This window comes from Dasypus novemcinctus, chromosome 4 (genome assembly GCF_030445035.2).
Source record: "Dasypus novemcinctus isolate mDasNov1 chromosome 4, mDasNov1.1.hap2, whole genome shotgun sequence".
Taxonomy (NCBI): domain Eukaryota; kingdom Metazoa; phylum Chordata; class Mammalia; order Cingulata; family Dasypodidae; genus Dasypus; species Dasypus novemcinctus.
The window spans coordinates 166,209,740-166,487,820 of record NC_080676.1 but is presented as its reverse complement, the minus strand read 5'-3'; the positions used below and the strand labels follow the sequence as shown (position 1 = coordinate 166,487,820).

Below are 278,081 nucleotides of genomic sequence, written 5' to 3'. Positions count from 1 at the left end.
TGGCTGGTGTTCCTGAACCTGTGGCTTTGTGTATTGTACCAGTTTTGGAAAGTTCCCAGCCGTCACCTGTTCAGATTGCTTCCCCCGCTCTCTCTCCCCTGAGGCGAGGCCTGCTAGCATTCCCGCCGTCTCCCCTGTCCTCGTGTTTTTCATCCTCTCCACTTTCCTTGCTCTTTCTGGGTATGTGCTCTGCTCTTTTCTATTATATTTTCTACTTTAGTAAGTCTCTTTTCAGTGCTGGTCTCCACCTGCTGTTGAGCTCATCCACTAAGGTCTTAATTTTGGTGGCTGCGGTGGCAGAAGGCCTGCCCTCGGGGGCGTCCGTGTGCCCGCCCCGACACCAGCGGATCCGCGGCCCTACAGGGCGAAAGAGGCGGCTAGATGCAAGGGAAGATTCTGGCTGGGAGGTGGCCTCAGGTCTGGGCCCGTGTCTCCACGCGGGGAGGAGGGCAGGAGGGTCGGGTCAGAGAAGGGCTAGGCGGAGGGAGCAGGGCGAGCGGCGCTGCCACAGGCGGGGAGCAGAGCCGAGGGGGCTTCTCCAGAACGGAGAGACGAGGCACGTCCTCTCAAGCCACAAAGTGGTCGTCCAGCAGCGATGGGACACAGACACAGTCCCTGCACCTTCCTTAGTTGTGAAATTTCTACTTGGGCGTTTCAAACATGCAAACGTCACTTTTTAGACTTTGCAGTTTCCTGCCGAGACGGTCAGGCTCGTCCTTTGATCCTGGCGTTTATAGTTCCACCCCCTGGAGCCCGCGCGTGCCTGGCTGCTGCACGTGCAGGCGCTGCTTGTGGAAGTTACTAGAGACCTAGGATGGGGTCTTCCTCCAAGAGGGTTTTTAAAAAATTTCCCTAGGCGCTAGTGTTTGCGGGATCATCATCACCTAATTCTCAGGCTGTGCCAGGGCTGGCCTGTCTCCTGCTCACTCCACGTGAGCCCACCCTGGCCTGGCCCCGACTCCTTTGCTTCTGGCCCTCGGCCACCCCCTCCAGATGGACAAACGCTCTGCGGGAACGAGGTCCCCGCTCTGGGCCCTCCCTGCCCTCTGTCCTCCCCAGGCCCTGGCCAGCCACGCACACGGCATTCTCCCACCCACGGCGCCGAGAGTCGCCTTCATGTTTCTCTGCTCCGCATGCTGCCTGCAGCGAGAGCAGGTGCAGGTGGCCTGGCGACCTGACGGCGTCCTTGTCCTCTCACGCCTGCTCCGCCGCCCCCGGTGCGGCTCCCTCCAAAGTGAACAGACCCTGAGAAGCAGCCCTGGGTGTGAGTGGACTGCGCAGCAGGAGCCCACCGGGGGCCACCCGGGGCGCCGCAGCCACCTGGGCTGTGCCTGGTCGACCCCAGATCTGCCCCTGAGAGCTCCAGGCGTGGGAAAGTCCCGTTGCCCATTGACACGGAGCTGGCCCATCGCGGTGCCCTCGTTACCATCGCCGTCACTGCCGCTGTTACGCTGTGGGCGCCACCACGCAGCCGGGAGCCCCCGGGTGGGGCTTTGCACAGCTCCTGGGGAGTGCCTTCCAGCTGTGTCTGCCCGCTGGACCGCCCCGGGACCGAGGCCAGCCATCTGCACCAGAGCCGGCCCGGTGCCACGACGTGCGCGCGCGCTTCCCCACGGGCGCTTAGCAGCCCAAACCAGCCCCCCTCACCTGCCCGCCCGCCTGACACCTGTGCGTGGCGCCGGGGGCGCGGCTTCCCCACCTTCAGCACCTGGAGGCGCCACCGCCAGCTTCACCTGCCCAGGTTCCACCTCCCCTCAGCCCGGGGCCTCGAATTGCTCATGGGACAGGATCACGTGCCTCGGGGGCTGGGGCGCGTCGCCCTGGTAACACACGTGCACACACTCCTACACACCACTCGCACGCCCTCCTAAACACATATTCACCCACAGCCCCGTGCACGCATGCACACTTACGCAGGCCTGCACGCCCTCGCCACAACTGCACACATCCACCTGTGCCCCCCATTTGTGCTCACACACGCCCGCCCATGCATTCTGCACGCACTCGCCCTGTGCGGCAAGAGCTGCCTGCCTCCTGGGCGAATCCTCCCCTTTCACGCCTCGTGCAGGAAGGGGCCGCAGGTGGCCCCGAGACGAGCAGACGCCTCGTGCGCTCGGAGGGGGATCCCCCAGCAGGACCACCTGACCTCCCCAACACCGCCTGAACCCCCAACACTGCTTGACCCCCCCGACACTGCCTGACACCCAGACATGGCCTGACGCCGACACTGCCTGACCCCCTGACACTGCCTAACCCCGTGACATGGCCTGACCCTGGCACCACCTGATCCTGACACTGCCTGACCCCCAGACATGGCCTGACCCGGACACCTCCTGACCCCTTGACACTGCCTGACCTCCAGATATGGCCTGACCCCCCACACCGCCTGACGCCCCCCCTGACTCCGCCTGACCCCCCAACAACCACCTGACCCCCCTACACTGCCTGCTCTCTGGATATGGCCTGACCCCTCCCCCCCGCCTGACTCTGCCTAAAAGATTTAAAACAGTTGGGGGCTGTTCTGGAGGTGACTCTCGGCAGGTCTCAGCAGATGCCACGAACGCCAGGGTGTGCGACGCCTCAGGTGGCAGTCCGTGGCGTGGATGCCAGCGATCAGCTCCAGATAAAGGGAGCAGTTGCTACCTGCCTACCTGCCTGCCTTGAAGGGCGTGTGGAAAGCCCCAGCACCCCGATTGTAATTCCTTACGAACCGCTCAGGGAATCTCCTTTTTCTTTAAAAATCTTTGCTTGGAAGCCCCAAGGCAGGAGACAGTTTGGGTTGCTACCAAATCTGTGCTCCCCGAATTGCAACTCTAAGACCCCAAATAAACACCTTAGTTGCTGGCAGCTCGGCCAGTGGTTCCTCAGTCAACAGAAACGAGCAGTTCAAGTGGACGAAGCAGTGGTATTTACTGGGTTCTCCATCCTGTGCAGCTGTCAGCTCCATCCCGAGAGCAGACCCCAACCCACCGCCAGCTCCTGGCAACCACTGGTGGGCCCCTCTCCCTGCAGAGCTGCCTCTTGAGGACATGTCAGGGGACAGAAACCCATGGCATTTGTCCTGTGCCCAGCTGCTCTTGCCAAGCGTCGTGTGTCCAAGGTCCCTCCACACTGCACTGACCAAACCCGGCGTGGGGGGCCGCGGGGTGGCGCGGGGCCCGCCTCTGCCCTGCCTCCTTTCTGAGCCTGTTCTTCCGTTGCCCCCGTTCCGTTACGTCTCAGGGGCTCCGCTGTCTCGGGCAGTGGGTCCACGTGCCCCCTGGCCCCGCCTCTCCGGCTGGCTGGGGGGTCACCATCACTCTCCAGGCTGCCGAGGGGGCTGCGCAGCTTCCTGCCCAGTTACCCTGACTTCTGTTTTTCCTTCAAGCCCCTGCCCGCCAAGGCCACGCTTCCCTCCTGCTTCCTGGAAACGGAAGCATCTCTTCAGCGGCAGCCCTGAGATTTCCCCCAAAGCCCTGTCAGGTTGCGTCCTGGGCTGCGTGTCCCAGCACAGCCTGCCCCACCCTCACAGCCTCACATTCGCAGGTCTGGGGTGGGGCCTGAGAATTTGCATTTCTAATGCGCTCCCAGGTGCTGGCCCTGGGGCCAGTTCCAGAACAGACTTGGAGAAGCACTGGGGCGGCCTGCTTCAGAGGGAGCAGGTCCCTGGAAGCTCTCCCCAGAGAGCGGTGCCCTCCCAGGGGCGGACAGCGGTGCCCTCCCAGGGGCGGACAGGTGTGCCCGGGGCAGGTGGCAAAGCCCCAGGTGGTTTAACCCCGAGCCCGGGCGCTCAGAGGACGAGGAGAGCCTGCAGCCAGCAGGCCAGGCAGAGACCTCTAAGCCTGCCTCTTCTCACGGTCAGAGAACGAAGGACATCGGAGCCCAGAGACTAAGGTGGGACAAAATCAGCTGGGTGGAGCCGCCAGGACCGAGATGGCGGCCCGAGGTGCTCCAGGCTCCCGCCCCCAGAAGCTTTGAACCACATGCGAGAACTGGCGAAACTTCTTTCTCAAAGCTCCAGATAAGAGTTAAAGGACTGCAGTAACAGGACGAAACCCAAATCAAGAAAAGGGCTCTTAAAAGTGGTGGGCTCTCCTAGCCCCCCGGCTGGCCCCCTCTTCCCCCTCACCGATGGGGGAATCACCCGTGCTCCCGGTGCCGATTCTTGGTCCCGGTTCTGGAGGGAGCGAGTGGCCTCGTGCACACGCTGCAGCACGTGTGCTTGGCCCAGGGTGTCGGGTGGTGGCCGGCGGGACTCGCCGTGCAGAGCCGGCCCTGCGTGTGGACGGCGGCTCTCCAGCTCCCCTACGGAGCTCCACGGGGCATGGCCAGGGGCTGCCCGGGCAGGGGACTGCTGGTGGCGGGCGCACAGTGCAGTGTGGGGACCCTGAGGAAACTGTTTCCTAGGAAGAGGGGACAGCTGTATCCGTGTAAATGGGGGATGGATTCCTAGGGCTACATGTGCGTGTCCAAGACAACATACGTGGACAGAAAGGGCCACGGAGGCCCCGACTCTGGCCCGGAGCAGTTCTCTAAACTCACTGTATGGACAAACTCTAAGGCGAGCCCTGCAGGTCCATCTGCAGAGACTGGGAAGGGGTTTCCTTCTCCCCCATCCCCTCCTTTCCCCCTCCCCCTGGAAGGTGTGAGGACACCACGACTGGGTGGATGTGATTGCGCCACTGAATGGCGTGCTTGGGAGGGGTGGTTGTATCTATGTCCCCAAAATTGAAAAAAAAGAAAAAGCAACTAAAGAGACAGTGACAATGGAATGCAATACATGACCTGTGGCATTGGATTAGTGGTTGTGTGTGGCAGGGGAGGGATAGCAGGACTGAGAGGTGACTGCTAAGGGGTAGGGGGTTTTCTTTTTAGAGTATTGAAAACGCTCTAATATTGATTTCAGAGGTGAATGCACAACTCTGTGATTATACCAAAAGCCATGGAATGTGCACTTTAGATAGACTGTATGGTCTGTGAGTATGTTTCAATAAAATTGCTTTAAAAAATGATCCTGGATGTGGTTTAACAAGGGAGGAGAGAAGGCACAAAAGGACATTACTGGGACATATGAAAAAATTGGAATATACACAAGTTTCGTGTCAATGTTAAATTTCTGCACCTTGGGAGGCGGTTGTGTCAACTGTGTCAGCTGATCGCGCGTCCGCCTACCGTACGGAGGGGCCAGGGTTCTGCACCCAGGGCCTCCTGACCCGTGTGGTGAGCTGGTCCACGCACAGTGCTGATGCATCCAAGGAGTGCCGTGCCATGCAGGGGTGTCCCCCGCATAGGGAGCCCCATGTGCAAGGAGTGCACCCCATTGAAAAAAGCACAGCCCGCCCAGGAGTGGCACCGCACTCACAGAGAGCTGACGCAGCAAGGGGACGCAACAAAAGAAAAGACACAGTTTCCTGGTCCTGCATGACAAGAATGCAAGTGGACACAGAAGAACACACAGCGAATGGAAACAAAGAACAGACAATGGGGGGGGGGGAGGGTGGCGCGGGGAAGGGGAGAGAAATAAATCTTAAAAAAATTTTTTTTCTTTAACTTGATAGCTGTACCTAAGGTGGCTACGTAAGTGACTATCCTTGATTTTAGGAAATGTCTGAGGAGTATTAAGTGTCCAAAGAGCGTGATAACTGACCTCCACTCAAGTTCAGAAAACGGATCGATTAACAGATGATGGATTAGATCGATGACAGATGAGCAGGTAGACAGGCTGATATGGCAAATGCAAAACGCTAAAATCGTGGCTCTGGGTGTCTTGGGTGGGGGGGTAGGAGTATTTTGGAGTGTTCCATATGTGATTTCTATTCTTCTTGTATTTTTGTAACTACCTGTAAGTTGGAAAGTATTTCAAAATAGAAAGTTACAAGAAAGAGGCAGCGTGCTTTCCACGGAGGTTTTGTTAATTGCAATCCTCACAGAGTTTACCCTACGTCAACTTCACACCATCTTTCATTAGTGCGGTACTTTTGTTACAACTGGTGAACACATGCTGAAGCGTCGCTGCTAAGCATGGTCTATAGTTCACATTGTAGTTCATACTTCACCCCACACCATTTCATAGGTTATGACAAAATATATAGTGGCCTGTGTCCATCAATGCAATATCACGAGAACAATTCCAGTGTCCCCAAATGCCCCACGTTACACCTCTTCTTCCCTCTCCCTCCCCGAGGGAGGCCGCTGCCTCTTTATCAAAGATACAAGTTCTTCCACGGCTAGAATAGTCCTAAGGCTGCTCTAGTCCCTAACTGCATTGCCCCCTTAGGTGTGTTCGTTCCTCAGTCTTGAGGATTTGGGATGGCGATGCCCGCTCTGCTTCTGATGCAGACGGGGCGTGGATCTCACGGGGCAGGTGGACAGAACTGACTCGCTTGTGGCTGTGGCTACTCTGCTTTTTGGGGTGGGCGTTGTCCATCCTCCTTTGTGGTCGTCCTGGGCGAGTCCGATGAACTGGAGCAGAGGTGTCGCTGCAGCTCTGCTGAGAGCCAGGGCTCAGCTGGCACAGGAGCAGGAAGGCTTAGGTCTCTGGACGTGTGTTTACGGGGAGAGTGCTGCTTACAGGTTCAAATAACGGGCGGAAGTACCATGTGTGGAGGGTTGTAAAGGGGTCTCACTCTGAAACAACGGGGCAGGTGAGCATGTGTTCCCAGGTAAGGCCCCCTGTGGGCTGCCAGTTCCTGGGGTTGTTGCCCTGCCTACAGGGTCCAGGTGGCTCCAGAGCCCTCGGGAGCACCCCCTTTGTAACCCCACAATTTCCACTTTGCAGTTCGGGAGAGAGCCCACTCCCCGGGCCCTGGAAAGCCCCCGTGCCCCCGGGAGCCCCCGGGGGTAGCCTCAGAGGTGCCGTCTGCTCTCCCCAACGGTGGGGTCTGGGTTGCCGTCATCTCCCCCCTCCCCCCCCACGGACCCGCCCCTCTCTCTCCAGGCCACCACCACTGCCACCTCCTGGCGCCACATGCCTTTCCCAGGAGCAGCCGCCTGGTGCCTTGGGGCCCTCGTCGGGGGGCTCAGCCAGGGCATCTGGGGTGACAGCCAGCCCTGAGGAGGGGCCCCGGCGGCACCTGCCCTGAGGTCTCTGCAGGCACCAGAGAGCCCAGCAGGTGGCGGCAGCTGCCCCGTGCCTGCTTGCCTCGCTGACCAGTGCAGCTCTGTGGCGCCCTGCGGCTGGGCCATGCACGGCGGAGCTGCAGGTGAACCCACCTCTGCCTGGGGACGGCGAGGGGGTAGCTGCCATCCCCAACTAGTGGCCCAGGGGACGCAGGGGTGCGGCCAGGACGTTTCGGGCGCAGTGCCAGGCAGGCCTCTGGGAAGCCCTGGGCCTCTGCCTCGGCTTCCCCAGTGGAGCCAGGCAGGCGGGTGCCCCGAGCCTCCAAGCGCACCTGTGCACCTGGCCGTCCCAGCTCCTCCACCTGGACCGTGAGGGCACCGCTTCGGCCTGCCCTGGAGGGAGCAACCCGGTGACCTGTGAGACTGGAGACCCCGAGGCCCCGCCCTCCGTCCTCACAGTGAAGGGCCCCAACCTGGCGTGTCTTCGGGGATGGGCAGGAAGGGAGCCCCCTCCAGGCCCCCTGGGGTCAGAGCCTGAACCACTGGCGTCCCTGCCCCAGCGCAGGGCCTCCTGGGCCTCCAGCCAGGGGGCTCGGGGAAGTGGGTGGCGGGTGGCGGGGGGTTGGGGCGGCCATTGATGCCTCCCACTGCACCCAGCGTTGCCCTGTGCCGGCCGGTCCTGGGCGCCTGTTCCATGACCTGTCTGTGGAGCACTAACGCCACAGAGAGGGCAGAGAGCCACGGGCTCTGGGGGCCTGGGGCCTGCGTGGGGACAGGGCAGGGACAGGGCATAGGCCAGCTGACCAGCTCAGTCCGATGCGTCCTCTGCCCCGAGCGGCCCCGGAGCCCTTCAGGCTGGAGGTGCCGGCCCCGCGGGTCCCAGGCAGTGCCCGGAGCACGGCACGGTGCGTCGCTGGGCTTCAGCTGCCATGGACAGGCGGCAGCCACGTGTCGTGGGCCGGAGGAGGCCGGCGGTCAGCAGGCGCCCAGCTTTCGTGGGCGACGGAAGGCAGAGGGGTGCTCCGGGGATGCACTGAGGATGGGGGAGGGAGCTGGGTGTGCGGGTGTGTGGGATGTGGGGATGCCGGGTGGGGGTGGCCAGTGTCGGCGCGGCCCTGCGGGTCTGCAGGGGAGGGTGGCAGCGACTCAAGCTGTGGCCCAGCTCTCCTCCTACCTGGAAGCTCGTGGGAGTGCGGGGCTGGGTGTAGCTGTCCCGAGGTCCTCGAGTCCCTCCTGAATCACCACCGACTCTGACTGCAGGCGGCAGGTGGCCACTGTCTCCCGCTGGCAGAGGGAGGACCAGAGCGGGATGCTTTGGAGGGGCTGGGTCCCGGGCGCCCATTCCTCCGCGGTGGCCAAGGCCTTCCCATGCTGCTCGGGCCACCAGCTCTGACCCCAGGGACTCACCAGCGGGACAATGGCCCCGCTGCCATCCCCGTTTGTGGGTCAGGAAACGGATGCCCAGCGCGAGGTGGGGATTGGCCCTCCCTGGCCGGGCCAGGGCTCAGGCCAGGCTGGTTCACCCAAGTCCATGGCATGGCCACGCCGGGCCTCGATCTCGGATGTGGCAGCGGGCCACCACGGTGGGGGCTGGCTTCAGATCAGGTGGCGCCTCTTCAGGAAGGCCCTGCCCACTGCCAGGGCTGGGCCCGCACGAGGGGCCTCTGTGCACGGCCCACCGCAGGCCCCACGTCACAGCCCGGGTCAAGGTCACGGTCACCGAGTTGCTCAGGAAGGGGCAGCCCCAGACGTCCCACTCAGACCCGGCCGGTGTGCTGGCCCCTGGCCTGGGGGCTGGTCCTCATCTGACGAGGGTGGACGGCGCTGGGGTCTGGGCTGAGGGCGGCCGCGATGACACAAGCCGCATGGGCCAGGGCCCGCTAGCGTCGTGGAGCCGAGAACGCGCGCTGGCACGAGGTGGGTCCCTTGGCCACGCCGCCTGCAGGGCGTGGAGGGGAAGCCTTCCCCAGAGCCCTGGAGGATGGGGCAGACGCGGGGGGACCCGCCGAGGAGGCTGCCCCGCGGAGCGCGTCATGCCGCTTCGCCAACGGCCGGACCTCCCCGGCCTCAGCAGCGCCCGTGCTCCCCCAGCCTGCTTTTCTCATTTCACAGCCAACGAAGGAAAGTTAGAGCAAGGCAAGAAACTGTTCCCGTGGGGATTTTAGCTCGCAAAACGCACTGGGCTTCTGCTTGGCTTGCTTCCTCCTCGCCCCGCCCCCTCCACACACTCACGCACTTTCTGAACACTTGACAACAGAAAGCAAAAACGCTCAGCTGCTGTAAATCACACCAAGTTGGTTCCTTATAAATATGAACTGTGGTTCACTGTATAGGCTGTTACATTTGATTTCTTATTACCTATTGTTAAATAAACTGAGAGACAGACAAAAATAAAACATAAAGGTTAAGATTATAGAAGAGCAACCATTTTTGTAAGAAATACATTCACATATCTTGATGCATAATTATATGTACATGATTTTTTCTGCTATATACCAAGATGTTAAGTCTTGATTGCTTTTTTAAAAAAAGATTTATTATTATTTATTTATTTCTCTCCCCTTCCCTGCCCCCTCCCCCGTTGTCTGCTCTCTGTGTCCATTTCCTGTGTGTTCTTCTGTGACCGCTTCTATCCTTATCAGCGGCACCGGGAATCTGTGTCTTTTTTGGTTGCATCATCTTGCTGCGTCAGCTCTGTGTGTTGGCGGCACCATTCCTGGGCAGGCTGCGCTCCTGTGCAGGGCGGCTCTCCTACGTGGTGGGCACCCCTGTGTGGCAGGGCACTCCTTGCATGCTGCAGCACTGCGCATGGGCCAGCTGCATACGGGTCAGGAGGCCCTGGGTTTGAACCCTGGACCTCCCATGTGGTAGACGGATGCTCTATCCATTGAGCCAAATCTGCTTCCCTCTTGATTGCTTTTTATAGCACATGATGAGCCTTCAACAATGAATATTTTTACTGACTAATAAAGCAGTTATTTTTAAAAGCAAATGTATGTCTTAGGGGTGCTGTTTATTTGCTGACTCTAACGGACAGAATCTACAGTCGACCACTGGATCCGCTTCCTGCTGACAACTGCCCTTAAATCTGTCAGCAGGGAACAAAATTGTAAGTGCTCAGTGCCCTTGCTGTAGTTATTTTAGCAAATTACACAACTAAGACATGAGCACACCCTTGTCCACCAGCACAGAGTGCCTTATCGTACCACGGGCAGGTGCTGGGCCGGAAGGCGCTGTAATTTCAGAGATTGACCTGTGAATAGCGCAGTGAGACAAATGACAGTTTGACTGACATACGTGTATCTTGAATGTCAGCATCAGCATGTAAAGGCCACGAGGCCACACTGAGCGTGCAAAGACGAAGCTGCCCTGCCACTGCCCCCAGCTCCTGTCACAAAACCGGTGGCTGACTATTCTCAATTAGAGAGCGTTGCAGGTGCATTTTAAATGAGCTCCCTGTGGCTCAGGCAGGACCTGTAATCTCAGGCTTAAACTGATCATCCCAGGTCGACAGTGGTGCGAGATGCCTCTCTTTTCTCCCAGTGTCTCTGGCCAAAGAGGAGCAGGGCACAGGCTGGTCCTCGAGAGTCGCCCGGTGCCCATCTCCACTGCTCACCTGGGACCCCGCAGACCGCACACACTGAGTGCATGCCCTATCAGATTTTTTAAAAACACTAGGAAATGATAAAGAAAAATGGCCCAGCAGCCCAAATAACCTCTTTTGGTCTTTCTAGAAAAAAGTAATCCATGAGGCAAGGGGGTGCTCCAGCCCTCAGGAGGATCACACACCCAGCCTCTTGGGAGTCCTTCCAGGGACACACACAGGCTCGTGCACGCGCACACCCACAACACATGCACACTGACATGCTCACACTCGCTCACAGTCACACACTCACTCTGTGCACGCTCACACGCCCTCACACACGCCCTGAGCTCGGCACCTGCTCCCCAGTGTCTTGATGCTGTGTCCTTAGCACAGGGCAGGACATGTGCACACCAAGACCGGGGCCTCCGAGTTGGAGGGCAGCCCCCACCGCCCCTTCCTCCTCTAGCTGGACGCCCGCAGGTCCCCAGGGGCAGGGTGGGTTGCAGGCCCCGGCCCCCTTTCCTGATGTGGACGCCAGGATGAGCCCGGGCCCTCTGCCCTCCGGCCTACAGGGCACGGATGCCGCCCTGTCCACGTCCCCAGACCCCGCCGCCGCCCTGAAGTCTGGGGGGATGGATGGACGTGGGCTCCTTACTGCCTTGGTCCCTGGGTGGAAGCCATGTTCCCCCAAAGCCAGGCGTGGCCTTGGCTTTTCTGACCCTGCAGGGAAGGGGCAGGGGCCCGGGAGGTGGGCCCCTCAAGCAGGAGGCGCCTCCGCTCCTCCAGGGCCTGGCTGCATCCCCCCACCGCCATCCCTGCATCCCATAATTACACCCTGCGCCCTGCCGCCCCTCGAGCGCGGCGTCTCCTCCGCCCACCCCTGGCCTTTGAAGTGGGCGCTGCTGCCCCGTAATTGCAGCTCCTGCAGCCCGCCGGCTGCCGGTGGTTGGGAAAATTACCATGCGGCTCAGAGTGGAGGGTAGAGCCTGTGCTTTACCGGTTTGGAACAATACGGGCTCACCTGTAAAGAATGCCAGGCACATGCTTCCCGTGGAGAGGGTGGGCTCTGCCTGGAGGTGGGAGCTGGGCCTCAGCCAGGCGGGAAAGGCCCTGCTCGGGGCGCCAGGAAGGGGCCCCAAATGAGCTGAGGGCTGAACCCAGGTGAGCCGGGGGGGCGGGGAACCCAGGTGAGCCGGGGGGGAACCCAGGTGAGCCGGGGGGGAACCCAGGTGAGCCGGGGGGCACCTGAGGTGGCCCTCAGCTCAGCGGCTGGACAGTGCTTGTCTTCCACGGAGCAGCTGCGCCAACCATTCACGTGCCGTGCCTTAGAGCAGCTGGTTACTATAACTAGCTAACAGAACTGGTTAATACCTCCAACTCGGGTGAAAAGGCAGTAGCTTTTGGTATTTGACATAAGCCAGGACCCAGGTATTGGGAACAGAGAGAGATTTCCCGCTGCCCCCCCGCTTTGTTTCTCAGCAAGCAAGCATGTGGGGGGGCCTGTAGAGGTTATGAGGCAGTAGGGGAGCCCCTAGAGAGGATGATGGAGGTGGGGGTGGGGGGGAGGAGCCCCGAGAGAGGATGTCGGGGGTGACGGGGGGGGTTGGGGATGCAGGAGGGGGACGCCGGGCGCTGGTTGCGAAGCATCTCTGTGCCTTCCTCTGGAGGTGTGGAGGTGCCCGCTCCCCCTGGAAGGGCCCCCTGCCCCAGCCCCTCCACTTTTGCCTCCCAAAGCCAGACCTGAGACCTGCTGGGAGGCTGAGGGAGCAAGCCCAGCAGAGCCCAGAAGCTTCAAAGGAAAACTCCCGAGTGCCGCCCTGAAGTGGCAAATGTGCCTCGTTTCCCGAGCCTTGTGACGGACTTGCCTGGTGGAGCCGGCACTGAGGAGCCCCTGGAGGCTTACGGGATGTTATCACAGGGCAGAACAGCGTGGAAAGCAGTAACCAAACGCCTCGTAACCTCCGCCAGGACCAGAATCTGCTGCCGGGACCCACGTACCTGGCCGCGTCCAGGCCCCCGAGAGTGGCGGTTTCCAACCTTTTTCTTTTCTTAAGGGGCTTTTCTCAACAAAGTGGCATTTCAGGGAAGTCTGGTTTCTGAGAATACAAGGCAGAGCCCCTCTACTCGCGGTCCCGGGCCACAGCCTCCCGTCCCCCTGCTCGCCCTCCCTCCCTCTGTCCTGGCACATTTCAGGGCATCATTGTTGCCCAAATCAAGGACACTCGGGGCATTTTTTTTTTAATATTTATTTATTATTATTATTTTTTAAATTACATTAAAAAAAATATATGAGGTCCCATTCAACCCCACCGCCCCCGCCCCCCACTCCCCCCACAGCAACACTCTCTCCCATCATCATGACACATCCATTGCACCTGGTAAGTTCATCTCTGAGCATCACTGCACCCCATAGTCAATGGTCCACATCATAGCCCAGACTCTCTCACGTTCCATCCAGTGGGCCCTGGGGGGATCTACAGTGTCCCGTAATTGTCCGTGAAGCACTATCCAGGACAACTCCACGTCCCGAAAACGCCTCCACATCTCATCTCTTCCTCCCGTTCCCCACACCCAGCAGCCCCCATGGCTACCGTTCCCACACCCATTCCACATTTTCTCTGTGGACATTGGATTGGTTGTGTCCATTGCACACCTATGTCAAGTGAGGGCTTAGATTCCACATGGGTACTGGATGCACTCTTCCCGCTTCTAGTTGTAGACACTCTAGGCTCCATGTTGTGGTGGTTGACCTTCTTCAACTCCATGTTAGCTGAGTGGAGTAAGTCCAATAAGTCAAAGTGTAGGAGCTGAAGTCTGTTGAGGCTCTGGGCCTGGGTGTCATATTATCAGTCCAGAGATTCAAATCCCCTACATATATCTTAAACCCAGCACCAACTACAATTCCAATAAAGTAGCATGCAAGTCTTGTGAAAAGAGATCCCCTCTGAGTCCATTTCCATCACGCAGAAACACCAGCTCCAAAGAAGGGCCATCTGTCATGGCAGTGAACCCCTTCTGCCATGACCATAGAACCCGTGGGTCTCTTTATCCCTCAAAAGAACCAATACCTGGGGTTGTATCTACCTTATCTGTCTCTTAGACTCTGTTCAGTTGTACATAGGGGTATTCCTTCTGACAACCTCCAGACTCTTTTTTAGAGACTCACAGCCTTATAATCTCATTTCTCCTTTCCATTTCCCCCTTACATTAGGTCAAACCGCTTCCCAAAGTCATGTCATTATATGTAGACAGGTATATTCTGCTGTTCCGCATTGAATCTTTAATTCAAGGTCATTTTCTAGTTGCTTCTTCAGCTGGTATGTGGTAGTGATCCCTCGGTGCCAGGGAGGCTCATCCCCGGGTGTCGTGTCCCACGCTGGGGGGAATGCATCGCATCTACATGCTGAGTTTGGCTGTGAGAGTGGCCACATTTGAGTAACATGAAGGCTGTCAGGAGGAAACCCCCAGGCACAATGCTACTCTAGGCCTTGTTCTTATTGCAGGTGCATAGGCTCAAAAGTGTAGCCATTAGTATCAAGAGCCCACTGTTGGGCCCTCCTTCCTTCCTGGTTCTTGCCGTTGCACCTGGAGGATTGCCGCTGCTCTCCCAGGGCCCACAACAGTGACCTCGGGGCATTTCTTATGGGCTCTGCGGCCCCAAGGCTGCAGCCCGGCTGGACACCAGGACACCTGCCTGGCTCAGGTGCTGCCAGTGGCCTTTGCTGTCCCAGCCAAGTTGGTCAGTGAAGAGGAGTTGTCGAGAGGGGAGCCGGCAGCCGCTAGTAGATGCCCAGGTCCTCGCAGCAGGGCTTGGCAATGGGTTTCTATTTCAGGGTTCAAATAGCCCCCCTTTTGTGACTCCCTCAGCTCAGTGGCTGGACAGGTGTGCCCAAGGTTGAGCCACTCGTCTTCAAGGTCCTATGAAGAGATGACACACCCGTCCAGGACAGGATGCCTTCTCCAGGAACACCCACCCAGGCGTGAAACGATAGCTCCAGGGTACAACAATCCGACACCGATACCGTCCAGTCCCCCAGCTCAGTGTCCTCCTAAACAGAGCTGTCACCTGTACAGACTGGGAACCCCAGTGGGGTTTTTTGGTGGTGTTTTTTTAAGATTTTTAAAGATTTTGAAATGTCACATTAATGATGGATTTGGCTTCTACGTGGCCGAGGGGAAGCATCTTTCCTATGCAGCCGTGGGGGAAGACGTGGGTACCGTGTGAGTATTCCTGTGGGTACCAGCGTGAGCGTTCCCGGTGGAACCCTGGACTGAACCAGCAGTGCGATGCCAGGCACTTGCTCCAGGAACGTCAGGGCGGATCAGCAGTAGGAAGGATGTGCTGGCAATTGATTCCCTTAACAAATTAAAGCAGAAAACATGCGGAATCGTATTAATGGAGGTGCAAAAGCAGGTGAGAAAAGTCAGCACCCTTTCCCACTCTAAGTAAAATAGGAAAAATTCTTCAATATGACTCTGCCAGCCCACTAGCTGTGCCCACTGAAACCCAGAGCAAGTTAAGAAGCTGCTACTGTCATCATTTTCAGTACTGTTTGAAGGCTCAGGTTAATGCTATAAAATAAGAAAACAAACCAACTGGTACCATACAAATATTAAAAGAAAACAGATTTATTTGCATAGTCAATTTATCTAGAAAACTCAAGGGATCTAAAATAGCTAAGCAAATTTAAGGCTTCTATATACAAGATAAATGTACAAAAACGAATCGCATTTCTTTATACTAACAACAACCAATTACAAGCAGAAATGGGGGATTACATTCACTAGGCTGATAAAATTGTAAATAAATTATAGGATATGTATAGGAATAACTTTACAGAAAAATGCAGGACCTACACAGTCAAAACTGTAAATGAAATTTTGATGAATTTACTTCAAAACCGGAATAAATGGAGAGATATGCCATGTTCCTGAATGAGAAGACTTAATATCATAAAATGTCCATCATTATTAAATTAATCTATAAATGTTTTGCCATTCCAGTGGTTTTCCTAGTGAATTCTTATAGTTTGTTTGACATTGGTGTAGAAGGTGGAGACAGAAACCATTTCAAAGTTCATGTGGATAAAAAATGTGTGAATAGCTAAAATATTTTTAAGAAAGGAAACTAGTACATACGTCCTTATCTGTCAATATAAAAGCTTTTTATAAACATCTATTAAAATAATGCTGGCAGAGGAAATAGACAAATTGATGAGTAGAACAGAAATTGAGTGGATTCAATTCCACGTAGAAGCCGAATCCATCATCAATGTGACATTTCAAAATCTTTAAAAATCTTAAAAAAAACACCACCACCACCAAAAAACCCCACTGGGGTTCCCAGTCTGTACAGGTGACAGCTCTGTTTAGGAGGACACTGAGCTGGGGGACTGGACGGTATCGGTGTCGGATTGTTGTACCCTGGAGCTATCGTTTCACGCCTGGGTGGGTGTTCCTGGAGAAGGCATCCTGTCCTGGACGGGTGTGTCATCGCTTCATAGGACCCTGAAGACGAGTGGCTCGAACTTGGGCACACCTGGAGCCAGAGGCTGACGTCCTAGGGTGGCCATGGCCCCCTGCGTTGTGCCAGCTTCCTAATCCAATAAGCTGGCTTCTGCTGGACAACCCCCACACTCCTTTCATGTGTCCCTGCACCAGAGGGCAGCAGGGTTTGGGGGGAACTTTTTGGGAGATGCTGCCTGTTCTACTGGGGTGCAGAGTTAGGAGATCCCGGACGGGCTGCCGCTCCTGCCTGCTCTGGAGGTGGGACGGGGACGAGTTGTTGGGCCGTGGGTTCTGTCTGGTTGACAACTGGAGAAGTGCCCCAGCCTGCTTGACGGAGTGAAACCCAACCACGTACGGTCTGAGCAAGGACAGAAATGGCTCTGATTTACGATCTCGTGGCAGAAACACGCTCTGTTAGTTACCTTTGCATTTCTCCCAGTGTGTTCTTGGGACTAGCCTTTACCAGGTCTGATGTGGAGAAATCATTTCCAGGCAGATGAGCTCGGGAGACCAGCTTCAAGCGGGTTTCTTTATTGCTGATACCTCAGAGTCCAACGTGGCCTAGGTGTCCCTGAGGGAGGGGACATGGGGTGTGTCCCCATGTAGAAGGGCTGGGGGGCACGGGATCTACCTGCGGATGCTTCTCTTTTCCTCATTGAGCCCCTTGCAGAGTTCAGGTGCCCCAGGACACATTTTGAGAAATGCTGCTTTATGCAAATGAAATCATTTAATTTGTGGAATACCCTATTATTCTACAGATTATTCTAAGATCTATTGAGGTCTTATTATATACATTTTATAGATGTGGACATTAAAATTCAAAGAATTTAAGTGACTTGTCCAGGGTGATACAGGGAATAGTCTAGAAAAGGAAATTCTGAGTTTTTTCTGCAGTCAGGCACATGTCTTTTTTGGGTTTGTATATGAACAAAGTTTCCACTAATTAACACTTGTTTGTCACTGAGCGTATTACTAATATAAATATATATATATTTTATGATTTATATACTCCTCCTACCCCCGTTGTCTGCTCTCTGTATCCATTCGCTGTATGTTCTTCTGTGTCTGCTTGTCTTCTCTTTAGGTGGCACTGGGAACTGATCCTGGGACCTTCTGGAGTGGGAGAGAGGTGCTCAATCTCTTGTACCACCTCAGCTCCCTGGCCCACTATGCCCTTTATTGTCTCTCCTCAGTTTCTCTTTTTGTTGCATCATCTTGCCGTGCCACCTCTCTGCTCGGGCCAGCTTGCCATATGGGCCAGCACTCTGAGTGGGCCAGCACTCCACTTGGGCCAGCTCACCGCTCGGGCCAGCATTCCTGTGTGGTCCAGCACTCTGCGTGGTCCAGCACTCTGCTCGGGCCAGCTCGCCCTCACTAGGAGGCCCCAGGAATCGAACCGTGGACCCCTGTATGGTACACGGGAGCCCAATCGCTTGAGACACATCCACTTCCTCAAATATTTCTTGATCAAATGTTAGATGAGGAAAATATTCCTGGAAGGGTTCCAGGTAATCTAATCTTGATTCTTCCAATCAGGTTGTTTACAAATGACGCCAGTTTCACCGTCGGCTAGTTAGAAGGCAGCCAGAGGCCTGGTGTCAGAGGTCAAGGGCACCAGGCACTGGTGGGTGGCCTGTGAGCAGAGCCACCTGCCCACCCAATGGGGAGAGGCCCCGCCCCTGCTGATCCCCTCCCCTCCCCAGGTCAGAGGCCCCTCTGTGCTTGGCCTGGGTCCAGGATTCACCAAGTGGGAGAAAAAGGAAAGCGAGCTTCATTCACTTCAAAAAGCTGTCTTTGACACAGCGTTTGGGGGTGCCAGGTCTTTCTTTCATAAATTCTGGTTGTAATGAGTTGTGCTGAGCACATGAGTGGGGCAGGGTGGCACGCTGAGCCCGAAGGCCACCCTTCCTGCCCCAGCAGCATGGGTGCCTCCTCTCTCATCCCCAAGGCCGCCTGGCCAAACCCCCGCAGGGAGGTGGGGGGGGCACCCCAAAGATAGCCTGAGCCAACGGAGGCATATGTGATAAGAGCCTTTTGCAGTTTTTCTTTATATAACCCGCTAATTAGAGACCTTTTAACTAAGATGTGGACTAGGATTTAGTACTTATTGGACATACGTGTGGGGGGCGTAGGACCCAGCTGCAGGGGTGGCTGTGCTCTCCCTCCCCACCCCCAGCCCCACCTGAGGCCCCCCCAGGCCCTGGGCAGCGGCTGAGCCGAGAGCTCCTGGGGGGGCGTGGGCTTGGCCCCTGCAGCCCTGTGGTCCCGAGGGCAGCAGAGGGGCCTTCGGGGCGGGGGCCACGGCAGGGCGGCGATCCGCACAAGGGCGTGGCCAGTTGTTGGGAGGGTTCCGGAGGGAGGTTTCTGAGTTTTTAAAAAAATGTGTGCTTTATTTTTAAGAGCAATCGTTTAAGAGCTGTCCCGGCCGGCGCAGCAGTTCCTGCCAATCGCAGTGCTGAGAGGTTCCCCGCAAGCCCCCCGCGGGGCTTCCCTGAAAGCAGGCCCCAGGGAGCGCTCTGACGCCCGGTCCCTGCGCGCGCCGCGTCGCCCGCCGCGCCTTCTGTCGCCTTCTCACGAGCTTTTCCCTTTAAGGAGGGACTCGCCGGCGAAGGGAAATTCCTGGAAGCCAGCGATTGACAAACCCACACACAGTCGGGAGGGCTGGGCCCGGGGGAGACGCGCGCCCCGGCCCGTGCGCCCCAGCAGCGCGCGCCCGCGGGTCCTGGCGCCTCCTGCAGCCGGTCGCCGCGGCCCCGGGGAGTGCAGCCCGGGAGAGCGGGTCCCCTAGATTTCCCTGGACGAGCACAGGCGGCCTTTCCTTTGGGAGAAACGCCGGTGCCCGTGACTGATTGCACCCGGGGTGCGGGGGCTCCCAGCCGCCACCTGCACGCGCCGCAGAGCAGGTCAGGGGCGCCGCGCTGAAGCGACGGGGGCAGCCCTGGCCGCCGGCCCCGCCTGCCGCCCCGGCCCCGCGAGTGGAAGGCGCCCCGGCCGCCGGCGCCCCCTCTGCGCCCCCAAGCGCTGCACGAGGCCTGCCCCGCCGCGGGCATGCGGCCGCTGGAGTGACCTCACCCCAGGAAGGGCCCCCCTGCGGCCTGCCAGCGCGCGAGGACGCGGAGCCCCTGGATGGAGCTGGCGCCCCGGGCCCCTCATGTCTGCCTTGCTGACGCTGTGTGTCGCGTTGCTGCCCCTGGCGACCCCCAGCCCGGGCGCTGGGGGATGGGAGCCCTGCACAGGTAAGGCCGGGGCGGTGGGGGACCCCCGGGTGTGACTTCTTCAGAGTCACTTTCTGACTCTGCTTCAACGTCACTTGGTGCTTGCGGATGCCCTGGGAGCCCCAGGGGTAAAACCTGGGCGCAGGTGAAGCTGGACCTGGCAGCCGCAGGCCAGCTTGAAAGAGCCGTCACAATGGAAACTCAGTTCTTTAAAATGCTAACAGGGTGGGGACCGGTTTCAAAGGGTTCACCCGCAGCAGCGCCCGGTGACGCCTCGCGCAGGCATTTACCTGCTTCGCCCTGCTGGGGAAAGGGCTGCTCCAGCTGGAGGAGTGAGCGCCGAGCACCTTCCCTCCGGGAAGGGAAGGAGATCCCGCGCGCTGCGGGCCGGGACCCAACCTGCTGCTGGCTGAGCTCCGCGGGGCCTGGCGGTTCCGTCCAAACGCGGGCGCCCGTGCCCAGCCGAGCCCGGTGAGAAAGCCCCCGACAGTGGAGGCAGGGGTGTGCCCTTTCCGCCGCAGCCGGCCCGGAGCGGAGTGGCCGGCCAGGGCGCCCGCTGGTGGCTGCGGGGAGCCGGGCCGGGGGTTTGGCCCCTGCCCTTCAGAAAGGCTGTTTGGACTTGCCAATGGCCCTGGCGTCCTGATACCCCTCCAGGGTTTCTGCCAATTGTGCTTATCAAACCACAAATGAATACACAGACCTACCTGGCCCGGCAGCTGCGGCTGCGGTTAGGGGCCAGTGAAAGCCGCTGGTTGGTTCTGTGCGCACGTGGCTGCGTCCAGAGCCTCGGGAGATGTGGGCCGGGGGTGGGAGAGGGGGGGCAGCTAGACGCTTGACAGGTGATTCCAGGTTTATTTGCACATCGCTCGCTCCTCTGTTCCCTGGCAGAGGCTGACTCCCCCTCCCCGCCTGACCCCCCTTGCACCTGGCTGCAGCTCTTGTCTCGGTGGCACTGGGTTCCCAGTACCATGTCCGAGTGACCCACGAGGCTCCAAGTCTGGACCACTGACCCGCACGGGGGTTCCCTAGGTGTCCCTAACAGGCTGGGGACAGGCTGTGACCGGCCACGCTGGCCTCGGGCCATGAGGGTGGAGGCCCAGGCCCTGGGTACCCGGGCTGCCGCTGCGCAGGGGTCTCAGGGGAAGGGTGGCAGCCCCGGAGCCCAGCGCCCAGGGCAGCCGCACCTGTCCGCAGCGACCTGGAAGGGCGCCGTCCTGCGAACAGTGCGGGAGCAGAACCCCAGGCCCCAGGGAGGGCGGGCGCGGGGCCAGCGCTCTCCTCCCTGGCGCAGACCCCCACGCGGGGTCCGGACTGGCCCCTGGAGGGACCGCGGCAGCCGCCGGCCGCCGTGCGCGCTCGCACGCTCCTCCTGTGGGGGTGACTCACCAACATGTCGTTTCACGTCCCCTTGAACGCTGGGAACAGAATAGACCTGCTAAATAAAAAGAAAGGCTATTTACAAAGCCCGCCCCCTCTTCCCTGGAGGTGCTCTGCGAATAGTTAAAAGATGACCCAGTTACAAACACTGTGCACTGGGGGGTGGGGGTGGGGTGGGGGTTAAGGCGGGTGACTCATTCTGGACCTATTTGGAAAGCACCCAGGAGCCTCGCACCACGGCTGGGCACCCAGGAGCCTCGCGCCACGGCCGGGCACCCAGGAGCCTCGCGCCACGGCCGGTCAGGTCTCGTGCGGCTGGAAGAGCCACTCGGACTCCAGCGCCTCTGAATGGCTTTCGAGCTTGCAGTGGAGGGCTTGGGGCATGGGGACGGGGTGGATTTTTATTTCTGGTGACACAGGTGGGGCAGAGCCTGGTGACCTGTGTGGCGTCACCCAGGCGCAGGAGAGGGCTTGGGGTGTGCGTGCCCCGTGGAGCCCACGCCCCGGGAGAAGGGGGCCCTGCCCCGACTGCCCAGCCCTGAGTCCCTTCTCACCCTCGGCCCCAGTCAGACCACGCCTCCCCGCATCTGGCCTGGGGTGAGGTCGCTGCAAGGCTCGGGGTGCTGTGTCGGAGCTCTCGGCTGTCACCCACCCAGCGGTCCAGACAGGGGAGAAGCACTCCGTGCCCGCACCTTGGAAAGGGGTGGCGGGGGAGGCCGGTGGCCGAGGGGCTGAGGGGCTGGAAGGCCCCGGGGACAGCAACAGGACAGGGCCGTCCAGGAGGCTGCCGGGGGGCGGGAGCTCTGTGGGGGGGTGCTGTGCCTCGGGGGCCGGAGCTGGGCGTCGGGCCCGGGGGCCACGTGAGGCTCGGCGCGGCCTGGGGCTGAGCCCCTCAACTCTGCTCTCGCAGGGAAGGGTGGTCTGCCCGTTTGCAGAATGGGCAAGTCGAGGCTAAATGTTGGACCCGCGTCTGGAGCCCCGGGAGCGCCTGTGGCCAGGCGGTCGGTGCGCATGCGCCGGTCAGAAGGCCGGCGGGGGCCCAGTCAGGGCTGTCGCGAAGTCGCCTGTTACTCGAGAGGCCCCGAGAAGGGGCTCCCGGCGCTCCGCCTCCGCGAAGCCTCGGCTTTCCCACCAGCCCGACGCACGGCCATCCTCCCAGCCCCTTCTGCCCTTTTCCCGGGGGTGCAGCCGACGCCCGCCGACGTGGCCCCGGACGTGGCTCCGTGTGGCCGCCTTTGCCATGGGCTGCGGGAGCTCGGCCCCTTCCCCTCGGCCGCTCCAGGACTTCTCCCAGGCTCCGGCCCCTGGACCTCTTTAAGGGGCACATCTGCAGGGTGGCTGGGCCTGGAGCGTAATCCAGCAATCCCGTCCCTCTGGGAGGTCCCCCAAGAGGGGGTGCCGGAGAAGGCTGTGGGCGGCCAACTCCCCCTCGGAGACTCCCCACGTGCACGGCTAGAGCCGTGCACCTGGGTCGTGGGTGGTCCCGTGTCCACGCGGCACCCTTTCCCACTCCGAGCGTGAGCTCACATCTCGGTGCCGGGGGCCGGTGGGGCGGAGTCCTGAGCAGCAGGAGCTTGGGCTGTTCCTTGTGAGCGCGCCCACCGACCTGCCAGGTGTCCCCTTTCTGTGCTGGACCGTTCGGATGGGACAGGATGTGGGTGACTCCCCCCCCTCCCGGGGCTTGGGATGGGGCTGTGGCTGAAAGGCCCACCTGGCCGGCTGTGCAGGGCTGGGGCACCTTGGCCACTGGGAACAGGTGTCCCCTCCGTGCTTGAGCTTTTCAAACCTCTTAGCAAAGCCTGGTCCTTGTTGCCGCAGGGGCGGCCCCCTGCTCCAGGGAGGGTCAGAGCCCCCAGGTGGCTCCTCACCTCCCGGGGAGACCCATCCCCTTCCCTGTCCACCTCACGGACATCAGCCACCCCAAGGCCTGCAGCTGGCCTTTCCCGGCCTAACTTTAATTTTCTGTTATTTAAAGTAACCCTAAGGCCCGGCCTCCCCCGCCCCACAGAAAGGAGGAAACAGTGAGTACTTTTAGACTCGAATCTCATGCTCCCACAGCAGTTCCACGGTTTTGATCTTTCAGATAAAATCACGGGTTTCCAGGCAGCTTTTTCCAGGTATCCTCTCAGTCGCAGCGGGGCGATGGCGGGTCGCGATTCTCCCGGGCGGGGACGGCCGCGCGCCAGCGGGGACCCCCCAGGCGGTCAGCGTCAAACCCGGCGGGGCTCGGGTCCGCGAGGCCCTCCCTCCCCCACCCCGGCCCCTCTCCCCCCTCCCCGCCCCACGCGCCTCTCCCCCTCCAGCTCCGCTGGGAAGGCGGGCGGGTGGGGGACCTTTGGACGTGAAAACAGGTCTTTGTCCTGGGGGGCCAGGCTCCGGGGCGTGCGGGCCACTCGTCCTCGTTCCCTCCAGATCCTCCCCCGGGGCGGGGCGCGGCGCCGCCTGGGAGCCCGGGGAGCTCAGGCCCCGGGGCGGGCGCGTTTTAGGGCCGCGGCCTCTTGCGCCCGCCGGGAGCGTGTAACGCGCTCGAGTGGTAGGAGGGAGAGGAGAGAGGCCCGGCCGCTCGCGCCCCGCAGGCCCCGCAGGCCCCGCAGGGTCGGCCTCGGGCGCGCAGGGCGGGAGCGCGGGGAACGGGCCGGCGTCCGCGGGCGCGTGGGGAGCGCGGCTTCTGGGGGCGGCGAGGGGCTCCGGGTCAGCGGGGGCGTGCGGGGGCGTGCGCGCGTGTGCCCGCGTCCCTGGTGTGTGCGCGCGTGCAGGCGGGGCCGTGCTCGCGCCCCGCGCCGTGCGCACCCGGAGACGCACGCCGGGCGCCCGCCTCTGCGCTCTGTCCCTCGGTCCGCCTGCGGCTTCCACGCGGGCCCGCGGTCGCCCTTGCGAAACGAAGCGACGCCGCGATCCAGCAGCCGCGGCGGCGCAGCTCGCGGCCCCCGTGGCCAAGGTCGCCGGCGGGCGGGGTGCAGGGGTCCCTCGCTCAGCGGCGGGTGGCGCGGGCTCCCGGGGGCCTTGGCGGTGGGCGCTCGCAGGGTAGCGCCCCCGGGAGCTGAGCTTGGGGACCGCAGGAAAGGGTCTCGACGCGCGTGACGCGCCGCCGCTCAAGTCCCCGCAGGACAGCCGCGTGCCGTGGCTCGGCGTTGGATGTCCTCGCGTTCAGACCTGGGGACCCGGCTGGGAAGCGCCGCCTCGTGGTCCTCTCCCCCCCTCTCCCCGCGGCCCACCTTCCCGGGGACGGACGCGGCGACTGGACCGTGGCCCGGAGAGGCCGCAGGTGCGCACGGGTCGCCGCTGCCCGCGTCTGCTCCGGAACCTCTGGGGCTGCACGTCCACACACCGGGGCCCTTCGGGATCTGCTGAATTACATCCCACGGGTTTGAAAACGTTTTTCTGAGAAGAGGTGCTTTGTCACCAGAGGCCAGAGGTCCCCCCAGCTCCGAGGAGGAACGCTCCCACCGATTTCTCCCGGTCCCTCCAAGGTGGGAGCCAGCGGCGGGGTCCCGGGGAGGGCGCAGGCCCCCAGGAGGGAGCCCTGGCGGGCAGAGCCAGCCTGCGGCGAAGGTCAAGGTGGGAAGAGTGAGATGGAGCTGGGGGGCGGTGAGGGAGGGCGGTGGGTTGACCTTGAGTGGGGACGTGCTGGTGACCTCCCGCCAGCCCGGGGTGTCCCCGCCCTGCGGCCTTGAGGGGTGCCCCTCCCCAGCGTGCAGGCCCCCCATTGGGGTCAGGGCTGCCTGGCCCCGCCCTTCCCTGCCTGCTGCAGGGTTGTCGAGGAAGCCGCGAGGAGCCCCCAGCGCTGCTCAGACCACCGAGGGCACGGGCCTGGGGCGCCTGCGCCGCTCACACCCGGGGCTCCTGTTGTTGGGAGCCAGTCTCCAGCGGCGGCTTCCCCGGGGACCCCCTTTTTCTGGGTGGGGGGTGGCCCTGGGAGCTCGTGGGAGGCTCTGCTGTGGCCCCCCAGTGCTGAATGGGGGCCGTGCTGTGCTGATTTCCACGGGGGGGGGTCACTTGGTGGGAGCAGGGGGTGCACGGCAGGGGCAGCAGGTTAGGAAGGCTGGGGGGGCTTGGGAGGCGCTCGCTTCACCTAAGAGCCAGGACCACCCACGTGGCCCCGCGGGGAAGCCCCTCCCCAGGGCGGTCCTGGGCCCCTGCCTGCTGGCCCTTCCCCTGCTCTGTGGGCTCCCCGCCTCCGTCGGGTGAAAGGCCAGGGTCCCAGGAAAGGAGCGCGTCTGCGAGCGGCTGAGGCAGTGCCCCTACCGGGGCCCACAGGCCCGGCCCCTGCCTGGCCAGGCGCCTCCTGAGCTGGGCCCCCTCGTCACTGCTGGCCAGTGGGCTGCCAGGGGACTTGCCCCCAGCCTTGGGCACAGGCACCCACGGCCACGGAGAGGTGCCCCAGGCCACTTACGCAGGTTGTCCTGCTCAGAGGACAGGGATGGGGAGGGGAACGCCAGGGGGCCGAGGAAGGGGCTTTAGTGCCCAAAGCACTAGACGCACGTGCGGGGCGGGGACGGCAGTGCTGCGAGGCCGCGAGGCCCCCGGGAGGCTGGCCGCGGGCGGCGTGGGTGCAGGGCTGGGGCGGGCTGTCTCCTGCTCCTTTGGGTCTAGTGAGGAGGGAGGTGGGCTGAGCTCTGAGGGGAGGGGGTTGACATCAGTGAATTTCCCTGCTGAGCCGTCCTGACAGCAGCTGGGGGGCTGGAAGTGTGAGGATTGGGGTCGCCCATAGCACCCAGCTGGTTCTGGGGGCTGTGCCCGCTCAGCAGCAGGACCGTGGTGTGGAGGCGGGGCAGCAGCAGGCCGGGCCAGGGCACGGGGGCCGGCAGAGGAGGGACGCGCAGAACGGGGGCCTGCAGCAGGATGTGCAGGGGGAGGACGTGCAGCAAGCAGACAGGCAGCTAGACTGCTGGCAACATGAGGTGACCTGGCAAGGGGCAGGCTCACAGCAGAGGAGCTTGCAGCAGACAGGTGCACAGTAGGATGTGTAGGGAGAGGACGTGCAGCAGGCAGGCTGGCAGCTAGACTGCTGGCAGCAGGAGGGAGCACAAAGGCTGGACCCATGGCTCACTGGGGTGCAGATAAGGGTCAGGCAGGGGGCGGGGGCTCAGCAGGGGGGCACAGCAGGTGGATGGGCGGCAGGTGGGGGTGCAGCAGGTGGACGGGCAGCAGGTGGGGGCGCAGCAGGTGGACGGGCAGCAGGTGGACGGGCAGCAGGTGGGGGCGCAGCAGGTGGACGGGCAGCAGGTGGGGGCGCAGCAGGGCGGCGGGCAGCAGCTCTCTGGGCAGTCGTCCCCCTGCCAGGAGGGGCCGGTGCAGGCGCTGGGCAGGCAGACGCTGCCGGAGCTCAGGTCGCTGGAGCAGAGGGACACGGTGGACGCAGCTGGAAGGTAGGAGCAGGTGGCAGCCGTGGTGGGGGTGGGGCGGAGGCGCACTGGGGGGAGGGGTGAGCGTGGGGGTGAGCGTCAGGAGCTCCTGGCACCCGGGCCTCTAACCCCCCTCTGGCTTGCGTTGTCCTGACACAAGGACCCCCACAGAGCCTCAGTCCTTGTTGTTTGGAGCATTTTCCTGGGGACCCTGGTCACCCACCCATCCCATGATGCCATGGGAACCGAGCCTGTGTGGGGGGGGGCAGCCTCCGTCTGAGCATCTTCCCGCAGCTTCTTACCATGATTTCCCCTAACGTTACGTGTAGTTCATTTTGGGATGAAAAATTTTTCCTGAATCCATAGCCCAGCGAATGAATGGTTTGGATCTGTTTATTTTCACCTCATTAGCAGCACTTGTGCTAGCTCTTGCTGGGCGCCAGGGGCTGTTCTGGGTGGGTGTGTAAATGTCCTCACCACAGTCTTGTGGACTAGGTGCAGTCATTTTCCCCACTCTTCCTGTGGGGAAACTGAGGCCCAATTAAGCATCGTACAGGCTAGCAAGTAGGAGAGCCACCCCCAGACCCAGGAGGTCTGCGCTCATTAAACTCCACTGCCCCAGGGGACAGGCCACGTCAGAGTGACCCTGTCCAGAGTGTGCCAAAGCAGGGAGGGGCAATGGCCTAGAAAAGGTGGCGCGCGCTCCCTGGCGCGCTGTGCTGGCGCTTGGAGAGCAGGGCGGCATCAGCAAGGGGCTGCCCCTGGGGCAGGCGCCTGGCTGGGGAGGGTCTGCCTTCAGGTGGGCTCCAGGAGGGGACAGCCCGGCTCTGGCAGCGAACTGCCTTGGCATTTAAGGAAAGAAAAAAATTCTGCAGCCCTTTAGGTCGAAACTGGGGGTGCCCTGGGCTAGCGTAGGTGCAGCTTTGCCCCCCAGTCCAGGGCCTGGCTCCAAGGAGCAGCCCTGCCGTGCTCCGGTGTTGGGGCTGCCCCCTCTGCTGGGAGGCCGCGGGAAGCTGGGTCAGGGCTGGGGGAGCCCTCAATCTTGAACCACGCTGTTCAGGGCGGCCCACGCCGGAGGAGAGAGGGCCCGGGAAGGGGTCTCAGCGGGCCGGGGTCTCACAGCCCGAGGGAGCGGTGGCCAAGCTGGGGGCCCGGGCAGGCCAAGCGTGTGCCCGTCCCTCCTGCCCTGCACCCTTGCACGAGGCACCGTGGAGAGGTGCTGGCGCGGCTGAGGCCGGCAGGGTGCCGGAGCAGGGGGCAGAGGCCAAGGGGCACGGGCGGCGGGAGGAGCCGGGCGGGCGCCCCCTCGCAGCCGGGGGTTTCCGCGCACCGTTTCATTGGGATTCCAAAGGGCGGTCGCAGAGGCCAGGGGTTTGGGGACATCTGGATGAAGCGCCCAGCAGTGCGACGCGAACGAGGTGCTAGGTAAGGGTCGGGGTAGGAAAGGGAGAGCAGAAGCTGGAGGTGGGGCCGTGGGGAGGGGGGCGGCAGCGGGCGGCCGCGGAAGCAGAAGCCAGCTCCGAGGGGCCCCGGGCCAGAGCGGGCAGGAGCCCCAGGAGGCTCCTGGCTGCCGGGGTTTGGGGGTGCAGGCACCCGTGGAGGGAGCATGGCCGGGGGCGAAGAGGGACGCAGGCTTCGGGGCCTTCTGGGGAGGGGACAGCGGCCCCTCCCACCTGTGCAGGGCCTGGGCGGAGGCGGGAGTGCGCTGGGGACCCTCGGGCAGGGAGCCCTGCGGAGACACGAGGCTGCCCCGTGGCCCTCGCTCTGCGCTGAGCTGCCCTCTTGGGCTGGACACCCTGCCCGCGGCCCCGCGGCCCCGGCGCATCCTGCAGACAGCGCAGCCCCTGGGTGCCCGTCCCTCAGGTTTTAGGGTCTTGGTGTGCTGAGGGGGACGTAAGGGTTTTGGGGGACTTTATTGCAGAGGAAGGTGGGTCAGGGCCTTGGGCGGCAGGGTCAGCCCCGGTGCTCCTGGCCCGAGGCAGCGCTCTGCGCCCAGCCCTGCTCCCCATGCCCGGCCCGCTCCCCACCATCCCACCAGGCGCAGGAGCACCACGAGCCCGGGAGCCCGCACGCTTGGCGAGGGAAAGGGGCTGGGGCCGCGAGGTGGTAAAATTGCCTTCTCAGGAGACACCGCAGAGGCGTCCTTTGGAGAAGACACGAAGGTGAGGATGCAGAGGAAGGGCAGGGCGATGGGCGCCGCGTCCTGCTGGTGATTAGAAGAGCTAGGGTTTTGTTGTTGTTTTATAGACTTGACATCTGGGTAAGATTCTGTTTGAAAAAGTATTTCCACTGTTTTAATCAGTGTTGTAAAGGAGATGACAGCCCAGAAGATAAATGGGCAGTTTCGTTCTAGAAGCCCCGAGGGGCTCACCCACTGGTCTGTCACGGGGGCTCTTGTGCTGGGGGCTTAAGGTGGCCCCTGTATTCTGCACGCAGCTCGTTTACAACCCGCTCAGCTTTGGAGGCATAGGCTGAATTTTTGCCCTCAGGAAGCTGAGAGCAGTTTCGACGGGCTTATAGCACCCAGGGTTGCAGGTGGGAAGTCCAATGCCAGCCGCATTTCCCTTCCTTTGTAGGGGACTTTGATTGGTTTGCTCTCGTCTCTGGAAGCTTTCGGGGTTCTCGCGTTGTCCTCGGTGTTCTGCAGTTTCAAGGGATGTTTCCAGGTTTCCTCCAATCACTTGAGGGCATCACACAGGATGTGGCCTTTTCAGGCTGCCTTCCTTCACTTTGCAGTGTGCATATAAGGTTCCCCCATGTCTTTTTGTGGCTTGATAGCTCATTTCTTCCTGTTGCTGAACGATAGTCCATTACGTGGCTTTACCGCCATTTGTCTGTTCATCTATTGAAGGCAATCAGGTTGCTTTGGTGATTGTGGATAAAGCTGCTACAAGCATTCATGTGCAGGTGTTTGCATAGACTGAAGTTTTCAGTTCAATTAGGTAAATACCTAGAAGGATAATTGCTGGATCATATGGTAAGACTAGATTTAGCTTAAGAAACTGCAAGGTGTCTTCCAAAGCGGCTGCACCATTTTGCATTCCCGTCAGCAAAGAAAGAGTGTTCTTGTGGTCCACATCCTTGCCAACGTTTAGTGGTGTCAGGTTTTCGGATTTTAACCATTCTAATATGAGTGGAGTGGCATCTGGTTGTTTTAACTTGCAATTCCCTTGTGAGACAACGCTGTTGAACATCTTTCCACATGCTTACTTGCCATCTGTATATCTTCTTTGATGTCTGCTCAGTTCTCTTGTCTATTTTTTTCCTTTCATATACTTTTACTAAATATTATAAAATTCCAAAAATAAACAAATATTCTTTGTACCATCCAATATGTACTAGTTTGAGTCAGACTGATGAAGTCATGGCTACCATTTTAACAGTTGAATATTGCATCTCAAAATTTCTGCTAAACCCAAGGTCACCTAAATTTTCTCCTATATAATCACCTAGAAGTTTTATAATTTTGTGTTTTATATTTATGTCATGGTCCATTTTGAGTTAATTTTAGTGAAAGATGTAAAGTGGATGTCTAGCTTTTTTTACATATAGATGTTTGTTGAAAAGATCATCCTCTGCTTTTTGCTTCCTTGTCAGAGATCAGCTATTGACTACTTGTGTTGGTCTATTCCTGGGGTTTCTATTCAGTTCCATTGACCTATCTGTCTCTTCTTTTGCCAAAATAAAACTATGCTGAAACTGGATAGTGTGAGTCCTCCAACTTTGTTCTTCTTCAGTATTGTGTTGGCTAATCTGGGACTTTTGCCTTCCCATATAAATCTGAGAGTCAGTTTGTCAATATACACAAAACTACTAGCTGGGATATTGAGTTGGACTATGTCGAATCTATATTTCAAGTTGGGAAGAATTGACACCTTAAAAATACTGAGTATTTCTATCTGTGAGCATAGTACTTCTCTCCATTTATTTAGATTGTTTTTTTTTTTTTTTAAGGAGGTACTGGGGATTGAACCTGGGACCTTGTACGTGCAAAGCAGGTGCTCGCCCACTCCCCAATGTTTTTCATTTCTTTCTTGGGAGTTTTTGTTTTGGTGCTAAATTAAATGATACTGTGCTTTTACTTTTAAATTTCAGTACTGTAGTTCATTGCTGGTATATAGAAAAGCAGTTGGCTTTTATATATTAGCCTTATATCCTCAAACCTTGCTATAATTGCTTATTGGTTCTGGGAGTTTTTGGTCGATTTTTTGGAATTTTCTAATTATCTAAGTAGAAATTGTTTTCTAATTTTCTAAGTAGATAATCATGATATCTGCGCATAGAGACAATTATATTTCTTCCTTCCAATCCTATGCTTTATTTCCTTTTCTTGCTTTATTGCAGTTGCTAGGATTTCCAGTACACCGTTCAGTGGTGGTGGTGAGAAGGATGTTATTGCTTTGTCCTCAGTCTTAGAGGGGAACCATTTAGTTTCTCACCGTTAGGTATGATGTTAGTTCTAGGTTTTCTGGTAGATACTCTTCATCAAGTTGAGGGATTTTCCTTAGAAAGTTTTCATCATGAATGGGTGTTAGATTTTGTGAAAGGCTTTTTCTGCATCTATTGATATGATCATATGATTTTTCTTCTTTAGCCTATTGATGTGATGGATTACATTGATTGATTTTAAAATGTTGAACCATCATCAATTCCATTTGATTGTGGTGTATGATTCTTCTTAAACATCATTAGATTCACCTTGCTAATATTTTGTTAATAATTTTTGAATTTAGGTTCATGAGAAATATTGGTCTGTAGTCTTTATCTGGTTTTGGTATTAAGGTAATACTGGTCTCTTAGAATGAGGTAGTCTTATATTTTCTGATTCTATTTTCTGGAAAAGATTGTAGAGAATTTCTATCATTCCTTAGTTTTGGTAGGATTCATCAGGTTATTAATTATTGATTCAATTTATTTAATAAATATAGGCCTATTTAGGTAATCTGTTTCTCCTTTTGTGAACTTTGGTAGTTTGTGTTTTCAAGGAATTGATCATTTCACGGAACCAGCTTTTGGTTTCATTGATTTTTCTCTATTGATTTCTTTTTTTCAATTTCATTGATTTCTGCTCTAATTTTTATGATTTCTTCTGCTTGCTTTTAGCTTATATTGAGCTTTTTTTCTATTTGCCCAAGGTGGGAAGTTTAAATTATTGCTTTTGAATCTTGCTTCATTTCTAATATATGCATTCAGTGCTATAAATTTCCCTTTAAGTACTGTTTCTGATAATTCCACAAATTTTGATGAATTGCATTTTCATTTATATTTGGTTCAAAATAATTAAAATTGTCTCTAAAACATCTAATTTGATCTATGTATTATTTAGAAGTATGTTTTTTAGTCTGCAAATATTTGGGGATTTTCCAGCTATCTTTCTGTTATTGGTTTCCTGTTTAATTCTACTCTGATCTGAGAGCATCCTCAATGTCTTTTGATTGGTGTATTTAGACCATTCACATTTAAAGTGGTCATCGATATAGTTGGATTAATGTCTAACATGTTTGCTTTCTATTTATTGTACTTGCTTTGTTTTTTTTTATCTTCCCTTTCCCTGCCTTCTTTGGTTTTAAATGAGAATTTTGTGATTCTGTTTTCTCCCCTCTCAGCATATTAGTTATACTTCTTTGAAACAAATTTTAGCAGTTCCCTTAGAGTTTACAATATACCCTGACAACTAATCTAAATTCAGTTTCAAATAGGACTGCATCACTTTATGTGTAATACTGGTTCCTCATAACAGACTCTTTCCAATTCCTCTCTCCATCCCCTTAAGCATTGCTGTCATTCATTTCATTTCTCCATATGGCATAATCACCCAACCCATTGTTATATTACTTTGAATACTTATCTATTAGATTAATTAATAATGAGAAAAAAAGATCTTATTTTGCCTTCATTTATTTCATCTTAATGCTCTTTCTTTCTTTATATAGAACCACATTTCTGACTTACATCCTTTTCTCTAAAGAATTTCTTTTAATGTTTCTTGCAAGATATCTCTACTGGCAAAAGTTCCTTCAGTTTTCATTTGTCTAAGAAAGTATTTCTTTTTTGCTTTTTTTAAATTGATTTTTAAAAAAAGATTTATTTATTTTTATTTATTTCTCTCCCCTTCCCCCCCACCCCGGTTGTCTGTTCTCTGTGTCTATTTGCTGCATCATCTTTGTTCGCTTCTGTTGTTGTCAGCGGCACGGGAATCTGTGTTTCTTTTTGTTGCATCATCTTGTTGTTCCAGCTCTCCGTGTGTGCAGCACCATTCTTGGGCAGGCTGCACTTTCTTTCGAGCTGGACGGCTCTCCTTACAGGGCGCACTCCTTGCGCGTGGGGCTCCCCTACGCAGGGACACCCTTGCGTGGCACAGTACTCCTTGCGCACATCAGCATTGCGCATGGGCCAACTCCACATGGGTCAAGGAGGCCCAGGGTTTGCACTGTGGACCTCCCATGTGGTAGACGGACACCCTAACCACTGGGCCAAGTCTGCCGCCCTTAATTGATTTTTTTGAAGATATATAGATCACAAAAAATGTTACACTAAAATATATATTTCCACATACCCCACCCCCCCACTTCTTCCACATTTACAACCTCCTTCATCATTGCGGCATATCCATTGCATTTGGTGAATACATCTTGGAGCACTGCTGCACCACATGGATTATAGTTCACATTGTAGTTGACACTCTCTCCCAGTCCATTCGGTGGGTTGTGACAGGATATACAATGACCAGCATCTGTCCCTGCAATATCATTTAGGACAACTCCAAATCCCAAAAGTGTCCCCACATCACACCTCTTCTTCCCTCTCCCTGCCCTCAGCAACTACTGTGGCCACTTTCTCTACATCAGTGCTACAGTTTCTTCCATTACTAGTCACAATAGTTCTGTAGTAGAATACCAGTAAGTCCACTCTAATCCATATTTTATTCCTCCATCCTGTGGACCCTGGGATGGTGATGTCCACTCCACTTCTAAATCAATAGGGGGCTTACATCCCACATGGTTGATGGGTGGGATTCTCCTGCTTGCAGTTGTAGGCACTCTTGGTTCCCTGTTGTGGTGGTTTACCATCTTCACCCCCCTGTTAGCTGACCTGGGAAAGTCTGACGAACTGGAGAGTAGGAGTTGCAACTCTTTTGAGGCTCAGGGCCCAGCTGGCACATGGACAGTCGAGGGATTCAAATCTCCCAGGTATACACCAACCCCAGCAGCAACCACAGGTTCAGTAAAAGTGACAGAAGAGGCATTTGTAGAAAGGTCACATCTGAGTCCAACTCCATCACATTGAGGAGCACAAATTCCAAAGTGGGGCCCAATGACAAGGCACTGAACTCCAGAGCCATCTGCTATGACTGTAGAACTTGTGTGTCTCCATAGCCCTCAGGAGCACCAGTACCTGGAGTTGTATCTACTTTGGCTGTCTTTGAGATCCTACTGAGGTGTGCATAAGCACGACTCCTTTGATGACCTCCTGACTCTTTTTGAAGACTCTTAGCCATATAAATGCATTTGTCTTTACCATTTCCCCCTTTTATTCAAGGTCTTTTTCTAGTTGCATCATCAGTTACTGATTGGTAATAATCCCTCAGCACCCAGGAGTCTCATCCCTGGGAGTCATGTCCCACACTGGGGGGAATGTAATGCATTTTCTCCTTTGCTTTTGAAGGATGTAATTTTGCTAGACACAGATTTCTAGGTTGGTAGATTTTTTCTTTCAATGCTTTAAACATTTCATTCTATTCTCTTCTTGTTTACGTAGTTTCTGATGAAAAATCCAACATAATTCTTTATCTTTGTTCTTCTATAAGTAAGGGTTCCTCCCCCTTCTGATTTCTTTCAAGATTTTCTCTTTGACTTTGTTTTTCTGTAATTTGAATATGATATGCCTAGATGTAGATGTTTTGATATAGCTGTCCTACTTGGTATTCTCTGAGATTCCTGGATTTTTGGTTTGGTGTCAGTCATTAATTTTGGTAAATTCTCAGCTATCATCACTTCAAACAGTTCTTCTGCTCCCCCCTCTCTCTTTACTTTTTGGTATTCCCATTTTATGTGTGTCACATGGTAATTGGTTCACAGTTCTTGGATATTCTTCTGCATTTTTCATTCTTTTTTTCTCTTTGCATTTCAGTTTGAGAAATTTCTGTTTGACATATCTTGAGCTCATTGATTCTTTTCTAGGCTGTATCTAGCCCACTGATGAGCCCAGCAAAGGCATTCTTCATTTCTGTTACCTTATTTGTGATTTCTAGCATTTCCTTTTGAAACTTCCTTAGAGTTTCCATTTATCTGCTTATACTGTCCATCTGTTCTTATATATTGTTTTCTTTTTCCATTAGAGCCCTTAACATATTAATCATAGTTTAAAAAAAATCTCTATTTGATAATTCCAAATTCTATGTTATGTCGGAGTCTGGCTCAGATGCTTGTTTTTTCTCTTCAGACTTTTTTCTTTTTTACCTTTTGACATGTCTTATAATTTTTCACTGAACAACAGGCATAATATATCGGGTTATAGGAAATGAGGTAATTAGGCTTTTAGTGAGAGGTTTTATGTTAGTCTGGGCTGTATTTAATGTTTGTTGGTGCCATGGGTGCTAGAGGCTTCAGTTTTTTCTAGTTTTTCTCTTTCTCTACTGTTGTCTTGGGTTTCCCTAGGAGCTCCTTCTTAGATAGACCCTGTGCCTTGCAGTTGTCTCAGTTGTAGTCCACTGAACTTAATCACATCCCTGTTGATGTGGAGGTAAGGTGTTGGGGAGGCTTCGCGTTCTATAATCTTATGATTAGATCTCAGTGTTCTAGTGGGCTGAGGGTCTGGACTTCAGAAGGGCTTCTTAGCTTTTCTTTTCCTCCCTTTCAGTGAGACACAGAGGTTGGGGGGCTGCAGCTGGCCAGTTGTCGCTCCCACAGGTCAGATAGGCTCTGGTGATGTAGTTTTCCTTGGACAGCAGGCCTTTGTTATGGAGAGTGGTGTGCATGTGTTTCAAAATGCATACTTCCCCCCTCTCCTGTGCCGGATACATGAGCAGATTTTTTTCCAGTCTTCATCATGAGCACCAGGTGGAGTTCCTGCAGGTAAATCCCATGAAAGTGTGGGGCCCCTCCAAGAATCTTTAGTTCTAAGCTAGTCCACATCAGTCTACAGCAGTTCATCACAATTACTCTGTAAGTGTTCCTACCAGTTACTGGCTCCAGCGGCTTCTGCTCCCATAAACTCTGACTCTCTGTATATTGTTTTCTCTCCAGTTTTTGGGATGTTTGTTTGGCCCGTGACCTCAGAAGAAAAGCCATCAGTTTTCAGTTGGTTAAACAATTTTTGGGGTGGGGTGGGGAGTCTGAGAGGGCGGCTTTCAGCTCTTTATACGTCAGAGCTGAACCTGGAAGGAAGTCTTGGTTTTGCTTTTTCAGGCCGCTAGCTTTCCTTGTACCTAGGGTCCTCGGTCACGTGGGTCCTTCTGCCGAGTGTCCACCTGTTTTCTCTGAGAGCAACTCTTTCTGAAACGGGGCAGTTGACGTGGGGGTCTGCCCATCAGCAGGTGCTGCTTTGAGTAGGAGTTGGAAGCCCGTGTGCCAGATGGAGGGGTCATAAACCTGGGGTATCCCCGGCCCCAGAGCAGCCTTGGTTTCCCCCACGTGGGTGAGAAAATTCCCCAGAGGAAACTGTGGGAACCAGGGTGCACGTGGGCCTCTCGGGCATTCCGCCCCGGGAGCGCCTCTGCTGTGGCCCCTCCCCACCTTCGTGGGGCCGCTGATGGGCAGCAGAGCTGCTGTGAGCTCAGAGCCAGCCCCGCTCCCACCTCTGCAGTCCCCCCTTGTAGTCAACACGTTTCTACTGCGTTCCATTTCATTGATCAAAATATCTTGTCCTTTGGTGAATTCGTTTTCCCTCCCCTGCTCAGGGTCCTGGGGAAGCTGAGGGCTGGTGGGCTGAGTTCGCTGTCTCGACCTGGACCCTCACCGCCTGGTCCAGAGACTGCCCCCTTCCACCGAGCGCTGGGATGCCCCCTGGTCCTCTTGGGACGATAATCCCCCACGGCACAGCGATGTTGGCTTAGTCTCTCTTCCAAAACAAGAGTCCCCTTTGTGGCTTCTGCTTTCTAACAACGTTTTTATGATTTAATGCTACGTAACTATTAACCAATATAGTGAAACTACTTTTTTAATTTATGAAAAATTTCAAGGAGGGAAAAGTGGAAAGGGTTAAAGTGGTATCGATATACCCACCACCTGGCTCCTACCACTAACATTTTGTTCTCTTTACTCTCTTGGATACCCGTCCATCTAACATCCCTCTATCCATCTCCCGAGCTGCCTTATTTTTTGATGCATTCCAAGCTATTTGCAGCTATCAGTATACTTTACCTTTAAACACTGTAGCAGGTATGCTTGCTAAAAACTAGGGCTCAGTATTTATGTTTTTGTGTGGGAAGTGGTACAAATAAGCACAGCGTTTGAGGAGTTTTGAAACAGGCATTTGCCTCTAACCCAGGCCCTACCAGGCGCAGGGTATGACCATCTGCCCAAAACGTCCCCCTTGTCCCTTCCCAGCCAGTCTCACACCGAGCCCTGGAAGGAGTCAGTGTTCCGATTTAAAAAAAAATAGACTAGTCTGCCTTGCCCTAGAGTGTCATATAAATGGAATTTCGTAGTATGTGCTCCTTTGTGTCTAGCATGATGTTTTGAGATTCACTCATGTTGTTTTGTTATAAGTAACGTATTCCTTTTTATTGCTGACTTGTATTCCATCGTCTAAGTAGATCAGCATTTGTTTCTCCATTCATCTGCTCATGGGCGCGTGGGTTGATTTTGGTTTTCGTCTGTTATGGATATGGCTAAATCAGTGTGGCTTCTAGTAGAAAGCCTCTGGCATCAGAAGCTGGGGCCAGATGCCCGATTTTGTGGCCAGGTAGCTTTGACGTTTAGGGAACTTTCCTTCTGCTGGCCTGCAGGTGCCTCCGCGCCGCGAGGGCTCGTGGGCCCCCAGCCAACCTTGGCGTGACACGGAACACGCTTCTTCTCCGTCCGAAAGCCCTTCAGACAATGGAAGCAGATTCCAGGTCCTGCTCTGCCGCCGTTCCGTCCTTGGCACTGTTTCCAGGCGAAAGAGCCTCTTGGAATGAGGAGTGAGGCGGGCGCCCCTCCTGGGTGCAGCGGCCCCAGCACACTTTGCCAAGAGCAGCTTCCTGGAGGAGAGTCAGCTTCCGGGCAGCGGCAGGGGGGGCTGCCCGGGACAGGAGCTCCCTGCCGGCAAAGACCAGGAGGAAACAGCACTGGGGGCAAAGAACAAAAAAAAAGACCTCGAGTTGAGCAGAGAAGTTTGTTTTTTGTCAGTCGCTAAGCCCTCCTTCCCGGGTAAGAGAGTGAAGGGGGAGATCGCAGCCCCTAAGGACGGGCGTCCGCGTCGATTCGGAATGAGACGTGCGTGGACGTGCGTGCGCAGAGGTCCCGCTGGCAGAGACCGGCTTTCAGAGATCAGCTACTGAGATGAGAGTCGGCAGCAGGTGGGGGGAAGCACAGGAGACGGATCTGCAGACGAGGCCGGGGCAGGGGGCTGGCAGGAGGGGGCCACACACACGGCGGGCTTGCAGGTAGTGGGTGCACACATGGCAGGTTTATAGCTCATGGGCGCACACACAGCTTGGCAGCGCTCGGGCACGCACACAGCCTGGCAGCGCTCGGGCACGCACACAGCCTGGCAGTGCACGGGCACGCAGCAGGCCGGGCTGCAGGGGGAGGCCGTGGGGCGGCACAGGGACTGGCAGCCACGGGGGAGCAGCGGGCGGCCCCGCAGGCCGACTGGCAGGAGGTGGCCACACTGCACCCGGGCCTGCACGGCAGAGCCACGCAGGAGGCCAGGGGCGGGCAGCACGGGGACTGGGGCAGGCCAGCTGGCAGGCGGCAGAGCAGCTGGGGTGGCACGTGGTGGGTGTGGCTGGGGTGGGGGTCAGGGGTCTGGAGCCCCTCCCTGGGCGGCCTTTATCCCTGGGCCGTGGGTCCGCTGGCACACGCTGCGCTCTGCTGCCTTCCTCATGGCTGAGTGTTTGTTTTTCCTGCTGGACCCCTCGCTGCCCTCTTTCTGGGGTTCTCCAGTGGAAACCGCTCAGTGCAGGAAACGCTTTCTTTAGCTGGAGGCTCAGCTGGGGTCAGCAGAGCTTGGTTTCTGGGGGCCTCCTTAGCCTGTGAAGGGCCCCCCTGCCCTGGGTTAGCAGGTCGCCCACCCAGGGTCCACATTTGCACAATCGTTCTCTCTGTACCAGGGGTCCCCCAGTTTTGTTTGGAAACTCAATCCTGAAGGTGGTCTCCCCAAAGAAGGGAGCCAAGCTCTCGATTCCCTGTTGGCGCCGAGCGACTGCGCTGTTGGAATGACAGAGATGCAGGGAGCTCACGTCTGCGCCAGGTGCAGCATTTTACCTGGATTGCCCAAGGGGCAGCCGACACCCTGTGTATGGGGAACAGCAAGCTGAGGTCTGATGTTTGCGCGTTCACGCGACTGGAAATGGAGAAGCGGGAACGCGAAGCTTCTTAGTTTCACCCTGGAGTCCGTGGTCTTGAGCGTTTGGCCAAATTCCGTGGGGAATTTAGGAGCTCAGTCAAGGTGCATCCTAAAACCCAGGGTCGATTGGCACAGACGAGAGCCATGAGCACGTGGACGAGGCCAGCCGCGCTCAGCCTCTGGAGGGCACGCTGAGGCTTGGGCCGCCCAGGTGTTGTGACAGCACAGCTCAGAGTCGCCCACCTGGAGCCAGGTGGTGCCAGGTGGCTGCAGGCCACGCCCCCTGCAGGTAGGGCCCAGGAAGACCCAAGGTGGAGGGTGGGCCTGGGCTCCCATCAACCCCACCCTCGGGGAGGGGATTGCAGGAGAGGGAGGCACAGGCGGAACACCAGATTGCGGGAGCCGTGGGCAGGAGACAGCAGAGACCCCTTGCCCCTTCGGCTTGTGCCCTGTGCGGGGGCACAGCCTTTGGCCTGTGGTGCTGCCCGGGCGGTGGAGATGGCCGTGGGCAGGCAGCGCCTCCCGCTCCTCCCGAGGCTGCCACCCCACGCGCACTCTCTGTTCCTGTGACGTGGGTGGGCAGGGGGAGCCCCGTCCCCAGAAGCCGCCACGGGCAGTCAGTCCTCAAGGCCGGAAGTTAAAACGCGGGAACTCGAAAGCGCACCCCGTCCTCCCCAGCGCCCGGCGCCTCCTGCGGGGAACGGCAGCGCCCCTGCTGGCCCCGGCCGCGCGCCTGCGGGACCTCGCCCATTTCCAAGCCTCTGATGTTCTCACTTTGTACAGACACGCCCGAGACCATCGGGTGCAAGCCCTACACCCACCCATGTGGGGAGCCCGCCAGCGCCCCCCGCCCCCCACCGTGGCGGGGTGCAGACCCAGCTGGCCTTCATTTACCCACGGCGCCTTTCTGGAAAGATTAGAGACGAGTCACCGGCAGGCCCAATGCCGGACCCCTTCTTTCCCATCTGGCCCTGCCCCTTGGGCAGGTGGAGGGGAGCAGGGCTCTGCAGGTGCAGGCGCCCACTGCCTCTGCCCGCGGAGCCGCCTCCTGGCGCGTGGCCCCTCGCCTCTACCTTGTGTCCCCTGGAGACTCCAGCCCCCGTGCTGATGTTTGAAGCGGCCGAGCAGCCGGGTGGTGACGAGCTCGCCCCTCCCTCCCCCTGCGCCAGTGAGAAAGGTCACTGCACCCTGTGAAGTCCACTCCTTTCTCCCCATCATTTATGGCCAGCATGTCCACATTGGTCATGGCGGTGCGTGCCGCCTCCTCCTGCTCTTTGCTGCTCTAACTGGTTGTCTACCTTTGCTGTGGGGCTGGGGGTGGTCTGGGTCTCCCACTGCAGGAGAGGGGAGCTCAGCGCCAGTGGGGTCTCCACGGCCCCCCATTCACACTGTCTTGTCCACCGTTGTCCTGAGTTAGATTTCCACGGGGCGATGGCCCATCTGACCTGCCCTGGGCGTCACCTTTGCCCTCTCGTTACGTTTCACGGTGTCCCTTAGAGCAGAGGTTCTCAGACCACGGTGTGCCCTGCACCCCGGCCACCTGGTGCCTGGGTCTGCACGTCCAGGAGCGACCTGAGGATCTGCATCTCTGACAAGTCCCCGGGGACGCTTGTGCTGAGGCTCTGGACCGCTCTGAGAACCAGGGTCCTGGAGACCCGACTCCTGGTTAGGGATGTCCTCAGAGCCCTGGGGGCATCTCTGATTCCACCTGCCAAGCTGTGGCACCCTCCGCTCACTTTGTAGTTTAGTCTGCTGGGCTGCCGAAATGCAATATACCCAGAAATGGGTTGGCTTTTCCAATGGGGATTTATTAGTCTGTGAGCTTACAGTTCTGAAGCCATGACAATGTCCTAATCCAGGCATCATCAGGCGATGCTCTCTGCCCCAAAGCAGCTGCTGGTGATCCTGGACTCCTCTGTCACATGGCAAGACACATGGCTGCATCTGCTGGGCTCCTTCTCTTCCAGGTGTTATTGCTTCCAGCTTCTTGCTCCCCTGGCTCTCTCTCTTCATGTGAATTTCATTCTCTTATACGGGACTCCAGGAGAGGAATAAGACTCACCCTGGGCCCACCTTACTAAAGTGACCTAATCAAAAGGCCCCACCTGCAATAGGTCCACACCCAAAGGATTGGATGAACTCTAAGAGCATACCGTTCTGAGGTCCGTAAAACCTCAAACCATCATACCCTGTAATTCCATGGGTACTTTACATGGAGCTTCTCCTGTGCTTTAATCAACCACTTTTAGGTAACCACTTGCCCCAGGTTTCCCCGTGACTCCCCTGTGGACTCCTGCTGGGTGAGAACTCTTGAGGCCCCAGTCCCTTTCTGACTAGGTAGCACTTACACATCATCTCCCTTTTTTTTTTTTTTTTTTTTTTAAAGATTTATTTATTTAATTCCCCCCCCCTCCCCTGGTTGTCTGTTCTTGGTGTCTATTTGCTGCGTCTTGTTTCTTTGTCCGCTTCTGTTGTCATCAGCAGCATAGGAAGTGTGGGCAGCGCCATTCCTGGGCAGGCTGCTTTTTCTTTTCACGCTGGGCGGCTTTCATCATGGGCGCACTCCTTGTGCGTGGGGCTCCCCCACGCGGGGGACACCCTTGCGTGGCACGGCACTCCTTGCGCGCATCAGCACTGCCCATGGCCAGCTCCACACGGGTCAAGGAGGCCCGGGGTTTGAACCGCGGACCTCCCATATGGTAGATGGACGCCCTAACCACTGGGCCAAAGTCCGTTTCCCTCATCTCCCTTTTTAACAGCCTCTAGTGGAGCCGTTGGATCAGGGTGTATCTCACGGGCATTTCCCTTTGATATGCGTCATGCCTGCTCTCAGGATTGCACTTTCCCTTTCCCTTTGCTTTAAGGGTGTTGCTCCATTGTCGCTGGCCTCCATTGTTTCTGATAAGTAATTGGAAACAGTTATCCTTGTATAGAAGGCGTCTTTTTCTCCAATGCTTTCAAGCTTTTCTCTTCATTTTTTATTTTCATCACTTTGACTATTTAATTCTAGATATGATTTTCTTTATATTTATGCTGCTTGGGATTTGCTGAGCTTCTTAAGATCTGTAAATTTTTTCAATTTTGGGAAATTGTACATTTTTCCTTCCAAAAATTTTTGTGCTTCAATATCATCATTCATTCCTCTTTCTGATGCTGAAATTGCACGCATGTTAGACTATTTGATATTGTCTCATCGACTCCATTTTTCTTAAGTCTTCTTTCTTTTATTCTGATTGGATAATTTCTATTTATGTGTCTTCAAGTTTAACTATTCCTCTGTCTTCAGTCTGCTGTTGGACAAACAGAGTGGATGCTTCAGTTAGCTATTGTATTTTTCAGTTTTGTCATTTCCATTTCTTATACTTTCCATTTTTCTGATGAAAGCAAATTCACTCATTTAAGTAATATTTTCCTTTTAATTATTTGAACATATTGTTTTTATTATTATTATTTTAAATTGACTTTTAAAAAGAAGATACATAGATCACAAACAATGTTACATTAAAAAATACAAGAGGTTCCCATATACCCCACACCCCACCCACCCACTCCTCCCATATCAACAACCTCTTTCATCATGGCACATTCATTGCATTTGGTGAATACATTTTGGGGCACTGCTGTACCACATGGATTATAGTTTACATTGTAGTTTATACTCTCTTCCAGTCCATTCAGTGGGATATGGCAGGATATATAATGTCCAGCATCTGTCCCTGCTATATCATTTAGGACAACTCCAAGTTCCAAACATGCCCCCACATCACACCTCTTCTTCCCTCTCTCTGTCCTCAGCAACTACTGTGGCCACTTTCTCCACATCAATGATAAATTTTTTTCCATTGCTAGAGGCACAGTAGTTCAATAGTAGAATACCAATAAGTCCACTCTCATCCATATTTTATTCCTCCATCCTGTGGACCCTGCGATGGTGATGTTCACTCCACCTCTAAATCGAGAGGGGGCTTAGATCCCACATGGCTGATGGATGCAATTCTCCTGCTTGCAGTTGTAGGCACTCTAGGTTTCCTGGTGTGGTATCTGAGCACCTTCACCTCCCTGTTAGCTGACCTGGGTAAGTCCTACGAACCAGAGAGTAGGTGTAGCAACTTGGCTGAGGCTCAGGGTCCAGCTAGCACATGACCAGTCCAGAGATTCAAGTCTCCTGAGTATACACCAACCCCACCAGCAACTACAGGATCAGTAAAAGTGACAGAAGAGGCTTGTGTAGAAAGGTCACATCTGAGTTCAACTTCATCACACTCAGGAGCACAAATTCCAAAGTAGGGCCCCCACTGAAAAGGCACCGAACTCCAGAGCCACCTGCCATGATTTTAGAACCTGTGTGTCTCCATAGCCCTCAGGAGCACCAGTACCTGGGGTTGTATCTACTTCGGCTGCCTCTGGGATCCTGCTGAGATGTGCATAAGCACAACCCCTCTGATGACCTCCTGACTCATTTTGAAGTCTCTTAGCCATATAAACTCATTTGTCTTTACCATTTCCCCCTTTTATTCAAGGTCTTTTTCTAGTTGCATCACCAACTGGTGAGTGATAGTAATTCCTCAGTACCAGGGAGGCTTATCCCTGGGAGTCATGTCCCATGCTGGGGGGAAGGTAATGCATTTACATGCTGAGTTTGGCTTAGAGAGTGGTCATATTTGAGGAATGTGGAGGCTCTCAGGAGGTAACTCTTAGGCACCTTGCAGCTCTAGGCCTAGTTGAAATTTCAAGCACACAGGCTTATAAGCATAGTCATCAGTATTGAGGGCTCATCATTGGATTATCCTTCTTTAGTGGTCTTTGCCCTTGCACTTGGGGGATTGTTGCTTGAACATATTCATAATGACTGCTTAAAGTAATTTGCTTCCAAGTGAAACTTACAGGGCATCTCAGGTCTCGTTTCTATTGAGTGCTTCCAGCCTACCCCCTTTGACTGTGGATTATATCTTTGCATGTCTAATGATTTTTGCTTGTGTATTAGAAATTGTGTATAACGCATTTTAGAGTCTGTATCCTACTTTCTTCTTCTGACTATTAATTTTTGTTCCAGCAGGCAGTCAATTATTGGCTGATCACCTTGGTTTTACACGTTGTTAGGTTATATCTGTGGAAAAGGCAAGGTATTTCCTAAGTGCTTTAACTTTCCTGTAGTGTCTTTCTTGTAGAATTTGTCATGGGTCATTTGGGCTCAGTTAGAGTGGGTCTAGAGTGACCTCAGGATTCCCTTGGACATACCCACTGCCCATCCTTCCATGGGGGCCTGCCAGCTCTTGAGCTGCAGCCCTCGGCCCCCTGGACCCTCCAGGCAGGGTCAGCCACCTCAGGGCCCCAGTGTCTCCCGGGGAGCCCACTTGGCACCTGGCAAGAGGGCACCTCTTTGTGGTTGTTTGAGGATCGCTGTCACACGGAGGGGAAAGTTTTGGGATCTAAGACTTTGGAAGTACAGAAAAATAACTCAGGTGAAATGTGAAGAAACCAGGGAGAATCCAGATGAAAACCAATAAAACAGGTTGACAAGTTTCCAGGTATAACAAGCATATGAAGAAGATATAATTCTTCCTGAAGCTAAGGGCTGAACAAAAAAGAAAAACCAGCAAAAGGGAAATTAGATTCTAGAGGCAACCTGGAGGAAGCAAAAATGATTGTGCTTCCTTGTTGTCAAGGTGCCAGGACTGGGTATAAAGGCTGCCCAGGGAGGGGCCTCCAGAAGAGCACCTTCCTTTCCCCCTATGGCTGCCAGTCCCTGTGCTGCCCCATGGTCTCTCCCTGCAGCCTGGCCTGCTGTGTGCCCGTGCGTGGCCAGGTTGCATGTGTGCATATCTGTGAGCTGCCAGGCTGTGTGTGTGCATACCTGTGAGCTGCAAACCTGCCCTCGACTTTGCCCCCTGCTGCCAGCCCTCCTGCCCCGCCCTTGCCTGCAGACCCGTCTCCTGGGCCCCCCACCTGCTGCTGGCCATGTGGCTACAGACCAGCTGACCAGCTTAGGTGGGTTCGTACCTGTAGCCCTGCGGGAACGAGCCCTTGGTGGACTCCCAGGTTGTATGGGTGGGGGAGATGGGCGGTGTGCTCAGTGGACCTCTGACACTGCGCTGAGAGGGTCACAGATGACCTGGAGCCCTCCTGGCCTGCACACCCCTTCAGGGACATCCTGGTCCCAGGCACCTTCTCTGACCCCAGCAGGAAACCAGACCCTTTGTGGGCCACATAAACCGTGCTTTCCCCATGCAGCGCTCTGCTTCTTGTCTTCCTTTTTACCTTCCATATTTTTTGCGTATCTGTTCTTGTAATTATGAAGGAATCTCAGAACGAACTCCCTTTTCAGCAATTCCTTCCATGTCTGCTCTCTGGAAGCATCGAGGTCCTTGGAGCACGTCCTGAGCTGCCACGTCTCCTCACCAGCTTCCAAAGCTCCGTGGGGCCAGATGCTCTTCTTCTCCCTTCTTCCCGTGGCTTGCTCTGGTTTCTCCTCCACGGAAGAGTCCTGCCTCCAGACTTGGTGCTGAGGGCGACGTCACAATGCCTGACCCCCTGGGGACTGGGCTTTCCACCTTGTAAGAAGAGGTCCTATTTCCTATGTCAGGGCAAATTCAACCCAAAAGGCAGCTGTAGGCTCTTGGAGATCCAGGTTTATAGAGCTGGAACTGTTCTCCTCCTGGCTCATGGTGTGTGCCCATCACAGGTCCCCGGGTGGTCCGCATTTTATTGATTGGTAATGAATGGACATAGTTTTATCATAGAACAGACTCCCCTGACCCACCTCCACCACCTCATGTGTGATGAGAGCATTAGCAGTAACCCTCCCTGGCTCCTTGTGTGACTGCTGTCGGGAGTCACGGGCTCTGCCTTCTGTTGCCTTGAAAAAAAGAGCTGAGCCACGTCTCTTTGATTCCAGAGAAGCGTACTCTCTAGTTGCTTTGAATTCTATTCACAGGGTACTTTCCTGAACATTATCTTCTGGGGCTCACTCTTCTTTCCTGCATGTGATAGTGCTGAGATGCCCCTGTATTTTGTGGGGCTGTGGTGCATCCCCTGACTTCTCCAGGGTTCCGTTGTGTGGCAGATGGGTCATACCCTGCCCCCAAACGGGTTCACGTCCTGACCCCGGTCGTGTGGACTCATTCGTAAATAGGGTCTTCGAAGACTCTTTTCAGATGGGTCCACATTGAATCAGGGTGGCCATGGTCCTGAGTGCCTGGTGTCCTTGTGAGCAAAGGAAGTTTGGACGTGGACGCAGCAGCAGCAGGAGAAGCCAGAAAGAGACGGCCTGCCACGTGAGGGAGGCAGACTGACCACCAGCCCACCACCCCAGGATGCTGCCGGCTTTGGGGAAGGTCCGTGTGATCCCTGGATTTTGTGAATTCCAGCACAAAGGTTATGTTCTTGAACTAATCTGTTGCTGTGGGCGTGGGGACCTTTGATTGCATCGAATTCAGTTAAGGGGACTTTGAGCAGCTTACCTGATAAGATGGTTTTAGAGCTTTAAAAAATGTTTATTGAAGTGTATCATTCCTGCATGCACTTACATAAAAGTTGTCAACTTGCAGAGCAAACATGCAGATCATCACACAAGGCTCCCATCATCTCCCCACCACCACCACCACCTTGCATTGTTGTAAAACATGCTCTACACTAAGAAAGAGCATCATGAAAATATTACAACTAACTGTAGCCTGTATCTTACATTTGGTGTCTTTTCCTCCATCCCACCCGACTATTAGCACTGTGTGCTGGTGTTCTTTATTTGTTATAGTTCATGAGAGAACATTCTCATATTCTGTTAACCACAGTCCATCTTCTTTTTACTGGATGTCGTCAGGTGTGAGCTGGCTTGGGTGTCCTCACAGTTGCTGGGTCTGGTATAATGGGGACACGGGGGAGAGACACAGGGATGGAGCAAGGAAGCCTCTGCTTTTGACCCTGCCGTGTGAGAGGTGTGGAGGAGGATCGCCTGCAGCCAAAGCTGGAGCACCAAGCCCCCGAGAGGCTGAAGAGACCACCCTGCCGTGCGCCACGGGAGCTGCCTTTGGTGAGAAGGCGTTTCTGATGGTGCCTTGATTTGTACATTCTACAGCCTCGGAACTATAAGCTTTTACCCCAAATAAAATTCCCTTTGTGAAAGCCAACCCGTTTCTGGAACCTTGCATCAGCAGCCCTGTGGCAGATGAAGAAACAAGGCCGCAACAGAGGGAGGGTGTGCGGGGGCCCCTGCGCCCTGCTGAAGCTCAGGCACCCACGCACTCCTCTCTTGGCATCGTTTTGGCCAGCATGTCCACGTTTGCGTGGCGTCGTGCCTCCTTCTCCTGCTGTTTGCTGCTCTAACTAGTTGTCTACCCTTTGCCGTGGGGCTGGGGTGGTCTGGGTATCCCGTTGTAGGAGAGGGGAGCTCAGCACCTGTGGGGTCTCCAAGGACCCTTTAGCTTCTGTATGTTGATTAATAAAATCAACTACCCTTTTAGGCTGAAGAATAGTTTGGGTCTCAGAGTCCAAAGCCAAGGTCAGAACTTACAAAAGTAATGGACCCGGTGTTGAGCTGAGGCCACGTGGAGGGGGTGACCATTAGGACCTTTGGAGAAGCCCCCTGAGTCCATGGCTCAGGCCTTCCCCACTCTCCCCCTTTGGCACTGGCCACAGTTTAAAGCCATCCCTAAAAGAAGATGGGAGGCAGCTCCATCTGACTGCATGTTCTTATATAGTTACCAAGTAATACATTTTTAAACAGACAATTATTTCACACATCCATTAGAAGAAGAAAACTATGAGTCTTTTCTATGTACTTCCTTAAGTTCAGAGTTCTTCGTTCCTGTCTATAGATTGATTACTTTCTCCTCAGTCTATATGACATCCTTTAGCATTTTTTCTGTGGTGTAAGACTTCTGGTGAAGAAGTCTCTTAGCCTTCTGTTTTTCTTAAAATCTCTTCATTTCATGCTCATTTTTGAAGGATTCTTTTTTTTCTTTTTGCTAGATGTAAAATTCTGCATTTATTATGCTTGTCTTTCAGCAACGTTCTCATTGTATTCTGGCCTCCATTGTTCCTAGTGAAGAATCAGTGGTTGTTCTTATCCTCATTCCCCTCTGTGTAATGGTGTTTTTTTTCTCTCTCAAGGTTTTCATTGATTTTTTCTTTCAAGAATTTTATTAAGTTTTCCTTTTCATTACTCTGAATATTTTATGCCAGATAGGGTTTACTCTGTCTTTATGTTGGTTGGGGTTTTTTTGAGCTTTGTAAATCTGCAAGTTAGTATTTTATTTTAAAAAATCAACTTTGGAAAATTGTTGTCTTTTCTTCAAAAAAAATTTAATGATTCAAAATTGTTATCTTCTGAGATTGGAATAGCATGTATTAGACTGATATTGTCTTTAGGCTGTTTTCATTTTTAAAAATTCTTCTTTGTTTGGATTGCATAATTTTTATTGGTGTTTCTTCAAGGTCATGGACTCTTCTTATATTTTCAGTCTTGTGTTAGGCAAATCCAGTAGATTATTTACTTTACCTGTTTTTTCAGTTCTAGAATTTTCATTTTTGAAAAATAGTTTCCATGTTTCTGATGACATTCCTTATCTATTCACCAGTTAGGTCAGTATTTTAATTCTTTGGACGTATTTTTTCTTTCAATCTTTGTACATATTTCTGATACTGTCTTTAAAGGCATTGTTTGCCAAATCCAACAACTGGGGCATCTTAAGTTTCATTTCTGCTGACTGCTTGCCTTTCCCTCCCTGCCCCGTTGTGGATCACATATTCCTATTCCTTTGCATGTCTATTGATTTTTGGTTGTATGTTAGCAATTGTGGATAATGCATTTTAGAGACTGTGGTTTCTTTCATCTTCTTCTGACTACTGATTTTTGTTCTGGCAGGCAGTTACTTACAGGCTGATACTTTCAACTTTTGTATGCAAATTTTATACTTTGTTAGGGTAGATCTGTGGAAAGTCAAAAGTGCTTCCTAAGCTCTTTAACTTGGCAGATTCAGCTACAGATCTCCTGGATTGGTTTAGGCTGTGTTAGGGTGGTATTACTCTAGGTGTGGTCTTTACTGCTAAGTTACAGCTTTTATGGAGTCTCGGGGTGTTTCTCTCCACTTTGTAGGGGCTTCTCTCTGGCAAGCTTCTGGTGGTCTTCCCTGAACATGTACAGCCTGCCCCCCTCTTCTGTGGATTCAGAGGAGACCCCCCCTAGACCTGCACACAGCTCCCTTGTTGCTGATATTCCACCCCCCAATTCCAGGTGCTGCAACTGCCCCACGCACTCATCTCCCCGCCACAGGGCAGGACCGCTGTGTTCTGCTCAGACTCCAGCTCTTTCCATTGCACTTGGTAAGCTGACTCCAGGCCAAGAGCTGGGTGAATGTGGAGCTTACCTCATGAGCTTCCCTTTTCATAGGAATCGCAGTCTTGTGCTGCCTGGCGACTGCTGCCTGCAAACAGATGCCTCATATATGTTCTGAAGATAGAGAGTTGCTTGTCATGGAAGTTATAGGCTGGCTCCAGTAATTCGTTCAGTTCCTCCAGTAGTGCTTTGTTCTCCATAATCATCTCTTATTCTTTCTACGAGTTCCTGGGCATGCAGCAGAGGTTGAGGTGTGAGGAAGTCTTTTGGATGCCACTTATTTGTACCTCAGTATGGACCCAATGGAGAGAGGTACATGTTGGGCAAGTGTGATTAAAACCACCTGCTTGTCACTGATGGAACAGTTAAGAAGTTGGCTTAGGTATGTGGTGGCTTCTAGATGGAAATCAGAATGAAGCAGACTCTCCTACCAGTGAAGGGCTGCCCTGCTAACTGGAAGTTTCACCCAGAGGGTCAGGCTCTTTGCTGCTGAGATTGCCCCAGCCAGGCAGTCCACAGTGTGTCTCTCTGCAGGCAGGCAGGTCCGAGTCCTTGTCCCAGGGCCACCCGTCAGATGGTCCGCTCCACCTGGGCCAGGAAAAGCATGGAGTGTGGGGGTGGGGAGGCAGGGAGCGGCCTGGTGTATGCTCAGCGGAGCTCCCTCCCTGAGGAAGAAAACGCAGGCATGTGCAATAGAGGTAAGTTCCTGCACACGTGCATGTGGCTGGTCTCCGTGTGAGTGTGGTTGTGTGGCTGCCTGTGCCACTGAGGTGTGTGTCACTCAGGCAGGGAATCTGCTCAAGGAAACCTCTTGTAGATGGAGTCCTGTGTCTTTCAACTCAGCAGCCTCTTCCAGGCTCTCCGTTGTATTTGCAAAGCTTTCTTACTGGTGGGGGTGAAGGTTGAGGTGAAATAAAGGTGACCTTGAATTCTTCATGAAAATGGTATGGAAGATTATCCAAATGCCTGATTCAGATTTTTTACTGAATTAATTTGGGGAGGGCTGAAAGTGAAGCAGGATAGACTGTTGTTTTTTCATTTCTGTATTGGGGTGTTATAGGAGGACAGGTAAGGGCCCCCGGGGGGAGAGGAAGAGGTGGCGGCAGTCACGGGGGCTGTGCCCTCCTGCAGTCCTGTTGAAACTCTCTCTCACCCAAGACCCAACAATGCCACGTTGGCATCAGCAGGCTCCAAGATGAGCTTGTCTTGCATGTACATGTGCCACCTCTGCTGCACATGCCAGTGGCCACTGGCCCTCAGAACCTTCCAGAACGTGTCTGTGCTATCAGAGAGTCCCACGCAGCCCTCTGTTCAGCTCAGGAGCCCCATCCATTTCCTTAGGTAAATGCTGGGCTCAGACCCTGCCCCTGTCTTGGAGGGTGTGACTCTCCAGGAGGTTGCTTCTGTCATCCCAGCTTTCAACTCTTTCTTTTTTTTAAAGATTTATTTATTTCTCTCCCCTTCTCCCCCCCATGCCGGTTGTCTGTTCTCTGTCCATTTGCTGTGTCTTCTTTGTCTGATTCTGTTGCTGTCAGCAGCACGGGAATCTGTGTTTCTTTTTGTTGCGTCATCTTGCTGTGTCAGCTCTCCGTGTGTGCGGCGCCATTCCTGGGCAGGCTGCGCTTTCTTTCACTCTGGGCGGCTGTCCTTACAGGGCGCACTCCTTGCGTGTGGGGCTCCTCTGCGTGGGGGACACCCTGTGTGGCAGGGCACTCCTTGCACACATCAGCACTGCACATGGGCCAGCTCCACACAGGTCAAGGAGGCCCGGGGTTTGAACCGTGAACCTCCCATGTGGTAGATGGACGCCCTAACCACTGTGCCAAGTCCGTCGCCAGTTTTCAACTTGGAGGACTTCTCAAGATGAGGGTGGAACCTCTCAGCCTAGAAGACGCTGTTCATGGTGTGCCCTCCCACCCCCACATCTCACATGGACACGCTGTCGTCACATATGAGGTCTCCAGCTCCATCTCTAAGATCCTGAGATGCTCAAAGACGATTGAGCCACCTGCAGTTCTTTCTCCCAACTAGTGTAGGGTCTTTTGGGCCCATAGAATATCCAATTTTGTGGCTGTTTGAGGGTCCCTGCCACCCAGAAAAATCTGGGGATTCAAGTTTTTGGAATAATATAAAAGAAGAGGTTAAAATTTAAGGAACGGATCAGAATCGATAAGGAGCCGACAGAGCAGCCATACGCGTCTCCAGGTGTAACAAGCTCGAAGCTCAAGCGATTTGTCAGGAAGCTGAGGCCAGGCAGGTATATGGAAAACCAGTAACAGAAGACAAGGAATGGGGAGACAACCTGGAGGAAGCAGAACAAGGAAGACTGCAGCTGTGCTTCTGTGTGGCTGGGATGCCAGGACTGGGTATAAAGGCTGCCCAGACTACTGGGTTCCTGGCTGGGGTGCTCTGTCGTGGTCCCTAGGGGAGCAGCAGCAGTCCCCCAGGTGCAACGGTAAGGACCAGGAAGGAATGAGGGTCCAACAGTGAGCCCCTGATACTATGCTTGTGAGCCTATACACCTGAAATAAGAACAAGGCCTAGAGCAGCACTATGCCTAGGAGTTTCCTCCTGACAGCCTTCATGTTACTCAAATGTGGCCAGTCTCGAAGCCAAACTCAGCATGTAAATGCAATGCATTCCCCCCAGCATGGGATATGACACCCGGGGATGAGCCTCCCTGGCACCGAGGGATCACTACCAAGTACCAGCTGATGATGCAACTAGAAAATGACTTGAATTAAAGGTTCAACGCGGACCAGCAGAATATCCCTGTCTACATATAATAATAACAGGAGTTTAAAATGCTGTTTGACCTAATGTAAGGGGGAAATGGAAAGGAGAAATGAGTTTATATGGCTATGAGTCTCTAAAAAAGAGTCTGGAGGTTGTCAGAAGGATTGCCCTTATGCACACCTGAGCAGAGTCTCAGAGACAGATAAAGTAGATACAACCTCAGGTATTGGTTCTTTTGAGGGCTAAAGAGACCCACAGGTTCTATGGTCATGGCAGATGGGGTTCACTGCCATGTCAGTTGGCCCTTCTTTGGAGCTGGTGTTTCTGTGTGATGGAGCTGGACACAGAGGGGATCTCTTTTCACAAGACTTTCATGCTACTTTACTGGAATTGTAGGTGGTGCTGGGGTCTAAGATATATCTAGGGGATTTGAATCTCTGGACTGACAATATGATAGCCAGGCCCTGAGCCTCAACAGACTTCAGCTCCTACACTCTGATTTATTGGACTTACCCCACTCAGCTAACATGGAGTTGAAGAATGTCAACCACCACACCATGGAGCCTAGAGTGCCTATAACTGAAAGCAGGAGGATTGCATCCAGTATCCATGTGGAATCTAAGCCTCCTCTTGACATAGATGTGCAATGGACACAACCAATCCAAGGTCCACAGAGAAAATGTGGCATTGGTGTGGGAATGGTGGCCATGGTGGCTGCTGGGTGCGGGGAATGGGAGGAAGAGATGAGATTTGGAGGCGTTTTCGGGACTTGGAGTTGTCCTGGGTGGTGCTTCAGGGACAATTACGGGACATTGAAGATCCTCCCAGGGCCCACTGGATGGAATGTGGGAGATTGTGGGCTATGATGTGGACCATTGACCATGAGGTGCAGCGATGCCCAGAGATATACTTACCAAATGCAATGGATGTGTCATGATGATGGGAGAGAGTGTTGCTGTGGGGGGAGTGGTGGGGTGGGGGCGGTGGGGTTGAATGGAACCTCGTATTTTTTGAATGTAATATTTTTAAAAAATGAATTAAAAAAAAAAAAAAAAGGCTGCCCAGAGGAGGGGGCCTCCAACCACTGACCCCGTCCCAGCCACACCCACCATGTGCCACCCCAGCTGCTCTGCCGCCTGCCCCGGGTCCCTGTGCTGCCACCCCGGCCTCCTGCGTGGCTCTGCTGTGCAGGCCCCTGTGGGGCGTGGCCACCAGCTGCTCCCCCGTGGCTGCCAGTCCCTGTGCCGCCCCACGGCCTCCCCCTGCAGCCTGGCCTGCTGCGTGCCCAGCCCCTGCCAGGCGGCCTGCTGTGTGCCCGTGCACTGCAATCCCACTGTGCGCCTGCCCATGAGCTGTAAACCTGTGTGCATGCCTGTGAGCTGTAAACCTGCCGTGTGCGTGGCCCCCTCCTGCCAGCCCTCCAGCTGCTGCCAGCCCTCCTGCCCTGGCCTCATCTGCAGACCCGTCCCCACCAGCTGCTGACCACGTGGCTCCAAAGCAGCCGACCCAGTGCGGACGTGACCACACATGCAGCCCCTCTAGGAATGAGGGTTGGTGGGCTCCCCAGGTCTATGATGGGGAGGATAAAAAGCCGGCTCGGAGCCCCCTGGCCTCTGAGGGAAGCTGCAGAATTCCTGGGTTCCCTTCCTGACACTGCGCTCAGCCTCGGGGAAGTCCTGGTCTCCAGGGCCCTGCGCCAACCCCAGCAGGAAACCACATCCCTAGTGGCCAGGTAAGCCCTGCTCCCCAGCCTGCTCTGCTCCTTGTCTTCTTTCCTATCTCTGTGTGTCTCTTCTTTCCATCCTGAAGGACTCTGAGTGCTCATTTCTCTGAGTGGCTTTTTCACGTGGCTCCTCAGTGGGGGAGGCTCTTGGTCGGGGGAGGGGCCCAAAGCTGCCAGACATCCTCACGTCTCCCCCAGACTCAACAGGGAGCAGATGCGGCTCAAGCGGTTGAGTGCCTGCTTCCCACCTGGGAGGCTCTGGGTTCAGTTCCTGGTGCCTCCTAAAAACAAAAAACAAGCAAAGCAAACAAAAAAAGCCAACTCAGGGGAGCTGATGTGGCTCAGTGGCTGAGCGCCGGCTTCCCACAATCGGGGGCATGGCTTCAGTCCCTGGTCCTGATCCTCAAAAAACAAAAACAAAAACAGGGAAGTGGATTTGGCCCAGAGGATGGGGCGTCCTCCTACCACATGGGAGGTCCGTGGTTCAAACCCCGGGCCTCCTTGACCCGTGTGGAGGTGGCCCATGTGCAGTGTTGATGTGCACAAGGAGTGCCGCGCCACACAGGGGTGTCCCCCACATAGGGGAGCCCCATGCACAAGGAGTGCACCCCGTAAGGAGAGCCACCCAACGTGAAAGAAAGTGCAGCCTGCCCAAGAATGGCACAGCACACACGGAGAGCTGACACAACAGGATGATGCAACAAAAAGAGACACAGATTCCCGCCGTGCTGCTGACAACAACAGAAGCGGACAAAGAAGAACAGGCAGTGAATAGACACAGAGAACAGACAACTGGGGCGGGCGGGCAGGCAGGGGGTGGGGAAGGGGAGAGAAACAAACAAACAAAACAAAACAAAAACAAACCCCCCAAAAAACCCCGAACACGCCGGACACTTTTGCACGTGATAATTTGGCCTTGTCTCCCCCCGACCTTGCGTGTTGCCTGCAGGGTCGTGAGCGTGTAGTTGACATCAAAATGCCCTACAAGATCGAGGACTGGATTTTCTCCTTTTGTCCGCTGTTGGCTTCTCTTGACCTCCGGTTTACAAAGCCGGAACAGCCCCTTGGGTCCATCATGGCCCGCTTTTCATTCACTGAAGCTGATTGGAGTTATTGCACCGTAGGAGGGCCCTGCGTGCCCACCACCTAATGCGCAACGTCAAACGTGATCAGTAATTTACCCAGCTTCCTGGGGTAGCCCCTGTCTGGAACCACGTGCTCACTGCTCTCTCGCCTTTTAAAACCAGATTTGTGTGCTATCTCTAGGACTCTTAGAAAGTATGTTTTCTTTTTTTTTTTTTAAAGATTTATTTATTTTATTTATTTCTCTCCCCTTCCTCCCTCCCGCCCCAGTTGTCTGTTCTCTGTGTCTATTTGCTGCGTGTTCTTCTTTGTCCGCTTCTGTTGTTGTCAGTGGCATGGGAATCTGTGTTTCTTTTTGTTGCGTCATCTGTTGTGTCAGTTCTCAGTGTGTGTGGCGCCATTCCTGGGCAGGCTGCACTTTCTTTCACGCTGGGCAGCTCTTCTTACAGGGTGCACTCCCTGCACATGGGGCTCCCCTATGTGGGGGACACCCCTGTGTGGCAGGGCACTCCTTGCGCGCATCAGCACTGCACGTGGGCCAGCTCCACACGGGTCAAGGAGGCCCGGGGTTTGAACCGCGGACCTCCCCTGTGGTAGGCAGACGCCCTAACCACTGGGCCAAGTCTGCTTCCCGAAAGTGTGTTTTCTTATTTGTTGTTTGGAATTATGTTGAAGGGTGATCCTGTGTCTTCCTTGGACATCCTCTTCACTCCGTGTTCTGCTGCGAAGGCTCCTCCACACTTGGTGTGGCTGTGGAGCATCATTGGCTACTGCCCAGGCTTGCGTTGTGTGGCCGTGTCAAGTCCCCATTCCCCGTCTGTGGGGCGGTGCCGTTCCGGTTGGTGCCGCTAGGAACACCCTTTCCTGGTGTCTTTGCAGGAGCTTCTCCTGGAATGAGCTTGCTGAGACCGAGGGCGTTGGGATGCTCACCCCTGAAAGTGACATCTCCTGGTTGTGAAAAATGACACCTCCTGGTTGTGATTCATGATGTGAGGAGTACAGGGGACTCTGGCTGTTACCAGAAGGAAGGGGTTCAGAGTGGACCCCAACCCTGGCACCCCATGACTGCTCTTAGCCATGGAACATCTCTTAGTTTCCTAGGGCTGCTGTGTCTCAAGGGGCTCAGAAGAACGGGTATTTATTCTCTCTTAGTTCTGGGAGCTTGAAGTCTGAAATCCAAGTGGCAGGAGGGTCGTTCTCCCGCTAAAGCCTCAGGGGCAAATTCGCTCCTGCCTCTTTTGTGGCTGGCCCCGGGTTTCCCTGGCCTTGCGGGTTGTAACTTCAGTCAATGCTCTGCCTTCACATGGCTTCTTCCCCCCCCTTCTTTCTTTGTTTTTTTTAAATGTTGCATTAAAAAAATATGAGGTTCCCACATACCCCCTGCCCCCCTCACCCCACTCCTCCCACGTCAACAACCTCTTTCATCATCATGGGACATTCATTGCATTTGGTGCATACATTTTGGAGCACTGCTGCACCACATGGATAATGGTTTACATTGTAGTCCACACTCTCCCCCAGGCCACCCAGTGGGCCATGGCAGGACATACAATGTCCAGCATCTGTCCCCGCAGTACCACCCAGGACAACTCCAAGTCCTGAAAATGCCCCACATCATATCTCTTCTTCCCTCTCCCTGCCCTCAGCAGCTACCGTGGCCACTTTCCCCACATTAATGCTACAGTTTCTTCCATTGCTAATCACAATAGTTCCAAAGTAGAATATCAGTAAGTCCACTCTAGTCCATACTCCATTCCTCCATCCTGGGGACCCTGGGGTGGTGACGTCCACTCCACCTCTATATCGAGAGGGGGCTTAGATCCCACATGGCTGATGGATGGGATTCTCCTGCTTGCAGTTGTGGACACTCCTGGCTTCCTGGTGTGGTGGTGGACCTTCTTTCTTTCCGTAGTGTAGTGGTCATCACGTTTGCCTCATGCATGGCCTCTTGTGTGTGTCTCCTCCTCTGAGGACAGCAGGCTTTAGATTTAGGCCCCACCTAATCCAGGATGACCTGGTGCTTACATTTTCACAGACCCTGTTTCCAAAGACGGTCCCGTTCCGAGGATGCAGTGAGGACTTTTCCAAGGATGTGTCCCCCAAACTGCAGTCCACCCTCTGGCCCCCCAGTATCTGGTCCACACCCCGTCCCAACCCTCCCAAAAGTCTGCAGACGTCTGAGCCTTGACTTGAAAATCTCCTCCAAGGTGCGGGGGCGATGGCGGGCATATATATATCAACTGCGAGTGTTGCAAATCTCGTCCTCCAAACCATCCACGCTAAGTGCTGGCTAGGCTCCGCCCGTGACCCATGGAAAGAGAAATTCCTCCCCATCTGGGCACTCGTGGAACTAGAAAACAAGTTCTCTTCTTTTGTAAAATGACAGGCATATGGTAGTCATCCCAAAATTAAGAAACTGGGAGGAATTAATGGGTCACTTGTCTACAAGTTCATCCCACAGTAGGGCTAATGCCAGCACGTTTCAAGGTTTGAGGATAATCTTCTTTGCCTTTTTTTTTTTTAAAGATTTATTTATTTTATTTATTTCTCTCCCACCCCAGTTGTCTGTTCTCTGTGTCTATTTGCTGCGTGTTCTTCTTTGTTTGCTTCTGTTGATGTCAGCGGCACGGGAATCTGTGTTTCTCTTTGTTGCATCATCTTGCTGTGTCAGCTCCGTGTGTGCAGCGCCACTCCTGGGCAGGCTGCACTTTCTTTCGTGCTGGGTGGCGCTCCTTACAGGGCGCACTTCTTGCACATGGGGCTCCCCTACGCGGGGACACCCCTGTGTGGCACAGCACGCCTTGCGCACATCAGCACTGTGCATGGGCCAGCTGCATACGGGTCAAGGAGGCCCGGGGTTTGAATGGCGGACCTCCCATGTGGTAGATGGACACCCTAACCACTGGGCCAAGTCCGCTTCCCAATCTTCTGTGCCTTGACATTTGCCCTCTGGGCCCTTAGCTACACCCTCTGGGCCCTGGTTCCACCCCCTGTACCCCCACTCTGTCCCCTGGGCCGTGGTGACCGGGATCTCTGTCCCATACATTGGCCTTGGAGTCGTTTTTCTCCCATTTCATCCTGTCTGTTTCTCCTTCAGATCTGTCTGGCAGAGTTCCTGCTGGAATAACTCTCAAAAACCGTGTCGGTCTCCTGGGCCGTTCACAGACCTGAGAGGGTCTCCACAGGCCTTCCTGGATGACCCTTCTCTGTTACCGGCTTCTTCTGAGATGGCTGGTTGAATCCACGAGCCACAGGCCTAATCTCTTCAACAAAAAAGTCTTTCAACAAGGACTGGTGTCCGCTCAAGAGCAGAGTTGCTACCTGGATAGGCCAGAATTTTCCAAATCCTCAAGTGCTGGCTCCGTCTTGCTTAAGCATTGCTGACCCACCTGACCCTTCCCCTCTAGCTGTTTATGAGAAGCAGGAGGGAGGGAGGCCACACCTTCCAGGCTTTCCTGGAAGCCTCCTCAGCTAAGTAGCCGAGTTCTGCTCTCCACCCAAATGCAGGACACAGGTCAGTTATTCTCTGCCTCTGTATAACGATACTCACTTTTCCTTCAGTTTCTGCTAACACGTTCCTCACTTCCATCGGGGCCATCGCCAGAGGCTCCTGCAGCCTCCAGAGGTCCCGGTCGGTGTCCTCCAGGCGAGCTGGAACTTTCCTCGCGTGCTTCTCACACGGTGCTTCCAGCCTCTGTCCATTACCCAAATCAGAGACCCTTTGACATTTTTAGTTATTACTGTAGCTCCCCAGTCCTATGACAAAATCTGGAATGTTTCCTAGAGCCGCCCTAACAAAGGATTACAAACCGTGTGGCCTAGAGCAGCGTGCCTGTCCCGTCTCTCAGGCTGGAGAGCAGATGTGGGAGGGCACGGCGCCTGCAGGGCCGTGTTTCCTAGAACGTCTCTACGGAAGGGCCCTTCCGGGGTCTCGCAGCTCTGGTGGCCCAGGTGCCCGGGGACCATGGCAGTGTAATCCCAGCCTCTGCCTGTCTCCCCACAGCCGTCTTTCCTTGTCTTCTGTGCCTTCTCTTGTTCTTCTAGGGTCAACAGTCATTGGGCGTAGGGCTGTCCCCAGTCTGATAGGACCGCATCTAACTTAGCTGATTACACCTGCAAAGACACTGTTTCAAAATGAGGTGACATTCTGAGGTTCCAGGTGGGCATGGGGTTTTGGGGGAGTCTATCCAACCCCACACAGCCCTGTGCTGGGATCCAGGTCACACAATTAAATATTTTAACTGAAAGCATCAGTCGCCCTCCTCCTTGGTTAGCAGTGTTGTGTGTTTTGTAGTTTAGAAGACATGGTCGAGTATTCAAAGAGCTTTTGGGGGCTGCGGGGAATGGCTGTGCAGGTCAGCTGCAGACTTGAGTTTGACTCCAAGAGACCCGGCTGTTGCCTCCCCACGTCTTTTGCTCAAGCAGAGACGTTCAGCCCTGGGCGTGCCCTGGCCCCAGCGAGTTGGGGTCAGCAGGTCTGGGCGAGGCTGAGGCTTCCCGTCTCTACTGAGTTTCCAGGGGCTGCCCATGCTGAAGCTCCGAGCCCACTCCCCGAGAGCCAGCGTCTCAGAAACCCAGTTCCTGGGACTCGGGGGTGTTCCTTGGAGCCCCGGCAATGTCTCTATTTCTACCTGCAAAACTGCGGCGCCTTCAACTTGTTAGGAAGAAAGCTGCACCTGTAAGAAACAAAAGCATGCCTGATTATGGAGGAGAAAAGAATCATATTAACCATCTTGCAAGAATGGGCGCTCAACCTGGATAAAATGGCCAGTGCGCCCCACAACAAGGAACAGTGATATTATACCCTCACCCTAACACGAGGTCCCTCCCCGTCCCCGTTCACTGGGCACCTCAGGGTTACAGCCTCTCCGAGTCGCCTAGGCTGCCGGTCCCGCCCTCAGCCGCTGCTCCCGCTGCTCCCGCGTCCCCTCCACTCTGCGGGCTGGGCTGGCTTGGCGCAGCTTTCATTCCTCGCCCACTTTTCAGATTTGGCGCCGTTGTCACTTTGGCCCCGCCCCTGCTTCTCACCATTGGCCCTTCTCGCTTTGGCCCCGCCCCCAGCACTCACCATTGGCCCTCCTCGCTTTGGCCCCGCCCCTGCTTCTCACCATTGGCCCTTCTTGCTTTGGCCCCGCCCTGTTTCTCACCATTGGCCCTTCTTGCTTTGGCCCCGCCCCCGCTTCTCACCATTGGCCCTTCTCACTTTGGCCCCGCCCCCAGCACTCACCATCGGCCTTCCCTCATTTCAGCGCCACTTTTCAAATTCCTGGCATGCCAAGGCTGCTAGAGCCCCTGCCCTCCGTCCTTGAACAGCAGAGCCAGCTCCAGCTTCTGCTTTGTGAAACTTGAACTTCACCCTCTCCCACAAACTCACGTGCCGTTCTGTGAGTGCTTTACGTGGAGTTTCTCGTCTGCTTAAGTACATCCATTTTATGCAACCACCTACTTTGTCTCCCTAGTGGCTTCTGCTGTGGACCCACTCCCTGCTGGGTGAAGTGGCTGCCTCTCATGGGTGCCTGGGTGCTGGCTGCTGTTACCATAAGCATGGCTCTTTCCAATAGGAGGGCCCACCTGATCAGGTATCACAAAGGAGAAACGCCGCTCAGTAAGCAGGTGATTTATTACGAGTGCACAAGCAAGGAGCTGGTTTCGGGAAGATTCCCCCAGTTCCTTGCTTGTACACTTGCAATAATCACCTTCTTACCAAGAGACATGTTTCTCCTTTGTGCAGGATTGGGCAGGCCCTTCTATGGGAAATAGCCATACTTTTGGTAACAATTTTGGCAAGTCAGCCAAGCAATGTCCATCCCTTTCTACCTGGAAGAGCTGCAGAGGTCTGAAGCAGCAACGTATTTCCATCTACTTCTGGAGCATGGCCAGGAGATTTGGCAGATACTTTTATTTTTTTAGGGGTCATACTGACCGATTGTAGCAGTTTGATATTGTTTATGAATTCCAAATAGATACTGGATTATGTTTGTAAACTGGTCTATCTGAGGTTTCATTTTTACTTGATTAAATTATGATTAGGGCTTTGATTGGGCCACATCTAGTAGGACGTTGAGTCCCCGCTCCTTGACGGATGGGGACTCACAGATAAAAGACATGGCAAAGTAGAGAGTTGGAGTTTTAGATGCGTGAACCCGGGAGAAGAACACAGAGAAATAGAGGTGACTCCATTGACACAGCAGAGGCCCCAGGAAGAGAGCCGAGCCGTTCGCCTGATTGTCTACAGCTGGCTTCATGGAGGGAGCAGAGCAGCTGAACCTGGAGAGAATCGAGCCCTGGGGAGAGAGCCAAAGAGTCTACAGCTGGCCTAGTGGAGAAAACAGTGCAGTTGAGCCTGGAGAGAAATGAGCCCGTGAAGAGAGATGAGACTTATCCCGGCCTACAGCTGGTACTGGAGGAAGCTGGGACCACGCAGCCCTAAGAGGAAGAGGAAGCCTGAGCATCGGCAGCCACCTTGCTCCAAGACGTGGCAACAGACTTTGGTGAGGGAAGTAACTTGTGCTTTATGGCCTGGTACCTCTAAGCTTCTACCCCAAATAAATGCCCTTTATGAAAGCCAGCAGAGTTCTGGTGCTTTGCATCGGCACCCGTGGCTGGCTGATGCAGTGATCTAGCCAGTGACGTGGAGCGTGGCCACGCGGAGCCGTGGGGCCTGGTTTAACGCACAAGAGAGTCTGACGGTGCTGACGCCTGTCTTTAGTCTTTACACACTTTTCATTCAGCTTACGGCAAATGAACTTAACTGTTTTTAGTACTTCACTTTCTGCAAGGGGGAAGAGCAAATCTCCAATAGTTTGAAATAACAAGATACTTTTCGGGGTGTGATTTTGAGAAAGCAAAATGTTAGAAATTGCTAGGTTTGAACATGACATTCTTTTGGAAATGAGAAGTCTTGTTTTTTTTAAACAACCCAGGAGACTATAAGGTTAAAGTACTAGAAGCTATTTGGATAAAACATACTTTCTGCTTTGTGTACCCATTACCAATCAGGAGGAAAACTTTTTATGACCTTCTACTAAAACAGGCTAGTGATTTAAGAAACTTTGTCGCTTTAACTGGGAAAGAATCAAATTTTAGTTTTGCGTCAGTATAGTATTTGATACTAAGGCTTTTAAAAACTTTGTAGATCCATTGAATCTTACTCAACTTTGACCACAAAAACTCCTTTTCTGTGAACCTTCTGCACTTTCTGTATTCATTCAGTTTTTATCTCACATTTTCTCTTTCTTAATAACCAGTCATTTTTCTTCGGACAGGCTCCTTTCTTTTTCCTTGAAAATAATAATCACATTCTATATACCTTACATACATAAGTAACCAAAATGATTTTGGAAACCGTCTCCAAGCAAACCTCTTACAATGTACAAATTAACATCAACACTAAACAAACTTGGCAGAATAATGATTCAGTTTGGTTATATGTGAACATAACTTCTCTTTATTTTAAACACCTAGTAGCCTGCAATACTAGCATATTAATAACCCATAGGGATCTTTATTTTACCCTTTTATAAGTCTTTCAGAGAACTAGATTATGAAACTTTTACAAGGACACGTTTCTGAAACGGTTTTCTGCAGGAAGATTGGCGGTGGAAGCAGGTTGCTATCAGGGCTAAGCTATGGTTTAATTGCTGGCTGATAAAAGCAGCTAGCATATTTCTAGTTTTTTCTCCCTCTTATTTTCATAGAGTTGTCCAGTTCAAAAGTTACTAAATTTTAACAGCACCGATTTTATTAATGTGGCTCTCCAGATCCAATTAGAATTAACACATAATTCCATTTGTGATTTCTTTTACAAAACCAGTCTAAATGCAAGAGGGTATTGAAATTCAAAGACTCAGTTTTAGGTTACTTTTCACTGTTACCCACTTTATAATGTGGCCAGGCAACATTGCAATGGAAAACCATTTCTTTGTCTTAAGGGAGTCTCCTCCAAATTTAGACCAATTTTCCACCTTACAGCCCAGAGGAGACAGAGCCGGCCCATGCTGGGAGCGTCCGTGGCCTGGCAACACCAACAGAAATCACGAAGGGAAAACACTGAGGACAGGCGCTCCTCAGCGTCAGCGCTTCCCCAGCTCAAAATACAGAATCAGCAGGCGAACCCCAAGCCTTGAGCTCCTCGGCATGAGCGGCCTGGCGAGGTAAGCCCAGAGCAGAAGAGAAGACAGCACGTCACACTTACCCGGCACAGGGAAGAGCCCGGCTCCAGGACCCCCTTCACACACAGCGCCCGAGTCCCCCTGTGGCAGCCTCGCCTGGAGCCTCGGTCCCCCAGGAAAAGCCCCGGGCAGTGCCGGGCACAGCCGAGGGTCCCTGGTGCAGACGGCACGGTTCCCGGCCCGCTTGCCGGATCGCTTCCCTGCGCTCGGCTGTGTCCAGGAGAAGAGCACTCACAGCAGTCACCCCTCACTGAGGCGCATGTGTCTCCTTTGTGGCACTGGGTGAGGCGGGCTCGTCATTGGAAATTGGCTGTGCTTGGGGCAGCTGCCCCGGGTGGCTCCGGGCTGCGCTCAGGGACCTGCTCGTTCCCCTTGTGGCTCGGCCCGCTTCTGATGTGGGAGCAGGTGAAGCCCCCGTCCTCTGCCAGCATTCTCTGGACGACTCGTAGGCTCTGGCGTTTCTCAGGAAGTTGTCCTTTGGATCTGCATCTGACCGACCTCAGGGTCTCAGTGTCCCTTTCTTCTGCCCAGCATTTTCTCAAGATCTGAATCTTTCCTAGAAAACCCCTCTCCTCCTCTGGCTCATGTTTGGATTCTTCTGCTGCTCCCTTCTGATTGTTAGGCTCAGCCTGCTTTTCAAACAACGTGGCTCGGCCTCAGTGCCCTTGACCCTAGAATCAGAAGGTTCCAGTAGATCAAGCGTTACCTTCCTCAACTTCTTTGTTTCTCTCCTTCAACCAAGAAGTTAGCCTGTTCCCTTGATAGCAGGACTCCTGTTCTTTCCCGTGTGTTTGGTGATACAATCAATTTCCGTCACTACCGTTCTATTCTCTTGGAATGTCAGAAGCCAGTGCCATGGTCTTACAAAACTACGAAACTCAGAAAACTACCGGACTCAGAGCCACGTGCTGGAGTGAGCCACGGCCCCCAGGCAGGCCGTGCGAGTTGAGAGCTCAGCTCTTCCCCGCCTGCCTCCTGTGGCGCCGCTCAAGGCCAGCTCTGCAGGAGAGTGGGGGCCAGTGCCCCGGCCGCGCTGCCCGGGCGCGGGGTGACCTGCGGGGCTCTGCCCGCACGTGGAGCTGAGCGGCTCCTCAAGTCACGGCTGCAGGTGGGTGAAAACCACCACGTGGCCTGAAAGGCCGCTGCGCAGAAAGCCGCCTTGTTTAAAAGAACAGAGCCTGTGGCTGCCCAGCCCCGGGGCTCGCGGTGCCCAGTGGTGCTGGCCTCTTAGCGGCCCTGCGGGGTCTCCCCGTTGGCCTATGTGGTCAGGCCAGTGTCTGCTGCTGGCAGCTGTCCCTGAGGCCACGGGCGAGGCGTGTGGCTCAGGTGGCAGCACTGCCTGAGGCTCCCGTGCCCTGGTTCTGCTGAGGTCCCCTGCCCCCTCCACACGGGGCCTCCTTAAGGCCGGCTCACGTGGGCTTCTCTGCATAAAGATTGTCCCCTAGACAACCCCCCAAGGTGGCCAGCGGAGGGAGAGTCCCAGCTGCTGGACACGCCCGAGGCGTGCGCTCAACCCAGGCTGCCGCAGCTCAGCGCTGGGCGGAGCCGGGCCGTCCAGCTGTCGTGGAGGGGCTGCGGCCACAGACCCGCCCAGAGTCTCCAGGGCTCGCCCGCCACCCTCCTCGGTCTCCCCACGATCCCGGAAGCTCTTACTCCATGTGGAAAGACGGGGAGTCGTCAGCACGCTCGGGTCAGTAGTTACGGAGTTTATGGGCAGTTCAGAGAGGGAGCCGCTGAGCTCGCCGGGCGGCAGGCCACGGGACCGCCGAAGGCCCGGCAGGACGCGGGGTCCGTGCGCCTTGGCCGTGCGCCCCGGGGACGCGGAGGCCGGTGGCCCAGCTGCCCCTCCAGCCCCCAGAGGTCATCGCAACAGCAACAACGTCGGGGGCAAATGAGGCCCCAGGGGCGGTGCCCAGGGCTCTTCGATGTCGTAAAATTGTAAAAGTACACGGTGGCTGCTTTTTACTACATATTCAAGTATGACTATGGCTTAATATATTTTTTAACAGTCAATTGTCTCATCAATCAATTAAGAGAAGAAAGAAAATGAGTCTTCCATCTTGACTCACTTTGGCCCGCTTTGGACGCTCCTCCTTCCTGCCCGTGGGTTTGGCTTCTACCTGGTTTCTGTCGTTTCTCTTCACCTGAAAGGTCACCTGATGTCTCGGGTAAACATGTCTCTCTGCTTTCATTTTTCTGAAACTGTAATTCATCCTCATTTTTGAATTATTTTTTTCTAGGTATAGAATACTAGGTTGACCGTTTGGTCTTTCTGTATTTTAAAGATGTTGTCCCACTGTCTTCTGGACTCTTGCTTCTGATGAAGAGTCAGTGATAATTTTCATCCTCATATACCTGTATGTAAAGTAGCTTTTTACCTCGCCGTTTCCAAGATGTTCTCTTTAGTTTTGATTTTCATCACTTTGACTACTATATACCCATATGGATTTTTCTTTGTATTTATCCTGCTTGAATTTTCCTGAGCTTCTGTATCTTTAATTTGGTATTTAAAAAATTTGTGTTTGTGAAATAATTGGCTGTTATTTCTTCAAAAATTGTTCTGTTTCAGTATCCTTATCTTCTACTTCTGAGGCTTAAATGTATATTAGAATTTTTAAAAAAATATTTGTTTATTATTTATTTCTCTCCCCTTCCCCCCCCACCCCAGTTGTCTGTTCTCTGTGTCTATTTGCTGTGTCTTCTTTGTCTGCTTCTGTTGTTGTCAGTGGCACGGGATTCTGTGTTTCTTTCTGTTGCGTCATCTGGTTGTGTCAGCTCTCCGTGTGGGTGGTGCCATTCCTGGGCAGGCTGCACTTTCTTTCGCGCTGGGTGGCTCTCCTTATGGGGTGCACTCCTCGCACGTGGGGCTCCCCTATGCAGGGGACACCCCTGCATGGCAGGGCACTCCTTGCGTGCATCAGCACTGCATGTGGGCCAGCTCCACACAGGTCAAGGAGGCCTGGGGTTTGAACCGTGGACCTCCCATGTGGTAGACAGATGCCCTAACCATTGGGCCAAGTCCGCTGCCTATATTAGAATTTGATATCATCTTGCAGGCTCTTTTATTTTTCTTAATTCTGGTTCTTCAGGTTGGATAGTTTCTATTGATGTGACTTCAATTTCAGAGACTCCTTGTTTTTTCATCTTCAGTCTATTGTTAAGTCTCTCCAGTGAGTTCTTATTTCAGCTATTATGTTCTCCAGTTGCAGAATTTCCATTTTTTACAGATCTTTTTCTCTTTTGAGATTCTCTGTTCACTCATTAATATAATACTTTCTTTGATTTATTTTAGGATATTTTTCTTCTACTCTGAACATATTTCTATTTTTCTTTCTTTTTTTCTTCTTTTTTTCAAGTTTTGATGTTGGCTTTTTTTCTTCTTTTTTTAATTAAAGTTAATAGATCACAAGGAATGTTACATTAAAAAACATAAAAAAAAACATAAGAGGTTCCCATATAACCCACTCCCCGGCCACATCATTTTTGTAAATTGTATTTTTTTGAAGATATATACATCACAAAAAAATGTTACACTAAAAAATATAAGAGGTTCCTGTATACCCCACACACCCCCACCCCACTCCTCCCACACCAACAACCTCCCTCATCATTGTGGCACACTCATCACACTCTGTGAACACATTTTGGAGCACTGCTGCACCACATGGATAATAGTTTAACCTGTAGTTCCCACTCTCCCCCAGTCCAATCAGTGGGTTATGGCAGGATATATAGAGTCCAGCATCTGACCCTGCAATATCATTAAGGCAATTCAAAATCCCAAAAATGCCACCACATCACATCTCTTCTATCCTCACCCTGCCCTCAGCAACTACTGTGGCCACTTTCTCCACCTTGATGCTAAAATTTTTTCTATTACTCCTCACAATAGTTTTATAGGAGAATATCAGTCAGTCCACTCTAGTCCATATTTTATTCCTCCATTCTGTGGACCCTGGGATGGTGGTGTCCACTCCACTTCTAGATCAAGAGGGGGCTTAGATTCCACATGGATGATGGGTGCAATTCCTCTGCTTACAGTTGAAGGCACTCTTGATTCCCTGGTGTGGTGGCTGACCATCTTCACTTCCCTGTTAGCTGACCTGGGTAAGACCAATGAACCAGAGAGTAGGAGTTGCCACTCTGCTGAGGCTCAGGGCCCAGCTGGCACATGGGCAGTCCAGAGATTCAGTTCTCCTGAGTATACACCATCCCTAGCGCCAAACACAGGTTCAGTAAAAGTGAGAGAAGAGGCATGTGTAGAAAAGGCACATCTGAGTCCAGCTCCATCACACTCAGGAGCACAAATTCCAAAGTAGGACCTTCTGACATGGCATAGAGCTTCAAATCCATCTGCCATGACTATATACCCTGTGGATCTCTGTAGCCTTCAGGAGAACCATTACCTTGGGTTGTATCTACTTTGGCTTTTTCTGGGGTCCTGCTGAGGTGTGCGTAAACACGACCCCTCTATGACCTCCTGACTCTTTTAGGAAGACTCTTGGCCATATCAACTCATTTGTCTTTGCCATTTCCCCCTTTAATTAAAGGTCAAAGAGCCATTTTTTAACACTTGATCCAAAATGTAGGCTAAGATATTCTACTGGTCTGAGTTGACCCTTTTATTCTATGTCTCTTTCTAGTTGTTTCTCCAGTTAGTGATTGGTAGTAATCCCTCGGCGCCAGGGAGGCTCATCCCCAGGAGTCATGTCCCACATTGGGGGTAAGATAATGCGTTTACATACTGAGTTTGACTTAGAGAGTGGCCACATTTCAACAACATGGAGGCTCTCAGGAGGTAACTCTAGGCACCTGTAATATGTTCTTTAATGTCATTATTTGCCAACTCAAGTTTGGTGTCTTTTGACTACTTTTTGATTTCTTCTTAACTGTCAATTACATTTTCTTATAGATTTGTATGTCTGGTGATTTTTTATTGCATGGTTTACATTTTGTTAATGCATTGTATAGAATCTGGATTTTGTATCTTTTTTTGTATATTAATTTTTTGTTTTTTAGCAGGCAGTTATTGGATGATCACCTTGAACTTGTGTAAGCTTGTTTTCATTCTTCCTTAGGGCAGATCTTGGAATGACAGAGGTGTTTTCTAAGCTCTGTAACTTGGTGGGACTTAAGCAAACTGTGTGTCCTGAAGATGCTGTCATGGATTGGTTTAGGGTCTGCTAGGGTGGGTCTAGTGCTGCCTGCTCTAGGCCGTGGCCCTTACGTCCTATGGTGCACACTGTGTGGAGCCTCACAGGAGTTCCACTCTCCACCTTGTGGGGGGGTCTCTCTGATCAGCCTCTTGTGGTCTTCCTGAGCATGTGGAGCCCACCACCTTCTTCCACAGACCCCTAAGGGGCCCTCACAGAGACACGGGGAACCAATTCTATGAACCAATTCTATGAACCAATTCTGATATCCAACTGCCACGTTCCAGGTGTTTCCCCTGTTTCAGACTCTGATATTTTCCCCCTCTGCATGTCATGCTCAGACTCCATCCCTGTGCACTGCACTCACAAGGTGCGTGTGGAGCTCACCTTGTGCGTTTCCCTCATCTCAGGAGTCACAGCCTTGCGCTGACTAGTGACCACTGCCTGAAGCTTCATGCCTCATAAATATTCTTCGGAGGTATAATTATTTGTTATAGGTGTATTCTGGCAGCATTCTGTCAAGTTCCCCAGTGTCGTTTTGATTGCTTGTCCCTTCCTAAAGGTTCCTGGTCCATGCGGCAGAGGTTGAGGTTTGTGGAAGACGTGTGGGTGCTGCTCATCCCTGCTCGCTAGGGAATGAATGAGAAAGGCGGATGTCAGGGAGGTGGGGCAAAGCCGTCAGCACATCAGTGATAGAACAGCTGGATAGCTCGGCATAGGTGTGTGCGTTCTAGAACTTGCAGGTTGCCCTGTAGGACCACAGGCGTCACCCACGGGGCAAGCTCTTTCTTACTGAGTTTGCCCTGGCCAGGCAGACCACAGCGTGAGCTCTCTGCAGGCAGGTCCCTGTCCTTGCCAGAGGGTCACCCGTCTGATGATCCTCTCCACCTCTGCAAGGTGGAGTTTGGGGTACAGGGGGAGCAGGAGAGGGGAGAGATGTGGAGGATAATGCTCAGTGGAGTCCTCTCTTTAAGGAAGAAGACTCAGGCGTGGAGCAGAACAATTCAGGTCCTGCGCACAAGCATCTGGCTGGTCCTTGTGTGCTCGGTTGTGTGGCTGCCTCTGCCACGCTGAGGTGGGTGTCAGCCAGGTAAGGAGCCTCCCTAAGAAAGTACCCTGTAGATCCAGCCCAAGTCTTCCAACTCCTCCGTCCCTGCCGGGAGTTCTTTCAGGAACACCGTTATATTCTCAAAGCGCCCTTGCTGTCGGGGCGAATGTGGGTGTGAAATAAGAGTGACTTTGAGTTCTTTATGAAGAAGGTCATCCAAAGCATAGTCAAGATTTTGGAGTCCAAAACCTTGGGAAGGGTGGAGAGAGATGCTACATCACTCCTTCCTGTCTGGCTTTAGGGGGATGTAGGTGGTCAGGCTAGAGCCCCAGGAATAGGTGGCTGCAGACACAAGCCTGTCTGGCTGAAACAGGTGCAGCACAGCCGCACTGCCCACTCGGACTGCTCCCACCCGAGCCCCAGGAGCCTGCGCGGACAGGAGCAGGTTGAGCTGGTCTTACCCGTCCATGTGCCCAGGACCCCACACTTCCTGGCTCGTGCTTGGCCTTCCAGCCCCGCCTTGCTTGGCCTGCGTCTCCATCCAGGAGGTCCCACCACGTAGCTCATCTTGCTTCACTTTGAGCCTTTCCCAAGACAAGGGTCCAGTGGGAGCAGATAAGAATTTCTCCACGACCCACACCCTAAAGTCCCCAGGTATCCCCCATGTACGTCGTGCCCCGTCCTTCCGTGGGGGCCTGCTGGCTCTCCGGCTCCAGCCCTCGGCCCCCTGGACCCTCCAGGCAGGACCAGCCACCTCAGGGCCCCAGCGGCTCCTGGGGAGCCCACGTGGCACCTGGCGAGAGGGCAGCGCTTTGTGTTGAGGATTGCTGTCACACGGAGGGGAGATCTGGAGGTGCAGTGTTTGGACTCACACGGTAACTCAGGTGAACTGTAGGTATGAGTCAGCATCGGGGCACCAATAATAAAACACACCGTCAGGTTCCAGGCGTGTCGGGAGCGTGGAGGGGGCGCAGTTTGTCGTGAAGCGGAGGGCCAAAAAAATAAACAAACACCCGCGAGAGGAAAACAGGGAGACAGCCTGGAGGAAGCAAAACAAGGAAGACCCCAGCTGTGCTGCTTTGTTGTCCAGACGCCAGGGCTGGGTATAAAGGCCACCGGGAGGGGCCTCCAGACCAGCACCAGCCCCCTGCTCCTGCCCGCCACCCCCGCCATGTGCCACCCCAGCTGCTCCGCCGTCTGCCCCGGGTCCCCGTGCTGCCCGCCCCCGGCCTCCCGCGTGGCTCTGCTGTGCAGGCCCCTGTGCGGCGTGGCTGCCTCCTGCCAGTCGGCCTGCGGGGCTGCCCGCTGCTCCCCGTGTGGCTGCCAGTCCCCGTGCCGCCCCACGGCCTCCCCCTGCAGCCCGGCCTGCTGCGTGCCCAGCCCCTGCCAGGCGGCCTGCTGCGTGCCCATGAGCTGCCAGCCTGTGTGCATGCCCGTGCGCTGCCAGCCTGTGTGCATGCCTATGAGCTGTAAACCTGTGCGCATGTCTGTGAGCCGCCAGCCTGTGCGCTGCCAGCCTGTGTGTGCGCCCATGAGCTGCAAACCTGCCGTGTGCGTCCCCATTACCTGCAAACCTGCCGTGTGCGTGGCCCCCTCCTGCCAGCCCTCCAGCTGCTGCCAGCCCTCCTGCCCCGGCCTCGTCTGCAGACCCGTCTCCTGTGGCCCCTCTGCCTGCTGCTAAGCCAAGGTCATCCAGATGCTCCGTTTCTGAGTAATGTACACCTGGCCTCTCCTAAGACATCCCAGCGTATCCACCCCCATAAAACTCACGGCAGGTTCTCCAGCCATACTTGTTCCATAACAGAAAATGTCCCCAGTTTTCCCCGCCACATCAGCCCTCTCCAAGACTCTGGGCAAAAACCCTGGGCTTCGCCGGTCCTAGTGGACCAGCCGCTTGCTCTGCCCAACACGTCTGTTATGGGAGTTGGTAGCAAGGTGCCTTGCCTTTAAGCCAAATCAAAATAAATGTGAGATTCTGACACCTGCCGCTTGGCTCTCGCGTTCTGATTTTGAGTGGACGTGTCTGGGCTGCACAGCCAGCATCTTCGTGAACTGGTGGTGGGAGGAGCTGGGGGGCGTCCATTCCCCAGCCTGGTGGGAACTTTCCTATGGGGGGAGACGCCCGGCTCCCTTTCTGTGATGTGAGCTGGTGCTAGAGGCTCCTCGCTGCCCACCTGAGACCCCCCATCTTCCAGCACATGCTTCTCTTTGAGGGGCTGCCCAGACCCTCCTGGAATTCTCCAGGCCCTCCTGAGGGTGGGAGGCAACTGCCGGGCATGCGGGAGGACCCACCTGCAACTAGCCTCTGGCTATAGAAAGCCGGCGAAGCAGAATTTTCTCTCTTCGTCAATTAAATTTTTAAAAATTTATCAAGTAATACACATATGTGTTCAAAACATAAAATTCGTGCGAAAGACTTAGAACAAGTTCAGGGCTCCCTTCTCTACACCTCCCACTTCCCCAAAACCCCCTCTCCAGAAGCTACCGGACTTGACTCTTTCATTTGTCTTTTTGCTATTTATGCAGCTCCATATTTTCATGTCATGTGCAAATACTGCCTACCTTTGGAATCATCTGTTCTGGGCGTTTCTGTTGACTTCTGGTGAAGCGGATTTAGCTGTTTTGCATTTTCCTCCCCTGCTGTTTTTCCCATGCTTCTCAGTGGTTAGACACTGTTGACAGGTGGACTGTCGTGTTATCCAGCTACTACTCACGGTGGGACGTCGCGGTGTGCTGTGATGGTGTTTCCTCGCTTACTTTGCCCTGAAGCTCAAAATTGCACTGATTTTTTACTTGTATAGTTTCATTTTTATCTACCCTCTTCCCACAATTTCCAACAGCCTCGCTTTGTAAGTTTGCGCAGCCTCCTTCCTGTCTCCTGGAATTCTTTTTGCCTTTCTCCTGGGAAGGATTCCTACTCTCCTGGATCTCGTCTTCCTCATTCTTGGCTTACTTCCCTTCCTTGGATGCAGCCCTTTTATAGTAGTTTCATCATATTGAAAAACAAACAAACAGAAAAACAAAAAACAAAACAAAAAACCCCAAACATTGCATTAGTTCGTTATTGTTGCCTAAGAATCTACACCAAAATTCAAGGCTTAAAGCAGTAATTGTTCACTGTAGTTCATGTGTCTGAGGGTTAGCTGATCTCATGCCTGATAGCTCTTTGATAATTTAAAACTTGTAATGAAGTTAACTATTACTATGGCATCTTGTGTGGTATAGTGAAGAGTATGCATATATATATATATATACACATAAACACATATACCAATATATTCATAACCGCATAAGGAAGAACTACTCACAGCCCCCGCAGTCTTCCCTCCTGTAACTGGTCATGTGGCCCTAGCTTGTGTTCATGTGGCCCTAGCTTGTGTTTATAACTACCCTTTTTTCACTGCCAATTCCATATCCCCTTTGCCCTCAACAATGACCTCAGGCTGTTCTTTGACAGGGTGTCTCAAACCTTCATTCCTGAATTTTCTTGGCCATTGGTAGTCTTGCTTGGATTGGGTTGTTGCAGTTTTCCATTGACTGTAATCACAGGGCATGGCAGTACTAAGAGACGCCCTAGGGGATCACCTGTATTCCAGGCAAACTCTTTTCCTCTGTTGTGTAGGTGCAGTCCTATTTCCCCTTGATAGTCAGAAAGAACCGCCCCAGTCAGTACAGGAATTCCCTTCTTTGCCTGTTGATTCAAAGGCGTGAGGAGCCCTTCTTTCCCAGCTCGATGGAACCATTGTTGTGTCTCTTGGTGAAAGCACTCCTCCTTTTGGAACTAAGACCTGTTGAAACCATCAGAGTTTAGGGTCACAGGGACAGAGGGCATCATATATTTTAGTGGATCACTAGGGGTAATAGTGAGTGGTGCCCTCCCATTTCCACCCCTTGATTCCAGGATCCCTGAATCCTGGCTATGAGAGAAACAACACCATAGAGTGGACACTGATTTAGCACATACACAGCCTCCTGGAGAACATTGCCTCAGGCCCACAAGGTATCGCCACCTAGTTGGCACTGTAATTGAGTCTTCAAAAGGCCATTCCACTGTGCTATCAATCCAGCTGCTTCAGGGTGATGGGAACATGGTAACACCAGTGTATTCTCTGGGCATGTGCCCATTTCTGCATTTCATTTGCTGTGAAATGGGCCCTTGATCAGATGCAGTGCTGTGTGGACTACCAAGATGGTGGATTAGGCATTCTGTAAGTCCATGGATGGTAGTTTTGGCAGAAGTATTGCATGCAGGGAAGGCAAACCCATATCTGGGTTATGTGTCTATTCCAATAAGAACAAATCGCTGCCCCTTCCATGATGGAAATGGTTCAGTGTGGTCAACCTGTCACCAGGTAGCAGGCTGGTCACCTTGGGGAATGGTGCCATATTGGGGGCTGCGTGTGGGTCTCTGCTGCTGGCAGATTGGGCACTCAGAGTGGCTGTAGCCAGGTTGGCTTTGGTGAGGGAAAGTCCATGTTGCAGAACCTCCATCCTTACTACCATGGCCGCTTTGTTCATGAGCCCACTGGGCAATGACAGGAGTGACTGGGGAAAGAGTCTGCACATGAGTCACAGAGCGGGTCATCTTATCCACTTGATTATTAGAATCTTCCTCTGCTGAAGCCACCCTCTGGTGAGCATTCCTGTGGGGCACAAATATCTTCATGTTTTTTGCCCACTTGGGTCAGTCCACATTCCTCCTCCCCAGACCTCATTGTCACCAATTTTCCAATCATGTTCCTTCCAAGTCCCTGACCATTCAGCCAAACCATTGGTGACAGCCTATGAATCAGTGTACAAATGCACCTCTGACCATTTCTTCTTCCAAGCAAAATGAACAACCAGGTGCACTGCTTGAAGTTCTGCCCACTGGGAGGATCTGCCCTCACCACTGTCCTTCAGGAACATCCCAGAAAGGGGCTGCAGTGCTGCAGCTGCCCACTCTTGGGTGGTACCTGCATGTCTTGCAGAACCATCTATAAACCAGGCCTGAGTTTTCTCTTCCTCAGTCAACTGATTGGGGAACTCCCCACAAGGTCATTCCTGTGTACTGGGAAAGAGAAGACAATGTGGGCATTTGGGCCCCCTTCCCTGTGGCTTACTTGGGTCTCAGGGCCTGCCTGAGCCCTCTCTCCTATGTCCCACCTCTGTTTGATGATGGAGCGCTGCTGTGCACATCCAACCTTATGGCTCACGATGGGCCCATCACATCTCATGGTAACGTCGTTTGGTCTCTTCTAAGGCCCAGTAGTAGACCCAAAGCTGTTTCTCAAAAAAAAAGTTGTTATCTGCAGAGGATGGCAGGAGTTTGCTTCAAAATCCTAAGGTTCTGTGCTGTGAATCCCTAGAGGAGCCTGCCAAAGGCTCCAGCAAGCATCTTTACTTGCCACTGGCACTTCCAGCACCATTGGATCTGCTGGATCACATAGCCCAAGTGGTAGTGCAGCTTGCACAGCAGCCTGGGTCTATTTCTCTTTTTCCCCTCTTTTCCCGGTCCCCACTCAAAACAAACAGCTTTTTGGATCACTTGGTAAATGGGCCAAATTATTATACCAAAATGAGGAATATATGGTGCCTCCAAAATCCAGAGAGGCCGAGTAGGTGTTGTGCCTCTGTTTTGGTTAGGAGGGACCAATCTATTCTTCATCTTAGAAGGATATCTCAATATGTCCCACCTCACTGGACACCTAGAAATTTCACTGAGATGGAAGGCCCCTGAATTTTTGGTGTATTGATTTCCCATCCTCTGATGCACAAATGCCTTACCAATAAGTCTAGAGCAATTACTTCCTAAGTCACTAGGTCCAGTCAGCATACTGTCATCAATATAATGGACACAGTGTGATGTCTTATGGAAGGGAGAGACAATCAAAGTCCCTGCAAACGATATTATAACATAGAGCTGGAGAGTTGATACACCACTGAGGTAGGACAGTGAAGTGTATTGATATCCCTGTCAGCTAAGAGAAAACTGCTTCTGGTGATCTTCACTAATAGGTATGGAGAAAAAAGCATTTACCAGCTCAAGAGCTGCATACCAGGTACCAGGGGATATTTTGATTTGCTCAAGCAACTCTAACACATCTGGAGCACCAGCTGCAATTGGAGTCACCACCTGGTTAAGTTTATGGTAGCCTACTGTCCTCTTCCAACATCCATCTATTTTCTGCACAGGCCAGTTAGGAGAGTTGAATGGGGACTGGTGGGAAGCACCATCCCTGCATCTTTCAAGTCCTCGACGTGGCGCTGATTTCTGCCATCCCTCCAGGGATGGATTTGCGGTTTTGCTGGGTAGGGGCAGTTCAGTGGCTTCCACTTGCTCTTTCCTGCCGTAACAGCCCTCACCCCACAAGTCAGGGATCCAGTGTGGGGATTCTGCCAGTTGCTGAGTGTGTCTGTTCTGATTATGCATTTTGGAACTGGGGAAATAACCACAGAATGGGCCCAGGGGCCACTGGACCACTGTGAGACAGACCAGAGCTAAAACTCCATTGGTCACCTGAGCTCCATCAGCCCCTCCTCGGGGGCCCAGTGGCGTTGGGGTCCTCTGGAATTAGTGTCAGTTCAGAGCCATGTTCTAATATTGCCCCCAAATTATGGTTATTTCCTTCCTACCAGTGCAAGGTCATCCTGGGAAAGGCCATAGGTCCCTTTGTGGAAAGCTGAGAGAAAGATTAGATTGCTGGCTGTGTAGCATGGTCCTTTTTCAAAGAACCCGGCATCCCCTTCTTTCGAGAGGTTCTGAGTCTGTAAAGTGGCTTGAGCCTGGGAGCGGACGTGCCCCCCCACTTGCACACACCTGTTCACACACACATTTGTGCCTACGCATATGCACTCGTGTACACACGCATGCATGCACAAAACAAGACAACATACACTCATGCACGTACACACATGCACACAAAAGACATGCACACAGCATTTGCACTCATGTGTATACAGGCACACACATTCATAGGCATGCATACATCAACACAGCCACACATTTGCACACATGCTTATCCATTCATGCACATGTACAAGACATGTACTTATGCACATGCACACACACAGACTCATGCACTCGTGCCTACCATAACAGCATGTACAACTGTGCTCGTGTCTACACACACTCACACACGCATGCACACACAACGGCACCCTCGTTCCCCAGTTTGGAGCAGGAGCTGGAACTGGCAAATCAAAGCAAGTGGAGAAATTTCCTAAGAGAGGGGTGGGAACCCCCAGTGCTTCCAGAGACCCCTGTTCTTAAGCTCACAGAGATGTGGGCAGAGACCTTGGCTGCCTCAGTTACCCATTCTGTGCCGTTAGGTTCCATTTTGGGCATATCTTAGACAACAAAATTTTAAAACATGAGAAACTAAGAGGATGAAAAAACTGACAAATTTATTAATTTAGGAAAAGGTCCAGGTGAAATGAGCCAACAGTTTCCTTCAGGACTGGGATGAAGGAAAGGAAAATGGGAAAGCCAGTAATGGGGGCTGTTGAGCTGTGCTTCCTCCCATGAGAGGACACAGATTTGGGGGAAAAGAGGACGCCGTTAGGCGCTTGCTTGGACCAGGTGTTGGTCTGGAAGGGATAGTTCTTGCCATGACTCCTTGATGTGACCTGAGCAGCTCTGACCAGGTTTTGGGGACTCGGAGTGGACATCTCAGCAGCAGGCAGGGGGGCCACAGGGGACGGGTCTGCAGACGAAGGCAGGGCAGGAGGGCTGGCAGCAGCTGGAGGGCTGGCAGGAGGGGGCCACGCACACGGCAGGTTTACAGCTCACAGGCATGCACACAGTGGGCTTACAGCTCACAGAGATGCACCCAGGTTTACAGCTCACAGGTATGCACACAGTGGGCTTACAGCTCACAGGCATGCACACAGTGGGCTTACAGCTCACAGGTATGCACACGGGTTTACAGCTCACAGGCATGCACACAGTGGGCTTACAGCTCACAGGTATGCATCCAGGTTTACAGCTCACAGGCACGCACACAGTGGGCTTACAGCTCACAGGCATGCACACAGTGGGCTTACAGCTCACAGGTATGCACACAGTGGGCTTACAGCTCACAGGCATGCACACAGTGGGCTTACAGCTCACAGGTATGCATCCAGGTTTACAGCTCACGGGCATGCACACAGTGGGCTTACAGCTCACAGACATGCACACAGTGGGTTTACAGCTCACAGGCATGCACACAGTGGGCTTACAGCTCACAGGTATGCATCCAGGTTTACAGCTCACGGGCACGCACACAGGCTGGCAGCACACGGGCACGCAGCAGGCCAGCTGGCAGAGGCTGGGCACGCAGCAGGCCGGGCTGCAGGGGCAGGCCGTGGGGCAGCACGGGGACTGGCAGCCACACGGGGAGCAGCCGGCGGCCCCGCAGGCCGACTGGCAGGAGGCGGCCACGCCGCACACGGGTCTGCACAGCAGAGCCACGCAGGAGGCCGGGGGCGGGCAGCACGGGGACCCGGGGCAGGCCGGCTGGCAGGTGGCGAAGCAGCTGGGGTGGCACATGGCGGGTGTGGCTGGGGTGGGAGCAGTGGTCTGGAGGCCGCTCCCTGGGTGGCTTTTATACCTGGGCCGTGAGCGTGCTGGCAACGCGGAAGCATAATTACTGTTTTCCCTTCCTCTTCTTAACACCTTATCCTGTTTGGATTTTGCTGCGTGTGATAATATTGCTCAGCCTTTGACAGCTGCCTCGACTCTGGAGCCCGCTTCTTCCTGAGAAAGCAGCGCTCACGGCGCGTGAGGTCATGAGTCAGGGTGCGTTTGTGTCTCCTTTTCCCCAGAACCCCTGAGAGCACATCTCCCTCTGCCTGCCCCTTCTTCCTGCTTTCAGGTGACTCCTGCAGGGCATTTCCCCACCCCTCCCCACCTGGCCCCCTCGTGCACACATTTATGCACAACCACAAGTGTGCATGCACACACATGCAAACATGTACACGCCCATCTGCACACACACTCATGCACACACACTTGTAGGTGCTGTCTGCTCTTATCGGGGCTTCTTGTTAAACTGACCAGTGATCATTTCTGTGATGCTTATGGCCGAGGTGGGAAGGCAGAAAACAAACACGGGAAACGTTCTGCAGTGAAGTGGTTATCCTGTGAGAGGTGGTTGGCATAGGTCGACTCTAGGAGAAAGCAGAGAAGAGGAAATGAGGTGCATTGGGCTTCAAAGAAAAGGTGTCAAAAATATATTTTATGAATTTCTTCAGGTGTACAAGAAGGTGGACAAGTACTAACGGCTCTACCAACCATTGTAAGAAAACCCTGCCTGCTCCCCAACCCAGGAAACCATAAAGTTGGGGCTTACCGTCTCAGGGCCTGCCTTTCTAAATGTTTTGAAACAGTGCAGAAGAGTGCTTTGCACATTTTTAAAGTTTAAATGTCACCCTCAGTGTGTATCCTTCATAACTTGTATTTTTAGTTCTTTATTGCTCATCATTATGTTAGAGTGATTCGTCCGTGAGGAGACGTGCAGCCTGTGTACCTTCCCGCTCACTGCTCTGTGCTCTTCATGAGTATACGACCGCCTGCCCTTTTATTCTCCACCACACAAATGTACCTCAGTCTATCTGTTTACTCTCCACCTCATATCTTTAACATATGTAAAAGGTTCAAAGCTCAGTTTTTCTGTCACAAGTTGACAACTGTTTTTTCATAAATTTAAAGATCCTTTGAGACAAAACGCACCCAATGGTTGATTGGCCGCTGTCTCTTGTATAGGCATGGCTCATGTGACGATAAAGAAAAGTGTGTGCAGGTTTTCAAAAATTGAGTCACTTGAACTTTAATATTGTTTGTCTCCTTGATCTATCAAGTTCTGAGAGGAGTGTGTTAAAGCCTTTTGCTTTAACACAAGGAGGATTTGTTTCCTCCTTGGAATCAACCAGACTTTGCAATTTTGGGGAGTATTTTGTGGTAAAATAGAAGTTGAGAATTATAACTTCTTGGCAAATTGAACTGTATTATCAACTAATTAGAAGCTGTCTTTATCCATAGTAATGTTTTTTATTTTAGAGTCTATTTTATCTATTAAAATAGTTATACCAGATAATATTTTAGTGGTGTTTGCTAGGCGTATTTCTCTCTCCCTTTACTTCAGTTGTTTTGTTCTTTATGCTTTAGACAAGGAGTTGGCAGGCACTTTTTGTAATGCACAAGATTGTAAATATTTTGAGCTTTGGGGCATATGGTCTCTGTCATAACCTCTCAATTCTACCATTGTAATATGAAAGCAGACAGACAATCTGTAAACCAATAGGTGTGGCTGTGTTTCAATAAAATTTCTTTATGAAACAGGTAGATGGCCAAATTTGGCCAGAAGGAGGACTGTCATTTGATAACCCTTGATTTAGACTGTGCATAGCATAAGCCTGGATTTTGTTTTAAAATGTCTATTCTCTGTTTTTTAACTGGTAAGTTTAATCTATTTATGTTTATTGTGATTTATAATATATTTGAATTTCTGTCACCTATATTTGTGATACTCTTTACTGTGCCTTTTTCATGCTCCTTTTAAACATTATTTTCTACTTGCATTTGCACTTTTTAAAAAATTTCATTTTCTCCCTTCTCTGGTTTAGAAATTTACATGCTTTCAATCCCTTGATTGGTGATCCTTACTAGGAGTTTAGTAGGCATCCTTTACATGTTGTAGAGTTAATCACATGTCTGCTTTCCTTCTAAACAAAAGTGGATCCACTTAATTGCTAAGTCTGTTTGGGGCTCTAGTTTTAACTTAATTGTTCCTTTGAGGGTGAGCTGTTCTTTTTTCTGGTTATTTTAAACATTTTTTTAGTTTCCAGAGTGTTCTTAATTTTCATTAGATGCATCTAGTCACAACTGTATTTCTATTTATCATATTTGTCACATATCTGTGACCTGAGGGTACATGTTTTCCATCACTTACAGAAAATAATCTGCACCTATTTGAGTGCTGTCTTTCTCTAATTCTCTTTGATCTCTTCCTCTGGAATGTCATTTCATCTTTTTTTTTTTTTTGAAACTTTTATTTCATTCGTCCAAGTCTTTTTAGCCACTTTTCCATTTTAAAAAGGCTTTCTGTATCTATATAGTTTCTTCAGAGCAACATTCTAGTTCATGTAAATCCTATGCAGTTCATCTAATCTGCCATTTTACCTGTCCAATGGGTTTTTACTTTCAATGATTTTTTTTTTTTTTTTTTTTTTTGAGAAGGAAAAATGGTTTATTGATGGCCAGCCGGACTCGGGAGCTTTCTGTTTCAATCCCGAGCCCTGAACGACTTTCGAGTTTCTTTTATACAGAGAGGAAAGGTTAAATGGTCCCTTTGTTTCAGTTCTCAGTAGGCTTGAATTAGCATATATCTTCCACATCTTAGGAAAGCATTTAGCATGGACTTCATACATTCTAGATAAGCTTTTAGCATATTTGGTTTGCATTTCCCCTGAATACTTAAAGTTTATAGACCTTGCATTGTTAAACTGCTTCCTGGGACTGGAGTCGTTGCCATTGTCACCAAGGACAGGACTGCAGCCTCTTACCGTCTCACACCCACAAGTCACAGATAGCTCAGGTTATCTCTGAAGAGACAAAGAGCCTCCCACCCAGAGCCCACATCATTTCCCCCCTTTGCCAAAGTTTAACTTGCTAAGCTTTGGCATAATTATTGTTGGAGCTGTGAGGTGGATGGCTGTTTGTTGTTTTGATTGATTATTTATCAATCTTTAGTGTAGCATCCAGGACTGTTTTTAGAAGTTTTCATTCTGGGAAGCAGAATCCTGGGGCAGGGGCCTCCTGCAGTTATCCTGGGGTCACTGGCACTCACATGGATTTCCAGTCAGTTTCCAGATCCATCTATAAATTTTATTTTACCCTTAGAGAGTTTACACCTTTAATCTAAAAGGGGTGCTGAAGGGAGATGATCTCTTTTCTGTAACTGCTTCTTGCTGGCCATGGGCTGTAGTCATTGCCTAACAAGGGGTAAAACTCTTATTTTATTTTAACTGGAGGAAGATGGATCTGGCCTTCCATACGAAGTCAGATGAAGTTTTCATATGGTTAATAAGATGTTCACTCTGAAAGAAACGAACTTAATTAAAAATTTGTAATGTTTTTAAAAGAGGACATTGGATTACAGAGGTAGACAAGGTTAGGTGCTTATAAAGATGGCACTCCTTTTTAAAAGCTGGTGGGAACAGTATATATATACTTTTTCTAAGTTACTTATCTTTAGAGAGAAATTGCAATAGATACTTAGCTTTGCTTGAAGACACATTTCAAGCTGTTTAGTGATTGGCACTCACGTGCTCTGTCAGATGCTCCTGGTGAACTGGCACCCTTTGGGCAATTGGTTCATTCAGGATTAGTACACCAAGTTGGAAATTTTCTTAGTTTTTAGCTGTGGAAGTGATCAGAACTGCAGAATAAAGGTTTTTTACATTTTGGTTTTAATTGTACAATTTCTAGTAATTTTGACTTGTTCAATAGGTGACTCATTATTAGCAAGCAAGCCTCATTTTTGCTACACAGGAGAGTAGAGTAGAATACAGTAAGTTGACTGAGCCTGGCTGAGACTGCCACCTTATTCTATAGACATGTTTATTAACTGTTTAGAAAATGAATTTACAGGAATTTAACATGTCTAATATACTTCTGTACTTGATCCAAAATAGAAAAGATAACATTATAATCATTAGGCATATATTTAGTACAGGATAAGAGTACAGCACTTAATATTAATTAATATATTACTTAATGCAAAGGATTTAGAGTTGCAAATAATAGTTTTAAGTTTCAGGTCTGTAATACTTTACATGTTATCTCTCCATGAGAGCAGGCCATAATGCCAATTGTGTTTAAGTTTTACTTAACAGTTTTACTTAACAGTAAGTAACAGTTAAGTTTTACTTAACAGTATCCTGGTATCATGGCTCCACTTAGCATGTTCTTCACACAGTGAGCAAGTCACAGCATCCTTGATCTTAGAGAGATTTTCCAGTATTCTACTAGCCTGGTGCATAGTGCTCTCTGGCACTATGGAACAGTGCCAGTCTGGAGGTGATATCCATTGCACACTCGGCTGTACTGAGTCATCGTTGGCTGCTGCAGGAGCTTGAAACTGCAGCGTAGTTTCCATCGACTTCAGGAGCAGAACCAGAGGCTGATATAGCGAATATTTTTAGTTGAGGGGTCAGTGACCAGCCTAGCCAATAACGCACATGGAGAGGCCACCTGCAACGTATTCAAGGCCTTCTTCCATGTTCGGAGTTCTTTTTTGTTCCCAGAATCTTTCTCTTCAGACCTTCCATTGCCCTCGATTTTTGTCGGGAAGATTCTGGTGGAGCCCACATCTTTTCTGGATTAAATTTAATCCAGGGGCACCCAGATTTGGGGTTCACCCGAGTCCTCCTGGCTTCCTCGGGGATTTGGAAGGGGCAGCAAAATGCTACCGTCTCTGGCCTTTGTTTGCAGTCCTGCCGAGGTCACCAAAAATGTTGTAGAATTTGAGAGAGATTCAATTATAGAGAGGCCAGGACTCAGGAAGGATTTTGAGAAGGAAAAATGGTTTAATGATCGCCGGCTGGACTCGGGAGCTTTCTGTTTCAATCCCGAGCCACTTTCAATGATTTTATTTATTTTATTTTTTTTAATTTTTCAATGATTTTTTAGAAGTTGAATTTGGTTCTCTTTCAAATCTTTGCTTTTATAGTATCTTGTTCCTTTCTCTTATTTTTATTCCATCTTTAAGCTACACAGATGTTTTAAACATATTTATTTAAAATTCTGTAATCAAGAATTCCATAATTTGAAGTTCTTGGAATGTCTGTTTCTGTTTGTTTTCTCTGTTGCCTTTTGCTCACGTGGACACACGCTCTCATGTGTTTTGTATTTGTGCTCGGAGGCTCTTTATTTGTATTAACCCTGCAATGCCCACATTGAGGGCACATGTGTCCGGGAATTGTATGCTAAGAATGGTGCTAAATTAAAAACAGCATCTCATCAGACACACAGCTTCATGAGTCAGGACCTCATAAAGTGCCCATTTTACAGATGGGGAATCAAGGTTCCAGGGAGTCAGATTGTTTTCCAGCCTGTACACAGTAGAGCTTCCACTCGTACGCAGGTCCACCTGCAAAGCAGCGCTTGCCGATGGAGACGGGGCTAAAGGTCCAGTAGGAAAACTCCACCCTTCAAACAGGGGAGAGGGAAGGCAGAGCGCTCTGAGAGCAAAAGGTGTGACAGACATCACCCGCTAAGCTTGTGGATGCGAAGTAGAGGCCAGAAGTACGAGAACGACAAGAGGGGACCCCCCTCTGGTTTACTTTGCCTTTGGCCATCCGAGGCTGCCTCCTCCCCAGGACTGAAGCTGTGGCGCTGGGGCGCTGCCTGTCGGGGTCACGGCTCGCTGCCCTCAGTCCGCACGAAGCCCGGCAGCAGCAGGTGCAGATACTGAGTGTGTCAGAGCGAGCAGGGAGCCGCCCTCCCCTGTGCGGAGGGCCGGGCCCTGCACCGCAGGGGCGAGGAGGGAGCAGCGTTGGGTGCCGAGGGGAGCCGGCCTGGCCGAGGCTTTCAGTGCACCCTGCGCCCCTTGTCATGCCGTCCCCGTGCGGCTCTGAGCAGCGTGGCCTCCCGACCTGGCCCTTTGATGGACAAGGGCAGCAGGGCTTCCAGGCCCAGGGGAGCAGGGCCCCAGCCTCCCGCCCACAGCATCAGGCTGTCCTCGGGGGGGAGGGGGCAGACAACGAGGCGCCCACCCCGCCCCAGGAGGGCTGTGCTGCTGACGTCCAAGGAGGGGATTCTCAATGGGTCGTTCTGGTCATCAGACGCGGCTGGCGGGTTCTTTCAGTTGCCCTGGAGCGGCCTCACAGGGGCTTTGCTGGTCTGCCGGAGGCCAGCCGTGGAGCCTGGAGAGCTGGTTCCCCGTGGGACCCCGGGCTGCCTGCGTCTGTGACGGGGGAGATGGGAGTTTCAGGCCACAGCTTCAGCAGCAGGTGGGGCCACCACAGGTGACAGGTGTGCAGAGGAGGTGTGGCACACGCAGGTGTGTGAAGTTGGGTGGGGGCGGGGAGGGCGGGGCTGCTCTGGAAGCTCCCTTGGCTGGCTCCAGGCCGCCTTCACACCCGGCTCACGGGCATCCCGGGGGCGAGGCCACTCCTCGTGTAGTTTCCGGTTCCTGGTGGGGTCGGTCCTGTGAGGGACACACGTGTGCAGAGGGCAGCGTCTGAGCAGGCGGCGTCCACGCACATGAAGGCCCGCGCAGGTGTGGACAGGCAGAGAGCCGCACACCTGGGATGGGTGGGGCAGACCCCGTGGGCAGCCCTGCTGGTCGGCCCAGGTGCATGTGGTCAGAGGCCAAGCGTGCCCCGTGGCTGCCGCTTGCACCCCCATGTGCAAATCCCTGCTTGTGCGTCGGGTGTACACGTCTGCACGGGAGCACAGGGTCGCAGGTCCCTGCGTGTGCATGGGGCGTGAGTACCCATGTGTGCTCGTTGGCGGCGCGGTGCCAGGCCCCGGGTCAGTGGGCTGTGTGTGCCCGTTCTCCGTTCAGCCCGGCTGCTGCAGGATGTGGGGGTGCCCGTCTCGGCGAGGAGGGAGGAGGTAGCCAAGACTCCGCCCTGACCCCGCCCCCCATCCCGAGGGGTCAGTCCAGGCCTGCTGTCCCCCCACCACCAAGGGGGCCCTGGAAGGTCCAGAGCAGTCTTCGTGGCGCCGTGCGCCCAGCTCCCGGGAGGAGTCCGAGTAACAGCGGGAGGGGCGAAGCGGTTGGTCCCCCCCTGCAGGGGCCTCAGGTGCTGGCTGGGGGGTGGTCAGCGCAGGGGCGCCTTGGGTGGCGGAGCGCGCTGGAGGGTCCCTTCTGGAGCAGGCGGCGACAACCTGGCCCCCCTGCCCCTGCCGTCTGAGGCCACCGAGCGTTTCCTCCGCCTGAAGGGCGCGGCCCCTTCCCAGGGCCGTGGGTCCGGCCAGGGTCGCAGGTGCGAGCGGGTCACTGGTGGGTGCTGGGGGCCCCCCGAGCCCTGGGGGGGTGCGGGGCCTAAATAGAAGGTGCTGTTCATGCCCTCCACGAGGCGGCGCCGGCAGGCCCAGCAGCAGCCCAGGCCAGGCTTCCCCCGCAGGGTGGCAGGCGGGGCAGGGCAGTGAGGGCAGGCGCCAAGGCCACGGCCAGCCGCCAAGGCCACGGCCAGCCCCGGCAGGTGGGAAGGCCGTGGATGGGCCAGCAGGCCAGGCGGGCCCTTTTCCCTGGCAGCCCCCTCCCCTCAGTCGCAGGGACCCAAACCAGCCCTGCAGCAGCCGGTCCACCCTCTGCCCACCCCGTGCTGACCCTTGCTGCCTGAAGCCACCCGGCCCCCTCCGTGGCTCTGCTGTGCGGCCCGTGTGTGCCGTGAGCTGCCAGCCCACCGCGCCCCGGCCCCTCCTGCCAGCCCTCCTGCCCCATCCCCCCCAGGCCCGGCTCCCCCGGCTCCCCCGGCTTCCCCGCCTGCAGCTGGCCACGGGCAGCACTGGAGTGAGGCCGTGGTCCTGGGTGCTGATCTCTCGGTGAACCCCGTCGCCAGCCCAGCCCAGCACGCTGCATTCGGCCTCCTCGCCCACCTCCCCGCGGCTGCGCTTGGGGCGAGCGCCTGGTCGTCTCTGGGCTGGAGAGGGGGTGCTGCACCCCACGACACAACCGCCAAACAAGGAGGTACAGCTACAGCACCCCATCTGAGGCTTCCCGCTGTGCTCCTCTCCCGGCCCCCCCCAAAGTCCTGTGAGCTCCAAGTCAGGGTTCACCCCAGGCCCCCGTGGCCCGTGGCTTGGAGCCCACCTTTGTCCTTTCCGTCAGGGTGGATGTGGGATCTGGAAGAGATCCCAGGAGCCCCAGGTCTGCGTGCCTCGTGGCCTCGGGGCGCAGCGCGGCGAGGCTGGCCGCCTCCTGTTCTCGGGGTGCTGCTGTTGGCTACAGGTCTGAGTGCGGGGGTAGGTCCAGGCCCCTCGAGCACAGATGTCCGGGTCCCAGCTTGACCAGGTGGTCCTGGGCGGTTAGACGAATGCCCCTTTCACACTCAGATTGTCCCAGTTTTGATGGCAAACTTCAGGACCACCCTACCTGAAGGGCTCCGCACTGCCCCATCGCTGTCGGTGAAGACCCCAGCCCCGGCCAGAGGCATCCCCCGGCCTCCGTCTCCTCTCAGCCCACCGCCTCCTGCCGCACCGGGTGGGACCCGGCCCCCCCAGACATGCACATGTGCTACGTTTCCCAGAGCGGGGCGGTACAGCCCTGTGCTGCCTGCACCCTCCACCTCGGGCTCCCCGAGGAGCAAGGACAGAAGGAGGAGCTGTGGGCTGCCCCGACTTTCCCTTCCTCCTGTGCCATTGCTTCAACATTGTGGGGCCCCCTGACTGTGGGACCTCATGGGCGGGGGTCCCCTGAGGCCCCGGGTACCTGCCGTCTGCTCTCCTGGGAAGCCACCTGCCAAGCCCCTGAGCTAACGCCTTTGCTTGTCCTTCCTGCTGAGCTTTGTGCTGGGGCTCCTCACTGTCAGTTGCCATCGGAAGCATCTAGACACTTGCATTTGCCCACCCTGGCTTGTGTTCTGCGGGTGCCGACTCTCCCAGGACCCGGCCTCTGGGCTGCCCCCGTTTCCACACATTTTGGCCACGTTTGCGGTGGCCCTGGGGGCCCTCGTCGGCAGCAGTCTGGGCTGGGGGCTCGTCTCCACCCAGGATGTCCCAGCTGCTCTTTAGGGCTCAGGCTCTGTTCCAGGTTCCCAAACCTTCTTTCCTGGCTCACTCTCCCCTTGGCTGGCTCCTGGGAAGTAGGATATCTGATCCCCCTGGGACAGCTGTCGTACCCAGCCAAGCTGCGAGTCACACTTAATTGATGTTGATATTTTGGCCGGGTATACAGTTTGGGATCAAAAATAATCTCCTGGATCTTTAGGAAATATTTTAATTGAAATATAACAGCACACAAATCATAAATGTGCAGCTCAGTGACTACAAAGTGAACACAAACACCACAGCTCGGGCCAGCACCCAGGACCCCTCTCCTGCCCCCTCCAATCCTGCCCCTCAAAGGGCTACCGGTGGCCTGACTGCTGGCACTGTGGGGTTAGTTGTGTCCACGTTTTGAGCTTTTTTGTGAATGGCGTTACGTAGCATGTGCACTTTTGAGTCTCTTCCTCTCTGTAGTGCATGTGTGGCACGCACCTACAGGGACGTGTGGTTGTATTTTGGTCAGGGTCACTCTAAAATTCTGTTGAGTGACCCACACTGCACCATTCTACAGTTGATGGACATCTTGGGTGTTTTCTGTTTTGGGCTGTTATGAAAACTGAGGTTAAGAGCATGTCTCTGCTTGTCTCTCAGTGGTCTGTGTTCACATTTCGAGTGGTTATGCACTCCAGAGCAAAGCCGCCGGTCTCAGCCCATGTACGTGTGTGACACAGAAGAGCTACCAAACTGATGCATAAAATGCTCCCACCAAGTATGTTCCACCAGCAGCATGTGAGAGTCCAGTCACTGGGCACTGGGGCGCTCTTTTGTTGGTTTGTTTCTTAATCGTGTTTATTGAGGTATAATTTACATACAGAAAATTTACACTTTTTGGTTGTACTCTTTGCTTTGTCACAAACACATACAACTTATCTGTCTCGTGTCAGCGCCGTCATCCTGAACTAGATGGAGCATTTCCATCACCCTTTGAAATTCCCTCGTTCCCCTTTGGAATAAAAGCCCTCCCTTCCTGGGGTGATGTATGAGAATTCTGCATGTTATGCCTGATTGTTTTGTAAGCACATAACTTCTATATGTATACGGAACAAACAAAACCTTCCCTCCCTGTCCAGTGTCCAGCAACCACTGCTCTGTTGGCCATCTCTATAGTTTGGCTTTTTCCAGAACGCTGTGCAAATGGAATCCTATAGTGCAAAGCCTTCAGGTCTGTCTTCTGCTTTGCACAAGGCATTTGAAATTCACCCATATTGTTGCATTCGTCGGTAGTTTGTTCCTTTTGTTTTGCCGAGTACTACTCCAGTGTTGGGTGCACCAGTTTGTTTACCCATAGTCAGTTAATGGACAGCTAAGTTGTTTCAAGTTTTTGGCTATTATGAATATGTCCACTGTAAACACCCATGTACAGATTTTTGTGTGGTCATCTGTTTTTATTTCTCTTGGGTAAATAGGCATGGAATAGCTAGGTCATACGGTATGCATGCATACTTTTGCCAGCATCTCACAGCCATGAAAAAACACAGCTTTATAGTAATTCTTGAAATCAACAAGTGTGAGACCTCCAACTTTGTTCTTTCTTCTTTAAAAAAAAGTTTAGATGTTCTAGTTCCTTTTTCTGTCTGAATAGGTATTAGAATAATCTTATCAATATTTACAAAAATTCATGCTGAGATTGTGATTGGGATTATAGATCTTTAGATTTATATGGAACTGTAGATCAAAATGGGGAAAACTGACATATTAACAATCTGGCAATCCATGAACTTGGTATATCTCTCCATTTATTTAGCTTTTATTTCTCTCATCAATGCTTTTTAGTGTTCAACATACACATTTTGCAAATTTTCCTGTGATTTATCCCTATTTTGTAATGCAATTCTATTTTTAATGGTATTATTTTAAAAATTTGTATTTGTAATTGTTCATTGCTAATATATAGAAATAAAATTGATGTTTGTATATTGACCTTTATTTTGTGACCTTGCTAAATTCATTTTGAGTTCTAGTAGAAGTTTTTGTGATTTTCTAGGTAGACAATGTAATATGTTAAGAGAGGCTGTGTTATTTTTCTTTTCCAGTCTGTATACATTTTGTTTCTTTTTTCCCCCTTATTGCACTGCTTAGGAATTCCAGTATGATAGTATATAGAAGAGAAATCCTTTTCTTTTAGGGGGAATGCATACAGTCTTTTATGATTAAATATGGTATTAGCTGTAGGGTTTTGTAGATGCCCTTTAAAGGAAGTTCCTTTTAATTCCTGATTTGCCAAGATATATATATATATATATATATATATATATATATATATATATATATATATAGTATATATATATATAAAATCATGAATAGATGCTGAATTTTGTCAAATGCTTTCTCTGGATCTATTGAAATGATCATATATTTTTCTCTTCTAGTCTGTTGATATGAAATCATTTTTGAAAACAATAAACTAACCTTATATTCCTAGGATAAATCCACATGGTTATGACCATTTCCCTCTGTTGTATATTGCTGGATTTGATTCGCCAAATTTTTGTTGAAGATTTTTACAACTTTGTTCATGCAAGATACTGGTCTTTGGTTTAGTTGTTGTTGTTCTTGTTGTTTTGGTAATGACTTTGTCCCCATTTTATGATGGCCTTGTAAGATGAGTTGGGAAGCATTCCTTTCCTTCTATTTTCTGGAAACATTCATGAAGAGTTGGTAGTATTTCTTTCTTAAATATTTGGTAGGATTTGGCCAGTGAAACCATTTGGTCCTGGAATTTTCTTTGTTGGAAGACTTTTAACTGCAAATTCAATTTCTTTAATGGATATGGTACTGTTGAGGTTATTTCTTTTTGAGTGAGCTTTTGTAGTTTTTGCCTTTCAGGAATTTTCTCATTTCTCTAAGTTATCAAACATGGGCATAAAGTATATTGTGATACCTCTATTAGTCAGCCAAAGGGGTGCTGAATCAAAGTACCAGAAGTCTTTTGGCTTTTATAAAGGGTATTTATTTGGGGTAAGAGCTTACAGATACCAGGCCATAAAGCATAAGCCACCAAAGTCTATTTCCACATGTTAGAGCGAGATGGCTGCCAATATCTGAGAGGGTTCAGGCTTCTTGGTTTCCTTTCTTCTCAGTGCTTGCTTCTTTCTGGGTTCAGCATTCCTCTCTTCCCAGGGCTTGCTTCTCTCTGGGCTCAGGGTTCCTCTCTTCCTGGGCTTTCTTCTCTTTCCTCTGTGTGCTTACTTCCGGGGCTCCAGCTTAAGACTTCAGCATCAAACTCCAACATCAAAATCTCAGCTCTGTCCGTTGCCATGTTGTACTGATCAATACTGTACTGATCAAAGCCCGCTCAAAGCCCTAATCATAATTTAATCATGTCCAGGTACAGACCAGTTTACAAACATAATCCAATATCTATTTTTGGAATTCATAACCATATCAAACTGCTATACTATCATTCCCTTGTAATCTTTTTAATGACCATAGATCTGTAGTGATGTCCCTCTCTCATTCCCAGTATTGGTATTTTGTGTCTTCTCTTTTTTTGTTCTGATCAGTCTGGCTAAAGATTTATCAATTTTGTTGTTCTTCTCATAGAACCAGCCTTTGGCTGCATTGATTTTCTCTATTTTTCTATTCTTTATTTCACTGTTTTTCTTGTTAAAAACATTTCCTTTCTTTTGCTTGCTTCGGGTTTAATTTGCTCTTCTTTCCCTAGTGTGCAGTGCAAAGTCCCCGCCCTCACCATCCTTCTCTTTGCCTTTTAGTTTGGTGATTTCTGTCTACCTAGCTTCAAATCACAGATTCCTGCCTCAGCTGTGTGACGTCTACTACCGAGTGTGTTGAAGGAGTTCATCTTTGATATCATATTTTGATTTTTAGCATACTGGTTGACCTCTTTCTTATAGTTTCCTTATCTCTACTGAAATTCTCCATCTGTTCATGTGTGTATTCCACATTTTGGCATATCCTTTAGCATATTAATCATAGTTTTTAAAAAAGTTTCTGTCTGATAGTTCCAACATCTGGGACATTTCTGAGTCCAGTTACATTGATTACTCAGTCTCTTGACAATGGTTTGCCTTTTCTTTGCTTTTTTTTTTGTACTTTTAAATTTTTTATTGAATGTCACACATCATGTCTTAAAACAATTGAGATTGACATGAATAGTGTTTCTCCCTGGAAATGGGTGTGCCTTTTTTCTGTCAAGTCATTTGTGTGTGTGTGTATCAATCTAGTTAGACACTGTCCTGGGTTTTGTGTTTTGTTACTATGGTTACCTTCCTGCAGCCAAGGCTTCAGATTCCTCTAGGGGCGGGCGCCATTGGCTGGTGCTCAGGGTGGGGGCTGGGGAGTGAGTGTTTCTGCTTCGCCCTAACCAGTCCCTGCCACGCAGAGGGTCTCTCCACCTTCCCTGCCCCCGGCTTTTCTAGCTGCTCTTGCTGGGCTGGGCTTGGGGCTGACCGGTTCATCTCGGGCTGGCCCTGTGTGCCGGGGCCCCCGGAGTGAAGCTTTCTCAGATTCCCGCCCTCCTGGCTGGACCCAGCCTCGGCTCTGTTTCTGCACAGAGGGAGTTCTCGCCTTTCAGCTGTGCAGCAGTCCTTGCAGGCCTTCATGAGATGCTGGACCAGGCCTGCCTCTAGCCTCCCTCAGGACCGAGGCGTTTCCTTCCACCCTTGCGCTAGCTGCAGGCCAGGCCCCGGGGAGCGGCTGGGGATGCTTCTGGGCCACCCTCCCCCAAGGGCTTCCACCTGCTGCTGAGCCACGTGAACCTCAAGAAACGGACTTGGGAGGTCCACACGTGCGAGAGTGGAGCAGTGCCTGGGCAGGCTTGGTTTATTTGACTGAGATGGAGATCCCAGCAGGAAGCCTCCCTGGGAGCCAGGACTTCCCTGCGTGCTTGCACGGGGGTCAGCAGGAGATCAGCTCGTCTGCACAGGGGCCTAGAGTCAGGGGGTGCCGGTGGAGGGAAGAGAATGCTTTTGTCTGTCCCCCGTGTGGAATCTGGAGGCCTCCAAAGACACCGTCCAGGAGGGCCTGTGGGTAGGGACCCATCTGCACTGAAGAGCTGGTCTGCAGCCACGTGGTCAGCTGCAGGTGGGGGGCACAGGAGCAGGGTCTGCAGATGAGGGTGGGGCACGAGAGCAGCTGGAGGACTGGCAGCTGGGGCAAAGCAGAGGGCAGGCTTGCAGCTCGCTGGCAGGCCTTCGACAGGTTTGCACCTCACGGGCACACACATGGCAGATTTACAGCTCACGGGCAGGCGCGCAGTGGGATTGCAGCTCACGGGCATGCACACAGGCTGGCAGTGCACAGACATGCACACAGGCTGGCAGCGCACGGGCATGCACACAGGCTGGCAGCGCATGGGCATGCACACAGCCTGGCAGCTCATAGACATGCACAGAGGCTGGCAGCGCACGGGCACGCACACAGGCTGGCAGCGCACAGACATGCACACAGCCTGGCAGCACACGGGCATGCACACAGGCTGGCAGCTCATAGACAAGCACAGAGGCTGGCAGCGCACGGGCACGCAGCAGCCCGCCTGGCAGGGGGCTGGGCATGCAGTAGGCCGGGCTGCAGGGGGAGGCCGTGGGGCGGCATGGGAACTGGCAGCCACGGGGGAGCAGCTGGTGGCCCCACAGATGACTGGCAGAGCCACGCAGGGGGCCACACAGGAGGCCGTGTGGTAGCAGGAGCCCCCGCAGGCTGGGGGCGGGCAGCACGGGGACCCGGGGCAGGCCGGCTGGCAGGCGGCGGAGCAGCTGGGTGGCACATGGCGGGTGTGGCTGGGGCGGGGGCAGGAGGAGGGTGCTGGTCTGGAGGCCCCTCCCTGGGCGGCCTGAGTAGCCCGGGCTGGGGCGTCCCGGCAGCACCCAAGCCCAGCACTTGTTTCCCTTGTTCCCCAGAGCCTTCCCCTGGGGTGTGTCCTGAGCTCTCCTCTCCATGCTCGGAGGCTCCCCTCCCTCTGTGACAGGACTTCCACCTCTGGCTCCATGTGCACAGATTAGAATAGTAGAATTAGATGAACTAATTCTACTCGTGAATTATACATCAAATTTAATCACTAGATAGTATTGACATTTGAAGACTCATTTCCAGGTTACCTTTCACTGTTATCCAATTTGTAACAGGTGAACCCCAAATCTTATTTTCAAGTTCCTAGTCTGCTGTGCACAGATTAGAATAGAAGAGAGAATTTTGCACACTTAGCTTAGTTTAGGAAAGAGCTGACTCTAGAAGCACATAGATGCAAAACCCGCAGTGTCTGCCCACAGCAGAAATCTCAAGCAGGACCCTCTGTTCCTGGATTTTGTCTAGGTTCTTGACTGTGCTGCAGAAATGAATTTCAAGAGCACATTGGGTGAGTCAGGCCAGGAGTTTATTTAGGTAGAGAGGGACAAGAAATGGGAGAAAATAACAGATAGGGGTCCCAGGTAGAGAGGAAGGGGCTGAAAAGTGATAAAGAGGGCTGGTTTACAGAGTACAATTCCCGCTTATAGGCTACAGATACCCCAGGTTTACTTGAGTGGTGATCCAAGCCGGGGAGAAGGCAGCCAGAGTCGGGGTCCAGAGGCGAGAGCGCGAGCTCAGGCCTCTCACCCGCTTTTTGAACTGTAGATTACCCCACCCCTTTGCTAATGGCAGGGGAGGAGTTCCAGCTGTTCCCTGCTTTGATTGCTTATTTCTCCCCTCAACCTCCCAGGAGGGCCCAGTGATCAAGTCCTTGGGGCATACCCAGGCTTCTCCCAGCTTCCAGAGGAAGTCTTCTTCTGAGCGGCAGAATCTCGGGGAGGGTCCTCCAGCAGCCGTCCTGGGGTACTGGTGTCCACGTGGACCCTGCCGGGCTCCAGGTCCGTCTGTCGGTTCCCTGCCTCACTAGCCGGCCTCACCTCCGGCTTCGCTCCTCCAGGATATCCCTGGGCAGCTGCTAAGTACGGAGCTTAGGGGTCTGGAGAAGCCCTTCCCCTGGGCAGACACGAACGGGGGCTGCTGTGGGGCGCATCCCCTTAGTTACCTCCCCGAGGGGTAGCGCCCTGCGAAGGCTTTTCTCTCTGGAAGGATTGGAGTGTTCCAAGGGAAGAGGCAGGAGCCTGGGGAGCCCGAGCTTTCCGATGCAATTGATGCGCACGAGGAGGATCCTTACTCCCGGGGAGAGTTTCAGCAGAGCAGCACATTTCCTCCTCCTCGGGGAGCCGTGGCCATGTGTTCCGTCTGTCTGTCCTTCTCAGGTCTGTCTATCCTTCTCTCTTACAGAGGAGTAACTGGAATTCAGGGTCCCTTCCGGAGCCCGCGCTCGGCCACACCGCAGCCCCCTGGCGCGGCAGGAAAGATTAGCCTCTTGCTTTTGAGGCCATCAGCAGACAGGCTGTCCCCGTTTCTGCGAAGGCAGCCAAGGGGGAGTCGGCTGGAAAGCGGGGAGAGTCGCCCGTTGTCCCAGGGCAGGATCAGACGCGCTCGTCGCCCCGGTGTCCCCCGCCAGACCCGACGGCACGGCTTCCTCCCCGACTCCCCGAGCCAGCGTCCCGGGATCAGGAGCCTTGCTCTGTGCCCACGCTCCTGGGATCGGAGCTTTGTCCCTGGGCGTCCCCAGAGCCTTAGAGGTCTCAGGGGCATCTGGGACCGGCCCCCAGACCGAGTACCCGAGCGGGGCTGGCCCTGGGAGCGGGGCCGGCTGGGGGCCTGCGCGGGCTCTGCGGGTCTCGGGAGCGCCGCGCCCGGGCCGAGGTCCACAGCTAACCCTGACGTGAAGAGCCCATGAAGAGCTGGCGCCTGCCCGTCCTGTGCTGCCGGCAGGCACCCAGGCACCCAGGGACAGCCCCAGGCCTCCCAGGCTGGGAAGCGCCAGGCCCCGGGCCAGCTGAGGTGGGCCCACGCCTCGCTCACGTGCGTCTACAGCTTCTCACAGGCCCGGGTGAGGACAGCGGGAGTGGGAGGATCAAAGGGCCTTAATTAAAGGGGCTTAGCTGGCATCTAGGGAAATGACAGAGCAGGTGACGGCCACTCCGAGCTCAGAGGCCCGTTCCTCCCGGCGGCCTCGGCCACACGCCCCTCAGGGCTCGAGGGCGGCACTACCCGCCGCGCAGAACTTCCGGGGGTCACTGGGACCTCGAGGTCAGGCTGGCCGGAAGTCTGGGCAGACGGGGTTCGTGTCCTGTGGCCCAGGAGCGCCTTTCAAATGGCGGAAGCGGGAGAGGGGCCGGCGGGGAGGAGCGTGGCCCCAGCAGCTGCCCTCGCGGGCTCCGGAGGGGGCCCTGCCTCTAGCCCCCGGCTCTCACTCCCCGTCAGGCTGGTCAAGTTCCTCTAGGTTCTAGGCCACGCCACAGAAAAGAACCTCAGAACCCGCCAGTTCAGCGCAGTTAGGCGCTGCTGGGAAGTGGGGGAGGAGAACAGCTCGCCGAGACGGGAGAGGACGGAGCAGGCGCCGAGGTCGGCGTGGGCTCCCCGGCAGGGCCTCGCGCCTTCGCCTTGACCGGCCTGGGCCTGCGCCTCTGCCTGCCTTTTCCGCGGCTGCCGCCAGCTCCGATTTTGAGGCAAGAATTATTTTGTGCTTTTACGTCGCATCAGGACTACCTTAGAGCCCGGGTCGGCAAATGGTGCTCTGAGGAGCAAGCCTGGCCGGCTATTTCTGCAAGTAGTGTCATCTGTTTACCATTGTCCGTGGCTGCTTCTGTGCCCAAACGGCAATGCCGCGCGGTTGCGAAGCGCGTGCGACTCGTGGAGCCTGAAGCGCCTGCTCTCTGCTCTGCACAAAACGTCACTTGAACACGGCGTGCTTTGTTCCTGCGGCAGATCGGTCCCGGGCATTGGCCGCATGCTGGCAGCGGCCCACAAGATGCCCGTGTCTTGCCTCCTGGGCCTTCCGGGGCTGGGCGAGGAGGAAGTGTGCAGTGAGGGAACCCCAAAGAACTCACAAAATCATTCCCGAGAGAGCCCGGCCGAAAGGAAACAGGGCTCGGCAGCTGGGGAGCCGCGGGGGTGCATCCTGGGGTGGCTCCCACAAGGGGGAAAAGGGCCGGCCCGTGAAGGGGGCGTCCCCAGCAGGGGAGCGGGTGCACCCTGGGAGCAGCAGGCGCCATGGAAGGTCATGCCGAGGCCATGCCTCGCAGTCCCCTGGGGCAGCAGGGATCCAGCCATCTAGTCTGAGGCTCTCAGCCCCTCTGCCCCAGCTGCTGTGCAGAAAATGGACTGGGGTGGGTGTGAGATGGGAGCAGGGCCTGAGCTAGGGGCTCAAGGTGCAGTCAGACCCGAGCGGTCCCTCGGGGGAGGGCGTGGGCTGCCGGCCAGGGTAGGGTGGGGAGCCCTGGGGTGGGCGGGGAGAGAGACGCAAGGAGGTCCCCGGTTCAGGTCTGGGCTGCTGGGGGCAGCTGGGGCCATGGGGGAGAGTGGGAAGAGAGGCCTTGGGGGACGGCCTGGAGGGAGGGTCTGCCGGGCCCCAAGAGCACGTGGGGGGCAGCCATGTGGCCAGGGGCAGCCACGTGGCCAGGGGCAGCCAGGGCTCGCGAGGTGCCAAGGGGGTGTCGGTGGCTTTTTTGGGGCATCGGTGGCTCTTACAGGCGCTTAGAGCCGAGGACATCTCCTGGGAAACGGCAGAGGGAGGCCGAGTGGGCCTGGTGGGGAACAGAAACGAATAAACCGGGAAGACAGCGGAGCCTGGTCGTGGCCTGGCCGCCCGGCAGCGGAGGGCCCCGCAGCCTGCCGACCCCCCAGCCCCTGCCCACCCTGAGCCCCAGCACCCCTCCACGGGCGCCCGCCCCGGCTGAGGGGCTCCTGTGCCGCCAGCCCCCCCACGTGCCCACGGGCCGCCAGCCCCCCGTGCGCGTGGCCCCTTCCTGCCGTGTCCCCCGCTGCTGCCGCCCCCCGCCCTTGTCTGCAGACCCGTCTCCTGTGGCCCCGCTTCCCGCCGAGCATGTGGTCTCGAGGGCTGTCCTGTAAGTGTAGCTGCAGGACACCGAAAGCAAATCCAAGCGGGAAGCACATTTAGCAGGTCACAGCGGAGCCCCCGTGGCTGCGGCTGAGCGCCGGCTTCCCACATGCGAGGTCTGGGGTTCAATCGCTGGCCCTGGTACCTCAGGGAAAAAAAAAAAACTGTAGCATTGATGTGGAGACGTGGCCACGGGAGTTGCTGAGGGCAGGGAGAGGGAAGAAGAGGTGTGATGATGGGGTATTTTCAGGACTTGGAGTTGTCCTGAATGACATTGCAGGGACAGATGCTGGACTCTGTATATCCTGCCATAACCCACTGAATGGACTGGGGAGAGTGTGAACTACAGGGTAAAATATTATCCATGTAGTACAGCAGTGCTCCAAGATGTGTTCACCAAATGCAATGGACGTGCCACGATGATGAAAGAGGTTGTTGACGTGGGAGGAGTGGGGTGGGGGGTGGGGTATATGGGGACCTCATATTTTTTGATGTAGTATTTTCTGTGATCTATGTATCTTAAAAAAAAATACAATAAAATACAATGCAATAAAAATACAAAAAAATACAATACAATAAAAATGTTTTAAAAATTAAAAAACTATATATATATATATATATATATATGTATATATATATATATATATAAAGCAGATGAGACACACCCCTGGATGGGATGCTGGTGGCAGTGTACTTGCTTGATCACCAGCTGTGGCCGGGGCGTCGCGCAGCAGCAGGTCAGGGCGCACCGCGGTTTAACGGCGGAGGATGCAGCGCCTTTGAGTCCGTCACCCGAGGGTCCCCGGCCTGCAGGCGGCTGCCCTCAAGGGCGGCCCAAGAGCCGGGCGGCCGCGGCGGTCAGCGCCTCCGAAGCCCACGTGGGCTGGTGCGGGCCGCGGTGCTGCCGGGAGAGCGGCCACCAGCTTCTTCGCAGCCGGCACGGGCAGCCCCTGGTGACCGGGCACCCCTCCCTGGACCTGACGCCTGCCGAGGTGGCGCCACGCTGGGTCCGGCCAGACCGTGTCCCCCCGCGACACAGGCGTCTGGGCGTCGGCCTGTCCGTGTCGTGCCTGTGGCCCACAGGCTCCCAACAGTTTGTTTTTTCCCCTCGACCGGCTCACGATGTTTTTTGGGGACCCAAGACCGCCGATGGCGTGTCAGCGTGCGGCCAGCACGCCGCGGGCCTCAGGGCTCCTGCGCATCCTTGCGGCCTGCACTGCGTCCCGGGGGGTGGACAGCTCCCGCCGTCCCTGGCGACTCCAGCCCATGCGGCCTCTGCCCGCCACGCCGGCTCCGGTGGTCGCTCGTTTCCAGGGACGCGCGTCCCGGACGTTCCCTGCCTCGGTGGCCCCCGGCGGCCAGCCCCGGGCGGGGTCCCGCCACCCCTGGACGCCTCGGCCCTGAAGCCCCGTCCTTGAGGGGGGCTTGTCACGTTTTTGTTTTTGGTAGATTACAAGTCCGTTTATTTATTTATTTACTTATTTTATTAAATTGTCTTTTTTCTTAAGGATACACAGATCGCAAAAAATGTTACATTAACAGATCGACGCGGTCCCCACACGGCCCCGCTCCTCCCACGTCACAGCCGCTTTCGCCATCGCGGCGCGCTCGTGGCCTTGGGGGACCACGTTTGGGAGCCCCCTGCTCCGCGCGGGTCATGCTTTGTTAGTTCGGCTCCAGGTTTGCGCCGTCGAGGGCTGTCCGAGGAAGGCACGCGGCAGCCCAGCAGCAGGACGGGCCTCTCCGAGGTGCCCTGGCCGGGACGGGCGCGGTGGTGGGCGGGGGTCGCCAGCCGTGCTGGCGGGCGCGAGGGGCAGCCGAGTGGGGGCTGGACACTTACGGGGGTCCTGGAGGCCAGGGGGCTTGCGGGGGGCGAACGGCAGGGCCGCAGCTGTGCAGTTAGGGCGTTCTGCGGTGTAGACTGTGCTGCCTCGTCAAGGTGAGAGCTCAGGAGGGGTCAGGGGTCCGTCCGCCGCGCGCCCGGTGTGGGGAGGCCCCTCGAGGTGGGGCAGGCCTCTAGCGCGCAGGGGGGCCGGGGGGCGGGGCCGGGGGGCGGGTTCACGGATCCACCAAGAACTTTAATTGTGGAGATGGGCTTGTTTTCTTAAGGTCAGAATGACCAGGAAGAGGGTACAGGCCCTAAATACACTCAGGTAAACTGAGGCGTGGGCCGGGCGGTGCGCGCTCATAACCCAGCGGCTTCCTGTTGAGGCTCCCCCGGGCTTTCGCTCCTTCCCCTCTTCCCTGGGGTGGAACTAGCTGGGGTGGGGGCGCAGCTTACAGAAACACCGGCCTCGGCTCTTCTGCTCCAGTCTGGTCAGGTTCTGGGTACAGGGGGGGTGAGCAGGTGCCCAGAAGTGGCTCAGCCGCTTTGATGTGACTGTCTGGTGCTAGGGGTCCACTGAGACCATGGCGGCCTCTTCCTCCCACTGTCCTGAGGGTTTGTTCACATGGCGTACTTTGCTCTGTGCATCCTCAACCCTCCGTCGATCGTGTGGTGACTGAGGCGACCCCTCTCAGGGCCCACGGGAACTTGCTGATGCTGCAGAACCTGTGGGGGGCGCTGGGGTCCTCAAGGCGCGGGGCGTGGCCCAGCACCAGCCCTCCTGTTCAGGCTCCTGACTCCATGGCCTGCTGTTCCGGGGTGAGGCGCCAGGAGGGCGGCCCGGCCTTGCAGTGGGGGATCCATGCCAAGCAGGGCTGTGGCTCCTCCCCAGCCCCCCGGGCTCAGGCCTCCCCACCCTTGCCCAGCCTGGGAAGGTTTATCTACGGTGGGGGGGGGGGGGTGCGTGGAGCACCCCGGGCGGGGGGTGGGTGTGGTGAGCGAAGCAGGAACCTTCCGGAGCCACCTGCTCTCCCATGGTGGGGTGTGGAAATCCTCCGGCCCTGGCCTGTCCCAGGCAGCGCAGCCATGCCCCGACCTGGAGTGGGCAAGGGGGTTCGGGGGCCCGCGTGCTGCCCGCCGCTGGGCGCTTAGAGCCCCGGGCCTTTGTGACTTCAGACGCAGGCGGCCGGTCCTGCGCAGGGGCTCCCCGGGCCCGCAGCCCGCCCCCAGCGGTGGGTTTGCAGGTCGTATCCTTCCAGAAAGGAGCGGGGAGGGGTGGGCAGGCTCCAGCCCCCTCAGGCTGCAGCCAGGTGGCCGCCGCTGGGGACAGGGGCTCAGCCGGGGCTGAGGGGCTGACGGCCAGCAGAGGGGCCCCCCGGGGCGCCGAGAGGGACCACTGTGCCCAGCTGCAGGGACGACGGGAGAGAGAGAGAGGGTGGAGCGGGTCAGCAGCAGGCCGGGCGGGGGCACGGGGGCCGGCAGAGGAGGGACACGCAGGAGGCCGGGCGGGGGCAGCTGGGCTGGCGGGAGCAGGCGGGGGCCCCGCGGGGGGAGGCGGGCACACGGCAGGCGGGTCTGCACATGGGGCGGCAGAGCAGGGACACGCAGGATGGGGGTCTGCAGCAGGGCGGGGGGCAGGGGGCGGGCACACAGCAGTGGGGCCTGCAGCAGAGGGGCTTGGAGCAGATGGGCTTCGAGCAGATGGGCACACAGCAGGATGTGCAGCAAGCAGGCTGGCAGCTAGACTGCTGACAGCACGAAGTGTTCTGGCAGGGGGATACCCCACAGCAGACTGGCACAGCACAGATGGGCTTACAGCAGGCAGGCATGCAGCAGGATGTGCAGGGGGAGGATGTGCAGCAAGTGGGCTGGCAGCTAGACTGCTGGCAGCACGAAGTGTCCTGGCAAGGGGCAGGCTCACAGCAGAGGGGCTTGCAGCAGACAGGCACACAGCAGGCCTGCAGGCAGGGGGAGGGTGTGCAGCAGGTAGGCTGGCAGCTAGACTGCTGGCAGCATGAAGAGTCCTGGCAAGGGGCAGGCTCACAGCAGAGGGGCTTGCAGCAGACAGGCATGCAGCAGGCCTGCTGGCAGGGGGAGGGTGTGCAGCAGGCAGGCTGGCAGCTAGACTTCTGGCAGCAGGAGGGAGCACAGGGGCTGGTGCAGACTGCTTGGCAGAGTGTGGACCCACAGCTCACAGGGGTGCAGGCGAGGGTCAGGCAGGGGGCTGGGGTGCAGCAGGTGGGGGCGCAGCAGGTGGGGGCGCAGCAGGTGGGGGCGCAGCAGATGGGGGCGCAGCAGGTGGGGGTGCAGCAGGTGGACGGACAGCAGGTGGACGGGCAGCAGGTGGGGGGCGCAGCAGGGGGGCGGGCAGCAGCTCTCTGGGCAGTCGTCCCCCTGCCAGGAGGGGCCAGTGCAGGCGCTGGGCAGGCAGATGCTGCCGGAGCTCAGGTCGCTGGAGCAGAGGGACCCGGTGGACGCAGCCATGGTGGAGGTGGGGGGCGTGCTGGGAGGAGGCGTGAGCGTGGGGTGGGTGTGAGGGTGTGAGTGTGAGTGTGAGCTGTTCCCAGGGCTTTTATACCCGCCCTGGCTTGTGTTGTCCCCGCAGCAGGGTCAGCAAGCCTCCCTTCCTTGTGGGTGTTTACGGAGGCTCTGGGGACCCCTCATTAGGGCTGTTTAGTTTCCCTGTGGACGCGTTGGCACCTGGTCTGTTTGGTCCTGGGAAGTTCGTGTTTGGACTGTTTTGTCAGCTGCTCCTCCTGCAGTTTCCCTGATCGCAGGTCCTGGAAAACGTCCAGACCTGGTTGTCCAGGGGCGATGGCCTCGGGGCAGACTCCCGGTGGAGCAGCTCGTGGGAGCGAGGGGCTCCCACGGGACCATTGGCAGGACGTGTGGACAGGGGCTGGCACCGCTGCGGGGAGCTGGCTGCAAACACTGTGCCCTTTGCCCTGAATACTTCCGTACAGCCTTCCTAAAGTCACAGACATTTTCTTATGGAGTCACAGTGCAGTGATAAAAACCACTATTATTTGCTCCACACTCAGATTTCATCTGTTGTCCCAAAAATGTTCTGTACAGCTATTTTTCTGAATGTGTCCAGATTCCGAGTGGGATTTTCGTGGCTGGGAGTGGCCACTGGAGCAGCCCCTTTTGTCTGCACGTGGACGCGCAGGTGACACGTCTCCCGCACCTGCGTCTCACACCTGCGCCGTCTGCCCACCTCTCCCACCCGGCCGCCAGCTCCACGCAAACAGCCTCGCTTTCTCCTGCGCCGCTTTAACCGTTGGCCAACTGACTCTCGCCAGTTCTTCCCCTGAAGACGCGTCCTCTAAAATTCAGCCAGAAGGCGCTTCCGAAAAATCACCTCCAGCCCTGGTACTCACTGTGGCACCCGAATTCCCTCCAGGTACCCCCGCAGACTCTCCCCACCGCCGCCCCCAGGCTCTCGGGCTGCGCTGCTTCCTGGAAGGTGCCGGGCTCCTGAGCACATCTGGCCACTTGCACACTGTCCCCGGAAAGCCACCTCCGGGGTCTCGCCTCGCCGACCCCACCCCACCCTTCCTCGGCGAGGCCGTCCCAAAGCCCCCGACCGCAGAGGCTCCTGCTTCCCCCCCCCCCGCTGCCCTGACACCTGCTCTGAATTCCCCCGTGTCTAAACGAACCGGGCCTTCCCCTTAGGTGTGGCGGGGGCAGGAGGGAGCTGGGAGGAGTGAGCGTGAGTGCGGGTGTGGTGTGTGTGTGGTGTGTGCATCTGTGTGAGCGTGTGCGTGTGTGAGCATGTATGGGTGTGGGGTGTGTGAGTGTGTAGGTATGGATGTGTATGTGGGTGTGTGGCCGTCTGTGTGTGTGAGCATGCGGGTGTGTGAGTGTGTGCGCTGCTCTGGGCTGTCGCAGCTTTTATCCACGTGCCCAGCCTCGGTGGAGTCTACCAGGATTTGCAGGTGGATGCATCGAGGGGTGAATTCCTGCCTGTAGCTGCCAGCGTGGGTGGGCTTTGTGTCTCACCTAGAAGTCACCAGTGAACCTGCCCGGTCCTGGTGGTTTTGGGTTGTTGTTGTTGTTTTTTTTTAAACTAAACCTTCTACTTTGAAATAATTACAATTTCACAGGAAGTTGCAAAATAAGTATCTGGGGGTCCCGTAACATCTTGACTAATTATAATACAGTATCACAACCCAGAAAATGACAAACCACAGACTTTGTTCAGATTTTACCAGCTTTATGTGTATTCCAAGTCCCGAAAATGCCTCCACATCACATCTTTTCTTCCCTCTCCCTGTCCTCAGCAGCTTCCTTGGCCACTGTCTCTACATCAATGATACAATTTCTTCCATTGCCAGAGGCACAATAATTCTATAGTAGGGTACCAGCAAGTCGATTCGAATCCATATTTTATTCCTCCATCCTGTGGACCCTGGGATGGTGATGTCCACTCCACCTCTAAATCGAGAGCGGGCTTATATCCCACATGGCTGATGGATGCAATTCCTCTGCTTGCAGTTGTAGACTCTCGGGTCCCTTGTGTGGTGGTTGACCATCCTCATCTCCCTGTTAGCTGACCTGGGTAAGTCCAACGAACTGGAGAGTAGGTGTTGCAACTCTGCTGAGGCTCAGGGTCCAGCTGGCATGTGGCCAGTCCAGAGATTCAAGTCTCCTGAGCATTCACCAACCCCAGTGGCAACCACAGGTTCAGTAAAAGTGACAGAAGAGGATGTGTAGAGAGGTCACATCTGAGCCCAACTCCATCACATTCAGGAACACAAATTCCAAAGTAGGGCCCACTGGCAAGGCACTGAACTCCAGAGCCATCTGCCATGACCGTAGAACCTGTGTGTCTCTGTAGCCCTCAGGAACACCTATACCAGGGGTTGTCTCTACTTTGGCTGTCCCTGGGATTCTGCTGAGGTATGCATAAGCACAGCCCCTCTGATGACCTCCTGACTCATTTTGAAGTCTCTTAGCCATATAAATTCATTTGTCTTTACCATTTCCCCCTTTTTATTCAAGTTCTTTTTCTAGTTGCATCACCAGCTGGTGATTGTAGTAATCCCTCGGTGCCAGGGAGGTAATCCCTGGGAATCATGTCCCACACATATATTTTTATTGAGGTGAGATTCACAGCACACCATTAACAATTTTATTTATTTATTTTATTTATTTATATTTATTTTTGTCTTTATTTTTTAATATTACATTAAAAAAATATGAGGTCCCTATACCCCCCACCCCCTTACCCCACTCCTCCCCGCATAACAACAATCTCCTCCATCATCATGAGACATTCATTGCATTTGGTGAATACACCTCTGAGCACCACTGCACATCATAATCAATGGTCCACATCATAGCCCACGCTCTCCCCCAGTCCACCCAGTGGGCCATGGGAGGACATACAATGTCTAGTAACTGTCCCTGCAGCACCACCCAGGACAACTCCAACCCCCAAAAATGCCCCCACATCACATCTCTTCCTCCCACTCCCTACCCCCAGCAGCCACCATGGCCACTTTCTCCACACCAATGCCACATTTTCTTTGATTACTAATCACAATAGTTCATTAATAGAATATCAGTAAGTCTGCTCTAATCCATACTCTATTCCTCCATCCTGTGGGCCTTGGAATGGTTGTGTCCATTCCACATCTATATCAAGAGGGGGCTTAGATTCCACATGGATGCTGGATGCAATTCTCTGCTTTCAGTTGTAGGCACTTTTGCTCCCTGGTGTGGTGGTTGACCTTCTTCACCTCCATGTTAGCTGAGTGGGGTAAGTCCAATAAACCAGAGTGTGGGAGCTGAAGTCTGTTGAGGCTCAGAGCCTGGCTCTCACATGGTCAGTCCAAGATTCAGGTCCCCTGGGTATATATTAAACCCCAGCACCACCTACAGTTCTGGTAAAATAACAGGAGAGGCTTGTGAACAAAGATCACATCTGAGTCCAGCTCCATCTCACAGAAACACAAACTCCAAAGTAGGGCCAACTGGCATGGCACTGAACTCCATCTGCCATGACCATAGAACCTGTGGGTCTCTGTAGCCCTCAGAAGAACCAATACCCAGGGTTGTATCTACTTTATCTGTCTCTGGGCTTCTGCTGAGGTGTGCATAAGGGCAACCCCTCTGATAACCTCCTGGCTCTTTTTGGAGACTCAAAGCCATATAAATTCATTTGTCCTTTCCATTTCCCCCTTTTATTCAGGTCAAAAAGCATTTTTAACTCCTGGTATTATATGTAGATTGAGATATTCTGCTGGTCCGAGTTGACCCTTTTATTCAGGGTCATTTTCTAATTACATCATCAGCTGGTACTTGGTAGTAATCCCTCGGCGCCAGGGAGGCTCATCCCTAGGAGTCATGTCCCACACTGCAGGGAAGGCAATGCATTTACATGCTGAGTTTGGCTTCAAGACTGGCTACATTTGAGCAACACAGAGGGTCTCAGGAGGCAACTCTTAGGCACCCTGCAGCTCTAGGCCTTGTTCTCATTTCAGGTGCACAGGCTTACAAGCATAGTCATTAGTATCAAGGGCTCATTGTTGAACCTTCCTTCTTTTTTGGTCTTTGCCGTTGCACTTGGGGGATTGTTGCTGTTCCTTTAGGGACTGTTATAGAGCTCCCCTGGCTAGGAACTCAGCACTCCCTCAGTTGTTGTTTTTAACTTATATCCACTATGAAAATATCCAAACATTTTTATGTAACCTGGATATATGCCCTGTAGAACTCCCTGCCAACCATATGTCCCCTGTCAATAACATCCCACACCAGTATTCCTCCCCTGCCATTGTTGAACCTCTCTGTGATCCAAACTTCTTGAAAAGTGAAGCCCAATATATTGCCAGGTTCCATTAATTGTAAAATGGAATATAGTGATGAGTTTAAAGGTTAGATATAGAATACATATTAATTTAGAAAAATTAAGGTAAAAATAAATTGGGGTATTAAAAAATTTGAAAAATGCAAAAGCTTTGCTTTTGATGTTTTACCTTCCATCACTGCCCATTAACAATTTTAAAGCATACAATTTAGTGGTGTTTAGTGTATCCACACTGCTGTGCAACTGCCAGCTCTCTCTAGTTTCAAAACTTTTCATCATCCCTTAAAATATCTGATACCATACAGTCATCTGCTATTCAACAAGGCCACCAAGCCCACTAAACTGAGAGAGAATGACCTCTTCAACAAATGGTGCTTGGAGAACTGGATATACATATGCAAAAAAATGAGAGAGGAACACCATCTCATACCTTTTTTTTTTAAAGATTTATTTTATTTCTCTCCCTTCCCCCCATTGTCTGCTCTCTGTGTCCATTCACAGAGTGTTCTTCTGCATCTATTTGCATTATCCGTCAACACTGAGAAACTGCATCTCTTTTTTTGTTGCGTAAGATCTCCATGTGTGGCGTCACTCCTGGGTGGGCTGTGTTTTTTTTTCACACAGGGCAGCTCTCCTTGTGGGGCACATTCCCTGTGTGTGGGTCACCCTTATGTGGGGACACCCCTGTGTGGCATGGTGCCCCTTGTGCATGGCAGCACTGTGAATGGGCCAGCTTACCTCATGGCTCAGGAGGCCTGGGGATCGAACCCTGGGATCTCCATATGGTAGATGGATGCTCTATCAGTCAAGCCATGTCCACTTCCCATCATCTCATACCATATACAAAAATCAACTCAAGATGGGTTAGAGACCTAAATATAAGAGCCAAGACCATAAAGACCTTGGAACAATGTAGGGAAGCATCTCCAGGACCTTGTAGGAAATGGCCTCATGACTTGCACACTCAAAGCATGAGCAGCAAAAGAAAAAAAGAGATAAATGGGACCTCCTCAAAATTAAAACCTTTGTACCTCAAAGGAGTTGGTCGAGGAAGTGAGAAGACAGCCTACTCAATGGGAGAAAATATTTGGTAACCATGTATCTCATAGGAGTCTACTATCTAGCATATACATATAGAAATCATATCTCAAAAATCAAGACAGGCAACCCATTTAAAAAATGGGCAAGAGATTTGAACAGATGGTTCTCCAAAGAAAAATACAAATGGCTAAAAAGCACATGAAAAGATGCTCAACATCACTAGCTATTAGGGAAATGCAAATCAAAACTACAATGAGATACCATCTTACACCATTAGACTGATGGCTTTAAAAAAAACAGGACTACAAGTGTTGGAGAAGATGTGGATCCACTGCTGGTGGCAATGCAGAAGGATCATTGTGAAGGACAGTTTGGTGCTTCCTCAAAAAATTAGCTATAGAGTTGCCATATGACCCAGGAATTCCACTGCTGGGTATATACCCAGAAGAACTGAAAACAAGGACATGAACTGATATATGCACACCAATGTTCATAGCAGCATTATTCACTATTGCCAAAAGTTGGAATCAATCCAAATGCCCATCAACAGATGAATGGAGAAATAAAATGTGGTATATACATACAATGGAATACTACTCAGCTGTAAGAAGAAATATGGTACTAACACATGGGATAACATGGATGAATCTTGAGGACCTTATGTTGAGTGAAGCAAGCCAGATATTGAAGGACAAATACTACCTGACCTCTTAGATGTGAATTAAGCAAATCAAGCTGTCTCGGAGAGCTAGAGACTGGAAGATAGGATTACAGGTAATGGGGGAGGGGAGAGGAAGTTTGGGAGCCAATGCCCACACGGGCGAAATCTATGATAAAGTAGAGGTAAGTAGTTGTGCAATGAAACGATAAGAAGGGGGTATAGGGATACTGTTGGGTTGGGCTGCACAGGCTTGATGGGGGTCAGAGTTGGGAGGATGGGTCAGATGGTCCATGGAATTGGGGGAGAAGTAGGGGGGAGCAGGTGAACATAGGAGATTGGCAGGTGCACGGTTGAAAAACCTATAATGTTGAAAAAACTCTTTAGACAATATAATAAGGAAGGATTACTGGTTTAGGGTGTTGGATGGGGGCATTTGGCACAGGATGTACCTGGGGCAGGCTTCTAGGGAGTGTGTGAGTGCTCATCTTGCCATCGTGTGCTATGTCAGTGGGCGGAGACCCATACAATGAGCAGGAAGGTGTTGTACCCCTATTCTGGGGGGGCCTGATGTTCTCAAACAGAGGGGAGGGTGTCTCTCAAGAGCATGGGTGGCTCCCAATGGGGGAGGACAGACTAGTGTGTCAAGCCCTCAGCATTGTTGTAAGTATCAATGAATCTTGACCTTCAAGGAGTGAAGCTTGGTTGTCGCGTGGGCCCTCAGGGGTGGGGGAGAGAAGAATAGAATAGATGGAAAAGGGGGTAACTAGTGGGGGGCAATGGAAGTGTTCTGTGTGTTTGTGCAATAATGGATACAGGCCATGTTAAATTTCACCAAAAATTTATAAAAGTGTACATTCTAAAATGTAAACCATAATGTAAACTACTGACCATGGTTAGTAGCTATGTTGCAATATTTGTACATTTGTAGCAAATGTAACATCCACATGTTAAGAGATCATTGTTGGAGAAGGGGGGGAAAGGGGGAGGATATTGGGTATATGGGAGTCCCCTCTATTCTGTATGTGACTTTACTGTGACCTAAAACTTCTTTGACGACATAATGAAAAAAAAAAGACATCAGACACTGAGGAAGACATGGAAGAGATTGCCTTGCCACTGTACATACAGGATAACACCTATTACAGTGATGAAAGGTCAAACGTCAAAAAATTTTTTCTTTTTATAATTTTCATTTTTTTAATACCCTAATTTTTTTACTTTTAGTTTTCCTATATTATTATGTATTTTATTTTTAAGGTTTAGGACTTTCATTACCATTTCATTTTCCTATTACTTGAATTTGTCAATATATTAGGCTTCATTTTGAACAAGTTTTTGATCACAGAGGGGTTCAACTATGGCAGGGGAGGAGCACTGGTGTGGGGTGTCATTGATGGGGGATGCATGGGAGGGAGTTCCCCAGGGCACGCATAGAGGGTGTTTAGATATGTTCGGATGTTCGCTGGATATTAACACAGTGGGTAGAGATTCACACAACCACTGTGGGAGTGCTGGGTTCTCATCCTGGTGAACTGTGTTGCATTTCCCAATGGAACAGCATCAATCCCCCAAGTGCAAGGCAATGACCAGTGAAGGATGGTCTGATGGGTCCTTGATACTGATGACTATGCTTATGAACCTGTTGTGCTTGAAATTTCAAGTTGGCCTAGTTTTTCAGGGTGCCTAAGAGTTACTGCCTGAGAGCCACCATATTTCTCAAATGTGGCCACTCTCTAAGGCAAGCTCTGCATAGAAATGTGTTACCTTCCCCCCAGCATGGGACATGCCTCCTGGGGATGAGCATCCCTGGTGCTGAGGGATTACTACCAAGAACCAACTGGTGATGCAACTAGAAAAAGATGTTGAATAAAAGAGGGACATGGTAAAGACAAATGAGTTTATATGTCTGAGTCTTCAAAATGAGTCAGGAGGTCACCAAAGGGTTTGCATTTATGCGCATCTCAGCAGGATCTCAGACACAGCCAAAGTAGATACAACACCAGGTAGTGGTGCTCCTGAGGGCTACGGAGACACCCAGGTTCTATGGTCATGGCAGATGGCTCTGGAGTTCAGTGCCTTGCCAGTGGACCCTACTGTGGAATTCGTGCTCCCGAGTATGATGGAGTTGTACTCAGATGTGACTCTCTACTCATGCCTCTTCTGTCACTTTTATTGAACCTGTGGTTGGGGCTGGGGACATTTTCGGGACTTGGAGTGTCCTGAATGATATGCAGAGACAGATGCGGGACATTATATATCCTGCCACAACCCACTGAATGGACTGGGAGAGAGGATAAACCACAGTGTAAACCATAATCCATGCTGTGCAGCAGTGCTCCAAAATGCATTCATCAAATGCAATGAATGTAGCACTCTAATGAAAGAAGTTGTTGATGTGGGAAAAGTGGTGGGTGTGGGAGTGGGGCATATGGGAAGCGCCTATATTTTTAAGTAACATTTTGTGTGATCTATGCATCTTTTAAAAATAAATAAAAATGTGTATTTTTAAAAATCTGATACCCGTTAAAGTACACTCCCATTCCCCCTCCCCCCATTCCTGGGGACTTATAGTCTGCTATCTGCATCTATGGATTTCCCATGGACATATCATATTCAAGGAAATATATGATATGTGACTTCTGTGTCTGGTTTCTTTCACTTAGCATGATGTAGCCTGTAGCAGTACTTCATACACGCATTCCTTTTTATGGCTAAACAATATTCCATTGTAAGCATTAACTGCAATTTGTTTAATCCTTTCATCTGTTGATGGACATTTGGGTTGTTTCCACCTTTTGGCTATTATGAATAATACTATTGTGAATATTCATGTATAGGCTTTAAGTTTCATTTGGACCTGTGTTTTCATTTTTCCTGGTTATATACCTAGGAGTGGAATTGCTGGGTCCTGTGGTAATTCTATGTTTAGCTTTCTGAGGAGCTGCCACACTGTTTTCTGCAGTGGTTACACCATTTTACATCCCACCAGCAATGTAAGAGTGTTTTATTTCTCCACATCCTTGCCAACATTTATTATTTTCTGTTTTTGTGTGTGTGTTTTTAAATTATTAAAGTCATCCTAGTGGGTGGGAAGTGATGTCTTGTTGGGGCTTTGATTTGCCTTTCCTTTAATGACCTATGACTTCCTCATGTGTTTGCTGTCCATGTGCGTATTTTATTTGGAGACATATTCATTCAAGTCCTTTCCTCTTTTTAATTGGGTTCTCTTTTTATTGTTGAGTTGTGAAAGTTCTTTATATGTTGTTTTTAGACTTATTTTATCTGTGGAATCTCTGTGATTTCAACTCTCATTCTTTTTTTTTTTTTTAAAGATTTATTATTATTATTAAAATTTTCTCTTCCCTTTCTCCCCCCTCCCCCAGTTGTCGGCTTTCTGTGTCCATTTGCTGTGTGATCTTCTGTGTCCACTTGTATTCTTGTCAGAGGTACCCAGAATCTGTGTCTCATTTTTGTTGCGTAATCTTGCTGCGTCAGCTCTCCGTGTGTGTGGCACAACTCCCGGACAGGCTGCACTTTTTTTGCACTGGGCGGCTCTCCTTACAGGGCGCGCTCCTTGCACGTGGGGCTCCCCTACGCAGGGGACACCCCTGCATGGGCCGGCACTCCTTGTACGCATCAGCACTGTGCATGGGCCAGCTCCACACCAGTCAAGGAGGCCCGGGGTTTGAACCACAGACCTCCCATGTGGTAGGCAGATGTCCTATCCGTTGGGCCAAATCTGCTTCCCTCACCTCTCTTTCTTGATACTGGTCATGGGTCCTTTCTTTTGCTGGCCGGTTAGGAGAGATTTATCAATTTTGTCAGCCTACGCAGGGAACTAGCTTTTGGTTTCATTGATTTTTTTTTCTGTTGTTTTTCTGTTTTTTATTTAATTGAGTTCCACTCTGGTCTTTATTATTTCCTTTCTTCTTTGGGGTTAAGTTGCTCTTTTCCCCCCTAATTATTCTTAAGATAGACTCTGAGATTATTGATTTGAAAATGTTCTTTTCTAATATAGGCATTTATTGTTATAAATTTCCCCATAAGTAGTCTATTAGCAGCATTCCACAAATGTTCATAGGTTGTTTTTTAACTATTATACAGTTCAAAATATTTTCTAACTTTCCTTTTTCTTTCTTCTTTGATCCATGGATTATTTATAAGTATGTTATTTAGTTTTCACACATTCAGGGAATTCCCAGAGGACTTTCTGTTATTAGCTTCTAACTTAATTCCATCTGGTGAGAGAATACACATTGGTGCCTTGAATTCTTTTAAATGAATTGAGACTTGTTTTGTGGCCCAAAATATAATCTATTTTGGTAAGTGTTATATACGCACTTGAAAAGATTGGGTATTCTTTAAATGTTAAATATTTCAAGATGGTTGATAGCATTGTTCGTGTAGTCTTTATCCTTCCTGATTTTTAAAAAAGATTTTATATTTGTTTATTTATTTATTTCTCTCCCCTACCTCCCCCCCCCTTCCTGATTTTATGTCTACTTGTTCTATAAATTATTGAGAGAAGAATATTGACATCACTCAGTATAAGGATGGATTTGTCATATTAAATGACTCTATCCATGGCAATATTCTCTGCTCTGGAATGTACTTTGTTATTAATATGGGTGCTGTACCTTGCTTTGAGTAATGTTGGAAGGGTGTATCTTTTTCTTTCTCTTCACTTAAAAAAAATGTATTGAAGTATATCACTCGTACAGAAACATACATAAACAATAAGTTTATTGTAATAGTTGTGAACTTACAAAACAAACATACATAGCATCACACAGGACTCTCATAACTCACCCTCCACCAATGCCTTGCATTGTTGTTAAACATTTTTAACTAATGATTGAAGAGCGTTTTCAAAATATTCCTACTAACCGAAGTATTTTTCCCCCAACCCACCCTATTATTATTATCTTTATATAATTTATATAAAAACACACATAAACAATAAGTGTATAATAAAAGTTGTGGACTTAAAAAGCAAACATGTATAACATCATACAGGGGTCCCGTATATCAACCCTCCACCGACATCTTGCATTATCCTGAGAAGTTTGTTATGCATTATGAAAGAATATTGCCAAAAATTTACTAATTATACTTCTTATCCTGCATTTGGTATATTTTTCCCCCAACCCACCCTATTATTATTTTTTAAATATATTTTTTATGACAGAAGTTGTAAACTTATAAAACTATCTTGCACATGTGCAGAATTCCCAAACAACACCCCTCTATCACACACCACACTGTGGTGGAACATTTGTTACATATAAGATAATATCATCTGATTATTACCATGTCCATAGTGTGCATTTGGCACACATTCCCCATACTGCCCCATTATCAACACAGTACATCTTTGGCATGGATGCAAGTAATTACATTAGTACTGCTAACCACAGTCCGTACATCACTCCAGTTGATTTTTCCCATGCCTCTCCACATTCTCACCACCCTGCAATAGTAATGTAAATTTTCTCTAGCTAGCAAAGGACACTTTTCCATCTGTACAATGCAATTCTCATCCACCACTTGGTTTCTGTGCTATTCAGTTCCTAGATTATTCTTTAGCATTCTATCAATTGGCATTTACATACCTAGACTACCATTTTCAGGCACATCCCCATTTATAAACTAGTTGTTACTCACTATGTGTTACCATCCATTCCATACATTTCTACACTTTTCCAGTAAAGCTAATTAAAACTTCTCCATACATTAAGAATCAGTAGTCTATCTCAGTCGTCCTCTTATCTCCTTTAAGAATCTACCACCTACCACCAGGGCTTGAAGATATTTTCCTACATTTTCTTCTAGAAGCTTTATGGTTCTTACTTTTATTTTTAGGTTTTTGATCCATTTTGAGTTAATTTTTGGATAAGGTGTGAGATAGGGGTCCTCTTTCGGCTATGACTATGTATATCCAGTTATTTCAGCACCATTCGTTGAATGGACTGTTCTACCTGAGCTGTGAGGGTTTGACAGGCTAGTCAAAAATCACTTGACCATGCATGTGAGGGTGTGTTTCTGTTTTTTTTGTTTTTTTGTTTTTTTAAAAATTATTTATTTATTTTTTTAAAGTTACATTCAAAAAATATGAGGTCCCATTCAACCCCCCGCCCCCCCCCCCCCACTCCCCCCACAGCAACACTCTCTCCCATCATTGTGACACATCCATTGCACCTGGTAAGTACATCAGAGGGTCTGTTTCTGAACCATCAATTTGGTTCCATTGGTCTATTGTGTCTGTCTTTATGCCAGTACCATGCTGCTTTTACCACTATAGCTAGGTAATATGATTTAAAGTCTGGAGATGAGATTTCACTTTTCCTTTTAGGGTGTTTCTGGCTATTCAGGACCCCTTACCCTTCTAAATAAATTTGATAATCAGGTTTTCAAGTAAAAAAAAATGCTGGTGGAATTTTCATTGGGATTGCCTTGAATCTGCATATCAATTTGAGTAGAATTGAAGTCTTTATGATATTTAGTTTTCCAATCTTTGAGCATGGAATGTTTTTCCAGTTATTTAGGCATTTTTAAAAATTTCTTTTAACATTCAGTTGTAGATTTCTGAATACAAAAAGTGCTTTACATCATTGGTTGAGTTTATTCCTGTATCAGTTTTATCTGTCATATTTTATTTTCCCCACCTTTCATCACTTTTGGCTACTTTTATTGATATTATCTTCATTTCTAGACTCTCTTACAGGCCTCTCTCTCCTGTCTTTTCTTTTCAGGCTCTAGCACACCCTTTAGCATTTCCTGAAAATCTGGTCTCTTGGTTAGGAATTCTCTCAGTTTCTGTTTATCTGTGAATATTCTAATCTCGTCCTCATTTTTGAAAGACTCTCTTGCTGGATATAAGATTCTTCACTGGAAGATTTTCTCTTGTAGTATCTTAAATATATCAGACCACTGCCTTCTTGCCTCCTTGGTTTCTGGTGAGAAATCAGCACTTAATCTTATTGAGTATCCCTTGTATGTTATGCATTGCTTTTCTCTTGCTGTTCCAAGAATTCTCTTTGTCTTTGACATTTGACATTCTGATTAGTATGTGTCTTGGAGTTGGTCTATTTGGATTTTTTCGGATGGGTTTAGGTTGTGCTTCTTGGACATGGATATCTATGTCCTTCAATAGGATTGGGAAATTTTCTACCATTATTTCTTCAAATATTCTTTCTGCCCCTTTTCCCTTCTCTTCTCCTTCCAGAACACCCAAGACATGTATCTTTGCACACCTTTTGCTGTCATTTAGTTCCCTGAGAACTTGTTCAATTTTTTCTGTTCTTTTCTTCATCTGTTCTTTTGTATGTTCACTTTCAGAGGCCATTTACTCAAGCTCACCAATCCTTCTTCTGCCTCCTCAAATCTGCTATTATATGATTCCAATGTTTTTAAAATTTCATTTATTGTGCCTTTCATTCCTGTAAGAGCTGTTATTTTTCTATGTATGCTTTCAAATTCTTCTTTGTGTTCATCCAATGTTTTCTTTATATTTAATTTTTATTTATTTCTCTCCCCTTTCTCCCTGCCCCAGTTGTCTGTTCTCTGTGTCCATTCACTGTGTGTACTTCTGTGTCCACTTCTCTTCTTGTTAGCGGCACTGGGAATCTGTGTCTCTTTTTGTTGCATCATCTTGTTGCGTCAGCTCTCCGTGTGTGCAGCCTCTACCCCTGGGGAGGTTGAACTTTCTTTTGCACTGGGCGGCTCTCCTTACGGGGCGCACTCCTTGTGTGTGGGGCTCCCCTATGCAGGGGACACCCCTACATGGCACAGCACTCCTTTTGAGCATCAGCACTGCGCATGGGTCAACTCACATGGATCAAGGAGGCCCTGTGTTTGAACCGTGGACCTCCTATGTGGTAGGCGGACGCTCTAGCCGTTGAGCCAGGTCCTCTTCCCCAATGTCTTCTTAATATCCTTAATCTCTTCAGCCATCTCATTGAATTTATTAAGGAGATTTATTCAAACATCTATGATTAGTTGTCTTAACTCCTTTATGTCATCTGGAGGATTATCTATTCCTTTAACTGGGGCATATCTTCCTGTTTCTTGAGAAGAAAATTGTAATTTTTTGTTGGTGTCTTGGCATCTGGCTTACTAGAGTATTTATTCTGGGTACAGGTTTTCTCTTTAGGTTAGGGCTTCCTGCCCTTTCTCCCTTGCTGGTTGCACAGTAGCAGCCAAGGATGTAGTTGGTGCTGTAAGCTATGGAGGCTCAAGCTGCCCTCATTGCACCAGGGACCAATGAAGCTTCTCCCAACTTTCTGCTTTGCCAGGGGTAGGGACAGAGTCACAACTGTGTGGAATAATCCAAGTTGTGCAAGCCTAGACTGTAATTGTCCAGAGAGACTGATGAAGCTTCATGCCCCTTTCTCTCCTGCCTGGGGCAGGGATGGCGCTGCAGGTATGGACAGAAATCTATGCAGTGCAGGTCCAAGATGACTGCAGTTGCCCTGGTAGACTTCAGTTATTCAGTCTGTGCCAGCCAAAGGTCCCTGCAGTTACCTGGATAGGCTGGTACAGGGCCCCCCAGCCTCCTCCCTGCCAGAGGCGGGGCTGAAGCCTGGGCTGGGGCTGCAGGATGATCTGGGTGGAAGAATTCAGTTCCTACCATCACTGTGGTTTTCAGTCAGCCTGGCTTCTTCTTTTAAGATGGTGGCGACTGGCCTCTTTTCGACCTGGAGTGGTTCAAACTTTAGCTGTTTTTAGGGTTATACTTTAGCCCACTGAATTTACCCATCAGAGCTGAAGTTGGCGCCCAACCATTTCTTCCTCCCCCACTTTTGGGAAGTGGAGCTTTCAATTCCAGTCACAGAACAGCTCCTGAGTTGGCTTGTGCCTCCAGTGGAGGATGGCACTGGCCTCTGGGGCATGGAACACTCATGAGTCTTCTCTGCAGGTGGGCAGTCTCCTCCTTCCACTCCTTCAAGGATGTTGCAGGATGCTCTTCTGGCCTCCTGGAGCCCCCAAACAGGTGCTTCAGCAGCTCCAGAGAGCTCTGGGTGTTTACCAACTGCCCTGTAGCAGGAGCTGATTCTAGGAGCCCCTTACTCCGCCAAATCTTGCTGGTTGTTCCTTTCTCTTCACTCTTTACCAGTTTTGACTTTATATTTAAAATGTATGTCTTGTGGAAAGCTTATAGTAGGGTCCTAAGTTTTTCTGTTTGTTTGTTTTTTTTCTTTTTGAGGTACCAGGACTGGGGATTGAACCTGGGACCTTATATATAGGAAGCCAGTGCTCAATCACTGAGCCACATTAGCTCCCCTGAGTTGTTTTCATTTGTTTGCTTGTTGTTGCTGTTTTTCAGTTGGCACCAGAAACCAAACCCAGGACCTCCCATGAGAAGCAGGCGCTCAACTGCTTGAGCCATACCTGCTCCCCTGGATCTTGCTGTTTAATGTGATCTGCTGATCTCTCTCTTTTAAGTGAGGCACTTAGACCATTTCCTTTTAATGTGATTATTGATCTAGTTAGGTTTAAATTTGTCATCTTGCTATTTGTTTCTATTTGTCTCATCTGTTCTTTATTCCCTTTAACATCTATTTCTTACTTCTTTTCAATTAATTTAACATTTTTTATTACTCCATATTTTTCTTTTGTTGACTTATTAGCTATGACTTGTTTTGTATTTGAACATATCTCAGGGTTTATAGTATATATCTTTAACCTTATCACAGTTTATCTTCAAGTGATTGTTATGCCACTTTTTGTATATTATATTGTATGTTATATATAGTATAGTATTATATGGTATATTATAAAGTATATTTCCATTTCTCCTTTTCAAACTTTTGCGTTATTATTCTATTACTATCATGCATTTTACTTTTACATATAAGTATATTTTTAATGTAACATTTTTTGTGATCTATGTATCTTTAAAAAAGGCAATTTAATTAAAAAATTATAAGAGGTTCCCATATCCTCCATTCCCACCCCCCACTCCTCCCACATCAACAACCTCCTTCATCATCGTGGCACATTCATTACATTTGGTGAATACGTTTTGGAGCACTGCTGCTCCGCGTGGATTATCGTTTGCATTGTAGTTGACACTCTCCCCCAGTCCATCCAGTGGGTTATGGCAGGATATATAATGTTCAGCGTCTGACCCTGCAGTATCATTTAGGACAACTCCAAGTCCCCAAAATGCCCCCACATCACATCTCTTCTTCCCTCTCCCTGCCCTCAGCAACTACTGCGGCCACTTTCTGCCCTTCGATGATACAGTTTCTTCCATTGCTAGTCACAATAGTTCCATAGTAGACTATCAGTAAGTCCACTCTAGTCCATATTCTATTTCTCCATCCCGTGGAATGATTCTTGGGGGTCAGGTCAGCTGGTGATGGATTCTCTCAGCTTTTGTATGTCTGCATGAGTCTGTTTCACTTGCATTTTGAAAGCCATTTTTGGTGGACGTTGAGGCTGGATTTTTAACTCACCTGTGAAGACTGGTTGGCACATCGAGAGCCAGAGCGCCCAGCCAGGTCTGACCCAGGGGCAGTGAGGTGCCCACCTGCCCGCAGGGGCTTGCTCCCAGCCTCTGGCCTCTGGGTTGGTGCTGCCAGGACTTCCCTGGCGATGCTGTTGTTCTCCTTCAAGGTGGACCAAGGTCCAAGGGTTCAGAGGGCGCAGCCTTGAACCTGCAGGGCTCCCTCTTGGCCGCAGACCTGGGGTGCGGTGTGGGGGGCTAGAGCCTGCTCCCTGAGCCCCTCAGGAGTCTCCCTGAAGACCTGTTTCCAGGCAAGGCAGGCTTCTGCCGTCGTGAGCAGGCCTGCCCCGTGGAGCGTGCACCGCCGGCATCTCCTCTGCTGCACGCAGGGCTATTCTGAGGGCAACGTGTGGCCTGTGGAGCCAGGCGCGGGGGGCTTCCCAGGGGCATTTTGGGCCTAACGTCTCCTCGGGTTTTATCCTGCTTTTTCCTGCCCTGTTTCCTTTTCCCAGTGCCCTTACTTATTTCAGGGTTGCCTTAGAAGTAAATGTATGCTATTCATTCTAGGATGCACAGACCTTCACTTTTTTTTTTAAGATTTATTTTTTTTATTTCTCTCCCTTTCCCTGCCCACCCCCCGCCCCCAGTTGTCTGCTCTCTGTGTCCATTCGCTGTGTGTTCTTCTGTGTCCACTTGTATTCTTGTCAGTGGCATGGGGAATCTGTGTCTCTCTTTGTTGCGTCATGTTGTTGTGTCAGCTCTCCGTGTGTGCGGCACCACTCCTGGGCAGGCTGTGCTTTTTTCGCACAGGGTGGCTCTCCTAATGGGGCGCACTCTTTGTACATGGTGCTACCCTATGCAGGGGACACCCCTGTGTGGCACAGCACTCCTTGCGCACATCAGCACTGCCTGTGGGCCAGCTCACCACATGGGTCAGGAGGCCCTGGGTTTGAACCCTGGACCTCCCATGTTCTAGGTGGATTCTCTGTCTGTTGAGCCAAATCTGTTTCCTGACTTTCACATTTTAACAACTCTGAAATTGTGATGTGTATCGGTCACCCTTTGTTGCAATAATGCTGCATAACAAAAGCCCACAAATCCTTGAGGTCTCAATGGATGCTTGGTGAGGTGGCCCTGCTGACTGAGGCTGAGCTCGCTCACGTGTCTGGGACTTGGTGGATGGCTCTCAGCCGATCCAGGATGGCCGTGGCTGGGGTGACCGGGGTGTGTCGTCTCTGCTCCGTGCATCTGAACCCTGTCCAGCAGGGCCTGGGCGTGTCCTCAGGGTGGTGCCAGGGCCCAGGAGCTCCAGCCCACCGAGGCCAGTGCTCTTTGGCCCCTGCTGGAATGGAGTCTGCAAGCCCATGGCTGAACTCTGCGTCCGGGAAGGGGGCGGCCGCTCCCCGTCCCAGGGAAGAGGTGGCGCAGGCCAGAGGGGTGGACAATCCGTTGCCTTAGAGCCGCCCGGGCAGTGGCCATCGGCTGCCCGGGTGAGGGCTGGCTCGGCAGCCTGGGTGCCGGCCCTCGTCTCGCTCATGGGCCAGGTGCTACTGCAGGTGCTGGTTGGGCGGCAGCGAGAAAGGTTTTCCAGTGATTCCAGTAAATTCAGGAAAAAATGAGAAGTTGTTCATGTACAAAGATGTGCAACCAGAGCAAGCAGTCATAATTTCACGGTGATGGTTGGAGAAGGTCTTTCTTAAAAGACACCCAAGTTCTTTATAGAACTCAAGAAAGGAGTTCTATATTTGAAGCTACTGTGTTTTTGACTGAGGTATGTGGAAGTGAAGGTGAAAGAAATTGCCAGAAACCTCAGAAAAGATTGGATTAATTCCAAGGCAACCAGAGTCTGGTATGACTTATTCGTGTAAGGATATTTGTTGAACATTGGGTCGTAGTTTAATTGGCAGTGCCCTCCCTCCCTCCCTTGTGGCACTGAAAGAAATTCTCCAGGAGGCAGATGCCAAGATGGGATTAGAAGGCACGAGATTTATTGGAGGAAACACCTGAGAAAGGTGAGGGAGGAAGAGCAGCAGGTGGCGGGAAGAGCCTTGAGGCAGCAGTGCAGGTGTGACCCTGTGACAGGAGATGGGAGGGTGGGCAGGAGTTGGTGGGCAGGAGGAGGACAGGAATTGGGGGTGGGCAGGTGGTGGGGGTGGGGTAGGAGGAGTGGGTGGGCGGGAGGAGGGGGTCAAGTAGTTGGGGGGCAGGAGGAGGGAGGGTAGGAGCGGGGGTGGACAGGAGGGGGTGGGCTTGAGGGGGTGGGCAGGAGGGGGTGGGCTTGAGGGGGTGGGCAGGAGGACGGAGTATGCTGGAGGGGGGTTAGGCAGGAGGGGGACAGGAGTTGGGGATAGGCAGGAGGAGCAGGTGGGCAGGAGGGGGTGGGCAGGAATTGGGGGTGGGTAGGAAGGGGTGGGGAGGAGGGGGGTGGGCAGAAGTTGGAGGCGGGTAAGAGGGGGTAGGCAGGGGGAGGGGCAGGAGTTGGGGGCAGGAGGGGGCAGGAGAAGGGAGTGGGTAGGAGGAGGGGGTGTGCTGGAGGGGGTTAGGCAGAAGGGGGTGGGTGGGGCGGTGGGCAGGAGGGGGGAAAGGAGTTGGGGATGGGCAGGAGGTGGGGGGTAGGAGGAGCAGGTGGACAGGAGGGGGGTGGGCAGGAGGAGGTTGGGTAGAAAGAGGGGGCAGGAGGGGGTGGCTGGGGGGGGGTGGGCTGTGTCCCACCGGTGATGTGGCCCTGGGAAGGCCTGGGACAGGCCCCGGGGTCCCGGGCAGAGGTGGCTGGGAGGAGACCGCTCTGGCCCCAGCGAGCTCAGTGGACCCAGGCAGCAGTGGGGGACGCATGGCCTGGCGTGGAGGTCGCGGCGTGCTCGTGGAGGAGTCCCGAGCGCGTGCTCCAGGGCCGTCATGACGCCTGGTCCAGTGCAGGTGCCGCTCACGAGGTCCCCGGGACCCGAGAGGGAAGCAGGCGTGGGTGCCGTGGAGGAGAGGGTGGGGCGGGGGCCAGCAGTGTCAGGCCACCCGGGCCTTCCCGGCTGACCGTGGACACGTGGCCGCCTCCCCACCTGCTGCTGGAGGGTCCCTGGGACGGGGCTGGCGGTGGCCAGCCAGCGAGGAGTACGCACAGTGGGGGCAGCTGGGGCCCGGCCAACGGGCGGCTGCTCCAGTGCTCCCCGGTCCCCAGATCCTGTTGTTCCTGCACCTCTCTTCCCGTGGACGGTCATGGGAGGTCACACTCAGAGGCCCAGGGGGCTTGATACTTAGGGTCCCGGGACCTCTGTCCCTGGTGTCCCCTCCCTGGAATAAGAAAAGACCTGGGGTGTATGAGCGGCATCTAGCACCCAGGAGGGCAGGTCCTCGTGGACGGCCGGGGCGGGGGCGTGGCCAGGACGCTGAGGCCTGCGCTTGGGGCAGCAGAGGCGGGGCGAGGGAGGTCCCGGGTTTCCTGGTGGAGACGAGTACCCTTTCTGGGGACTAAGACGCTGGAAGGGGCTAAATGCTGGTGGCTGTGAGCTCAGCAAATCTGCTGAGGGCCCTGGAGCCCGGCTGCCCTGGGGCTCGTTCCAGCTCAGCAGCAGGAGCCCGGGGTGGAGGCGGGGCCGCAGCAGGCCGGGCGGGGGCACGGGGGCCGGCAGAGGAGGGACACGCAGGAGGCCGGGCGGGGGCAGCTGGGCTGGCAGGAGCAGGCGGGGGGCCCCGCAGGGGGAGGCGGGCACGCGGCAGGCGGGTCTGCGCATGGGGCGGCAGAGCAGGGACACGCAGGACAGGGGTCTGCAGCAGGGCGGGGGACAGTAGGCAGGCATGATGCAGAGGGGCCTGCAGCAGACAGGCTTGGAGCAGACGGGCACACAGCAGGGTGTGCAGGGGGATGACGTGCAGCAGGCAGTCTGGCAGCTAGACTGCTGGCAGCATGCAGTGGCTGAGCAGGGGGTGGACACGCAGCAGACAGGTTTGCAGCAGACAGGCACACAGCAGCCCTGCTGGCACGAGAAGGATGTGCAGCGGGCAGGCTGGCAGCTAGACTTCTGGCAGCAGGGCACACAGGGGCTGGTGCAGACTGGTTGGCAGGGGCTGGACCCACAGCTCACAGGGGTGCAGGCGAGGGTCAGGCAGGGGGCTGGGGTGCAGCAGGTGGGGGCGCAGCAGGTGGACAGGCAGCAGGTGGGGGTGCAGCAGGTGGGGGCGCAGCAGGTGGACGGGCAGCAGGTGGGGGCGCAGCAGATGGATGGGCAGCAGGTGGACAGGCAGCAGGTGGGGGCACAGCAGGGGGATGGGCAGCAGGTGGACGGGCAGCAGGTGGACGGACAGCAGGTGCGGGGTGCAGCAGGTGGACAGGCAGCAGGTGGGGGCGCAGCAGGTAGACGGGCAGCAGGTGGGGGCGCAGCAGCTCTCTGGGCAGTCGTCCCCCTGCCAGGAGGGGCCGGTGCAGGCGCTGGGCAGGCAGACGCTGCTGGAGCTCAGGTCGCTGGAGCAGAGGGACCCGGTGGACGCAGCCATGGTGGAGGTGGGGGGCCGTGCTGGGAGGAGGCGTGAGCGTTTGGTGGGTGTGAGGGTGTGAGTGTGAGTGTGAGCTGCTCCCAGGGCTTTTATACCCGCCCTGGCTTGTGTTGTCCCCGCAGCAGGGTCAGCAAGCCTCCCTTCCTTGTTGATGTTAGAACTGGCTGCTGCAGAGCCCTCATTAGAGCTGGTTTATTTTCCACAACTAGTTTTATGCTCATAAACCTGGGGGCACGTTGTAGGACTCTGTTGTTTTGTGTTTTATTTGGTCCCTGAAAAACTGTGGAGAATATTTGAGCCACGGTTTTGCTGAATTGTGGTTTGGAAGGCAAGCACCTTTCCAAAGGGATGTATTCTATTCCATCTAGCGTCATTTGGACATCTTTAAATACTTTTACTTTACAGGATTTTAAAATTAAATATTTAGTAAAGCTCACACACCTAATAAAATACAGCCAGTAGAGAGGAGTAGGTAATAAAGCAAAGCCTTCCTCCCCTCATGTCAGCTGTGTCCAGAGCTGAGCGCAGTGAGCTGAGCTTCAGGGGTCAAAGTAGTCGATTAAGTCAACAAGCCAAAAGGAAAGTAACAGTCAGCCATTCACGGACCCATGACCCAGGCAAGACGCTCACCTGGAGGAAGCACCAGCCCTGCTGCTCCGCCGCCCCCCATGGAAGGGCACCACCCGCTGAGGGGGTGGATCGGCTCACATTTGGGAACCATCTCATTGCTGGGGGGACCCTCAGCAAAAGGCCCAGCTCTTTTATGGATTTGGGGACCATGGGGGGGTTAAGAGTGGAAAGAACAGGGCACTGAGTCAGCGTGGAGAAGAGGGTCTCTGAGGCCTCCCCTCGGCAGGGGTGCCTGAAGGCCTCGGCTTTGAGTCCCCAACAGAAAGGCCTGTGGGTGGAGGTGCTTGTGCTGGGGACGCAGGTACCCACAGGGGCGTGGCCAGCTAGGGAGCAGGTACACATGGGGCGGGTCAGCTAGGGAGCAGGTACCCACAGGGGCGTGGTCAGCTAGGGAGCAGGTACCCACAGGGGCGTGGCCAGCTAGGGAGCAGGTACACATGGGGCGGGTCAGCTAGGGAGCAGGTACCCACAGAGGCGTGGTCAGCTAGGGAGCAGGTACCCACAGGGGCGTGGCCAGCTAGGGAGCAGGTACCCACAGGGGCGTGGCCAGCTAGGGAGCAGGTACACATGGGGCGGGTCAGCTAGGGAGCAGGTACCCACAGGGGCGTGGTCAGCTAGGGAGCAGGTACCCACAGGGGCGTGGCCAGCTAGGGAGCAGGTACCCACAGGGGCGTGGCCAGCTAGGGAGCAGGTACACATGGGGCGGGTCAGCTAGGGAGCAGGTACCCACAGGGGCGTGGTCAGCTAGGGAGCAGGCATCCACAGGGGCGTGGCCAGCTAGGGAGCAGGTACCCACAGGGGCGTGGCCAGCTAGGGAGCAGGTACCCACAGGGGCGTGGCCAGCTAGGGAGCAGGTACACATGGGGCGGGTCAGCTAGGGAGCAGGTACACATGGGGCGTGGCCAGCTAGGGAGCAGGTACACATGGGGCGGGTCAGCTAGGGAGAAGGTACCCACAGGGGCGTGGTCAGCTAGGGAGCAGGTACACATGGGGCGGGTCAGCTAGGGAGCAGGTACCCACAGGGGCGTGGTCAGCTAGGGAGCAGGTACCCACAGGGGCGTGGCCAGCTAGGGAGCAGGTACCCACAGGGGCGTGGCCAGCTAGGGAGCAGGTACCCACAGGGGCGTGGTCAGCTAGGGAGCAGGTACACATGGGGCGGGTCAGCTAGGGAGCAGGTACACATGGGGCGTGGCCAGCTAGGGAGCAGGTACACATGGGGCGTGGCCAGCTAGGGAGCAGGTACACATGGGGCGTGGCCAGCTAGGGAGCAGGTACACATGGGGCGTGGCCAGCTAGGGAGCAGGTACACATGGGGCGTGGCCAGCTAGGGAGCAGGTACACATGGGGCGTGGTCAGCTAGGGAGCAGGTACACATGGGGCGTGGCCAGCTAGGGAGCAGGTACACATGGGGCGTGGCCAGCTAGGGAGCAGGTACACATGGGGCGGGTCAGCTAGGGAGCAGGTACACATGGGGCGTGGCCAGCTAGGGAGCAGGTACACATGGGGCGTGGTCAGCTAGGGAGCAGGTACCCACAGAGGCGTGGTCAGCTAGGGAGCAGGTACCCACAGAGGCGTGGTCAGCTAGGGAGCAGGTACCCACAGAGGCGTGGTCAGCTAGGGAGCAGGTACACGTGGGGTGTAGTCATCTGGGATGCAGGTATGTATAGGGCGGGGTCAGCTAGGGGTGGTGGTATCCCTAGGGGTGGGGTGAACTTAGGTTGTAGGTACACATAGGGGTGTGGTCAGCTGTGGATGCAGGTACCCACAGGGGCGTGGTCAGCTAGGGGTGCAGGTACACCTGGCACCATGGTCAGCTAGGGGTGCAGGCACCCACAGGGATGTGGGCTGCTAGGGAGCAGGTACCCACAGGGGCGTGGTCATCTAGGGGTGCAGGTACACCTGGCACCATGGTCAGCTAGGGATGCAGGCACCCACAGGGATGTGGGCTGCTATGGATGCAGTTTTGCACTGGGGCGTGGTCATCTAAGGATGTAGATATGCCTATGGGCGTGGTCAGCTAGGGATAAAATTGTACACAGGGGCGTGGTCAGCTGGGGAGCAGGTACCCATGGGGCAAGGTCAGGAATGCAGGTGTACGTAGGGGTGTGATCAGCTAGGGTGGCCGAGTCAGCGACTGCGGCGCCCTGCAGAGCCCGCCCTGTGCTGCCACACACCTGTCCCTGTGAGGGGGGCAGCGTTCCTGTGAGCCCCCCAGGTAAAGCCTTGTCATTGCCTATGGTTGGGTCCCAGAGATCAATCATAGCGTTTGGTCAGGAGCTGGGCAGGGGAAGCCGTGCCTCTTGCAGGAGTTTCAATGGCCAGTGGGTCAGCTCCCTTTTTTGTTTTAACTTCCTCCAGTTCTTCTTTGATTCTCCCAGAAGCTACTCTTACATTTCATGCCGTACTCTGGATTTTCATCATTTTCATTTTGCCATGGTTGAAGATCAAGTTCTTTTCCATATATGGTAGTTTTACATCTTAAGATTCCTGGTGTGTAGGGAAACGGACTTTGGCCCAGTGGTTAGGGCATCTGTCTACCACATGGGAGGTCCGTGGTTCAAGCCCTGGGCCTCCTTGACCCGTGTGGAGCTGGCCCATGCGCAGTGCTGATGCGTGCAAGGAGTGCCGTGCTACACAGGGGTGGCCCCTGCGTAGGGGAGCCCCACGCGCAAGGAGTGCACCCATAAGGAGAGCCGCCCAGCGTGAAGGAGGGAGCAGCCTGCCGAGGAATGGCGCCGCCCACACTTCCCGTGCCGCTGACGACAACAGAAGCGGACAAAAGAAAACAAGATGCAGCAAAAAGGCCCAGAAAACAGACAACTGGGGGAGGGGAGGGGAATTAAATAAATAAATAAATAAATCTTTAAAAAAAAAAAAAAGAAAGATTCCTGGTGTGTTTGGGAAATGTGTCAGTTTTATCCTCAACCCTGCATGATAGTTTGGCTAGGTATAGAATTCTGTTTTTAAGGAATTCTTTCCTTGTTGTGAAGACATGACTGCATTTCCTTGTGGTGTCCAGTGTTGCAAATGAGAGGCTAATCCTGGCCATTTGTCATTTCTTTATAGTATATTTTTCTCTTTTTGTTTCTAGGTTTGGATCTTATTTTACTTTCTGTGGTTGGAACTCACTGGGTCTTTCAATATGCAGGTTCACCTTAGGAAATGTATTTGCAGGTTCTTAAAAATGATTTCATCCTTCCTAATCTTTTGTTTTGTGACATGTAGGTGTCAGATCTTTTGGAACTACTCCTTATACTAGTTTTTCTTCCATTATCCTTATGCTTATGCCTTGTTCTCTTTTCCAGGATATTTTCTTGATTTATGTTTCAAACCACATTTCAGTCTTTAGTCATTTCTTTTCTATTTGGCCTTCACATCGATTTAGTTAGTGCTACAACCATATTTTTAGTTTTCAAACATTACTATCTGATTACTTCTTTTTCATAACAGCTTGATTTTGTCTTGTGATATGAACTAAATACGTTCTTCACTATTTCTGATGATGTTCACTTGAGTTTTTAAGTTTCCCAGCATTCTCTCTTTTTTTTTTTAAATAAAGTGTATTTATTTGTGGTAGGAGCTTACAGATACCAGGCCCTAAAGCATAAGTTACATCCCTCACCAAAGTCTGTTTCCACGTGTTGGAGCAAGGTGGCTGCTGACGTCTGTGATGGTTCAGGCTTCCTGTGTTCCTATCTTTCCAGACTTCTTTTCTGTGGGCTCAGGTTTGCTTTCTTCCTGAGACTTGCTTCTGTTTTCCTATATGAGTTTACTTCCTGGGGCTCCAGCTTAAGGCTTCAGTATCAAACTCCAATATTAAAGACTCTCAACTCTGTCCTTTACCATGCCTTTTACTTTTTTAAAAATTTTAATTTAGCTTTTTACACACTTTTCAAAAATTAAAGTTAATAAATCACAAAGAACATTACATTAGGAAACATAAGAGTTTCCCATATAACCCACTTCTCATTCCCAACCCCATCAGTTTTGTAAATTGTATTTTTTTGAAGATATACATATCACAGAAAATGTTACATTAAAAAACATAAGCGGTTCCCATATATCCCCCACCCCCCACCCCACTCCTGCCATGCCAGCAACTTCCTCCATCATTGTGGCACACTCATCGCCCTTGGTGAGCACATTTTGGAGCACTGCTGCACCACGTGGATAATACTTTACCCTGTAGCTCATCCTCTCCCCCGTACATTCAGTGGGTTATGGCAGGATATATAAAGTCCAACATCTGATTCTGCAATATCATTTAGGACAACTCTGAGTCCCCCAAATCCCCCCCCCCCATCACATCTCTTCTTCCCTCTCTGTGCCCTCAGCAACTACTGTGGCCATTTCTCCACCTCAATGCTACAATTTCTAATATTGTTAGTCCTAATAGTTTTATAGTAGAGTATCAGTAAGTTCGCTCTAGTCCATATTTTATTCCTCCATCCTGTGGGCCCTGGAATGGTGATGTCCACTTCTCCTCTGTAACAAGAGGGGGCTTAGATCCCACATGGATGATGGATGTGATTCTCCTGCTTGCAGTTGCAGACTCTCCTGGTTCCCTGGTGTTCTGGTTGACCATCCTCATCTCCCTGTTAGCTGACCTGAGTAAGTCCAACAAACCAGAGAGTAGGAGTTGCAACTCTGCTGAGGCTCAGGGCCCAGCTGGCACATGCACAGTCGAGGGATTCAAGTCTCCTGAGCATACACCCACCCCAGCACCAAACACAGTTCAGTAAAAGCGACAGAAGAGGCCTGTGTGGAATGTGGTTTCTGAGGTTCATTCTACTGATGGGGTGCATGACGTTGATTGATGTCTGTAGGTTGAGCCGCCCTGCACCCTCAGGTAAACCCTCTTGGTTTTCTGTACAAGCTCTGCATGTGCTGCAGAACCCAGTGCTGGGATTGTCTGAGCAGGTTTCCTCCATGTCCATAAGGGAGGTTGGTCTGCAGGCTCCTTTCCCTGACGTCTGTCTAGCTTTGGTATCAGGGAGATGCTGACCTCACAGAATGAACTAGAAGGGTTCCCTCCTCTTTTATACTTAACAGGTGTTTGAGGGTCTTGGTGGACAGTCTTATTTAACTGTTTGGTAGAATTCAGCAGCACAGCCACCTCTCCTGGGCATTCTGTGGTTGTTTTTTTTTTTCAGATTTTATTAATTTTTATTTTTTCTCTCCCCTTCCCCACTCCCTGCCCCAGTTGTCTGTTCTCTGTGTCCATTTGCTGCATGTTCTTCCTTTGTCCACTTCTGTTGCCAGCGGCATGGGAATCTTGTGTCTCTTTTTTGTTGTTGTTGCGTCATCTTGTTGTATCAGGTTTCCATGTGTGTGGCGCCATTCCTGGGCAGGCTGCACTTTCTTTCGCGCATGGCAGCTCTCCTTACGGGGTGCACTCCTTGCGCGTGGGGCTCCCCTAAGCGGGGGACACCCCTGCGTGGCAGGGCACTCCTTGCGCGCATCAGCACTGCGCATGGGCCAGCTCCACACGGGTCAAGGAGGCCCGGGGTTTGAACCACAAACTCCCATGTGTAGACGGACGCCCTATCCACTGGGCCAAGTCCACTTCCCTCTGTGTTGTTTTGATGACTGCTTCTTCCTGCTACTTGTCACAGGTCTGTTCAGATGTCCTCCCCCATGTGGAGCGCTGTCCACAGGAAGCTCTTTAGGGCCCCTTGACCAGGGAATTCCCTGGGGCTGGTCAGAGGCTCCCCCTGCCTGGCACAGAGAAGATTCCAGGCCCCCGTAGGAGAGCAGGTGCAGCACACACCACATGCTTGTACGAGATGTGGGGGCTTGAGCCACACTGACCCGCTGGGGTGGTGGGAAGCCCCTAAAATTCAGTTCCTGGGCAGAAGCAGCCATCCCCGGGGTCCTGGGCCGCCGTGCTGACTCTTTCCTATGCAGAGTCCACGGGCTCATCCTCCTTGAGCGTGTCCTGGACACAGCCTGCTTTCGGGGACCCCCTCAGGGCACCTCCCCCAGGCAGGCCCCTCTTGATGCCCTTGAAGCAGGTCCCCTTGGCCGCATGTGCACGGCGGTGGGGCGTCCTGCCAACTCCACGGCCCAGGACCTGGGCCCCTGGGGAGCTACCCGACCCCCCGTGTGGGAATGACCAGACAGGGGGCCTTGGTGTGAACGACCACGTGACTCTGGTGGATGCAGCACAGAGGAGTTTATTGCAGGGGGGCCCAGCGCACAGTGTGGGGACATTAGAGGAGCAGACGTGGCTAAAGGACAGGAGCGGCACACCTGGTCAGGTGGTGGACGCTATGTGGGGCCTGAGGAGGTGGCCCCTGGGAGCCTCCTGTCCCTGAGCCTCCCTGTTCATTCCACACGGGCTGGACGGCCTGGAGGGTGCAGGTGGCCTAGGGGTCACTGCCCACCCCGGGTGGACACAGGGCACGAATGGGGAGTCAGAGCTGGAAGAAAACGGTGAACCAGACCCTAAAGCAGGACCCCAGAGGGCGCCAGGTGGGCCCCAGCGCACCGCAGGGGCTCATGGAGGGGAGTGGGCAGGTGTCGGGGCTGCAGGTAGAGGATCAAGGTGGGCAGGGGCAGTGAGACTTCCAGCCCCAGGAGGCCCTGGGAAGACGGTCAGCAGCAGGACCGCGGGACTGAGGCAGGGCCGCAGCAGGCCGGGCGGGGGCACGGGGGCCGGCAGAGGAGGGACACGCAGGAGGCGGGGCGGCAGCAGCTGGGCTGGCGGGAGCAGGTGGGGGCCCCGCAGGGGGAGGCGGGCACGCGGCAGGCGGGTCTGCACATGGGGCGGCAGAGCAGGGACATGCAGGACGGGGGTCTGCAGCAGGGCGAGGGGCAGGGCATGGGCACGCAGCAGAGGGGCCTGCAGCAGATGAGCTTGGAGCAGACGGGCACACAGCAGGGTGTGCAGGGGGAGGATGTGCAGCAGGCAGGCTGGCAGCTAGACTGCTGGCAGCATGAAGTGTCCTGGCAGGGGGACACCCCACAGCAGACTGGCACAGCGCAGATGGGCTTGCAGCACACAGGCACGCAGCAGGACGTGCAGGGGGAGGCTGTGCAGCAAGTGGGCTGGCAGCTAGACTGCTGGCAGGACGAAGTGTCCTGGCAAGGGGCAGGCTCACAGCAGAGGGGCTTGCAGCAGACAGGCACACAGCAGGCCTGCTGGCAGGGGGAGGGTGTGCAGCAGGCAGGCTGGCAGCTAGACTGCTGGCAGCAGGAGGGAGCACAGGGGCTGGTGCAGACTGCTTGGCAGAGTGTGGACCCACAGCTCACAGGGGTGCAGGCGAGGGTCAGGCAGGGGGTGGGGGCGCAGCAGGTGGGGGTGCAGCAGGTGGGGGCGCAGCAGGGGGCCTCGCAGCAGCTCTCTGGGCAGTCGTCCCCCTGCCAGGAGCAGTCGGTACAAGAATGCCTGGACCCGGGCAGGCAGAGGCGGCTGCTGGAGCTCAGGTCGCTGGAGCACAGGGACATGGTGTGGGGGTGGAGGAGGGGGAGCTGGGAAGAGGCTGCGTGTGCTGAGTGTGAGCTGAGTGTGTGCTGAGTGTGAGGTCCCCTGAGCTCTGGCCTTTTATCCCGTCCTGGCCCGTGTTGTCCCACAGGAGGCCCCGAGCCCTTCCTTGTTGGTGTTTACCTGGAGAGCGCCCAGGTGCCAGCTCAGGTGCGTCCAGGAGGTGATGCTCACTCGTGACTGCGGGTGTGGCCTTGCTGACCCTCGCTGACCTGTGTGGGCTCCAGGGCACGGCATTGAGACGGGGGTATCGGGGTGTGTGGGGGGCTGGGCTGGCTGTATAGAATCCAGCCTCCCAGGCCAGACTGCCTCAGCTCCCAGAGGTGGGGGCCCCGTGCACAGCTGCTGGACTCTGGGGTGTCTTTTGCGGGTAATGAGGGTGCCAGGGGGGGACCCGTGCCTGCCAGGGTTTGTGCGGTTGGCGACAAGTGACTCCCCAGCCCTCTGCGCGTTGAGGCGTCCCTAGATGTGAGTGCAGGTGGCAGATGTGTCAGGTGGGCAGCCAGTGGCCGCCTTCCCCATGGGGCATGGGGCTCCCCGCTCTGCAGAGCACCCATCTCAGTCCTGATCCCATAGTGGGGGCCCAAATCCCTGCCTCTGACCCCGACCTCCCATCTCCACCTGCACAAATGAAGGCAGCGAGTTTCTATGAATGCTCATGAGTCATCCCCCCTTCAAAACAAGAGCCCGTCGAGTCCACCTCTGGGATGAAAATTACAACCTTCCCGTTTGTCCTTCGTCTGTAAGGTCTTCACTGTTAACTGAGTTGGGTCACCCAAGCCGGACGCCTGAGCGTCACCTGAATTTCTCACTTTATTCCACAAGTAACATCCGATTGTCCAGCAGGAATCTATGGTTCTGTTGAATGGTTTTTGAACTCCTGTCCCATGACTTGCCAAGAGGTCAGTCGTTCACCGTTGCAGCAGGCCTGCCTCTGCTGTACCCGCAGCATGTGCCAAGGATACGCAGGAGGAGAGGAGTGGACGCTGCGACTGGCTGCGGCAGCTGCTGCGGTTAGACCCGGGGCCCAGAAGAGCGGCAGGTGCCGAGCTGGTGGGGCCTGGGGCTGGCGGCCTTGCTGGGATGTCTCGGAGGTTGAACTTCCCTTCCTTCCTGGGCGCGCTGGTCCCTTCCGCGTTCTTGGCGCTGGCTGTCAGCTCCAGGGTGCTTAGTAAATTATGACAGGCTTCAGGTTTCTTGGAGTTCAATTAAACTGCAGCTCAATTTCCTTCCTTTTACTTTAAATAATGAAAGTACATTGCTCTGAGTTTGGGCTCTGTCACCTCCCATCGCCGCTGCAGGTTCAGGAACCAAGCTCCTAGACTGGAAGCACATTAAAATTTAGAACGAGAGCATTCTGCTTCTGTCACTGTCAACATAACATTTGCTTGACAAATCCATTGGGCAGAACAACTTCACGAGAAAGCTGGATGAAATACAAAAGTTGTCAGAGAGCTGCTTGTGGGGCTAAGTATTGTGTGATAAAAATTCTTGAACTGGATGGACCTCAGAGAGGTGGGCCAGCCTTCTAACTACTGTGGTTGAAGGGCAACTGCTGGATCCCGGTCTGGGCAAGGTGGGACGAAATAGGGTCTAGGACCCCAACGGAGGAGTCGAGAAGCCAGTGGGTCATCTTGGGTTCAGAGAATTTAAATGGGAACTAGGACCGTTCAGGTAGCCAAGCATGGAGGGACTGGGACTCAGAATTTTGGGAGGTACAGACGAGAACCTCCTAATTGGAGGCTGGACCCTTGAGGCTCTGGCCAATTCTAGACTACCCTAGGAAGTTATCAAAGAGGAAAGAAGAAAGCCCCTGAGAGGCCAAGCAGAGTGTTTGCACATCCTGAAGAGACCAAAATTAGATTTCAGGCCAGCCCAGGTGGAATGGCTTTCAGGTGGGATCCTGGAGAGCTGAATCTCTGGAGGTGGAGTAGAGGTAGACCAGACCTTACACAAACGCCTCCAGGCTCACGTCAGCCCAGCCCCTGATTGGGTTAATGTCCTTGACCCCCTCAAGCTCTCTACCAGTTGATAGTGTGCAGTGCTCTGGAAGAAGACAGAGTCATCCAGAGAGTATAGGGTTTTCAAACATTCATTGTAAGCCAGAATTCTGTAAGTCTTGATTCTGCCAAGAATTAGAGTCATGCCAAGAAATGGAATCAAGAGACAAAACGGACAACAGAAAGAGACCCAGGGATGCCACAATTATCGCAATTATCCAACACGAATTTAAAATAACTGTATTAATTATGGTCAACAAAATAGATGTAAAGGTGGAGAATTTTATCAGAAAACTGGAATATATATATTAAAAGCAAACAGAAATTCTTGAACCAAGAAGTATAGGAATTGTTCATGATTAGAGAGATGGGAGTTTAATATTAGATTGAACTGACAGAGAGAGCATCCATGAACCTGAAGTTAAGGAACAGCTAGAATGAAGTTGGAGAGGAAAATGGGTGGAAATCAAATTAATAAGTGTGGTATTCATTGGAAGGCTGACTTTTTAAATAATGGAAGGAGAGAAAATGGGGTAATGGTGAGGAAATAGTTGCAATGAGTTTTCCAGAAGTAAGGCAACACCTAAGTTTCAGGTTCATTAATGTTAGTGAACCTCAAGAGAAAAACTTTGTGTGAAATTAAACCTGGGCATATCGTAATGAAATAAGGACTATTCCTTGATAGCAGTCAGAGTGAAAAAATAAAACCATTAACTGAAAGATCGTGCAATACTGGATTTCCCAGTGGAAACAATGAAAGCAAGAGGGTAAATGAATGACATTTCTAAGATGCTAACTGCAAGCCTGGAACTTTAACCTAGCCAGAAATGCCTTCAAAGATAGTGTGGGGAGGGGAGGACATTGTGAGACCAACAAAAACTAAGCAAATCCAACACCAGCAGATTGACTCTAAAATAAATACTAAAGGAAGTTTTTCAGGCAGGATGATGGATGCACATAAATGTATGAAAGAATAAAGAGGACATAAATGGGGATGTGAATGCTCAAATATAAGTGAAAATGGACTAATATTTACAGTATTACACTACAGACTAATATTTACATTCCTATTTTCCTGATCCGGTCAGATCTAAGATGTAAGTGTAAATAACATAAATGACACTATTAACTTCAAGAAGTGGTAACCCTAAATGGATTCAAAGAGTTCTAGGGTCTAAACATTGCTTTGGAAGTGGTAAAAGAATTAACATACGTTAGACTGTCATCTCAAGAAGGCATGTTGTGATCTCAGGGATAACCGGTAAAAGAAGTCTAAAACAGTGTACACTTAGTAATTAACAGAAGATATAAAATGAATAAGATGAATACGAAAAATACCTGATTAAAGCAAAGAAGAGAAGAAACAATTTTTAAAAGGAACACAAAACAAATTGGGATAAACAGAAAGCCTTATAATCAGAGGGTAGCTATAAATCCAACCATTGATAAATAAGTAAAATATAAACTAGTAATTATTCTGATTAAGAAAACAAAGATTATCAGCCTGGGTCATAAATAGAACACCCTATGTGGATAGAGTCTAAATAAAAGGACATGGACTGATGAAAGTAAAATCATGGAAAATGATATACTCTGGAAACAGTAAAAAAACCACACACACAAAAAAAACTCAAGTGGCTATATATTATCAGATAAATTTAAAGCTAGAGGCATTTTTAGAGATGAAGATGAACATTTGTAATGGTAAAAGGGTCCACCCACCAGGAAGATACTACGATTCCATGTTTTTCTGTCTGCTATATGTGTAAGTTAAAAAATGACTGCACTAAAAGGAGAGATGTAGAAAACTAAAATATTTCAAGATGTTAATCCTTCTCTCTCTCTATTGATAGAAACGGAGAGAAAAACCAGGAAGGATTTAGAAGCTCGACTCTCAGTTCGAGTCCATGAGCTACATCTATCCTTAGGACTGTACAACTCAGTTTAATTACTGTTGTCTTGTCCTAAGTGTTGACAATGTGTGTGTGACTTTTCCATCCTTGCTCTTCTTTTTTCAAGATTGTTTTGGCCGTTTGAGTTCCCTTGCACTTCCATATGAATCTTAGGACCATTTGTCCCTTAATACAAGAAAGCCGTAGGATTTTGAAGGGGATTGCGTTGACTCTGTAGATGGAGAGGTCTTTAGAGAGTTTTGCACCTTCACAATATTTATTCTTCCGATTCCTGAGTGTGGGGGCTCTCTCCATTTATTTGCATCTTCTTTCAATTCATTCCTCAATGTTTTGCAGTTTCCAGTATAAAGCCTTTCACTTCCTTCTTTAAATATACTTCTATCTTTGTTATGCCTTTGGATACTATTGTAAATGGAATTGTCCTCACATTGCTACAAATTGTCTATTACTAGTGTATAGAAATACAGCTGATGTTTGATGTTTGGGTGGTGATCTTTTTTTTTTTTTTTTTAAGATTTATTTATTTATGTATTTCTCTCCCCTTCCCCCCCACCCCGCCCCAGTTGTCTATTCTCTGTGTCTATTTGCTGTGTCTTCTTTGTTCGCTTCTGTTGTTGTCAGCAGCACGGGAAACTGTGTTTCTTTTTGTTGTGTCATCTTGCTGTGTCAGCTCTCCATGTGGGTGCCACCATTCCTGGGCAGGCCGTGCTTTCTTTAAGCAGGGTGGCTCTCTTTATGGGGCGCACTCCTTGCGCGTGGGGCTCCCCTACGCAGGGGACACCCCTGCGTGGCAGGGCACTCCTTGCGTGCATCAGCACTGCGCGTGGGCCAGACCCACAAGGAGGCCCGGGGTTTGAACCGCGGACCTCCCATGTGGTAGACGGACGCCCTAACCACTGGGCCGAGTCCACTGCCTGCATGGTGATCTTCAAGCCTGATGTGTGTGTGTCCAAGTTGGTTGTTTTATTTCCTGTTCCTGCCCACTTCCTCTGTCTAGAACTCGGGGTCCAGCGTGGAGCAGCACTGGTGAAGAGGCCCTCTTGCCTAGCCCCTGCCTGGGGTGACCTTCAGCCGTCCTTCAGCCTTGGGTGTGCTGCTCTCTGGGGGTGTTTCAGAAATGTCTTTCAGCACGTTGAGGAAGGTCTTTCTCTTCCCAGATGGCTGACTCTTTTTATAATGAAAGAGTGTTGGAGGGGAGTGGTGGTAGCTCAGGTGTTAGCACCTGCTTCCTGTGTATGAGATCACAGGTTCGATGCCAGGTACCTCCTAAAAACAAACAAACAAAATAACCAATTCTCACTGAGGAACGGGGGTAGCTCAGTGGTTGAGTGCCTGCTTCTCATGTTCAAGGTCACGGGCAAAATCCCTGGTACCTCCTAGAAAGAAGTACATTTATGTATTAGAAAAGGGTGTTGGATTTGGTTAAATGTTTTCTCTGCCTCAGTTGAGACGCTCATGTGCTTTTCTGAGGTTCATTCTGCTGATGGGGTGCATGACGTTGATTGATGTCTGTAGGTTGAGCTGCCCTGCACCCTCAGGTAAACCCTCTTGGTTATCTGTACAACCTCTTCACGTGCTGCAGCACCCAGTGCTGGGATTGTCTGAGCAGGTTTCCTCTATATTCGTAAGGGAAGTTGGTCTGTCGTCGTCTTTCCTTGATGTCGGTCTGGCTTTGGTAACAGGGAAATGCTGGCCTCATAGAATGGACTAGAAATGTAGAAGAGAAAGGGTTCCTACCTCTTATACATTTTAGAGGAGTTTGAGGGTTCTGCTGGCCAGTCTTCTTTAGATGTTTGGTAGAATTCAGCAGCACAGCCCTCTTTCCTGAGCATTCTTTGTTTTTTGTTTTTTTGTCTTTATTTATTTTTTAATGTTACATTAAAAAAATATGAGGTCACCATATACCCCCCTCCCCCCCACCCCACTCCTCTGCCATAACAACAACTTCCTCCATCATCATGAGACATTCATTGAATTTGGTGAATACATCTCTGAGCACTGCTGCACCTCATGGTCAATGGTCCACACCATAGCTCACACTCTCCCACAGTCCACCCAGTGGGCCATGGGAGAACATACAATGTCCAGTGACTGCCCCAGCAGCACCACCCAGGACAACTCCAACCCCTGAAAATGCCTCCACATCATGTCTCTTCCTCCGACTCCCTACCCCCAGCAGCCACCATGGCCACTTTCTCCACACCAATGCCACATTCTCTTCGATTACTAATCACAATAGTTCAGGAATAGAATATCAGTAAGTCCATTCTAATCCATACTCTATTCCTCCATCCTGTGGACCCTAGAATGGCCGTGTCCACTCCACATCTATATCAAGAGGGAACTTAGACTCCACATGGATGCTGGATGCAATTCTCCTGCTTTCAGTTGTAGGCACTTTTGGCTCCCTGGTGTGGTGGAAGACCTTCTTCACCTCCATGTTAGCTGAGTGGGGTAAGTCCAATAAACCAGAGTGTAGGAACTGCAAGTCTGTTGATACCCAGGGCCTGGCTATCACATGGTCAGTCCAGAGATTCAGGTCCCCTGCGTATACATTAAACCCCAGCACCAACAACAGTTCTGGTAAAAGTAACAGGAGAGGCTTGTGAACAAAGATCACATCTGAGTCCAGCTCCATCACACAGAAACACAAACTCCAAAGTAGGGCCAACTGACCTGGCACTGAACTCCATCTGCCATGGCCATAGAACCTGTGGGTCTCTGCAGCCCTCAGAAGAACCAATACTTGTGGTTGCATCTACTTTAATCTGTCTCTGGGACTATGCTCAGGTGTGCATAAGGCGACCCCTCTGATAGATTCCCGGCTCTTTTTGGAGACTCATAGCCATATAAACTCATTTGTCCTTTCTATTTCCCCCTTTTATTCAGGTCAAAAAGCATTTTTAACTCCTGGTATTATATGTAGACTGAGATATTCTGCTGGTTCGAGGTGACCCTTTTATTCAAGGTCATTTTCTAGTTACATCATCAGCTGGTACTTGGTAGTGATCCCTCGGCACCAGGGAGGCTCATCCCCGGGAGTCATGTCCCATGCTGGGAGAAGGCAATGCATTTACATACTGAGTTTGGCTTCGAGACTGGCCACATTTGAGCAACACGGAGGCTCTCAGGAGATAATTCTTAGGCACCCTGCAGCTCTAGGCCTTGTTCTTATTTCAGGTGCACAGGCTCACAAGCATAGTCATTAGAATCAAGGGCTCATTGTTGGACCTTCCTTCTTTCTTGGTCTTTGCCGTTGCTCTTGGGGGTTTGTTGCTGTTCCTTTAGGGACTGTGATAGAACTCCCCTGGCTAGGAACTCAGCACTCCCTCAGTTGTTGTTTTTAATTGTAACCACTATGAAAATATCCAAACATTTTTATGTACCCTAGATATATGCCCTGTAGAACTCCCTGCCAACCATGTGTCCCCTGTCAATAACATTCCACACCAGTATTCCTCCGCTGCCCTTGTTGAACCTCTCTATGATTCAAAACTTCTTCAAAAATGAAACCCAATAGATTGCCAGGTTCCTTTAATAGTAAAATGGAATAGAGTGATGAGTTTAAAGGTTAGATGTAGAATACATATTAATTTAGAAAATTAAGGTAAAAATAAATTGGGGTGTTAAAAAATTAAAAAATGCAAAAGCTTTGTTTTTGATGTTTTGCCCTCCATCACTGCAAAAGTGTTGCTCTGTATGCAAATTGGCAAGGCAACTTCTTCCGTCTTTTCCTCAGTGTCTAGGTCCTTTCTTTTTCTTTTTTCCCCCTAATTGTTAAGCCTATCTTCACAGAAGTTTTAGATCACAGGAATTCATATATACAATATACAGTACTCCCACATGTCCAACATAAATCCCTTTTCCCTTCCACAGCAATAATCTTTTTACATGTTCATACTATATTTACTGAAACTGATGTACAGATATTGAGACAATAGCTTTCAAACAAGGTAACATTTGGGTTTACATTGTGGTTTATATTTTAGACTATACAATTTTCTAAAGTTTTAGTTATCTTATGTTTTCCATTATGATTTACATTTTAGCCTATGATTGCTGCTTGTCACAGGTCTGGTTCAGATGTCCTCCCCCGTGTGGAGCGCTGTCCACAAGAAGCTCTTTAGGGCCCCTTGACCAGGGAATTCCCTGGGGCTGGTCAGAGGCTCCCCCTGCCTGGCACAGAGAAGATTCCAGGCCCCAGGAGGAGAGCAGGTGCAGCACACACCACATGCTTGTATGAGATGTGGGGGCTTGAGCCACACTGACCCGCTGGGGTAGTTGAAGTACCCGAAAATTCCCTTTCCTGGACAGAAGCAGCCATCCCCGGGGCCCTGGGCCGCAGTGCTGACTCTTTCCTATGCAGAGTCTACGGGCTCATCCTCCTTGAGCGTGTCCTGGACACAGCCTGCTTTCGGGGACCCCCTCAGGGCACCTCCCCCAGGCAGGCCCCTCTTGATGCCCTTGAAGCAGGTCCCCTTGGCCACATGTGCAGGGCGGTGGGGCGTCCTGCCAACTCCACAGCCCAGGACCTGGGCCCCTGGGGAGCTACCCAGCCCCCCCGTGTGGGAATGACCAGACAGGGGGCCTTGGTGTGAATGACCACATGACTCTGGTGGACGCAGCACAAGAGGAGTTTATTGCAGGGGGCCCAGCGCACAGTGTGGGGACATCAGAGGAGCAGACGCGACTCGGGGACAGGAGCGGCACACCTGGTCCAGGTGGTGGACGCTGTGTGGGGCCTGAGGAGGTGGCCCCTGGGAGCCTCCTGTCCCTGAGCCTCCCTGTTCATTCCACACGGGCAGGACGGCCTGGAGGGTGCAGGCGGCCTAGGGGGTCACTGCCCACCCCGCGGGTGGATGCAGGGCACAAATGGGGAGGAGTCAGTGCTAGGAGACAGCGGTGAGTTGGATCCCAGAGCAGGACCCCAGAGGGCGGCAGGCAGGCCCCCGGGCACCGCAGGGGCTCATGGAGGGGCGTGGGCAGGTGTCGGGGCTGCAGGTAGAGGATCGAGGTGAGCAGGGGCAACGAGACTTCAAGCCCCAGGAGGCCCTGGGAAGACGGTCAGCAGCAGGACCGCGGGGCCGAGGCGGGGCTGCAGCAGGCCGGGCGGGGGCACGGGGGCCGGCAGAGGAGGGACACGCAGGAGGCTGGGCGGCAGCAGCTGGGCTGGCAGGAGCAGGCGGGCACGCGGCAGGCGGGTCTGCACATGGGGCGGCAGAGCAGGGACACGCAGGACGGGGGTCTGCAGCAGGGCGGGGGGCAGGGCGCGGGCACGCAGCAGTGGGACCTGCAGCAGAGGGGCTTGGAGCAGATGGGCACACAGCAGGATGTGCAGCAAGCAGGCTGGCAGCTAGACTGCTGGCAACACAAAGTGTCCTGGCAGGGGGACACCCCACAGGAGACTGGAACAGAGCAGATGGGCTTGCAGCAGACAGGCATGCAGCAGGACGTGCAGGGGGAGGGTGTGCAGCAGAGGGGCCTGCAGCCAACGGGCTTGGAGCAGACGGGCACACAGCAGGATGTGCAGGGGGAGGCTGTGCAGCAAGTGGGCTGGCAGCTAGATTGCTGGCAGCATGCGGTGGCTGAGCAGGGGGTGGACACACAGCAGACAGGCACGCAGCAGCCCTGCTGGCACGAGAAGGATGTGCAGCGGGCAGGCTGGCAGCTAGACTTCTGGCAGCAGGGCACACAGGGGCTGGTGCAGACTGGTTGGCAGGGGCTGGACCCACAGCTCACAGGGGTGCAGGCGAGGGTCAGGCAGGGGGCTGGGGTGCAGCAGGTGGGGGTGCAGCAGGTGGACAGACAGCAGGTGGGGGTGCAGCAGGTGGGGGCGCAGCAGGTGGACGGGCAGCAGGTGGGGGCGCAGCAGGTGGGGGCGCAGCAGGTGGACGGGCAGCAGGTGGGGGTGCAGCAGGTGGGGGCGCAGCAAGTGGGGGCGCAGCAGGTAGGGGCGCAGCAGGTGGACGGGCAGCAGGTGGGGGCGCAGCAGGGCGGCGGGCAGCAGCTCTCTGGGCAGTCGTCCCCCTGCCAGGAGGGGCCGGTGCAGGCACTGGGCAGGCAGACGCTGCTGGAGCTCAGGTCGCTGGAGCAGAGGGACCTGGTGGACGCAGCCATGGTGGGGGTGGGGGAGCGCTGGGAGGAGGCGTGAGCGTGTGGTGGGTGTGAGGGTGTGAGTGTGAGTGTGAGTGTGAGCTGCTCCCAGGGCTTTTATACCCGCCCTGGCTTGTGTTGTCCCCGCAGCAGGGTCAGCAAGCCTCCCTTCCTTGTTGATGTTAGAACTGGCTGCTGCAGAGCCCTCATTAGAGCTGGTTTATTTTCTATGACTAGTTTTATGCTCATGAACCTGTGGGCATGTTGTGGGACTCTGTTGTTTTGTGTTTTATTTGGTCCCTGAAAAACTGTGGAGAATATTTGAGCCACGGTTTTGATGAAATGTCATTTGGAGGGCGAGCACCTTTCCAAAGGGATGTATTCTGTTCCATTTAGCGTCATTTGGACATATTTAAATACTTTTATTACTTTTCAGGATTTTAAAATTAAATATTTAGTAAAGCTCACACACCTAATAAAATACAGCCAGTAGAGAGGAGTAGGTAATAAAGCAAAGCCTTCCTCCCCTCTTGTCAGCTGTGTCCAGAGCTGAGCCCAGTGAGCTGAGCTTCAGGTGTCAAAGTAATTGATTAAGTCAACGAGCCAAAAGGAAAGTAACAGTCAGCCATTCACGGACCCATGACCCAGGCAAGACGCTCACCCGGAGGAAGCACCAGCCCTGCTACTCCGCCGCCCCCCATGGAATGGCACCACCCGCTGAGGGGGTGGATCGGCTCACATTTGGGAACCATCTCATTGCTGGCGGGACCCTCAACAAAAGGCCCAGCTCTTTTATGGACTTGGGGACCATGGGGGGGTTAAGAGTGGAAAGAACAGGGCACTGAGTCAGCGTGGAGAAGAGGGTCTCGAGGCCTCCCCTCGGCAGGGGTGCCTGAAGGCCTCGGCTTTGAGTCCCCAACAGAAAGGCCTGTGGGTGGAGGTGCTTGTGCTGGGGACACAGGTACCCACAGGGGCGTGGTCAGCTAGGGAGCAGGTACACATAGGGGCGTGGCCAGCTAGGGAGCAGGTACCCACAGGGGCGTGGTCAGCTAGGGAGCAGGTACACATAGGGGCGTGGCCAGCTAGGGAGCAGGTACCCACAGGGGCGTGGTCATCTAGGGAGCTGGTACCCACAGGGGCGTGGTCAGCTGGGGATGCAGGTACACGTGGGGTGTAGTCATCCAGGGAGCAGGTACACTTAGGGGAGTGGGCTGCTACGGATGCAGTTTTGCATAGGGGCGTGGTCATCTAGGGACGCAGGTACGCACAGAGGCGTGGTCAGCTAGGGAGCAGGTACGCATGGGGGCTTGTTCAGGAATGCAGGTGGACGTAGGGGTGTGATCAGCTAGGGAGGCCGAGTCGGTGACTGGTGCCCTGCAGAGCCCGCCCTGTGCTGCCACACACCTGTCCCTGTGAGGGGGGCAGCGTTCCTGTGAGCCCCCCAGGTAAAGCCTTGTCATTGCCTATGGTTGGGTCCCAGAGATCAATCATAGCGTTTGGTCAGGAGCTGGACAGTGCAAGCCGTGCCTCTTGCAGGAGGTTCAATGGCCAGTGGGTCAGCTCCCTTTTTTGTTTTAACTTCCTCCAGTTCTTCTTTGGTTCTCCCAGAAGCTACTCTTATATTTCATGCCATACTCTGAATTTTCATCATTTTCATTTCGCCATGGTTAAAGATCAAGTACTTTTCAATATATGTTAGTGAGCTTTACATTTTAAGATTCCTAATATATTTGGGAAATGTGTCAGTTTTATCCTCAACCCTGCATGATAGTTTGGCTAGGTATGGAATTCTGTTTTTAAGGAATTCTTTCCTTGTTGTGAAGACATGACTGCATTTCCTTGTGGTGTCCAGTGTTGCAAATGAGAGGCTAATCTTGTCCATTCATCATTTCTTTATAGTTTCTCTCTTTTTTTCTAGGTTTGGATCTTATTTTACTTTCTATGGTTGGAACTCACTGGGCCTTTCAATATGCAGGTTCACCTTAGGAAATGTATTTGCAGGTTCTTAAAAATGATTTCATCCTTCCTCATCTTTCGTTTTGTGACACTTAGGTGTCAGATCTTTTGGAACTATTCCTCATATTAGTTTTTCTTTCATTATCCTTATGTGCATGCCTTGTTCTCTTTTCCAGGAGACTTTCTTGATTTATATTTTAAACCACATTTCAGTCTTTAGTTATTTCTATTCTATTTGGCCTTCACATTGAGTTAGTGCTACAACCATATTTTTAGTTTTCAAACATTACTATCTGATTACTTCTTTTTCATAGCAGCTTGATTTTGTCTTGTGATATGAACTAAATGTGTTCTTCACTATTTCTGATGATGTTCACTTGAGTTTTTAAGTTTCCCAGCATTTCTTTTTTTTTTTTTTTTTATAAAATGTATTTATTTGTGGTAGGAGCTTACAGATACCAGGCTCTATCACATAAGTTACATCCCTTACCAAGTCTGTTTCCACGTGTTGGAGCAAGGTGGCTGCCGACGTCTGTGAGGGTTCAGGCTTCCTGGGTTCCTCCCTTCCTCAGGCTTCTTTTCTGTGGGCTCAGGTTTGCTTTCTTCCTGGGGCTGGCTTCTCTTTCCTCTGTGAGCTTATTTCCCGGGGCTCCAACTTAAGGCTTCAGCGTCAAATTCCAACACCAAACTCCAACATCAAAAACTCTCAACTCTGTCCTTTACCATGCCTTTTACTTTTTTAAAAAACTTTTTATTTATTAACTTTTTACACACTTAAAAAAAATTTTAAGTTGATAAATCACTAAGAACATTACATTAAGAAACATGAGTTTCTCATATAACCCACTCCTCACCCCCAACCCCATCATTTTTGTAAATTGTAATTTTTGAAGATATATACATCACAGAAAATGTTACATTAAAAAAAATAAGCAGTTCCCGTATACCCTCCACCCCCCACCCCACTCCTGCCACGCCAGCAACTTCCTCCATCATTGTGACACACTCACTGCACTCGGTGAACACATTTTGGAGCACTGCTGCACCATGTGGATAATACTTTACCCTGTAGCTCACACTCTCCCCCTGTACATTCAGTGGGTTATGGCAGGATATATAAAGTCCAGCGTCTGACCCTGCAATATCATTTAGGACAACTCCAAGTCCCCAAAATGCCCCCACATCACATCTCTTCTTCCCTCTCTGCTTTCAGCAACTACTGTGGCCACTTTCTCCACCTCAATGGTACAATTTCTTCTATTATGAGTCGTAATAGTTTTATAGTAGAATGTGAGTAAGTTCACTCTAGTCCCTATTTTATTCCTCCATCCTGTGGGTCCTGGAATGGTGATGTCCACTTCTCCTCTGTAACAAGAGGGGGCTTAGATCCCACATAGATGATGGACGGGATTCTCCTGCTTGCAGCTGTAGGCACTCTTGGTTCCCTGGTGTGCTGGTTGACCCTCTTCACCTCCCTGATAGCTGACCTGGGTAAGTCCAACAAACCAGAGAGTAGGAGTTGCACCTCTGCTGAGGCTCAGGGCCCAGCTGGCACATGGGCAGTCCAGAGATTCAAGTCTCCTGAGCGTACACCCACCCCAGCACCAACCACAGTTCAGTAAACGTGACAGAAGAGGCCTGTGTAGAATGTGGTTTCTGAGGTTCATTCTGCTGATGGGGTGCATGATGTTGATTGATGTCTGTAGGCTGAGCTGCCCTGCACCCTCAGGTAAACCCTCTTGGTTGTCTGTACAAGCTCTGCACGTGCTGCAGCACCTAGTGCTGGGATTGTCTGAGCAGGTTTCCTCCATGTCCATAAGGGAGGTTGGTCTGCAGGCTCCTTTCCCTGACGTCTGTCTGGCTTTGGTATCAGGGAGATGCTGACCTCACAGAATGAACTAGAAGAGTTCCCTCCTCTTCCACATGTTAGAGGAGTTTGAGGGTCTTGGGGGTCAGTCCTCTTTAGATGTTTGGTAGGATTCAGCAGCACAGCCCTCTCTCCTGGCATTCTGTGTTGTTTTGATGACTGCTTCTTCCTGCTGCTTGTCACAGGTCTGTTCAGATGTCCTCCCCCGTGTGGAGCACTGTCCACAGGAAGCTCTTTAGGGCCCCTTGACCAGGGAATTCCCTGGGGCTGGTCAGAGGCTCCCCCTGCCTGGCACAGAGAAGATTCCAGGCCCAGGAGGAGAGCAGGTGCAGCACACACCACATGCTTGTACGAGATGTGGGGGCTTGAGCCACACTGACCCACTGGGGTGGTGGGAAGCCCCTAAAATTCAGTTCCTGGACAGAAGCAGCCATCCCCGGGGTCCTGGGCCGCCGTGCTGACCATTTCCTGTGCAGAGTCCACGGACTCATCCTCCTTGAGCGTGTCCTGGACACAGTCTGATTTCGGGGACCCCCTCAGGGCACCTCCCCCAGGCAGGCCCCTCTTCCTGCCCTTGAAGCAGGTCCCCTTGGCCGCATGTGCAGGGCAGTGGGGTGTCCTGCCAACTCCACGGCCCAGGACCTGGGCCCCTGGGGAGCTACCCAGCCCCCCCGTGTGGGAATGACCAGACAGGGGGCCTTGGTGTGAACGACCACGTGACTCTGGTGGATGCAGCACAAGAGCAGTTTATTGCAGGGGGGCCCAGCGCACAGTGTGGGGACATTAGAGGAGCAGACGTGGCTTGGGGACAGGAGCGGCACACCTGGTCAGGTGGTGGACGCTGTGTGGGGCCTGAGGAGGTGGCCCCTGGGAGCCTCCTGTCCCTGAGCCTCCCTGTTCAGTCCAAACGGGCTGGACGGTCTGGAGGGTGCAGGTGGCCTAGGGGTCACTGCCCACCCCGGGTGGACACAGGGCATGCTGACTGGGGGAGTCAGAGCTGGAAGAAAACGGTGAACCAGACCCTAATGCAGGACCCCAGAGGGCGCCAGGTGGGCCCCAGGGCACCGCAGGGGCTCATGGAGGGGCGTGGGCAGGTGTCGGGGCTGCAGGTAGAGGATCAAGGTGGGCAGGGGCAGTGAGACTTCAAGCCCCAGGAGGCCCTGGGAAGACGGTCAGCAGCAGGACCGCGGGGCCGAGGCGGGGCTGCAGCAGGACGGGCGGGGGCACGGGGGCCGGCAGAGGAGGGACACGCAGGAGGCCGGGCGGCAGCAGCTGGGCTGGCGGGAGCAGGCGGGGGCCCTACAGGGGGAGGCGGGCACGCGGCAGGCGGGTCTGCACACGGGGCGGCAGAGCAGGGACACGCAGGGCGGGGGTCTGCAGCAGGGCGAGGGGCAGGGGGCGGGCACACAGCAGAGGGGCCTGCAGCAGACAGGCTTGGAGCAGACGGGCAAACAGCAGGGTGTGCAGGGGGAGGATGTGCAGCAGGCAGGCTGGCAGCTAGACTGCTGGCAGCATGAAGTGTCCTGGCAGGGGGACACCCCACAGCACACTGGCACAGAGCAGATTGGCTTGTAGCACACAGGCACGCAACAGGACGTGCAGGGAGAGGATGTGCAGCAAGTGGGCTGGCAGCTAGACTGCTGGCAGCACGAAGTGTCCTGGCAAGGGGCAGGCTCACAGCAGAGGGGCTTGAAGCAGACAGGCATGCAGCAGGCAGGCTGGCAGGGGGAGGGTGTGCAGCAGGCAGGCTGGCAGCTAGACTGCTGGCAGCAGGAGGGAGCACAGGGGCTGGTGCAGACTGCTTGGCAGAGTGTGGACCCACAGCTCACAGGGGTGCAGGCGAGTGTCAGGCAGGGGGCTGGGGCGCAGCAGGTGGGGGTACAGCAGGTGGGGGCGCAGCAGGTGGGGGCGCAGCAGGGGGCCTCGCAGCAGCTCTCTGGGCAGTCGTCCCCCTGCCAGGAGCAGTCGGTACAAGAATTCCTGGACCCGGGCAGGCAGAGGCGGCTGCTGGAGCTCAGGTCGCTGGAGCACAGGGACATGGTGTGGAGGTGGAGGAGGGGGAGCTGGGAAGAGGCTGCGTGTGCTGAGTGTGTGCTGAGTGTGTGCTGAGTATGAGCTGAGTGTGTGCTGAGTGTGAGGTCCCCTGAGCTCTGGCCTTTTATACTGTCCTGGCCCGTGTTGTCCCACAGGAGGCCCCGAGCCCTTCCTTGTTGGTGTTTACCTGGAGAGCGCCCAGGTGCCAGCTCAGGTGCGTCCAGGAGGTGATGCTCACTCGTGACTGCGGGTGTGGCCTTGCTGACCCTCGCTGACCTGTGTGGGCTCCAGGGCACGGCACTGAGCAGGTGTGTGTAGGCGCAAGTGGGGTGTGTGTGGGGCTGGGCTGGCTGCAGAGAATCCAGCACCCCAGGCCAGGCTGCCTCGGCTCCCAGAGGCGGGGGACCCGTGCACAGCTGCTGGGCTCTGGGGGTGTCTGGGCTGCGTGAAATGAGGGTGCCAGGGGGGGACCTGCGCCTGCCAGGGTTTGTGGTGAGGCATCCGCCAGATGTGAGTGCAGGTGGCAGAAGCATCGGGGGCAGCCAGTTCCTCCTTCCTCATGGGGCGTGGGGGTCCCTGTTCTGCGGAGCACCCCTGTCTCAGTCCTGACCCTGTACTGTGGGCCCAAATCGCTGCACCTGGCCCCGACCTTGGGGACTTTAGTCCCAAGAAGTAAGTGGTCACCACGCAGCAGGCCTGCCTTCTGCAGTACCGGGCAGCACGTGCCGAGGTCGTGAAGGAGTACAGGAGGTGGCCTGAGCCTGCCTGGCCCAGCTGCTGTGGTCAGCGTGGAAGGCCCAGCGGCAGTGCAGGTGCCCAGTTGGAGGGGCCTGGGGTTGGGGTGCTGCCAGGAGAAGGCAGAGGCTGCAATCCCCTTCCTTCCTTGGCCAACGCTTATCCCTACCGTGTTCTCAGCACTGGCTCTCCACTCCAGGGAAGTTACGAAACGCGGACAGGCTGCAGGTTTCTAGGAGTTCAACGACCAGCTCAGTTTCCTTTCCTTTTATTTTCAGTACTAAAAGTATGATAGCTGTGAGCCAGCTCTGTCACCTCCCATCCCCCTGCAGGTAGAGGAACCAAGTCTGTAGACTGGAAGCCCATTAAAATTTAATAAAAGGGGGAAATGGCAAAGACAAATGCGTTCATATGGCTAAGAGTCTTCAAAAAAGAGTGAGGAGGTCATCAGAGGGGTCGCGCTTAGGCACTCCTCAGGAGGACCCCAGAAACAGCCAAAGTAGATACAACCCCAGGTACTGGTTCTCCTGAGGGCTACAGGGTCCCACAGGTTCTATGGTCATGGCAGATGGCTCTGGAGTTCAGGGCCTTGTCAGTGGGCCCTACTGTGGAGTTTGTGTCCCTGAGTGTGATGGAGTTGGACTCAGATGTGACCTTTCTACACATGCCTCTTCTGTCACTTTTACTGAAGCTTTGTTTGGTGTTGAGGTGGGTGTATGCTCAGGATACTTGAATCTCTGGACTGTCTGTGTGCCAACTGGGCCCTGATCCTCAGCAGAGTTGCAACAGCTACTCTCTGGTTGTTTGCACATCCTGAAGAGACACAATTTAGTGTTCAGACCAGCCCAGGAGCAATGGTTTTAGAGTGGGAGCCTGGAAAGGTAAATCCTATTGGATAGGAGCAGGGCTAGACCAGACCTTACACCAACTGCCTCCTCAGCCTCAAGCCAGCCCAGCCCCTGATTGGGTTAAAGCTCTCAACCCACTCAAGCCCTCTACCAGTTGATAGTGTGCAGTGCTCTGGGAGAAGGCAAAGTCATCCAGAGCCTAGAGAAGTTTCACACATTCATTGTGAGCCAGAATTCTGTATGTATGGATTCAGCCAAGAATTACAGTCACCCAAGAAATGGACCCAAGAGACAAAATGGACAATAGAAAGAGACCCAGGGATGCCACAACTATTCCTATTATCCAACATAGATGAAAATAACTGTATTTATTAGGATCAACAAAAATAGATGTAAAGATGTAGACTTTTATCAGAAAACTGAAATCTACAGATTAAAATGAAACAGACAAATTCTGGAACTGACTTTTATAGTAAATAACTGTGCATATGAATAGATAGATGGGTTTAGTAGTAGATTGAACAAACAGAACATTAATGAACTGGAAGTTAAGGAACATCTACTTTGAATTTGGAGAGCAAAAATAAAGGCATTGAAAAGTAATCAATAATGTGGTAGACATTGTAAACCTGATATTTTCATTATGTCAGTTCCTGGTGGGAAGAGGGGAAAAGGGGGAATGGTGATAAAAGAGTGACAAAGAGTTTTCCAGAACTAAGGAGACACCTTGGTTTCAGATTCAATAATGCCATAAACCTTAAAGAAAAAATTAGTGTGAAGCTACCCCTGTGCATATCATAGTGAAACAAGGACTCTTTCTTGAAAGCAGTCATGTTAAAAAAAAAAAACGGAAACCATTAATTACAAGAAGTAGCGATACTTGATTTCCCAATGGAGACAACAAAAGCCGGAAGATAATGGTACGACATTTCTAAGGTGCTAAAAGAAAATAACTACAAACCAGGAATTTTATCTGAACAGAAATTCCTTCAAAAATAGTGTGGGCAGGGGAGGACGTTGTCAGACCAACAAAAACTGAGCACATCCAACACCAGCAGATTGACTCTAAAGTAAATATTAAAGGGTTTTATTCAGACAGGATGACAGCTTCACAAAAATGCTGGAAAGAATGAGGAGGACATAAAAGGGGTTGTAAGTGGGCAAATATAAGTGAAAATGTACTAATATCCACATTCCTGTTGCCCTGATGTTTATTATGTTTGTAACAATGTCTTGTCAGATCTAAATTTTAAGTGTAAATAGCATAAATGACACTATTTACTACACAAAGTGATAGCAGTAAATGTTGTCGATGTGTCCTAAGTTCATAGTATTGCTTTGGAAGTGGTAAAATAATTGGCGTATTTTAGATTCTAATAAGTCAAGAAGGCGTGTTGTGATCTCAAGCGTAACCACTGAAGGAAGAGTAAAACAACCTACAACTAATAATTAGCAGAAGAGGTAAAATGAATAAGATGAATAAGAAAAATACCTGATTGAACCAAAGAAGACAAGAAACAATAAATTTAAAAAGGTACACAAAACAAATTGGGTTAAACAGAAAACCTTATAGTCAGAGGGTAGCTATAAACCCAACCATTGATAAATAAATAAAATATAAACTAGTAATTATTCTGATTAAAAAAACAAAGATTGTGTTGGTGGAGAGTAAAATGCCGAGAAAATCATATCAAAATATAATAAAGAGGGTTACCTGTTTAGAATGCTCGGAGGGGAGGGTCTGATGCAGGACGGGCTCCTGGGGAATGTCTAAATGCTCATTCTGCCAGAGTGGGTGACACCATGGGGTAGAAACCCAAGTAGTGAGAGTGGGGGTGGACCCACATCCTGGGGAGGACTAATGCCATCCAATAGAGGGAACTGTATCCCTCGAGAGAAAGGGTGGCTCCCAGGGCATTGGGGCAGTTGAGCAAGTTAGGCCCTGAACACTATTCCATCTATCTCTGGAAGTGGCTCCTCAGGAAACGGAGGTTGGCTATCACTGAGGGCACCAAGGTGGAAGGGAAAATGGACGTTAAATGTGTGGAACCAAAGTAAATGGGGGGTAAGAGAGGAGTTTCTTGAGAGTACACAAGGATGGATATAAAACATGTAATATTACACCATAACATATAGGAGATGACAGACTGATAATGTAAACCATAATGTAAAACATAGGATAACTAAAAATGTAAAGAACTGTGTATCCTAAAGTATGCACCATAATGTAAGCACAGATGTCACCTTGTTAGAAAGCTAATGTCTCAGACTCTGTACATCACTTTAAGTAAATATGATATGAATAGGGCGTAAGAGTATCACTGTGGAAGGGAAAAGGTTTTCTGGTGGATGTGTGGGAGTGCTGTATATTATATATATACATTGCTGTGGTCTAGGACTCCTGTGAAGAAAAGCTGAATAATTAGGGGGGGGGGGGGAAAATAGGATGTGGAATTTTTTCAAGTCAACATTCTTTATCTAAGTTCTTTATCTAACTTTATCCAAGTTCTTTATCTATCCTTTAAACTCATCGCTATATGCCATTCCCTAGTAAGGGACCATGACATTATATTGGGCTTCAAATTTCGGGGAGTTCTGGATCACAGAGTGTTTCAACAATGGCAATGGAGGGATACTGGTATGGGATACCAATGACAGGTGATATATGACTGACAGGGAGCTGTACAGAACATATGTCCAGGGTGCATGGTAATGTTTGGATATACTCATAGTGGCAACAATTAAAAACCACAGTAGGGGGGGTACTGGGTTCCTGGCCAGTGGTGCTCTGTCGTGGTCCCAAGGGGAGCAGTGACAGTCTCCCAGGTACAGTGGTGGGGACCGGGAGGGAGTGAGGGTTCAACAGTGAGCCCCTGATACTAATGACTATGCTTGTGAGCTGATAAACCCAAAATAAGAACAAGGCCTAGAGCAACTTTGTGCCTGGGAATTTCCTTCTGTCAGCCTTCATGTTACTCAAATGTGGCCAGTCTCGAAGCCAAACTCAGCATGTAAATGCAATGCCTTCCCCCCAGCGTGGGACATGACACCCGGGGATGAGCCTCCCTGGCAACGAGGGACCACTATCAACTACCAACTGATGATGCAACTGGAAAATGACCTTATACGGAAGGTTCAATGCGGATCAGCAGAATATCCATGTCTACATAAAATACCATGACTTTAAAATGCTGTTTGACCTAAAGTAAGGGGGAAATGGAAAGGAGAAATGAGTTTATATGGCTACGAGTTTCTAAAAAAGAGTCTGGAGGCTGGCAGAAGGTTTGCCCTCATGCACAACTGAGCAGAGTCAGAGAGACAGATAAAGCAGATACAACCCCCAGATATTGGTTCCTTTGAGGGCTAAAGAGACCCATGGGAGTTATGGTCATGGCCGATGGGGTTAACTACCAGGGCAGATGGCCCCTCTTTGGAAATGGTGTTTATGTGTGATGAATCTGGACTCAGATGGGATCTCCCTTCATAAGACTTTCATGCTAATGTGCTGGAGGTGCAGTTAATGTTGGGGTTTAAGATATATTTAGGGGATTTGAATCTCTGGACTGACAATGTGATAGCCAGATCCTGAGCCTCAACAGACTCCAGCACCTACAGTCTGATTTATTGGACTTACCACACTCAGCTAAGATGGAGTTGAAGAAGGACAACCACCACACCATGGAGCCTAGAGTGATTACAACTGAAAATGGGAGGATTGCATCCAGCATCCAGGTGGAATCTGAGCCTCCTCTTGACATAAAGGTGCAATGGACACAACCAATCCAGTGTCCACATAGAAGAGGTGGCATTGGATTGGGAAAAGTGGACATAATGGACAAAGGGTATGGGGAAAGGCAGGAAGAGATGAGAGGTGGAGGCGTCTTCGGGACATGGAGCTCCCCTGGATGGTGCTTCAGAGGTAATCACCGGACATTGTAAATCCTCACAGGGCCTACTTGATGGAATAGAGGAGAGTATGGGCCATGATGTGAACCAATGTATATGAGGTGCAGAGGTGCCCAAAGATGTACTTACCAAATCCAATGGATGTGTCATGATGATGGGAAGGAGTGTTGTTGGGGGGGGGAGAGGGGGGGTGGGGGGGTGGGGTTGAATGGGACCTCACATATATATTTTTAATGTAATATTATTACAAAGTCAATAAAAAATAAAAAAATTAAAAAAAAAAAAAAAAAAAAAACAAAGATTATCAGCCTGTGTCATAAATACGCCACCCTATGTGGATAGATCCTAAATAAAAACACACAGGACTGTTGAAAGTAAAATGATGGAAAAAGATATACTATGTAAACACTAAAAAAACCAACAAAACTCAAGTGGCTGTGTATCATCAGATAAATTTAAAGCTAAAAGCATTTTTAGAGATGAAGATGAACATTTCTTATGGTAAAAGGGTCCCCCCACCAGGAAGATACTATGATTCCACATTTTTCAGTCTGTTATATGTGTAAGTTAAAAAATGACTGAACTAAAAGGAGAGATGTAGAAAACTAAAATAGTTCAAGATGTTACTTCTTCTCTCTCTATTGATAGAAATGGAGAGAAAAACCAGGAAGGATTTAGAAGCTCGACTCTCAGTTTGAGTCCATGAGCTATGTCTATTCTCAGGCCTGTACCACTCAGTTTTTTGTTTTTTTTCTTTTTTTTATCCACCCCCCCCACAACTTTTTGCATGCTGCCTGCCCTCTGTGTCCATTTCACTGTACGTTCTTCCATGTCTGTATTTATTTATTTTATTTCCCCTCTTGTGGCTTGCTTGCTGTCTGCTCTCTGTCAATTTGCTCTAGGCTCTTCTGCGTTCTTGTCTCCCTTCTTTTGTTGCATCACCTTTGCTGAGTTAGCTCTCCACATCATCTCTGTGCCGGGTGGCACTCCATGACGTCTGCAGGCAGGGCAGTGCTCCACAGCGTGTGGGCGAGCCTGCCTTCACAAGGAGACGTGAACCGAGGGCTTCCCCTATGGTAGACGGGAGCTCGTCTGATTGAGCCACAGCCGCTTCCCCACTCAGTTTTAATTACTGTAGCTTTGTCCTAAGTGATGACAATGTGAAGTGTGAATTTTCCATTCTTGTTCTTCTCTTTTCCAGATTGTTTTGGCTATTTGAGGTCCCTTACAATTCCATATGAATCTTAGGACCATTTGTCCGTTGCTACAAGAAAATCTTAGGATTTTGTAGGGGATTGCATTGACTCTGTAGATGGCTTTAGAATGTTTTGCACCTTCACAATATTTATTCTTCCAACTCATAGGCGTGGGTGGGCTCTCCATTTATTTGCATCTTCTTTCAATTTATTCAGCAGTGGTTTGTAGTTTTCAGTGTAAAACCTTTCACTTCCTCATGTAAACTTATTTCTAGCTGTTTTATTCTTTTGGACACTATTGTAAATGGAATTATCTTCACATTGCTACAGATTGTCTATTACTAGTGTACAGAAATACAGCTGATTTCTGCATGGTGATCTTGAATCCTGATGTGTGTGTGTCCAAGTCGGTTGTTTTATTTCCTCTTCCTGCCCACTTTCTCTGTCTAGAACTTGGGGTCCAGCGTGCAGCAGCGGCGGTGAAGAGGCCCTCTTGACTAGCCCCTGCCTGGGGTGACCTTCAGCCGTCCTTCAACCTTAAGTGTGCTGTTCACTAGGGGTGTTTCAGAAATGCCTTTCAGCATGTTGGGGAAGGTCTTTCTATGCCCAGATGGTTGAATGTTTTTATTGTGAAAGGGTGTGGGAGGGGAGTGGCAGTAGCTCAGGGGTTGAGCATCTGCTTCCCATGTATGAGGCCACAGGATCAATGCCAGGTATCTACTATAAAGAAGTAAATTTATCTATTAGAAAAGGGTGTTGGATTTGGTTAAATGTTTTCTCTGCCTCGATTGAGATGATCATGTGGTTTTCTGAGGTTCATTCTGTTGATGGGGTGCATGATGTTGATTGATTTCTATAGGTTGGAGCCGCCTTGCACCCCTCAGAGTAATCCACTAGAAAATGGTGCAGGAGCCTCTGCAGGTGCTGCAGGATGCAGTGCTGGAATTCTCTGAGCACATTTCCTCTATATTCGTAAGGAAAGTTGGTCTGTCGTCGTCTTTCCTTGATATCTGTCTGGCTTTGGTCACAAGGAAATGCTGGCCTCATAGAATGAACTAGAAATGTAGAAGAGAAAGGGTCCCCACATCTTATACATTTCAGAGGAGTTTGAAGGTCTTGATGGACAGTCTTCTTTAGACGTTTGGGAGAATTCAGCAGCAACGCCATCCCTCCTGAGCATTCTTTGTTTTTTGTTTTTTTTGTTTTTGTCTTTATTTATTTTTAATGTTACATGCAAAACATATGAGGTCCCCGTATAGCCCCCAGCCTCCTCACTGCACTCCTCCACCATAACAGCTTCCTCCATCATCATGAGACATTCATTGCATTTGGTGAATACATCTCTGAGCACTGCTGCACCTCATGGTCAATGGTCCACATCATAGCCCACACTCCCCCACAGTCCACCCAGTGGGCCATGGGAGGACATACAATGTCCAGTAACTGTCCCTGCAGCACCACCCAGGACAACTCCAACCCCCGAAAATGCCCCCACCTCACATCTCTTTCTCCCACTCCCTACACCCAGGAGCCACCATGGCCACTTTCTGCACACCAATGCCACATTTTCTTCGATTACTAATCACAATAGTTCATGAATAGAATCTCAGTAAGTCCACTCTAATCCATACTCTATTCCTCCATCCTGTGGACCCTAGAATGGCCATGTCCACTCCACATCTATATCAAGAGGGGGCTTAGATTCTACATGGATGCTGGATGTAATTCTCCTGCTTTCAGTTGTAGGCACTTTTGGCTCCCTGGTGTGGTAGTTGACCTTCTTCACCTCCATGTTAGCTGAGTGGGGTAAGTCAATAAACCAGAGTGTAGGAGCTGCAAGTCTGTTGAGGCCCAGGGTCTGGCTATCACATGGTCAATCCAGAGATTCAGGTCCCCTGGGTATACATTAAACCCCAGCACCAACAACAGTTCTGGTAAAAGTAACAGGAGAGGCTTGTGAACAAAGATCACATCTGAGTCCAGCTCCATCACATAGAAACACAAACTCCAAAGTAGGGCCAACTGACATGGCACTGAACTCCATCTGCCATGACCATAGAACCTGTGGGTCTCTGTAGCCCTCAGAAGAACCAATACCTGGAGTTGAATCTACTTTTATCTGTCTCTGGGACTCTGCTCAGGTGTGCATAAGGGCGACCCCTCTGATAAACTCCCGGCTCTTTTTGGAGACTCATAGCCATATAAATTCATTTGTCCTTTCTATTTCCCCCTTTTATTCAGGTCAAAAAGCATTTTTAACTCCTGGTATTATATGTAGACTGAGATATTCTGCTGGTCTGAGTTGACACTTTTATTCAAGGTCATTTTCTAGTTACATCATCAGCTGGTACTTGGTAGTACTCCCTCGGTGCCAGGGAGGCTCATCCTCAGGAGTCATGTCCCATGCTGGGGGGAAGGCAACACATTTACATGCTGAGTTTGGCTTTGAGGCTGGCCACATTTGAGCAACACGGAGGCTCTCAGGAGGTAACTCTTAGGCACCCTGCAGCTCTAGGCCTTGTTTTTATTTCAGGTGCACAGGTCCATAAGCATAGTCATTAGTATCAAGGGCTCATTGTTGGGCCTTCCTTCTTTTTTGGTCTTTGCCATTGCACTTGGGGGATTGTTGCTGTTCCTTTAGGGACTGTGATAGAGCTCCCCTGGCTAGGAACTCAGCACTCCCTCAGTTGTTTTTAATTGTAACCACTATGAAAATATCCAAACATTTTTATGTACCCTGGATATATACCCTGTAGAACTCCCTGCCAACCATGTGTCCCCTGTCAATAGCATCCCACACCAGTATTCCTCCCCTGCCATTGTTGAACCACTCTGTGATCCAAAACTTCTTAAAAAATGAAGCCCAATATATTGTCAGGTTCCTTTAATAATGAAATGGAATATAGTGATGAGTTTAAAGGTTACATGTAGAATACATATTAATTTAGAAAAATTAAGGTTAAAATAAATTGCGGTATTAAAAAATTAAAAAATGCAAAAGCTTTGTTTTTGATGTTTTGCCTTCCATCACTACAATAAGGGTTGCCCTGTATGCAAATTGGCAAGGCAACTGCTTCCGTCTTTTCATCAGTGTCTACGTCCTTTTCTTTTCTTTTTTTCCCCTAATTATTAAGCCTATCTTCACAGACGTTTTAGATCATAGGAATTCATATATACAATATACAGTACTCCCACATATCCAACATAAAACCCTTTTCCCTTCACAGCAATAATCTTTTTACATGTTCATACTATATTTACTGAAACCGATGTACAGCTATTGAGACAATAGCTTTCAAACAAGGTAACATTTGGGTTTACATTGTGGTTTATATTTTAGACTATACAATTTTCTGAAGTTTTAGTTACCTTATGTTTTACATTATGATTTACATTTTAGCCTATGACTGCTGCTTGTCACAGGTCTGTTCAGATGTCCTCCCCCGTGTGGAGCGCTGTCCACAGGAAGCTCTTTAGGGCCCCTTGACCGGGGAATTCCCTGGGGCTGGTCAGAGGCTCCCCCTGCCTGGCACAGAGAAGATTCCAGGCCCCAGGAGGAGAGCAGGTGCAGCACACACCACATGCTTGTACGAGATGTGGGGGCTTGAGCCACACTGACCCGCTGGGGTGGTGGGAAGCCCCTAAAATTCCCGTTCCCGGACAGAAGCAGCCATCCCCGGGGCCCTGGGCCGCCGTGCTGACCATTTCCTGTGCAGAGTCCACGGGCTCATCCTCCTTAAGCATGTCCTGGACACAGCCTGACTTTGGGGACCCCCACAGGGCACCTCCCCCAGGCAGGCCCCTCTTGATGCCCTTGAAGCAGGTCCCCTTGGCCACATGTGCAGGGCGGTGGGGCGTCCTGCCAACTCCACGGCCCAGGACCTGGGCCCCTGGAGAGCTACCCAGTCCCCCCGTGTGGGAATGACCAGACAGGGGTCCTTGGTGTGAATGACCACGTGACTCTGGTGGATGCAGCACAGAGGAGTTTATTGCAGGGGGGCCCAGCGCACAGTGTGGGGACATCAGAGGAGCAGACGCGGCTCGGGGACTGGAGCGGCACACCTGGTCCAGGTGGTGGACGCTGTGTGGGGCCTGAGGAGGTGGCCCCTGGGAGCCTCCTGTCCCTGAGCCTCTCTGTTCAGTCCAAACGGGCTGGACGGCCTGGAGGGTGCAGGTGGCCTAGGGGTCACTGCCCACCCCGGGTGGACGCAGGGCAGGAGGTGGGGGGGAGTCAGTGCTGGGAGACAGTGGTGAGCTGGATCTCAGAGCAGGAACCCAGAGGGCACCAGGTGGGCCCCAGGGCACCGCAGGGGCTCATGGAGGGGCGTGGGCAGGTGTCGGGGCTGCAGGTACAGGACCAAGGTGGGCGGGGGCAGCGAGACTTCTAGCCCCAGGAGGCCCTGAGGAGACGGTCAGCAGCAGGACCGCGGGACTGAGGCAGGGCCGCAGCAGGTCGGGCAGGGGCACGGGGGCCGGCAGAGGAGGGACACGCAGGAGGCCGGGCTGCAGCAGCTGGGCTGGCAGGAGCAGGCGGGGGCCCTGCAGGGGGAGGCAGGCACGCGGCAGGCAGGTCTGCACACGGGGCGGCAGAGGAGGGACACGCAGGACGGGGGTCTGCAGCAGGGCGAGGGGCAGGGGGCGGGCACGCAGCAGTGGGGCCTGCAGCAGACGGGCTTGGAGCAGATGGGCACACAGCAGGATGTGCAGCAAGCAGGCTGGCAGCTAGACTGCTGGCAACACAAAGTGTCCTGGCAGGGGGACACCCCACAGGAGACTGGCACAGAGCAGAAGGGCTTACAGCAGACAGGCATGCAGCAGGCCTGCTGGCAGGGGGAGGGTGTGCAGCAGAGGGGCCTGCAGCCAACGGGCTTGGAGCAGACGGGCACAGAGCAGGATGTGCAGGGGGAGGATGTGCAGCAAGTGGGCTGGCAGCATGCGGTGGCTGAGCAGGGGGTGGACACACAGCAGACAGGCACGCAGCAGCCCTGCTGGCACGAGAAGGATGTGCAGCGGGCAGGCTGGCAGCTAGATTGCTGGCAGCAGGGCACACAGGGGCTGGTGCAGACTGGTTGGCAGGGGCTGGACCCACAGTTCACAGGGGTGTCAACGAGGGTCAGGCAGGGGTCTAGGGCGCAGCAGGTGGATGTGCAGCAGGTGGGTGTGCAGCAGGTGGATGGGCAGCAGGTGGGGGCACAGCAGGTGGATGGGCAGCAGGTGGGGGCACAGCAGGTGGAAGGGCAGCAGGTGGGGGCGCAGCAGGGGGGCGGGCAGCAGCTCTCTGGGCAGTCGTCCCCCTGCCAGGAGGGGCCGGTGCAGGCGCTGGGCAGGCAGATGCTGCCGGAGCTCAGGTAGCTGGAGCAGAGGGACCCGGTGGACGCAGCCATGGTGGGGGTGGGGGAGCGCTGGGAGGAGGCGTGAGCGTGTGGTGGGTGTGAGGGTGTGAGTGTGAGTGTGAGCGTGAGCTGCTCCCAGGGCTTTTATACCTGCCCTGGCTTGTGTTGTCCCCGCAGCAGGGTCAGCAAGCCTCCCTTCCTTGTTGATGTTAGAACTGGCTGCTGCAGAGCCCTCATTAGAGCTGGTTTATTTTCCACAACTAGTTTTATGCTCATGAACCTGTGGGCACGTTGTAGGACTCTGTTGTTTTGTGTTTTATTTGGTCCCTGAAAAACTGTGGAGAATATTTGAGCCATGGTTTTGCTGAATTGCAGTTTGGAAGGCGAGTACCTTTCCAAAGGGATGTATTCTGTTCTATCTAGCATCATTTGGATGTCTTTAAATATTCTTACTTTCCAGGATTTTAAAATTAAATATTTAGTAAAGCTCACACTCCTAATAAAATACAGCCAGTAGAGAGGAGTAGGTAATAAAGCAAAGCCTTCCTCCCCTCATGTCAGCTGTGTCCAGAGCTGAGCCCAGTGAGCTGAGCTTCAGGTGTCAAAGTAGTCGATTAAGTCAACGAGCCAAAAGGAAAGTAACAGTCAGCCTTTCACGGACCCATGACCCAGGCAAGACGCTCACCTGGAGGAAGCACCAGCCCTGCTGCTCCGCCGCCCCCCATGGAATGGCACCACCCGCTGAGGGGGTGGATCGGCTCACATTGGGAACCATCTCATTGCTGGGGGGACCCTCAGCAAAAGGCCCAGCTCTTTTATGGACTTGGGGACCATGGGGGGGTTAAGAGTGGAAAGAACAGGGCACTGAGTCAGCGTGGAGAAGAGGGTCTCTGAGGCCTCCCCTCGGCAGGGGTGCCTGAAGGCCTCGGCTTTGAGTCCCCAACAGAAAGGCCTGTGGGTGGAGGTGCTTGTGCTGGGGACGCAGGTACCCACAGGGGCGTGGTCATCTAGGGAGCTGGTACCCACAGGGGCGTGGTCAGCTAGGGAGCAGGTACCCACAGGGGCGTGGCCAGCTAGGGAGCAGGTACCCACAGGGGCGTGGCCAGCTAGGGAGCAGGTACACATGGGGCGGGTCAGCTAGGGAGCAGGTACCCACAGGGGCATGGTCAGTTAGGGAGCAGGTACCCACAGGGGCGTGGTCAGTTAGGGAGCAGGTACACGTGGGGGCGTGGTCAGCTAGGGAGCAGGTACACGTGGGGGCGTGGTCATCTAGGGAGCAGGTACACATGGGGCAGGTCAGCTAGGGAGCAGGTACACTTGGGGTTTGGTCAGGAATGCAGGTGGACGTAGGGGTGTGATCAGCTAGGGTGGCCGAGTCGGTGACTGGTGCCCTGCAGAACCTGCACTGTGCTGCCACACACCTGTCCCTGTGAGGGGGGCAGCGTTCCTGTGAGCCCCCCAGGTAAAGCCTTGTCATTGCCTATGGTTGGGTCCCAGAGATCAATCATAGCGTTTGGTCAGGAGCTGGACAGTGCAAGCCGTGCCTCTTGCAGGAGTTTCAATGGCCAGTGGATCAGGTCCCGTCTTTTTTGTTTTAACTTCCTCCAGTTCTTCTTTGATTCTCCCAGAAGCTACTCTTATATTTCATGCCATACTCTGGATTTTCATCATTTTCATTTTGCCATGGTTGAACATTAAGTGCTTTTTCATATATGATAGTGAGCTTTACATTTTAAGATTCCTAATATACTTGGGAAATGTGTCAGTTTTATCCTCAACCCTGCATGATAGTTTGGCTAGGTATAGAATTCTGTTTTTAAGGAATTCTTTCCTTGTTGTGAAGACATGACTGCATTTCCCTGTGGTGTCCAGTGTTGCAAATGAGAGTCTAGCGCTGGCCACTTGTCATTTCTTTATAATTTCTCTGTTTTGTTTCTAGGTGTGGATCTTATTTTGCTTTCTATGGCTGGAACTCACGGGGACTTTCAATATGCAGGTTCATTAGGAAATGTATTTATAGTTTCTTATAAATGATTTCACCACTCCTAATCTTTCATTTTGTAACACTTAGGTGTCAGATCTTTTGGAACTACTCCTCATATTAGTTTTTCTTTCATTATCCTTATGTTTATGCCTTGTTCTGTTTTCCAGGAGACTTTCTTGATTTATGTTTCAAACCACATTTCGTTCTTTAGTCCTTTCTATTCTATTTGGCCTTCACATCGATTTAGTTAGTGCTACAACCATATTTTTCATTTTCAAACATTACTATCTGATTACTTCTTTTTCATAGCAGCTTGATTTTGTCTTGTGATAAGAACTAAATGTTTTCTTCACTATTTCTGATGATGTTCACTTGAGTTTTTAAGTTTCCCAGCATTCTCTCTTTTTTTTTTAAAATAAAGTGTATTTATTTGTGGTAGGAGCTTACAGATACCAGGCCCTAAAGCATAAGTTACATCCCTCACCAAAGTCTGTTTCCACGTGTTGGAGCAAGGTGGCTGCTGACGTCTGTGATGGTTCAGGCTTCCTGTGTTCCTATCTTTCCAGAATTCTTTTCTGTGGGCTCAGGTTTGCTTTCTTCCTGAGACTTGCTTCTGTTTTCCTATATGAGTTTACTTCCTGGGGCTCCAGCTTAAGGCTTCAGTATCAAACTCCAATATCGAAAACTCTCAACTCTGTCCTTTACCATGCCTTTTACTTTCTTTAAAAAAATTTTTTTATTTAGCTTTTTACACACTTTTTAAAAATTAAAGTTAATAAATCACAAAGAATGTTACATTAAGAAATGTAAGAGTTTCCCATATAACCCACTCCTCACTCCCAACCCCATCATTTTTGTAAATTGTATTTTTTTGAAGATATACATATCACAGAAAATGTTACATTAAAAAACATAAGCGGTTCTCGTATACCTCCCACCCCCCACCCCACTCCTGCCACGCCAGCAACTTCCTCCATCATTGTGGCACACTCATCGCCCTTGGTGGACACATTCTGGAGCACTGCTGCACCACGTGGATAATACTTTACCCTGTAGCTCACACTCTCCCCCAGCACATTCAGTGGGTTATGGCAGGATATATAATGTCCTGCATCTGTTCCTGCAATATCATTCAGGAAAACTCCAAGTCCCCAAAATGCCCCCCCATCACATCTCTTCTTCCCTTTCCCTGACCTCAGCAACTACTGTGGCCATTTCTCCACCTCAATGCTACAATTTCTAATATTGTTAGTCATAATAGTTTTATAGTAGAGTATCAGTAAGTTCACTCTAGTCCATGTTTTATTCCTCCATCCTGTGGGCCCTGGAATGGTGATGTCCACTTCTTCTCTGTAACAAGAGGGGGCTTAGATCCCACATGGATGATGGATGTGATTCTTCTGCTTGCAGTTGCAGACTCTCCTGGTTCCCTGGTGTGGTGTTTGACCATCCTCACCTCCCTGTTAGCTGACCTGGGTGAGTCCAACAAACCAGAGAGTAGGAGTTGCAACTCTGCTGAGGCTCAGGGCCCAGCTGGCACATGCACAGTCGAGGGATTCAAGTCTCCTGAGCATGCACCACCCCAGCGCCAAGCACAGTTCAGTAAACGTGACAGAAGAGGCCTGTGTGGAATGTGGTTTCTGAGGTTCATTCTGCTGATGGGGTGCATGATGTTGATTGATGTCTGTAGGTTGAGCCGCCCTGCACCCTCAGGTAAACCCTCTTGGTTGTCTGTACAAGCTCTGCACGTGCTGCAGCACCCAGTGCTGGGATTGTCTGAGCAGGTTTCCTCCATGTCCATAAGGGAGGCTGGTCTGCAGGCTCCTTTCCCTGACGTCTGTCTGGCTTTGGTATCAGGGAGATTCTGGCCTCACAGAATGAACTAGAAGGGTTCCCTTCTCCTCTACATTTTAGAGGAGTTTGAGGGTCTTGATGGCCAGTCTTCTTTAGATGTTTGGTAGGATTCAGCAGCACAGCCCTCTCTCCTGGCATTCTGTGTTGTTTCGATGACTGCTTCTTCCTGCTGCTTGTCACAGGTCTGTTCAGATGTCCTCCCCCGTGTGGAGCGCTGTCCACAGGAAGCTCTTTAGGGCCCCTTGACCAGGGAATTCCCTGCGGCTGTCAGAGGCTTCCCCTGCCTGGCACAGAGAAGATTCCAGGCCCAGGAGGAGAGCAGGTGCAGCACACACCACATGCTTGTACGAGATGTGGGGGCTTGAGCCACACTGACCCGCTGGGGTGGTGGGAAGCCCCTAAAATTCAGTTCCTGGGCAGAAGCAGCCATCCCCGGGGCCCTGGGCCGCCGTGCTGACCTTTTCCTGCACAGAGTCCACGGACTCATCCTCCTTGAGCGTGTCCTGGACACAGCCTGATTTCGGGGACCCCCTCAGGGCACCTCCCCCAGGCAGGCCCCTCTTCCTGCCCTTGAAGCAGGTCCCCTTGGCCACATGTGCAGGGCGGTGGGGCGTCCTGCCAACTCCACAGCCCAGGACCTGGGAATGACCTGTGGGAATGACCAGACAGGGGGCCTTGGTGTGAACGACCACGTGACTCTGGTGGATGCAGCACAAGAGGAGTTTATTGCAGGGGGGCCCAGCGCACAGTGTGGGGACATCAGAGGAGCAGACGCGGCTCGGGGACTGGAGCGGCACACCTGGCCCAGGTGGTGGACGCTGTGTGGGGCCTGAGGAGGTGGCCCCTGGGAGCCTCCTCTCCCTGGGCCTCCCTGTTCATTCCACACAGGCTGGACGGCCTGGAGGGTACAGGTGGCCTAGGGGTCACTGCCCACCCCGCGGGTGGACCCAGGGCATGCTGACTGAGGGAGTCAGAGCTGGAAGAAAACGGTGAATCAGACCCTAAAGCAGGACCCCAGAGGGCGCCAGGTGGGCCCCAGGTCACGGCAGGGTCTCATGGAGAGGCGTGGGCAGGTGTCGGGGCTGCAGGTACAGGATCAAGGTGGGCAGGGGCAGCGAGATTTCCAGCCCCAGGAGGCTCTGAGGAGACGGTCAGCAGCAGGACCGCGGGGCCGAGGCGGGGCTGCAGCAGGCCGGGCGGGGGCACGGGGGCCGGCAGAGGAGGGACACGCAGGAGGCCGGGCGGCAGCAGCTGGGCTGGCAGGAGCAGGCGGGGGCCCTACAGGGGGAGGCGGGCACGCGGCAGGCGGGTCTGCACACGGGGCGGCAGAGCAGGGACACGCAGGGCGGGGGTCTGCAGCAGGTTGGGGGGCAGGGGGAGGGCACGCAGCAGAGGGGCTTGCAGCAGAGGGACTTAGAGCAGATGGGACTGCAGCAAACGAGCTTGGAGCAGACAGGCACACAGCAGGGTGTGCAGGGGTAGGATGTGCAGCAGGCAGGCTGGCAGCTAGACTGCTGGCAGCATGAAGTGTCCTGGCAGGGGGACACCCCACAGCACACTGGCACAGAGCAGATGGGCTTGCAGCACACAGGCACGCAGCAGGACGTGCAGGGGGAGGATGTGCAGCAAGTGGGCTGGCAGCTAGATTGCTGGCAGCATGAAGAGTCCTGGCAAGGGGCAGGCTCACAGCAGAGGGGCTTGAAGCAGACAGGCATGCAGCAGGCCTGCTGGCAGGGGGAGGGTGTGCAGCAGGCAGGCTGGCAGCTAGACTGCTGGCAGCAGGAGGGAGCACAGGGGCTGGTGCAGACTGCTTGGCAGAGTGTGGACCCACAGCTCACAGGGGTGCAGGCGAGTGTCAGGCAGGGGGCTGGGGTGCAGCAGGTGGGGGTACAGCAGGTGGGGGCGCAGCAGGTGGGGGCGCAGCAGGGGGCCTCGCAGCAGCTCTCTGGGCAGTCGTCCCCCTGCCAGGAGCAGTCGGTACAAGAATTCCTGGACCCGGGCAGGCAGAGGCGGCTGCTGGAGCTCAGGTCGCTGGAGCACAGGGACATGGTGTGGGGGTGGAGGAGGGGGAGCTGGGAAGAGGCTGCGTGTGCTGAGTGTGAGCTGAGTGTGTGCTGAGTGTGTACTGAGTGTGAGCTGAGTGTGAGCTGAGTGTGTGCTGAGTGTGAGCTGAGTGTGAGCTGAGTGTGTGCTGAGTGTGAGGTCCCCTGAGCTCTGGCCTTTTATACTGTCCTGGCCCGTGTTGTCCCACAGGAGGCCCCGAGCCCTTCCTTGTTGGTGTTTACCTGGAGAGCGCCCAGGTGCCAGCTCAGGTGCGTCCAGGAGGTGATGCTCACTCGTGACTGCGGGTGTGGCCTTGCTGACCCTCGCTGACCTGTGTGGGCTCCAGGGCACGGCACTGAGCAGGTGTGTGTAGGCGCAAGTGGGGTGTGTGTGGGGCTGGGCTGGCTGCAGAGAATCCAGCACCCCAGGCCAGGCTGCCTCGGCTCCCAGAGGCGGGGGACCCGTGCACAGCTGCTGGGCTCTGGGGGTGTCTGGGCTGCGTGAAATGAGGGTGCCAGGGGGGGACCCGTGCCTGCCAGGGTTTGTGGTGAGGCATCCGCCAGATGTGAGTGCAGGTGGCAGAAGCATCAGGGGGCAGCCAGTGCCGCCTTCCTCACGGGGGGTGGGGGTCCCTGCTCTGCGGAGCACCCCTGTCTCAGTCCTGACCCTGTACTGTGGGCCAAATCGCTGCACCTGGCCCCGACCTTGGGGACTTTAGTCCCAAGAAGTAAGTGGTCACCACGCAGCAGGCCTGCCTTCTGCAGTACCGGGCAGCACGTGCCGAGGTCGTGAAGGAGTACAGGAGGTGGCCTGAGCCTGCCTGGCCCAGCTGCTGTGGTCAGCGTGGAAGGCCCAGCGGCAGTGCAGGTGCCCAGTTGGAGGGGCCTGGGGTTGGGGTGCTGCCAGGAGAAGGCAGAGGCTGCAATCCCCTTCCTTCCTTGGCCAACGCTTATCCCTACCGTGTTCTCAGCACTGGCTCTCCACTCCAGGGAAGTTACGAAACGCGGACAGGCTGCAGGTTTCTAGGAGTTCAACGACCAGCTCAGTTTCCTTTCCTTTTATTTTCAGTACTAAAAGTATGATAGCTGTGAGCCAGCTCTGTCACCTCCCATCCCCCTGCAGGTAGAGGAACCAAGTCTCTAGACTGGAAGCACATTAAAATTTAATAAAAAGGGGAAATGGCAAAGACAAATGAGTTCATATGGCTAAGAGTCTTCAAAAAAGAGTCAGGAGGTCATCAGAGGGGTTGCGCTTAGGCACTCCTCAGGAGGACCCCAGAAACAGCCAAAGTAGATACAACCCCAGGTACTGGTTCTCCTGAGGGCTACAGAGACCCACAGGTTCTATGGTTGTGGAGGATGGCTCTGGAGTTCAGGGCCTTGTCAGTGACCCTACTTTGGAATTTGTGTCCCTGAGTGTGTTGGAGTTGGACTCAGATGTGACCTTTCTACACATGCCTCTTCTGTCACCTTTACTGAACCTTTGTTTGTTGTTGGGGTGGGTGTGTATGCTCAGGAGACTTGAATCTCTGGACTGTCCATGTACCAGCTGGGCCCTGAGCCTCAGCAGAGTTGCAACACCTACTCTCTGGTTCATTGGTCTTACCCAGGTCAGCTAACATCGAGGTGAAGATGGTCAACCACCACAGCAGGGAACCGAGAGTGGCTACAACTGCACGGAGAAGAATTGCATCCATCAAACATGTGGGATCTAAGCCCCCTCTTGATATAGAGGAGGAGAGGACATCACCATCCCAGGGTCCACAGGATGGAGGAATAGAATATGGATTAGAGTGGACTTACTGATATTCTACTCTGGAACTATTGTGACTAGTAATAGAAGAAATTGTAACATTGAGGTGTGGAGAAGCCAGGGGGAGTTGAGGTACCACTTGGAGTTGGTGAATTTGAATTGAAGCAATGACTGCCCAGGCCACCGAGCCTCCAGGGACCAAGATCCAGAACACAAGAAGGAAGATGAGGGCCTCATAATTGTAGGTTAGACCCTCAAGGTTTTGGCCAAATTCTCATGCTACCCTAGAGAGTTTTGAAAATCACAAGAAGAAAGCCTCTGAGCAGCCAAGCAGATTGTTTGCACATCCTAAAGAGACACAATTTAGTGTTCAGACCAGCTCAGGAGCAGTGGTTTTAGAGTGGGAGCCTGGAGAGGTAAATCCCATTGGATAGGAGCAGGGCTAGACCAGACCTTACACCAACTGCCTCCTCAGCCTCAAGCCAGCCCAGCCCCTGATTGGTTTAAAGCTCTCAACCCACTCAAGCCCTCTACCAGTTGATAGTGTGCAGAGCTCTGGGAGAAGGCAAAGTCATCCAGAGCCTAGAGAAGTTTCACACATTCATTGTGAGTCAGAATTCTGTATGTATGGATTCAGTCAAGATTACAGTCACCCAAGAAATGGACCCAAGAGACAAAATGGACAATAGAAAGAGACCCAGGGATGCCACAACTATTCCTATTATCCAACATAGATGAAAATAACTATTCATTAGAATCAACAAAATAGATGTAAAGATGGAGAATTTTATCAGAAAACTGAAATCTACAGATAAAAATGAAACAGACAAATTCTGGAACTGTGCATATGAATAGATAGATGGGTTTAGTAGTAGACTGAACAAACAGAACATTAATGAACTGGAAGTTAAGGAACATCTACATTGAATTTGGAGAGCAAAAATAAAGGTATTGAAAAGTAATCAGTAAACATGGTAGATGTTGTAGGGCTGATATTTTTGTTATTTCAGTTCCTGGTCGGAAAAGGGAAAATGGGGGAATGGTGATAAAAGAGTGACAGAGTTTTCCAGAACTAAGGATACACCTAAGTTTCAGATTCAATATGCTAGAAACCTTAAAAAACTAGTGTGAAGCTTCACCTATGTATATCATAATGAAACAAGGACTCTTTCTTGAAAGCAGTCATGTTAAAAAAAAACGGAAACCATTAATTACAAGAAGTAGCTATACTTGATTTCCCAATGGAGACAACAAAAGCAGGAAGATAATGGCACGACATTTCTAAGGTGCTAAAAGAAAATAACTACCAACCAGGAATTTTATCCAAACAGAAATTCCTTCAAAAATAGTGTGGGCAGGGGAGGACGTTGTCAGACCAACAAAAACTGAGCCCATCCAACACCAGCAGATTCCCTCTAAAGCAAATATTAAAGGGTTTTATTCAGACAGGATGACAGCTTCACAGAAATGCTGGAAAGAATGAGGAGGACATAAACGGGGTTGTAAGTGTGCAAATATAAGTGAAAATGTACTAATATCTACATCCTATTGCCCTGATATATATTATGTTTGTAACAATGTTTTGTCAGATCTAAATTTTAAGTGAAAATAGCATAAATGACACTATTCACTATAAGAAGTGGTAGCAGTAAATGTTGTCAATGTGTCCTAAGTTCACAGTATTGCTTTGGAAGTGGTAAAATAATTAGTGTATTTTAGATTCTAATAAGTCAAGAAGGCATGTTGTGATCTCAAGTGTAACCACTGAAGGAAGAGTAAAACAACCTACAACTAATAATTAGCAGAAGAGGTAAAATGAATAAGATGCATAAGAAAAATACCTGATTAAACCAAAGAAGAAAAGAAAGAATAAATTTTAAAAGGAACACAAAACAAATTGGGATAAACAGAAAACCTTATAGTCAGAGGGTAGCTATAAACCCAACCATTCATAAATTAAAAAAAAATACAAACTAGTAATTATTCTAATTAAGAAAGCAAAGATTATTAGCCTGGGTCATAAATAGAACACCCTATGTGGATAGATCCTAAATGAAAACACACGGGACTGTTGAAAGTAAAATGATGGAAAAAGATACACTGTGTAAACACTAAAAAAAAAAGACCAAAACTCAAGTGGCTGTGTATTATCAGATAAATTTAAAGCAAGAAGCATTTTTAGAGATGAAGATGAACATTTCTAATGGTAAAAGGGTCCCCCCACTGGGAAGATACTATGATTCCACATTTTTCTGTCTATGTGTAAGTTAAAAATGACTGAACTGAAAGGAGAGATGTAGAAAACTAAAGTAGTTCAAGATGTTACTCTTTCTTTCTCTATTGATAGAAACAGAGAGAAAAACCAGAAAGGATTTAGAAGACCAACTTGCAGTTCGAATCTATGAGCTACGTCTATCCTTAGGCCTGTGGCACTCAGTTTTTTGTTTTTTTTTTATTTTTTTATCCCCCCCCCTACACAACTTTTTGCATGTTCTCTGTGTCCATTTCACTGTATGTTCTTCTGAGTCTGTATTTATTTTTTTTCCCCTCTCCCCTTGCGGCTTGCTTGCTGTCTGCTCTCTTTGTCCCTTCTGTGTCCTTGCTTGTCTCCCTTCTTTTGTTGCGTCACCTTTGCTGAGTTAGCTCTCTGCATCACCTGTGTGCCGGGCAGTGCTCCATGAGGTCTGCAGGCCGGGCGGTGCTCCACAGCGTGCGGGCGATCCTGCCTTCACAAGGAGGCCCTGGGACACGAACCGAGGGCCTCCCATATGGTAGACGGGAGCTCATCTGATTGAGCCACAGCCGCTTCCCCACTCAGTTTTAATTACTGTAGCTTTGTCCTAAGTGATGACAATGTCACATGTGAATTTTCCATTTTTGTTCTTCTCTTTTCCAGATTGTTTTGGTTATTTGAGGTCCCTTACAATTCCACATGAATCTTAGGACCATTTGTCCATTGCTACAAGAAAATCTTAGGATTTTGTAGGGGATTGCATTGACTCTGTAGATGGCTTTAGAGTGTTTTGCACCTTCACAATATTTATTCTTCCAACTCATAGGCGTGGGTGGGCTCTCCATTTATTTGTATCTTCTTTCAATTTATTCAGCAGTGTTTTGTAGTTTTCAGTGCAAAACTTTTCATTTCCTCATTTACATTTACTTCTAGCTATTTTATTCTTTTGGACACTATTGTAAATGGAATTATCTTCACATTGCTACAGATTGTCTATTACTAGTGTACAGAAATACAGCTGATTTTTGCATGGTGATCTTGAATCCTGATGTGTGTGTGTCCACGTTGGTTGTTTTATTTCCTCTTCCTGCCCACTTTCTCTGTCTAGAACTTGGGGTCCAGCGTGGAGCAGCAGCGGTGAAGAGGCCCTCTTGACTAGCCCCTGCCTGGCGTGACCTTCAGCCGTCCTTCAACCTTAAGAGTGTTGTTCACTGGGGGTGTTTCAGAAATGCCTTTCAGCACGTTGGGGAAGGTCTTTCTATGCCCAGATGGTTGAATGTTTTTATCATGAAAGGGTGTGGGAGGGGAGCGGCCATAGCTCAGGGGTTGAGCATCTGCTTCCCATGTACGAGGTCACAGGTTCAGTGCCAGGTACCTGCTATAAAGAAGTAAATTTATATATTAGAAAAGGGTGTTGGATTTGGTTAAATGTTTTCTCTGCCTCGATTGAGATGATCATGTGGTTTTCTGAGGTTCATTCTGTTGATGGGGTGCATGACGTTGATTGATCTCTGTAGGTTGGAGCCGCCTTGTACCCCTCAGAGTAATCCACTAGATCATGGTGCAGGAGCCTCTGCAGGTGCTGCAGGATGCAGTGCTGGGATTCTCTGAGCACATTTCCTCTATATTCGTAAAGGAAGTTGGTCTGTCTTCTTCTTTCCTTGATGTCTGTCTGGCTTTGGTCACAGGGAAATGCTGGCCTCATAGAATGAACTAGAAATGTAGAAGAGAAAGGGTTCCCACCTCTTATATTTTTAGAGGAGTTTGAGGGTCTTGGTGGACAGTCTTCTTTAGACGTTTGGTAGAATACAGCAGCACCGCCATCCCTCCTGGGCCTTCTTTGTTTTTGTTTTTGTCTTTATTTTTTAATGTTACATTCAAAACATATGAGGTTCCCATATACCCCCCACCCCCCTCACCCCACTCCTCCCCCCATAACAACAATCTCCTCCATCATCATGAGACATTCATTGCACTTGGTGAATACATCTCTGAGCACCACTGCACCTCATGGTCAATAATCCACACCATAGCCCACACTCTCCCACAGTCCACCCAGGGGGCCATGGGAGGACAAACAATGTCCAGTAACTGTCCCCGCAGCACCACCCAGGACAACTCCAACCCCCCAAAACGCCCCTACATCACATCTCTTCCTCCCACTCCCTACCCCCAGCAGCCACCATGGCCACTTTCTCCACACCAATGCCACATTTTCTTTGATTACTACCCACAATAGTTCATGAACAGAATATCAGTAAATTCACTCTAATCCATACTTTATTCCTCCATCCTGTGGACCCTAGAATGGCCATGTCCACTCCACATCTATATCAAGAGGGGGCTTAGATTCCACATGGATGCTGGATGCAATCCTCCTGCTTGCAGTTGTAGGTACTTTTGGCTCCCTGGTGTGGTGGTTGACCTTCACCTCCATGTTAGCCGAGTGGGGTAAGTCCAATAAGCCAGAGTGTAGGAACTGCAAGTCTGTTGAGCCCAGGACTATGACATGCTCAGTCCAGAGATTCAGGTCCCCTGCGTATACATTAAACCCCAGCACCAACTACAGTTCGGGTAAAAGTAACTGGAGAGGCTTGTGAACAAAGATCACATCTGAGTTCAGCTCCATCACACAGAAACACAAACTCCAAAGTAGGGCCCACTGGCATGGCACTGAACTCTGTCTGCCATGACCGTAGAACCTGTGGGTCTCTGTAGCCCTCAGAAGAACCAATACCTGGGGTTGCATTCTACCTTATATCTGTCTCTGGGATCTGCTCAGCTGTGCATAAGAGTGACCCCTCTGATAACCTCCCGGCACTTTTTGGAGACTCATAGCCATATAAACTCATTTGTCCTTTCTATTTCCTCATCTTTTATTCAGGTTAAAAAGCAGTTTTAACTCCTGCTATTATATGTAGACTGTGATATTCTGCTGGTTCGAGTTGACCCTTTTATTCAAGGTCATTTTCTAGTTACATCATCAGCTGGTACTTGGTAGTAATCCCTTAGCACCAGGGAGGCTCATCCCCAGGAGTCATGTCCCATGCTGGGAGGAAGGCAACACATTTACATGCTGAGTTTGGCTTTGAGGCTGGCCACATTTGAGCAACACGGAGGCTCTCAGGAGGTATTTCTTAGGCACCCTGCAGCTCTAGGCCTTGTTCTTATTTCAGGTGCACAGGTCCACAAGCATAGTCATTAGTATCAAGGGCTCATTGTTGGACCTTCCTTCTTTTTTGGTCTTTGCCATTGCACTTGGGGGATTGTTGCTGTTCCTTTAGGGACTGTGATAGAGCTCCCCTGGCTAGGAACTCAGCACTCCCTCAGTTGTTTTTAATTGTAACCACTATGAAAATATCCAAACATTTTTATGTACCCTGGATATATACCCTGTAGAACTCCCTGCCAACCATGTGTCCCCTGTCAATAGCATCCCACACCAGTATTCCTCCCCTGCCATTGTTGAACCACTCTGTGATCCAAAACTTCTTAAAAAATGAAGCCCAATATATTGTCAGGTTCCTTTAATAATGAAATGGAATATAGTGATGAGTTTAAAGGTTACATGTAGAATACATATTAATTTAGAAAAATTAAGGTAAAAATAAATTGGGGTGTTAAAAAATTAAGAAATGCAAAAGCTTTGTTTTTGATGTTTTGCCTTCCATCACTGCAAAAGTGTTGCCCTGTATGCAAATGGCAAGGCAACTTCTTCCGTCTTTTCATTAGTGTCTACATCCTTTTCTTTTTTTCCCCTAATTATTAAGCATATCTTCACAGAAGTTTTAGATCATAGGAATTCATATATACAATATACAGTACTCCCACATATACAACATAAAACCCTTTTCTCTTCCACAGCAATAATCTTTTTACATGTTCATACTATATTTACTGAAACCGATGTACAGATATTGAGACAATAGCTTTCAAACAAGGTAACATTTGGGTTTACATTGTGGTTTATATTTTAGACTATACAATTTTCTAAAGTTTTAGTTACCTTATGTTCTACATTATGATTTACATTTTAGCCTATGACTGCTACTTGTCACAGGTCTGTTCAGATGTCCTCCCCCGTGTGGAGCGCTGTCCACAGGAAGCTCTTTAGGGCCCCTTGACCAGGGAATTCCCTGGGGCTGGTCAGAGGCTCCCCCTGCCTGCCACAGAAAAGATTCCAGGCCCCAGGAGGAGAGCAGGTGCAGCACACACCACATGCTTGTACGAGATGTGGGGGCTTGAGCCACACTGACCCGCTGGGGTAGTTGAAGACCCTAAATTTCCTTTTCCTGGACAGAAGCAGCCATCCCCGGGGCCCTGGGCCGCCGTGCTGGCCATTTTCTGCTCAGAATCCTTGGGCTCGTCCTCCTTGAGTGTGTCCTGGACACAGCCTGATTTCGGGGACCCCCTCAGGGCACCTCCCCCAGGCAGGCCCCTCTTCCTGCCCTTGAAGCAGGTCCCCTTGGCCGCATGTGCACGGCGGTGGGGCGTCCTGCCAACTCCACGGCCCAGGACCTGGGTCCCTGGGGAGCTACCCAGTCCACCCGTGTGGGAATGACCAGACAGGGGGCCTTGGTGTGAACGACCACGTGACTCTGGTGGATGCAGCACAGAGGAGTTTATTGCAGGGGGGCCCAGCGCACAGTGTGGGGACATCAGAGGAGCAGACGCGGCTCGGGGACAGGAGCGGCACACCTGGTCAGGTGGTGGACGCTGTGTGGGGCCTGAGGAGGTGGCCCCTGGGAGCCTCCTGTCCCTGAGCCTCCCTGTTCGGTCCACACGGGCTGACGGCCTGGAGGGTGCAGGTGGCCTAGGGGGTCACTGCCCACCCCGCGGGTGGACGCAGGACAGGAGTTGGTGGGGAGTCAGTGCTGGGAGACAGCGGTGAGCTGGATCCCAGAGCAGGACCCCAGAGGGCACCAGGTGGCCCCAGGGCACCGCAGGGACTCATGGAGGGGCGTGGGCAGGTGTCGGGGCTGCAGGTAGAGGATCAAGGTGGGCAGGGGCAGCGAGACTTCAAGCCCCAGGAAGCCCTGAGGAGACGGTCAGCAGCAGGACCGCGGGACTGAGGCAGGGCCGCAGCAGGCCGGGCGGGGGCACGGGGGCCGGCAGAGGAGGGACATGCAGGAGGCCGGGCGGCAGCAGCTGGGCTGGCAGGAGCAGGCGGGGGCCCCGCAGGGGGAGGCGGGCACGCGGCAGGCGGGTCTGCACACGGGGTGGCAGAGCAGGTACATGCAGGACGGGGGTCTGCAGCAGGGCGGGGGGCAGGGCGTGGGCACGCAGCAGTGGGGCCTGCAGCAGACAGGCTTGGAGCAGATGGGCTTGGAGAAGATGGGCACACAGCAGGATGTGCAGCAAGCAGGCTGGCAGCTAGACTGCTGGCAACACAAAGTGTCCTGGCAGGGGGACACCCCACAGGAGACTGGCACAGAGCAGATGGGCTTGCAGCAGACAGGCATGCAGCAGGCCTGCTGGCAGGGGGAGGGTGTGCGGCAGAGGGGCCTGCAGCCAACGGGCTTGGAGCAGACGGGCACAGAGCAGGATGTGCAGGGGGAGGATGTGCAGCAAGTGGGCTGGCAGCTAGACTGCTGGCAGCATGCAGTGGCTGAGCAGGGGGTGGACACGCAGCAGACAGGCTTGCAGCAGACAGGCACACAGCAGCCCTGCTGGCACGAGAAGGATGTGCAGCAGGCAGGCTGGCAGCTAGACTTCTGGCAGCAGGGCACACAGGGGCTGGTGCAGACTGGTTGGCAGGGGCTGGACCCACAGTTCACAGGGGTGTCAAGTAGGGTCAGGCAGGGGGCTGGGGTGCAGCAGGTGGACAGACAGCAGGTGGACAGGCAGCAGGTGGGGGTGCAGCAGGTGGACGGGCAGCAGGTGGGGGTGCAGCAGGTGGACGGGCAGCAGGTGGGGGTGCAGCAGGTGGATGGGTAGCAGGTGGGGGTGCAGCAGGTGGACGGGCAGCAGGTGGGGGCGCAGCAGGGCGGCGGGCAGCAGCTCTCTGGGCAGTCGTTCCCCTGCCAGGAGGGGCCGGTGCAGGTGCTGGGCAGGCAGATGCTGCCGGAGCTCAGGTCGCTGGAGCAGAGGGACCCGGTGGACGCAGCCATGGTGGAGGTGGGGGAGCGCTGGGAGGAGGCGTGAGCGTGCGGTGGGTGTGAGGGTGTGAGTGTGAGTGTGAGCTGCTCCCAGGGCTTTTATACCCGCCCTGGCTTGTGTTGTCCCCGCAGCAGGGTCAGCAAGCCTCCCTTCCTTGTTGATGTTAGAACTGGCTGCTGCAGAGCCCTCATTAGAGCTGGTTTATTTTCCACAACTAGTTTTATGCTCATGAACCTGTGGGCACGTTGTAGGACTCTGTTGTTTTGTGTTTTATTTGGTCCCTGAAAAACTGTGGAGAATATTTGAGCCACGGTTTTGCTGAATTGTGGTTTGGAAGGCAAGCACCTTTCCAAAGGGATGTATTCTCTTCCATCTAGCGTCATTTGGACATCTTTAAATATTCTTACTTAACAGGATTTTAAAATTAAATATTTAGTAAAGCTCACACTCCTAATAAAATACAGCCAGTAGAGAGGAGTAGGTAATAAAGCAAAGCCTTCCTCCCCTCATGTCAGCTGTGTCCAGAGCTGAGCCCAGTGAGCTGAGCTTCAGGTGTCAAAGTCGATTAAGTCAACGAGCCAAAAGGAAAGTAACAGTCAGCCTTTCACGGACCCATGACCCAGGCAAGACGCTCACCTGGAGGAAGCACCAGCCCTGCTGCTCCGCCGCCCCCCATGGAAAGGCACCACCCGCTGAGGGGGTGGATTGGCTCACATTTGGGAACCATCTCATTGCTGGCGGGACCCTCAACAAAAGGCCCAGCTCTTTTATGGACTTTGGGACCATGGGGGGTTAAGAGTGGAAAGAACAGGGCACTGAGTCAGCGTGGAGAAGAGGGTCTCTGAGGCCTCCCCTCGGCAGGGGTGCCTGAAGGCCTCGGCTTTGAGTCCCCAACAGAAAGGCCTGTGGGTGGAGGTGCTTGTGCTGGGGACGCAGGTACCCCAGGGGCGTGGTCAGCTAGGGAGCTGGTACCCACAGGGGCGTGGTCAGCTGGGGAGCAGGTACCCACAGGGGCGTGGTCAGCTAGGGAGCTGGTACCCACAGGGGCGTGGTCAGCTGGGGAGCAGGTACCCACAGGGGCGTGGTCAGCTAGGGAGCAGGTACACATGGGGCGGGTCAGCTAGGGAGCAGGTACACATGGGGCGGGTCAGCTAGGGAGCAGGTACCCACAGGGGCGTGGTCAGCTAGGGAGCAGGTACCCACAGGGGCGTGGTCAGCTAGGGAGCAGGTACCCACAGGGGCGTGGTCAGCTAGGGAGCAGGTACACATGGGGGCTTGTTCAGGAATGCAGGTGGACGTAGGGGTGTGATCATGTAGGGAGGCTGAGTTGGTGACTGCTGTGACCTGCAGAGCCCGCACTGTGCTGCCACACACCTGTCCCTGTAGGGGGGCAGCGTTCCTGTGAGCCCCCCAGGTAAAGCCTTGTCATTGCCTATGGTTGGGTCCCAGAGATCAATCATAGCGTTTGGTCAGGAGCTGGGCAGGGGAAGCCGTGCCTCTTGCAGGAGTTTCAATGGCCAGTGGATCAGGTCCCGTCTTTTTTGTTTTAACTTCCTCCAGTTCTTCTTTCATTCTCCCAGAATCTACTCTTATATTTCATGCCATACTCTGGATTTTCATCATTTTCATTTTGCCATGGTTGAACATTAAGTGCTTTTTCATATATGATAGTGAGCTTTACATTTTAAGATTCCTAATATATTTGGGAAGTGTGTCAGTTTTATCCTCAACCCTGCATGATAGTTTGGCTAGGTATACAATTCTGTTTTTAAGGAATTCTTTCCTTGTAGTTGTGAAGACATGACTGCATTTCCCTGTGGTGTCCAGTGTTGCAAATGAGAGTCTAGCGCTGGCCACTTGTCATTTCTTTATAATTTCTCTGTTTTGTTTCTAGGTGTGGATCTTATTTTGCTTTCTATGGCTGGAACTCACTGGGACTTTCAATATGCAGGCTCATTAGGAAATGTATTTGTAGTTTCTTATAAATGATTTCACCACTCCTAATCTTTCATTTTGTAACACTTAGGTGTCAGATCTTTTGGAACTACTCCTCATATTAGTTTTTCTTTCATTATCCTTATGTTTATGCCTTGTTCTGTTTTCCAGGAGACTTTCTTGATTTATGTTTCAAACCACATTTCGTTCTTTAGTCCTTTCTATTCTATTTGGCCTTCACATCGATTTAGTTAGTGCTACAACCATATTTTTCATTTTCAAACATTACTATCTGATTACTTCTTTTTCATAACAGCTTGATTTTGTCTTGTGATAAGAACTAAATGTTTTCTTCACTATTTCTGATGATGTTCACTTGAGTTTTTAAGTTTCCCAGCATTCTTTTTTTTTTTTTTTTTAAATAAAGTGTATTTATTTGTGGTAGGAGCTTACAGATACCAGGCCCTAAAGCATAAGTTACATCCCTCACCAAAGTCTGTTTCCACGTGTTGGAGCAAGGTGGCTGCTGACGTCTGTGATGGTTCAGGCTTCCTGTGTTCCTATCTTTCCAGACTTCTTTTCTGTGGGCTCAGGTTTGCTTTCTTCCTGAGACTTGCTTCTGTTTTCCTATATGAGTTTACTTCCTGGGGCTCCAGCTTAAGGCTTCACTATCAAACTCCAATAACAAAAACTCTCAACTCTGCCCTTTGCCATGCCTTTTACTTTCTTTAAAAAAAATTTTTTTATTTAGCTTTTTACACACTTTTTAAAAATTAAAGTTAATAAATCACAAAGAACGTTACATTAAGAAACATAAGAGTTTCCCATATAACCCACTCCTCACTCCCAACCCCATCATTTTTATAAATTGTATTTTTTTGAAGATATACATATCACAGAAAATGTTACATTAAAAAACATAAGCGGTTCTCGTATACCTCCCACCCCCCACCCCACTCCTGCCATGCCAGCAACTTCCTCCATCATTGTGGCACACTCATTGCCCTTGGTGAACACATTCTGGAGCACTGCTGCACCACGTGGATAATACTTTACCCTGTAGCTCACACTCTCCCCCAGCACATTCAGTGGGTTATGGCAGGATATATAATGTCCTGCATCTGTTCCTGCAATATCATTTAGGACAACTCCAAGTCCCCAAAATGCCCCCACATCACATCTCTTCTTCCTTTTCCCTGCCCTCAGCAACTACCGTGGCCACTTTCTCCACCTCAATGCTACAATTTCTAATATTGTTAGTCCTAATAGTTTTATAGTAGAGTATCAGTAAGTTCGCTCTAGTCCATATTTTATTCCTCCATCCTGTGGGCCCTGGAATGGTGATGTCCACTTCTCCTCTGTAACAAGAGGGGGCTTAGATCCCACATGGATGATGGATGTGATTCTCCTGCTTGCAGTTGCAGACTCTCCTGGTTCCCTGGTGTGGTGGTTGACCATCCTCATCTCCCTGTTAGCTGACCTGAGTAAGTCCAATGAACCAGAGAGTAGGAGTTGCAACTCTGCTGAGGCTCAGGGCCCAGCTGGCACATGCACAGTTGAGGGATTCAAGTCTCCTGAGCGTACACCCACCCCAGCGCCAAGCACAGTTCAGTAAAAGCGACAGAAGAGGCCTGTGTGGAATGTGGTTTCTGAGGTTCATTCTGCTGATGGGGTGCATGACGTTGATTGATGTCTGTAGGTTGAGCTGCCCTGCACCCTCAGGTAAACCCTCTTGGTTGTCTGTACAAGCTCTGCATGTGCTGCAGCACCCAGTGCTGGGATTGTCTGAGCAGGTTTCCTCCATGTCCATAAGGGAGGCTGGTCTGCAGGCTCCTTTCCCTGACGTCTGTCTGGCTTTGGTATCAGGGAGATTCTGGCCTCACAGAATGAACTAGAAGGGTTCCCTTCTCCTCTACATTTTAGAGGAGTTTGAGGGTCTTGATGGCCAGTCTTCTTTAGATGTTTGGTAGGATTCAGCAGCACAGCCCTCTCTCCTGGCATTCTGTGTTGTTTTGATGACTGCTTCTTCCTGCTGCTTGTCACAGGTCTGTTCAGATGTCCTCTCCCGTGTGGAGCGCTGTCCACAGGAAGCTCTTTAGGGCCCCTTGACCAGGGAATTCCCTGGGGCTGTCAGAGGCTCCCCCTGCCTGGCACAGAGAAGATTCCAGGCCCAGGAGGAGAGGAGGTGCAGCACACACCACATGCTTGTACGAGATGTGGGGGCTTGAGCCACACTGACCCACTGGGGTGGTGGGAAGCCCCTAAAATTCAGTTCCTGGACAGAAGCAGCCATCCCCGGGGTCCTGGGCCGCCGTGCTGACCATTTCCTGTGCAGAGTCCACGGACTCATCCTCCTTGAGTGTGTCCTGGACACAGCCTGATTCCGGGGACCCCCTCGGGGCACCTCCCCCAGGCAGGCCCCTCTTCCTGCCCTTGAAGCAGGTCCATTGGCCACATGTGCAGGGCGGGGGGGCGTCCTGCCAACTCCATGGCCCAGGACCTGGGCCCCCTAGGGAGCTACCCAGCCCCCCCATGTGGGAATGACCAGGAAGGGGTCCTTGCTGTGAACAACCACGTGACTCTGGTGGATGCAGCACAAGAGGAGTTTATTGCAGGGGGGCCCAGCGCACAGTGTGGGGACATCAGAGGAGCAGACGCGGCTGGGGGACAGGAGCGGCACACCTGGCCCAGGTGGTGGATGCTGTGTGGGGCCTGAGGAGGTGGCCCCTGGGAACCTCCTGTCCCTGGGCCTCCCTGTTCAGTCCATATGGGGAGGACGGCCTGGAGGATGCAGGGGGCCTAGGGGTCACTGCCCACCCCGCGGGTGGACGCAGGATACGAATGGGGAGGAGTCAGTGCTGGGAGACAGCGGTGAGTTGGATCCCAGAGCAGGACCCCAGAGGGCGCCGGGTGGGCCCCCGGGCACCGCAGGGGCTCATGGAGGGGCGTGGGCAGGTGTCGGGGCTGCAGGTAGAGGATCAAGGTGGGAAGGGGCAGCGAGACTTCAAGCCCCAGGAGGCCCTGGGAAGACGGTCAGCAGCAGGAGCGCGGGGCCGAGGCGGGACCGCAGCAGGCCGGGCGGGGGCACGGGGGCTGGCAGAGGAGGGACACGCAGGAGGCCGGGCGGCAGCAGCTGGGCTGGCAGGAGCAGGCGGGTGCCCTGCAGGGGGAGGCGGGCACGCGGCAGGCGGGTCTGCACACGGGGCGGCAGAGCAGGGACACGCAGGACGGGGGGCAGGGGGAGGGCACGCAGCAGAGGGGCTTGCAGCAGAGGGACTTAGAGCAGGCAGGACTGCAGCAAACGAGCTTGGAGCAGAGGGGCACACAGCAGGGTGTGCAGGGGGAGGATGTGCAGCAGGCAGGCTGGCAGCTAGACTGCTGGCAGCACGAAGTGTCCTGGCAGGGGGACACCCCACAGCACACTGGCACAGAGCAGATGGGCTTGCAGCACACAGGCACGCAGCAGGACATGCAGGGTGAGGATGTGCAGCAAGTGGGCTGGCAGCTAGACTGCTGGCAGCACAAAGTGTCCTGGCAAGGGGCAGGCTCACTGCAGAGGGGCTTGCAGCAGACAGGCATGCAGCAGGCCTGCAGGCAGGGGGAGGGTGTGCAGCAGGCAGGCTGGCAGCTAGACTGCTGGCAGCAGGAGGGAGCACAGGGGCTGGTGCGGACTGCTTGGCAGAGTGTGGACCCACAGCTCACAGGGGTGCAGGCGAGGGTCAGGCAGGGGGCGGGGGTACAGCAGGTGGGGGCGCAGCAGGTGGATGGGCAGCAGGTGGGGACGCAGCAGGTGGATGGGCAGCAGGTGGGGGTGCAGCAGGTGGGGGCGCAGCAGGTGGATGGGCAACAGGTGGGGGCGCAGCAGGGGGCCTCACAGCAGCTCTCTGGGCAGTCGTCCCCCTGCCAGGAGCAGTCGGTACAAGAATGCCTAGACCCGGGCAGGCAGAGGCGGCTGCTGGAGCTCAGGTCGCTGGAGCACAGGGACATGGTGTGGAGGTGGAGGAGGCGGAAGAGGCTGCGTGTGCTGAGTGTGAGCTGAGTGTGAGCTGAGTGTGAGGTCCCCTGAGCTCTGGCCTTTTATCCCGTCCTGGCCCGTGTTGTCCCACAGGAGGCCCCGAGCCCTTCCTTGTTGATGTTTACCTGGAGAGCGCCCAGGTGCCAGCTCAGGTGCGTCCAGGAGGTGATGCTCACTCGTGACTGCGGGTGTGGCCTTGCTGACCCTCGCTGACCTGTGTGGGCTCCAGGGCACGGCATTGAGCAGGGGTGTGAGTAGGCGCAAGTGGGTGTCGGGGTGTGGGGGGGGGCTGGGCTGGCTGCAGAGAAACCAGCCCCCCAGGCCAGCCTGCCTCGGTCCCCAGAGGCGGGGGGCCCTGTGCAGGGCTGCTGGGCTCTGGGGGTGTCAGCTGCGGGGAATGAAGGTGCCAGGGGGGGACCCACACCTGCCATGGTTTGTGTGGCTCTGTGACGAGCGGCTCCCCAGCCCTGGGTGCGGTGAGGCGTCCCCAGATGTGAGTGCAGGTGGCAGAAGCATCAGGGGGCAGCCAGTGCCGCCTTCCTCATGGACAGCTGAAGACGCGCTTTTCTAATTTAAACTGTGTCCCCTCACCAGAGCAGTATGCCAATTCTAAATTTGTATGTACCTAATTCATATGAGTTTTAAAAAATGACAGTATTAAAAGGAGAACTGGAGAAAGCTAAAATCCCAGCTGTAGGTGATGCTCCATCTCTATTGATAGAAAAAGGATACAACAATCAGTCAGGATTTAGCCGATACAAACACGAGTAATCCACTTCACATCACTGCAGGTTATGTACATAAAGCCCTGCACCCAGCAAATGTAAAATACACCTTATTTGTATATGCACTCCATAATTTGACAAAATTGACCATATGTCGGTCCTTAAAGAAAATTTGAACCAAGTTCCAAAAACTGAAATATATAAAATATGTTCTTCGACAATACTGGAGTTAAGGTAGACATCATGAGCATTTAGAAAACTAGAAAATCACATTGTGTTTGAAATTAAACAATATACTTCTGAATAACACATAGGTCAAAAATAAAAAATCAGATATTACAACATGTCTTAATTAAAAGACATTGAATATATGATATTAAATTTGTTGGAAGAAGCTGTGTTTAGCAGGAAATATAAATCATTTTGTGCATGTGTTAGAAAACAATAAGTGCGGATCTAAGATTAATGACCTAAATACCCACTCATGAAGTTAGAAGAAGGATAAACATTAAATCCTATGAAAGTAAGAGGAAGATAAAAATAAAGATGAGACAGATTTATTGACTCTAACATAATGGTTGTATGATATGCCATTACTTATGCCATTACTTATGCATCACTAAAAAAGAAAAAAAAACTTGACCACTTAGATTTATAAGATACTAGTCATTGTGTGATATCAAATTTGGGGGATTTTAAGATATTAAAAAGGGTGCATCTTAGATTTGGTTGAAACGTGAACAAAATCTGCTTATGTAATTCAGCATAGCAATTGAGTAGATGAGAAATATCCTTACAATCTCTGCAAGTTCTGAAAGAGCATTTGATAAAATTCAATAACTATTCTTCACTTAAAAACTCTCAATAATATAGGAATAGCAATAAGTTTATTTTAGTCCATTGTTCCTTCCCCAGTCTTGAGGATTTGGGGGTGGTGATGCCCGCTGTGTCTGACTGAGAGGGGCTTAGACCCCGTGGAGCTGAGGGTGGAACTGTCACGCTTGCGGTTGTGGATAATCTGCTTTTTGGGATGCACTTTGTCCATCATCATCCTTCTGTTAGTCATCCTGGGTGAATCTGATGAACTGGAGAGCAGTGTTGGCTGCAACTCTACTGAGATTCAGGGCTCAACTGGCCTATGAACAGACCAAAGATTTAAGTCTCTGGGAAATATAATTAACTCTGATAATTATATGGTTTCTAACTCTGATACACTGGGGAGCATGTATCCCAAAGCAAGGTCCACTGACAAGGAGCCGAATTCCTGAGATTGTCTGCTCCGCTTATAGTGTCTAGATGTCTTCTCTATTTTTCTATAAAAATACATTTTAAAAAAGACCAAAAATATATAAGAATAAGTGACTATTTCCTTTAAAAAAGGAAATTAGGTATATTTCAAGCCCAAATGCTGGTATCATATTTCTTGTGGGAACACAAGAGTTTGCCCCAATAATACCAGAAGTATGACAAGCATGCTCAGAATCAGTAGTGATTTAATATTTATATTTAATATGTCTCTCAAGTTTCTAGGCAATCCAAGTAAGTAAGGGAAATAAATGAGAGGTGTAAAAGTGAGAAGGAGGAGGTAACTATTTTGCTATTCACTATGACAGATGCCCAATTGTATGTCTGGAATCTCACAAGATGACCTGAAGAGCTGTTCTGAATGAGACTTCCTAAGTTGGCTTGGTGCAAAGTCAAGTTCCGAGCATATCCCAACCACAAGTCAGCAGACATAACTGAAAGAAGACTCCTCTTATAATGCACCAAAAAAGATGACCAAGCACATAATCTCTCTGAAGGAAACTAACATGCCCCTGAGGGAAGCAAATGTAGATTTGAATCATTGGAAAGGCCAAAGAATTCTGTTGACTAGAAAGATCCAACATCATAAAGATGTCAATTTCTCTAAATAAATCTAAAGTATGAGTTTATCATAATTTCTGTAAAATATTGATGCCTGCCTTCCTTCCTTCCTTCCTTCCTTCCTTCCTTCCTTCCTTCCTTCCTTCCTTCCTTCCTTCCTTCCTTCCTTCCTTCCTTCCTTCCTTCCTTCCTTCCTTCCTTCCTCCCTCCCTCCCTCCCTCCCTTCCTTGGCTTTTTTTGGTTGTACTAGATGAGCTCAGCCTAAAGTTTAAGTGGAAAAATAAGCAAGAATAGTCAAGAAAATTCTGAACAAGATAAACTTGTATGAGTAGGTCACCCCAAGATCACCAATGTTAAAACTGTAATAATGAAAATATTGGGGTACTGATGTGTGAATGGATCAGTGGAACAGATTAAAACAGCTGAAATAGATTCAGGTTTACAATGAATTATAATACAATAAAGAAGGCTTTTCAGGTGAGTAGGGGAAAGGTGAATTATTTCCTAAATGGTAAATATCTGGAAGAATTAAGATGAAACCCTACTCCACACCTTGCCCCTAAACAAACAGAAGAGCCTTGATAGACTAGAGGTTTTAAAGGTTAACTGTATAAAAACTAAAATCCTCAAAGTACTAAAAATGGGAATTTGAAAAAAAAAATCTCCAAGCTTGGCATCATCTTAGCTGTCTGGCTGCTGTAGCAAGTACCACGAGCTTAAAACCACAGGGGCTGAAGGTCATACAGCTGTGGAGGTCAGCAGCCGGAAGCCTGTGGGTGCTGGCAGGGCCAGGCTCTGCAGTCTGTGAGGCTCATTCGTAGCATAACTCAGTGCCTGCCCCCATCACACAGCCCTCACCTTTCTGTCTGCTCGTGTCCAAGGCTTATTATAGGAATACTGGTCATACAAGATTGGGGCCCTGCACAATCCACTGTGGCCTCATCTTGTCTAACAACCTCTTCTAAGATCCTATCTCCAAATAGGGTCACGTTCGGGTATTCAGGGGTTAGGATTTGAACATACCTTTTTGGGGAGCAAAATTCAGTCCACAACAGTGCACCCTCTGGCCCCAAAATTTATATCCTTCCAATGTGCAAAATACATTCACTCCATCCTAACATCCACAGAGCCTTAAGCAATCCTGCATCAACTCTAAGTTCAGAATCTATCTACACGAGTTATGGGTATGGCCCATTCAGGGGGAAATTCTTCTCCATCTATGGACCTGGGAAACCTAGGGAATAAGTTATCTGCTTCCTAAATTCAATGCTGGGATGGGCATTGGATTGACATTTCCAATTCAAGAGGGAGAGATTGGAGGGAAGACAGGGGCGACTGGTCTAAAGCAAATCTGCAACCCAGCAGGACAAATTCCTTGAGATTGCAAGGCTGGAGAGAAAACGTCTGTCCCCGGGGACCACGTGAGCGCAGCTCCACCCTCTCTGAAGCTGTGGCACCAACCATGACCTCTTGGCCCAAGAAGGTCCCTTCCATCTGACCTTCTCACCCCTGGCTCCGGGGTCCCATCTCCTCCCCTGTCTGCCCAGGATGGCAGTGTTTCTGCTGCTAGAAAATTCTCTGAGTCACCAGTCACTCCCTAATCTCAGACTTCTGGCCTCCAGAGAGGTCAGAGAATAAATTTCCAGGGTTTGAGGCCACCTGGTTGTGGTATTTTGTTAGAGTAACCCTAGGAAACTAATACAAATTTTAGTGCTAGGGAGTGGGGAGCTGCTGTTACAAATGCCTAAAAAAGTGGAAGTGGCTTTGGAATTGGGTAACAGGTGGAGCCTGAAAGAATGTTGAGACACTTGATAGAAAAAGCATAATTGCTTTGAAGAGACTGTTGGCAGAAATGCAGAAGTGAAAGGCAATTCTGATGAAGTGTCAGGTGGGAGTGAGAGAAATGTTATTCAATGCTAAAGAAAAGGTGATCCTTGTTATAAAATGGGATAGAAAAGTGGTTATAAAGTGAAATTATGGTCTACCATTGGGTCGGAAGTAGAACTTCTAAGTGATGAGTTTGAATATTTAGCTGAGTTGCCAAACAAGGAGTGGAAGGTGTGACTTGGTTTCTCCTTACTGCTTGTAGTAAAATGTGAGAGGAAAGAAATTGAAGAAGGAACTGTAAGCACAAAGGAACCAGCCCTAGATGAGTTAGAAATCCTCAGCCTATCCAGGTAGCATGCTCTGGAAACTGGCCAGAGTGTGGCTGGACAAACTTTTTCTACAGAGACTTGGGCTGTGATGCATGCATCCAATCAACCATCTCAGCAGGAATCAGGAGTAGATTTGGGGTATCCAGGAAAGATCTATGGAGGAACCTTTTGTCTGAGGGCTTGGAATCATGAATTGTATGGGAGTCTGACAGGACTTTCAAGAACTTTGTTGCCACCAGAAACACTGCCAACCTGGGTGAAAAGGAGAGATGTGGAGGCTGGAGAGGCAAGGCCACCCGCTTGGGCCACCAGGTGTGCTCAGAGAGGAGAGTCCAGAGGACAGGGCACCAAGCCGCAGAGGTTAGCCCCAGGCCCTGGAGCCTAACGGAATTGGCCTTCGGGGTTGTGAACTTACATCAGGCCAGTGGCCCTTTCATCCCTTCTGTCTTCTCTCTTCAGAGTGAACTGTCTACACCTGCCCACCACTGTGTTTTGGAAGTGGGTAGTTTGTTTTCTAGGTGTTGCCTCAGGTTGGGTCATTCTCAGAGCCTCACTCACACCTGATTTGGAAGATGGTATTTGGGAGTTTTTGTGTGGATTATCATTAGGTGCGATCCTGGACTTAGAGTTGGTGCTTGAATGGGTAAGATTTGGGGGGCTGTTGGGGTAGGGAGCATGCATTTTGCACGTGGGAAGAACGGGGACTTTAGGAGGCGAGAGGGTGGATGCTGTGGTTTGAATTTTGTCACCCAAAAGGCCATCCAGGCCCTAGTCCAGACTCTGTGCATGTGGCCTTTGTGGAAACGGGGCTTCGCCTATGTCGTCAGTGTTAAGTGGGGTCGCGTTAGGTTGAGGGGCTCTCTCCTCATACGGCTGTGGTCCTTACAAGAAGAGGAGAGCGTGGCCGGGCCCCACGGGGAACGCAGCCATGTGCGCAGACGCGGCGGCTGAGAGAGTGCCACAAGCCAGGAAGTCCACAGCTTGCTGGCAGCCACCGGAAGCCGGCAGGGAAGGGACGGGCTCTTCCCTGGAGCCTTTGGGGTGCAGCCCTGCTGACCACTCAGTTTTGGATGTCCAGCCTCTGGACAGAGACAGATGCATTTCTTGGTTGAGTCTCTTGGTCTGTGGCACTTTGTCAGGGCAGCCCCGGGAGACTCGGACACAAGCTCGGTGGCCTGGGCATGTCCTCGATGCCTGGGCTCGGGCTCCTCTGGCACAAGGCGGCAGCAGCCCTGGCCCCCACGGGGATGGCGGAGGCCCCTGAAGGGGCGTGGGCCCCTCTGGGCAAGGCACCGGGTGCCCTGCTGGCTGCAGCCCACATGGGCGAGCATCCCAGGGTGCCCCTATGGACGGTGCTTCCAGCCGGGACTGACAGCCGAGGCGCAGGCCCACCCCCCACCCCCACCTCCCCCTCCCGCCTGCTCCTGTGGGGACCCCGGAGGGGCGGCCTGCCGAGGCCACCACAGGCAGGAGACCTACGAGCTGGGCCACGTCACCCGGCAACAAAACCTCCCCAAGCCGGCCGGGAAGCGGCTCCCTGGGAAGGGCGGGCTTGGTGACGCCCCGTGGGACGGCAGAAGCCGGGGAGGGGGGAGCCCAGAGCACAGAGCTGCGGCCCCCACCCCATGCACCCCTCACTCACCAGGCCCTCCTCCCAGCGCGCCCCGCACCCCCACCGTGGCTGCGTCCACCGCGCCCCTCTGCTCCAGCGACCTGAGCTCCGGCAGCGTCTGCCTGCCCAGCGCCTGCACCGGCCCCTCCTGGCAGGGGGACGACTGCCCAGAGAGCTGCTGCCCACCCCCCTGCTGCGCCCCCACCTGCTGCCCGTCCACCTGCTGCCCCTCAGCCCCCTGCCTGACCCTCGCCTGCACCCCTGTGAGCTGTGGGTCCAGCCCCTGCCAAACAGTCTGCACCAGCCCCTGTGCTCCCTCCTGCTGCCAGCAGTCTAGCTGCCAGCCTGCCTGCTGCACACCCTCCCCCTGCCAGCAGGCCTGCTGCATGCCTGTCTGCTGCAAGTCGATCTGCTCTGTGCCAGTCAGCTATGAGGTGTCCCCCTGCCAGGGCACTCCATGCTGCCAGTATTCTAGCTGCCAGCCTGCCTGCTGCACGTCATCCCCCTGCACACCCTGCTGTGTGCCCGTCTGCCCCAACCCGTCTGCTGCAGGCCCCACTGCCGCGTGCCCACCTCCTGCCCCCCGCCCTGCTGCAGACCCCCGTCCTGCGTGTCCCTCCTCTGCTGGCCCCCGTGCCCCCGCCCGGCCTGCTACGTCCCCGCCTCGGCCCCGCGGTCCCGCTGCTGAGCGGGCACAGCCCCCAGGGCAGCCGGGCCCCAGGCCCCCACGGCCGCGCCCCTCGCGGCCACCTCTCGGCCCCGCCCTGACCGTGTGGACGGCTGAGGCCCTGAGGTCGGGCAGCGCCACCGCCCATGTCCTGACGTGACCTTTGCCCCGGCTCCCAGGCACCCCGCCCAGCCTCACAACTTCCGGCCCCTGCCCCAGCCTCGCCCACACCTGCTGGTCACCTGTCACCTTCCTTCCTGTTCCCCGGGCTCCTGCGCTCGGCCTCGGTTTCCCACCTGCCTGCCCTCGCTGGGCAGCCCCAATGAACTCCCCTGAATTGCCTGTTCACGCTCCTTCCTCAGACTGTGGCGGGTTCTGTGGTCTAGCTGGACGGCGGTCCCTGCGGGCACGGCTGTGTCCACACGGGGACTGAGGAGCCCACAGGGCACGGGGGTCCCTGGGCCGCACGCCCTGCCGGGGAGGCTCGGCTCTGCTTGGGCCCCGCCTGTGCCGCCCCGGGGCGGCCACCCAGAGACTCCGTGCCCTGGAGGCTCTCAGCCCCGGGAGCCCTTTCCACCCACTGTCTTCTGGGAAGTGCACCCCTCTGTGCCCTCAGCACGCTGGCCTGGAGCTCCGGGCACCCCTGCCCCGGGCCTCGGTCACCCTCTGTGGCCCACCCTTGGATCCCACCCCTTCAGGGACACGTGGTCACCACGAGAGGGGCTCGTCTCCCGGTTCCCAGGAATCAAGCTAGTGAGAAACAAAACCCACGAGTGGTGCAGGAATCCAGGGTGCCCTGCCGCTTGCGCCCCGTCCCGAGGGGGCTGCTCTGGGGAGCCCCGGATTCCACAGGGGGAGTGAAGGCCTCACTGGACCTGCTGACCCCCGCCGGGTGGTCTCGGCGCCTCTAGGGCCTGTTCACAGCCCCCTGCCTGGCGTCACGAGAGCATCAGACAACGCGGGGTGCCACTCAGAGGAATATGTGCAAATGCCCCCAACTTTCAGGGGCCGCAGCGGCAACTGAAGGGTCGCGGGAAATGGCCCCAGTTCCCAACACGTCCGGTGCGGACGGTGGTCAGTGCCTCCCGCAGGCCCCCCCCCGGCTCGGCCTGGCCCTGCCCGCCTCGCTCTCACCCCCGGACCCCCGGAGCCCAGGGCCCACACCGAGCTTCTCAGCCTGCCGCCGTACCCACCCCGCTAACCGCCCCCTCCGCCGCCTGCCCAGGCTTCACGTGCCCTCGTCTTTAACCTGCTGCTGTGGGAGCAAGTTTACGAGACCCAAATCCCACCGTGGGGGCGTGTGACCAGGGCCTCCAGCCCGCAGCCACCGCCCAGCAGCACCTAGAGCGCCTTGAGCCAGGCTCCCGCGCGCCCCTCCAGTCGGCAGCCCCCCAGCTGCAGGTGGCCCTGCTCAGCCCGGCCGCCAGAGACCGAGCTTTCCTGCAGGGATTTTCCAGTGCGTGCTCTCGTGTCTGGCCTCCTTTCCTCTTCTCTTTTCTTGTATGTTTCAGTGGTTATTCCTTTTCATTGCGGAGTAGTGTTGTAACGGGGTATGCCACAGGTGCTTACCCAGTCAGCAGAGTACTGCGTGGATCTACCACAGGCGCTGTCCCCAGAGTACTGAGTCGATATACCACAGGTGCTTATCCTGTCATCCAAGTACTGACTGGATATACCACAGGTGCTTATCCAGTCACCAGTTAAAGAACATTTAAATTGTCTCCAGGTTTATTAATAAATTCACTGTAAACAATTGCATACAGGTTTTTGGGTGGACTTGTGTTTTTATTTCTCTTGGGAAATAAATTGGAATAGCATTGTTGGGTCAAACGGTAGGTGTATGTTTAACTTCATAATACTACCAAATTGTTTTCCAAAGTAGCTGAACTACTTTTCATTCCCACCAGCAAAGTATGAGAGTTGTAGTTTCTTTACATCCTTGCCACCTCTTGTTATTATCAGTCTTTATTTTTTCAGCCATCCTATTATGCCCCTAGGGTCGTGGTTGTATTTCCTTGATGACTAATGGTGTGATACGTCATTTCTTGTCTTGTTTGCCGTTTGCGTATCTTCTTCATGAAGTGTCTGCTCAAATATTTGCCCACTTTTCTTAAATCAGGTTGTTTGTATTCTTATTATTAAGATATAAATATTCTTTTTATGTTATAGATACCATTTGTGACATATACATGTATTGTAAATATTCTCCCTATCTGTGACTAGCTTTTTCATTATCTTAACAATGTGTTTTGAAGAGATGACATCTTTAATTTTTATCAAGTCCAACCTACCAATTGTTCTTTGATGGTCCTGTCTAAGAAATCTTTGCCTAAATGCAAGTTCACATCGATTTTCTCCTATGCTTACTTCTAGATGTATTAAAATGTTAACTGTTATGTTTAGTTATATAATCAAGGTAATTTTTGATTGTGCTGTGAGTTGATCTAGTACCATTTGTAGAAAAGACTCTCCTTTCTCCGCTGAACTACCTTTGTCAAAAATCTACTGACCATATATATGCAGGTCCATTCTGGACTCTAAGTCCCATTCTTCAGGATGTTTATTCTTGCACCAATAATACATTGTCTTGATCTATGCACCTTTAAACTAAGTCTTGAAATCAAATAATCTAAGTCTTTAAATTTTATATTTCTTTTTCAAAATTGGTTGCCATTTATTGGCCCTTTACATTTCCATATAGATTTTAGAATCAGCTCATTTATTTCTGTGTTTCTTTTTTCGTTGCATCATCTTGCTGTGTCAGCTCTCCATGCGTGCAACACCATTCTTGGGCAGGCTGCACTTTCTTTCACGCTGGGCGGCTTTCCTTATGGGGCACACTCCCTGCGTGTGGGGCTCCCCTACGCGGGGGACACCCCTGCGTGGCAGGGCACTCCTTGCGCGCATCAGCACTGCGCATGGGCCAGCTCCACACGGGTCAAGGAGGCCCGGGGTTTGAACCATGGACTTCCCATGTGGTAGGCGGACGCCCTAACCACTGGGCCAAGTCCGCTTCCCTCAGTTCATTTATTTCTACAGCCTGTTTGGATTTGGATTGTGGTTGTATTAAACTTATAGATCAATTTGGAAATATTTGACATTGAGTCTTTTAACCCATGTATATAATAAGTTTCTCCATTCATTTAAGATTTCTTTATTTTCTTTCAGCAGTATTTTGTCATTTTAAGTATATAAATCTTGTACATATTTTGTTAACTTTATCCAGGAGTATTTCAGTGGTTTTTGTTTTAGTTAATGGTATTTTTCAACTTTCAATTATTCATTGCTACTAAATAGCAAAGATTTTTGCATGTTGACCTTGTATCCCATAATCTTGCTAAATTCATTTATGAATTCTAATAGCGTTTTTGCATATTCCTTAGGATTTTCTAAGTACACAGTCATGTTGTCTGTGAATATAGACAGATGTACTTCTTCTTTTCCCACATGTAGGCCTTTTATTTCTCCTCCTGCTTTACTGTATTGTTATGTTACCCAGCAGTATGTCGAAAAGAAGTGGTGAGAGCAGATATTATTGCCTTGTTCACGATCCTAAGGGGCATTCAGTCTTTCACTGTTAAATGTGATGGGAGATCCCTTTTACTTCTAGTTTATTAGGAGTTATTTTATTTTTGTCATTAACATGTCTTAATGTCCTTGTTTCTAATTCCATCATCTTCTGTCATTTCTGGGTTTATTTCTATAGACTTTTTGTATCTTGGTTATGGGTTACATTGTTCTCTTCTGCATGTGTCTAGTAATTTTTTATTAAATGCTGAACTTTGTGAATGTAATATTGTTGAGATTAATATTGTTGAATGTTGTACTTTGTTTCCTTCCTTTAGAGAGGGCTGGTCTTTGTTCTGGCTGACATCTATATTACCTGTGGATCAACTTGATTCTTTCAATGCTTCCTGCTGGCTTTTTAAGTTTTAATAGAGTAGAATCTAGAGCGCCCTTTACTCTAGGGCTAGTTTAGCACTGCTATTAAGATGTGATTCTTCTGTGGGCTGTACTGAATGCCTTTGGTATTGAGCAAAGTCTTCCACTCTGATTGTTTAGAACTCAAATATCTTCCAGCCTTGGGTAAGCTCTGGGAATGTTTTAACTTACAGCTCCATGGTTGTTCTGTGTCCAGCCTCATGGACTTTCATGCTCAGTATAAGTGGCCTAGCATCCAGGAAATTTGTCTCTGTGTAGCTCCCTTGTCTCCTATGTTCTGCCTCACAAATTAGAGTTTCCTCAGCCTCCTTGAAGTCTGATCTCTGTCTTCTCATCACAGTGAGACCACCAGGCTCCCTGGGTTCCCCTCCCTGTGCTGGGCCTGGAAACTCTCAGGCAGTAAACTGGGGTCATTGTACAGCTCACTTCATTTGTTCCCCTTCTGTCTGGGATCACGGTTCTGCAGTTGTCCAATGACTGAAAAAAGTTGTTTCACACCTTTTGTTTCATTTCCTAGTTATTTAAGGTGGGAGAAAAAGTCAGGTTCAGCATGACCCAAAACAAAGTCCCACTCTTTGTTTTTGAGGACTTCTGTTTCTCTCCCAGTCCAATCCCTTGCCTCCCTCTTTGACTCCTGAAGATCTTCCTTGACTCCAAGACTGAGTCTGCCTCTGTCCACTCTGGGAAATGCTCCGGCTGAATTAAAGGCCACACTGAGATGTACCTGCTGCCCCAGGGCCTGGCTCACCTTGGCAACATCCCTGAGAGCCTGGCGGTGAGTCCTGGAGAGAAACCTCAACCTGGGTGCTTCGGAGCTCTCAGCTCTTACGAAACGCCCTCCACCTGCACATTCCACCTTAGCGTGGAGGTGTCCTATTCGCCCGTGGTAAAACTGTTAAGTCCCAGTTGAGGGGCCTGTAAGTGGCACGATTCAGATGAAATCAGAGGCAGAGCTCAGAGTTTTGTAGCTAAGAGTGGCCAGGGACGGCACATGGAATCCAGTCGTTGGGTTCCAGTTATTCCTGGTGATTTCTAATGAGTGGATGGAGAGCATTGGTAGAGAAAACCGGGCATGTGCACAGGGTTCCTCTGATGCTATTCTATTGATGACTGAATCAGATTCTTGGTTATGGAGCTCTAAAATTCTCCAGGGTAGATATATTGCAGTCAGTAGATGTCTGTGGCAATAAGATGGGACACTTGGGAGTCCCAAAACAAGATGGGTCCTTTGCTGTGAACACAGACTTCATAGTAATGAACTGCACAGGTTGGGGTCATTCCTAGGTAAAAGGGTCAGTCAGGGCACAAGGGAGCACTGGTGCTGCCCTATGCCCCAGGCCCCAGGGAAGCTGATGACAGGGAGATTCCCAAAGTGCTGGTGTCTGGACCACTCTTGGTGACCATCACTGGCCCTCCCAGGGGCTTGAGATGACTCTGGTCCCAACATGGTTTTGTCTCTGTAGTGACCACTCTTTGTGTAATTGCTAATTAAGTTAGAAATCAAGATATTATCTTCTATCAATTGAGAGACCAACAGGAAAGTTTTTTTTGTGAAACAAGTTTTCATGGACTTGTGGACTCGAGCCAAATTGCCAAGGGAAATGGGACCGCAAGGTTGGGTATCTCAGCGGGTCGTGCTCGCCCATACAGTCTGGAGCAGGGGACGTGCAGATCTCAGAGGTGGCTTTGTAAACACACTGAGTCCTCTGGCCAGGAACGGCCATCTCCCCTGGGCTCACAGAAGGGGAGCAGCACTTTATTTTGATGAAGAAGTCTTCTCCAGAATTCTCATTCTCTGGAATAATTTTTTAGCTCTCTGGTCCCCGTGTGTTGCAGTCTGCATTCTGAGTCGTGTGCCTGATAACCAGGAGACCGCGGTTGGCGAGGAGCGTTCTCGTTCACACCACAGCTGGGAGCTGGGATTTCAATATGGCGGGCATTCCAGAGCTGCGGCAACCTCTGCTGTGGTCAAGTCCCTCGGCGGTGTCCAGACACCTGCGCACTGACATTGCTTATTGACTTTGTAATCATTGGAACAGAGTCAGTACTTCCTCCACTAACTCCAACCCATCATTATAACAAACATAGTTTGTTTAGAAATCTTAAAATATCCAGCGTCATCGTGGTGTTGTATGCCCTGGCTAGTCCATTCATGCCCCACATGCTACCTGTGGTCAGAATGTGTTTGTTTTCTGCTGTTACCACCTGGCCTCTAAAACCTTAAAAATAAGTCCTATTCCTGTCCTTAGAGAAGAGGAAATGGGACCCCAGAGAGGTCAAGGGACTGTCTCTGCTCACGTGGGCGCAGGTGACAGAGGCAGGTGTGTTTCTGATGTCGTGCCAGTGATGAACCTTTTTTGTTCCACAGACCCCAATGCCTGTCAGGTGAAAACATAGACCCCTTCTCAGAATGATGCAGCAGATAGTTTTATGACTCTCAACTAGCATCGGGTCTAACAACTACCATAATTTCTAAGTATGGATGAGCATAATTTTTGAGATATGAAACAACTATAATGTGATATGAAATGAATACTACTGTAATTTTTTGCACACATTCATAAATGAAGGCAATGCTAGATTTCAGTTAGAGGTCAGAGAAAATAGAGATAATAAATTGATTTTTTTCAGTTCAAGCTCATGGATATCCATGGATCCCTTGGGGGTCTGTGGACCCCTGGTTAAGACCCTGTGGTCTAGAAGATCACCTCTATGATGTGATCGCTGAGACGCTGTAAAGGGCCTCGGCGTGAAGAGCTGTCACATGAACAAAGGTGCAGTTGCGTTAGGGATAAACTCAATGTGGCCTGGAATGGCCAGAGGCTGCAAACCTGCCCTGTACCCTATGCCGCCTGACCCCCGGGAGCCCCATAGCAGTGGGCACAGGGAATGTCACAGGGGACTTCAGGAGAGCAGAGAGCTGTGGACAGCACAGCAAAGGGAACCTGTGCTGAGCAGAGAGAAGGTGAAGAAGAGCCATGGAGAGCCGCATGTGCTCTGATTGATTGGCTGGATTGTTCAGGTGCTTCAGGGAGGGTCCAGGGCCATCTGAGCTCAGGACACATGATGGCCCAGCAGAGCTGAACCTGTGAGAGCCCAAGGGGTGGGAGATACGCAGGGGTCCACCTCCATGGGGACTTGTCAGGACCCTCCCCTCCCAAAGGGCTGCAACATTGAGTATGGGTTTGTAGTCATCCCACGTCCTGCAGCTCAGCACCCTGGGAAGGCAGACTCCAGAATGACTGGGGCAACTCAGGACATGGCCACCATTTCCAGGTGGGACCTGGGGCCTGGCTGGCCCTCGGGGCTGTGCCTGCTCAGCAGCAGGATCTTGGGGCCAAGGCGGGGCCGAGGTGGGGCCGCAGCAGGCGGGGTGGGGACATGCGGGCCGGCAGAGGAGGGACACGCAGGAGGCTGGGCGAGGGCAGCTGGGCTGGCAGGAGCAGGCGGGGGCACCACAGGGGGAGGCGGGCGCACGGCAGGCGGGTCTGCACATGGGGTGGCAGAGGAGGGACACGCAGGACGGAGTCTGCAGCAAGGCGAGGGGCAGGGGATGGGCACGCAGCAGAGGGGACTGCAGCAGACGGGCTTGGAACAGTTGGGCACAGAGCAGGATGTACAGGGGGAGGACATGCAGCAAGCAGACCAGCAGCTAAACTGCTGGCCCCATGAAGTGCCCTGGCAGGGGGACACCCCACAGCAAACTGGCACAGAGCAGACAGGCTTGCAGCAGACAGGTTTGGAACAGACAGGCACGTAGCAGGATGTGCAGGGGGAGAACGTGCAGCAGGCAGGCTGGCAGCACGAAGGGTCTGGGCAAGGGGTAGGGCACCTGCCTACCAGCGAAGCCACAGGCCTTGCTCAGATTTCGTGGAATTCCACAAGATCCCCTCTCTCCGCAGGGCCCCACAGCATTTCCTGGCACGTCTCGGTTTCCACCTGCGACTCGTGCTCACTTTTCTTGCATTTGAGACCCATGACACTTACGAAGAGCACTGCTTGGGGGTTTCATAGACCTCCCTCAATTTAGAGGTGCAGATGCTTTCTCATGTTACACTCGGTGGGTGTGCTTTGGGGACAGCTGGGGACATGACGGTTGATTGAGGGGTGTCCACCGGATTCTCCACTGTAACTAACACACAGTTGGGGGAGATAGTTTAGCCTATGCAAATGTCCTGTCTCTGCTTCAACTTTTGCTCAAAAGTTTTAGCATCCATTAGGGGATCTTGCTCACAGAAGTTATGATTCTGTCTGCATGGTGTTTTTCTATTTCCCTATTCCTCCTACCTTTATTCATTGAAATTCTTCCTTGGGAAGAGATGTCCTTCTCACCCATTTGTCTATTTGTTCTGTTACTTATTTATTCCAGTAGGGACTAATGTTTATTTTATTGTTTGAGCTATAATCCAGTAGTTTTATTTAGTTGTTCAGGTTGCTCCAACTCTGGCCGTTGGGAGGTCTCTCATTTGGGTTCTTGTGCCCTGTTGATGCATCCCCACTCCTGTGCACTGCCCCCTTTTGAGCAGAGAAGATAAATGCTCCATGCTCGTCTTGTATTTCCCTGCCCCATTCCTGGAATCAAGTGCTTCTCCAATGGATAATGGTATTTAGAGACCAGAATCTAGGTGCTGGGGTGCTCATGGCTCCTGGGGTGTCCTGGCTTCCAGGCTCGCTCAGTGGATGGAACTGGGAAATAAACACACTTGTATGAATACATCCCTGTCCTTAGGGGGAGAATTCAGTCTTCCACCACGAAGGACCAAGTCGGCTGCCACATTTTGTAGGTGAGCTATGGTGGTTCGAAACTGTTTGCTCCCCAGAAAATCCTATTCTTAAAGCTAATCCGTTCCTGTGGGTGTGAGCCTATTGTAAGTAGGGCCTTTTTGATGAGGCTGCTTCAGTTTGGGCATGGCCCAGGGTGGGTCTCAATCCCCTGTTTTAGCAAATTAAACATCAGGTTAAGAACGTCCCCTTCTATTGCTGAGGGATAGGATCAGGAAGAGATGTTGGACTTCGAAGAATGCTTTTTAGTAATCTACTGAGATGCTCAGATTGTTTTCTTTTTCAGTGGCTAATATGGTGAATTGTATTAATTGATTTTTTAAACTCTTTATTTTGAAATAATTATAGATTCACAGGAGGTTGCAAAGACAGTCCAGGGAGGACCTGTGTACTGGCAAATCAACTGATTTGTGAGTAGTAACAGTGAATGTAGAACCAGCCTTGAATTCCCAGGTAAACCCCACTTGTTGTGACGCGTTATCCTTTTTAGACACTGCTGGCTTTGGTCTGCTGATATTTCATTGAGGATTTTTGTGTCCATACTCATGAGGCAGATTGCTGTAAAGTTTTTTTTTTCTTGTAATGTTTTTGCCTGGTTTTAATATTGTTGCTCTCATAAAACGAGTTGGGGTATGTTTCCTCCCCTTCTAATTTTGGAAGAAATTACATAGAACTGGCATTTTTTTCTTTAGATGTTTGAGACAACTTTCCAGTGAAACCATAGGGGCCATGAAGGTTGAAAGGTCTTTGCTTATGAATTCAATTTCTCTCACAGATATAGTACTTCCCAGTTATCTATTTTTTCTGCAATGAGCTTTGGTAATTGATGTCTGTAGAGGGACAAGCCCAGTTTCATCTGAGTTTTTGAATTTGTGGACATGGTATTGTTCATTGAACACCCTTATTGTCCTTTCAATTTCTGAAAATGTTTGGTAATCTCCCCTTTTGTCCGTGACATCAGTAACTTGTGTCTTCTGTTTTTTCTTGGTCAGTCTGGCTAAGGATTTATCAATTTTATTGATGGTCCCAAAGAACTAGTTTTGGTTTCACTAATTTTCTCTATTTCCTGTTTTCAATGCACTGCTTTCTGCCTTTACCTTTACTATTTCTTTCTTTCTGCTTTTGGGGGTTTCGTTTGCTTTTCTTTTTCTAATTTCTTAAAGTTGGAGCTTAGTTTATTGCCTGGATATGATCTTCTTTTCTGATATAAGCCCTGAATACTGTGAATTACCCCTGCTTTAGCTGCGTCCCACAAACCTCTCTGTGCCACGACCTGGTCTGCACCACGAGGCCTTGAGCGAGCTGGTGGTCTCTGGTCCAGCTCTGAGTCCACGGTTCCTGCCCTCGACCTGCACGTCTAGGGTGATAGACTCTGTGAGGATCAGGTGATGTGCCCCTGAAGGCAGCTAACCCTTAGAGGCCGAGGTGACCTGGGGTCCCCTTCCGGAGCCCAAGGCCGACTATTTCAGCGGGATTCATCGGCTCGAGTTTTCACTTGCCAGGAGGATGGAGATGATATAACGGCGTCATCACGCCTGGCGGGCAGAGCGGCCCTGGGTGGCGGGGGTCCTGGGGGCTCCTCCTCACCTCTGCCTCTTCCCTTCACAGCTCCTCGCAGAGGAGGGGCCGGGAGGGGCTCGTGGGATGGACGGGTGTGTTCCCTGGGTGGGCCCCAGGGCAGCGGAGCCGCCTGTCCTGGAAGCACTGGGGACCAAAGCCCCTTACCTTCAGGCCTGCCCCTGCCGGCCCCCGCCAGGCCCCCTGCCCGCCCCTGCCCACCCCTGCCGGCCCCCTGCCCGCCCCCACCTGCCCCCACCTGCCCCCTGTCAGTCCCCCACCAGCCCCCTACCCCCTTCCCAGCCCCCTGCCGGCCCTGAGGCCTGGGTGACGCCTCCTGAGGGTTCCCCGCCCTCTCGGCCCTGAGCCCTTCTACCCTGGTGGACGTCCGACAAGAAAGGCCAGAAGGAAAGGTCTCGGGTTTGAACTGGGGAGAGTGGGGCCAGCAGCCGGCCTGTTCCCAGGCTGCAGTGGCCTCTCTCTGTGTCAGATGGCTTATCACCTGCTTGCGTCAAGCACGCCCAACGCGAGCCGCTTACCTGCCAGGCCTGGCTTCCCCTCGGGAGCTGAGCTTGGCCCCGCAGCCTCCTCTCTGGCAGGCTCACCCGCCTCCTCCCGGCAAAGGCTGCCTGCAGGGCGGGGCGGTCCCATCCAGCGGTCGGGGGTCTCCCAGTGTTCGCAGGCACTTCTGCGTGCCCGATGGCTCAATGCAACCCTTGACCCTACAAGGAAGGGGACACCGTCCGCTATTGCGAACAAGGAAACCAGCTCAGAGAGACAAACTACCCTGCCTGCAGGGACACGGGGGCCCCAGTGAGCTGGTCCCCCCACGCTGCAGCCTGGCCGGCTCCTCGGCCGTGCTGTGCCTTCCAAGGGCCTCTTGACTCAGTGGACGAAAGCCGGGTCCCCGCTAACCTCCCCCGGGGCCTCTAAGCTCTGAAACGTGCCTTACAGGGCGCCGCGTTACACGCGCGCACCTTGCCACCGTCCTCGTGGGCGGGGGGGGGGGGGGGAGAGGCGTGGCCAGGCCAGCTCAGGAGCGTGGCGCTGGGCTTTTCTTTTACTCCTGGCTTAGTATCTAACTCACTTTTTGCATCGGTAATTTTATCACATGGTTTAAAAATCAAAATACTCTAAGAGTCTCTCCTGGTAGTCCTCGCTGCTCCCGTCCCCCCACCCACCGGACCTTTCCCCCGCGGGCAGCACGTGGGCTCAGCTCTCGGCTGCTTTTGGTGAAGACCAGCAGGTGCTCTCGGAGCCGCCCCTTCCCCCTGTCGAGGGGGCTGCACACCCCTGCGCTTGCGCTCACTGCTGTTTCCAGCCGCGTTCCCCACGTTGTGTTTGCGTCCCACGGCCCCGCCAGCTGTTTTCCTGAGTGGACGCCCGCGTGGCTCTGATCAGGAGCCGCAGGGAGCAGCCGCGCCGTGTCCAGCGGCCTGGGCAGACTGCGCCTGCAGAATGGGGCCGCTGGCGCTTGGGGCAGAGCGCTGGGCTCTTCTAGAGAAGGGGTCAGGTTCCTTTCCACGGGGCTCGTGCCGTTTAGCGCCCAGCACAGCGGCGAGAGGGCCGTGGCCCCGGGCTCGGCAGTCCTGAGGATGTGCTGGCCCCCAAGCCCGCAAGGCCCTCGCGGTGTGGGTTTAACGTGTGCTGCCCTTATTAGGAGCGGGGCACGTTGACACCAGGGCCTGCCGGTGTGTATCTGTGTGTGCGTGTGCACATGTCTGTGTGCATGTCCGCATGCACGTGCATGTTTGTGCACGTGTCTCTGTGTACATGTCTGCGTGCGTGTGCATGTGCGTCTGTGTGCGTGCGTCTGTGCTTGTGTGCGTGTGCATGTCTGTGCGTGCGTGCGTGTGCATGTGCATCTTTGTGTGTGCGTCTGCGTGCGTTTGTGTGTCCGTTTGTGTGTGCGTGTCTGTGTGTGTCTGCGTGTGCGTGCGTGTTTGTGTGTGCATGCGTGTCTGTAGGTACATGTGCGTGCGTGTTGTGCGCCTGTTTCCTGGGACCCTCGGCTCCCGTCCCTGGCCCACTCGCGCTCTAGCTCTGCCATCCCTGGCTCGTCGCCCCGTTCCTGGTGCTTTGCTCTTCTGAAGTCCGTCCGTCTTCGCCGTAGGCACAAGGCTCCTCACTTCATCGTGGACTCACGGGGGTCCCTCCCCTGGAGTCGTCCATCACCTCAGCCATTTGGGGGTGTCCCGCTGGGGAGGCGTCAGGCTTCATTTCTCCCGCGGGTCTGCGTTTCCCCACCACGTTTACTTGTGCATCCCCTTCCGTCCGTCCCCGCAGCCCCTGGACTGTGCGTGCCTCTGGTCTCCAGGGCCTCGGCCCAGCGGCCCGTCCCTCCTCGGCCAGGACGGGCGCTTGGTCACTGTGGCCTTGGAGCAGGTCTTCTGTCCCTTAGGGTGACCTGGGCATGGCCCAACCTAAATTCTGGAAAACAAACTGCCACTGGAACGGGGCGCAGGCTTGAGCAAATGACACAGTGGCTCGGTTTGGGCCTCTCCTGCCAGAGGAGCCCCTTCCTTGGAGACCATCCGAATTGTGGCCCACTGTCCGCCCAGCTGGGGGGCCGAGGCCTGCACCGCGCCAGGGACAGGGCGGTCTTCCAGGACCCCCAGGAGTGACCCCAGGAAGCAGTGCTCGGGGACCGTCAGCACTGCCCACGCTACAAACGAGGAAACCGAGGTGCACAGAGCTTCGGTGGGTCGTGAGCCAGGTCCGGCAGTGTCCAGAGTCTAGTTCAGGGACGTACGTGGGGCTCGGGGCACACCTGCTGCTAACCTGAGCACCTGGAGGGCAGGGCTAGTTCTCAAACCACCCTTGCAAGAGGCCTTTGTGGGTGCACAGAGACCCCCAGGGAGGGCAGACTCCTCACGCAGTGCTCGCCGCGCAGGGCTCAGCCACCGTCACCCGGGCTACGGCAGCGGAGTGGGGCGGGGTTCGGAGGGGGCAAGAGAAAGTGCGCGAGGACGGGGGCTGCTGGCATGGGGAGCTGGAGGCAGGAGGGGTGGGGGCAAGCGCGAGGGACCCCAGGCACTGACGAGCCTGGCCTGCCATTGGGCCAGCGTTCCCCGGTCCACAGTTCGGCCAGCGTCCCTCTGGATGGCCAGTCTTGCTGTGATTGGGGCAGGTGCTGCCTGGATCAGCACTAGCTCGTGGGAACAGCAGCTACATGCGCCCGAGCGTCCGCGATGGCGCTGCCCCCGCGATGGCGCTGACCTTCACCAGCTCTGAGGCTCTCGTGCGGTCACCAGACGGGAACTTTCCTAGGCAGGCCCCCAAATTGCCACCTCTCTGTTAACTGGAGAACCTTCATGTGAGTAGGTAGGGAAGGCGTAGGGAGATAAAGGAACAAGCTGACCGATAAAGTACGCTGGCCAGCGCCAGGGCTGGGGCTGAGGGTGGTGGGGCCGGAAGAGGCCACCTACCTGGGCACTGCAGGAAGCAGCCATGCCGCGGTCAGCCTGGGTCAGGTGTCCCAGCAGAGGGGAGAGGACAGCCCAGTCTGACCTGCACACCTGTGCTCTATGTCACCTCCCTTGTCTGACCTGCTCACCTGTGCCCTGTGCACCCCTGTCCTCTGACCTGTGCACCTGTGCTCTGTACATCACCTCCCTTCTCTGACTGCACACCTGTGCTCTGTGTGCCCCTGACCTTCTCTAACCTGCTCACCTGTGCTCTGTACACCCCTGCCTTTCTCTCATGGCACACCTGTGCTCTGTGTGCCCCTGCCCTCTCTGGCTACACACCTGTGCTCTGTGCACACCTGCCCTTCGATGACCTGCACACCTGTGCTCTGTACATCGCCTCCCTTCTCTGACAGCACACCTGTGCTCTGTGCACCTCTGTGCATGTCTGACCTGCTCACCTGTGCTCTGTGCGCACCTGCCCTTCTATGACCTGCACACCTGTGCTCTGTACATCGCCTCCCTTCTCTGACAGCACACCTGTGCTCTGTGCACCTCTGTGCATGTCTGACCTGCTCACCTGTGCTCTGTGCGCACCTGCCCTTCTATGACCTGCACACCTGTGCTCTGTACATCGCCTCCCTTCTCTGACAGCACACCTGTGCTCTGTGCACCTCTGTGCATGTCTGACCTGCTCACCTGTGCTCTGTGCGTCCCTGCCCTCTCTGACTGCTCACCTGTGCTCTGCGCCCCTGCCCTCTCTGGCTGCACACGTGTAAGGGGGGACGCTGGCTGTTTCCTGGCTACTGCTCACCCTGTGGAAGTCGCCCTGGAAGGGCCTTGGCTGCTGACCTGCTCTGCGAGAGGCTGGGCCTGCGGCGGCGGTGGGGAGGCCCCGGTGGTCAGCCTGTCCACGCGCCCACCCACCTGCCTCAGCACCGCAGGGTCTCGAGGCCCCTCTGCAGCCTCTGATCGCCGTCCCCCGGTCTCGCTGGCCTGGCCGACCCTGGGCGTCTACAAAAACAGGGCATCTGAGGCTCCTCCTGGGGGCCCCTGCAGCCCACCCTGCAGACTGGAAGGGACCCTGAGGCCCTCCCGAAGTCCCCTGGGCCGCAGCCCTCGTAGCTTCAAGCACGGTCACCATTCAGGCCCTCCAGGGGTCCCTCGGGTTTCTGGATCCTTCCGGGGACTTGCGGAGAGGTGCAGAGGCCGCACCTGCTGGGCCTCTTGGTCCGGCCCGCGTGGCCCTGCGCGGGCAGCCCCGGCACAGCTGCTAGGAGGGCCCCAGGGGCGGCCGTGCCTCTGCCCTGGCTCCCGCCCGCTTGCTCCCCTGGGGGGGTGGAGGGAGGGACGAGATCCCCTTTGCAGGCTGGGCGGGGCCCATGCACCCCGGAAACCAGCACGCCCCATAAACGGTGGCCAGCACTCCCCTGGCAGGGAACAGCATTAGTGCCGGGATGGAACAGGGAATCGGGGAAAGGACAGCGTGGCTGCTCAGAGGATCAGCCCGCACACTGGGGCCTGCCAGGGCGGTGTCGCGTGTGGCTGGCGACGGCGCACCTTTAGAGAGTATTTTCCTTCACAGCCCATGCGGGCCCGCTCATGGCCGGGCTGGCCCGGGCCTGTGTGGGTGGCGTGGCCGGTGGGGACCGAGCTTCCTGGGCCTGCCGCGGCGCTGCGGGCCTGGGCGGCCTGTGCTCCCCTGAGCCTCAGCGTGCGCAGCGGGCGTCCTTCCCTCCAGGTTCCAGGAGCGCGGGGTGCAGACCCCACCTTCCGCAACCTGCAGCGGTGAGCTGGACGGGCCCCTCGGCCCCCGCTGGCCAGCTCGGTCTGGAAGCATTTATTTAGCGCTGCTCTGTGCGGGGCCGGTCGCCTCCTGCCTGCGCCTGGAGACACGGCGGTCCCTGCACCGGGTGGGCTTCGCTCTCCGTGGGGGCCACGAGCCTCTGGCCAGCGGGGTACGGGCCGCGAGAGCCGTGACCACACACGGGTCACCTGGCTGTGACCACACAAAAACCCAAAACCCGAGGCTGCCGGGAATGGGGCGTCTCGTCCCCAAGCCTCCCCGGAGCTCTTGGGGACACTGCCCCTTCAGGGAGGACCCCGCGCCCTGACAACCAGCCGTGGGCTCCCACAGAGGGGGCACTGCCCGGGCAGTTCCGTTGCGGCCGCTGCCAGCTGCGGGTCAGCCGCCCGCCCGGACCCCGGGGTCCCGGCACCCCGGGGCAGGCTCAGGTGGACAGTCCCACAGCAAGACCCTCGGCCCAAGGGAGACAGGAGGGGGGAGAACCATGGCTCACGCGCCCTGCCGTCCACCCCTAGCCCCGGACCCGGTCCGAGCGGCCTGCCGGGCAGTGCCAGGGGGCCGGGCAGTGCCGAGGGGCCGTCCAGGCCGAGGCCGCTCTGCTCTCACCGGTGCGCAGCCCGTCGCTGGCCCAGGCCCCTTTCCGGCCACGGACGCCCGTCAGGCCCCTGCTTCCCCGCCTCTTCGGGGGCCCTGGAGGCCGTCGGGTCCCCTGAATGCCTAGAGGGTGGGAGGGAGCGGCAGGCGGGCCCCACGCAGCCCCCCGGCCCCCGGCGTCTCGGGGCCTGCGCCCTGGCCTCCCGGCCTTGGTGGTCCTCGCCGCCCGAGCCCCGTGTCAGGCCGTGGAGCAGCGGCCTTGGCCCGGCCGGGCAGGGGCACCCCTGGCGGCAGGTGGCGTGGGCACGGCAGTGTGGTGGCTGGCTGTGGCGAGGGGGCGCCCGCGTGGGGGGCCGCCCTGACCGACCTCTCTCTCCGCACAGACCTGCGGCCCCTGGACCTCCTGGCCGAGGCGGTCCCCGCGGACGGCGTCAGGACGGCGCGGGCCCGGGGCGCGTGGGGCTTCCGGCTCTCGGCCGCCGCGCCCCGCGCCCTCAGCTTCCCCGCCTCGAGGATGTTCTCCAGGTGCGACCTCTTCCCCGAAGAGTTCTCCATCGTGGTGACCTTGCAAGTGCCCGGGCTTCCACCCAAGGTCAGTGACACGCTGGACCCCTCGGCTGGATCGGGCGGACCCCCCTCTGACCTCAGCCCCGGGGTGGGCCCCGGGCACAGCCGAGCCCAGCTCCGGGCGGCCCTGCCGGGGTCTGGAGGCCTGTGGGGCGACGGCGGCTCGTCTCGCTAGGTAGTGAGGCCCCCGTCCCTGGCAGCGCCGGCAGAGCCTGCGTGGCAGCTTGCTGGGGTCCGTACTGGCGATTCCTGCGGGTAGGATTTTCCTGGTGTGCTAAGCCATCGAGGGCTTAGCACAGTATTTGGAATTTTTAGCTTGATGTCCTTTGACGGGAAATAGAAACAGTAAATGCCAAACAGTTACCCTCTATGGGTCCCGTCCATCCCAAATGTAGCAAGCGTGCCACCCCCACGCCCCCCGACTAGCCTGGAAGCGTCCCTGCGGGGCAGGAAAGGCCGTCGTGGAGCGTGACGGGCGCGGCTCGAGCTCGGGCGCCGGCAGACCCGGGGCGGCCCTTCCTCACGCGGGGCGCTCGCTGCCGGTTTTCCCTGCTGCGCGCTCGTCCGGGCCGTGCCCCACTTTCTTTTTCTGGGTGCGCCACCGTCAAACCTGCCGTCAAACCCAATCCCGGGGCTTTCAGTTCAGTACCTGGGTTTTTCAGTTCCACGATGTCCGTTTTGTGCTTTATCACGCAAATTCTAGCTTCCAGGTGAAACCCTTCTTCCCTCAGCGCGCTCCTCGAGTGTGACTCCGATGCTTGGGTCCCATGGCCCCCTCGCGTGGCATCGCCCCGAAGGGCAGCCTCCGTTCTCTGCTCTGCCTTCTCGTTGTCTGTCACGCGCGGTGACTTGCTGACCCCTTCACTGAGGTGTCGCTCCACGCCGTGCCCGCGCGACGCTCGCAGCTCATTCGCGCTCAGGGTGTCCCTGTGCCCGTGCACCCAGCACCACGGCGCTTTAGAGCGTCTTCCTCCCCTCCGGGAGGTGCCAGCCCTCAGCACAGCGAGCTGCCCCGTGCCTGTCACGCTGCCGCCCGGGCACCCACGCGGGTGGGAGCTGTGACGTGGTCTTCGTGCCCGCTTCGCTTGCTCGCTGTGGCGTTTTCCAGGGCCAGACCGTACCAGGCCTCGCTCCTTCACTGCCCGGTCCCGCCGTGCGGATCCAGCACCTTCTTTCTGCTTGGCAGTCCCTGGGCGGGGGGGCACTCGGGCTGTCTCCTCCTTCTGGCTGTTGTGACCCTGCTGCCATGAATGTGCAGGGACAGGGCTGTGGACACCTGTTTTTGATTCTTTGGGGTAGAAGTGCAGGTCAAATGGCATTTGGGTGTTTCCCCAGCGGCTGCACCAGACTGTTTCCCCAGCGGCTGCACCATCTTATGTTCCCACCAGCAGCACAGGAGGGTTTCAGCTTCTCCATTCCTCACCGACACCTGTGATTTTCATCTTCCATCCCATCCTGCTGGGTGTGAAGTGGTGTCTTGTTGTGGTTTTGATTTGCATTTCCCTAATGAAGAATGATGTCAAGCAGCTTTTCATGTACTTGCTGACCCCTGGCATGTCTTTTTTTTTTTTTGAGAAACGTCTATTCAAGTCTTTTGTCCATTTTTAAATTGGGTTGTCTTGTTAAGTTGTTTAGAGTTCTTTATGTATTTTGTATACTAAACCCCTATCAGATCTATGGTTTACAAATATTTCCTCCCATTCTGTAGGTTTTCTTTTCAATTCCTTGAGTGTCCTTTTATGCACAAAAGTGTTTAGTTCTGATGAAGTCTGATTCATTTATTTTTTCTTTAGATGCTTGTTCCATACCTAAGAAACCACTGCCAAATATGAGATCACGAAGTTTCACCCCTAGGATTTCTTTTAAGTGTTCCATAAGTTTAGCACTTATATTCAGGTTTTTGATCCATTTTGAGCTAAGTTTTTTGTAAACGGTGCGCCGCCAGGGTCCGGCTTCCTTCTGCAGGTGGCCCTCCAGCTGTCCCAACACCACTTGTTGAGATTGTTTTTCCCCATTGCTGGTCTTAGCTCCTTGGTCAAACAGCAGCTGATCATAGACGTAAGGGTTTATTTCTGGACTCTTAATTCTATTCCATTAATTTAGTTGTATATGCTTATTCTGTTGCTTTTTAACATACGTTTTGAAATCGGGAAATGTGAGTCCTACAATTTTGTTCTTCATTTTTCAAGATTATTTTGGTTCACCTGGGTCCTTTGCAATTCCATATAAATTTTAAAATCAGCTTCTTAATTTCTGCAAAGACGTCAGCTGGGCTTATGATAGGAATTGCATTGAATCGCTACGTCATTTGGGGGAATAGTGCCATCTGAGCGGTGTTAAGTCTTCTGATCCATGAACATGGGGTGTCTATTTATTTAGATCTGCTTTAATTGCTTACAACAAAGTTTTGTATTTTTCAGTGTATAAGTTTTGCACTTTATTAAATTTATTCCTAAGCATTTCATTCTTTTTGATATTATTGTGACTAGAATTGCTTTCTTAATTTGATTTTCAGAGGATTCATTGCAAATGTATAAAATATAATTGATTTTTTCATATGGATCGTCTATCCTGCATCCTTGCTGACTTGGTATCAGTTCTAACGGTTTTTATTTATTTTTTTTATTTTTTAAAGATTTATTTATTTATTTCTCTCCCCTCCCCACCCCACCCCATCGTCAGTTCTCTGTGTCTATTTGCTGCGTCTTCTTTGTCCGCTTCTGTTGTTGCCAGCGGCACGGGAATCTGTGTTTCTTTTGGTTGCATCATCTTGTTGTGTCAGCTCTCCGTGTTTGTGGCACCATTCCTGGGCAGGCTGGGCGGCTCTCCTTACGGGGCGCACTCCTTGCGCGTGGGGCTCCCCTATGCGAGGACACCCCTGCGTGGGAGGGCACTCCCTGCGCGCATCAACACTGCATGTGGGCCAGCTGCACACGGGTCAAGGAGGCCCGGGGTTTGAACCGTGGACCTCCCATGTGGTAGGCGGACGCCCTATCCACTGGGCCAAGTCCACCGCCCAGTTCTAATGGTTTTTAAAACGGATTCCTTAGGATTTTCTGTAAACAAAATCATTTCATGGGCAAATAGAAATAGTTTTACTTCTCCTTTCCAATTTGGCTGCCTTTTATTTCTTTTTCCTCCCTCATTATCCTGGCTAGAAGCGCCGGCACAATGTTGAAACGACGTGGCAGGAGCGGGCAGCCTGGTCTTGCTGCTGACCTCAGGAGCCAAGCCGCCCGTCTTTCACTGTTAAGTACAATGTGAGCAGTGGAGTTTTCACAGATGCCCTTTATCTTCCTGAGGAAGTTCCTTTCTATTCCTAGTTTGCTGAGTGTTTTTTTTTTTATCATGAAAATGTGTAGGATCATATAAAAAAAATTTGCATCAAGGTAATCATGAGGATTTAAAAAATTTAAAAATTAATACAGAGTATTAAATTATCAGGTGAATATTAGCTCATAGAGTGAGTTGGAAAGTGTTCCCTCCTCTACAACTTTTTGGAAGAGTTTGAGAAATATTAGAATTAAGTTGGTAGAGTTCAGTAGTGAAGTCATCTAGGCCTGGCTTTCCTTTGCAGACTTTTAAAAATTAATATACTTGCAACAGTGTTGAGGGTTTGACACTTGACTGTCCTAACCCATTGGGAGCCACCAATTGTCTCGAGAGACACAGTTTCCTCTGTTTGAGAACATCAGTCCTCCCCAGGACGTGGGTGTACCTTCACTCTCGTTGTATGGGTCTCCACCCGATGATATAACCCACTATGACAAAATGAGCACTCACACACTCCTAGAAGCCTGCCCTATGTCAGATGCCCCCCTTAAGCATCTTAAACAGGTAACCTTGCATATTATATTTTGTAAAGAGTTTTCTCTATCTTATAATTTTAACCACATACCTGACAATCTCCTATGTTCAAATGTTCCCCCCACCCTCCCCCCAATTTCTTGGGCCATCTGACCCATCCTCCCAACCCTAGCCCCCCTCAAGCCTGCAAAGCCCCACCCAAAGGTACCCCTATGCCCCCATTTTATCCCTTCCCTGTACAAATACTTACCTCCAGCTTATCATAGATTTCACCCAGGTAGGTGTCAGCTCCCAACCTTCCTCTACCCCCCAAATTCCTTTAAGTTTATCATCCAGGCTCTAGCTCTCTGAGACAGCTTGGTTTACTTATTTCATATCAGAGGGGCCATAAATGCAATGAATGTCCCATGATGATGAAAGAGGTTGTTGATACAGGAGGAGTGGGGTGAGGGGGGTGGGGGGTATATGGGGACCTCATATTTCTTTAATGTAAAATTAAAAAAATAAAGACTAAATAAATAAAACAAAATAAAAATTAGTATAAGTCTCTTTACTTGTTATAGGTCTATTTGGATTGTCTATTTTGCTTTTAGACAGTTTGATAGTTAATGTCTTTCTAGGAATTCATCCATGTTATCTAATTGATAGGCATACACTTATTCAAAGTTTAAAAAAATAATCCTTTTTATTTCTGTAAGAACAGTAGTAACACCCCCTTTCTTTTCTAATTCTAGTAATTTGAATCTTTTCTTTTTTTCTTAGTCTAGCTAAAAAGTTTGTCAATTTTGTTAATCTTCTCAAAGAACCAGCTTTTGATTTTATTGATTTTCTCTGTTGTTTTCCTATTTTCTGTTTCCTTAAATCTGCTCTAGTCTTTATTCTTTACTTCTCTTTGCTTTAAGTTTAGTTGGCTCTTTTTTCTCATTGTCCTAAGATGGAAAGTTTAGGTTACTGATTTGAGAGATTTCTTCTATTTTAATATTTTGTAACTATAACTGTCCCACTACTGCTTTCGCTGCATCCCATTAGTTTTGGTGTGTTGTGTCTTCATTTCCATTCATCTCACGGTATTTTCTAATGTCCTTTTGATTTCTTCTTAGGCCTGTTCTTTAGGAGTGCGCTGCTTAAGTTCCACAGGTTTGTGCGATTCCAAGCTCTCTTTCTGTTACTGATTCTAACGTCATTCCGTCGTGGTATTCTTTGAGTGCTTGTAAACGTTCCGGGGTTTTCTTACTGCCTGGCTTTCGGCGTAACCTGGAGAGGCTCCACGAGCACTTGAGAAGAATGCATTCCGCTGCTGGATGCGCTGCGCTGCGTGAAGCTGCAGGGGCTGCGGGCTGGCTCCACTGGCGCCCGCCACGTGGGCCCCGCGTGCTTCCTTTCGCGAGGTCACGGGACGAGCAGGCGGGCTCGCGCTCAGGCGGGCCCGTCCACACAGCAGCCGGCAATCCTGGGGCGGCCCCTCGCTCCTCTGCCCAGCGCGGGGAGCCCGCAGCTCCCCCCACTCCCTGCAGCTCTCTGGGTGGATGGTGGACCTCGGGCTGTCGTGGGCGGTGAGGCAGGTCTCCACGAAGGTCCCTCTCCCCACACTGGAGGGGCGTGGGCCCCTCTGGGCAAGGCACCGGGTGCCCTGCTGGCCGCAGCCAACGTGGGCGAGTGTCCCGGGGTGCCCCTATGGACGGTGCTTCCAGCCAGGACCTAAGGCCGAGGCGCAGGCCCACCCCCATCCCCCACACCCCTCCCTCCTGCTCCTGTGGGGACCCCGGAGGGGACGGGCTGCCGAGGCCACCACAGGCAGGAGACCGACGAGCTGGGCCACGGCCCTCGGCAACAAAACCTCCCCAAGCCGGCCGGGAAGCGGCTCCCCGGGAAGGGCGGGCTTGGTGACGCCCCGTGGGACGGCAGAAGCCGGGGAGGGGGAGCCCAGAGCCCAGAGCTGCGGCCCCCACCCCACGCACCCCTCACTCACCAGCCCCTCCTCCCAGCGCGCCCCCCACCCCCACCGTGGCTGCGTCCACTGGGTCCCTCTGCTCCAGCCACCTGAGCTCTGGCAGCGTCTGCCTGCCCAGCGCCTGCACCGGCCCCTCCTGGCAGGGGGACGACTGCCCAGAGAGCTGCTGCCCGCCCCCTGCTGCGCCCCCACCTGCTGCCCGTCCACCTGCTGCGCCCCCACCTGCTGCCCGTCCACCTGCTGCGCCCCCACCTGCTGCCCCAGCCCCCTGCCTGACCCTCCCCTGCACCCCTGTGAGCTGTGGGTCCAGCCCGTGCTCCTCCTGCTGCCAGCAGTCTAGCTGCCAGCCTGCCTGCTGCACACACTGCCCCTGCACGTCCTGCTCCAAGCCCGTCTGCTGCAGGCCCCTCTGCCGTGTGCCCGCCCCCTGCCCCTCGCCCTGCTGCAGACCCCCGTCCTGCGTGTCCCTGCTCTGCCGCCCCGTGTGCAGACCCGCCTGCCACGTGCCCGCCTCCCCCTGCGGGGCCCCCGCCTGCTCCCGCCAGCCCAGCTGCTGCCGCCCGGCCTCCTGCGTGTCCCTCCTCTGCCGGCCCCCGTTGCCCCGCCCGGCCTGCTGCGGCCCCGCCTTGGCCCCGCGCTCCTGCTGCTGAGCGGGAACAGCCCCCAGGGCAGCCGGGCCCCAGGCCCCCACGGCCGCGCCCCTCGCAGCCACTTCTCAACCCCGCCCTGACCGTGTGGACGGCTGGAGCCCCGAGGTCGGGCAGCGCCACCACCCACGTCCTGACGTGACCTTTGCCCTGGCTCCCAGGCACCCTGTCCAGCCTCCCAGCTCCCGGGTCCCGCCCACACCCGCCTGTCAACTGTCACCTTCCTTCCCGTTCCCCGCCCCTACGCTCGGCCTCGCTTTCCCACCTGCCTGCCCTCGCTGGGCAGCCCCAATAATCTACCCTGAGATGCCTGGTCGCGCTCTTTCCTCAGACCATGGTGGGTCCCGTGGTCTAGCCGGGAGGCGGTCCCTGCAGGCACGGCTGTGTCCACACGGGGACTGAGGAGCCCACAGGGCACGGGGGTCCCTGGGCTGCACGCCCCACCGGGGAGGCTCAGCTCCACTCGGGCTCCACCTCTGCCACCCCAGGGTGGCCACCCAGAGACTCCCGTGCCCTGGGGGCTCTCTGGGCCCCCCTGACGCAGCTCCAGGCACCCCCACCAGGTCTGTGGTCGCCCTCTTTGTGGTCCACCCCTGAGTTCTCCCCCTTCCAGGTTCACAGGAGTCAGACTATTTGGAAACAAAATAACCCACAAGTGGTGCAGGAATGTAGGGTTCCCTGCTGCCTGCGCCCCATCCCGAGAGGGGGCTGCGCTGGGGGGCCTCGGATTCCAGGAGGACAAGTGAGGGCTGTGTGCGCTCACCCCCACTGGACCACGTGTCCCCACACGGCGAAGGCGGACCCAGGGCACTGCCCGCGTCTCTGCCAGCAGGGCCCGTCCTCTGACGTCCATTCTAAGGAAAGGTGTTGTGTACGGAAGCTTCCGGAGGAGGCAGAGCAGACACATTGCTGTGCCTGAGGAGGGAGCACGGGGACGGGTCTGCGCTTACAGATGAGCTGCTTTTCAGGCTGGGCCGAGGAGACCAAAGGCGTTCCCACCCTGGGAAGCCCCAGGACGCAGATGTCAGCATCAGGAGGCCAAAAGGAGCCCCAGGGGGCCCTCGACGGGACTGACAGCCCGCGGTTCTGCCACCGAGGAGGACAGGCTGGGGGCAGGAAAGGCAACAAACAGTGATGTGGAGTTGGAGCTTAAACTCTGTGGTCACTCCCCACAGTCACTGTCCCCTGAAGGCTGCCGGCTGTGCGCTCAGTTCCTTGCTGACAGTGTCATCTGATGGCTGCTGGTTACTCAGTTCCTTGCTGATAGTGTCACCTGATGGCTGCTGGTTGCTTGTTCAGTTCCTTCCTGTGTCACCTGATGGCTGCTGGTTGCTCACTCAGTTCCTTGCTGACAGTGTCACCGGATGGCTGCCAGCTGCGTACTCAGTTCCTTGCTGACAGTGTCATCTGATGGCTGCTGGTTACTCAGTTCCTTGCTGACAGTGTCACCTGATGGCTGCCAGTTACTCACCTTGTCATAAATGCATAGGCGTTTGCGTTGCTTCCTTCTAAAATGGCGGGTCATATTCTTAGCCCATTTTCTATTTAGTTATTTGTATTTTTCTTATGCACTTAAGGCTGGAAATGCCGTTTATCATATGAACTCCCAATACCTTCTCTCAGGCCCTTGCATTGTTTTTGGTATACTTCCTGAAATTAGAAACATATTTTCTAAATCTGTTTCTAATTTTTTTTGCAATTCTATTGCTTATATTGAATTTTACTGCATTGCTAAAATAACTTGAGAGGTATAAAACGCTACCTTTCCTATACCTCATTAATGACTGACTGTTTTTTTCCCCTAAGTTTTCAAGTCCATTTTCCCCACCCTCTCATTTGAAATGTCTCTTTTATGCAAAATTCCTTTATATTCATCAATCTATTTCTGAAATCTCTAGTTTGTTCCATTAATTTTTTTTGTTCCATTAATTTTTTATCTGTTCTTTCACCAGTGCCAAGCTGTTTTATCCACTTTAGCTTCATTATTTTACTATCTAATAAATCATATCTTTCTTCTTTCCCAGAAATTTATTGTACACATCCCCTTGTCAATATATTTTAGAAAGATTTTCAAGTTGTTTTTTAAAATACTCTTGTACTTTGATCAAGACTGCATTGATCTTTTGAATAGTTGGGACGAAACTACCTAACTTTTCATGTCCCATCCAGTCACATATATTTTCTAATATATTAGAAATATATTAGTTATTTAGAATATATCAGAAAATATATTTTACAATTTGGAATCTTATCATTTTCTTCCACAGATCTTAAATATCCTAGGCAGGTTGAATCCTGAATGTTTCATAGGAATTTTTTTCAATTATGTTGTCCTAGGATATCCATCCCCTTTATAAATTCTATTTATTAGTTCTTAAATTTTTTCAGTTAATTTTTTAAGAACTTCTTTGTGGATAAGCTCATAATCTGAAAATAATGAAAGTTTAACTTATTTCCAATCTTTATAACTCTTATTTCTATTTATTTTTCCTGTTACAACATTAATTTGTACATTCTGTATAACCAAAGAGCAGTAAATGTATCCTTGGTTTTTCCTGTTTTTTATGAGAATGTTTCCAAAGGTTTGCCATCATATGTGATGGTTTCAGGTAGATACCTTTTTTATTTTTAGTAAATTAAGGAAATATATTTGTACTCCCATTTTCTATACGTTTTCTTTTACTACAATGAAGAAGGAATTTGGGGGAAGATTCTCGAAGGTGGCGCTGTGGCATAGTTTTTGAATCTCCCTAAGTCCCAAATAAAAACAGTAGAATTACCAGATGACAAAGAAAACCCATGGGCTCTATTGAGGAGAAACTTGAGGACAAGGTATCACTAAAAGGCCCCAAATTCCAGCCCATGAGGAGTAACTCCTAACCTCGTGGTCCTGACATCTGTGCGGGGGGCGTGGAGGAGAGCAGGGAGGGGTGCGCCCACCCTGAGAGCAGGACCCCAGGTGTCACTGGGAAACAGGGCAGGCCAGTTTGAAAACAGCAGGTGGAACGGGAAGGGTTTATCCTCCCCACCAGCTGGTGTGTGCTGGTGGGCTGCAGCCGGGTGTAGTGGGGCCGGAGCCCCCTGGCCACTGTGGACTCCTGAAACTGACCCCCAGGTCAGACTGCCCCCCGGAGGAGAAAGTGCTGGAAGCAGAAACAACACTGAGCAGAACAGAACTTCCAGCCAAATGGGGTAGGAGAGCCTGGGTTGACTTTCAGGGGCAGTTCGAGGCTTTCATGGACCCCCGAGCACCGATCCACTCCTGTGGGTGTGAACCCACTGTGGGTGGGGCCTGCTGATTAAATGCCTTCAGCAGGGCGCGGCCCGGGGTAGGTCTTGATCCTCCCGCTGGAGTCCTTCATAAATGGGATAAATATGGAGAGAGGGCCACAAGACCGAGAGGAGACCCAGGAGCTCAGAGGGAGCCCGCGAAGCTGAGAGAGCATGTCCTGGGAGCCAGAAGCTGAAGCGTGGAACACAAGCAGAGCGAGAGCCACGGGAGGGAAGCTGGAGACAAGGCAGCCCAGCAGAGGAGGGGCCCCTCCGTGCACTTGCACATGAGGGCTCCAGGGCGGCCAGCAACCAGTCTCTGGGGGAAGGCATTGCCTGATGATGCCTTGATTTGGACATTTTTTCCTCAGCCTCAATACTGTAAACTTTTAAACTAAAAAATCTCCTCTGTAAAAGCCAACCCATTCCTGGTACATTGCTTTTGGCAGCTTCTAGCAAACTAAAACACCTTCCCATGCAGACCAATAAAAAATAAATAAGGAAAATGCGTAAAACAACAGTTTTCAGATGCTGGATGTTCAGCAGCACAGGACAGGGACACCTGCAACTGGGAAACAGTGACCGGGAGTGGGCGCTTGGCCCAGCCTAATGCTGGAGAAAGTCCCCAGGTCACAGTGCAGGGGGGGAGCCCAAGTGGAGCCCCTTGGTCTCCCTAGGGTCAAAGATGGACTTGGGAATTTTGGGGGGGCCAAGGCAGCTATATTCATAGGGCCGAGAACCAGAGAGGGGAGACCTGCACGGAGAGGCAACTCCAGAGACCCACAGAGGTCCCTCAGCTAGGGGGCAATGTGACACTCAGCAAATGCATGTACAAATACAAATACCTGAGCCTGGAAAAGAAACCAGGGAAACACGGAATGACCTCGGAGCTCAGAGTCAGACCTAGTGCCTGTCCCGAGTGGGAAACCCTCACGATTCCCAGGACGTGGGAGAACTTACTCAGGAGGCATCACCTTAGAGAGGGTGAAGTTAGCCCTTGACAGCCTCCAGTCCAGTCCTACGTGACTAAGCTATGAGCAAGCCTCAAAAGAATACACTGAACTACATCCTAGAACAAAGATGAAGAGCATCCACAGCAATATCCAGCACCCAATGAGGTAAAACTCACAGTTTTGGACATCCATTCAGAGATTACCAGGCAGGCAAAGCAGCACGAAAATAGTACCATTTAAGAAGATAAAATCAGTCAGAGTCCAGAAATAAACAGATGATGGACTTAGTAAGCAAGAACATGAACTAATAATTATACCTATATTCTATATATTTAAGGACACAAAGAAAAGCATATTAATTTAAAGATAAGGAAGATATAGAAGAAACAAATATAACAGCTAGAGTTGAAAACTACAATTTGTGGGGTGTAAATTACAATAGATAAGATAAACAACAGAATAGACACTGCAGAAGAAAAGACTAGTAAACTTGAAGTCATAGCAGTAGAAACTGATATACAGAGAGGAAAAGGAAATAAACAGAGCACTAGTGAGCTGTAGGACAACCTCAAATGACCTAATAAATATGTAACTGGACTTTCCAAAGAAGAAGAGAAAGAATGAAAGAATTTGGAACAGAAAAACTATTTGAAGAAATAATGGCCAAACTTTTTCCACATTTGATGAAAGCTATTGTATTAGTTGGGGTTCTCCAGAGAAACTCTGTGTGTGTGTGTATGTGTGTGTGTGTGTGTGAAAATATATCTATTGAGAGAGAGGTTGATTTATTATAGGAATTGAAACCAAAACAGTCAAAACATTTTTGAAAAAGAAGACTCAAGCTACCTGATTTCAAGGTTTACTATAAAGTTACCATAAGCAAGACAGTATGGTGTTGGCCATAGGATGGATACATACCTCTAGGAAACAGAAGAGAGTGAAGAAATAGACCCACACAAATAAAGTCAACTGATTTTTGGCAAAAGTGCAAAAATAGTTCAATAAGAAAGGAGAGGAAAGTGGATTTGGCTCAACTGATAGAGCATCTCCTACCACATGGGAGGTCCAGGGTTCAAACCCAGGGCCTCCTGATCCACGTGGTGAAGCTGGCCCACACGCAGTGCTGATAGGTGCAAGGAGTGCTGTGCCACACAGGGGTGTCCCCCATGTAGGGGAGCCCCACGTGCAAGGAGTGCGCCCGTAAGAGAGCCACCTCATGTGAAAATAGTGCAGCTCGCCCAGGAATGGCACCGCACACACAGAGAGCTGATGCAGCAAGATGACGCAACAAAAAGAGACAAAGATTCCTAGTGCCACCGACAAGAATGCAAGCAGACACAGAAGAACACACAGCAATTGGACACAGAGAGCAGACAATGACGGGGGAAGGGGAGAGAAATAAATAAAAAACAAGTCTTAAAAAAAAAATAAGAAAGGAGAGTATTCTCAACAAACAGTCTGGATGTCCATGTGCAAAAAAAGAAGAAAGAACCTTGACCCACACCTCAGACTTTATGTAAAAATTAAACCAAAGGGAACACAGATCTAAATTTAAAATGTAAAACTGTTAAATTTCAAGAAGGAAATATTTATGACTTTGTTTTAAGTTAAAGGGTTTTTAGATTCAACACCAGAAGCATGATCCATAAAGGCAAAAAAATAAGAGAACGAAAAGACTAGTGACATATTGGCAGAAAATATGTGCAAATCATATATCTGACCAATGTACTTGTGCCCAAAATCTATAAAGAATTCTTAAAATACAATAATAAGAAAACCTAATAAAAAGGGGGTGGGAGGTAAAAACCTAAAGAGACACTTTACCAAAGAAGATGTCTGGAAGGCAAATAAGCACATAAATGCTCAACACCATTAGTCATTAGGGAAATGCAAGCATACACACACACCCATGAGAATGGCTATAATTAAAACTAAAAAGCTCACAACATTAAGTGCTGGCAAGGACACATGGCAACTTGAACAAGACATTGCTAGTGGAAATGCAAAATGATACAGCCATTTGCAAAACAGTTTGTCAGCTTCTTATGAAGTTAAACATACACTAACAAATGACCCAGCAATCCCACTCCTAGGATTTTACCCAAGAAAAAGGAAAGAAAGCCTTCAACCACACAAACACCTGTACAGTGTTTCTAGCAGTTTTGCTCATGGCCATCAGAAACAGGAAACACCAAAAATGTCCTTCAAACATTGAATATGTAAACGGGTAATTTCACACAATGGAATACTTTTCAACAAGAAAAAAGGAATAAACTATTAAGGCATAAAGCAACATGGATGAATCTCAAGGACATCGTGCTTGTGAAAGAAGCCACCCAAAATGCTACAAATAGTACAAATCCATTTATACGACATTCTAGAAGAGACTGCAGAGATGGAACCAGTGGTTCCAGGGATTTGGGATCCAGCAGGAATTGACTTAAAAGGGACAACACAAAGACTGTGGGATGGGCGATGGAATTCTGCGTGACTCTTGAGGCGGGTGTGTGAATGTGCGTCTGTCAACACTGGTAGAACTGGACGCCACGGAGGATGGATTACACAAAGAAGGAGAATTAGCACCACTTGGCTCCTGGGCTTGGGCGGAAGTACTTCCTTTCCCTGCTTCTTGCCAGCTGCCTTGCTCTTTGTTGTTCCTGTGTCCCCTGCCCGCTGGATTTGCTCCCAGGCTTGGCGGGCGTGGACCCTCGTCCCTGCACTGGACGCTTCGTCAGTGGCAGCCTTTCAGGGCAGTTGTGTCGCTGGACCGCTTTCGCTTCCCTCAGGCCAGGGCGCGCCGTGGAGTTGTCCATTCTCAGTCATTTCCCCGGACTCTGAAGATTCTGTCCCCTGGTGAAGCAGGGTGTGGAACACTCTGGAAGCTTTAGGATTTTAAGTTTATGTTTGGTGTCAGGAACTTCACCGGCGTATCTAGACAGGTGCCTTTTCTATTCATCTTGGCGCAGTTTTGTTCAGAATTTCAAATCTGAAGACACAAGTTTCCCTTCGGCTCTGTGAGGTTTTCTTCTCTTTCTCTTCGCTTCTCTCTTTCTGAAAATCTGACGTGAGGGACCGTCTGAGGCATCGTCTGTTTCTCTGAAGCTGTGTCTCATCGCTCTGCGCAGCAGTTGACCGACGAGTTGCTCCTTCCTTCGCTTCCCGCTCTTTGCGGGTCTCTCCTGCCCCGCGGCCCTGCCGCTGTCGGTGGGGCACCCTCCGGGGGACAGCAGTGGCCTCACCCTGGGCCACGGGGATTCACTGTCTCCATCGCGACGGGGACGCGGGCCTCAGCGCCCTGAAGGCAGGGCTCAGCGCCGTGGGTGCACGGTGCCCGGCTGCCTGCGTGTTTGTCCCCGGGGTGTTTTCTTACAGGGTCAGACCAGGCCAGGGAGGCCGCGCAGTCCTTGGGCGCCGCAGGGTTTCCGGGCTGAGTGAGCGCGTTTGAGTGAACAGCACCGACGAGACTCCCAAACACCAACGAGGAAGGGAGGCGGGCGAGCCGCCGCCTGCAGCACCGAGGGGTATAAAGGCCCCGGGCAGGAGCTCCTCACACTCACACTCACACACTCACACCCCACGCTCATGCCTCCTCCCAGCGCACCTCCTGCCCCACCCCACCATGGCTGCGTCCACCGCGTCCCTCTGCTCCAGCGACCTGAGCTCCGGCAGCGTCTGCCTGCCCAGCGCCTGCACCGGCCCCTCCTGGCAGGGGGACGACTGCCCAGAGAGCTGCTGCCCGCCCCCCTGCTGCGCCCACACCTGCTGCGCCCCCACCTGCTGCGCCCCAGCCTCCTGCCTGACCCTTACCTGCACCCCTGTGAGCTGTGGGTCCAGCCCCTGCCAACCAGTCTGCACCAGCCCCTGCGCCCCCTCCTGCTGCCAGCAGTCTAGCTGCCAGCCTGCCTGCTGCACAACCTCCCCCTGCCAGCAGGCCTGCTGCATGCCTGTCACTTACAAGTTGATCTGTTCTATGCCAGTCAGCTATGAGGCGTCCCCCTGCCAGGGCACTCCATGCTGCCAGCAGTCCAGCTGCCAGTCTCCCTGCTGCACGCTGTCCCCCTGCACATTCTGCTGTGTGCCCGTCTGCTCCAAGCCCGTCTGCTGCAGGCCCCACTGCCGCGTGCCCGCCCCCTGCCCCCTGCCCTGCTGCAGACCCCCGTCCTGCGTGTCCCTCCTCTGCCGCCCCGTGTGCAGACCCGCCTGCCGCGTGCTCGCCTCCCCCTGCGGGGCCCCCGCCTGCTCCTGCCAGCCCAGCTGCTGCCGCCCGGCCTCCTGCGTGTCCCTCCTCTGCCGGCCCGCGTGCCCCCGCCCGGCCTGCTGAGTCTCTGTCTGAGCCCCCGGTCCTGCTGCTGAGCGGGCACAGCCCCCAGGGCAGCCGGGCCCCAAGCCCCCATGGCTGTGCCCTTCGTGGCTGCCTCTGGGCCCTGCCCTGACCGTGTGGACGGCTGAGGCCCTGAGGTGGGGCAGCACCACCTCCCATATCCTGACATGACCTTTTCCCCCGGCTCCCAGGCACCTCACCCAGCCTCGCAGCTCCCGGCCCCTGCCCCGGCCCCGCCCACACCCACCTGTCAACTGTCACCTTCCTTCCAGTTCCCTGGGCCCCTGCGCTTGGCCTCGATTTCCCACCTGCCTGCCCTCGCCGGGCAGCCCCAATAAACTTCCCTGACTTGCCTGTTCGCGCTCCTTCCTCAGACTGTGGCGGGTTCTGTGGTCTAGCCAGATGGCGGTCCCTGCAGGCACGGCTGTGTCCGCATGGGGACTGAGGAGCCCACAGGGCACGGGGGTCCCTGGGCTGCACGCCCTGCCGGGGAGGCTCGGCTCCGCTCGGGCTCAGCCCCGTGAGCACAGGGCTGTGGGGGAGCTGGCTGCGCCTCCCGGCCATGCAAGGCTCACCTTGCTGGCTCCCTCACCTGCGTCACTCTGGCATCCCCTCCTCCCCTTGTCACCCACGCTCCCAAGCGCCGCACCCTCTTTCTGAAATCCTGCCCCCGCCCTAGGGGCTCTGGGCATTTCCTCCCCCCGTCCGCGTAGGAGGTCAGCCCCATGCCCACCTCCCACCCCAGACGCCCGTGCGGCCACCTTAGTCCCCTGGGCCCCCAGCTCGGCCAGCGGCACCCACTGTGCCAGGCGGACTTTGCTGAATTAGGAGTTCAATGAAACTGGAAGGCCGAAGGAGGCTTGTAATTTCTTTAGGAACACAGGCACACCTTAGCCGGCTTACAGTTTTACCTGGGGAAGCTGCCTTCAGCAGCGCGCCTCCCTGCTTCCCACGCCCGCTGTGCCTTGTCCAGTCGCTTTGAACTCGCGGCTCTTTTGATCACTGAGGCAAGGAGTCCACGGGAACGTCCGCTTCCGTTGAGTGCGAGCGGTTTTCACAGCCCAGGGCAGAGGCGCCTGTCCCCGAGCAGGCGGGCTGGCCGGCACCCGAGCTCAGGTCGTGGCGGCGTGTGGCAGCCGCTCCCGTCGCGGGGTGCCCGCGCCCGCCCGCTCACCGCGTCCTCTCTTGCAGAAGAACGAGTACGTCTTCACGGTGACGGCGGGGGACGGCGCCCTGCTGCTCGGCCTGCGCTGCGCGCCCGGCAGGCTGCACCTGCTCTTCGCGGGCGCGGGCGCCTGGCAGACCCGCGTGGCCTTCGGCGGGCTGGCCCTGACAGACGGCCGCTGGCACACGCTCGTCCTGGCCGTGTCGGGAGCCTCCTTCTCCCTCACCGTGGACTGCGGGCTCCCCGTGGACATGTAGGTGGGGACCCCTGCGGCGGGGGGCACGGCGCTGTGCGGGTACTGGGCACTGGGCGGGATCCAGCCCCTGGCGAGGTCGGTTTCCGAGTGCAGGCAGTGTGACTGGAGGGTGCCGGGGACCGAGGGGTCATCATCACCCTGCCCGCTGGAAGGGCCCCGAAGACAGGCATGTGTGCGGGAGGCAGGTGACGCCACCTGAGCTGGCCTGGACACTGGAGGGGCGGGGAGTGCGCGGCTTTCGCCCAGCCCCGGGGGGCCAAAATGGGTCCAGGCTGGCCCGGGGCATGTGGCATCTTCCTCCTGAAACCACGAAACCCAGCGCCCCTCGTCTGTGATGAGGGTACTTGCCAAGAACACACATCAACGCCCCCGCGCTCCCCAGGGGCTCCGATGCGGCCCAGGCCCCCCGGGAGTCAGGGGCCCGAAGCCGCCCCTGGCCGCGCCACCCGGGTCCTGCGGCCTGCACAGCGCAGCCGGCCAGCCAGTGGCCATTTTCCGTGGCGCTTCGGGGCCCTCAGGTTTTACCAGCTGGGGACGGGATGCTTTCTTTTTCATCGCGCATGATCCAACTTATATGACATATCTCATTATTTCAAACAGGACTTTCCAAGGTAGACCTTTAGTCTATTTTGTTATGAAGAATCTTATTTCAGAATAAAAGGAATGCTTACTATTTACACACTCAGTTTAGGCACGTCTTCATTGCACCCCTCCCCCACCTCACCCCGAAATCTGCTAGGGCCTTTCCAGGAAGCTCAGCTGTGCTGGCTGCTCTCCGGCAGTGATCACAGGGGCCCCGAGTCAGCACGTCTCAGCAAGGTGTCCCCTGCCCTGCGCGCCGCCCAGTCCCATGTGACAGCTGGGCCATGCGCGAGGTGCCCCGGGGAAATACCACCGGGTGGGGGAACCAACCTCTGCTGGCCTGTAGGTACCATGCCAAGGGGGCGAGGTGCCCTGGGGCCAGAGCCCAGAGCAGACAGGCCCAGGCGAGGCTGTTTGGGGTCCCAGGCCATGTAGACCACTGTGGAGGGGGCATCTGGGGCCTCAGATGGTCCCAAGTGCTGGAGCAGGAGAGGCAGGGCTGGGCACATGGGACGGCAGTGCTGGAGCAGGAGGGGCAGGGCTGGGCACACGGGACAGCAGTGCTGGAGCAGGAGGGGCAGGGCTGGGCACACAGGAAGGGGCGATCCAGACCAGCAGGGCAGAGCTGACCACACCACAGCCAGCTGCAACAGATGATGCACTCTCGAAGGAGTGGGTGTTTCTGCAAGATGACAGCAGCAGCACGAGGGCCTGGGAGGCACCAAGGGGAGGAGCCCTGGAGGTCCCGGCATTGCTTTGCCACTCCAGAGACCCCAACCGTGCGATCCCCTCCGTCAGAGACCCCCTCCCCTACCCCATCCCCAGAGTTCAGTCTCCACTCGCATCAAGACCCAGCTCGAGGTGCACTTCTGGACCCTTCCCCAGCCAGCAGCCAGCGCACGCTGTGGGCCATGATGCTGCTGGGCCTCCCCCGGGCCCAGACATGGCATGGGGCAGGGGTTCAGCTGGGGTGCTCATGCTAGGGGACCCTGCGCGAGTGGAGGGCCGCAGGCCCTGTCTTCTTGGCCTCAGGGCTCCTCAGGGCTCCTCATGTGAGGAGCAGCAGCCGCCAGGCGTGTCCAGAAGCCCCCCCACAGACCCCGCTCCCTTCGCCTTCATAAGCAAATGGGGGATGAGCCTGCTCTGCTCCGACCCTAAACCTGTCTTCTGGTGGTCTCAGAACTGCTGACGTGCCCTTCCCGGCCACCCTGTCTGTGCGAGGAGCCTGGTTCTTCATCGGCAGCCGGAGGAGGACGAAAGGCCTGTTCACGGTTAGGGGGGGGGGTGAAGGATGGGTGAGTGGGTGGAGGGACAGATGGTGGATGGATGGATGGACAGATACATAGATAATGGCTGGATGTTGGGTGGATGCATGGATGGATGATGGATGAGTGGGTGGGTGGAGAGATGGATGGACAGATGGACAGATGAATGCATGGATAGAGTATGGATGGTGGGTGGGTGTGTGGATGGATGTATAGAGAGTGGATGGGTGGATGGAGGGATGGATGGTGGATGGATGGACATATGGGTGGTGGATAGATGAGTGGGTGGGTGGAGAGCTGGATGGACGGACAGATGGACAGATGAATGCATGGATAGGTTGTGGATGGTGGGTAGTCAGGTGGATGACAGGTGGGTGGGTGTGTGGATGGGTAGTGGATGGGTGGATGGAAGGATGGATGGAGGGATGGTGGAGGGATGGACATATGGGTAGTAAATGGATTATGGATGGATTAGGGCACATAAGCAATGTAGCTCAGTTACTCTAAGCTCACGAGAAAAATCCCTTCCTGTGATTTAGTTCACTCAGTAGCATGGTTCTCTACCGTTTCCCCCATTGCCTCTCCAATAACCAGGATGCAGGCTTTTCTCTTGTGGTGCTGGAAAGCGTTAGGTTTCCCTTCCCTCTCTGCCCCCTCATCCCGGGGGAGGATGGGCGAGTCTGCAGTGGCCCGAGGCCCCTCTCCATCAGCGTGGGGGCTGAGTCGCTGTCCCTCTCTCTCCAGGGCCTCATGAGGCAGCTGGTCTTGGTGCCAGGCTCCGACGCCACCCCACAACTGTGTCCCAGCAAGGATGCCGCGCTGGCCGTGTTGTCCATCCCCCCGGCCCTGCAGGATCTCGCGGGAAAACCCGAAGACAACGAGGTGCTCAAATACCGCTATGGTTAGTAGGTCAGAACAACTCACTCTTCTGTGTCATTTATGTATCTTTAAAAAAAAAAATTTTTTTTTACTTGCAAAAAAACCCCCCCTCCCCCCATGCTGACGATGGACACCCCAAGAACCTTGTGGCGGGCAGCAAACGGGCGAGCCTTCTCCACCTCTGCTGTGCAGTCCTCTAGCTGCCATGAAGACAGGAGGGGATCGATAAAATTGGCCAAGACAGCTAAAGGGCCACCCCAAGGGGAGGGCCGCAGGCCGCCCGGGGCGCCAGGGTCGTCCACCCTCCCTTCCAAGGGCACTGGGACGGCCGCCCAAGCCCTGCTCTGACCGTGCCCTTCCCGAGGCCCCCTGGGCTGTTTGCATAGTGCTAAATCTAGAAAGTTTTCCTTCCCTCGAGCCTCCTCACTTGCACCTACTGCCCTGTTCTGTCCACTGAGCAGCTCTTCTAGCCCACCCCTCTCTGGCAGGCACCCAAACCTCAGCTCACAGCCCCAGAATCAGGCCCCAGGCCCCACGGGGTGGAGCTGTGTTTCCCGTGGACACCCTCCACCCAGAGGGCTCCCTCACTTTGCTTTCTTTCGTTTATGTTTGTGCTTTCCAAATGCGAGGTTTTATTGTTGATGGCGTTTATCGAGACTGTCTACCATGGAGACTGTGAAACCCTTCCAGGGTGCTCCCCTACACCTACACACCTCCTACACCCCACTGTACCCCTAAGGTGATCAGAGAGCTGGCCAGCCCTCCTGACGGCTCCTGTTCCAAGGTCAGGCGTGGGTCCAACCCCAACTTTTTATCCCTGGAAAGGGATCTCAAAGTCACTTCGGCTGTTGGGGACCAGCTACTCCAATCCCCTGCTTCTGCTGGCGGCTCAGAGAGGCTGAGGGCTGGCTAAGCATCCCCCTCGCAAAGCTGTAAGGAGGCCCAGTCAGGACGGCTGTGCTTGATCTGCAATGGAATTACTAGAAATGTAGTTACTAGAAATAACTGGCATGGAAATGCCACATAAGCAAGCAACACTGAAGTTTAAATGGATTAGGGCATTTTAATGGACTAGTTTAATGGACTAGTTTAAACGGACTAGTTACTAAGACTTTTCAAAATACCAAAGATTGAAGGAAGGTCTGGGTATGGGCAGGGAGGGTGGACAAATAGTAAATGTAAGGAATCACAATCCCTGCTGTGCAAATGCCCTGGGGTGCACTGCTTCTCCTTTGGGGTCTCGCTTTCCTGGCCTGTGACTGAAGGGCTCCTGGCAAAGGCGAGGCAGGCAGCCCTGGCTGACGGGGCCGCCTCCCCACTCGCCTTCCCCTAGGAACGCGTATCCACTGGACCCCCACCTTTCATGGTCTTCCATTCAGAAACCAGCCTGAAAGTGACGCTGGGATCCCAGCCTCGATGCTCCAAGCTGGAAGACGCCCAGTTCTGGTTTGACGCCGTCCGAAAGGGATTGTACCTTTGTGTGGGCAGCAAGTGGATTTCTGTGTTAGCAGGTGAGGCGGGCGGCATCCTGCTGTGATTCCCTGGAGCTCCAGGGGCTTAGGGCACGGGCATTCCCATGTCCTCAACCAGCGGGGATAGCTCTGTCACCTCACAACCAGGGTAGGTGGAGATGTGAAATGTAAATGGTCGTGGGCCATTTCTAGATGACCACGTGGTTTGTCATCCAGGCAGGGACCCCTGAAGAAAGGGGAATCTCTCAGTAATTATACACCTGGACAACAAGCATCCTGGTGGACTGTCACAGGCGAGCCCAGTCATCTGAGAACTGAACTTTCCTCAAGAACAGTGGTTCTCCTCAGTGCCAGGGTTATTTAGGAATAGGAAAGTGGCCCCAAGGAGCAGTGGACCTGTGTATTTCCTAAGAAGACACAGTCCATTCTTGGCAGGTCTGGGGTATAGGGCTTGGTGCTGGGGTGTAGGGCTTGGATCTCTGCCTCTTCCCTAAACATGGGAAGGAGAATGCAGGCGGGGGAGAGCAGAGAGGCCTCTCCCTGGAGGGTGAGCTGGGCACCTGGGGCCCCCCTCCTGGGGGGTGGCCTGGCAGCCACCTCCTCCTCATACCCCTCCTGCCCACCACTCAAACAGCACAAGGGGCCAAGGACATAAAGGGATTCTTTCTTATGGCACACGCTTTCACAAAGTGGGAAAAGTGGGCGAAGCTTGTGCTACGCTCCAGAGGGGTTGGTGTCCGAGATGGGAGCTGCTTTCACCCGGGCACCCAGGAGCTGGTGACGCCTTCTGTCTTACACGTCCAGGTCCTGGCCTTTTGCAGAAGCCACGATCTCTGGAAAAATGTAGTACAGACGCAGTACGTAAACTTCACTCTGACAGTTTTGGGGGTGGCTCCCCAGATCAGAAAACTCAGGGCAGAAACAGGCAGCCTCCCTTTGTTGGACTTTCCTACGAGGGTAAAACGCAGCACCAGGCGGCTGCCCCTCATAAGGCCCGCCCCCGGCGCCCAGTGCTGGGGGCGTCGCGCTGGCTCCGTGGGCCACCCTGGCTTAAGCCCCAGGAACTTCTCCCTCAGGGCTTCGGAGGCTGCAAGGCCGACATCCAGGCGTCCGCAGGGCTGGGTTTCTCCTGGAGTCCAGCCAGCGCCGCCCGCGGCTCGCTCCCCTCCTGCAGCTCCAGCCTGCGCCAACTTCCGGCTCTCTCTGTTTCGGGCCTCGGCCAACTTCCGGCCGCTCCGCGCCTGCTATGTTCCGCCTCCTCCGACTTCCGGCCACTCCCCGTCTGTCTCTGTTCCGGTCTCCGCCCACTTCCGGCCGCTCGCGTCTCTGTTTCCTGCTTCCCTCGTCGGGCCTCCAGCCACGTGGGTCAAGAGCCCCCTTGGCCCTGCCGCACCCAGATGGGCCCCGGGAAGTCCCCGTTCGCGCGCCTTCCCTGAGCGCGCCTTCACAGGGGCCTGCGTGCTGCGCGCAGTGGGATTAAGAATGGGCCCTCGCGGCGCGGGTTCCCGGCGGCCGGCGCCCGGGAGGTCGTGGGCCTTCCTGGGAACCGCTAACGAGCCGCCGTCTTTCTCTCCCAAGCCAAGGAAAAGCTGGACTACGTGGAGGAGCATCAGAGCCTGGTCACGAGCTCCGAGACCCTGGGCGTGGAGGTGTTCGCCATCCCCGAGGTGGGGCTCTTTGTGGCCACGGCCAATCGCAAGGCCACCTCCGCCGTCTACAAGTGGACCGACGGGAGGTTTGTTCTGTATCAGAGCATCCCCACGAACCAAGCCCAGTCCTGGAGACATTTCACCATAGGGAAGAAGGCAAGTCTGCGTTCCCTGACGTTCTTGATCCTCTGTAGCTTGGAATAATGCACGAAGTCCAGAGCTTTGGGCTCCCTATATGGGTCGTGCAGATAAATACTTCTCATGTTTCAAAAGCCTGTTCAGATGGCAAGTGCGGCTCGAAGTCATGTGCGTTTAGCTACACCCCTTTCAAAAAAGTTCATTCAGCTAACAGAAGACAAGATCAGTTCTAAGGCATCAACCAGTTCATAGGTCTACCTTGACTCATTGTTACTAAGTTGCAAACCTTCTTAGATCCTTTTACTTGAACCAGTAACTTGGCCACACTGTCAGCAATGCAGAAACCTTCTCAGGGCGGAAGTAGAAGGCCTGCGTTCCTCATGCTTCTGCGCTTGCCGCACACACCGTGGGAGCAAGCCAGATGGAGGGTGTACAGGCCCCGATGGCGAGGGCCCTGCCCTGGGAGGCCTGGCCTGGGTGGCCCTCCAGGCAATCCCCCTCAGTCCCGGGAGGCCTGGCCTGGGTGAATGAGGCCACACTCCATCTCAATCCTGAGAGGCCGGCCCGGATGACCCCGCAGGCAGCTCCCTCCCCTAGTCCCAGGAGGCCTGGCCTGAGTGGCCCTGCAAGCTGCCCCCCCTCAGCTCCCCTCCCTTTCATCTGGGGGCTGAGCTGAGCTAAGGGCTGGGGGGGTACCTTGGGCCAGAGAGGGCCACTGTGAGAGAAGGAGCAATGCTCTGCCCAGCATCTCCAGCCCCACTGGACTCCCAAGAGGCAGCAACCTGGAGACACTGTCTCGTGAATGCCCCCAAACCTGTGCGTTTTCACTGATTCGTGCCCTCACCCAGCAGACGTGTGCTGAGAACAACAGGCACGCAGTGTTCCCTTGCACTAGGTAAGGCAGGGAGCCAGACAAAACCCTGTCTTGTGGTTCCTACAGCTGCTGCGTCCTCCTGTCTGTTCCATGGCCATGGTGGTTGATGCATGACTAACCTTTTGTTTGCAGTTGATGACATATTGAATTTATTTATTTGTTATTACAAAAAATGATAAACTTACAGCAAAGAAAAGTTGGGGGATTCAAGAAAACAAGCGGAAAATATTTTGTCTGGTCACCCAAGCAAGTACCTAATTCCATGGTCTCCCTCTTTCCAAGCACGTGGAACATAAGGCAAGTGCCACACGTGGTTCCAGATCATAATAACTCAGCTGGCATGATTTTATTTCCTGTTAACTCGACATTGTGAGGCCCTTCCCCTCTTTTTTTTTTTTTTTTTACATTGTAGGAGGAACCACATCCTTAAGTTGGGAACATGTCATTGAGAACTTTTTTCCCTCATCCAGGCCACGATGAATACTTTTGTGCATAACACTCATCCTGAATTTGGGTTGAGCTGCAGATAGAGAAAAGAGTAGAAGGAACACGCTAAGGAGTAAGGGCGTTTTAACAGGCCTTGTAAGCATAGAGAACATCCCGAAGGGGCTTTGCCCACAAGCCACGGTGGACGATGACAGGTGGCTCCATTTTGGTCATGGCGACTCTGTGCATCCCTCTGAGTTTCTTTTTTTTCCAACTATGAAAATGTGCTCTCTGCTCCTGGGGCCCTTGCCCTGCCTGCTGCCGCACCCCATGTGAAATGTGGATTTGGATAGAAACACTTTGGCACCAGATCCCTCGCTCTGTTGGGAAGAAACAGGCTCCCATTCTGTCCCCTTTCAGATCTTCCTGGCTGTGGCAAATTTTGGGGCAAATAGAAAGGGACAGGAGTTCTCTGTCATCTACAAGTGGAGCCGCAGAAAGCTGAAATTCGCCCCATATCAGAGGATCGCCACCCACAGTGCCCGGGACTGGGAGGCCTTCCAGGTGGACGGGGAGCACTTCCTGGCCGTGGCCAACCACCGGGAAGGTACGGAGCGTGGCCGGGGCCTGGTGGGGCAGGACGCCACTGCGGAGCGCGTTCTGTGCCACTAAGAATAACCAGTCCCCCCCGGCCCGTTTCCTTGGTTCTCCTTAAGCTACCTGGCTGTTGAGAGGCACGAGTACAGCACAACCCCTCCTTACCTGCCCAGCCAGGTGGGCAGACACACGCTCCCAAGTAGGTACCCGCCGTGGGAGAGCCGCCCTGGCCTGCCAGCACGGACGCTGCCCCAGCTGTTCTGTGTGGGGCTGATCCCCACTGCCCTTAGGGGAGGGGTCTGGTGGAATTAGGCGGGAAGGTGGGCGCTTGAGCAGCACCCCAGGGCCTGTGGAAGGAAGGTTGGCACACTGGCACACAGCTGCAGAAGATGCTGTCACCTGGTCTGGCTTCTGGGGCGCCTATGGGCACCTCTGTCTGATCACGATGCCGTGTGATGCCAGCAGGTGCGGTGCACAGCACAGGGGCCTGGGGGGGGGGGCTGGGGCACCTGGGTTCTGGGCGGGGCCACTGCCCTGGATGACCACCGGCCAGTCCTCCCTGTTCCTCTGCTCCCCTCCCCTCCTGGAAGCTCCAGGGGGCGGCTGGCGCTGTGGGGGTGGCTGCAGGCCCACACTTTACCTGAATCTGAGGCCTGCCGGGAGGGCCTGGGGGCTTGGGGGAGGAGCATCCGGCCAACCCTGCTCTTGGGTGGGGACCCAGGAACTGGCTCACAGGTGCTCCCCAGGGTGCTCCCAGAGGCAGGCCTGGGAGCCTGGCCCAGCCTGGGGGTCCAGGGAGCACTGAGCAGGAAGGAAGGGGCCTTCTGGCAAGGGAACAGCATTACCAGGGCCTGGCACTTGAGGGCGAGGTGAGGTGGGAGCAGGCAGCGAGGGCTGCAGGGCGTACCGCTCCACGCTCCACGCTCCGCGCTCCGTGCTGGGGCCGGGCCTCACTGAGCCGGGCGGGTGAGGGGCCCCGGGTTCTGCTGCGGCCGCTGCTCCCCCCGGAACCCGCCCTCCTCAGCCCAGCCCTCGGCCCGCAGGCGACAACCACAACATCGGCAGCGTTATCTACAAGTGGGACCCGCGCAGCCGCCTCTTCGCCGCCAACCAGACCATCGCCACGGCCGGCGCCTACGACTGGGAGTTCTTCACGGCGGGGCCCTTCGCCTTCCTGGCCGTGGCCAACGCCTTCAACGGCACGTCCACGCGGGTGCTGTCGCACCTCTACGTGCGGCTGCTCGGCTCCTTCCAGCTCTTCCAGTCCTTCCCGGTGAGGCGCGGGCGCGGGGCTCCGAGGGGGGCTCCACGGGGCTTCTCACGGGCTTCTCGGGGCTCCACACGGGGACTCCCCACGGCTCCACGGGGCTCCACGCAGGGGCTCCATGGGGCTCCACACCGCTCTACACGGCTCCACACGGGGACTCCACAAGGGGGACCCATGGGGGGGCTCCACGGGGCTCCACACGGCACTTCTCCCTGGCCCTGGCCCACATCTACGTCCCAGCGTGGACCCACTGGCAAGAAGGGGACCCAGCAGTGAGACCCTCAAGTGGGGACAGGTGCCAGCCTCTGATGCTCTTGAGCATAGCCGGGGCACCCCGAAAGGAGGCAGGTGGGAGGCCCTGGCCTGGCTCCTCCAGGATGTTGCCGGGAGTGTGGGCTTTCCCTGAGCAGCACTGGGAGTGCAGCGCCCTGGCACCTCCCCACCTCTGAAGGCAGCCCCCATGGTCCAGTCTGCAGGTGGGCACCGCGGCCCTGTCCTGGACAGCCGTGACCTGGGCTGGGCGGGTGGGTGGGGGTGTGGGCTGCAAGCAGCTTTCCCTCTAGCTCTGCTCAGCAGCCCCTCGAGCCAGCCGAGGCAGCGCTGAGCCTCCCTCAGGCCTCGGCCCTGCTCCTCGAGCCATCTTGACTCTGAGGCTGGGCTGCCTGGAGGCGACGGCACAGGCCTGGGCTCTCTGGAGGGAGTACCGTGGAGACACCCCACTCTCCTGGTGGGCTTGTGTGTTAGCCAGCCAGAGGGGTGCTGATACGAAGTACCAGAAATTTTTTGGTTTTCATCAAGGGTATTTATTTGGGGTAGGAGCTTACAGACACCAGGCCATAAATCCTAAGTTACTTCCATCACCAAAGTCGATTTGGAGCAAGGTGGCTGCCGACATCGGCGAGGGCGAGGGCTTCCTGGGTTCCTACGTTCCTGGGGCTTGCCCTTTTCTGGGAGAGGCTGGCCTGGGGGAGTGGGGAGGGCAGGCGGAGAGGGCACCTGGGGGCGGCTGTGGAAGGGCGCAGGGCGGGGAACGGGGCAGCAGGGGTGCCTGGAGCATGCCCCAGTGGCTGGAGGGGGCAGCTCTGTGGCCGCTGGGGCACCCCGTGTCCCTGTGCAGTTGGGAGCTGCTGCTGCCGGCCCAGGTGAGTGGCCAGGTCCTGGGCGAGGAGGTGGGAGCGTGGCAAGGAAGCACAGGCAGGTGTGAGGGGGTTAGGAAGCAGGAGTGGGGACGAGGCAAGGGGGTGGAGCTCCGCAGGTGGGCTGGGGAGGAGAGCGCTTGGGGGTGGGCGTGGGGCTTCTGGGTGTCTGATGCTTTGAGTCTGGGGAGGCGAATGGAGGCACCGGCGGAGACTTAGGTAAAGCATCTGGGTACCATTGCTGTTTTCTGTTACACACAGGGAAACGGAGGCACAGAGAGGCTAGCTTCCTTGTAGCCCCGCAGCTGGAGAGAGGCTGAGCCGGAATTCAAACGCTGCCCCTCGCTGGGTTTAGCCGGGCATTGAATGGTCTTTTGTGAACATGGGTTCCTTGCGCCGTCTCGTCATTGAACCGGCGTGCTCTCTGGTGCCTTACAGCCGCTAAGCACAGATTCCGTATTTGTGGAGTTGCCTACTTGCCAAAACTTAGCTGTAATCCCCAAACCAACTATCATGGCATTTTTGTGGTCATTGGCGTCTGGCAAAAATGAGTCGCTCGACGCAGGTGTCCCGCCGGGGTTGAGTGAGTGGCGCTCCCCTTCCCGTTTCAGCCCTCCCTGTAAACCGTGACCCTCCACGGTACATTCGCTGCGTTTTCCCCGTTTGTGCTTTTTCTTGGTGGTTTCATTTAAAATGGGCCCCGGCGCAGTGCTGAGGTGCTGTCCAGTGCTCCTGGGCACGAGAAGGCGGGGAGGCACCCTGGGGAAGTGCGCTCCGGCGTGAGGTGTGGCCCGAGCGCCCCCCAGCGGCCCCAGCCTCCCGCCCGGTGTCCTCACGACGACACTTGCTTCCGTCTGTATTCAGGACGTCAGGTGTCTTCTGCGATGTTCTGAGGGCAGTGACCCTGTTTCCATGTGGGTTACGTGGGCATCTCTGAGGGCTGGGGAGCAGAGAACCTTCTGGAGACTCGTATGCAGATTTAAGGAGGAGGCAAGAGGCCTTGGGTGACTTGAAACAGATGCGCACGTGCAGACTCGCGTGGACAGGCTGGCGGAGATGTGACGCCCCTGGAGCAGCGGCTCGTCCTAGGTCCACAGAAACTTTGTAGAACGTCACTGCAACAAGTGACAGGAGTCGACTCTGCGGAAGAACAAGGTGGTGTCTTGGATTAGAGAGCAGCGCCCTTGGGTGCCGGGAGGCTAATGTGAACGGGTCAGAGCAGCGCCCAGCAGTGGCTGAGCCTGGGACCCAGGAACTAGGCTCCCAGGCCTGTGAGGGTGGAGACACCACAGCCCGCGGGGACGAGGGCACCGTCGGCAGGTGAAGCCAGGACGCCCAGGGAGACCCTGGCAGCGAGGACAGTGGACACAAGTGAGCACGGGCCTGGAGCAGCCGCAGGAGGGTCGGGGGGCCTCGGCAGGCGCGGCATGTGGGCGGTGGGGCCACCAGCCTTTGCGACGCCTCCAGGCCCGAGTTAGTTGCAGGTGCCACCAATGTCACCGGGTGCCAGCAGAGCCCTCTGGGCCCCAGGCTGCACTCGGCCCGGGCGGGGAGGGCTGCTGGGCCCCCAGGCAGGGGGCCGGCAAAGGGGGTTTGTTCTAGGAGAGTGAGCAGGATCAGGGAGGGAGTTGAACATGCGCCCCAAGAGAGCGAAAGAATCGAAGAGCGTGACCCTGGAGGGCGGCCCCGAGTGATCGGTTCCAGGGTCTTTGGGCCAGCTGGGGAGGGGGCAGGCTCAGGCTGTGTCTTGAGGGCCGTGTCCCAGCCTTGCACCGTGGGTGAAGGAGCAGCGGGGCCTTCTGGTTGACCAAGTGAGGGGTGTGTGTGTGTGTGTGTTTCACAAGGAGCTGTCGGAAAACGGGGACGCTGCCCCAGGACCCTGCGTCATAAATCACAAAACGTGGTAGGAAGGGGGTGCCTGCGTGCAGGTAGGGGTGCATTCTGGAGATCATAAGCCTAGACCTGGTAACACCCCGATCCTAACTCTCATGGCTGAGCAAGAAGCTACGATATGACAAAAGGCCAATTTAGGAATGTCTCCTTCGCCGTGACATTTTATGAGGGGCTTGGCAGACGCCCCAGCTCTCCAGAGCGAAGCCCACCAACCACAAGTCCCCGTGCGCCCCCACCCCTCACCTCTACCCTGACACAGCTGAGGATCTCCAAGGAGTCCCAGAAAGCCAGAAACGTGAAGGAGTTGGGGAAAATAAATACTCAGACTGGGAGAGCCTGAGTTAGTTCTAGAAAGAGAAGAAATTTTTAAATTAGAATTTTCTCTGGATGTATTCAAGAAGTTATTCTCTTTAAAGAACAATATCGTTAACAAGAAAGAGATGTTGGGTATTAAAAATAGGACTCCTGGGTTTAAAGAAGACCTTTGGTAACACAACTGGAGGATGAGGCTAAGACTGTCCCACCACGCAGGTGTCATGACACCCTACAAAAGCGGGGGGGGGGTGCCCGAACTCTGGCTTGGATGTGGAGACTGATGCCACACCCAAGGAGGTGAAAAGGTTTGTGCTCACATGCCGACTTCCTGGGGAGAATGGGTGGAGCCCCAGCGGGTCTGGGCTGGGAAGGAAGGCCGCCTGGGGTCGCTGTGGGGGTGGGCCTGGCCAGGGCTTCAGTTTATTTGGGGGGGGGGGGGTGGCTTGCATGGTTTAACCCTCCTACCAACACCAAAGGAGGGGCCCCCAGACTCACTCACCAGTGTGTCCAGGTGTGGGCAGAGGGGGTGGGGACTGGGAGCTGCCGGCTAGACCCCTCATTGCTGTAAGACAAGAAGAGGCTGAGAGGGTGGACCAGCAGCTCCAGTCACTGAGCCCCGGAGGCAGGGGAGTGGTGGGGTCTTTGGGGGAGGCCCAGGCAAGCCCGTCCAGTCCAGGGCCCCTCAGGAAGGGAGGGTGCCGGGCCCAGGGAGGTGGGGGAGACCCGAGTTGGGGCGAAGGACCCCGGAGCTTCCCGCGAGGAAGAGGAAGGTCTCACAGGCTGGGGTCTCGGGCCCAGCGCCCTGGTGCGCGGAGGCGGGCAGCGCACAGCGCTGAAGGGGCGAGTGGCCGGCCGCGCCCTCTGGCTTCCACGCAGCGGCTGCTGCAGGAGGGCCGCGCCTCGCTCTCCTGTCCCGCCACAGCCTGCGCGGCCAGGTGAGGGGAGTGTTCGGGAAGGACTGTGGGAAGGGGCCTTGTCCCAAGGGCTGCTGGGAAATCCAAGCACGACTCCGAGGAGGAAGGAGCGGGGAGCAGGGGGCGCCTGGGCCAGTGGGCCAGGGTGGGGGGAGCTGGGGAGGGGGCGATCAGAAAGAAGCTAAGGAAACGGAGCCGGCTTGCGGGGTCCAAGGAGGCAGCGCACAAGCAGCGCGTCTGCAAGAGAGGCAGGAAGGCTGTGGCGCAGCGCAATGGTGGGTGCGGGGCTGGGCAGCCTGTGCCGCGGGGGTGGCTTCTCGTGCATGCGTGGGACGGGGTGGCGCTCGGGTGACCTCGGGCTTCCAGCATCACCCCGTGAAGGCCTGGGGCACGCCTGGGCTCTGGCGCTGAACGTGTGTCGGGGGCGGGGTCACCAGGGCAGCTCAAGCTGGGGGGTGGGCACCTCTTCATCCTGTGCGGCCTGCTAGGATCGGGCGTGGCCCCCACACAGGGCAGCGCCATCTCCGTGCCCGAGCAGGGGCACTCCCAGGCCAGCTTGGGGGCGGGACAGCAGAGGCCCCACGGCTGGGGGACCCCTCTCTCCCTGAGCCTCGTTCTGCCGAGACCGCCTCCCTGCGCCCTGCTGAGGGGCTCAGCCACCCCCAGGGCGCGGACGGCCACCCCCAGGGCGCGGACGGGGGTGGCAGGGGGCCGGGGCCGGGGCTGTGCCTGCTCTGTTGCTGTGGAATGCATCGGCTCCTCAGGAGAGGAGTGTGGCCTGGCCACAGCCCTCACTCCAGGGCCCCCTGCCCTCCTCCTGAGGGTCCCCCGGCCCCCCACCAAGGGTCCCGCAGCCCCCACCTGAGGGCCTCCTAGCCCGCAGCCCCCACCCAAGGGCCCCTGCCCCACGTCCGAGGGTCCCTGGCCACAGTCCCCACTCCAGGGCCCCCCGCCCTCCTCCTGAGGGTCCCCCGGCCCCCCACCAAGGGTCCCGCAGCCCCCACCTGAGGGCCTCCCAGCCCGCAGCCCCCACCCGAGGGCCCCTGCCCCACGTCCGAGGGTCCCTGGCCACAGCTCCCATTCCAGGGCCCCCCACCCTCCTCCCAAGGGTCCCCCGCCTCCCCACCGAGGGCCCCCGGCCCACCCAGACCTGCTCTCCCGGCTGGTGGCGCCTGGTTTGGGGGCCGGGCTGCGATGCGCCGGCACGTGGCGCGTGCGCCCGCCCTGCCCCTCGTGGTACCTGGTGGCGCCTGGTTTGGGGGCCGGGCTGCGATGCGCCGGCACGTGGCGCGTGCGCCCTGCCCCTCGTGGTACCTGGTGGCGCCTGGTTTGGGGGCCGGGCTGCGATGCGCCGGCACGTGGCGCATGCGCCCTGCCCCTCGTGGTACCTGGTGGCGCCTGGTTTGGGGGCCGGGCTGCGATGCGCCGGCACGTGGCCCGTGCGCCCTGCCCCTCGTGGTACCTGGCAGCCTGTGCCCTTGGTTATAGCACTGCAAGGAGGGCCTGGGCGTTGACTCCAGCCCCCCCCACCAGCCAGGCCCCGGAAGGCACGTGGGAGGTGGGCGGGGGTTGGGGCGCAGGCCGCACACAGAGCCAGGCCCTGCGGGGAAGGAACCCTGGGCTGAGGCCGCGCGGGCGCCGACTGGGTCCTGGGGCCCCCTGAGAGGCGCCTTCCTCAGCAGCCCCGTTTCCAGCTTCACCAGTGCCTTGAGGGCCTGGAGCTCACTTTGATGTCTCGCCAGCGGCTCTGTCTTGTGCGCAGATCCCTTCCGTGCCGGGGTTTCTGAACTCGTTTACTGCGGGGCGGGGAAGGAGCCATCCTTTCAGGGCAGGGAGTGCTGGCACCCGTGCCCACGGCAGGGACTTCCTGGGGAGCGTGGGCACCAGGTGCCCAGCCCGGGGGCTCCCCAGGGGCTCGTCCCTGGGTCCCTCCACTGCGAATCCTGGGGGCCTCCTCTGGGGGGCAGAGATCAGGGTGCAGGTGAGGTGGCCTCGGGCCACGGAGCCCCAGCCCCGAGGTCCCTGCTGGCCGGCAGCCGTGGTCGCCGCCCGATCCACAGGGCCCCAAGGCTCCAGCTCGGGGGCAGCTGGGAGGGGTAGAGGGGAGGCGCGGGCGCCGGGCGGCCGGGGACCTTGGGGTCTGCCAGCTGGAGGCTGCCTGGTGGGACACGGGCACATGGGCACCCGAGGAGGTGTCGGCCCCAAAGCCCCGGGTGTGTCTGAAACTCAGTCTCAGCTCCGGATGTGAACATCCAGGGAGGAAGTGAAAGATGGAAAAGATGGAACGAGGCTCTGGGCTGAACGGGCACCAACCCCTCCTGCCGTGCACCTCCAGAAGTGAGAAGAAAACACCCCTGCACGTGTGGGCACAGGCATGCGGGCCCTGCAAGCACCTGTATGTGCACACAAATTCCCTGTGCACGTGCGCACACTGCGTACACGCGTGCTCTTGGCCTTCAGGGCCGGGGTGCGCCGTGGCTGCGGCGTGCTAAGTGGTTTTCCCCTTTATGTCAGCCCGTGTCCGCGCCGACCTTGGCAGCACAGCTGGGTAGCAGGTACCACCCCAGTGCGCGGGGTCTCTGCAGGGCGAGAGGAGAGGAGGCCACACCCCCGCCCCAAACCTGCCAGGCCGAGGGATAGTTTCCAGAATGCTCCGGGAGGCACCGTGGGTGCCCTGGAGCAACGCCTGCCATCAAAACCGGCTCCAGCTCTGCGCGAGCAGGTGGATGTTCACACGAGCAGGCCCCAGGGGAAAGGCCACGCTCTGGAGGCGGAGCTGGGCTGCGGACGAGCTCGCCGCAGCTAAAGGGCTTCCAGCTCGCAGGGCGTGCCGACACGGATACGCACACACGCTCCCACGTGCACTCACACACTCCCATTGCAGGGATGGGGCAGATGCCCGAGCGGAGCGGGGTGAGTGGCGTGGGGCTGTGCCCGGCAGCCAGGGGCAGCGGGTCCCCGGGAGCCCCCGAAGCCAGCAGGGGCCCTCTGCACCCCGTTTCCTCACGTGTGAATGGCTGTGAGCACCTCAGAGGTGGCACGCCCAGGACCGCCTCAGGGCTGGATGGGGAGCTGTGTGGGGAGCTGTGCGGGGTGGGGTGACCCCCTGGGGACTTCTGCTTTCTCTGTGCGGTAGGATCAGCAGCTGGGAGGTGGCGAAGGTTGGGGGCCTGCTGGAAGGAAGGAAGCACCGAGGGGTACCCGGTGCAGGCCAGGAGGCGTGGCAACGTGTCTTCTGAGCCCTCCACGGGCTCCAGCTGCCCGCAGCCCGAGACCCCTGCCCAGCCCCCGCCCACAGTGAGGATGGTGGCGCTCTCCTGCCCAGGCTCCTTGGCAGCTGTTGCCTTCCCTGGGCGTCTGGGCAGGGGCCCCTGGCTCTGGCATCCCCCCTCTTGGCAGGACGGCGCCCTCAGGCCACAGAGGCACCCTCTTCTTTACCCCAGCAACGAATCCTCTGATTCCCCAGGCCCAGCCCCCTAGAGGGAGGCCCTGGGGCCCAGGTGCTCCTCGCCGATCCAGAAGCCGTCATCCAGCGTGGTGCCCCGAGCCTGCCGGGCACCGGGCCAGGGCTGGCACGGCAGGGCTGCTGGGGAATTCCACTGGGAGCGGCAGGGCTGCCAGCCCAGCAGGTGCCGGCTCAGCGCCCGTGCCAGGTCGGCACGCCCTTTTGATGTGGGGGTTCGCCCGTCGCTCCCTGGTGAGTCCCTCAGGAGCCGCGTTCCATGAGTGGCCTGAAGGCAGGCCGCAGGCCCGGGGAGCCCTGGGAGCCGGGGCCTTGGGTCCTCGGCCCCCCTGGGTGGGACTCACCCCACCAGGCCCCCTAAAACGACGCTTCACCCCCTCTCATTTTGCCCCCTGCTGCGTCCTTGCTCTGTGGGTCTCAGAGCCTCCAGCGAGTCTCCAGCTCATCACTCCTCCGCTCAAGAGCCTGCGCTGGCTCTCCAGTGCCCTGACATAGGTCCCAGCCCCTTGCCCTGGCACCCAGGACCCTCCCCACCTGGGCCAGCCTTCCACCCCTCTCCTGTGCCCCCGCCTGCTCCCTGCCTGTGCAGAGCCCTTGTCCTCGGGCCCACACGCTCCTCAGCACCTGCCGGGGCCCCTCCCTGTCCTTCCTCTGCACCCTGGGGCCTCTCCCCCTGGGAAGCCCTTCCTCTCCCCCACACCTGCCTGCCCTCCCCTCTGGGCCTCCTCCTGCTGGGTCCCCCCTCATCCCACCAAGAGCCCTGGGGCAGGGCCCTTCCTTGGAGAGGGGCCTGGCGCCCTGTGGGCCCGAGAACCCCTGCGTCCCGCCTTGCCCACGAGGGAGACATTTGCACTTCAGGGAACTCAGAGAGGAAGGAATTTCGTGGGTTTCAAAACGTGTGCTGCTGTGTGTGCATGCAGGTGTGTGCATGCAGGTGTGTGCGCTCAGGCGTGTGCCCATGTCCCCGTGTGCTTGTGTGCATGCTTTCCCGCAGCTAGCTGCACTCAGCACGAGGCCAGAGGTCCGTGACCCGTTTCTTTAACTGCAAGGTCATGCCACTGGCATCTGCGCAGCGCCCGGCCTCTGTGTCTAATGGCCGTGCCCCGTGACGCGCCTCCCCCGGTCCAGGGTCCAGGTGCCCCCCCAGGTTGTCCGGGTGGGGGGCAGAGCCAGGCCACCCGGGAGCATCCCGCCTCAGATCGGCACATGTCCCCTCCCGCCGCGCCCCTGCCCCCGGGCCTTCTGGGCTTTCTTTCTCCAGGACAAGCGTGCGCCATCCACATGCGGATGGCCATCGACATGCAGGCGGCGGCTCGAGGGGCACACCGGCTGGTCCCAGGTGACGCGTTCTTTACCCACATCCACTAAGAGCGGGCTGTGGTGTGGCCGCCCTCCCGGGGACCGCTTCTGAGCTCAGGACGGAGGCAGCTCTGGCTGCGGGGCCCGGGAGGAGAGTGCGCACGCCTGAGGTCCCGCCCCCGCCGCAGACTGGGCCACCCTGGGCGTCCAGGCGCCAGCACCCTGAGGAACGCGGGCTTGCCCTCCTGGTCAGGCCACCGCGTGACGCTGCTCTGGCTGCTCTGGCTGCTCTCGCCCTCTGCGCGGCAGCACCGCCTGCAGGACTGGTGCGCCTGGGGCCCCGGCAGCGGCTCGGGGGAGCGGCGCCCTCTGCGGCCGCACGAGAGCGCTCGCTCACCTCGCCACAGCGTCCCTGTCTTTGGCCCAGCGGCTGTTTATTAAATGCCCTCCAGGTGCTTGACGGAGGGATGGGAGCAACCCGCAGCTCCACCTGTGCAGGGGTGAGGACAGTGGCCTCCAGGGGCTCGCTGGACCCAGGGCTCCACCGCTGCTCTGCACAGATGGGGCAGAGAACATGTCACCTCCAGAGGCGGAGCAGACATCGCTGCCCAGGGCCCCAGGATGGAGGCGTGGAGTGTGGATTCGAGTGGGCTTACTGGTGTTCTGTTATGGAACTGTTGTGACCAGTAATGGAAGAAACTGTAGCACTGATGTGGAGAAGGTGGCCACAGGAGTTGCTGAGGGCAGGGAGAGGGAAGAAGAGGTGTGATGTGGGGGCATCTTGGGGACTTGAAGTTGTCCTGAATGACACTGGAGGGACAGATGCTGGACATTATATATCCTGCCGTAACCCACTGAATGTACGGGGGGAGAGTGTGAGCTACAGGGTAAACTGTTATCCACGTGGTGCAGCCGTGCTCCAATGTGCTCACCGAGTGTGATGAGTGTGCCACAAGGATGGGGGAGGTTGTTGGTGTGGGAGGAGTGGGGGGGTATATGGGAACCTCTCATGTTTATGTTTTTTAATGTAACATTCTTTATGATCAATTAACTTTAATTTTTAAAAAGTGCAAAAAAAACAACAATGCACACCTCACGTGTGACCAGCCAGGTGTGCCCCTTGGAGCCGCTGCCTGTGTCATCTCAATGACACAAGCTTGCCCTGGAGTGAGAGCCCAGAAGGCCCTGGGGGCGGGAGGGGGGTGGCGGGAGGAGCTGCTGATCCAGGCTGCTCCTGGCGGGTCACTGGCTCTGCCTCCGGCCAGCACACGCCGATTGGGAGACGAGAAGGACAGGGCCACGCCCGGGCTGCTGGCCGGGGCCTGGCAGCTGGGGGCCCGCCCTGCCTTCCCTGCCCTGCTGGGTCTGGTGGGCTCCTGGGCTGGGGCAGGGCCTGCTCGGAGCTGGGTCAAAAGCTGTGCCAGTGCCGGGCAGCGGGCGGGGGGAGCCCACCATGGAGGCGGAGGGACAGGGGCGCCGCCCAGGGCACACGCCTCCTGCCGGGAAGTGGCCGTGGCGCGGGCTCCCTGGGTACAGGGAGCCTAGTGATCCCTTTCCCACTTGACTAGCCGCTGGACGATGCGGAAACTGCCAGAACCAGGCGCTGAGCCGTGGGCACGCCCCCGCCCGTCTCTCCTTCCGCCAGCTCACATGCGTCCCTTCGGCCAGCCCCTGCCCCCCGGGGCACAGGAGAAACGGCTCGTCCCCCTCCTACAGCCTGGACCTGCTGGGCTACAGCAGGACGGCCTCCGGGGGAGGTGAGGGGACGCGGTCCCTGCTGTCGGTGAAGGCCGCGTTCCGCAGAGCTCCCCAGAGCGCTGGTCTGTGCCCTGTGACCTGGGCGGCCTTGAGTCGGCAGGGATCAGTGCTAAAAAGCACGGCCGCAGCCTCTCGCGGCCCGTGTCCCACCCTCCTGCGGCCGGGTTTCCTGGGCGCTCCACGCGGGCGTCCGCTCTTGTCCCTCCTGCGGCTGTTGTCCCTCCTGCGGCTCTCCAATGGCCTTTCCTCCTTGCCCCGCGGGGAAGTGGAGTCATGCACAACGCCCCGTGGGGTTCTCTCTCCTTTTCCTGCTGATTAGGAGCCCCGTCTCCGTGGAGGGAGGCCTGGCTGGCGGCACCTTTCAACTCGTGAACGCAGCTGCTGGGAACTTTCGTGAGGTGGTGTCTGTGGACGTGTCTTTATTCTCTTGGGCAAAATGGAGTCCAATTCTGGCTTATAAGATTGGTATGTTGAACATTTAAAGAAATTGCCCAGCAGAATTTCAAAATGGACGTATTTGACACACTCCTCCAACAGCGGGTGAGAATCGCAGTCCCTCCACGTTCTTGCCAGCACTCGGTCTTGCCTGAGTTTCTACTTTAGACACCGGGTGTGGAGCGCTGGCTTGTGTGCCTGCTGATGCTAGGCCCTTTTCAAGCCGTCCTGGCTTTATTCCTTTCAGGAAATGTCTATGCAAGCCTTTTGTCCATATTTCTATTGGATTTTTTTGCCTTCTCATTAGATTTGTAGGAGTTTCTGACGTATTCTGAATGCCAGTGCTTTGTCCACACAGGGATTGCTACTGTTTTCTCCAATCTGTGCTGCCTGTTCAGTATCTATTGGTAGCTTTAGATGAGCAGAAGTGTAAAGTTTTGATTCAGTCCAGTTTATCAGTTTTTTTTCTTTTATGGTTTGTGCCTTTTGTGCCTTCCCTGAGAAGCCTTTGCCTGCTCCCAAAGTGTGAAGATGGCCCCTGGGTTTTCTTCTAGTAGGTTTATAGTTTCAGTTTTTCACTGTGGGTCTTGTTCTTTAGAGATAGCCCGATTTTCCCACATCATTTGTTGAAAAGATAAACCTTTCCCCATTGATTACCTGAGTTCTTTATTGAGTATCAGTTCACTGAGTCAGTATGTGAGATTCTATTAATTCATTCTGTTGACGCATTTCTCTGTTCTTATGCCAGTACCACACTGGCTTGATAACTAACTTTATAGCAAGTCCAGAGTTGTGTTAATATTCCTTCAAAATATTGTTTCAGCTCTTTTCATTTTTATCTAATTTTAGAATAAACTTATAAATTTCTATCCAGAAAATTCCTGTTGGGATATTTATTGTAATTGTGCTGGATCTTTATTGAGAAGAATTGACATCATAACATTAAATCCTCCAATTCAAGATCATGGAATATCTCTCCATTTGTTTTGGCTTTTTAATTTTTTGTAATGTTTTATAGTTTTAAAAGTAGAGATCCTTACACATTTCTAATTAAATTTATTCATGAATATTTTTATACTATATTCTTCATATATAGAAATACAAATAGTTTTTGTATTGGTCTAGGTAAGTTCACTTTTCAATTGTGGTTGTTTTTGTTTTTCTAAGTACAGCATTTTGTCATCTGTGAATACAGACAATTTTGTTTCTTTTCCTATTTTTATGCCTTTTATTTATTCTTCGTGACTTATTTCGCTGGCTAAACTGGCAGGACAATGTTGAAAAGAAGGGAAAAGTGTTTGCCATTTCCCCACTAAGTACGATGTTGTCTGTAGGTTTCCTGTGAAGCCTATTTTCAGATTCAGGAAGTTCCTTCTGTTCTCGTTTGCAGAGAGGTGTCATAATGAGTGGGCATCGAACCTTGGCAAATGCCTTTTCTGTATCCATTGTTAATAATAAGTAATAATTGTTGTTAATATAATTAACAGTATTGCACATCATGCCGTGTATATTAGCCACAAGGGTGCTGATGCAAAAATACCAGAAATTGGTTGGTCTTTATAAAGAGTATTTATTTGGGGTAGGAGCTCACAGATACCAGGCCATAAAGCATAAATTACTTCCCTCACCAAAGTCTGTTTTTCACGTGTTGGAGCAAGATGGCTGCCGACGTCTGCGAGGGTTCAGGCTTCCTGGGTTCCTCTGGGCTCAGCTCCTCTGTTTCCTCCACAAGGTCAGCTGTAGACTATCGGCTGTCTCTCTCCCTGGGGTTCCAGCTTCAGCATCAAACTCCAACATCAAAACTCCAACATCAAAAACCCTCAACTCTGTCCTTTGCTGTACCTTTTATCTGTGATTCCCCACCCACCAAGGGGCAGGGACCTAACGCCCTAATGATGTGGCCAATCAAAACCCTAATCATAACTTAATCACATCCAGATAAAAACTAGATTACAAACATAATCCAGTATTTATTTTTGGAATTCATAACCATATCAAACTGCTACATCATGTAATAGATAATGTAATTGTAGTTATAAATGAATGTATTTATAAATACTATTTTTATATATCCATTGAAATAATCATAAGATTTTTCTTTTGTATTCTATTAACAAGGTAAATTGAACTATTTTATTTTCAAATGTTAAAACAACTGTTGGGGACTGAATCATGTTGTAAATAGGACCTTTGAAGAAGCTCTCAGTTAGGGGGCCCCCACTGAATGAGGGTGGGCCTTAACCCAATATGGCAGAGGAATCTGGACATGGAGGAGGCTGGAAGTCGATGGAACCCAGAAGAGAAAGGAGGAGATGCCGCCATGTCTGTCACCATGTGATGGAAGAGCCAGGGAACCCCAAAGGCTGCCGGCCAGCCAGAAGATGCCAACCCCAGAAGGAAGCAGGCCTTCTAGCACTGAAACTGGGGGCCAATAAATTCCCATTCTTTAGGCCAACCCATTGTGGGGTATTTGTTTCGGCAGCCAGGAAACTAAGACAGGTTTTGGTACCAAAAAATGGGATGGAGCTATGATGAATGCCTGAAAATGTGGAAACTGCTTTGGAACTGGGTAGGGAGCAGAACTGTGGAATAGAGTGAGGTGCTTGGCAGAAAAGGCTAGACTGCTCTGACGAGACCTTTGGAGAAATATGGATGCTGAAGGTCCTGCTGATGAGGCTGTAGAAGGAAGTGATGAATGTGCTATCGGAAGTTGGAAGAAAGGCGGGTCCTTGTTATGAAGTGGCAGAGAACTTGGTGAAATTGAGTTCTGATGTCTGAAAGAAGGCAGAACTTGAAAGTGATGTAGTTGGATATTTAGCTGAAGAGATTTCCAAGCTAAGTGAGGAAGATACAGCCTGGTTTCTCTCTGTAGCTTATAGAGAAATGCAAGAGGAAAAAGGTAAGCTGAGCCCTGAGCGCTTAAGCATTGGTGGTTTGGAAAGTTATGAGTCTATCCAGATAGTGTGCTCTGAGACTGCGGCCCCATGCAGCTCCATCAGGGGCCTCCCTGAGCTTCTGGGAAGTGAGTGCCCAGAGGATGGGGCTCCATGAGAGGGTTAATTCAACCACCTGTGCTGAACAGGGTGTGGCTGGCCACGGATCCAGTTGGCCATTGACGTGGAAGTCATGACTGGAAATGCAGTTATTCAGGAAGGGTCTTTGGAAAGTTCTCTTGTCTGATGGTTAAGACTCTGGTGAACTACACACAAAGCCAACAAGTTTTTGAAAAATGTGTATGGGCAGAACAACTGCAGCCTAGCCTGGAAAGGACAGAGAAGGGACGAGTTGAAGGAAGAATGACTTCAAGGGCAGAATCATGGAAGCTGAGGTCTGGATCAAAAAGAACTTTTCAGACCAAGAGAGCAGGCCCACCCACATGCATGGGAAGGGAGGTCCGCCCCTGCGTGGAGTTGGCAGGCCATTTGCCCAGCACTTGGAGGGGTGGGCTTTGTGCCCCATTGTTCAGGGGAGAGGGCCACCACCGCAGTGCGGGCAGATGGTGGTGCCTGTGCCCTGGCATTCGTGGACAGCCTGGCCCCCACTCCAGTCAGAGAGGGTGGGACCTTCACGCCAGAGTTTGGGAAGAGCACGGATGCTGCACAAGTGCTTGGGAAGCGTGGGGGTGCTGCCCCAGTGGGTGACTCCCAGACCTTGAAATCTAATGGAGTGTGCCCTGCTGGGTTTGGGACTTGTTTGGGAATGGTGGACACTGTTTCCCTCCCAGTTTCTCCCTTCTGGGATGAGATCTTTTTCCTATCCCTGTCCCTCCGTTTTGTATTGAAAGCAGATGACTTATTTCCTGGGTGTCACAGGCCCACAGAGGAGAATTTTGTTCCAGGACAGATCCCACCCATAATAAGTTTTTTTTAAATTGTATTATTATTATTAAAATAATATATATAGTTTTAAATTGTATTATTTTTATAATACATTTTTATTGTCTTTTTTCTTAAAGATACATAGATCACACAAAATGTTAGATTAAAAAATATAAGAGGTCCTGCATACCCCACTCCCCCCCAACTCCTTCCACACCAACAACCTCTTTTATCAGTGGCACATTCATTGCATTTGGTGAATACATTTTGGAGCGCTGCTGCACTGCATGGATTATAGTTTAGACTGTAGTTCACCATCTCCCCCCAGTCCATTCAGTGGGTTATGGTAAGATATATAATGTCCAGCATCTGTCCCTGCATCATCATTCAGGACAACTCCAAGTCCCGAAAATGCCCCATATCATACCTCTTCCTCCCTCTCCCTGCCCTCAGCAACTCCCATGGCCACTGTCTCCACATCAATGCTACAATTTCTTCCATTGCTGGAGTCACAATAGTTCCATAGTAGAATACCAGTAAGTCTTCTCTAAACCATATTCCTCCATCCTGTGGACCCTGGGATGGCAATGTCCACTCCACCTCTAAATCGAGAGGGGGCTTAGATCCCACATGGCTGATGGATGGAATTCTGTTTGCAGTTATAGACTCTCTTGGTTCCCTGTTGTGGTGGTTTGCCATCATCATCTCCTTGTTAGTGACCTGGGTAAGTCCAATGAACCAGAGAGTAGGAGTTGCAACTCTGCTGAGGCTCAGGGCCCAGCTGGCACATGGACAGTCCAGAGATTCAAGTCTCCTGAGCATACACCAACCCCAGCGCCTACCACAGGTTCAGTAAAAGTTTCTGAAGAGGCCTGTGTAGAGAGGACACATCTGAGTCCAACTCCATCACACTCAGAAGCACAAATTCCGAAGTGTCTCTTTAATCCCTAATAGTAAATAATTTGTGTCTTCTTTTATTTCTTGGTCAGTCTTGCTGATATTTTCAATTTTATTATGTTTTTCAAAGAGTCAGCTTTGGGCTTTTTCTTTTTTATTCTCTATTGTTTGTGTACTTTCTATTTCAATACTTTCTTTTTGTTTTTGTTATTTCCTTTATTATACTTTCTTTGGGTTGTATATGTTCTTCTTTATCTGGTTTCTGGGGGTAAATATTAGATAATTTATTTAAAATTTTTTTTCCTTTCTGATATAAGCATGTAGAGCTATAAAGCTCTCTAAGGACTGCTTTAGCTCATTCCACAAATTTTCGTATAATGTGCTTTCATTATCACTCAGTTTAAATTTTTTCTAATTTACCTTGTGATTTCTTCTTTGACCAATGGGTAGTTAAACTTGCAATGTTTGAGAATTTTATAGATGTCCTGTTTTTTAGTGTTTTCTATCTTAACCCTCTGTGATCAGATAGTAGATTCTGTACGATTTCAGTTTTTCCTTTTGTGTACTTCAGTTTGGATAATTTCTCTCTTCTGGTTTCCCAGTTCTTTTTGTAGATTGCCTGGATAGGTCCTAATCTCATCCAATAAGTTTATGAATACAGATATTGTACTTTTCAATTATAGGAATTCATGTGGGGTTTTTTTAGAGTTTTTTTTTTTAAGATTTATTTATTTATTTCTCTTCCCTTCGCCTCCCTCCCCCCAGTTGTCTGTTCTCTGTATCTATTTGCTGAGTGTTCTTCTTTGTCTGCTTCTGTTGTCAGCGGCACGGGAATCTGTGTTTGTTTTTGTTGCATCATCTTGCTGTGTCAGCTCTCCATGTGTGTGGCACCATTCCTGGGCATGTTGAACTTTCTTTCGCGCTGGGCAGCTCTCCTTACGGGGCGCACTCCTTGCGTGTGGGACTCCCGTATGTAGGGGACACCCCTGCATGGCAGGGCACTCCTTGTACACATCAGCACTGTGCATGGGCCAGCTCCACATGGGTTAAGGAGGCCTGGGGTTTGAACCGCGCACCTCCCATGTGGTAGACGGTCGCCCTAACCACTGGGCCAAGTCCACTTCCCCTTTTTAGAGTTTTTATATCTTTCCTAATATCTCCCTTTCCTTGGTAATTACACACATCTTTTCCTATAGATACTTATCATAGTTATTGCAGTTTTCAATCTGCTAATTCCAGTATTTGTGCTATCAGTCTATTTCTACTTACTGCTTTTACTCTTGATTATGGGTCACATTTACCTGCATTTTTACGTGTCTAGTAATTTTTATTGTATACTAGACATTGTGAATTATACATTGAAGAGATTATATATTCTGTTATCTTCCAGAGAATGTTAGGTACTCTTCTAGCAGAAATGGAAATTACTGACAGACCAGCCTAGCCTGTGGAGGCTTGGTTATGGACTTGGTTTTGATGGTCAAATTTGCCCTTAGTCCTAGGCAGTTGCCTCTATTCCTGGACATGGGCCTTTCTCCTAAGGTGCATCCCTTCTGCAGTTTCAGTGAAATGCCCAAAGCATCTCCCAAATCTCTCTAGTTTGGTGTAGTTTGAACTCCAAACTGTCTCTCTAACACTAAACATCTGCCTAAATCTCTGATCAGTTATTTTAGCCGCTCAGCTGTTGTTTATCTTTGCTTCCCTTGGAATCTTCTCCGTTCACGTGTACTTTGGGCATTAGACAAGGACCTCAGAGAAGTTAAAATGGATCCTGGGCCCCCTCTGAAAGTCTCCCCTTTCAAGGATGTCCCCCCTCGATTTCTAGCCATTCTGGAAGCCTCAAACTCTCACATCTGACTTCTCTGTCTTATCAGCTGCTGTTTTCCACTTGTGTCCCCTCCACTTGTCACGTGGGCTGGGAGTGTCCTCGGAGGAAAAGCCAGTTCAAGGTGGCTGCATTCGGGGGTCGTGCCCCTCCAACTTCCGCCTGCTTTCCGGCCTCTCTCCAGGACCTTCAAACAGTTGTCTGCATTTCATCCAGAGTTTACAACTCTCAGTAACAGGAGGATTCGTCAGAGAAACGTTTCTCCATCTTTACCAGAAGCTGAAAGTCAGGAGGCAAACACTTTTAACAGACACGCTCCGTGCAGGGTATGGAGTGTAACCCAGGTCTCCCCAGCCCTCCTCGGCCCGTGGGGACGGGTGGTATCGATGTCGCGATGTCGGCCCGCTTTCTGCTCATGTGGGAGCCGAGGCCCCAGCAAAGCCTCCACGGGAGGTGATTTGGGGTGCCCCAGAGAGCCTTACACACTCCTGGTCCAGACCCCCTCCCCGGGGCAGCCGCCCGTGCCTGCTCTCCCACGAGGTCACCGGTGGCCCCCTCCCCGACACTGGCCCGCATGGTCCTGGAAGGTGGCCGCCCTCCCCAGCCCGCTCTCCTCCAGGCTCCACGCCGGGTTTGTGTCTCAACCTGGCACCAGCTTTCCCGTCCTTTCCTTCCCTCTGCACCCCCTGCTCCAGGAGCCCCAGGCTACCTGGGCATAGACCCCTCCTCGTGGGTCCCCCGTGACGATGAGCTCACACAGCCGAGGTCTGCTGGCGGAGGCCCCTGGCTCACAGGCACCTAAACATTCAGCCCTACCCCTGGGTGACAGGTGACCTAAGGAGGACAGCCTGCCTGGGACCCCAGAGACGGGGCTCTGTCCACAGGGCAGAGAAACCCTCAGCAAACCCGTCAGGCACCCAGGCAGTAAGACGGCGTTCAGAGCTGGGGCCGTTGGCACCCAGGAGGGCTCCCTGGAGAGGCGCCGCATCAGCCGGGCCTCCCAGGGAGGGCAGCAATTTGGCCGGTGGATGTTGGAGCACAGGTTGCTAACGAGCACTTCCGTGTATTGTTTCTTGAGATGTGGGTGTCGTCTCGCTCTGGGGTTCGTCAAGGAGAGTGGGGGCCAGTGCGGCCCAGAGAGTGAGAGCAGCCGGATGGGGAGGATTGCGTGCCCGTGCCCCCCCGGAGGGCCTGGAGCGCAGTGGGTGCCCGTGCCACTCGTGCATCTCTTCTCAGGACATCTTGCTCATGCACTGTAGCAGTTTGATATGGTCATGAATTCCAAAAATAGAGACTGGATTATGCTTGTAATCCGGTCTGTACCTGGGCCTGACTGAGTTATGATTAGGGCGTTGGGTCCCTACCTCTTGCTGGGTGGGGACTCAGATAAAAGGCATGGCAAAGAACAGTGTTGGGGATTTCTGATGCTGGAGTTTGATGCTGAAGCCTTAAGCTGGAGCCCTGGGAAGTCAGCTCACAGAGGAAAGAGAAGCCAGCCCCAGGAAGAGAGGAACCCTGAGCCCGGGAAGAAGCAAGACCCTGGAAGGGAGGAACCCAGGAAGCCTGAGCCCTGGCAGATGTCGGCAGCCATCTTGCTCCAACACGTGGAAATAGACTTTGGTGAGGGAAGTAACTTATGCTTTGTGGCCTGGTATCTGTAAGCTCCTACCCCAAATAAATACCCTCTATAAAAATCAGCCAATTTCCGGTATTTTGCACCAGTAGCCCTCTGGCTGGCTAATGCACACATCACCTCTGCATCCGTTCTCCTTTCGTCCTAGACGTTCGGTGCTGCCGACTGGGAGGTTTTCCGCATTGGGGAGAGGCTCTTTCTCGCCGTCGCAAACAGTCACAGTTACGATGTTGAGATGCAAGTGCAGAAGGACTCCTACCTCATCAACTCTGTCATCTACGAGCTGAATGTCACCGCGCAGACATTCGTCAAATTCCAGGACATCCCCACTTGCAGGTAACCGAGCAAGACAAGCGGTTTTTGCGTTTTGCGAGGGGTCGGCTAGCCCATTTGGAGCCGTCCTCAGGGCACCTCCCGGGCTTACGAGGCAGGTTGGGTTCCCGAGCCAAGCACGTTGGGGGGGCGGGAGTGTGCACCTTGTGTGGAGAGGGGAAGCAGGCTCCGCAGGGAAGCGGCTCTTTGTGGCAGCCAGGGGCACAGGTGCAGACTGAGATTAGCTCTTCCCGCTGTGCTGAGGCCCCGCCCCTTGCGCCACCTCTGATTGTGACGCAAATCCTCCCGACAGCTCGAGGAGGCAGGGATCACGTGTCCAGGCAAGTGTGGGGTCAGGGGACACGGGGTGGGCCGGCCTCCGCCAGGGGTGTCACTGCAGACAGACCTGCCGGCGGCACCCAGCGGGATGTGTGGACGTCGCACTTGGGGTGCAGGGCCTGTCCCCATCGGCATGCCCACGAATGGACACTGCCATTTGGATCCCAGAGTGGGGAGCGCCCGGGCTGGGCTCTGGGCTGGCACCCGGGCCTGGCACCAGCCCTGCACCAGGCAGCGCCCACGCCTGTTCTTCCCCCTTGCTCACCCAGCGCACGCTCCCGGGCCCCTCCAAGGGTCTGGCGCTCGTCGCAGTTGGAGCGATTCAACAATGAAACCGTTAACCCTTCAGGGAAAAGAATCTCTAAGGGGAAAAACCCAGTCAAAGAACCATAAGGCCCTGACAACCACCACCGACTTCCCCACTGCACGTTGGTGCAGACGCAAAGAGAAAGCGCTGGGTCCCCCTGAGGGTGAGGTGCCCTCTGCCGAGGGCTGTGGAGGGGCGGGCGCGGGGCAGGCGCGGGTGCGGGCGAGGGGCGGGCGTGGAGCAGGGGCGGGGCGCGGGGTAGGGGCAGGCGTGGGCGAGGGGCAGGGGCGCTCTCCCCTCACCCCCGGGCCTCTGGACCATGTGGTCCACAAATGCTTACATGGTTTCTTTATTAATATGTCATGCACATAATTTTTTAAAATTAAGAAAAAAAACAAGTCTCAGAATAGGAGCCAAAGGGAAGGAGCAAAGCAGGTGCCTGGCTCTGAGGGGATGGGGGTCCCAGGGGGCAAGGCGGGCCTGGCACAGGAGCCGCCGTCCACGAAGTTGGGGGGCGCCACGAGCCATGGAGTAGAGGTCAGGAAATAGCCTAAAAAGGACTTCCATCAAAGAATAGAACGCAGGAGTCTTAAACCAAAGCTTGTAAGAAAGTGAGTTTGAGAACGGGCTTAGTGAGAAGTTGCTGGAGAGTGAAGTGTGGCTCGTGGCTTCACCCGGGAAGCAGCTGCCGCAGACGCCTTTGGTGTTTGAAACTTGGGCGGGTGCTTCCGAGAGGCAGGCACCCTGTGCGACTGCAGCCGCCTGGCGTCCGGGCAACGTGGCCTGAGTCCTCGCTCCTGCTCTTCCCGTGGTGAGAGGCAGGCACCCCCGTGCGACTGCAGCCACCTGGCTTCCGGGCAACGTGGCCTGAGTCCTCGCTCCAGCTCTTCCCGTGGTGAGAGGCAGGCACCCCGTGCGACTGCAGCCGCCTGGCCTCCGGGCAACGTGGCCTGAGTCCTCGCTCCAGCTCTTCCCGTGGTGAGAGGCAGGCACCCCCGTGCGACTGCAGCCACCTGGCCTCCGGGCAACGTGGCCTGAGTCCTCGCTCCAGCTCTTCCCGTGGTGAGAGGCAGGCACCCCCGTGCGACTGCAGCCGCCTGGCCTCCGGGCAACGTGGCCTGAGTCCTCGCTCCTGCTCTTCCCATGGTGAGAGGCAGGCACCCTGTGCGACTGCAGCCGCCTGGCCTCCGGGCAACATGGCCTGAGTCCTCGCTCCTGCTCTTCCCGTGGTGAGAGGCAGGCACCCCGTGCGACTGCAGCCGCCTGGCCTCCGGGCAACGTGGCCTGAGTCCTCGCTCCTGCTCTTCCCGTGGTGAGAGGCAGGCACCCCCGTGCGACTGCAGCCGCCTGGCCTCCGGGCAACGTGGCCTGAGTCCTCGCTCCTGCTCTTCCCATGGTGAGAGGCAGGCACCCTGTGCGACTGCAGCCGCCTGGCCTCCGGGCAACATGGCCTGAGTCCTCGCTCCTGCTCTTCCCGTGGTGAGAGGCAGGCACCCCGTGCGACTGCAGCCGCCTGGCCTCCGGGCAACGTGGCCTGAGTCCTCGCTCCTGCTCTTCCCGTGGTGAGAGGCAGGCACCCCCGTGCGACTGCAGCCGCCTGGCCTCCGGGCAACGTGGCCTGAGTCCTCGCTCCAGCTCTTCCCGTGGTAGTCACTTGGGGAACACACAAGGAGTCCGGGCGCGCGAGCTCACAGCAGCCAGACGCGCACTCCCGCCCGTAGCCGCTGCCCGCCCTGCCCGGGTGGGAGGCACTGCTGCCCCAGGGTGGCGGAGGGGCTTCGTGGCCGCTGCCAGCGTCACTGTGGAGAGAAACAGGAGGCCACAGCCCCCCGAGGGGCCTCGGTGCCCGGGCCGCAGCCCACGCCGCCTGCGCGGCGGAACCTTCGGGGTTTCTTTTCCTCGGGCTTTGGTTTCAGAATTCAGTTACGACTGAAGGAACAGGGCCGTGGACTCGCACCCCTGCCTGCTGCCGGTCGGTGCTGTTTGTCCCGGTCGGGGCGTCCCAGGGCGCCCTCCCTGATGAGTGGCCCCGTGGCCCCCACGCGGGGGCAGAAGCTTAGCAGGCCGGTCCTGGGCGTGCCTGAGGCCCCGTTCGGCTGGTGGAAGGAGGGAGCAGCCAAGGGGACCCCAGCGGCCGCCCCGCCCAAGTCCCTGACTCTTCTGGGGCCCCCACACATGCCCAGGCTCCTCTGTGAAGCCCAGGCTGTGGGGAACGGCTGGAGAGAGAGGGCGGCCCGTGGCCTGAATGGGTCGCGGCCCGAGGCCGCTGGACTCCACGGCGGCTCGGCTTTGGGGTCAGGCTGGCTCCGGCGAGCTGCACGGGGGTCCCGGGACCTGCGGTCACCAGAACGGCGTGAGGCCGAGGTGTGCCCTGGGCCTGCTCGGAGACAGGGACCCCAGGGCTTGGCCAGGCCACAGGGCTGTGCTGTCTCTGGAGCAGAGGCAGGACAGACCCTCATTCAGACAGACGGAGGCTCGTGTTTGCAAACAGAGCCAGCCGCCGCAGGCGGGTGAGGGTAGAGCCGCAGGAGCACGTCCTCGGGGCACGTCCCAGGGGACATCCTGGGGGACATCCTGGGGTACACATCCTGGGGAAGGCCAGCAGTTGAGGGGCGGCGCCTGGCAGCGCTGGGGCGGTGCAGACACAACAGGTGCCCATCCTTTCTCGATTCCCTCGGCCTCTCCTAAGCGAGCCGCCCGCTCCCGTTCCCGGCTCAGACCAGCTCAGCGTGCCCCCTCGAGGGGCCGGGCTGTGTGCCTGGCGAGCCTGGAGGTGGGCCGGCCCCCCGAGGCCTGGCGCCAGGCCGTGCTGACCCATGGGACCTCAGACCTGCCTACTTGTTTCTGCAGCGCTCTGGACTGGGAGTTTTTCTCCGTGGGAGAAGACTATTTCCTGGTGGTGGCAAATTCCTTCGATGGAAAGACCTTCTCTGTAAACAGTATTATCTACAGGTAAAGAGCTGCTGAAGCCAGCGTCCCCCCTGAGGTCCCCTCGCCTTGCAGGTGCCGCTGGCTCCGTCCTGCCCAGTGTGTCACCTGGGCAGGGCCACACCTGAGCAGAGGCCAGGCGCCCCTCGAGGTCCCAGCGACATGCCCGAGTCGTGCTCGCTCAGAACTTCGGGGTCTGTCTGGAGACACAGTGGGCAGACATAGTGATTCGAGAGCTTTCGCCCTGATTCTGGTGTGTCTCCAGTTTCCTTATGTCCTTGAGTAAGATTTTATAAGCCTTAAATAGCCACTGCACCAACATCATGCTCATCACGTTGATCTCTGCGAGTCTTTCAAGGATTGTGAACATAAATAATGCATGGCTTTTTTTTTGTTTCCATTTCCTGCTGCTCAATCCAACAATCATTTCTCGCATGTAGCCACTTAATGAAATTATCTTACCCATTCTAACGTTTTTTTTCCTTGAAGAGAGTTCTGTGAGGTTTCTAGGAATATAATTACACCTGAAAATAAAGGCAACTTTGCCTCTTTAGTGCGAATATTTTTACTGCTTAGTTAAGCTTAACTTAGATAGAAATTCCAGAACCTTCTTGACCGTTAGCAGGTCTGCGCTGCCTGACCTCAGTGAGAACGGTGGCTCTTGTCCGTGGTACGAGAGCCCATGCCCTCTAAGTGGCTCTGTTGGGGCGCTGGTGGCTCCTGGTGTGGCTTTTCCGTTAACCTTTGGTGACGAGACTCTCCTAATGCCACTTGAGGATGATGTACACGTATGTAATAAGGTGCTGGATTCTAACTGCTTATATTCCAGTTTTTGCATCTACAATAGGAAATGAGATTGCTCTGGGGTTTTCTTTTGGGGATTTCGCTTTACCCAGTTTGATACAAGGACTCACGTAACAAACATCCAGTCCAGAGCTCGCCAGCTGCCCCTCTGGACTGGAGGGTGTGAACATGGGATTTACCTGTTTTCTTTAAAGATTATATTAAATCCGGTGTTAAAACCACCTGGGCCTGGTGCTTTTCCAAAGGTGACTCTGACAGCTTTTTCCATTTTCTTGTGGTTACTGGTCTATCCAGGTTGTCCATCTCTTCTTGAGAACATTGTGTCCATATTCCTGGGGGCCGCGTTCTGGGGAGCGTAGGGAACCGCGGGTCCTGGGCGGGCAGATCCCCCTCTGGGCCTCAGTTTCCCTCTTTGCAAAACTGACAGCCTGGGGACTTGCTAAGTCCAGCGACGCGCTGCCCCTCGGCGCGCCTGGGAGGCAGGGGCAGGGGCCGTGGACGTGGCTCCACGCCTGGGCTCGCGAGCGGGGGCCCTGAGGCGAGCAGGCCCTGGGCGCCCCTCCCTCCCGGGGGCGGCCGGCGTCTCTGAGCTGCCCGTCTCTCTCCGCAGGTGGCAAGGGTACGAGGGCTTCGTGGCCGTGCACAGCCTGCCGACACTCGGCTGCAGGGACTGGGAGGCCTTCCACACGGCGGCCGGCTCCTTCCTCCTCTACTCCAGCGCCAAGGAGCCCCTGTCCAGGGTGCTGCGGCTGAGGACGCGCTAGGCCCCGCGTGGGCTGGGGCGTCGGCCGGGGGCTCTGGCTCGGCCGCTCGGGTCTGCGCGGGGCCGGCCCAGGCCGTGAGGCCTCAGCGCCGCCGCCGCCTCCTGCACCTCTGCCAGCGGCGCCCTCGTCAGCCCGCCGCTCCCTCCGCCGCCCTGGCCGCACCCCAGCCCGTCCACGAGGCCACGGCTGCTGAGCGGAGCCCTGGCTCCACTCGAGGGTCCCTCTGCCGCACATGCCATCAGTTTCTCGTCCTCCAGTTATTTTGCCTTAAAGGAAACGTTTATACCAAATTTTACCTCAGAAAACAGCGGGGGCCTGGGGACACGCGCCGGCAGCACCAGGCTGCGGCCGACCCCTGCTGGCCCCTCGCCGGCCAGGTCTGGGGTGCGGCTCCCCTGGCACCCGTGCATGTGGGAGGCCGCGCCACAGATGGCGAGCTGGAGCCCGTGCACGGGGCCCACGGCGCCTCCCGGCCTCAGGTGCCCGGGCTCACGTCCCGCGATGGCCCCGACACGGCGAGGGGCAGGGTCAGCGGCGCAGTGCGTGAGCTGCGTGGAAGTGGGGTGAGGGTGGGGGCTCCACCCTGGGGAGGGGAGCGGGCAGAGCCCCTGCGGCCCAGCGCCTGGGCTGCCGGGCGAGCCGGGACCTGGCCGCGTGCCCCCAGCTTCAGACCCAGCCGGGGCTCCCACCGGGGAGTCCTGCGCCAGGACGCGCTCCCCGAGCTCCCACTGCGCCCTGCTGCGGCGTTGAGCCCGCGGGGCCTCTGCGCTTCCACGGGCCGAAGGGGGCTCCACTCGTCCCCCCCACGTTAAACCCTGGCCAGGGGCGCGGGCTCTGGCTGGGTGGGCGCGGGGGCCCGGTGACGAGGCGGGTCTGTGCTCCGGGCCCCGTTCTCCGGCCACTGCCGATCTGCGGGCCTGGGGCCCCAAGCACCTCCCGCGGGCCGCGGGCCGCGGGCCCCATATGACCCTGGAGAGCAGGACCGGGTGCCCTGCACCTTCAGAGCCACGCGAGGTCCCGCTCCTTATACAGCCCCCTCCCCGCTCAGCCCCCAGGCCCACCACCGGCTGCCCTGGTCAGCTGGAGCCTGCCTAGCGCCATGTGGGGGCCGAGGGGCCTCGAGGGAGCCCCTCCGGGTGGGCTGCCGGGTGGAAGCAGGAGCCGCCCGGGAGCGCCTTGGAGCTGCAGGAGACCCCGAGCGCGGCGCCTCTCCTGCCTGTGACCTGGTCCTGCCAGCCCCTCTCTGGGCCTCAGTTTCCCCACAGGCACCTGGGGCAGTGGGCCAGCCCCACCCCTGACCTGCCCCATCGCTGTCCCAGGGCAGCCTGGCCCTGGGTGGTGGGCAATCCCGTCCCTTCTCGGGCTCCCCACTTCCCCGACCTTAACGGGGCGCCCCTGCGCAGCCCCCTGCAGAACGGCGGGAGAAGATGGGGCCCCCGTTAGGCAGCCCGCAAAGTCCCGGGCAGGGGGCGGGAGTGGGTGACCGCGGTGCCGGGAGCGCCCCGTGGTCGCTGGCGAGGGCGTCCCTAGGTGAGGTGCGGGGCGGGGGCGCGGCTCCCGGGGGCGAGGGCGCCATGGGGCGCGTGTCCGGGCGCTCGGGGCGGGGGGGAGTGTGGCGCGTATCCAGCACGCGCTGTGGTCCACCGGTGGCGCGGCCTGTCGGGCGAGGGGTCCTGGGAGGCTGCTGGGTGCCCGCCCACACCTGCAGGCCCCGCCCACCCCACGGGCCCCGCCCACGGTGCCCCAGCCCCTGCCCCTCCACCTGCGCCCGCAGCCCCGGGGGGCCTGGCCCTGCCCCACACCCCTTCTCTTCCGCGGAAGCCGCTCGTAGGGCCACGGCGCCCAGGGGAAGTTGCGCCCCGGTCTCCGGCCCCAGCCCGCTCCGCGGTGGGAGGCCCTGGGGAGCTCTGAGGGGGCGCCTCTGCCCAGCCTGGGGTCGGGGTGACTGGGGGCCCTTGGCCTCATGGGTGCATCCCCTGCACACCCGAAACCTCCCAGAGTCTTGGGACCAGCAGCTGCCAAGCCAAGGGCCTCCTGCTGGACTAGGGCACAGGCCTCCGTGGTCGTCAGCCAGGTGTCACCCTCACAGGTGCCCCGTGGTCCCTCCCATCAGCCAGGTGTCCCCCTCACGGGCACCCCGAGGCCACACCCAGAACCGGAACATGCCTTCCTGCCCTCTCAGTTATTTAGAACCAACTATTTATTGTGTTTTGTCTATAAAGATATATATTTATAACTTGTCAAAGCACAGCAGCGTCTTCCTGTTTCTGTCTTCCTGTTTCCGGCGCAGAAGAACCCTCTGGCAACAGCGTCAGCAGGGCTCAGGCTCGCCCCGCCCCTGCAGTGGGCCGGGCTCGGGGAGCAGGGCCTTGGGGTCTGGGGTTTAAGGGCTCAGACCTTGGGGGCTGCGGCGATCTCAGGACTCGGGCTTGGGCCACAGGGCTCCCGGCTCAGGGAGCAGGACCTCGGGGTCTGGGACAGAAGGCTCCTGGCCCCAGGGCTCAGGGCCTCACCGGTATCTGGTCCCCAGTGACTGACGGAGGGGTCGACACTTTCCTAGAGGAGGCCTCATTTCTCCGTGCCTCAGTTTACTCATAAGCACAGTGGACTGGGAATATTCAGGATTCGTAAGCCTGTGTCACACAACCGTGCCCCACTGGGGTCCCCGGGCGCTCGGCTGTGGTCCGTGCACAGGCCTGCATGTGGGCAGGTGGGCTCGCAGTGCCCCCATTGCCCCTCCCCACGTCCAACGCCAGAGCCCACCTGGCCTGGGCGGCTGGGGCAGACACCTTCCACCCAGAGGCGGTCGCCGGGCCCCTGGAGGCGGCACAGGAGGGACGGCACTGCGTGGAGGGGAGGCTGCGTGCCCCGGGGAAGGCCCCTCGGGCCCATGGGGCGCTGGCAGGGGCCTGGGAGACGCGCGGCCGGCCGGCCCTTGCGCTGTTTCCAGAGAACGGGAACGTGGGCAACCGGCAGGCGGCTTGCAGGGGATGCGGGGTGAGGCGGATGCGCCTCTCCGTGCCCTGCCGGGCCTGCGTGGGGCACGGGTGTCAGGGGTGGGCACACGCCCAGCGCCAGGGGCCCTGCGCAGGAGGGTCCCCGCCTGGCGTAAAGCTGCACCGTCACCGTCCTGGATTCTTAAAGCTTGAACGAGGGGCACATGTCCCCCCAGGGGCAGGGAGGGGCGAGTCCAGGCCCAGCAAGTGGGAACGAGCCCACGGGGCCCAGAGGCCGGGGAGCCAAGCTCGAGGCTCTTCCACCCCAGGATGAGCTCCGAGGCAGGGCGTCTGCCCCGGTTGTCTGCCTGGGGGGCCGGGCTCGCTGCCCCCTGGGGGAGGACCAGCGCTGGCCACCAGCCGTGTCCACACCGTTCAGTCCTGCCCCGGGGCCCCTGAGCCCCTGCTGCTGACGCAGCCTGCGAACGCGTGCTGCGCGTAGGTGACTCTCGCTTGCCGGCAAGAGGAGGCCAGAGGCCGCGCAGAGCCGGGCCACCCCGCGCCCTCACCGGTAGCTCTGGGGACATGCGCCTCACCTGCCGCCTAGACCCGGGCCACGCCCACTCCCACCTGGTTTCCTTTACCTTGGCAAGTCCCTTCCCCTGGCTAAACCGCAGCTTCTGGGTCTGTAAAATGGATGTACCAGAAGCTGCTTCCCGTTTCCTCACAGAGAGAAGGGTAAATTAAAAGCTAGAGCAGCGGTAAGTGTGTAGAATATGGCGGAGTCGGATGTGATGGACGGGCTAAGATGGATAAACGATCCGCCCCGCGCCACGCGCAGGCAGGACGCTGTGCCCTGCTAACAGCCAGTGCAGGTGTCGAATGCTCGGCAGGCTCCGGGAGTCTGGAATGGGGGCAGAATTCAGAGCTGAGATCTAAACTCGGACGTCCCCAGGAGGTCGGCTGGAACGTTGAGGGGCTGACAGGACGCCCTGGTTACCAGCTTGTGGCTCCTCGGCCCCAGTACACCCTTCCCACGGGCTCCGTGGCCTCTCCCGCGACGGGAGCACCACGTTAGCTTCTCCAGGGAGGGGCGCTGGAGGGCCATTGCGGGAGGAGGGCTCCCTCTCCCACCCCCCGCCCTTCTGCCAGCACCCCCCACCTCTACCTAAGGGCCAGCACCCAGTCCCCCCACGCCCACAGCCCCGTGCCTGACCCCACAGGGTGACCTATACCTGGCCCAGTAGCTCTGGACCGCTCCATCCTGTCCAAGCCAGCAAACCTCCCTACTGTCGCATGGCCAAGCCACCCCTGCCCCAGGGAGGGCTGAGCTTTCTTGTCTGTTCTTCCTGGGTGCCCTCCCGCGTCTTAGGGTGCTCTGTAGTTTCCTTATAGCTGTAGTTTCTTGTTTAGTATAGTTAATAGTTCTTTATATTAAACATCCCCTGTTTAATCTACTGCATGGTTTCTCTCTTGATTGGACCCAAACTACTACACCTGAGGAAGAGTGTATCAAGGAAGGCGGGGAGAGCAGGGGTGGGGAGGGGACATTCTTTTACACAACTGCAATTCAATTACAGTAATCAGGAAAATTAACTCTGATACAATACTATTGTCTAATCAACAATCCATATCCCAATGCCATCATTTATCCTAATGTCCTTTACAGCTATGATGTTTCTTGGCCAGTGTCATATTTCCTCAGTCCCTCTCTTTCTTTCTTTAAAAGAATGTCCCCCACTGTGGACTTATTTTATGTTTCCTCATAATGAGACCCAAGTTGCGCTGTGTTTCTCTCCGTGTGTCTCACCTGCATGAGGCTCACTTTGAGCTCTCAGTCGAGGTGGAGTCTACCTGCTCACTCAGCTACAGAGCTACTATTTTTTCTTTTGCAATTAATAATTTATGGAGAGATTTTTTGAGACTGTAAATAATACTGTTACTCCTCAAAATTTCATGCACTCATTTAAGATGTGGGTTTCCTTATCCTTCTTTGATACTCTATGGAATCTTTCGATCTATGGGTTTAAAAAAAGTCATTCTCAATTCTGGGGAATTTATCTGCATTATTTATTCAAACATCTCCTTCTATCTATTTTTCTTTCTCTTTCTGAGTCTTCTATTAACTAGATGTGAGTTTTTCTACCTCTGTCTTCCATATCACTTAGCTCTTCTTTTATGTTTTCTATTTCTTTTTTTCTTTCCTTCTTCCTTCTAGATGATTTCCCCATTTGATCTTCCTTGGTTTTATCCATCCCATTATTTAATCCATCTCTTGTATTTTTATTCCAATTAATATGTTTTTCATATATATTTTGTTTGACTCTTTTTATGGTTTCTTTTTTGTTTCAAATTGCTTAAATCTTCCATGACCTCATTTAATATTATTAGATTAATTTTGAATTATGTTTCCTCTGTTCTAATATTTCTGGTTCAGGTAAACATATAATCCACGCTCTGAGATTCCTTTTTGAAAAAAATTGTGCTCTTCAGATCCCTTCTTATTTTGGTCTACAAGTTCGTTTCCCCTGGACTATCAGCTACTGTGTTAGGTAAGGCACATGGTGAAGTTCTTCCAAATCTGTGTCAGCCCAAGTAGCTCAGGGACTGGGACGTGAAATGTGTCCTAGACTAGAGGGACCAAGCACCCAGGAAAAAAAGTAATGTTCTACCACACATCAGTCTACAAAACAACTCCTCAGTTAGGGGTTTCACTCTCTGTCCCTCATCCCCAAAGAAAAGCAATGGGGGTGGGAGCTGTTTCAGATTGTAATTCACAGGCCCAGGGAACAGGTGGAATGGAAAAGCAACTGTCAGAAAGGAGTTCAACCACACTTGGTCTTTACCAGTTCCTCACCAGGTTGGCCCTGACTACTCCTGAAAATACCTGCACCAGCATTCGGAATTGCCCTAGGTATTGAGGCAAGGACTATGTGTCTCAGGACAATGTGGGACAAAAGAAAGATATGCCCAACAGTTTCCAATTTTATCCTCACAAAGTCAGGCATAGATGCTTCCTGCCCAGTCCAAAGACTCCATCGGGACACACCAGCTCAAAACAACCCTCTCCTACCACCCCCCATTTCTTGGTGTTTTCTCTCTATCCTTCATCTGGGGTTGACCTGGACGGAGGGAAGCAACAGTTGTCCTAGTTTAGCATCTTGCTAAGAAGTAAAATCTAATGGTTGTGTCATATACAGGTAATTACACAAACATTTTTCATCTCTTCTCTTCCAATTCTTGCACTTCAGACTTTTTTTTCTTGTCTTGTTGCATTGGTCAGGAAATTCAATTCTATACAGAATAGTAGTGGTGATTTGGTAAATTTCTTTCTTTTCATAAGGGAAATGCATTTAAAGTTCCTCTATTATGCCTGGCTTTTGTTTGAGGAAATGAATTGCACTGGTTAAGAAAAGTTACCTTCTAGTCCTAGTTTTCTATGGATTGTTATACAAATAGATGTTGAACTTCATCAAGCACTCTGTCTCTACTGTTCTTGGGGTGTCTGTAGCCTTGCCGGTGCCTCTTCCTCTCTCACCTCATCGTGTGTTGTGGGGCCAGGCAGGCTGCACACTGGCCTCTGGAAAAATTAGCCAGACATCGTGGACTGGCTGGTCCCCTGGGCCTGTCCAAGCTGGGGAACCTCAAGTGGAGACAGACGAGTTTGTCAACACTTGCCCCTGGCTTCCGCCCTGGGTGCTCTGCTCAGCTGCTGCAGTGAAGCCAGATTTCCATCAAGTACAGGTGCTCCTCGGAAGTTCCCAACGCCCACCCTGCTCAAGCCAGTCTATGGAATAGGCTGGAGGCAGGACCCAGCTTCTCCTGGCAGCTCTTTCCCCAGCGTGGGTACTGCCTGCTTCCACATGTGCAGCACAGGGGCTGGGGCTGTGGGGGCCTCTGCCCCGTCCCTTGAGGCTCTGCTCCTTGTGGCCTTCCCTGGCTCCGGGCAATCCCATCCTCCTTTGGAGCTTAACCAAACCACACCTCCTCCAGGAAGCCATCCGTGATACCCCGTGGGACAGAAGCACCCACCCTGGTCTCCCAGCGCCACGGCTCGGGCCTCCGCTTGGCGTGTTTTCGTGCCTCCTTGGGCTGCTCTCGGCTGTGTCTGTCTCCTGCTGACCCGAGGGGCCCTGGAGGAGGGGGCTCTCTGGGACGTGCACCCCCAGAACCGATGCAGGTGGCACTGGCCGAGGCAGGAAGAGGCTGAACTGGAGCCGCCTGCCTGGGCTTGAGGGAATCCCGAGGCCTGGGAGGGGGCCTGGCTCACCTCGGGGCGGGCAGAGGCGGCTGGGGTGTCCGAGGGCAGGACCCTCCCGCAGTGCGTCGCCCACCAGCTCACCAGCAGGCCTCCGACACCCCGGGAACCCACCCCCAGCAGCCCCGCCTGGACCCCCACACGGGAGTGGCCTGCCCCCTGCCCCCCACGGCGCTGCCCCTCAGCCCCGAGCGACAGCTCCTCGAGGAAAGACTGCACCCCACGACCCCGTCCATGTCGGTCGAGGCCTCAGCTGTGCGCACAGTAGGTGCTGAACCATGCCTGGTGGATGCACGACTGCGCGGCTGCTTCCCCTGCACGGCCAGTGGGGACATGGCCACCAGAGGCCACCTGGCTGGGGACGCAGCCCCTGCGGTCTCAGCCCTCCCGTCGAGGGGCCACGGGCCGGCCCGCCCGTCCCTCCCGGTCCAGATCCGGAAAGGGGATGTGAGGAGTCAGCAGGGCCCTGGGGTTCCCCAAGCTGCGGCTTTCTGGAGCCTCGGGGGGGTGGGGGGCAGAGGCGAGGGGCAGAGGCGAGGGGCAGGGCTGCCCAGGCCAGGGCGAGCCTTCTGGTTGGGTGTGGGGTCAGGCTGTAGCCCCCGGGCACGACAGGAAGCCTGGGGTAGCCGTGAGCCCCCAGACTCCCCCAGCCCACACTCAGGAGTGCGGTGTGTGGGGGGGAGAGCCCTCGCCCCTCAGAGCCCCCACACCCCTGCCCACTGTCCCTGCCCCCCTGCAGGAGCCCGGCTTGCCCCGGCCCTGGGAGGGGGGATTGGGGTGCCAGGTAGAACTACAGGGTGCCTTTAAATCAGAATCTCAGACAAATAATGGGAGCTTTTTAAGTAGGAGTTTGTCCCAAATACTGCATGGGAAAAGCACTCCCGGTTTACCTGAAATTCCTGGAGTTTTGTTGGCTCAATGGGCCCACCCTGCCCAAGAGGGGGCAGAGGACAGGCCGCCCCGCGGGGGTCTGCCCCAGGAGTGGGGACAGGAGGGGAGCAGCAGCGCCCACAGGCCTGCGGGGCCCCAGGTGCAGGCAGTCCCCCGCAGGGAGGCCGAGGGGCTCGGCAGGTGGTGGCAGGTCCCCCAAGGTGGGCGGCTGCCGGGGGGAGGGGGTCGGCAAGGGGGGCGGGGGAGCCAGGTGTCCTGTGGGCACGTCGCCTCCCAATCCCCGGCCTCAGTTTCCCCACGGGAGTCCCCCTGTTCAGCACTCCCATGACGCCAAGCCCCGGCGGGGACTGGCACGGTGCCCCTTGCCGCGCAGCGGGGTGCTGGGGTGCCAGCTCGGAGCAGGACGACAGCGATGGCGCCCCTCCCCCAGCCACTTCCTGTTCTGCTCGGTGGAAAAATTTCAAGCTTATTTAATGCAAACAAGAAGAGGAAAAAGGCAAAGGATATTAAACTGTTTACATCTTTCCAAGCACACGTCCCTGGCTTTTGTCCCTGCTGATGGCTGTTGACAGAGCGGAGTGCGGCTCGGCACGCACTGGCGTGGCACCAGCGTGGTGCCTGCCCGTGACTTTTCACTGCTGTGCTGCCGCAGGTTCTCTCTGCGCCACTCTGGTTGGGCCAGGGCCCTTAGTGTCACAAATGATGCGGTGAGGGCCCCTTCGCACGGAGGAGGCTTTTCTCCCTTGAGGCCCGTTTCCCTAAGTAAGGACGGCTGGCAGGGTGTTGCCCTCTCTCTAGCCCCCTCTCCTGAATGCCTGCTCCGGAGGCGACGGCGCCGTGGCTGGCACAGCTCAGCCTGTGAGCCTGGAATGTTCCAGACCGCACCAGGCGCGCCGTGAACCGCTGCCGACAGAACCGCCCGCGCTCCGTGGCGGCTGCGCCTCCCAAGGACTGCTCCTCGGTGGCACCTGTGGTGTCTGGGGTCACGGCCCCCGGCACGTGCTCTCAGAGCTATTGCACCCCTGTGGGTGGGCCCCGCTGCCCACGGCCCCCCGAGGCCCTCCGGCTGAGGCTGGCCCCGCGCAGTCCAGGGCCTCAGCCTGCTCCTGGAGCCCTGTATGAGGAGCCAAGTCCAGACAGCGAGAGGACGCCACCCAAGCCTGCGCTGAGCCCGCAGAGCCCGGGGGAGAGCGGAGGGCCCGGCAGGGCACGTCCCCGCGAGCCAGAGCAGCCGCGGCCGCAGCAGCCCAGGGCGCCGCGGGCTGCCCAGGACAGCAGAGCCGGGACGCCTTGGCTGGACTTTCCTCGGCCTCCACGTCGTGCGCGGATAAACCCGACCACTTCACGGCGTCTGCCTGAGCAGCAGGAAACTGAAACAGCCTTTGTCCCCTGGCCACTGCAGACACGCCCCGCGGCCCCCACACACACGTGTGCACACGCACACATCCACACTCACACCTGCGAGCCCCTGGGCCGTCTGCGTCCTTCCCACAGTCTGGCTTGGAGTGGAGCTCGGTGCCTGGGGGCGATCCGCGTGACGATGGTCACCTGTGCATGTGCTGCGTGCCCACTGCGTGCTGTCCTCACTGGCCCGGGGACACAGGAGTGACCACACAGTACTGTCTGAGCTTAGAACCTCTAGGGCACTTTCAGGTGTGTGTGCAAAGGGCACCTTCCCAGACCACCAGTGAAAAGCAGCACCAGCCAGGTGCTGCCCAAGCTTTCCCCATGGGGCAGGTGTGCCAGGTGCTGCCCAAGAGTTCCCTCTGGGGTAGGTGTGCCAGGTGCTGCCTAAGATTTCCCCGTGGGCAGGTGTGCCAGGTGTTACCCAAGCTTTCCCCGTGGGGCAGGTGTGCCAGGTGTTACCCAAGCTTTCCCCGTGGGGCAGGTGTGCCAGGTGTTACCCAAGCTTTCCCCGTGGGGCAGGTGTGCCAGGTGCTGCGCTGCTGCACAGACATGGCTCAGCAAGACTTGAAGAGGACGGCTTCCCGTCAGGTCGATCTGGGTTCGCATCCCGTCCCCGCTCTTCCCTGGGGACCTCGCCAAGCGCTCACCTCTCTCAGCCTTGGCCCTGGGGTCTCACAGAGGGAGCAGACCCTCCTCCATGGGCTGTGGAAGGGTTCGGTGCTACGAAGCAGGGAGGCACTGAGCACCATTCCCGGAAGACGGCCAGGGGGCACCAGCCAGCACCTGCCTCCTGGTCCACCTGCGCGATTACGTCCTGCCGGACGGAGTCGGGTCCCTTCACATCACGTTCAAAAGAAAACTGTAGGTGCTCCTACTTTAGAACAAAGGACACCGATTCTAAAGGACATGCTGGGAAATAATAATATCCTCGACAGCAGGCAGGGCCAGGAGGACTCAGCCCTCACCCAAGACGCTGTCGGAAGGGCCCTGGGCGTAACCTGGTACCTCGGTTGCTCAAAAGCGACTAGGAGTAAAAGAAATGGTGTTTCAGCAACGTCTTCTGTTCTTTTTATGACTCCAAGCTACTAACTTTAATAGCGTTAAGGGCTCTTTTATTTTTATTTAATTTACGTGTGTTAAGCTGTGCAGCTGGGAAGCAGACTTGGCCCAGTGGTTAGGGCGTCCGTCTACCACATGGGAGGTCCACGGTTCAAACCCTGGGCCTCCTTGACCCGTGTGGAGCTGGCCCATGTGCAGTGCTGATGCACGCAAGGAGTGCCCTGCCACGCAGGGGTGTCCCTATGTAGGGGAGCCCCACGCGCAAGGAGTGCACCCCGTAAGGAGCCGCCCAGCGCGAAAGAAAGTGCAGCCTGCCCAGGAATGGCGCCGCCCACACAGACAGCTGACACAACAAGATGACGCAACAAAAGGAGACACAGATTCCTGTGCCGCTGACAACAGAAGCGGACAAAGAAGTACACCCAGCAAATAGACACAGAGAACAGACAACTGGGGCGGGGGTTGGGGGGGAAGGGGAGAGAAATAAATAAATCTTAAAAAAAAAAAAAAGATGTGCAGCTCAGTGCCCCGTGGTGGGTTGTGCCAATCGTGGGCACCACGCACCCCTCGCCCAACAGGATACGGGGCCTCTCCAGCCTCCAGAAAGGCCCTGGCCCGGCCTGGCAGCTGCCCGCCCTCGCCCGCTCCGACTGCCGCCGCAGCGTCTCTCACCTGAACTGGACTTCCTGCGAACGGAACCGCAGCGCGTGCGCCCCGGCACTCAGCGCGACGCTGCCCGTCCCCATGCTGCGCCGCGCGGCTAGGTTTGCTCATTTCCCTTCTGAGGAACCCCCTGCCCGGCGTTCCGTCTTCTGTTCAGCTGCTCCCCTGCTGACCGCTTGGGGTCGTTTCCACTCTAGGGCTATGACAAAAGAAGCTGCTGGAAACACTGAATCCGTTTTTGCGTGAGCGCTGGTCTTTGCACCTCTCCGATAAGCAGGTGTGGAGTGCTGGGTCTGCGGGGACGTGATGGATCAGCCTTAGGAGAAAGCACCCAAGCGGCCTCCCGGGTGGGCACGCTTTTCAGGGCTTTAATTCTCACAGTAACAGAGACGCTCAGAGCCTCGGCCCGTGGTGCCCCTGCCACGCAGCGCTGGACCACGGTGAAACCCGGGTGTCAGGGGCCGCCAGGAGGGCTGAAGGTTGCCCGGTAGTGCCGGCCACGAAGCAAAGGAGAGGAGGCCGAGTGTTGGCGAGAGGAAGCGAAAGCGGCGGTGCCTCGTGGCGGGCTGTTTGCTGGGTGGGGAAGCTCAAGGGCACGGCAGAAACCGGCGCCACCAGGAGAGAACCACGAGCGGGGTGCTGAGGTCCCCCGCAGCGGCCTCGCTCCCCCGGGGGGCAGTCGGCAGGCGTGGGACGCGCGTGTCCCTTGCCGTGTTCCCAAAGCGCGGGGAGCCTGCGGTACTGAAGGGACAGACACGGAGGCTGAGCACACACGTCTTTTCATCCCACGGTTCCGGAGGTCAGGTGTCCAGAACGGGTCTCACCGGGCCAGACCCTACGAGTCGGCAGGCTGCGTTCCTTCCGGAAGCTCCAGGGGGAGCCCACGTCCCCGCCCCGTCCAGCTCCGGGACGCCACCCGCGCCCTGGGCCCGTGGCCCACCCTCCCCCTGCAGCTGCAGCGCTCAGGCCGAGCCCACTGCCCTCCCGCTGTCCTCTGCTGCCCCCTCCACTTACAAGCCCCTGGTGGCTACGAGGGGGCCACCGGGGGACCCAGGAGAAGCTCCCCGTTTGAAGGCCGTGCATCAGCCCCTTCACGCCCCTTGGGCAGGGAACTGGCACCTGCACAGTTTCCAGGCATGAGGGTGGGCGGGTTGGGAGGGGCCACCACTCTGCCCACCCCCAGGGGCTCCGAGCCCCTCCTCCGGGGTCCAGTGGAGTGAGAGCGTGGAAGCTGGTGGTGTCCCTGGGCCTGCTGAGCTGGTGTTCCGAGAGCTGCACCTGCCACAATTACGACGCGGTCACCACACAGCCGCAAGCCTTCAGGAGGTGGCCAGCGCCCTCGCCCCTGCGCTCTTAGCCTCCCGCGTGGCTGCCCCGGCTCCGTGCTCAGCTGCCCGGTGACCCCCGTCTGCCGTCCACTGGTCCACATCCCAGCTCAGCACTTAGCAGCTTGTGTGGCAAGTTACTAACCCATCCGTGCCTCGGTTTCCCCCTCCATGGGGCTGGCTGTGAACCCTGCCTCGGGGGCCTGCTGATGCCCCTGCCCCTGGGCCCTGTCCCTGGATGCCCCCTCCCCTCCACAAGCCCCGGGCCCCCAGGGACGGGCCAGCCGGGCGGGGGCTTGTCTCCTGGGAGGCTGCCTCCCCACCCGCGTCGCCTGGAAGGCGGGGAGGGGCAGCAGCTGCCCTGGCCTCCTGGTCGGGCCCCAGAGCAGCACGCGGCCGCCTCCTCCGGGTCCCCCAGCGGTGCCAACCTGTGCCCGGCTTCTCCTGCCAGCGCAGGGGTTACAGGTGAGCCGCTGGCCCGCAGGCGGGCCGGGTCCCCTGCTGGGGTGGGCGGTCCCGGCCAGCCGCGTCCTCCAGCTGGTCCGAGGACGGCCCTCTGTGCTGACGTTCCGGGTCCATCTTCCTGGCGGAAAATTCCAGACCTGCGTGGTGGAAGCCGGCAGCCGCGCCCAGGTCCGCGGCTCGGAACCACTTTTCTCATCTGAAGTCCAGCCAGCACCACCGAGCCCGGCCCGCGCGGCCAGGGACGGGGCGGCCTGCCCTCCCGGGAGCTGTGCAGGTCCTCCGGCTGCACCCCACGATCCGCGGGTTCTGGCCCTCCCAGAGCCTGCCCACGCCCTCGTGGCCGGTGCCTTCCTGCCCCTGCGCCCACCCCCACCCAGAAAGCCCCTCTCGGGGCCGGGTCCACGTAGGGGACTCCTGCCTACCCAGAGCTGCGGACCCGCCCCGCCCCGCCCAGGCCTCGCCTTCCACCACCGCCCCCCTCTCCAACTGGGCCCCTCCCTCCGCCACGCCCTCCCCGGCCCCGCCCCGGCCCCCTTGGCCCCGCCCCACCCCCCCCTCGGTCATGCCCGTGCCCCGCTTGGCCCCTGAGCCCTTCCAGCCTCGGTGGGTGCTCGTCCATCTGCCTCGGGCCCTCTGAGGACCCCAGGGTGGTGGGTCTGCAGGGCCCACCCCACCCCATCCTGGTCCCCAGGCCTGCCCAGGCGGGGAGGGGAGGGAGGGAGCCAGACGGGGCAGCGCTGGTGGGGGGCATACAGGGAGCCGCTGCAGCAGCCCCCCCAGGTCCTCCCCCCAGTCCCACCCCTCAGGCACCCAGGGGTGCCGGCAGATCGCCCAGGGGCATGTGGAAGAAAAGCCCTAGTGGGTGGGTGGGTGTGGACGTGAGCAAGCCCTGAGGTCTGCACGTGCACGTGCAAAGGTGAGAGTGTGCAAATGTGGGCGTGACCGCGGGTGTGCACGTGTGTGTGTGTGGGTGTGACTGAGTGTGCACACGTGTGTTCCTCCTAGGTGTGCTCCCATGGGATGTGTGTGAGGGCCTCTGTGAGGTGTGTGCGTTGAGTGAGCATGTGTGAGCGTGCGGGCGGCTGCGTGAGCAGCTGGGCGTGAGGGAAGCGGCAGCGTGCGGGGACCACAGGCCCTGCCCGCAGTCCAGCCTGAGCCTGCTGCACGGGCCCCGCGTGGGGAAGGGCGGCCCAGGCCTGCAGGTGGAGGTGCAGGAGCCACGCTGCCGGGGGGCAGCAGCCGCGGAGGCCGGAGCACGAGCGACGACGTGCTGGCGTAAGTGTGCTGGCGAGCCCATGGACGTGTGAGAATATGCATCACAGATTCCCGCTGGCATTCAGAGAGGACACTTACGAGGTCCTGGGTTTACTGTAAAATATTTGGGGGCAAGGGGTGCACGGGGAGGGTTGGGGTGCAGAGAGGTGAAACTAAAAGGTGACTTGGGGGAGTTTGCTGTACCGTTCCCACTTCCTCCTTTTTTCCGGACAGGTTTGAAATTTTCTACAATTAAATGTTCCAATTTAAACACTGACAAGGGGTGGGGTGGGTGCAGTGGGGGCGGGGCTGGCAGGTGGGAGGGCCAAGTGCGGGCTCAGCACCCCGACCCTGCGCTGGGGGCGGCTGGCATGCCCACTCCCCAAGGATGCCCACGTCCCACCCCCACACCCGGGGAGGCACCTGCCTTCTGTGGCAGGGGTGACAGTTGAGGGCTTGAGACGAGATGCTCCTGCATTGCCAGGTGGGCCAAGTAGCACCATGGGGTCCTTACGAGGGGGCAAGGAGGTCAAGAGAGGACTCGGTGACATGGCCGCAGAGCAAACACTGGTGGCCATGAGCCCAGGGATGCCTAGGCCACCAGGAGCCTGAAGAGGCAGGAAGGAGCTGCCTCCAGCCTCTAGGCTCCAGGCTCCAGCCTCTAGGCTCCAGTCTCAGGCTCCAGGCTCCAAGCTCCAGGATCCAGGCTCCAGGCTCAGGATCCAGCCTCAGGCTCCAGGCTCCAGGCTCAGGCTCCAGGCTCAGGCTCAGGCTCCAGGCTCAGGCTCCAGCCTCAGTCTCCAGGCTCCAGGCTCAGGCTCCAGGCTCCAAGCTCCAGGCTCAGGCTCAGGCTCTAGCCTCAGGCTCCAGCCTCAGTCTCCAGGCTCCAGGCTCAGTCTCCAGGCTCTAGGCTCCAAGCTCCAGGCTCAAGGCTCCAGCCTTAGGCTCCAGGTTCAGGCTCCAGCCTCAGGCTCCAAGCTCCAGGCTCCAGGCTCCAGGCTCAGGCTCCAGGCTCCAGGCTTCAGGCTCAGGCTCCAGGCTCCAGTTTAGGCTCCAGCCTCAGGCACCAGGCTCTAGGCTCAGGCTCCAGGCTCCGGCTCCAGGCTCAGGCTCCAGGCTCCAGGCTTCAGGCTCAGGCTCCAGGCTCCAGTTTAGGCTCCAGCCTCAGGCACCAGGCTCTAGGCTCAGGCTCCAGGCTCTAGGCTCCAGGCTCCGGCTCCAGGCTCCAGCTCCAGGCTCCAGCTCAGGCTCAGGCTCAGGCTCTAGGCTCCAGGCTCCTGCAGAGGAGAGGTCTGTGCTGCTCTTTTAGCAGCATCTGGAGACTCGGCTTGTGGATGGAGCAGGGTCCATGGCCCCCGTCCCTTGGACTGGTGGCACCCACGATGACCGAGAAGAGGGAAGAACATTGGGCCATGCAGGTCTGGTGCCAGTGGGACCGTGGGCAGGTCTGACCTGGAGGCACCCGGGCTTCCCCCAGCAGAACCAGCTGAGCCAGAGCTGGTGCCAGCCATGGGACCCAGACCATGTCCCCATCTTCGCCAAGCCGACCTGGACGGCACCTGGCCCTCTCCAGGTTCACCCCAAGCCTGGAGCCCGGGGGTCCCTCAGGAGGGGGAGCAGGGGCCACACTGCCCGCTCCCCCACGGGCGCCACGCTGGGTGCCACCATGAGTCACCTTCCCATAGAGCTGGTCCCATGTGCTCACCCTGCGCGGATGCGGGGTCCCGGCTGGAGGGAGCCAGGTGGCCAAGGGGACGCTCGGCCTGCGTGCTGGCGGCCGCTGTGGACGCGTCTTCTGGGTCTGTGTCCAGGTGGTGGGCAGGCGGGCCCCGGGCCCCGCGTCGTCCAGCAGTCGGGGAGGCACAGACCCCCTGGGCATGGAGCCCTTCCCGGCCCCTGGCCTCATGGCACCCGGGACCCGGGGTGGGGGGGGGAGCGGCCACAAGCCCCTTCCTCTTGACCCCCCAGGGGGAGCCCAGGGGCCACCGGCCTCGCTGCCCAGCAGGCTCCCTGCCTGGGCACAGGCGCATCCGTGCCCCCGAAGACCCTCCTGCCCGAGGCCAGGAGCCCAGGCCACCTTGACCCACAAAGGTAGGTCCCCCTCCCCAAAATGGGTAGGGCTGGCTGAGCCTGCCCTCTGGGGCAGGACAACCCCCAGGGACCCCCCGGGCTCAGGCCACAGCGGGCAGGTCCAGAGGAGCCCTAGAGCCCCCGCCCGCCCCGTGTGCAGGCCCATTTGGGGAGGTGGCCGTGGCCCGCCGGGGCAGAGCTGCTGCCCTGGGGGGGGGGCGGTAGGACCCTGCCAGGCCAGGCCCCCGAGCGGTGCCGGGACCCGGGACCCACGTGGGGCTGATCTCCCACTCCTGGGCCTGGCCGCCAGGTATGGGGGCAAACCGGACTCTACGCCGTGCCCGTGTGGCCTCCAGCCGCACCCCAGGGGTGCCAAGGGGCCAGAGCTGGGTGGATGCTCCCACTGGGGACACTGGGCACCTCCTGCCCCGGAGAGACCGAGGCCAGACGGCATGGGGAGGACGGGGCAGGGCGGACAGGCAGGGAGGACGGGGAGGGGCGGACGGGACGGGCACTGAGCCTGAGGCTCGGCCGGGTCTCCCGGTGCAGGCGGGGGTCTGGCCTGGCCTCCAGCCCCCCAGGCAGCCCCCGCTCACATCCCCCCGCTGTCCACGGTGGTGGCTCGCTGGGGCTGGGCTGACCCAGCGGCAGCCACGGGTGGGACGGCCTGACGGAGCGCTGCGTCAGCTCAGGGGCCGCGGCAGGTGCCGGGGAGGTGGGCTCCCACGTGCGGGCGCCCTCACGACAGCAGGGGGCCCGGCCAGGCCGTCATCTCGGGTCTCCACCGCTCCTTCCGCGGCCCAGGCCTGGTGGTCAGGGGGGCCGGAGGGCGGGGCAGGGGGAGGGGACGGGGAGCATGGGGGGAGGGCAGGGCAGGGGGGCAGGGAGCATGGGGGGAGGGCGGTGGAGGGGAGCAGGGCAGGGGGCAGGGCGGAGGAGAGGGGCAGAGGAGGGCAGAGTGCAGGGGGAGGGCAGAGTTCCCCAGTAGCAGGGCAAGGCCCCCAAAAAGCAACACGTTGGTCGGCACCCCAGGACCCTGCCTTCCTCGGGCACAAGGTCGGGCTCCCCCCGCAAGGCTCCAGGGCCCTCTCCTCATGCTGTACCCTGGGATGGGGAGGGGGCCCCGGGGGTCCTGACCAGCCCGCGCCGGTGTCCTGCCCGCCACAGCTGCGTGCTCGGCTGCACAGGGCAGCTGTTGCAGAGGGGCGCACGGAGAAGTGGTGCGCGGTGCGGACCCCACGAAGCACAGCCGTGGCTCCAGAGCCGTGGCCCCTGAGCAAGCAAAGCCGGCCCCCCGTCCAGGCGCAGGGCCGGACCCCGTCCTCCCTGCGCCTCCCAGCCTCGGCTCCTTCGGGCACAAGCTCAGCTCTGGCTGGCGTCGCTTCCGGCGGGCACCGGGCCTGGGCAACCGGCCAAGTGCTGGCCACAACCCTGCCCCCTGGACCACGCCAGGGCCGCGCCTGCCCCAGGCGCCCGTGCTCACTTGAGGCGTGAGCGATGCCGCCGGCGTTCATGTGGCTCGGCGGCGTCTGTCGCACGTGTCAGGAGACGCAGCGGGGCGTGGCGGGGACATGGCAGATGGCGGGTCTGACCCTGACCCCCAGCACGTGCTGGGCAGGCGTCCGGCCAGGGTTCCTTGTCCATCTGTGCAGTGGGCAGAGAAGTGCCCGCCAGGCACTTTGCAGCCAGAGCCGCCCCGTCGACGCTGCGCCTGCTGCGGTCAGCGCTGGACGGGTGCCAAGCGCACTGGCCTCCGTGCACACGCAGGCGGCACGCGGGAGGGCGCCCGGAGCCTGCTGGTGGCTGGTTCAGATGCGCCCATCGCTGGAAAATCAGACCGTGCTCACTCGCCGCCCAGGCCAAATCACTGCGCTCTGCAACCACCGGCAGGCGGCTGGGCTGTCGGGACGCGACGGTGCTGAGCCGGCCGTCCCCAGACCAGCACGGGAGGGCGCGCGCATTGCAAACACAACCTCACGCTTCCCGTTCCCGTCGTGAGGCTTTCCAAGTACGAATCACTCTAGGTTTTAATTACTTTTAAGCATCTGCTTGGTTATGCCTCTATCCTTTATACCAGAAGTCCATAAGCAACTTACAACTATTTGCTTCTCCCCCCAACAAAACATTTGAAGTAGTTGAAAATATAAAGAAAAAGACAGTAAAAAGTAAAATGATCAGAGTCATATAACTCTGAACTTGAAGTAACATAGCTAAGAAAATCAAGTATTAATGGAGCTCTGGGATTCCTGGCAGCCAAGGTGAAAAGAGAAAGTTCTTGTTGCGGGAGAAAAGGAAGCGTCTTGTTGATTGGCCTTGTGATATCACACCTCAGTCCTCCTGTCCTTTAAAAAGGTGTTTTAGAAAAACAAGGCACAGTGGTAACTCGAGATGGCCTGCCGCCAGCCAGGCTGAGCACGCAGGGGCGGGAAGCTGTGTGGCCGCACTGGCCGCAGACGCTGCACCCTGATGAGCTACACTGGGCTTTTCCCAGGCTTCTCTCCATAGTTCTTTCTTCTCTCACCACCCGAAAGGTGGGCACAAGTGTTACTCTGCACAAGCACTCTGCGCACAGACAAGCAGAGCTGCAGAGAAGTTAGCCTGAGCCACACAGTCCACTCGCCCATCCAGGAACCCCGGTCTGGAACGGCCTTTCCTGAACAGCGGGCGGGGTCCTCTGACCTGGCTCCGGAAAAGGGCTTCTGAGAGCACACGGATTCAGGAAGAGCCAAGTGAGGAAAGGTAACGCAGCTCCTCGCTGCAGAGCTTGTCAGCGCCTTGGACGGCCCGGGCTGCGTCCCAACCCCGCCACGGCCGAGTCCCACGCTCAGGGGCCTCGAGCGCCTTCTCTGAGGGCACGTCCCCACCCTGCACGTGGGAGAGGCTTGAGGAGGGGAAGGGCCCTGGAATGCCACGCTAGGTGGCCTGGTTTTAAGTCCCCACCGGATCAGGTCCCCCGCTGTGCCTAAGCCTCAGCGTCCTCAGCCGCCCAGCGGGCCTGGGGGTAAGCCGCCCAGCGGAGCGCGCCGCAGGGGCTAAGCGCGGTTGGCGAAGGGCGCGTTACAGGACCGCGGCAGTGCACAGAAGCGGCCGGTAGCGTCAGCGTCGCGGGAGCGGCAGGGGCCGTCACAACCTGCCGTGGCGGCGGACAGCAGCTGGGCTTGACGGACGGGCTCCGGGGGGGCCCTAGGGCGCCACGGCGGTGGGGTCCTTGGCGCCGGGGGTGCTGGGCAGGGACTTGAGGTACTCCAGGTGCCGGCGGGTGGCCTCCTGGTTCTGGCGCACGTAGTACACGAGGTAGGCGACCACCATGGCAAACCAGCCGAACATGGTGGCGAGCATGGCCACGTCGGTGGTCTTGCGGTGGACGCCGCAGAAGCTGGCGCCGGCGTCCAGGGCCTGGACCAGCGGCTTGCCCACGAACTCCTCGCGCTCCGACGTCTGGCAGGCGATCTCGTCGGCCGTGTCGGGGTCCAGCTTCAGCTCCCACAGGGCCTCCTGCAGCGCGCACTCGCAGTGCAGGGGATTGTGGGACAAGCGGATCTTGGCGCTGAGCTTGCCCAGGGCGTCCTTGGGGATCCGGCGCAGGCGGTTGTGGGACAGGTCCAGCAGCCGCAGGCCCCCGGCCAGGCCGGCGAAGGCGGCGAGGCCGACCGTCTCGATGGCGTTGCGGGACAGGTCCAGCTCGCGGAGCTGGCCCAGCTGCTGGAAGGCCCCGTTGGGCACGTGCGTGATGTGGTTGGCGTCGAGCTTCAGCAGCACCGCGTCGGCCGGGATGTCCTTGGGGACCTCCCGCAGGCCCCTGGCGCTGCAGTGGACGGCCACGGCCCCGGCCAGCTGGGGACACAGGCAGCCCTGGGGGCAGGCGGCGGCGCCACCCAGGCACAGGAGGAGCAGGAGGCAGGTGGCTCCCCGGGGGGCCGGCGGGCGCCGGGGGCTCTGCTTGTCCCGGGGCGCCATCTGGACTCCGCCTGGGGACAGACGGCCGGTCCCGGCTCCTCCACTCGGCCGGCAGGCGGGCCGGTACCCTGGCAGCAGTGAGCCTCTTTCCTCGCTGGCCAGGGCCCCCCCCCCCCCCCCCCCCCGGCGACCTGTCTCAGCGCCCAGAGAGGAGGAAAGGGGGGCTGAGCCAGCGAGGGAGGGAGCAGCGTCCCGGGGTGGGCCCGCGGGACCCGCCACACCCTTGGGAAGGACTCCAGGCAAAGGGGCGCGGCTGCCCACGGGGTCACACCTCCTTTTAGGCAGCCCTGCCCCTGACTCCTGCCCGGCACCCCCAGGCCACCTGGAAGGGCGTCTCCCCTCGGGGGCGGGTGGGCGCTGACCGGCTTGCGGGGGCCCGGGTCCCCGGCCCCGCCCCTGGCGCAGCTGCTGGCCCAGGGGTCTGGGGGCGCCGGGCAGGGCCTGCCAGCGCCCGCAGCCCTGGGGCCCGGCCCTGGCCGCGGGACGCAGCGGCGCCGCCCTGCGCGGGGTGGGCTCGCCGCGCGCCTCCTCCGCAGCCGGTCACAGCGAGCCCGGCCCGCCCGGAGGGCCCCCCGGCCCGCGCCTCCCCAGGGGCGCCGGGACCGCGCAGAAGCGGCGGGAACGCCCAGGCCCGGGCGCCCGGGTGCTGGGGGCAGGGGCCCGGGGGGCCTGCGCCGGGCGGGGGCGGCCGGGGCCTGGGGCCGAGGGGGCCCGGGGCCGAGGGGGCCCGGGGGAGGTCGGCGGGGTCGGCGGGACCCACGCCCGGGAGGCCTTTACCTGCGCGGCGCGTCCCGCCGTCGCCCGTGGGGAGCCTGTCCCCGCGCGCTCGCCCGCCCCGGCGCCCCTTCCCGCGTGGCGCTGATGCCCGCGGCCTGCGTCCCCCTCCTGCGGCCACTGGGCGGCCACGCGCGCTCCGGGGCGGGGCCTGCAGGAGGCGGGGCGGGGCCTGAGGGGCGGGGCCTGCGAGGAGGGGACCTGGCGTCTGCAGTGGGCGGGGCCTGAGGGGCGGGGCCTGCGAGGAGGGGACTTGGCGTCTGCAGTGGGCGGGGCCTGCAGGGGGTGGGGCCTGAGGGGCGGGGCCTGCGAGGAGGGGACTTGGCTCTGCAGTGGGCGGGGCCCGAGGGGCGGGGCCTGCGAGGAGGGGAACTGGCGCCTGGCGTGGGCGGGGCCTGTGGGGGCGGGGCCTGGAAGGAGGTGAAGCCGCGCCTGGAGCTGGGCGGGGCCTCGGGGTGGGGCGGGGCCTGCGGAAAGGCGAGGGGCGGGCCCGAGGGCGGGGCTTTGGGGACCGGCCCTGGTTCCCGCCAGCTCCTGGGGTTGAGGGACCTGGGGGCGTGGCTGGCAGGTTGAGGGCCGAGGGCTTGGGCGGGGCTGAGCGCGTGCGGGGCGGGGCCTGCAGGGGGCGGGGCCTGCAGGGGGGCGGGGCCGCACACTCCCGCCCGGCCCCGCCCCCCGCCCCCAGTCCCGGCAGGGCCCCGCGCCGCTCCCGCCCCTTCCCACCGCCCCCTCACGCGCCCCCTCCCCGCCCGGTCCCCGCTCCCACCCAGCTTCCGCCCCCCACACACACTGCCCGCCTCCGCTCCCGCCCGCCTTCCCCCGTCCAGCCCCCGCCCCTGTCCGGTTCCTCCCCACCGGAGACCCCAGAGGGGGGCGAGTGGGCGTAGGTCTCCGCCCTGCGCGGTCCCCCCACCTGACAGGCCCCTGCCCCTCCGCCCCTCTGCCCGGCCCCCCCCTCTGCCCGGCCCCCTCTCTGCCCGGCCCCCCCTCTGCCCGGCCCCCCCTCTGCCCGGCCCCCCCTCTGCCCGGCCCCCCTTCTGCCCGGCCCCCTTCTGCCCGGCCCCCTTCTGCCCGGCCCCCCTTCTGCCCGGCCCCCTTCTGCCCGGCCCCCCTTCTGCCCGGCCCCCCTTCTGCCCGCCCCCCCTTCTGCCCGGCCCCCCTTCTGCCCGGCCCCCCCTCTGCCCCGCCTCCCTCTGCCTGGCCCCCCCCCTGCCCGGCTCCCCTCCTGCCCAGCCCCCTTCTGCCCGGCCTCCCCTTCTGCCCGGCCCCCCCTCTGCCCGGCCCCCCCTCTGCCCGGCCCCCCCTCTGCCCGGCCTCCCTCTGCCCGGCCCCCCCCCCTGCCCGGCTCCCCTCCTGCCCGGCCCCCTTCTGCCCGGCCTCCCCTTCTGCCCGGCCCCCCCCTCTGCCCGGCCCCCCTCTGCCTGGCCCCCCCTTCTGCCTGGCCCCTGTCCCTGCCCGGTTCCCGCCCCCTCCCAGTGCCGGGAGACCCCAGAGGTGGGCGAGTGGGCGTAGGTCTCCAAGCTGCCGGGTGACCCAGCCCGCCCTCCAGGGTGCGTTTGCCTGGGCACCCCGCGCAGGGCGGGGAAGGGCGCGGGGGCCTGCTGGCCGGGCCTGGCCGCCCTCGGGTTTTGCCAACGGCTTCACTGCGGCATTACCAGGCACTGCCCGGATGGAAACTTGGGGAGTTCTGACGTTCTTTTGGGTACCCCCTTGAACCCAGGGCCACAATCGAAGCAGGGGCTGATGGTCCCCTCGGCCCTTCTCTCTTTCTCCGTGATCTCCCCCCTCCCCTGCCCGGCAGGCAGCCCCGGATCCGCTTTCTGTCCCTAGAGACTCCTTCTTGCGTGGCCTGTGGTTCCAGGTAAGAGGATTCCTACAGCAGGCACGCGTTCGCAGCTCCCTCCCTCGGCCCGCTGGCTGGAGCTGCAGGCCCTGGTGGGTCGTCTTGCGGCCGCTCCTTCCAGTGATGGATGCGGCGTCCTCCCGCTGGCCGGGGTCTTTCTGGTGTGTGGCTGTTACAAGGGAAGCTGCGGCCAGCACGTGCTCGAGTCTCTGTTCGGACAAGGCTCTGCTTTTTCTCTTGGACATAACACCCAGGAGTGGAGCGGCTGGAGGCGTGTGTGTATTTAGTTTTATTATAACAAAGCGGCTTGCACACTTTTGACATTTAACACTGAGCATCAGCTTTCGTTTCCAGTGAAACCAAAATATTTAAAGATACACAGGAACAAAATTACAAGAGAGAATGTCAAGTCCAAATAAGATCTTACAGGTTCTGCTGATTCTCCCCTCAAGTGGCAGGGCTCAAGGCATCAGTAGAGAGAATTTTATTTTAAAAGCGTCATCTGCAGGAATGTCCTTTAAACATCACAAATAACCTGCCAAAGGACAAGTGTGTTGCCAAAATACCCATTTAACACACCAAACATCTCAAACCACCCTGTGCTGACCTTCTATAACCCCGTTTTTTTTTTTGTCTCTTTTTTCTTTTTAAACAAAAGGAGGTAGACAGATACATGTTGGCAAATGCTAACTGTCCGTATTACATAGAGACACAGTGTAATCCCTGAGCCCTATATACAGACAAACGAGGGGAAAGCTAGAACACGCGGCACGATTGCACAGGGGCCTGGGACCCTCCGGCTTCCAGCAGAGCACGGCGGCGTGGTGATTCCATAAAGGATTTTTTATTGAGGCAGGAAGGGGGGAAATGCATTTGGGATAGAAAGAGGTAGAGATTCTTTTCCCACTGCATTGCGTTCCAGGGATTTACCCCCAAATAGGTTGAGAGCCATGGTGCAAAGGAGGGAAAGAAGTGCTCAAAAGCAGGGCAACTGAGCGGAAGAGGAGGGGAAAAAAGACCGCACCTCGGTCCCAGGGACTGGGGAAGATTGAAAAGGGAGGGCTGGAGTCCATCAGTGCTCACTAGGCACCTTCTCCTTCACCTTCCTCACCTTCCTCTCCCTCATCATCATTTTCATCCTCATCCCCTTCTCCATCAATATCTTCCAGTCCTTCTTCATCATCATTTCTCCCATCAGGAACCGAATAGTACTGTAATGGATTTGGCCAACTCTCATCTTGGATGCACCCCCCCCAGATACCTGCACCTGCACCTGCACCTGCGCCAGGTGGAGAAGCTGCCTGACCTCACGCTGCACTCCCCGCCCCCGCTGGCTTCAGTCTGCTTGACTTGAACACTTCCTCAAGTCCTTTTCAGATTTCCATCTGATGTCAGTCGACTTAGAGGATGGATCACCATTCTCATTCAGATGATAGTCTTTGGGGAGAACTTTATTTTTGAAGGATTTTCATAAAAATAAAAATCTTTCTGTAACCTGATTTATTTTTTTATTTTTATTTTTTTTTAAAAG

General features: G+C 54.5%; 12 protein-coding genes and 3 pseudogenes across 12 annotated transcripts; 5 read left to right on the top strand and 10 right to left on the bottom strand.

Moving 5' to 3' along the window:
• Positions 1–69,979: 69,979 nt before the first annotated feature.
• Positions 69,980–70,489, top strand: LOC101431747 (keratin-associated protein 12-1-like). Its single transcript, XM_071214499.1, has one exon. It carries the CDS (start codon positions 69,980–69,982, stop codon positions 70,487–70,489), a length of 510 nt encoding a protein of 169 aa, XP_071070600.1.
• Positions 70,490–99,692: 29,203 nt separating this feature from the next.
• Positions 99,693–120,107, bottom strand: LOC101430870 (keratin-associated protein 10-8-like). Its single transcript, XM_058296498.1, has 4 exons — positions 119,923–120,107; positions 100,622–100,750; positions 100,097–100,530; positions 99,693–99,874 (listed from the first exon to the last, which is right to left on the bottom strand). The coding sequence occupies exons 1-4, from the start codon at positions 120,105–120,107 to the stop codon at positions 99,693–99,695; spliced, it is 930 nt and encodes a 309-aa protein (XP_058152481.1).
• Positions 120,108–120,766: 659 nt separating this feature from the next.
• Positions 120,767–121,695, bottom strand: LOC101435671 (keratin-associated protein 10-8-like; annotated as a pseudogene).
• Positions 121,696–128,922: 7,227 nt separating this feature from the next.
• LOC139438831 (keratin-associated protein 10-2-like) lies at positions 128,923–129,774 on the bottom strand. The gene is made up of 2 exons (XM_071214460.1): positions 129,089–129,774; positions 128,923–129,022 (listed from the first exon to the last, which is right to left on the bottom strand). The coding sequence occupies exons 1-2, from the start codon at positions 129,772–129,774 to the stop codon at positions 128,923–128,925; spliced, it is 786 nt and encodes a 261-aa protein (XP_071070561.1).
• A 9,014-nt stretch (positions 129,775–138,788) lies between these two features.
• LOC101435242 (keratin-associated protein 10-8-like) lies at positions 138,789–139,841 on the bottom strand. Its single transcript, XM_058296338.1, has 3 exons — positions 139,708–139,841; positions 139,052–139,527; positions 138,789–138,979 (listed from the first exon to the last, which is right to left on the bottom strand). The coding sequence occupies exons 1-3, from the start codon at positions 139,839–139,841 to the stop codon at positions 138,789–138,791; spliced, it is 801 nt and encodes a 266-aa protein (XP_058152321.1).
• A 4,971-nt stretch (positions 139,842–144,812) lies between these two features.
• Positions 144,813–145,679, bottom strand: LOC101434804 (keratin-associated protein 10-2-like). Its single transcript, XM_023591511.2, has 2 exons — positions 144,960–145,679; positions 144,813–144,917 (listed from the first exon to the last, which is right to left on the bottom strand). Exons 1-2 carry the CDS (start codon positions 145,677–145,679, stop codon positions 144,813–144,815), a joined length of 825 nt encoding a protein of 274 aa, XP_023447279.2.
• An 11,092-nt stretch (positions 145,680–156,771) lies between these two features.
• On the bottom strand, positions 156,772–157,743 carry LOC131278369 (keratin-associated protein 10-3-like). Its single transcript, XM_071214498.1, has 3 exons — positions 157,379–157,743; positions 157,123–157,213; positions 156,772–157,086 (listed from the first exon to the last, which is right to left on the bottom strand). The coding sequence occupies exons 1-3, from the start codon at positions 157,741–157,743 to the stop codon at positions 156,772–156,774; spliced, it is 771 nt and encodes a 256-aa protein (XP_071070599.1).
• Positions 157,744–162,681: 4,938 nt separating this feature from the next.
• On the bottom strand, positions 162,682–163,578 carry LOC101433943 (keratin-associated protein 10-12-like). Its single transcript, XM_023591515.1, has 2 exons — positions 162,869–163,578; positions 162,682–162,808 (listed from the first exon to the last, which is right to left on the bottom strand). Exons 1-2 carry the CDS (start codon positions 163,576–163,578, stop codon positions 162,682–162,684), a joined length of 837 nt encoding a protein of 278 aa, XP_023447283.1.
• Positions 163,579–172,606: 9,028 nt separating this feature from the next.
• LOC131278319 (keratin-associated protein 10-8-like) lies at positions 172,607–173,668 on the bottom strand. The gene is made up of 4 exons (XM_058296339.1): positions 173,535–173,668; positions 173,121–173,399; positions 172,906–173,048; positions 172,607–172,818 (listed from the first exon to the last, which is right to left on the bottom strand). The coding sequence occupies exons 1-4, from the start codon at positions 173,666–173,668 to the stop codon at positions 172,607–172,609; spliced, it is 768 nt and encodes a 255-aa protein (XP_058152322.1).
• A 4,957-nt stretch (positions 173,669–178,625) lies between these two features.
• On the bottom strand, positions 178,626–179,579 carry LOC101433078 (keratin-associated protein 10-12). Its single transcript, XM_058296337.1, has 3 exons — positions 179,333–179,579; positions 178,922–179,263; positions 178,626–178,822 (listed from the first exon to the last, which is right to left on the bottom strand). The coding sequence occupies exons 1-3, from the start codon at positions 179,577–179,579 to the stop codon at positions 178,626–178,628; spliced, it is 786 nt and encodes a 261-aa protein (XP_058152320.1).
• On the top strand, positions 179,578–186,654 carry LOC105747049 (keratin-associated protein 10-8-like; annotated as a pseudogene).
• A 13,468-nt stretch (positions 186,655–200,122) lies between these two features.
• On the top strand, positions 200,123–254,000 carry TSPEAR (thrombospondin type laminin G domain and EAR repeats). Its single transcript, XM_004467828.3, has 14 exons — positions 200,123–200,160; positions 202,063–202,279; positions 202,644–202,827; positions 203,106–203,314; positions 219,430–219,656; positions 221,422–221,512; positions 222,251–222,407; positions 223,765–223,896; positions 225,436–225,662; positions 227,365–227,551; positions 228,585–228,814; positions 248,343–248,530; positions 252,003–252,104; positions 253,495–254,000. Exons 1-14 carry the CDS (start codon positions 200,123–200,125, stop codon positions 253,646–253,648), a joined length of 2,343 nt encoding a protein of 780 aa, XP_004467885.2. The 3' UTR covers positions 253,649–254,000.
• Positions 208,771–209,697, top strand: LOC139438807 (keratin-associated protein 10-3-like; annotated as a pseudogene).
• Positions 217,537–218,238, top strand: LOC101430439 (keratin-associated protein 10-8-like). The gene has a single exon (XM_012528738.2). It carries the CDS (start codon positions 217,537–217,539, stop codon positions 218,236–218,238), a length of 702 nt encoding a protein of 233 aa, XP_012384192.2.
• Positions 254,001–271,985: 17,985 nt separating the features above from the next.
• LRRC3 (leucine rich repeat containing 3) lies at positions 271,986–274,038 on the bottom strand. The gene has a single exon (XM_004467823.4). The coding sequence runs from the start codon at positions 273,931–273,933 to the stop codon at positions 273,160–273,162; it is 774 nt and encodes a 257-aa protein (XP_004467880.2). The 5' UTR covers positions 273,934–274,038; the 3' UTR covers positions 271,986–273,159.
• Positions 274,039–278,081: the final 4,043 nt, after the last annotated feature.

Bases quoted from the DNA above. Each gene is read 5' to 3' on its own strand.
- LOC139438831 (XM_071214460.1), bottom strand. From the start codon at position 129,774: ATGTCCCTGTGCTCCAGCGACCTGAGCTCCAGCAGCCGCCTCTGCCTG. The intron at 129,023-129,088 runs GTGCAGACCCGC...CCGCCAGCCCAG, and splicing joins TCCCTGCTCTGCCGCCCCAT to CTGCTGCCGCCCCGCCTCCT.
- LOC101431747 (XM_071214499.1), top strand. From the start codon at position 69,980: ATGTGCCACCCCAGCTGCTCCGCCGTCTGCCCCGGGTCCCCGTGCTGC.
- LOC131278369 (XM_071214498.1), bottom strand. From the start codon at position 157,743: ATGGCTGCGTCCACCGGGTCCCTCTGCTCCAGCTACCTGAGCTCCGGC. The intron at 157,214-157,378 runs GCCTGCCCGCTG...CGTTGGCTGCAG, and splicing joins TGCCAGCAATCTAGCTGCCA to GCCCCTCTGCTGCACACCCT. The intron at 157,087-157,122 runs GTGTCCCCCTGC...TGTTGCCAGCAG, and splicing joins CTGTGCCAGTCTCCTGTGGG to TCTAGCTGCCAGCCTGCTTG.
- TSPEAR (XM_004467828.3), top strand. From the start codon at position 200,123: ATGGCGCTGACCTTCACCAGCTCTGAGGCTCTCGTGCG. The intron at 202,280-202,643 runs GTACGGGCCGCG...GTCCACCCCTAG, and splicing joins ACGAGCCTCTGGCCAGCGGG to CCCCGGACCCGGTCCGAGCG. The intron at 252,105-253,494 runs GTAAAGAGCTGC...CTCTCTCCGCAG, and splicing joins GTAAACAGTATTATCTACAG to GTGGCAAGGGTACGAGGGCT.
- LOC131278319 (XM_058296339.1), bottom strand. From the start codon at position 173,668: ATGGCTGCGTCCACCGGGTCCCTCTGCTCCAGCGACCTGAGCTCCGGC. The intron at 173,400-173,534 runs CCCCACCTGCTG...CACCTGCTGCCT, and splicing joins TGCCCGCCGCCCTGCTGCGC to GTCCACCTGCTGTCTGTCCA. The intron at 173,049-173,120 runs ATCCTCCCCCTG...CCTCTGCCGCAC, and splicing joins TGCCAGCCCACTTGCTGCAC to ACCCTCCCCCTGCCAGCAGG.
- LOC101435242 (XM_058296338.1), bottom strand. From the start codon at position 139,841: ATGGCTGCGTCCACCAGGTCCCTCTGCTCCAGCGACCTGAGCTCCAGC. The intron at 139,528-139,707 runs CCCCACCTGCTG...CACCTGCTGTCT, and splicing joins TGCCCGCCGCCCTGCTGCGC to GTCCACCTGCTGCACCCCCA. The intron at 138,980-139,051 runs GCTGTGTGCCCA...CCTGCCCCCCGC, and splicing joins GCCTGCTTGCTGCACATCCT to CCTGCTGCAGACCCCCGTCC.
- LOC101430439 (XM_012528738.2), top strand. From the start codon at position 217,537: ATGGCTGCGTCCACCGCGTCCCTCTGCTCCAGCGACCTGAGCTCCGGC.
- LOC101430870 (XM_058296498.1), bottom strand. From the start codon at position 120,107: ATGACGGCCCTGGAGCACGCGCTCGGGACTCCTCCACGAGCACGCCGC. The intron at 100,531-100,621 runs CTGCTGCCCGCC...CTGCGCCCCCAT, and splicing joins GGGGACGACTGCCCAGAGAG to CTGCTGCGCCCCCACCTGCT. The intron at 99,875-100,096 runs CCCCCTGCACAT...CCTGCCCCCCGC, and splicing joins GCCCACTTGCTGCACATCCT to CCTGCTGCAGACCCCCATCC.
- LRRC3 (XM_004467823.4), bottom strand. From the start codon at position 273,933: ATGGCGCCCCGGGACAAGCAGAGCCCCCGGCGCCCGCCGGCCCCCCGG.
- LOC101434804 (XM_023591511.2), bottom strand. From the start codon at position 145,679: ATGTCCCTGTGCTCCAGCGACCTGAGCTCCAGCAGCCGCCTCTGCCTG. The intron at 144,918-144,959 runs GTGCCCGCCTCC...TGCTCCCGCCAG, and splicing joins TGTGCAGACCCGCCTGCCGC to CCCAGCTGCTGCCGCCCGGC.
- LOC101433943 (XM_023591515.1), bottom strand. From the start codon at position 163,578: ATGTCCCTGTGCTCCAGCGACCTGAGCTCCAGCAGCCGCCTCTGCCTG. The intron at 162,809-162,868 runs GTCCCTGCTCTG...CTCCCCCTGTAG, and splicing joins TGCAGACCCCCGCCCTGCGT to GGCCCCCGCCTGCTCCTGCC.
- LOC101433078 (XM_058296337.1), bottom strand. From the start codon at position 179,579: ATGTCCCTGTGCTCCAGCGACCTGAGCTCCAGCAGCCGCCTCTGCCTG. The intron at 179,264-179,332 runs GTACCCCCGCCC...TCTGCCAAGCAG, and splicing joins CTGCTGCGCCCCCACCTGCT to TCCGCACCAGCCCCTGTGCT. The intron at 178,823-178,921 runs GCTGTGTGCCCC...CCCCCTGCCCCC, and splicing joins ATCCTCCCCCTGCACACCCT to CGTCCTGCGTGTCCCTGCTC.